The sequence below is a fragment of the Scyliorhinus canicula genome, chromosome 3, assembly GCF_902713615.1.
Source record: "Scyliorhinus canicula chromosome 3, sScyCan1.1, whole genome shotgun sequence".
NCBI classification, from domain to species: Eukaryota; Metazoa; Chordata; class Chondrichthyes; order Carcharhiniformes; family Scyliorhinidae; genus Scyliorhinus; species Scyliorhinus canicula.
In genome coordinates, this window is record NC_052148.1 from 211,087,729 (window position 1) to 211,376,086 (window position 288,358).

The window sequence follows — 288,358 nt, forward strand, 5'->3', positions numbered from 1 at the left end:
TTAATGAAAATCACAAACAGCAGAGGACCCAGAACTGATCCCTGCGGTACACCACTGATAACTGGGCTCCAGGCTGAATATTTGCCATCCACCACCACTCTCTGACTTCTATCGGTTAGCCAGTTCATTATCCAACTGGTCAAATTTCCCACTATCCCATGCCTCCGTACTTTCTGCATAAGCCTACCATGGGGAACCTTATCAAATGCCTTACTAAAATCCATGTACACCACATCCACTGCTTTATCTTCATCCACGTGCTTGGTCACCTCCTCAAAGAATTCAATAAGACTTGTGAGGCAAGACCTACCCCTCACAAATCCGTGCTGACTATCCCTAATCAAGCAGTGTCTTTCCAGATGCTCAGAAATCCTATCCCTCAGTACCCTTTCCATTACTTTGCCTACCATCGAAGTAAGACTAACTGGCTTGTAATTCTAAGGGTTAAGCCTATTCCCTTTTTTGAACAGGGGCACAACATTCGCCACTCTCCAATCCCCTGGTACCAGCCCTGTTGACAGGGAGGACGAAAAGATCATTGCCAATGGCACTGCAATTTCATCTCTTGCTTCCCATAGAATCCTTGGATATATCCCGTCAGGCCCGGGGGACTTGTCTATCCTCAAGTTTTTCAAAATGCCCAATACATCTTCCTTCCTAATAAGTATCTCCTCGAGCTTACCAGTCTGTTTCACCTTGGGGTTTTCCTTGATTCTACCCGCCAAAGGTTTTTCATGCCCTCTCTTAGCTTTCCTAATCCCTTTCTTCAGTTCCCTCCTGGCTATCTTAGACATAGAATTTACAGTGCAGAAGGAGGCCATTCGGCCCATCAATTCAGCACTGGCTCTTGGAAAGAGCACCCTACCCAAGGTCAACACCTCCACCCTATCCCCATAATCCAGCAACCCCACCTAACACTAAGGGCAATTTTGGACACTAAGGGCAATTTATCATGGCCAATGCACCTAACCTGCACATCTTTGGACTGTGGGAGGAAACCGGAGCACCCGGAGGAAACCCACACACACACGGGGAGGATGTGCAGACTCCGCACAGACAGTGACCCAAGCCGGAATCGAACCTGGGACCCTTGAGCTGTGAAGCAATTATGCTATCCACAATGCTACCGTGCTGCCCTCAAGCGGCCTGTCTGAACCTTGTTTCCTCAGCCTTACATAAGTATCCTTCTTCCTCTTAACAAGACATTCAACCTCTCTTGTCAACCATGTTTCCCTCACTTGACAATCTCTTCCCTGCCTGACAGGGACATACATATCAAGGACATGTCGTATCTGTTCCTTGAACAAGATCAACATTTCAATTGTGTCCTTCCCTGACAGCCTATGTTCCCAACTTACGCACTTCAGTTCTTGTCTGACAGCATCGTATTTACCCTTTCCCCCAATTGTAAACCTTGCCCTGTTGCACGCACTATCTCTCTCCATTACTAAAGTGAAAGTCACTATCTCCAAAATGCTCCTCCTCTAACAAATCTATCACATGCCCTGGTTCATTACCAAGTACCAAATCCAATATGGCCTCCCCTCTGGTCAGACAATCTACATACTGTGTTAGAAAAGCTTCCTGGACACACTGCACAAACACCACCCCATCCAAACTATTTGATCTAAAGAGTTTCCACTCAATATTTGGGAAGTTGAAGTCACCCATGACTACTACACTGTGACTTCTGCTCCTTTCCAAAATCTGTTTCCCAATCTGTTCCTCCACATCTCTGCTGCTATTGGGGGGCCTATAGAAAACTCCCAACAAGGTGACTGCTCCTTTCCTATTTCTGACTTCAACCCATACTACCTCAGTAGGCAGATCCTCCTCGAACTGCCTTTCTGCAGCTGTTATACTATCTCTAATTAATAATGCAACCCCTCCCCCACCTCTTTTACCATCCTCCCTAATCTTATTGAAACATCTATAACCAGGAACCTCCAATAACCATTTCTGCCCCTCTTCTATCCAAGTTTCCGTGATGGCCACCACATCGTAGCCCAAGTACCGATCTGTGCCTTAAGTTCACCCACCTTATTCCCGATGCTTCTTGCGTTGAAGCATACACACTTCAACACATCTCCGTGCCTGCAAGTACTCTCCTTTGTCAGTGTTACCTTCCCCACTGCCTCACTACACGCTTTGACGTCCTGAACATCAGCTACCTTAGTTGCTGGACTACAAGTCCGGTTCCCATTCCCCTGCAAAATTAGTTTAAACCCTCCGGAAGAGTACTAGAAAACCTCCCCCCCAGGATATTGGTGCCCCTCTGGTTCGGATGCAAGCTGTCCTGCTTGTACAGGTCCCACCTTCCCCAGAATGCACTACAGTTATCCAAATACCTGAAGACCTCCCTCCTACACCATTCCTGCAGCCACATGTTCAACTGCACTCTCTCCCTATTCCTAGCCTCGCTATCACGTGGCACCGGCAACAAACCAGCGCTGACAATTCTGTCTGTCCTGGCTTATAACTTCCAGCCTAACTCCCTAAACTCATTTATTGCATCCACACCCCTTTTCCTACCAACGTCGTTGGTACCAATGTGCACCATGACTTCTGGCTGCTCACCCTTCCCCTTAAGGATCCCAAAGACATGATCCGAGACATCCCTGGCCTTGGCACCCGGGAGGCAACATACCTTCCGGGAGTCTCACTCGCGACCACAGAATCTCCTATCTATTCCCCAAAGCATTGCGTCTCCTATCACTATTGCTTTTCTATGCTCCCCCCTTCACTTCTGAGCCCCAGATCCAGACTCAGTACCAGAGACCTGGCCGCTAGGGCCTTCCCCCGGTAGGTCATCCCCCCAACAGCATCCAAAACCGTATACTTGTTTTGAAGGGGAATGACTACGAGGGATCCCTGCACTGTCTGCCCGTTCATTTTCTTTCCCCTGACTGTAACCCAGCTTCTCTTGTCCTGTACCTTGGGTGTGGCTACCTCCCTGTACTTCTTCTTTATTACCCCCTCTGCCTCCCGGATGATCCAAAGTTCAACCAGCTCCAGCTCTAGTTCCTTAACACGGTTTCTGAGGAACTGGGGTTGGGTGCACTTCCCGCAGGTATAGTCAGCGGGGATACCGGTGGTATCCCTCACCACCCACACCCTACAGGAGGAGCATGCAACTGCCCTAGCCTCCATCCCCTCTTACCTCACAGAATACACTGTGGACCAACTGGAACTCCGTCCTCCAACTCTGCTCCCAGTCAGCTGTACTCTGTAAACTCCCTTCACGCTCTTTGAGGAAATGTAGGAAATGAAATGAAAGGAGCACCTTGCTCCCTCCTCACCGAACTCCCTCAGTCACCAAACTCTCACTATAGCATTCAAATGCACCCAAATTCAGCACTCCCTCAGTCTGCAAACTCTCACTATAGCACTCAAATGCACCCAAATTCAGCACTCAGTGCAAACAAAGTCTGCATTGTAATTAGCTCAGATTTATACTGTGACTCTAGCCTCTGAAAACTGGCCTAATCCATGTCATAATATCCACTCATGTATATAATGAGATGCAGGCAGGCAGTGATTGACACACAGGATGACCAATGAACACACAAAACAGAACACCCAATCACCAGACAGGATACCACCACTATAAAGCCCACAGGCATTAAGACTCTCCCTCTCTCAGGACCCAGCTACTGAGACAGTCAGAGTGCACAAGTTAGTGAGCACTATTACTACGCGGTAGCTAGTAAGTCTGGTCAAGCCAGTAAGAGGTCATCGGCTGGATTAGTAGAGTGTCAACCCACAGCTGAACATGGACAACAGTCCATAGTTAAATAAAACAGTGTTGGATCATCTCCTGTGTCAGACGTCTGTTTCTAGCTTCCCTGCATCCAGTTGCAGTCAAAGTCGAACCAACCTGCCTAACACATGAATCCAATTAACTAATTAACAAGTTCCAGCTGCAAGTAGTTACAAGTAGAACCTTTGTTTAAAGCGAATTGAAAAATCACCTTTTTCTCAACCAAACAGCAACTTTTAAGTTAATTAACCAAATAAAAGAAAGACTAGACTTTAGATTTTTTTTTAAATAAACCCTTAATATCCCTCAGTCACGAAACTCTCACTATAGCACTCAAATGCACCCAAATTCAGCAGTCAGTGTCTGCGTCGATTTCCTCCGGGTGCTCCGGTTTCCTCCCACAGTCCAAAGATGTGCAGGTTAGGTGGATTGACCATGCTAAATTGCCCTTAGTGTTCAAAAAAGGTTAGGTGGGGTTATGGGCACAGGGTGGAGGTGTGGGCTTGGTTGGGTGCTCTTTCGAAGGGCCAGTGCAGACTCGATGGACCAAATGGTTTCCTTCTGCTCTGTAAGTTCTATGATTCTATAAGGCTATGGGCCAAGTGATGGATAATGGGATTAGAATGGTTAGGTGGTCGTTTTTGATCATCACAGACTCAATGGGCTGAAGAGCCTTTTCTGTGTTGTATCAGACTCGATGCAATACATGTTGTTCCTTTATATGGAAAGGAATAATGGATGGAGTGTCTAACTGGCCAACAGTCTGATATTGCAGGTTTTCTAACTAATGGGGGAAAGTTAAAATTTACAACAATACCACCATAAATGCCCCAAATAAATCTTTCTAAAACAAATACATCATTGATGTACCATCAATCGGACTCAAGACACGATGAAGATCCAAACTGTGGTTTTAATCAGCTAGCTGTTAGCCCGGTGGTCGACTACAGAGAAAGGCCGACCGCCGGGAACTCGTGGTACTTATACCCCACCTCGGAGGCGGGGTCTACTTGCCTCTCAACCAATTGGTGAGCAGTCACATGACTAGTCCCAGCCAATCGGATGAGAGGCACATGACCAGCCAGAGCCAATGGGAAACCCATGCTCTGCACCAATGGCAGTGCTCACATTCATACCACCACATTCACCCCTTGTGGAGAAAGAAGGCAGAGGGGGGGTGTAAGTGGAAGAGAGAGAGGGGGGGGGAGGGGGTGACTGGTGGTATGAGCAGCAAAAATCGAGAAAGGTGGGCTGCCCACTGGCTCGTGGCAAAAAAACAATATTACTACTACTACTTAAGGTGCAACAGAATAACAACAAAGTCCAGAAAATGTCCCATGGTCGCATCAGATGGACACGATCAGCCTGTCGGGTGCCCGTGGTGTTCTGGTGGACCGTCGCAGTGGAGCCGGTGATGTCGGGCCGATGGTCGTCCTTGCCTCCGGGAGCGTCGGTCGTAGATGTGTTTCCGTACCCCGGGCCGGTGGTGGAGACGCTGTAATCGGGGGAAAGGGGGCATGTGCGCTGGGTCGTGGGGGCGCAGGGGGGATTGGGGTTGGGGGGGGGTGTTGATGTAGGGGGAGAAGGCCGCACGCCGGCGGGTGCCAGGTCCCGAAGCGAGACCGTATCCTGCCAACCGTCGGGATACTCCACGTACGCATACTGCGGGTTGGCGTGGAGTAACTGGACTCGCTCAACCAACGGGTCGGACTTGTGCACCCGCACATGCTTCCAGAGCAAGATGGGCCCGGGGGTGGCCAGCCAGGTCGGGAGAGGGGATCCTGAGGACGACTTCCTGGGGTAAACAAGAAGACGTTCATGGGGTGTTTGATTAGTGGTAGTACAGAGGAGAGACCGGATTGAATGGAGGGCGTCGGGGATGACTTCTTGCCAACAAGGGATAGGGAGATCTCTGGACCGTAGGGCCAGCAGGATGGTCTTCCAAATGGTGCCATTCTCCCGCTCGACCTGACCGTTACCCCGGTCGTCCTGCTAGAGGCTATGCCCCAGCTGAGCAGGAATTGACGCAGTTCGTCACTCATAAAGGAGGACCCCCAGTCGCGGGGTAACCGAACAGAGAGAAGATGGATAGGAGGGCCTTTATGACGGTTGCTGTGGTCATTTCGGGACAGGGAATGGCGAAAGGGAAGCGGGAGTATTCGTCGATAACACTCAAGAAATATGTGTTACGGTTGTTGGAGGGGAGGGGACCCTTGAAGTCTATACTGAGACATTCAAAGGGGCGGGATGCCTTGATCAGATGCACTCGTTCGGGTCGGTAGAAGTGCGGTTTGCACTCGGCGCAGATGTGGCAGTCCCTGCTGACGGTCCTGACCTCCTCAACGGAGTAGGGCGGGTTGCAGGTCTTAATAAAATGGTAAAAACGGGTGACCCCTGGATGGCAGAGGTCCGTGTGGAGAGAGCGGAGGCGGTCGATCTGCGCGCTGGTGCAGGTACCGCGGGATAGGGCATCGGGAGGCTCGTTGAGCTTCCCAGGACGATACAAGATTTTGTAGTTGTATGTGGATAACTCGATCCGCCACCGCAAGATCTTGTCATTCTTGATCTTGCCCCTCTGTGCATTATCAAACATGAAAGCTACTGACCATTGGTCTGTGAGGAGGGTAAACCTCCTGTCAGCCAGATAGTGCCTCCAATATTGCACAGCTTCGACTATGGCCTGTGCCTCCTTTTCCACCGAGGAATGGCAGATTTCGGAAGCGTGGAGGGTTTGTGAAAAGAAGGCCACGGGTCTGCCCGCTTGGTTCAGGGTGGTCGCCAGAGCTACGTCAGATGCGTCGCTCTTGACCTGGAATGGGAGGGACTCGTCGATAGCATGCATCGTGGCCTTTGCGATATCCGCTTTGATGCGGCTAAAAGCCTGACGGGCCTCCATCGACAGGGGAAAGGAGGTGGACTGGATGAGTGGGCGGGCTTTATCGGCGTAGTTGGGGACCCACTGGGCGTAGTATGAGAAGAAGCACAGGCAGCGTTTGAGGGATTTGAGGGAGTTGGGGAGGGGGAGTTCCATCAGGGGGCGCATGCGTTCGGGGTCGGTGCCTATCACTCCGTTACGCACTACATCGCCAAGGATGGCTAGACGGTCGGTGCTAAACACGCACTTATCCTTACTGTAAGTTAAATTAAGGAGTTTTGCGGTTCAGAGGAATTTTTGGAGGTTGATGTCGTAGTCCTGCTGGTTGTGGCCGCAGATAGTGACGTTATCGAGATACGGGAAGGTGGCCCGTAAACCGTGCTTGTCAACCATTCGGTCCATCTCCCGTTGGAAGACAGAGACTCCATTTGTGACACCGAGTGGAACCCTGAGGAAGTGGTAGAGGCGCCCATCTGCCTCAAACGCGGTGTGCTTGCGGTCACTCGCGCGGATGGGGAGCTGGTGGTAGGTGGACTTAAGGTCCATCGTGGAAAAGACTTTGTATTTCACGATCCTGTTAACCAGGTCGGAAATACGGGGGAGAGGATACGGGTCCGGCTGCGTAAACCTGTTGATGGTCTGACTGTAATCAATGACCATCCGGTTTTTCTCCCCAGTCCGAACTACCAGCACTTGGGCTCGCCAGGGACTGTTGCTGGCCTCGATAACTCCTTCCTTAAGGAGCCTCTGGTCCTCGGACCCAATGAAGATCCGGTCCTGGGCACTGTATCGTCTGATCCTAGTGGCGACAGGTTTACAATCTGGGATGAGATAAGCAAACAAGGAAGGGGGGTCCACTTTGAGGGACGCGAGGCTGCAAACAGTAAGAGGGGGAATAGGGCCGCCGAATTGAAAGGTCTAAATCTGCAGGTTGCACTGGAAATCCAGGCCCAAGAGTGCCGGAGCACATAGACGGGGGAGGATGAGGAGTTTGAAGTTTTTGAAAACCCTCCCCTGGACCGTGAGGTCCGCTATGCAGCACCCGGTGATTTGGACGGAGTGCGAACCCGAGGCCAATTCAATCTTACGCTTAACTGGATGGATGGGGAGCGCGCAGCGTCTTACCGTGTCAGGGTGGACAAAACTTTCCGTGCTCCCGGAGTCCAGCAGGCATCTCGTTTTGTGTCCGTTGAGCTGGATCGTTGTCGTGGTCTTGGCTAGCGAGCGTGGTCGCGACTGGTCGAGAGTGATGGAAGCAAGTCGTGGTGCGAGTTCCAGATGCTCCTCGATGGCAGAGTAATCGCTGGCAGGGCCTTCCGTGTTGGTCCAAGATGGCGGCGCCCAGGACCCACACGTGGAGTCGGGGTCCCAAGATGGCGGCGCCCAGGACCCGCACGTGGATCCGGGGCCCCAAGATGGCGGCGCCCATGGCCTGCACATGGCGTCCGGGGCCCAAGATGGCGGCGCCTTTGAGAACCTCGTTGCGGCTGGGGGCAGTGTCAGCGGAGTCTGCGGGCCGGTTGGGGCAGCTGGGAGCGAGGGTCGGGAGGACCATGGGGCCGTTGGGGGGGCCGGGAGGCGGGCCACAGAGGTTGGTGTGCGGCGCTGGGCCCTAGGGGGGCCCGGGAGGGGGGGGGATCCGTGGTCGCTGCGCGGAACAGCAGCGACCGACTTGGTCTGGCAGACCACCGCGTAGTGGCCCTTCTTCCCGCAGCTCTTACACAGAGCGGAGCGGGCCGGGCAGCGCGGGCGAGGGTGCTTCGAGAGGCCACAAAAATAGCAACGGGGCCCCGCTAGTTTGTCGGAGCGACCCGCAGCGCAGGCTTGGGGGGGGGGGGTCGGGGTCCACGGAGGACTGGGGTGGCGCGTGCCATGAAGTCCAGGGGGTTGCCACGCGGCCGGGGGCATATGCGCGGGAGTTCAGGTCAGCAACCTCCAGAGAGGTTGCAAGGGTCCGTGCCTCAGCTAGGCTGAGTGCGTTCTTCTCCAGCAATCGTTGCCGTGTAGAAGGGGACTGCATGCCAGCAACGTAAGCATCTCTAATTAAAAGTTCCATGTGCTCAGTCGCCGAAACTTAGAGACATTCGCATGTTCTCCCTAGAGCTGTGAGGGCCTGGTAAAACTCGTCGAGTGACTCACCAGGGAACTGTTGTCTAGTCGTCAGGAGATGCCGTGCGTATACTTCGTTGACCGGCCGGAGAAAGTGTCCTTTGAGAATCTCCATGGCCGCATCATAATCGCTTTCGTCCTCAATCATTGAGTATACCGCCGTGCCCACGCATGAGTGGAGGATGTGGAGTTTCTGCTCCTTGGTGGGCTTGCCAGCTGCAGTCGTCAGGTAGCTATTAAAACACGCCTGCCAGTGTTTAAAGATTGCAGACGCATTTGAAGCATGCGGGCTGGTGCGGAGGCAGTCAGGCTTGATGCGTAGCTCCATTCCAAAATTCTAGCTGATTAAATTGATGTACCATCAATCGGACTCGAGACACGATGAAGATCCAAACTGTGGCTTTAATCAGCTAGTTGTTAGCCCGGTGGTCGACTACAGAGAAAGGCCGACCGCTGGGAACTCCAAGGCGGGATCTACTTGCCTCTCGACCAATTGGTGAGCAGTCACATGACTAGTCCCAGCCAATCGGACAAGAGGCACCTGACCAGCCAGAGCCAATGGGAAACACATGCTCTGCACCAATGGCAGTGCTCACATTCATACCACCACAATCATTAAAGCTACCAGAAGTTTAAAACCATGTGGCCACAGAATTGAGTTCTTTAACATGAATGATTTCAGCCCAGCCTCACCGCTGTTGCAATGCTGACACTTCATTGGGAGCGTGACAGAAACCCTGGTTAGTAAGAAAGGTCTCTGTCACATTACTGACAAAGTTGCTGCATTGTAATGGCATGAATTCCTATAAAATTCAGAGCTGTCCTATTAATTAAACTTGAAAGCAGTGAAAGAGCAGGTGTAGTACAAATTACTTTCTCAATCCCTTTTTTCATGATACCTTTGGTTTAATGTCAGACATGTCTCATTAGCGTGTTCTCTCTCCTGGCTCAAAACATGGTGAGTTCAATTTCCAGTTAAATGACTTATGCACAAAATCCAGGCTAAACCTTCAGAGCAGTACTGAGATACCGCCTTTCAAATGAGAAGTTAATCCATCCTCTCAGGCTGATGGGAAAGATCCCATGGCACTACTTTGTAGAAGTGCCCATTTGTTATCGCGTGTGTCCTAGCCAATATCTATCCCTGAATCAACATTACTGAAACAGATTATCTGATCACTATAGCCTTGCTATTTGTGTTGTACTCAAATTGGCTGCTATGTTACCTACATCACAACAGTGATTCTAAGTATAAACTGCTGACATTTAATTGGTATAAAATGCTTCAGGATTCATGAGTTCAATACAGGCAATATCTGAATGCAAATTCTATCTTTTAGTGACTGATTTACCCACCTCTTTCGGCATTACCCTTACTTAGATTGTGATTAGCTCTGTGATTGGTGGCGGCGGTTCAGAACAGTACCTTTCGGCAACATTGAAGCCACATCTTTAGGAGGGCCTGTATGACAATCTGTAACATTTACACAGTTTTGACTATAACTTCTCCCTCATTTTCTGAACTGTCTAATATTGCTTCCCATCGTTTTTTTTACCTGTGATCCACAAGTTATAACTTTCATATATATTCAGTTCTCAAAAATGACTGGGAGGATTGAAAATTGTCACACCTGCTTACTCGATATAACAGACTCTCAAAACAAACTCTTAAAAAAAACAGAGATTTAAGGATTAAGCACGTTTCTATAATTTAGTAATGATGTGAAGCACCATAATCCTTAAACACCAATAGAATAGTATTCAGAAATGTATAGGCATGTTAGAAAGGGAAAGTTCCCAAGTAATTCTGTTGGATTGGGGTTTTAGTTGTTTAATGGATTGTGCTTATTGTTTAATAGACTGCCCCAACATATAAAAGGGATACAGGCAGCACTGTTTTGCTGTTGGAGAAGAGATTACTGAACTCAATAAACTTGGAGTCAAAGAAGTCAAGACTTGCTTCCTGGTTCTTATTAGAGAGTTACCAACGGAGCTTAACAATGGTAGCAGAGAATGGTTTCTGCCTGTAAGTAAAAAGGATTGCAAAATAAAGTTCTTTGGGATAAAATACTACATTCTGGATTCTAACTTGAAGAGTGAGTTAGAGTGACTTGGAAAATAAATGGCTAAATCTAAGGGTTGAATATCGGGGTATGACGACCATTTTTAAAGAGTATCAACCGGATGGCCATTGGAAGAATGAAATTAACATGTGGACTTGGGTTACGACCTTGCCCAAGAACAAAAACAAGGAATGGCCTTGGCACTTTCCCTACCATGTGAAAAAAACTAAGACGCAAGGTTTGGATACATTATTGTTTTCATGGCTAAGATTTACCAAAAGGATGCTTTCGAGGTGAGTCAGATTTTGACAAATTTAGAAAGTCGGAGGATACCCCCATAAAGGAGGAAGTACTGGAATTTAGCAGACTATATACTAGGCTGCAAAAATTCAGTCTAGAAATCCCTCAATCCGTGCTGGCATTCAGGTCATTTGGCTACGCTAAAGTTACAAATATGGATAAGCTTCTGATTTTGACAGGAGTTAAATCCGTAGAAAGACACGACCTACGAGAACAAATATCAGTGAGTCTAAAAAAAGGTTCCAGGGCAACTATTCCTTCCCGGCAGCCTTCATGATACACAATGGGCCAATCAGCAATAAGACAGACAATGGAAGACACAATGTTAACGAGATGGTGAGGTGTCAAGTTATATGAAAGTTATAACTTGTGGATCACAGGTAAAAAAAAACGATGGGAAGCAATATTAGACAGTTCAGACAGTTCAAGTGTCAATTCGAAAGAACATTTATAACCAAAAATAAAGAGGATAGAACCACCTTTAACAATTATAGCAGAAGAAATAAATTGGGAAATTTCAACAGAAAAATTAACTGCAGAAATGCCCAGGGTGTGGTCAATTAGTGTTTTAGGTGTGCAGTAAACAGCCCTAAATGATATAATGGTTTGAAACCAAGCACGAGACAGAAGACTCAGGAGAACTGGAAGATATTAACCAAAGAGAAGGCAAGACGTTTCAGTCCGGTAATGAAAGTGCTAGTCACTGGGACCTTCAATTGTGCTGTACTCGACAGTAGATTTCCATCTACACTATCTGAAATGTCGCGGGGGGGGGGGGGATCACGGCATGGGCATTGCTATAGCGGGTCTCCGCATCAGTCTGTACCCCCCGGATAGGCATCATCAGTGATGACTGCAAAGGAAAACCCCTGTTGCCCAGGAGCCAAGCCTTCACACGAGGGTGTGCCTCAAAGGTGTCAGGATCCATTGAATGTGCCAGGATGAAGGTGTCATGCACCCTGCCTGGGTATTGGGCACAGACGTCCGTGATGTGCAGCTCATGGCAACACACCAGTTGCCCGTCCATCGAATGGAACCCCTTTCAGTTTCTGAAGATGGGCACTTCATTGGACAATGCTTGTAGGGGGACATTTGTCCCATCAATCAACCCCTGAACTGTGGACATCCTGGCGATTGCAGCATATCCTACTGGTCCAGGCATCCTGATGGGCTCGGTCCACATTGAGTTTGATATATTTCGCTGACCAGGCATATATGGGTTCTGTCACGGAGCAGATGCACCTGTGCACCAAGATCTGTGAGATTCCGGAAAGGCTCCCATTCGGCACCTGGAATGACCCCATGGCATAAAGGTTTAGGGTGACCCTAACCTTGATGGCCACAGGGAGCGAGTGTGTCATCCCCCATACCCCCGCGGTGCCAGGTGTGCCATAATCCGGTATATATGTCGTGCGGTCTGCTTGCTCATCTGGAGTCTTCAATAGCATGCCCGATCCGGTAGACACTTGAATGACAGGCACTGCTGGTACACACAAGGCCCGTGTGGCATTTCCTTTCCACCACCTCCTCGGCATGTTCCGTGGCTGGCTCTCCATCCTCACCAGCTGGCTCCTGTTCCTCTGAGGCAGGCTCTGCTATTGTAGGGTGCTCCAAGACAAGCTCCTGCTCATACAGCCTCAGTGCAACCCCAGGGCTGCGGTGGCTAGGATGAAGGCCACCATTCCAAATTGGATTCTGAAGTCCATTGTGTGCAGGCGGTAAAAGGTAGACATGGTAGCATGGTGTGTACCCCAATGCCCAACCAGGTTGAAAGGGTTACATGGTGGCCACTGCAGCCTCTGCCCTCGCATGTCCCACTTCCCACTCCCTTCCTCCCCAGTGCCACACCCACACCTAGCCGTTCCCCCTGCACTCGGTCATCTGCACCGTACCACTGGCCATGTGAGTGCCAGGCACCTTGGGGGCCCTCTGGCCCCAGCACCCATCCCTGCCGGCAGGTCTACTGGTGGGTGGTCCTATCCATGCCAGAGGTACACCCCCGACTGGTGCCCTCATGTAGGGGCTACTGTGGCCGTTGTCCTTGGGTGGGCCACGTGATGTCCTCCAGTGGGTTCTGACCGGTTGTGGAGGGGGGCCGATGGTAGGGCAGAGGAGGGGGGTGGAATATGGGGGTGATCCGACATGCCCCTCCCCAGGGACTCCCTATGCAGGGAGATAACCAGGGATTCCCGTAACAGGGAGATCAGCCAAGGACTCCCTTATAGAGGGTAACCTCCAAGGACTGCCTTAACATGGAGACCCCCCCAAGGACCTTCTTAAAAAGGAGAGCTCCTCAGGGACGGCCTTAATAGGAGCACGGCTGTCACCTGTGTTTAAATCACTCGAGCGTATGATTGCCATGCACTTACCGCTCTTTGATGTGGTTGATATTTATAAACATTTAAAAACATTTTAAAAGATTTTAAAAGACAGGAGCAGAGGGTCAGAGTAGTGATTGGAAAAGAGCGGGAGATGAGAGCCTGAGTAGAGATTTATAGAGAGAGAGCTGAGAGTGAGTGCGGAGATTTAAAAAGAGCAAGAGCTCAGAGTCAGAGCGGAGAATTAAAAAGAGCAGGGACGAGAGTCAGAGCGGAGATTTAGAAAGAGCGGGAGCTGAGAGTCAGAGCGGAGATTTAAAAAGAGCGGGGACGAGAGTCAGAGCGGAGATTTAGAAAGAGCGGGAGCTGAGAGACATAGCGGAGATTTAAAAAGAGCGGGAGCTGCGAGTCAGTGCGAAGATTTAAAAAGAGCAGAAGCTGAGAATCAGAGCGGTGATATAAAAAGCGGGAGCTGCGAGGGACACCTATGGGCACCGGGCTAAGTTTGAAAAACAATCAAGGAGTGATGTCCTAGGAAAACGGTAAGGTCATTGGCTGATAAGTCAATGCTAATTATGCATAATAATTATATGATAAATAAATGCTCAGTGTTTACGCTTTCTGGTAGTTTCCTTTCTTCGTTCATCTTAGCTCTTTTGATTTTATTTTTAGTCGCTTTTTGGTGAACCTTAAAGTTCTCCCAATCCTCCAGTTTACCGCTAACTTTTGCAATATGGCATAGTTTTTGCCTTTTTGTTTCCTTCACATCCGTGTTTAACCACGGAACATTTTTCTCCCTTTAAAATACCTCTTCCTCTCAGGAATATACTTTAATTGAGAGGTATCCATCATTGTTCCTCAACAGTCCTACCCTCAATTATTTGTACCCAGTCTACCTGGGCCAACCCTCTCCTCAGGCCTATATAATTACTTCTGCCCAATCCTAAAACTCTAAAACGGCACTCTGTCTTCTCACGCTCAATCTGCATTTGAAATTCTAGTATGCTGTGATCGCTCCTTCCAAAAGGATCCTTAGTAGCAAGACTATTCAGCAACCCTTCTTCGTAACATAATACTAAATCTAAAATAGCCTGTTCCCTGGTTGGCTCCATAACATTTTGCTCTTAGAAACAATCTCTCATGCAGTCTATGAAATCTCCCTCAAGGCCATCCTTGACAATTTGATTAATCCAGTCAATATGTATGATAAAATCACCCATGATTACCATGATGCCCTTCTCACAAAGACCTCATTATTTCTTGGTTGCACTATGTATACTTTGGAACTATTGCTCAGGGGCTTGTAAATTACTCCTACCAAGAAGTCATTTGGCCTGTTTTACATTTCCATCCGGATTGATTCAATATTTTGGCCCTTAGTGCCAATATAATTTCTGAATACAGCCTTGATACCATCTTTAACCACTAAAGCAACTCCACCTCCTGTTCCTGCCTGTCTACCCGCTTGGAATACTGAGTATCCTTGGATATTGAACTCCCAGTCCCGGTCCTCCTGCAACCATGTTTCAGTAATCCCCACCAAATCATACCCATTTGTCTCTATTTGTGCCGTCAGTTCATTGACTTTCTTCCGAATACTGCATGCATTTAGGTAAAAGGTTTTTAAATATGTCCGACTGATTTGTTTTTCCCTTGCAGGATTTTCTTGTGCACTACGCTTTTCACACTTTCTGACCTCCTTTATTGATCTCTGATAACACTCATCCTCATCCCCAACTTTCACCCCTCACACTCACCTTGCACTTTGATTTTTTACATTTCCTTTCCCCTTCGTAATCATTAGACTGGCCCTGTCAGTTCATCCTATTAACCTCTATCTTCTCCTCACATGCTGACTGACCTGCTGCCTTGGTTCCCATTAACCATTATGCTCTTGTAGTTTTACCCTTCCCTTTCCGCCATTTGCTAGTTTAAATTCCTTGTGACCACCTTGTTTATGCTTTCCGCTAGAACACTGATCCCAGATTGGTTTAGGAGGAGACAGTCTCAATGGTACTGATCCCTCCTGTCCCAATACTGAAATAGAACCCCTCTTACCCGCACCATTCCTTTAGCCACATGTTTACTTCCCTAATTCTCTCAACCCAATGCCAATTTGTACATTGCTCGGGTAGTCGAGACTAAAACCCTTTAGGACCTGTTCTTTAATTTTATTCCTAGTCGCTGATAATCCCCAAACAGGTTATTTTTCCTCACCTTGCCTGTTGTTTGTCCCAATACGGACCACAACAACTGGATCCCTTCCCAATCCAATATCCTTTCAAGCCAGTTACAGATGTCACTCACCCTGGTACCGCATAGGTAATATACCATGCGGACTCTCGGTCCTGCTTGCAAAGTTTGCTAATTATTGTATAATTAGTTCCTCCAATTGTACAATCCCCGACAACTGGAGGGCACGGTAGTACAGTGGTTAGCACACTTGCTTCACTGTTCCAGGATCCCAGGTTCAATTCCTGGCTTGGAGTCTGTGCAGAGTCTGCACGTTCTCCCCGTGCCTGCGTGGGTTTCCTCTGGGTGTTCCAGTTCCTCCACCAGTCCAAAGATATGAAGGTTAGGTGGATTGGTCATGCTAAATTGCCCTTAGGTTAGGTGGGGTTACTGGGTTACGGGGATCGGGTGGAGGTGTGGGCTTAAATGGGGTGCTCTTTCCAAGAGCTGGTGTAGACTCGATGGGCCGAGTGGCCTCCTACTGCAATGTCAATTTTATGATTCTACCACTTGTCGACCAGTACATCAATCAAAGTTTTACCCAGGTGTTCTTAATTGCGAGATGAACAAAGGACAAAACATGGGTATGAATTCAACAAACTTTATTAAACAACAATATTATTCACCCTTAAATTAACCCACATAAAATGCAAGAGACACCCAATATTCGGTTATACTACCCACAAAGATGGCTTGATTGAACCATGGGCCCGATTTGTGAGTCCCTCTGGTCCGTCGTCACTAAGGTGAGTCTCGCTGGCACTTCTTTCTTTCTTCCTTCCTTCTCAGATGACTCGATTGCCTCTCCTGGGGTCTTCACTCCTGATGTGACTTGGGCGCCTGTTTTTATCCCTCTTCTCGCTCCCTTCTGCCATTTTCTCTGGATTTCTGCCATTGATGCATCAAGAGGGGATCTCAGCACCCAAAGGTCCAGCTGATGACTGTTTGACAGGGTATCTGAGCCGACCCCAGGTGCACCATCTCTGGTGGTGTGGGCTGTTCCCATACAAGGTAACAGCACAAACCCTGGGTGCCCGAGAGTCTGGCTCGATCTGGACTACTGACAATGGACCTGTGCGTGCCAATAGGGTGCAATGATCTTCTGATGTGTGTTTGACGGGACAGGTCCAGAAGCGAGCACTTTTCCAGGAGACACATCCGGAGTGAGACTCGTACAGAGTGGGAGATTTAAACTTGGTAATTTGGTGCAGTGAGGTAATTCGGTGCAGAGTGTGAGGAGGTGCTTTTTAACCCTGGTAAGTGACTGGTAAGTAGTCTCTCTTTTTCTTTTCATTGTCTAATTTATTTATTTTTATTTTGAAATTCTTGTTGTTTAAGTTTACCAAGGGTTTAAGACATGGCAGGAGATCCCAGACCCGTGTCATGCTCCTCGTGTGCGATGTGGGAGCTCAGGGACACGTCCACTGTCCCTGGCTCCTTCACGTGCAAGAAGTGTGTTCAGTTGCAGCTCTTGTTAGACCGCATGACGGCTCTGGAGCTGCGGATGGACTCACTTTGGAGCATCCGCGATGCTGAGGAGGTCGTGGATAGCACGTTTAGCGAGTTGGTCACACCGCAGGTGAAGGTTACTGAGGGAGATAGAAAATGGGTGACCAAAAGAAAGAGCAAGAGTAGGAAGGCAGTGCAGGTGTCCCCTGCGGTCATCTCCCTGCAAAACAGATATACCGCTTTGGATACTGTTGAGGGAGATGGCTCACCAGGGGAAGGCAGCAGCAGCCAGGTTCATGGCACCGTGGCTGGTTTGCTGCACAGCAGGGCAGGAAGAAAAATGGCAGGGCTATAGTGATAGGGGACTCGATCGTAAGGGGAATAGACAGGCGGTTCTGTGGACGCAATCGAGACTCCAGGATGGTATGTTGCCTCCCTGGTGCAAGGGTCAAGGATGTTTCGGAGCGGCTGCAGGACATTCTGGGGGGGGAGGGTGAACAGCCAGCTGTCGTGGTGCACATAGGCACCAACGATATAGGTAAAAAACGGGATGAGGTCCTACAAGCGGAATTCAGGGAGTTAGGAGTTAAACTAAAAAGTAGGACCTCAAAGGCAGTAATCTCAGGATTGCTACCAGTGCCACGAGCTAGTCAGAGTAGGAATGTCAGGATAGATAGGATGAATGCGTGGCTCGAGAGATGGTGCAAGAGGGAGGGATTCAAATTCCTGGGGCATTGGGACCGGTTCTGGGGGAGGTGGGACCAGTACAAACCGGACGGTCTGCACTTGGGCAGGACTGGAACCGATGTCCTAGGGGGGGGTGTTTTCTAGAGCTGTTGGGGAGGGTTTAAACTAATGTGGCAGGGGGATGGGAACCAATGCTGGAAGTTGGAAAGTAAAACAGGGACAGAAACAAAAGGAAGTAAGGGGAAAAGTGCAAGGCAGAGAAGACATAGTCAGAAATCCATAAGGGCGACAGTACAAGGTACAGTGACTGAGGGGAGCACAGTGAATAGGCCCAGTAATAACAAAAGGAATAAAACTGGATATGTTAAGATTCAAAACAGAGGTAAAAAAACCAACATAAGTGTACTTTACCTGAATGCTCGTAGTATTCGGAATAAAGTAAATGAGTTGGTGGCACAAATCATCGTGAATGACTATGATTTAGTGGCCATTACTGAAACATGGTTAAAGGATGGTCACGACTGGGAGTTAAATATCTGAGGGTATCAAACTATTCGGAAGGACAGAGTGGATGGTAAGGGAGGTGGTGTTGCTCTGTTATTTAAGGATGACATCCGGGCAATAGTAAGGGATGACATCGGTGCTATGGAGGATAAGGTTGAATCCATTTGGGTGGAAATCAGGAATCGTAAGGTGAAAAAGTCACTGATAGGAGTAGTCTATCGGCCACCAAATAGTAATGAGATGGTGGGGCAGGCAATAAACAAAGAAATAACTGATGCATGTAGAAATGGTACAGCAGTTATCATGGGGGATTTTAATCTACATGTCGATTGGTTTAACCAGGTCGGTCAAGGCAACCGTGAGGAGGAGTTTATAGAATGTATCCGCGATAGTTTCCTAGAACAGTATGTAATGGAACCTACGAGGGAACAAGCGGTCCTAGATCTTGTCCTGTGTAATGAGACAGGATTGATTCATGATCTCATAGTTAGGGATCCTCTCGGAAGGAGCGATCACAATATGGTGGAATTTAAAATACAGATGGAGGGTGAGAAAGTAAAATCAAATACTAGTGTTTTGTGTTTAAACAAAGGAGATTACAAGGGGATGAGAGAAGAACTAGCTAAGGTAGACTGGGAGCTAAGACTTTATGGTGGAACAGTTGAGGAACAGTGGAGAACCTTCCAAGCGATTTTTCACAGTGCTCAGCAAAGGTTTATACCAACAAAAAGGAAGGACGGAAGAAAGAGGGAAAATCGACCGTGGATATCTAAGGAAATAAGGGAGAGTATCAAATTGAAGGAAAAAGCATATAAAGTGGCAAAGATTGCTGGGAGATTAGAGGACTGGGAAATCTTTAGGGGGCAACAGAAAGCTACTAAAAAAGCTATAAAGAAGAGTAAGATAGAGTATGAGAGTAAACTTGCTCAGAATATAAAAACAGACAGTAAAAGTTTTTACAAATATATAAGACAAAAAAGAGTGGCTAAGGTAAATATTGGTCCTTTAGAGGATGAGAAGGGAGTTTTAATAATGGGAAATGAGGAAATGGCTGAGGAACTGAACAGGTTTTTTGGGTCGGTCTTCACAGTGGAAGACACAAATAACATGCCAGCGACTGATAGAAATGAGGCTATGACAGGTGAGGACCTTGAGAGGATTGTTATCACTAAGGAGGGAGTGATGGGAAAGCTAATGGGGCTAAAGGTAGACAAGTCTCCTGGCCCTGATGGAATGCATCCCAGAGTGCTAAAAGAGATGGCTAGGGAAATTGCAGATGCACTAGTGATAATTTACCGAAATTCACTAGACTCTGGGGTGGTCCAGGTGGATTGGAAATTAGCAAACGTGACGCCACTGTTTAAAAAAGGAGGTAGGCAGAAAGCAGGAAATTATAGGCCAGTGAGTTTAACTTCGGTAATAGGGAAGATGCTGGAATCTATCATCAAGGAAGAAATTGCGAGGCATCTGGATAGAAATTGTCCCATTGGGCAGACGCAGCATGGGTTCATAAAAGGCAGGTCATGCCTAACTAATTTAGTGGAATTTTTTGAGGACATTACCAGTGCAGTAGATAACGGGGAGCCGATGGATGTGGTATATCTGGATTTCCAGAAAGCCTTTGACAAGGTGCCACACAAAAGGTTGCTGCATAAGATAAAGATGCATGGCATTAAGGGTAAAGTAGTAGCATGGATAGAGGATTGGTTAATTAATAGAAAGCAAAGAGTTGGGATAAATGGGTGTTTCTCTGGTTGGCAGTCAGTGGCTAGTGGTGTCCCTCAGGGATCCGTGTTGGGCCCACAATTGTTCACAATTTACATTGATGATTTGGAGTTGGGGACCAAGGGCAATGTGTCCAAGTTTGCAGATGACACTAAGATGAGTGGTAAAGCGAAAAGTGCAGAGGATACTGGAAGTCTGCAGAGGGATTTGGATAGGTTAAGTGAATGGGCTCGGGTCTGGCAGATGGAATACAATGTTGACAAATGTGAGGTTATCCATTTTGGTAGGAATAACAGCAAACGGGATTATTATTTAAACGATAAAATATTAAAGCATGCCGCTGTTCAGAGAGACTTGGGTGTGCTAGTGCATGAGTCACAGAAGGTTGGTTTACAAGTGCAACAGGTGATTACGAAGGCAAATGGAATTTTGTCCTTCATTGCTAGAGGGATGGAGTTTAAGACTAGGGAGGTTATGTCTCAATTGTATAAGGTGTTAGTGCGGCCACACCTGGAGTATTGTGTTCAGTTTTGGTCTCCTTACTTGAGAAAGGACGTACTGGCGCTGGAGGGTGTGCAGAGGAGATTCACTAGGTTAATCCCAGAGCTGAAGGGGTTGGATTATGAGGAGAGGTTGAGTAGACTGGGACTGTACTCGTTGGAATTTAGAAGGATGAGGGGGGATCTTATAGAAACATTTAAAATTATGAAGGGAATAGATAGGATAGATGCGGGCAGGTTGTTTCCACTGGCGGGTGACAGCAGAACTAGGGGGCATAGCCTCAAAATAAGGGGAAGTAGATTTAGGACTGAGTTTAGGAGGAACTTCTTCACCCAAAGGGTTGTGAATCTATGGAATTCCTTGCCCAGTGAAGCAGTTGAGGCTCCTTCATTACATGTTTTTAAGGTAAAGATAGATAGTTTTTTGAAGAATAAAGGGATTAAGGGTTATGGTGTTCGGGCCGGAAAGTGGAGCTGAGTCCACAAAAGATCAGCCATGATCTAATTGAATGGCGGAGCAGGCTCGAGGGGCCAGATGGCCTACTCCTGCTCCTAGTTCTTATGTTCTTATGTTCTTATGTTCTGGCAACTTGTTTGTTGATAGCGTATTTGATCTGTGTGAATTTCAACAGCTTGCCTGAGGTTGAACTGTAATTAATTTAAAGTGTTCAATTCATTCATTGAGGATATCCAATTTTAATCAGGCTCAAAGATAGGTCCTGGTAGGTCACCACAGTCTCACCTCTTGATCCAGTGAGCATCAGCGAAACAGATCACACAATCCTAACAAAACCATCTAATCAAGCAAATATCTAGATCTTTGGTTTACAATGTTATCCCTAATCTATAATAGTACAACATATTTAATAAATAAAACTAGTTACATGAGGGAATAATAATAAGGTACCGGTAAGTTTTTAAAAAGACAATAGTAATATAAAAGAAAAATGATGAATCAATAAATACATCACACCAATCAATTAAATTCAAACAACATAAACAAATTTAAAACAACACAAACGAGGGGGACATATACATTATGGTCCTTGGTTGTCTATACTTCCACAACCCTCTGAATCAGGCATTGGATGACTTCCTTCTTCCATTGGGCGAGTTTTAGTGTGAGGTTGGTTGGTACACCACCAAAAGTAGGATGCCTATTACGATGAGGTGAGACAGGAGGCATGTATGAATCTGGATATTTGAGCCCTATTCCCAGATATCCTCCCACCATGTAGTGACTTTAATCTCACTAATCGTTTCTTTTATTTCCCTTGTTTATCGCACTGCTTTGACAAAGGTCTTGTGTGCAGTGTTCAATTGTGTCCAAATTTGTTGAAGTTTCTCGGGAGAAGTGTTACCCGGAATCAAAATTTTCAGAATACTCTGCCAAACTTTGTCTCAGTTCCTCGCTAGCGTTTATCAGTGTCTTCTCTCTCCTGTGTATGTCTACCATTTCAATCGGCACTACCCTAGCAGAAATGTGTGGCCTGATGCAAAAGGTAGTGTTGTGAATGATACATGTGGCTGCTCCATATTGGTATTTTGCTGGTCAGGTAGTGATACAATATTCTCCCTTCCCCTGGAAGCTACCAGGGCAACACCCCTTTCCAGATATTGAATTTCCAATGTACAATTCAGATTGGTAGTTGTTCAGATTCCTCATGGGCATTTTTGTTTTTATACACCGGATATGGGCACACAACCAATTTGTCTGTGTGTTCACATTTGCCCAGACTAGTGGCTATGAGCTTCCCTCCCTTCTCAACCACATACGGGTAGGGTCCGCTGCTACCCTGTCCATCCCTCCTTGAATGATTCTTATGTTTTCGGCTTCAAAGAGTCTCAACCCGACTTTATCTTTTAATATTACTGGGAGCCCGATCACTATCCCGAGTACAGTCCCGGGTCCTCTACATTTGTCATCAGACCAGACCTTGGTCAGTTATCGCAATTGGTAGTTAGTGACATTGGGGTGTCCTTTTCCCCGATACAGGTGTTCAATCTGTTCATCACTGATCCAGGATGGAACTTTTCCCCTGCTGACCTGGTCGAGGTAATTGCTCGACCAATGTCTGTAGATGCTGCACAGGGTTTGGTTCCAGTGCCTGGCATCATTTCCCACTCTCTCTCGGGTGATCTGATTGATAGTTTGGGTGTGTCCTTCTAGTACTGTAACCATAAGACTACTGGCTCTGTTCTCGGCCAAATCTCCCTCAGCGTCATGCCGAGAATTTCCATTTATGCTGTCCAGAGTCTGTTTAACTTGTTGGGTTAGGACTCTCAGCTTATTATCCAACTCAGCCAAATGCAGCGTGCTAATAGTGGATAACCCTGCGTCGTGTGAAGTCGCCAGATCGTTCAGGATTTCTTTCCTCTTGCACCCCTTAGACCTGGGTATCTCGCATGCGCCCTAGTCTTTAGGCTTAGTAACCTCTGGTTCAAGTGGAGGTACAATTTTCTAAGTGGGGAGGGACACCAGCCTGGTTACTGTGTTCCAGCCAAATCTACCACTACTGGTACCAATTCGTAGTGTGTGCTATTGTATAATATTTTCCCCATATGTTTTAATATCAAACCCACTTTGGGGCCCTGGAGTGGTTCCAGAACAGTGAGGAGAGGTGTTCTAACTGTTAGTTTTAACCTATTTCTAATTTCATAGTAGATGTGCTTGTTCTGAATAACCTCACCGGTGCACCTTTTTCTTAATTCCAGCCCTTTCTTCGCGTCATGGACTAGCCAGGTTACCTCCGTACAGCCATGGTTAATGTCTGTCCACCATTTACTACTGTGAGTGGTCCATCGGAAACAATGATCAGAACTCCCACCCTACATCCTATACCCCACAGTTTGGTTGTTACACCCATAGGTGACACTCTTATTGGGGTGTACCCATAGGATGCCATCCTCCATCTCACATTCGCCTGCATCTGGCGGGGTGATCAATTTACAATTGGGACTGAGATGGCCTGCTACATCCTCAGAGGAGGGAACCTACGTGGGCAGGCTTTGGCTACCGGGTACACACTGCTACCACCTCTGGTGGTGAGCGCCAGGTCGAGCGGTTTGAGAGTCCTGGTACCAGGGGTGCCATAGGTGGTAAGGGTTGCTGGCGCCTCGTCTTTTTCGTTGGAGTCCCCTCAGGAGGGGTTTTACTCCTGCGGCCCAGTAAATTGGAGCTGGAACCGGGCAGGCATGGGTTGGCCCCTGAGGCACATGATGGGGGTCCAGAGCCTGTGGTACAGGGTGTGGACAGTGGTTTGGTGGTAAACCACTTAACATTATTGTTTTCCTGGTAGGCCGGGTACGGTCGAGGTCCCTGGGTGTGTTTAGAGTAGTGCGGGATCCTCCTGTTTCCCATAGGAACTCAACGGGGTGGCCTCCTACCTAGCCTTGTACTTACACTATCCCAATTAGCATTGCACACCCATGTCAGTGAGGCCGGACACCATCATACATTTGATTCAGAGTCTAATTGGGGTGGCACTAACAGGATGCTCAAGTGACATTGCTAGGATAACTGGGCGTCTGGTGCCTGGGTACAAGAGGGAGTGAAAGGGTGCCACACAGTGAGGGCGAGATCCAGATCGCAACATCCCGCGAGATTTTGTAACATCCCGTAAGGCGTTTCGAGCGTCGCAAATCTTGCGTGAAGCCTCTCGTGAGATTCAACGGCCTCATCCAGACACAAAATCGGGTGCAATGAGGTTGCTAGATTGCTCCCCTATCTCAGTCTATCAAAAAATCCTGCCCTTTTTTTATTTCCTGACTTACCAGAGGAGAGCAAAGACTTTTGCAATATATGGTGACATCTTTCTGAACATGAAGCCAAGCTGACAAATCTGTTATTAATTATTTTGTAGGAACAGCAACTTCCAATTAGGATATTAGCCATCTTTTGTCCACTGGATCTTTATTAAACATCCTGTGGGGATATATATTGCAATTTTTGCAGAAAACGGTCTTGCAAAGCCAAAGATCCAGCATTGTGACAAATGTAGGACATTTGCAGGCCTACATTCCCAGGCTTCTTTATCACTCTGAGCAGATTTTTGCCGGTGTTGTTTGTTTGCCGAGAATCATGATGTGATTGGTATTTATTACATTGTAAAACTTTGCAAACAAATATCTTTTAAATTCTATAAATTAATGGACCAATTAGACTCATATGATGCCTGACTGGAAATGTAAATGTTTCTGTATTTTAGCGGTGCTGTTTAATTAGAAGTGTGAAAGTAAGTGAAATTTTAATTAAGTCTAATGATTCACACTAATGAAAATAGATTCTATATTGTAAATAATGGGCAACAACATCAGGTGCATGAATTTTCCATTAAACACATAGCAAATTATGCATTGTGTTTAACATTTAACAATTAATTGGTTGCTAACTCATGCAGCTCATATTTTATTTAGTTGCGTCTCCCACCTAGGTGTTCAGAATGCAGTATATTAAATTTTGCACGCAGTGTATCTATTATCCCGCCAATTCCATGGTTTTTCATTTCGATTCACCTCTGCAGTTTTATTATTTTCTGTATTATGTTCGGGTCATCCTGTTTTTCTGTTGAACAGATTTTCAGTTTGCTCCATTACAGGTACATACACAGCCCATTTGTCAGTCCCCTGAACCCAGCACAGTGCGTCATTGGACACAAGGATGGTATCACGTCAGGTGGAGAGATTGGTGGAGTGCCAAATTTCAGGACAAGGAAACTTATAACTACTTTTGAGGTCTTGTGGCAGACACACTTAAAGCCTCATTTTGCCTTTGGTTTCCATGGCAATGTATGGTAATTGGTCCCATTTTATAATTCTGGAGAAGTCTCCTCTCCTCTAGTGCTGTTCATCCATATAAAAAGACATTAAATTGTTTTGGTGACCTGACTTTTTTGAATTGTTATTTTTTTAAAATATGTGTTGTCCTTTTGACTTTTGCTTGCAAAAATTGATTTTTTTTTTTGTTATACCGTGCGGCTCCATCTGTGTTTCGATTCGTGCATTCCTTACCGCGGAGGAAGATTTGATTTTTATTTCTAGTGAACTGTCTTGTGATGTAGAAAGCCCATTGCTTTCAAAGTGCCAACATTGGTCCGATAGCGACATTCTCGACTCAGAGGTAGAAGGTCAAGTCCCACTCCAGAGACATGAGCACAAAATCTATGCTGATCTCCAGAGGGGATATTAGAGATGCCATCTTTTGGATGATATGCTGAATCAAAGTCCTGTCTGCCCTTTCAGATGGATCTAAGTGATCCCATGGCACAATCAGAAGAAGAGCTTATGGAGCGCTATGGTTCTACTTATACAAGAATGCCCACCTGTCCTATCTAATAGGGGCTTCAGCTTGTTCCAAACTAATCAAACTGTGCCGGTTTGCCAAAGCTTCATTCTTCACATTCCATCATGACTGCTGACTTATATCAGGCTTTGGGCGATGTAGCGCCTGACCTTGCTCTTGCCTCAATATCTGAATAAAAACTTTTAATGGTGTAAGGTGAATATCTAAGCTTCCAACACAACAGATAGAATGTATGGACATTATACGCTGGAGAATAAACACCCAGGGCTCACATCAACATGCATTGCAGCATTTGCAGTAGGAATGCCTGGCCCACCCATATCTAGCAGTGCAGGGCCCTCTCCCATCCACCTCTCCTCCTCTCTCCGCGATGACTGATACATGTAGCTCACGTTTCCATCTCTGTATCCCCGCAGGAGAAGGCGGCCTACAACAGACAGGAGAGGGCCCAGACGGGCGGTGGAGTGCTGGACATCAGGGTCCTCACCCCCTGGAGGTCACTGGGGTGGCCGAGGACAAATCAGTCACCGGTGTAGAGGTTAGCAAATGGTGCAGAGGTGAGGATCCACCGGCCGCCACTCAGATGACCTGACACATGTGACTTGTTAATGTCATACAGAATTATCCTCCCTCCCCCCTCTCTGACTACATGTCCATGTACGGGCCCATCCGGGGTGGCCCCTGAAGTCCGCCCCACCCCCCGCCGCCTCCCAAGGGAACACCCCAAAGGGGACCTCAAGGAGACCACCATATTCGTGGCACAGCCTTCATCCCCACTCTCCCCCAGCGCAGAGACACACACCTTGGTGTAATAGTAGTGGTTAGACTTCTGGGGCACAATCTGGTGCGCACCGCACAGCAGATGGAGGCAGGAACTCCTAGGCGAGACAGCAGTCAGATACCTGCTGGATCCCAGGACTCAGTTCGGTCCCAGTCAGATGCTGAGCCTCTGGACAAGGTTTACCCGGAGCTGATGCAATCAATAGGGTGCGGCCGTGATATTCAGAAGGGATGTCAGCGACACTCCAGCAGTTCCATAGCCGATTGGAGGAGTCCCAGAGTCTACGGGTGCAGGAGATGGTGCTGGCAAATGTGTGGCCCAAGGCCAACACTGTTAGGGAGACAACTGCAGTGGAGAGCCCGGTGCACGGCATCAGCAACATTAGTGGAGGTGTCCAAGGCATGGCTTAGTCAGTGACGCCCATGGATGAGCACCTCGACAGCTTGTCCTGGTTGCTGGGGGAGGTAACCAAGTCGCAGATACGTACTGCTGGGGCGGATTCATCAGAGCATGTCCCAGTCACTGAAGAGCATTGCTGAGTACGTCAACACCATGCTCCACGCACTGGGAGCCACAGGGCTGGCACAGCAAGATGGAGAACATAGTGGAGAGGTTGGTGCACGATGTCAGCAGCACGATGGCTCAGTCAGAGATGACCATGGTTGAGGGCCTCGGTAGCATGTTCCACTCACTGAGGGACGTGTCCCAGTCCCAGGACCTTTCTGAGGAGCTGCAGAGCATGTCCCAGTCTCAGCTGGGCAATGCCGAGTCACTCCAGAGAATGTCATACTCGCTAGATGACGTGGCCCAGTCCCAGGTGGACATCATCAGTGTGCTCCAGAGCATGTCCCAGTCACTGAGGAGCATCGCCAAGGGCATCAACACCATGGCGCAGACATTGGGGAACCGGCAGGGCTGAAAGAGCTCCCCCCCTCTGACAACGGTGCGTTTCAGTGTCTGTCCCCGGAACAGCGTGGAATATGAGACATGGGCCACCGGCAAGTGGGCCGGGGCCATCCGGCCCCAGGACCCCAGAGGACAACTTCCAGGGGCTTTGAAGGCCACAGGGTGGACTAAGCAGCAGGTTGCCTCCAGCACGGTAGCACAATGGTTAGCACAATTGCTTCACAGCTCCAGGGTCCCAGGTTCGATTCCCGGCTTGGGTCACTGTCTGTGCGGAGTCTGCACCTTCTCCCCGTGTCTCATGGTTTCTTCCAGATGCTCCGGTTTCCTCCCACAGTCCAAAGGTGTGAGGGTTAGGTGGATTGGCCATGATAAATTGCCCTTAGTGACCAAAAACTAAGGTTAGACTGGGTTTCAGGGATAGGTTGGAGGCATGTGCTTAAGTGAGGTGCTCTTTCCAAGGGCCGGTGCAGACTCGAAGGCCTCCTTCTGCACAGTAAATTCTATGATTCTATGATCCACCTCTGACGTCCATCCCAGTGACACACCTAGACGCAGTGGTAGAGTATGAAAAGCTGGTTGAGGTTCACTGAGTGGGCATTGTACCTTGAGTTTAGAAGAATGAGGGGCGATCTCATTGAAACTTGCAGAATACTGAAAGGCCTAGATAGAGTGGGTGTGGAGAGGATGTTTCCACTAATAGGAGAAACTAGAACCCAAAGGCACAGCCTCAGGCTGAAGGGACCATAATTTAAAACAGAGATGAGCAGGAATCTCTTCAGCCAGAGGGTGGCGAATCTGTGGAACCCTTTACCGCAAAAGGATGTGGAGGCCAAGTCACTGAGTGACTGTAAGACAGTGACAGATAGGCTCTTGATTAATAAGGGGGGGTCAGGGGTTGTGGTGATATGCATCACTGTAAATACACAAGGGGTAAATGTAAATACACTAAATAAATAAACACTAGAGGGAGCACCAGAGACATCATGACATGCAGACATACAGCTAATGAACACATAGAACAGGCACAACCAATGGGCAGTCAAGATACCCAGAGGTGACACTACCACAAGGGGGCAACACATATAAAAGGACAGGGCACACATGCTGTTTCTCTTTCCACAGGTGACACTCAGAGAGAAGGACAGGGGCAGATCAGAAGCATCACACCCACCGCATGGCTTAGAGCAGACTGGTTAGTTAGATTGAGTTACTACAACAAGATTAGCAGGAGAGTCAAACTCAAATAGAAGAATTGTTAACTGTTCAATAAATGTGTTGAACCTATCTCCAAGTCTGAACCTTCCTTTGTCAGAGCATACATCAAGGAAGCAGCTTGTGCTACATGAAGAAGCATAACACAACATTGTACCAGTGAGTGCCTGTTCAATCTATATAGTTCAACTCAACACATCCGTGACTACCAGCAACAGCACCCAGGCAAGATGATCAAGATTCTGGCTCCTCAGGTACTACGGCAATCTCAGTGCCAACTGGCATGCATTCAAACAGAAATTTGAGATTTACATGGTAACATCCGACCTAGATGGCGTGGCAGATGCTGAGATGATAAAGCTTTGATTCACCATTGCGGGTGAAAATGCAACAGAAATCTTCAACTCCTTCAAGTACTCCAAAGGGCAAGACAAGAGAGACTTCCAGACAGTTCTGGACAAGTTTGAAAACTACTGCGAGGTAAACACAACAGAAGAAATCGGTAAAACTGGTGCCAAAACTCACCAAGAGGCAAAGGTAGGCTTGCAAATGCAGAAAACGACAGTTTTGATTGGCAGCCATCTTGAGAAAGGAGCCGCACATGCAGCACAGTTCCACAGAAGACGCGAACTGGCGAAACAGTGTATTGCGCATGCGCAAGAAGGCGTGCATGCGCAGTTGCGCAAAGAGCGCACAGTAAAGGAAAAGCAATTTGCACATGCGCAATCCACTCCTGCGCTCTATGTCACAAGCGTCATGACGTCCCATGGTGGGCGCGGGATTTTCGCCGGCCCCGGGCGATTGTCCGACACTGCGGGGGGTCGGAGAATTTCACCCATGATTTCATCCAGGTGCACTGCATTGCAAAACATTTTTTATTCGTTCACAGCGTTGGCAAAATCAGCATTCATTTCTTATCTATAATTAATCAGAATCACAGAATAATACAGTGCAGAAGAGGCCCTTCAGCCCATAGTGTCTGCACTGACACATGAAAGACACCAGACCTGCCTACCTAATCTCATTTGCCAGCACTTGGCCCAAAGCCTTGAATGTTATGACGTGCCAAGTACTCTTTCAGTGCATTCCAGACTGTCACCATCCTCTGGGTAAAAAGGTTTTTCCTCAAATCCCCCCTGAATCTTCTGCCCTTACCTTGAACTTGTAACTGACCCTCCAATTAAGGGTCAGACTTTGTGTACGTTCACTGAGAGCAACTCATCTGCTCTATGGGTTGTCGAGTAGCATCGTTCTGGAACATTCAATTGCGAACACTCCTCCAAGTCACAACCCTAGACGGCCTTAGTATTAGTGTGCGACTGCGATCCGTCATTGTGGACATATCAGCCAAGGAAAATACTTTTCCATTATGGACCCTGCAAAGCCCTGTTTGAGCTGCTTATGTTTTATATGGATATCCTCATAATCGTCACCAGGGCCCAGCACACAGGTCAGTTCTACTCTGTCTCACCTCATGCTATAATAAGCCTCCTTCAATGAGATCCAGCGCATGGCAGGACTTGATGGGAGGTCTACTGCAAACCTTGATAATGGGATGAGCAGGCCAAACAAATTTCCATATGAGGGCTCAGAAAGGCTTCAGTCAACTGCACATAGACCTCTTTAATCCTACATTCAATCCCTCTTGCAGTCAAGGTTAAATGTCCCGTTGTCTCTTCAGCTGTAGGTTTGCTCAAAATTATACATCACCAAGGAAGGCCAATATTGATTGGACATGTCCAGTACAGCTTTCTCTAAACAGATAGGGAAGCTTCTGGTTTTCAACCATGAAACTACAACTACAGTGTTCCTTTTTTTAGTAAGAACACAGGGAGCCCACACCGAGTAAAAATAATATTTACAAGCAAAATATACACTTCCCGGTAGATCCGTACTAGGTTCCTGCTTGGTCGGTGCCTTACTAGCTGACCTTATATACACTGGGTAATTCCCGTGCGGGGGAACTCGTATTCTGCAAGGAGCACGCGGAACACAAGCATTTTCACCCCATAGGTCCTGTGCAGGATATTACACCTTTCAACTCACATAGCCTACTTACCTCTCCTTGAGTACACCTCGCATCAGGGTGGCAGCGGTAGGAGATGCAATGACTCCACAGAGCATCGTGCACACGTCATTCTCAGAGTTCAGAACACAGTGATCTACAAGTGATGGCTCAGGCTGCACACTTCCAAATGACAAGCGCTTAATCATACACATGTGGGACTATTAATGTAATCACTACGTCTGTTGATCACGTGAGAGAATTGAATCTATCAGCATTTATTATCGGACTCTGATAGGGGCCCAAATTGCACATCCAGTGTTCTGTAATTTTCATACATTATCAACAGCTGTTCTCAGCATTCAGTAGGTGACCAGGTAATTATTAAATAATTGTTTATTTCGATTAAAAAAAAGATGATTTTGGCCATTAAAACAAATTGCAGCAAGATAGAATCTGGGCTGCTTCCAAACTGTGGACACGAACGTATATTTGAAGTGCCAAAGTACATACAATGGTTAGACACCCCACGCCATGTGCCTCCAAAACATCTTCATCTTTCTTGTTCTATGCTATGTCCAGGTGCAGCCATGACATCCATAGTTGAGATGGAGGCAGACTTTTGTCTGCTCCCAGTTGACTGTGATGTTTTTGATGTCCCACAGCTTACAGGGACCCGGCCTGCTAATGGTCCCCTGCATGAGTGCAGATCCAATCTCCACAGCCTGACCTTCTAGAGAAATAGGGTCACTAGCAGAGGGGAGATGGGATAGCAGGGCATGCCTGGAGTGTCCTGGGGTGAACCCCGAGCCTACTACAGCATGTGCACACACTAAGGTGAATGTCTCTGTGATGGTAGATGATGCACGTGTCAGTGTATCGTCTGAGGATTCAAAGGCATCCTCTTCAGAATTGGGGTTGGAGCTGGAGCTGTGACTCATTCCATTTTGGGCCCCTCCCGTTTCTTGCTGCTATCTGTAATGGAGAAAATAAATATTTTATGGACGCCAAAGCGGGCTCCTTAATTAAAGTGATTTTTACGGCCCCTACAGCTGAAAACATAGCTGACAATGGTGGAGCGACTGAATTTGGGATGCTTAACAAAGCAGAATTGGAGCAGCTCAGATAGGTTTCACCTAGAAGGACAAGGGAAGCAGCCTCATGGAAACACCATCAAGTTCCCCTCCAAGCCACACACCATATCGCCGTTCCTTCACTGTCGCTGGGTCAAAATCCTGGAACTCCCTCTCGAATAGCACTGCTGGTTACCTGCAACACATGGACTGCAGGTCAAGAAGGAAGCTCACCACCACCTTCTCAAGGGCAGTTAGGGATGGACAATAAATGCTGGCCCAGCCAGCGAAGTGCACATCCCTTGAATTAATTTTTAAAATCTCAAAGCATTAGTGGAGATTTCAAAGATCGGGGGGGGGGTTATGAGATTTGAAAACAAGCATGAGAATTGTAAAATAGAATGTTGCTTAGCTGGGAGTCAATGCAAGTCAACAAGCACAGGAGTGATAGATGAACAGAACTTGGTGCAGGTTAGGATATAACAGCAGAGTCGCAGGTGACCTCAAGCTTACAATGCATCAAATGTGGATCGCCGGGCCAGGAGTTCATTGAAACCATCAAGTCTCAAGTGTTTACAGCAGCAGATGTAGCAACACATCTGATTCTATCTTCCCACCTACACAAAGCTTTCCTTGTACTTCTCTATGTCATATGCTGCACCCTTTCCTTCTCTATAAAGAAATCTGAGAGAAAGGCCAAAGCTCATATTCACAGATATGGACTGTCAGAGGATACAGCAGGATTTAGATCATTTGGAGACTTGGGCGGAGAGATGGCAGATGGAGTTTAATCCGGACAAATGTGAGGTAATGCATTTTGGAAGGTCTAATGAAGGTTGGGAATATGCAGTGAATGGTAGAACCCTCAAGTGTATTGACAGTCAGAGAGATCTAGGTGTACAGGTCCACAGGTCACTGAAAGGGGCAACACAGGTGGAGAAGGTAGTCAAGAAGGCATACGGCATGCCTGCCTTCATTGGGTGGGGCATTGAGTATAAGAATTGGCATGTCATGTTGCAGCTGTATCGAACCTTAGTTAGGCCACACTTGGAGTATAGTGTTCAATTTTGGTCGCCACACGACCAGAAGGATGTGGAGGCTTTAGAGAGGGTGCAGAAGAGATTTACCAGGATGTTGCCTGGTTTGGAGAGCATTAGCTATGAGGAGCGGTTGAATAAACTCGGATTGTTCTCACTGGAATGACGGAGGTTGAGGGGCGACCTGATAGAGGTCTACAAAATTATGAGGGGCATAGACAGAGTGGATAGTCAGAGGCTTTTTCCCAGGGTAGAGGTGCGAGGGACAAGGTTTAGAGGAGAGTTTTTTACACAGAGGGTAGTGGGTGCCTGGAACTCGCTGCCGGAGGAGGTGGTGGAAGCAGGGACGATAGTGACATTTAAGGGGCATCTTGACAAATATATGAATAGGATGGGAATAGAGGGATACGGACCCAGGAAGTGTAGAAGATTTTAGTTTAGACGGGCAGCATGGTCGGCACAGGCTTGGAGGGCTTAAGGGCCTGTTCCTGTGCTGTACTTTTCTTTGTTCTTTGTTCTTTATATCAACAAGATTGAAAACAATCAGAGAGGAACTGAAATAGATCAGGAAGTAATGATTCGGTAATGATAAGTTCGAGTTGTCTGTAAAATGAAAAGGAAATAAAGATTGAGAGGTAGTGAATTCCAAAATGTGCCTGAGAAGGGCAGAAAGTAATGAATCTTGATTTCAGGGAGGTTGCAAGGAAATGAAACTCGTCACTGCTTTGCTGATTTATTCATGGTAGAAATTTTGCTGGGTGCTATTCATTAGGAGGTTATTATTGGGTTTGCATCAAATCCATGTGTATTTGATTTTAAAGGAGACATTTACCTATTTAAGATGAACAGCATTATAATTTGGTTTAAATGGCACATAAATTAATTTGATACAAGCCGAACACACTAAGAAGTGCAGAAAGAGGAATTTCTGGAATTATGATAGAGGAGTGCATGAAGAGACCTCCCCAGACTCTCCTATTCTCGATCAGCCTGGCCTGTCACAGGCAGCTTGTTGAGTTTGATTTGATTCATTGTCACATGTACCGAAGTACAGTGAAAAGTATTTTTCTGTGACCAAGGGAACGTACACAGTACGTACATAGTAGACAAAAAAAGAATAACCGACAGAGTACATTGACAAATGGTACATCGACAACCAGTGATTGGTTACAGTGCGGAACAAGGGGCCAATCAAAGCAAATACATGAGCAGGAGCAGCATAGGGCGTTGTGAATAGTGTTCTTACAGGGAACAGATCAGTCCAAGGGGGAGTCGTTGAGGAGTCCAGTGGGGAAGAAACTGTTCCTATGTCTGGATGTACGGGTCTTCAGACTTCTATATCTTCTCCCTCATGGAAGGGTCTGGAAGAAGGCAAAGCCTGGGTGTGAGGGATCTCTGATAATGCTGTCTGCCTTCCTGAGGTAGCGGGAGGTGTATACAGAATCAATATGAGGGTGGCAAGCTTGTGTGATGCGTTGGGCTGAGTTCACCACACTCTGCAGTTTCTTGCAATCTTTGGCCAAGGAGTTGTTTAGATTCATAGATTCACAGATGTTTCCAGCACAGAAGGAGGCAATTTGGCCCATCGTGTCCATGCCGGCCAACAAACATCTGGTGGCGGATCAAACATTAATCCCATTTTCTAGTACTTGGTAATGGGGGTATGGCGGCTCAACTGAATATCTAAATACTTCTTTAGTGTTATAAGAGTTTCTGCCTCAGCCACCCTTTCAGGCAGTGAGTTCCAAACTCCCACCACCCTCTGAATGAAAAAGTGTCTCTTTAACCCCCCCCCCCCCCCCCCCCCCCCCCCCCGCAGCCTCTACCTCTCACCTAAAATCTATGCCCTCTGGTTATTGACCCCTCTATAAATGGTAAAGATGTCTTGCTATCCACCCTGTCTATGCTCATCATAATCTTATACTCCTCGATCAGGTCCCTTCTCAACCTTCGCTACTCCAAGGAAAACAGCCCCAGCCTTTCCAATCTTTCTTCCTAGGTTACAAGCTCCAGCCCAGGAAGCATCCTAGTAAATCTCCTCTGCAACCTTTCCAGTGCATTCGCATTCTTCCTATAAAGTGGTAACCAGAACTGCATGCAGTACTCCAGTTGTGACCTAACCAGTGTTTTATACGATTTCAGCTTGACATCCCTGTTCTTGTATTCTATGCCTTAGTTAAACATGGCAAGTATCCCATATGCCTTATTAACCACTTTATCTACCTGCCCTGTCACCTTCAAGGATCCGTGGATGTGCACTCCAAGGTCTCTCTGATCTTCAGTACTTTCCAGGCTCCTACCATTCTTGGTGTAATCCTTTGCCTTGGTCGCCCTTCCCCCACACCTTTCCAAGTTGAATTCCATGAGTGAAACCTTCTCTCAAACATCAATCGATCCTTAAGTTCAATTATGAGTCTCTTGACTAGGACGTCAACCATTTTAGTCAAATTTATTCTCTGCTGTCTTCAATTTGTGTGAGATTTTATGTGAAGCAACTCAAAGCAAACTTGTGGAAAACATGAAGATTTTGCGAGAGTGTGAAGAAATGGGCTCGCCCAAATTTTGACTCTCTTTCATAATAATAATAATCTTTATTCTCACAAGTAGGCTGACACACTGCAATGAAATTACTGTGAAAAGCCGCTGGTCGCCACATTCCCGCGCCTGTTTGGGTACACAGGGAGAATTCAGAATATCCAAATTACCTAACTGTACGTCTTTCAGGACTTGTGGGATGAAACTGGAGCACCCGGAGGAAACCCACGCAGGCACGGGAAGAACTTGCAGACTTCGCACAGTGACCCAAGCTGGAAATCGAACCTGGGGCCCCGGAGCTGTGAAGCAACAGTGCTACCCACTGTGCTACCATGCTGCCCATATAAGACAATGAGCTGCAATATAACGTGATCATAATCACCTGTTTAGCTATTCTGACTACCCATTCCTCGGACAATAAAAAGAGCATAAAAATTAATTATGGGGCTTGACTGTTATGCAATGATAGCGTACAAATAAATCATCACAGACTGCTTCCCTGATTTACATTTGGGCGAGATCAAAACTCACCTGGTGCTGCAGAGAGCTGGTGTGGGTTATTTAAACTCATCAGCTTTTTTGGCCCACTTCCTGTCTGCAATGGGCAAACATTGAACAAACAGCAGTATGTGTAAAATTGACCTGGCAGTTTAGTAGATTGGAGTATTCTGGGAGGGTCACTGAGAAAGGAAGCAGGGGGAGTCAAACTGGTCGATAGGTTTTGGCCTTTCATGTATGGCCCTGAGGAACACCAAGCTCCTTGCTCAACCAGTAAATAAAAGACCTCCGGCTGGATTCTCCATTCTTGAGACAGTTGATGCCGGGTCAGGATTCATGGACTTCCACAACAGTAAAAGTGGCCCCACACCTAGGCCGATTTGGTGACTGTTAAGGGGCGAATACCTGCGCCATGTGGAACGCAATCGATTCCAATGAGAAATGGATTCGCCGGATTCGCAATTGACACCCCCGAGGCTGACAAGTTGCAGCCGCATACACACAATTCACTCCCCACACACACCATCCCAGCCAACAAGATGGCACTGGTTTCGCTGGAGCGCGCCCATAGGGCTGATGAGTTGGCTGGGGCCAGAGAACACCTAGGGTGCACACCTGGGGGACGACCTATGTGACCCATGGCCCTAAGTTCACGGTTAGCAGTTAGCGGCATTGCCAGCTGCATGACTGCCTTGAAGGCTGCAGCAATGGTGTTCGTCTACCCCAATCCAACAACCCACCTCTTGGCTACCCCACTACCCCCCCCCCCCCCCCCCCCCCCTCACCCCCACCGAACCTGGCAGAAACCCACCGGCCAGCAGCACAACTGTCAGCAAACCATGTTGGACACTTGCCCCCACTCCCTCCCTCAGCAGTCACGGCACCTGTTTCATGATTTTTAAAAGCACAAGTGAACCTCACCATCGGGAGTTCGGCCCATTGGAGGCGGAGAATCGTGAAGACCCTGGAGAACACTGGGTCAGGCCCGCTATTGATATGCCAATGGCGTTTATTGTACGTGCATTCTGGGACGCATTCACGCCACTGTCAAGGTGAGAGAGAATTGTGATTTGGTGTGAATTTCGGCGTCAGAAACGAGTCTCCACCCAATCACGTTTCCTAACCCTTGGGGGAAGGGTAAATACAATGCTGTCAGACAAGAATTGAAGTGCAGAAGTTGGGAACATAGGCTGCCAGGGAAGGACAAAAGTGAAATGTGGAACTTGTTCAAGGAACAGGTACTGCGTGTCTTTGATATGTATGTCCCTGTCAGGCAGGGAAGAGATGGTCGAGTGAGGGAACCATGGTTGACAAGAGAGGTTGAATGTCTTGTTAAGAGGAAGAAGGAGACTTATGTAAGGCTGAAGAAACAAGGTTCAGACAGGGCACTGGAGGGATACAAGATAGCCAGGAGGGAACTGAAGTAAGGGATTAGGAGAGCTAAGAGAGGGCATGAAAAATCTTTGGCAGGTAGGATTAAGGAAAACCCCAAGGCCTTTTACACATATGTGAGAAATATGAGAATGACTAGAGCGAGGGTAGGTCCGATCAAGGACAGCAGCGGGAGATTGTGTATTGAGTCTGAAGAGATAGGAGAGGTCTTGAACAAGTATTTTTCTTCAGTATTTACAAACGAGAGGGGCCATATTGTTGGAGAGGACAGTGTGAAACAGACTGATAAGCTCGAGGAGATACTTGTCAGGAAGGAAGATGGGTTGCGCGTTTTGAAAAACTTGAGGATAGACAAGTCCCCCGGGCCTGACGGGATATATCCAAGGATTCTATGGGAAGCAAGAAATGAAATTGCAGAGCCGTTGGCAATGATCTTTTCGTCCTCGCTGTCAACAGGGGTGGTACCAGAGGATTGGAGAGTGGCGAATGTCGTGCCGCTGTTCAAAAAAGGGAATAGGGATAACCCTGGGAATTACAGGCCAGTTAGTCTTACTTCGGTGGTAGGCAAAGTAATGAAAGGGTACTGAGGGATAGGATTTCTGAGCACCTGGAAAGGCACTGCTTGATTAGGGATAGTCAGCACGGATTTGTGAGGGGTAGGTCTTGCCTTACAAGTCTTATTGACTTCTTTGAGGAGGTGACCAAGCATGTGGATGAAGGTAAAGCAGTGGATGTAGTGTACATGGATTTTAGTAAGGCATTTGATAAGGTTCCCCATTGTAGGCTTGTGCAGAAAGTAAGGAGGCATGGGATAGTGGGAAATTTGGCCAGTTGGATAACAAACTGGCTAACCGATAGAAGACAGAGAGTGGTGGTGGATGACAAATATTCAGCTTGGAGCCCAGTTATCAGTGGTGTACCGCAGGGATCAGTTCTGGGTCCTCTGCTGTTTGTGATTTTCATTAACGACTTGGATGAGGGAGTTGAAGGGTGGGTCAGTAAATTTTCAGATGATACGAAGATTGGTGGAGTTGTGGATAGTGAGGAGGGCTGTTGTCGGCTTCAAAGAGACATAGATAGAATGCAGAGCTGGGCTGAGAAGTGGCAGATGGAGTTTAACCCTGACAAGTGTGAGGTTGTCCATTTTAGAAGGACAAATATGAATGCGGAACACTGGGTTAACGGTAGGATTCTTGGCAATGTGGAGGAGCAGAGAGATCTTGGGGTCTATGTTCATAGATCTTTGAAAGTTGCCACTCAAGTGGATAGAGCTGTGAAGAAGGCCTATGGTGTGCTAGCGTTCATTAGCAGAGGGATTGAATTTAAGAGCCGTGAGGTGATGATGCAGCTGTACAAAACCTTGGTCAGGCCACATTTGGAGTACTGTGTGCAGTTCTGGTCGCCTCATTTTAGGAAGGATGTGGAAGCTTTGGAAAAGGTGCAACAGAGATTTACCAGGATGTTGCCTGGAATGGAGAGTAGGTCATACGAGGAAAGGTTGAGGGTGCTAGGCCTTTTCTCATTAGAACGGAGAAGGATGAGGGGCGACTTGATAGACAGTCAGAGACTTTTTCCCCGGGTGGAACACACCATTACAAGGGGACATAAATTTAAGATAAATGGTGGAAGATATAGAGGGGATGTCAGAGGTAGGTTCTTTACCCAGAGAGTAGTGGGGGCTTGGAATGCACTGCCTGTGGAAGTAGTTGAGTCGGAAACGTTAGGGACCTTCAAGCGGCTGTTGGATAGGTACATGGATTAGGGTAGAATAATGGAGTGTAGGTTAACTTCTTAAGGGCAGCACGGTAGCATTGTGGATAGCACAATTGCTTCACAGCTCCAGGGTCCCAAGTTCGATTTCGACTTGGGTCACTGTCTGTGTGGAGTCTGCACATCCTCCCCGTGTGTGCGTGGGTTTCTTCCGGGTACTCCGGTTTCCTCCCACAGTCTAAAGATGTGCAGGTTGGGTGGATTGGCCATGCAAAATTGTCCAAAATTCTATGATTAACCTAGGACAAAAGCTCGGCGCAACATCATGGGCCGAAGGGCCTGTTCTGTGCTGTATTTCTCTATCTATCTCTATCTAATTTTGGCATCAGCCGACGGAGAATCCCGCACCTCAATTGGACTCTGAAACAGCTTTGAGATTGGAACCAGGGCCCAATGATTCTATCATACTTTCGCCTCTATACACTAAGGTGGAATCTGTCCTTCTGGTAGCTTCAGTTAAAATCCCATGATGCCAGGTTATTGGCAGTTGGTGGAACAGACAAGCAACGTGGACCATTTTAGCTACACTCCCATCTGAGGTGGAATTTTCAAAAACAAATTTGGTGTAGTATGGTTGTGGGCGGGACAGCGGTGATTATCCCCCCAAAGGTGGGTTTTTGTACTGTTTTTTTAGGTACTTAGAAAAAAGATTTTTTGCACGGGTTTCACGCCACCTCCGTGGACTCTGATTTGCCCACCCCCGCCAACAGCTGAGTTATTCAATCAGCGGGGCCTTCCATTTAAAGGCTTCCCCAGCACTCCCTAGACATTTCTTCAATGTACACTGATGAGTAAAGCAGCAAAGAAATCTGCCCCAAAATTCAATGAGAGATCCCGTGGCAGAATGCTGGATGCCATGAAGGAACGTCAGCACATCCTGTCCCCATGAATGGGAGGAGACCATTGAGCAAGATCACCAGCTCCGCATAGAGGCAGCGCTGGTAAGTGCCAGCTCTATGCAGAGGAGAGCAGCCATCAAGAGGATGAACGATCAACTCCGTTCTGCCAGGGTAAGTCAGTCTTCTCAGCACCCTCCACCTAGCTGGCCGCAATCCTGAGGCCCAATTCCTGTCCAAGTCCGAAACCTCACCAAACCCCCAGTAGCAATTCCTGCTTGAGCCCAACCCCCCCCCCCCCCGCCCCCGAACACCCAGTAGAAATTTCTGCTCAAGCCCAAACCCCCGCGAACCTCCAACAGCAATTCCTGCTCCAACCCAAACCTCCCGCACCCCCAGTAGAAATTCCTGTTTGAGACCAAACCCCCAGTAGAAATTCCTGCTCAATCCTGAATTCCCAGTAAAAATTCCTGCTTGAGCCTAAAGCCCCCCCCCCCCCCCCCCCCCCCCCCCCCACGGACCCTCAACAGAGGTGCATGCTCGAGCTTAAACCCTCATAAAAATGCCTCCTTGACCTAAACCCACAAACCCTCAGTAGCAATGCCTCCTTGAGCCTAAAGCCCCGAACATTCAGCAATGATGCCTGCTCAAGCCTAAAACCCCCTGAACCCTCAGCAACAATTCATGCTCGAGCCTAAAACCACCTGAACCCTCAGCAACCATGCATGCTCGAGTCTAACCCCCCCGGACCCTCAGCAACCATGCATGCTCGAGTCTAACCCCCTGGACCCTCAGCAACCATGCATGCTCAAGCCTAAAACTACCTAAACCCTCAACAACCATGCATTCTCAAACTTAAAACCTCCTGAACCCTCAGCAACAGTGCATGTTCAAGCCTAAAAACCCCTGAACCCTCAGCAACAAATCATGCTCGAGCCTAAAACCACCTGAACCTGCAGCAACCATGCATGCTCAAGCCTAAAACCACCTGAACCCTCAGCAAAAATGCATGCTCGAGTCTAACTCCCCAGACCCTCAACAACCATGCATGCTCAAGCCTAAACCCCCCTGAACCCTCAGCAACAGTGCATGCTCGAGCCTAAAACCACCTCAGCAACAATCCACGCTCAACCAAAAATAAAAAAACCTGAGCCCTCAGCAACAATGCATGCTCGAGCCTAAACTCACCTGAACCCTCAGCAACAGTGCATGCTCGAGCCTAACTCCCCCCAAAACCTCAGCAACAGTGCATGCAGGGCAGCATAGAGAGAAGCACGGTAGCGTAGTTGTTAGCTCAGTTGCTTCACAGCTCCAGGGTCCCAGGTTCGATTCCCGGCTTGGGCCACTGTCTGTGTGGAGTCTGCACGTTCTCCCCGTGTGTGCGTGGGTTTCCTCCGGGGGCTCCAGTTTCCTCCCACAGTCCAAAGATGTGCGGGTTAGGTGGATTATTCTAAATTGCCCTTAGTGTCCAAAAAGGTTAGGTGGGGCTATTGAGTTATGGGGGTAGGGTGGAAGTGTGGGGCTTAAGTAGGGTGGTCTTTCCAAGGGCTGTTGCAGACTCGATGGGCTGAATGGCTTCCTTCTGCACTGTAAATTCTATGATTCTATGAGCCAAAAACCGCCTAAACCCTCATCAACAATGCATGCTCGAGCCTAAAACCCCCCCAAACCCTCAGCAACAATGCATGCTCGAGCCTAAAACCCCCCCAAACCCTCAGCAACCATGCATGCTCAAGCCCGAACCACCAGCAACAATGCCTTCTCGAGTCTGAACATCCCCCAAACCCACAGCAGCAATGCCTCCTCAAGGCAGCACCTGACCTTGAACCACAAGCCCCCTAGCCGCCCCCCCCCTCCCCCGCAACCCTTACAGTGCCCCTCTCCCCATGAAGAAGTGGTGGCCCATGGCGATCCCCTCAGAGGTGAGCTCGGTAGTTTGCCGTTTTTCAAAAGCTATCGTGAAAGGTGCCGGCTTGACGTCACGTCGCTGTGGGTGGACTTTCTTGATTAATAAGGGGATCGGGGTTTATGGGGAGTAGGCAGGAAAATGGGGATGAGAAAATATCAGCCATGATTGAATGGCGGAACAGACTCGATGGGCTGAGTGGCCCAATTCTGCTCCTATATCTTATGGTCTTATGGAGGGAGGATTCTGTAGGGAGGCCAGCTAATGAGATTAAAATTAATGTATATTGAGTTCCTGATGTTGTGGTGGCAAACTCTCTGGCGCAAATGCCATTTTGAACTTCCACATGATTTTTCACCCTGCCGTCATTTATGCCCGCAGTCAGTAGTGTTAAAATCACATCATCCCCCTGCCCTGCAGCTGTCACTTATTTTTGGAGTAGAAAGCTGAAGTTGTGCAAATCTGGCACTCGGCACTCACTGTGAATGAACAAGTCGCCGTTTCAATTGGCTTTTCCTCATGAATAGTAGGAAATGGGTTTTGCAGAAATACAGATTTAAACAAATCAAAAACCAAAACAATTTTTACTGCACTAAAGAAGCAGCTCCATAGAAATAAAATAATAGAATCCTGACAATGCAGAAGGAGGCCACTCAGCCCATCGAGTTTGCACCAACCCTCTGAAAGAGGACCCTATCTCGGCCATTCCCCCATCCTAGCCCCATAACGCCACCGAATGTTTACATCTTTTGACACCAAAGGGAAAGTTTGCATGGCTAATCCACCTAATCTACATATCTTTGGACTGTGGGAGGAAACCGGAGCATCCGGGGGAAACTCACGCGCACGCGGGGAGAACATGCAAACTCACACAGTCACCGAAGGCCAGAATCAAACCTGGATCCCGCTAACCACTGTGCCACCGTGCTGCCTATACAAGAACGTTTCCAATATTTTAAACATCTTCATGAGAACCAAAATCAATCCAGTCCAAAACACAAGTGATTTGGTAATTGAGTAATTTAACAATATATATAGCACTTTCACAATGACAGGCAGAGATGCAGGCTGTTTGTAATATTATTTTGTTCGAACAGAGCTCCAAGGCAATTTTCAACCCCTGGAGAACAGGGATAACCTCCAATAAAGGCCAACAAGTAGCATACAAGAGACTGAACAGATGGCTGCATGGTTGCTTACTCTCAAGCACAAGCTAACTAATCAGTGTCTAAAGGACCTAACATGCTTCCTGTCACTTTCTTTAATAAAGTAATTTCTGAGCACTTTATCCTTCACAATTTTGACAACCTTAAACTGGACATGCAAAGCAACTGCTCCAGCCGGCCTTGTGCTTTGACATTTACAAGGTTCACAGGAAAGAAACACAACGTTAGCTTTCAATATTTCCTTGGAAACATGGACGGGGAAATTCCATGGAGCTGTTCCTTGCTCCATCACCATTACCCAGCCGGTAATATGAAGCAGAAACCACATGAAATTCCCCTTTTTTCACCGCACCACTTGAAATAACACCAACCTAGCAGAATAGCTCAGACGAACTTGTACCCAGCACTGCAGGGTATACGCAAAGACATTCATCAGAATATTATGGGATACTGGGGGGTGTAAAACAGGCAATAAAGGATCATAATTTCTTACCCGATTTTCAAAAATTGAGCAGGATTTATAAGGGCAGGGTGCAGAATGGATGACATGTACGTCTGGTGAGATGTAGTCAGTTGGGGTGTATAACGGGTGGGGCGTTCAATGAGCAAGGAGTAAAGCTGTTGGTTCATTAGATACCACCTGAGGAATTGAAATTTCCATTCATCATCTCTATGGAGGTCCAAGCTCTCTTGAATTCAAAAAAATTGAAGCTGCCATATCTAACTCAGGGACACCTTTTGACAATCATCAGTGAGTCCATTGTGCTTGCTTGCTTCCTACTGGTCTCTTGTCATCTAACTTTTAACACAGTACTAATTCATTTTCTGAATCCTCTGCTTCTAAATCAGAATAGGTATAGAAGGCTTCCTGCCTACAGCAGGAAGCTTAGCGGGTGGGGGTGTCATTTAAAAAAAAATTGAAAATTGAAAATCGCTTATTGTCACGAGTAGGCTTCAATGAAGTTACTGTGAAAAGCCCCTAGTCGCCACATTCCGGCGCCTGTTCGGGGAGGCTGTTACGGGGAGGCATGAGGGTCCCCCAACGGCAGAATGAACTTTGGGAATTAAGTTCTCGGGACATTAAAGACGGGTTGAGCTTCCCGACAAGCAAGAAAATCACGTAAATCTATCATCATGTTTGCTCATTAAAAGGCCATAATTAAGTTCCCCTCCAAATTAAGTACACTGCCAATAAGCAATTAGAAGATTCACTTTTACGACTGCACATAAGTGATGTGCAGAAGGCAAGGTAGACGTCTTCCATCATTAACATTGAATTGCTGCTGCAGTGGCCTTTTTAGGGAGAATCTCGAAGTGCCAGCCTGAGCTTGAGAGCGGGTGGTAACAGTACATGCTGAGTGGAGGATGACCCAAGAAGGGAGGAAGTGTTAGAGGGAGCAGTGGGCAGGCAAAACTGGGGTAGTGCAGGCTGTCCCACTGCCCTTCAAATATGGTGCCCTGAACTTTGTCCCCGTGACGTAACGGTGTGGACAGCGACTTTATGCCTCCCCTTGCCATGAGATTAGATGAGCTCCTCGTGGATGCACATTTAATTAGCTGATCACACATGGTCAGCTGTCTCACCCTCCACCCACCGATGAACTTTGACTCCAGAACAGAAGATTCTACGCAGAGTATTGAATTTGCTGCAGTTTTCACACTGTCCCCAAGCATCAACGCTCTAAGCAACTTGTTTAATATAAATGAGATTTAATATTAGAATCTAAACAAAGGGCTGGATTCTCTGATTCTGGGGCTATGTCCCCATGCTGGCGTGGGAAAGGTGGCATTTTACTCCAGAAAAAATGGCGCAAAACAGGCACTGATTCCCCGTTTTGCTGGGGGATAGCAGGATGGCAACGTAGAGCACCCGGCTCCAGCTGCCGATACACCCTGGAGAATTGCTGGGACCGTGGCCGCGCATGCGCATGACGGCAGTCTGCAGCAGCTGCTCCATGCAACATGGTGTTGATGATGGTGATTCAGCGATTCAATGACAGTAATGCCAAGGTGTGATGGTTAGATTCTCTCTTGGAAATGGTGATTACCTGGCACTTAAGTGGCATGAACATTACTTGTCCCTTGTCAGTTCCAAGCCTGGATATTTCCTAGAATCCATAGAATTCCGACAGTGCAAAAGGAGGCCATTCAGCCCATCAAGTTTGCAGCAACCCTAGGGTGGCATGTGGCAGAGTGGTTAGCACTGGGACTGCGGTGCTGAGGACCCAGGTTCAAATCCCAGCCCTGGGTCACTGTCCGTGTGGAGTTTGTACATTCTCCCCATGTCTGTATGGGTTTCACCCCCACAACCCAAAGACGGGCTGGTTAGGTGGATTGACCACGCTAAACTGCTCCTTAATTGGAAAAAAAATAATTGGCTACTCTTAAAAAATTTTTTTAAAAGTCTGCAGCAATCACTTGAAAGAGCACTCGATCTAGACTCACTACGCTGCCCTATCCCCTTAATCCCACACATTGATCATGGTCAATCCACCTACTCGGCACATTTATGGACTGTGGGAGGAAACAGGAGCACCTGGAGGAAACCCACATAGACACGAGGAGAATATGCAAACTCCACACAGACAGTCACCCAAGGACGGAATCAAGCCTGGGACCCTGGCATTTGAACATGTCCTGCTTGGCTGTTAAGTAATTGCCTATGGAAATCGCAAATGCTACATTGCAGGCATGCCAGTCTCCCTAATTGATCTCTGTTTTGATGTTGAATCCGAAATTAGAACATTTCTCCCCAAAAGATACATAGATACATAGAACATACAGTGCAGAAGGAAGCCATTTGGCCCATAGAGTCTGCACCGACCCACTTAAGCCCTCACTTCCACCCTATCCCCATAACCCAATAACCCCTCCTAACCTTTTTTTTGGACACTAAGGGCAATTTAGCATGGCCAATCCACCTAACCTGAACGTCTTTGGACTGTGGGAGAAAACCAGAGCACCCGGAGGAAAACCCATGCAGACATGGGGAGAACGTGCAGACTCCACACAGACAGTGACCCAGTGGGGAATCGAACCTGGGACCCTGGCGCTGTGAAGCCACAGTGCTATACACGTGTGATCCATAAAGTTTTGTATTCATGAAAGTACAGAAATATGTTTGGCTTCCCTGCAAAATGTTAACGTACTTTGATTTTCAATAAAGCTGTGTTGTTCTCCTTCATCAACTTTGCAACGGTATATATTATACAATAATAATTAAATTAGTATCTCCAGGTTTCAATCAACTGGGTGCAATTGGTATTTTTGTTTCTTTAGAACATAATTCCAAATCAATATTTACTTCTCGCAAGAATGCAAACACTAATTTACAAAGCTCCTTGAAAGTTCTTGTCCTTTATGAATGAAATCAGGGTTGTCAGGTGCAGAACTAATGTTTGTTTCAGTGAATTATCTTCTGTGAATTATCTTCAGTGAATTATCTCCTCACTGCCCCACCATTGCCACCACTACCACCCCTCAATCCCCCCCACAATTTATAAAATAAATTCAATCCAGACTGCTGTTGTTTCTATAGAAGTAGCAATAAAGAGATTCAGGTTTTGGGAATAATCATTTAAAATATGTGATCAATTTGCACCAAGTCTTTTCAATGTAAACTTTAGTGACTTGAAATTTACTGTGTTTTGACTGAAAACACAACTAAACTACAAAGCACTACAACCAGAACATGTTGATCCAATTTTCCCTCAGATATGAGTGTCATGTGAGAGTACCTTTAAGAAATGTTTATTTGTAAATGAGTGTGTATATAAATATCTGTAGTGAGAGTACCTTTAAGAAATGGGTGTTTACTACTGCAGTGATACCAGAGAGTGGGTGGATCTGGATTGTCTGTCAGCTTTTTACTTTCATTTTAGGCTGTTTGCTGCAGGGTGCGTTTTAGTTTTGTTTTCAATGTTGGAGCTGAAGTCAGACAGAACAAGTGTACTGTTGATCTCTCTGCCATGAAAAGACTATCTCTTGATCATTTGGTGAATTCAGAATTATAAATGTTTTCAGTAGTGAATGTAAACCTGATGTGCTTCTGTTTAAAGTGTTTTTTTCTGGATGCTAAAAGGACAGCTTACGGATTACTTAGTGTTTTATTCTTTGGTGGTTATATTTGAAGTGATGGTTGCTAAGATGTTCACTGTATGTTTTAAAAAGGTTAACTTGAGTTCATCGAATAAACATTGTTTTGCTTTAAAAAATACTTTTCCATTTCTGCTGTACCATACCTGTAGAGTGGGCCGTGAGTTCCTAAACCACAATATATTAAAAATTGTGGGTCAGGTGAACTCCATGATACACTTTGGGGTTCTCTAAACGTTGGCCCATAACATGAGCACATAAAATGATGAAAACAAAGATGGAAAATCAAGAGGGTAGGATTTAATGGTCGCACTAATCCCAAAACCTAAAATTCTCAGCTAAGGTCAACGGACCTTTCAATGGTCCATCAAATTTTCCTTTCCACCTGCAACAGTTCCCTTAGTAAGCAGGACCTGAAAATTTACTCCAGAGTGTTTTATTAATTAGTTGAGGTCTTCAACGGCAGTAACTATACTGGTATAAAAAGTATAACAGACTGAAATGTTCTCAGGGAATAATAAATAATGGAAATAATGGAATGACCTGAATTAGGCACGTGTCTCTAATATTGCGAGTTGTTTTAATTCTCAAAACTATGGGACAATTCAACGCATTTTTCCAAGAATGGCGCCGTAATTACACGGTCCTCTGCTTCATGTCAGGGCCTCGGTGACATATTTCCCGCCAACGCCACACTTAGTTCCATTTCATGCACTAACAAGCTCCGCTGGCCAATGCAGGAAGAGATTGAGGCACTATGTTTAGCCTCTGGACCCCGCCAACACCCTACCTCACTTTTAAGGGGGTCATTGAGCCCACCTCACCCACCTCATAAGGGTAGGGCACCACTGGACCCAATCCCCAGTGCAGGAAGGATGCAAGGTGGCAGTGCTACAGTGCCTGTCATGCCCTGGCGACATTGGGGGTGACAGGTACCAATCTGCCCAGAGCCCAAACACCCAGCGGACCCCGATCGGTTGAGACACCCTCCCCCTAATTGTCAATACATCTGGTTCACGTGGAGACCAGTGCTAAACAGCACTCGTTCGGGGTCTCTGAGGCAATGGGGTTAAATCCCGGGTCTTGGATAACTCCGGCAAGAACATATTCAAGTAAGTCTGACTGCACACTTGATTATGCTTATTTAGGCGCCACCTATTGTGGGCCAGATCCAGATCGCAACGCCTCACGAGACCTCATTAGATGTTGTAAAGTGTGACGAGGCCAGTAAACATGCGAGAGACCTCTCACGAGATTTACTGGCCTTGCTGCGTCCAGGGTCAGGCACAACGAGGGTGGAAGATCACGTCCTACATTTGGTGCACATTTAATTTATTTTGACATTGTAGATATCTTTTCCATTTTTTGGTTGTTGCTGTGTATTTAATTTTACAACCCATGATTTGGTTTTGCATAAAGTGGACATTAAACAGCTTGAAGGTAAACCATCAGTGTCAGAGCTGCAGGAGGCTTTGAAAGAAGAGATAGAGACGGTTCAGAAAAAATTGTTCACACAAAGAAAATGATGGGAATTCCAAATCTAGACCTCCCTGGATGTAAAAGAACATACTTGGTGGGATTCGCTCAGCCCGTGGCCGAGCTGGAGAATCGCCGCGACCAGCGTGAAACGCGACACGCCACCCCGACGCTGGGAAGTGATTCTCCGCAGAGCGGAGAATCGGCGCCATTGGCGCCAACACGGTCAGCGCAACGCCAGCGGGGGCCGCTCTATGGGGCACACCCGACGATTCTCCGCCTGGGATGGGCCGAGCAGCCGTAACAAAAACCCAAGTGACGCCAGCACCATTCTAACCTGCTCTGAGCCAGCGGGACCTCAGCGTGGAAGAGTCCGGGGGCGGCCTGTGGGGGGAGGGGGGTCTGACCCTGGGGGGGGACCTCCGTTGTGGCCTGGCCCGCAATCCGGGCCAACTGATCGTCGGGCTGGCCTCTCGGGCTGGGAGCCTCCTTGCTTCTCCGCTGGCCCCTTTAGCCCTCTGTCATGTTGCATCGGGGCTGGCGTGGAGAAGGGAGCAACTGCGCATGAGCATGTTGGCGTCGGTGCCACTGCGTATGTGCGGACCCTGCGGCGCCCAGTTGACACCGGGATCAGCAGCTGGAGCAGTGTGAGCCGCTCCAGTGTCATGCTGGCCCCCTGTCGGGGCCGAGAATTGCTGATCCTCAGGCCATGTTGACGCCGTCGGGAAACGTGACAGCGTTTACGACGGCGTCAACAGTTAGCCTCAGGATCAGACAATCCCACCCACTGTTGTGGGATTGCTTCCAGAGACTGTAAGTGAAGACTCACTGAAGGACATGGGTTGGGATTTTCCGGTAAGTGATGCCAGGAGCAGGAAATGCAATTTGGCGGAGAATCGGCTTTCACTCTGAAACCGTGGACTTCCGGCAGGTTCACGCCAAATCGAAATTATCCGGTGCCTCGACAGCGTTCCATTCCGCATGTATAGTAAATGCCGTTTGCATATAATCACTGGTCTCACCCAGTATTCTCCGGGGCCTCTGTGATCCTCCACCTCCACTGGGGGAACACCCAAAGGCGAGGTTCACTTGTGTTTTTACCAATGAGGAAACAGGTGCAGTGGCTGATGAGGGAGAGAGAGAGGCGGAAGGATACGCAGAGGCGCGATCATGGGCAGCCGGACTGGTCACTTACAGGGCAGGTTGGGGGAAGGGGGGGTGATGGGGGAGGGGGGGGGGCAGTGCGATCCTTCCCAGGGGACCACGGGATTGGGCGGTGTCCAGGCGTGGACCGTCATTGCCGCAGCCTGCAAGGCAGCTAGCTTGCTGCACACCCCATTGAACATCCACTTTGTCTTTAGTTCAGCAGAGTGCCAACGGCCATATGGGTGCACCCACAACACCACCTACGTACCACAGCCCCACCCTCCACCCCACCAGACTTGCACCCCACACTCCACCAAACTACTCCTCCATCCTCAACTGGCCACCACCCGCCACGGGGACATCATGCAGCCCGCCAAGGGAAACACCCACGGTAGCCCCTATAGAGGGCCGCCAGGTGGGAGCCGTGGAGCGTACCGCTGGCAGGCAGCGCCAGACGATGGTACTGGCAGCTGGGACAGGACCCCCAGGGTATCAGGCACCAAAGGGACCAATGGTTCAGGATTGGGGGAATAGGGATAGGTGGGACATGCAAGAGCAGAGTCCGCAGTGCCAATTGGGGCCACCGTGTAGTCCATTGGACCAGGTTGGGACGGGGGTAAACACCATGCTAACATGTCAGCTTTTCACCCCCTGCAAACAATGGATATTGGAATTCAACCAGCAAAGGTGGCCTTCCTCCTACTCGCTGTAGCGCTGGGGGATGCCCTGCGGCTGTACGAGCTGGAGCTGCTCGAGGAGGAAGATAATGCAGCAGCAGAGCCTGCCGAAGAGGAACAGGAGGCAGCCACTGAGGATGGCGAACCGGCTGCCCAATTAGGTGAGGAGGAGGAGGTGGAAAGAAGGCGCCGTATGAGGCATCATGTGCACTGACAGCACCTGTTATTCGAGGACATGCCGGACCGGGCATGCCGTCGAAGACTGGCTGAGCAGGGGGACAGTGCGACATATCTGCCAGATCATGGCACTGCGGGCGAATGGGGGACGACATCGAATCCCAGTGACTGTCAATGTGACGGTCTCCCTGAACGTTTACATCATGGGGCCCTTCCAGGCGTCGAGTGGGGAATCTGTCCAGAATTGAGGCCTGACATGTGCCATCGGTACAATACATCCATAATAAAAATAACCTTTACTGCCACAGTCGGCTTACATTAACACTGCAATGAAGTTACCGTGAAAAGCCACTAGCCGCCACATTCCGGCGCCTATTCGGGTACACTGAGGGAGAATTCAGACTGTCCAATTCACCTAACAGCACATCCTTGAGGACTTGTGGGAGAAAACCGGAGCACCCGGAGGAAATCCACGCAGACACAGTGAGAACATGCAGACTCCACACAGACAGTGACCCAAGCCGGGTATCAAACCAGGCGTTGTGAAGCAACAGTGCTAACCACTGTGCAGCCCCGCCACCTATTTCAATGTGGATCGCGCCCACCAGGATGTCCGGGCAGCAGGGTTCCCACCATCGCCAAGATGTCCCGGGTCCAGGGGGTGATTGACAGGATTCGTGTCACCCTATGAGCACCTGCTAATAACAGGCCGCTCTACACAAACGGAAAGGGATTCCACTCGAACATGCAGCTGGTGTGTGACCATCAGATGTATTTCATGTATGTCTGCGCCCGGCACCCGGGCTGTGTGTACAGCGCCTTCGTCCTGGCTCACTCAACGGTTCCTGGCAAATTCAAGGAGCACCCCCCGGCTGGGGGGGTTGCCTCTGGGAGAAAGTGGTTATCCACTGCAGTTGTGGCTGATGATTCTATCAAAGGCTACAGAACCATGTAGAAACATGCTGCAGTAATGCCCATGCAATGACCAGGGGTGAGATCAAACGGTGCTTCTGCCTACTGAAGATGTGGGTCAGGTGCCTGGACCGCTCTGGAGGGGCCATCCAGTATGACCCTGGGTGGGTCGCATTCTCCAAAACATTGCGCAGCAGAGCAGCGATGGGCTGGAGGAGGAGGATGAATGCCAGGCCTCATCCGACAAGAAGGATGCAGGGGAGGGCAAGGATGGACAGGACATGGGGCCTGGACATGCACAGGAGACCGCACAATGTGTCCGCCAGGGCCAACGTGCATGGGACGCTCTGATCGCCTCCAGGCTCACCGGCTGGGGCAGGGATAGGCCAGGGACATGGACACCGCATCCCATCCCACCCTGCCTCTCCCCACCCTCCAGCCACCACCCCCCACTGTCTGGGTGCAACCCCCTCCGTGATATATACCTGCCGCACTACAGTGTGCAGGCCCTGGGTTGGCAGTAACAGCGGGTATGGACCACGGATTGGAGGATGATGACAATCTGCTCTGCGATGAGTTCTGGAGCTACTCGTATGACAACATCTGATTCCTGCCCACAGGAGTACTTCCCACTGTTCACCTTGGTGATCCCTGCATGTGAGCTGGCAATTCCATAAATCTGTCCAACTGGTGCGGCGGAGGTGGAGACGGTGAGGGGGAGGGGACTTGGACACAGGAGCAATGAGCGCCATGTCCCTGAGCCAAGCTCATCCCCAACATCCATCCATTCCTCCACATCATTAGGTGGATTGGCCATGATAAATTGCCCCTTACTGTCCAAAGGTTAGGTGGGGTTCCAAGGATAGGAAGGGGGAGTGGGTCATGGTAGTGAGCTATTTTGGAAGGTCGGTGCTGACTTTTGCACTGCAGGGATTCTATGATTCTGTCAAGAAAATGGCACTTCAAACTTCAATACCCACTCATGGGGTGGGATTCTCCGACCCCCCCGCCGGGTCGGAGAATTGCCCGGGGGGCGGCGTGAATCCCGCCCTTGCCATCCACCGAATTCTCCGACCCGCGATGGGCTGAAGTCCCGCTGGTTTTTTGCGAGTCCCGCTGGCGTAGATTAGACTAGGTCCCTTACCGGCGAGACCTGGTGGCGCAGGCAGGCTCCGGGGTCCTGGGGGGGGGGTGCAGGTCAATCTGGCCCCGGGGGGTGCCCCCACGATCGGGGCCCACTGATCCGCGGGCGGGCCTGTGCCGTGGGGGAACTCTTTTCCTATGTGTCGGCCGTGTCAGCCTCCGCAATAGCCGATGCGTAGGTGAACCCCCCACACCAACGCATGCGCGGGGATGTCGTCAGTAGCCGCTGCGCTCCCACACATGCGCGGACTCACACCGGCCGGCGGAGTCCCTTCGGCCCTGGCTGGCATGGCGTCAAAGGCCTTCCACGCCAGCTGGCGGGGCGCAAACCACTCCGGCACCAGCCTAGCCCCTGAAGGTACAGTGGATTCTGCACCATTGGGGCGGGCCGACGCTGGAGTGATTCACGCCACTCTGTCCCGCCGGGACCCTCCGCCCCGCCGGGTAGGGGAGAATCCAGCCCACAGATTGAAAAGCATCTGATACACGAGTTCAAATGCTTTCACCAATGAATGGTACAGTGGATCAAGAAGTGAGTGAACCAGAGAGACAGATAGTAAAACTAAAGATCACACTGGGAAATGAGGGACTGCACCAAGTCAACAAGTGAAGATTGATGGCTGAGCATCAGAAAGACCCTAGCTAGATCCCATGGAAGTTCAACTCTAGGTAAAGATCAGTTGGAGTTGATAGTATACAGATAATGACAAGATGAGTCCAGCGACCAGTTTGTTGCATAGCCCCAAAGCAAAGATACTGGCGCCGAAGCAAAGTTATTGCGGGAACAGATTGTGGATTTAGCAATCGTGTTCTCCCAATACAGGCCATTCAAAAAGACCAAATAGAGAAGAGGAAGGGTACAGCACCGACACATTACTTAATAATAGAAGAAATTTGTAGCCATTGTAGCTAAATTGTAGCGTGGAAAGTTTTTTACGCAGAGGGTGGTGGGTGCCTGGAATGCTTTACCAGCGGAGGTGGTAGAGGCGGGCACGATAGCATCATTTAAGAGGCATCTAGACAGGTATATGAAAGGGCGGCAACAGAGGGAAGTGGACCTTGGAAAATAGGAGACAGGTTTAGATAAAGGATCTGGATCGGCGCAGGCTGGGAGGGCCAAAGGGCCTGTTCCTGTGCTGTAATTTTCTTTGTTCTTTGTTCTTTGTTAGCTGGGCGCCAATAGTTACAAATGTTGGGGCGGTCAAAGGTATGCCAACACATGGCAGCAGCCTAAGAAGGTGAGGAAATGAAATGTGAAAAGGATCTGAATGAGAACCATGTTCGGATGCTGATTGAACAAGTTTTCCATTTGTCAGTGGTGATCGATATATCGATGCCCTTGTGCAACCTGAGATATTCGCCACGACTGGGATTTTACGTGCACAGAAGAGTGGAAAAAAATTGACTTGAGGTTAAAATCGATCTGGAAGCAAATGCCTCTTCCCTCTTTCTACATTGAAGGCTATGTATGTAGAGAAATGAGAGTCTATGGTAAGACCAACCCATGGCTAGGCAGACTGCTTACAATGGCTCACCAATCAAATGCATTGGAACGATAAATGCTCAGTGCTATTGTGGGGAATCACAATGTGTCCCACAACTGTTTTATTTTGTGAATAGAGGTGGAGCAGGACCTCCAGTATGCCAAGCTTTATTAATCTTTGCAATGCATGACGTTGGCACCGCACTGCAATGTATGGAAGGTTACAACACGGAATGCATTGAGCCAGTTCAATACATGAAATTGCTCGATCCAGGCACGTTTAACACAATTGAAGATACTGTGGAAACAGTGAAGTGCAAAATATTCAGTGACAGCTTACAGAATTAGAGGCTGCCAACAGGAATCTTCACTTGCAGATTCGAAATCTGAATGCTGATTATAGATAAACACAGAAAAATCACCACTGTATGTTTAATGAGAACCAAAGCTTTGGAAACCCGTGTGTTGATCCACAAACAAATTTAAACAGTAGAGCGGCAGTAAATGAGCAATTGTTCACTGTAACGGTCAAAGTGGAAAAAAAAATAGAGGCGACCCTTTTACATTTAGCAACAAATAAATAAATAAATTTGAACAGCCAGTCCAGTCCTTAAGTGATGAGAACACGTAGATAAGAAGTTCCCTGCGCAGCCATCTTTCTATGATTTCGACAGTAAGAGAGGTACTTTTGTCAAACAAAAGGAGAAGAAGGTGTCACATGACAGGCAAGCAGGACTAGAGTTGTTGATTGCAATTGGGTCAGAAGATCTTTCATCAGGAACCTCACCTCTTGCACAGGTTGCTAGGGTGTGCAACCAGCCCAGATCGTACAAGGTCAAGGCATCAGATGGTCCAATTCTCAAATAGAGTCAAAAATAGAACCAATATAGGGAAGCACGGTGGCCAAGTGGTTAGCACAACCGCCTCACGGCGCTGAGGTCCCAGGTTCGATCCCGGCTCTGGGTCACTGTCCGTGTGGAGTTTGCACATTCTCCCCGTGTCTGCGTGGGTTTCGCCCCCACAACCCAAAAATGTGCAGAGTAGGTGGATTGACCACGCTAAATTGCCCCTTAATTGGAAAAAATAATTGGGTAATCTAAATTTATTTAAAAAAAGATAGAACCAATATGATGCATTAGATATGCCTGTTGTGCCTTGGACAAGGTCAGAAACAAAGTTCAATGATGAAAACTCAAATATCACGCGTTCAAGTAAGGAACAGTTTGACAAAATTCTGAATTGTCAGTGAATCAGAAAAGTTGTGAAGATGAACAATCACAAGATCAGGTTAAAAAGTAGACCTCCTCCAAGTTTTCAAGATTCTTGATTTTGTGTAACTGTAAACTATATTTTACCTTATTCCTGTATGGTCTAAACCACAACAGAATTGTGTATTTGTTTTCTGACTCATTGGATATGGAAAACAAGGGGGGTGTTTTGTGGGATCACTTTACGAGATTGTAAGTGAAGAGTCAGTGAAGCAAGTCACATCTCACAAAAGAGGTGTGGGTGCAGGTTGTATGAGTAAGAGGTGTGTGAACATGTTTGTATACTTGTGAAGTGTGTATATAGTTCCAATTCAAGTTACAATAAAGAATATACATATTTGTTGTGTATGGTTTGAATTACTGTATATTGTTTGTATTGATCCTTTATCAGTCGCTCAGCTAAAAATGCAAATACATGCAGGATAGGTAAGTTTAAAACAGGGAACCTTGGCCGGGATTCTCCGTTTGGGAAATTTTAGCCAGGATTCTCCCTTTGCGAGACTATGGACTAAATTCTCAGTTTGGGAGACAATGGGCTGGATACTCCGTTCTGGAGTCTAAATCCCCATGCTGGCATGAAAATGATGCTGTTTATGCTGGGAAAAGTGGTGTAAAATGGGCACTGATTCCCCGTTTTTCTGGGGACTAGCAGGGAGGCAGGGTAGAGCTCGCAGCGCCACTGCCGATACGGCCTCCTGCACTTCTGGTTGAAAGGCCTCGTATATGCATGGTGGCGGCCTGCAGCGGCCGCGCCGTGCTCCACGGCGGACTCAGCCTGGACTGCCAAAGTAGTGAGCCCATCGGCCGCTCGCGCGCCCCGGACCACCCATGCACAGAGCCCCCAGCCCCGAATGAAGCCCCCCCCTGCCCACCGATCGGGCTTCCCCGATTGTGGCGGCCCCATCCCTGCGCATGCGCAGGGCTGGGGGGGTTCACCTACGCATCGGCCATTGCGGAGACTGACACGGCCGACACGTAGGAAAAGAGTGCCCCCACGGCACAGGCCCGCCCGCAGATCAGTGGGCCCCGATGGTGGGGGCACCCCACGGGGCCAGATTGACCTGCATCCCCCCCAGGACCCCGGAGCCCGCCTGTGCCACCAGGTCCCGCCGGTAAGGGACCTAGTCTAATCTACGCCAGCGGGACTCGCAAAAAACCAGCGGGACTTCAGCCCATCGCGGGTCGGAGAATTCGGTGGATGGCAGGGGCGGGGTTCACACCGCCCACCCGGCAATTCTCCGACCCGGTGGGGGGTCGGAGAATCCCACCCCATGAGTGGGTGTTGAAGTGCCATTTTCTTGACAGAATCATAGAATCCCTGCAGTGCAAAAGTCTGCACCGACCTTCCAAAATAGCTCACTATTATGGCCCACTCCCCCTTCCTATCCTTGGATTGCGGTGAGCCTGGAGAATTCCACCCTTTGTTCCCGTGCGTTATCCCTCTGCCTGCATCCAGCCCCGACTCATTACACTCAGTTTCCCATTTATATCGTTTCCTTTTATATTGTTCAGGATGGACACACCAAGTTTAGAATTGATGTAAAATAATTTCTGCTTTACACTAGCACTATGGTGACACTAGAAATCCAAAGGGGCCTGAGTTAATTTTGTAAGGAGTGCAGAGAACCATTTCTGATATCTCGCACTGCTTTGCTTTGTTATTCCAGGGAGCGTAAATTCAGTGCAGTGCCAGCTCTGACTTACAAAGAGTTCCAGGAAATCTACGGGACCCTCATTGAAAATCCACCTTACCTCAACTTAAATGTTTAGAGTTCAGGAATTTAACTCTCTGCATATGTTAAACATGCCAATTTTTAACCTTCGGGAGAGAGCCGAGTCCCATTGCATGTTTGGGCATGTGCACTTCAGCACAGTTCAGATTCCAGCCAGGCAAATGCCAAATGAGGTAAACCGGGTTCTGCCTGCCTGCAGCCTAAACTGTAACTCTCGATTTCTGATGCAGTGTGAATGCACTAGTGCAGCTTTCCAGTAAGCAGCATGTAGTCACTGACTGTTATTTTTTCCTTCTATTGCATTCCTAACGAAAGACCTTACTTGGCATTAACAAGCAAAAATTGGCATTCAGAATGTCACAAACCGTTTTACGACTAAGGCAGTACTTTTGAAGTGAATTTGAGGAATTAGGATATGCAACATCCAATTCACACACACCCAGAATCTACAAGCAGTCAACTGATCTTGTCTAAGGGATAAATGTTAGTCAGGACACTTCCGTACATGCCGTACATGCATGGCGCGACAACCCGGAAATGAGGACGCACGGGCATGCGTGCTGGAAGCTCGCAGCATTCAAACACCCAGCCATCTTTTTGTGACAGCTTGAACTCCTGCACTGCGCTGGATCTGCTGAAAAATCCAGGGACAGCACTAACTTGGTCAATTTGCCACAATGTTAGGTCGGTTTTTACACTTTTTATATGTACTTTTAATTCTCAGTCCAGGATCATCTAGCAGAGCCAGGAGACATCAGGGGCCATTTGTTTGGTGGATTAATGCAATATGTTATTAGTGTTTAGCATTTCTAAATATGTTAAAAATGCAAATAAAGAGAAAAGAAGATATATTTTTATTTTTTAAACTTTGGTTTGTCATGAGGCTGACATGAAAAAGCTATTTTTCTGTATAAAGTGAGTTTGAAAGAATGATTTTTTAAACCTTGGTTTGTCATGAGGATGTTAATTCCAGTAAATGAACTATAATGCGCAGAATGCGGTGATAACTTGCTAATGGTTTGATTGTCCACCTAAGATACCCCATGTTAGTGGTCACGGGTTCTGTGGGTCCTTGCTTGGCTGAAGATCCCAATCCAAGAGCTGCATCTTCAATCAGTCACTTGGCAGGAGTTTCCAAAAGATGGGATTGGTCCGTGGATGCTAGGTCATGCGTCCTTCCTCAGGGTCCTACTCCAGGCCCTCACTTGCCATCCGATGTTCTTGAAGAATTGTATCCCTTCAATCAGGAGGTTCCTCCAAGTTGGTCTCTTCTGAGCAACAGTTTCCTAGACATTGACGTCTATGTTCGCTGTCTTCAAGGTGTCCTTGAAGAGCTTCCTTCACCCTTCTCATGTTTGGGATCCTTCCTTGAGCTGGGTGAAGAAGATTTGCTTTGGCAGTCGGGATTCTGACAGCCTAAGCGACACGCCATTTTGGGGGGGGGGGGGGGGGGGGAGAATCGCGGGTGGTGCCAGAGCAGCCCTCCCGCAATTCTCCTACCCGGCGTGGGGAGCAGAGAAACGTGCCCTTGAACACTAAGGGGCCATTTACTATGGCCAATCTACCTAACCTGCACATCATTGGATTGTGGGGGGAAACCGGAACACTCGGAGGAAACCCACAGAGAATGTACAAACTCCACACAGTCACCCAAGCCCAAAATTTGACCCGGGTCCCTGCACTGCGAGATAGCAGAGCTAACCATTGTACCACTGTGCCAGTTGTAGGCAATATTTTAAAAGATATCTTACATATGGCATCCAATGTCATGAGCTTGTTCAGTCACCTTGACTTTTCAATAAAAAAGATTATCATAAAAAGAACATTTCAGAAATCCAATTTAATCTGGAATATGCTTCAATTCTGAATTGAACAAAACAAACAGTGCCAGAATGAATCTGATGTCTGTTCCACAATCGCATTAACTTATGACCAGCAGCAACATAAAGGCCCAAATCTGCTCTGCACCAAGATATAACAGGAGGAGGATGTATTGCTGCACTGTAATGTATAATAAACACACAAGACAACTGCAATAGGAGATATCAGGACACTAATTAGAATGAGGAAAACAGAACCAATGAAAGAAGTGGATGAAACAAAAGATTTTGGTTTTCCTTCACAGGATATGGCCAGCGTTACCAGGCCAGAATTTATTGTCCATCCCTAAATATTCTTGAGAAAGTTGTGATGACAAATAATTGGCCATTTTTGAGGGCAGTTAAGGGTCAACTACATTTCTGTGGGTCTGGAATCAAAAATACACGAGCACGTAAGCTAGCAGATCTCCTTCCCTGCAGGATGTTAGTGAACTAGATGGGTTTTTACAACAAGCCAGTGTGACATTGTGTCGAATATTTAGCACATAAAGGGTTAATGTAATATCACAATTGACCACTAGATGGAGTTGGGAACAGACCTATAAAAAGGACTGACTCTCAGGCAGAGGAAAGAGTGCAGGAAAGAGCAGAGTACAGTTTAAGGCAGAGTGCATAAGACAAGAATGAGTATACTGTAGATTGTAGTTTAATAGATAATTGCTTGCTATAGGAGTAAGTGGTTGAGCTATATATTAAGTAGTGTAATAAATGTTAGCTTTGTTATTGAACTTAGCTTGTGTGGTCTTTGTGAACACTACGACATCCACCCTGGGTATAAGAAACACAAAGAACACCACATCCAGTACTTTCATGATCACCATCACTGACATTTGCTTTTTATTCCAAATTTATTTAATTAATTGAGTTTAAACTTCTCAGCTGTAATGGTGGGATTTAATTATATGTTGTTTGGATCATTAGCCAAAGCCTCAGGATGATAGAACTATTATAGTATCATACCCCTTGTCGGTAATTCTAATTAATAAAGCATTTAAAAGGATGTGGGAGGGTAAATTCATCAACCTTCCTATTGTGCAAGCTGCTAAAAATTATTTTATCTTAAACTAAAATAAGAGTTTAAAGAACAAATGTGTTGGAATAATGTTCTTTATGTAAAATATGCTTGTGATTATAGACAAGAAGTCAACAGTAATACCTGGAATAAGGATCAATAGTACTGCCTTCCCTTACTTGATTCAAGACCGAATGGAAGAACAACAATCAATTTGCCATTACTAACATTGTTCCCTGTTTTTTTGTCTCACAATTTCTTGGATAGCACAGCTACATTTATTATCTTATAAGAACTGCTCTATAAATCTCAAGAACTCTGGAAGATCAAAACCAGTGCAGCCACAATCTCAGTAGTTATTGTTTTAAAAGTCTAGGAATAGGCCATCATGTTCAAGCGACGGTTGATTCTTTGTTCATTAATCGCTCCAATACTTTTTCTTCACCGGTATGATCATTTTAGGTTTTTCACAGTTCCTGATATCTTCATAAATTTTTTAAAAGCTTGGGGCGGCACAATGGCGCTCTGGTTAGCACTGCTGCCTCTGGCGATGAGGACTCACGTTCGATCCCGGCCCCAAGTCACTGTCTGTGTGGAGTTTGCATGTTCTCCCCATGTCTGCGTGGGTCTCACCCTCAAAACCCAAAGAGGTTCAGGGTAGGTGGCCCGCCACAGAGACTAAATTTATAGACTGACTGTTGCATAACCTTGTTATCTCATCGTTTTGACATCTGTACATATCATTTTTTAATGCTTTATCTGCCCTCTAACTGCACTAGACACCTTCCCATGTATATAAGTTAGCATGTTCTGCACATAGTCAAGTACCTGTACACATCTTCACACACACACACCTCAATATTTATTACCGGAACACATTTTTTTTTAAAAAAGGGGGAGATGTCATAATATACATCCATGTATATGATGGAGTGCAGACAGGCACTGATTGACACACAGGATGACCAGTGAGCACACAGAACACAGCAGCCAATCACCAGACAGGACACGACCACCATAAAGCCAGAGGGCACAAGTTTTCCCGCTGTCTTGGAATCCAGCCTCTGAGACAGTCAGAGCTCGTGAGCAGCAGCTAGTACAAACACCATGTGGTAGCCAGTTAGTCTGGTCAGGCTAGCCTCAGGTCTCCAGTCAAGTCAGCATAGTGTCAACCCACAGTTAAGCAAGGAATATAGATAGATGTTAAATAAAATCGTGTTGCACCTCATCAAGTGTTGGAAGCCTGTCTCTCTCTACACTGCATCAAACGCAGTTCACATAGACCCAGCTTACCCAACACATCAGGGGCTAGCACCGGCGTCACGTGAAACGCAACCGTTTTCAAGCGAAACACCGCCGGTTTACTGGGTCCGTGACTGCCGCACATGAGACCCATACACTGCAGCCGCACACACATCCCAGCCAACAAGATGGCTGGAAGGAGAGCAGTGCCACGGTTCAGGGACACTGAGTTGGATACCCTTCTGGACGCAGGGAGGAGAGGCGGACAACCCTGTACCCCAGCCTGGGAGGAAGGTTGTCAGGTGCCGCCGTTCGCCGTGCCTGGGCGCAGGTGGCAGACGCGGTCAGTGCCGTTGGCTAAGTCGTCCGGACTGGCATTCCGTATCAGAAGTTGATGCCACTGATGCCATCATCTAGCCAACCCCTGGGCTGCATGCCCCGGACTGTCTAACAGTCTAATTGCTTGAGGTTGCAGCCCCCCCACAGGAGAAGGCTGCTCACAACCGCCAGGACAAGGAGAAGACAGAGGGAGATCACCAGACCTGCGGACCCTCACCATGCCCGAGCTGAGGGCACTGGACATGGTCGGCGGCCCGGAGGAAAGGGAGGTCGCCGACACGGAGGTCGGAGGCGGGCGAGGAAGAGAGACCCCCTGCTTAGTTGCAGATACTCAAGACTCATGTGCGCACACCACCCACTCCCCCACTTACCCAACACCCCTCAGCCCCACCACACCCCCTCACCCTCACCCCTCACCCTCTCGCCTCAACCCCGTCCGGCTGTCTAACCATACATGCCGCCTTGTGTTTTACCGAACCTGCCGGTTGGTACTGTGGGCCCCATCCTTGCATGCTTCCCACCCACCCCCACTTCCCGGCTCCATCGGTGCACCAGCACACCCAGGTCACTCTGCACAGCAGCATGCTTTAATATTTTATCATTTAAATAATAATCCCGTTTGCTGTTATTCCTACCAAAATGGATAACCTCACATTTGTCAACATTGTATTCCATCTGCCAGACCCTAGCCCATTCACTTAACCTATCCAAATCTCTCTGCAGACTTCCAGTATCCTCTGCACTTTTCGCTTTACCACTCATCTTAATGTCATCATTCAACCCATATGGCCTCAGAGAAGGCAGTGCTGTGTTCGGAATGTTCTCTGGGACTAAGGCTGTGAGTGGTGCAGTCATAGAGGCTAAGGCCCCAAACAGTGTAGTGACAGAGGCTGAGACTTTGAGTGGCTCTGTAATGGGATGGGGGGATGGGAGCAGTGCAGCCACAGAGGCCGTGGCCCTGAACCGAGTGGTGACAGAGGCTGAGGCTGTGAGTGGCTCTGTAATGGGATGGGGTGATGGGAGCAGTGCAGCCACAGAGGCCGTGGCCCTGAACCGAGTGGTGACAGAGGCTGAGGCAATGAGCGGAGCATTCGCAACGTCTGAGTCTGTGAGCGGAGTAGTGACATTGGGCCAGACATTGAGCAGAGCGGGCACTGAAACAGAGGTCATGAGGGAGCGGACACTGGTTGAGGCTGTGAGCAGAGTGTTCTGTTCACAGGGCCTGAGGCCTTGAGTCTTTCTCCCTCGCTCTCACTCTCTCTCCCTCTCTTTCTCACTCTCATTTTTCTCTCTCTGTCAGTGTGTGATTGTAGCTGGAATACACATTCACATCAATCATCACAACACAACGAGGCCTGTAGAGTTAAATCTGTAAACATTGAATTTAATATCACCACTCCTAATACATGCTCAACTCGATCAATTAATTAATTAAGTAAAACCAAAAACGTAAACCTAATTAAAAAGTAAACTTAATTAAATACATAACATTAACATTTCTATTCTACATAATGTATATCTATGAATAAAGGCATATTATATGAGTAAACATTTTAAATTAGTCTATATACAACTATATCTCGATCAAGAAATTGGATGAAACACAAGTTGAATTTTAGCAAACAATCCGTTGAGGTGGAGCGTCTTCATTTGGTGATTGTGGTGAGTGGGCTCTGAAGCATCGGGCCAGGTCTCTGATGATGTTAGTCTCCATCTCGCTGCTGCTGGTCTTATGCTCGCTGCTTCTGCTCCATCCCTGCTGATCGAGCAATCGCTGCTCTCGCCCTCTTTATGCTTCTTGCTGGTCTCCGCAACATTCAGGGAACAGTAAAAACAAAAACAAAGAAGAATTAGATTAACTCTGGGAAAGAATAATAAACAATCTAGAATCAAAACACTTGGTGCCAATTTCAGGGCACTGAGAATAAATCTATGCCGGATTAATTTGAACCAATTATTGGCAGCAAAACTGTAACAGAACTGCAGTCTGGGAGGATTAGCAGGGCTCTGGAGTAGTCCTCGTAGCTCCGGCTACCAATACGGGGCCCTGCACTTCCGGCCGCGGGTCCGCGCATGCGCGCTGCGGCGGCGTGTGGCATCAGAACCTCGCAACATGGTGGACCCACACCGCAGACTGGCTCCGACAATATAGGCGCCCCCGTGATCGCGCGCACCCGCCGATCGATGGCCCCCGATCGCGAGCCTGGCCGTCCTGGAGGTCCCCCCCTATGACAGATCCCCCTGTCCCCCACTCGGGCGACCATGGACTGTGTCCGCAGCTGTCACTCTGAGCTCCCGCCAGGTGGAACCATGAGTGAACTACGCTTGTTATGGGCCAGCTTTTCCTGTGAGCACAGAGAGGATATTGTGAGCTGCACCCTTCATGCCTTGCCGGCTGCAGGGTATGTGGGGGCTGGGGTGGGGACAGGCATGGGCATCACTACTGATGATGGGTAGGGTGCACAGGTGGTTACTAGGGTGTGTTGGGGCACACGTGTGGTAATGTGCTGGGGGGGCACGGTGCCAACCGCAGGGCTGTGGGGGGAGGGGGGGGGGGTCAGCCAGGGAGCAGTGCCAGGGGGCGGATGCTAAATCACCCCTGTGACCATGGAGTTTATTGAGCGTCTTGCGGCACTGGGTGCCAATCTTTCTGGCGAATCAGCTGGCCGACAGCCAGTTGCGATGTGAAGCCCGTGGGGCATCATTAATTGGCCTAATTAATGTTAGATACCGTTGAGGGTCCTGCTGGGTCGTCCGTCATGAAACACCCGCCAATTCCCACTCACTCCCACATTTAGAATAAATTCCATTAGATCATGCCCTACAACGGTGAAAATAAGGAGGAAAAGATTAGAAGAAAAGAGAAAGTTAGCCAGAAATCTAAAAACCTTCAGCATCATCTTCCACAGATATTTGAAAACTAAAAGCATGAACAAAGTGAGCTATTGTCCTCCAGAAAATGGTTCCAATCCGATCAGCCATGATCTTATTGAATGATGGAGCGAACTGGAGGGGCTCAATGGCCTCCTGCTGCTCCTAATTCATGTGTCCATATGTCTGTATGATGTTAGGCTGTATAGCCATCTAAGATGGACACTGGACTACAAAATGGAGAACTGCTAAGACTGCAGGGAAAAACAGTCATAGTGAGGACAAACAGCTTGCAGAAGACTGTTTTGCATTTTGCACGTACAGAAACCAATTTCTAGCCAGGGGCAGAATTTCAGCCAAAGGTGCAAATGGGAAACAGATCTGCATAGTAATGAGGTGATCCAGATCCAGACCCCGGACAATAGAAACATTTAAGTATCGATGGATACTTTTCCATAGCTCCCAGACAGAATGGCGCCAAAGCAACCAACACAAAGAGCCGTAGGGACCGCCTCACCCATCGAGGAACGACCCTAAGATTGGGGAGTTTGAAAGATATCGATTGGGAAAGACCCAATCGATACCTAGCAGGTGAAAGAACCCGCCCCAAGGGGCACGGACTTCTAGGACCTATAAGAGTAGGTCCCGCACATGGTTCGGTCTGTTGTTTTGCTCCGGCCCAGATCTGCTGTTGCTCCCAGATCTGTTTGCTCCAACTGTTGCTTCCAGACTCCGGCCCAGACTTGTTACATCGCATCCTGACTCCAGTTTCATCACCGGCCGTTGAGCATCAGCCATCGAACTGTAAGTGGCAACACAACGATCGCTACGTGATCCAGACCTTGCTAGATCTTGACAACTTTGCCAATCAGAAAGTTACAGACCAAGAACGGGACGAAGGCCTTGCTCCCTGACCTTGCCTGTTCCTGTCTAGATAAGTATTTAGTTGTTTAGTATTAGAAGTAAGTTAGTCTCTTTAGCGTATGCATGTGTATTTATTATATTTGTTATAATAAACACCAATCGTTTGGACTTACTAATCGGTGTATGGATTTATTACTTTGAACCTGACCTTGATATACTTGTGACGGTGTCTCAATACGGCACCTGGCGACTCCGATCATAATTACACATACAGAGCCATAGTAGTGTTAAGCACACGGCCTTTAAACGGAGGCGTGTTAATCACACTCCAGTAAAACGAGCAACATTTAGTGGCGACATCCTGACGGGACGCAGTTACAAGTGGCACCCCCACTCCGTCGAGGACCCTGAAATTTGATTTAGAAGTCCAATTGAGAAAAAGAAATATCACAAGTAATCAAGGTGTTCAAACCAATAAAGATAATTCGGAAGTGTGTTTTGTGCATGCGTACTAACAGGGTTGTAAGGTTAACCTGAGAGCTTTTTGTTGCGACGAACTGTCGGGAGTTTTTAAGCGGAACATAGCGAAAGCCTTACCCGTCTTGTAAAACATTACCTCAACACCCCCTGTTCCAAATTTAAGTAAGAAAGAGAAAATGGCCATGCAGGCAATGGAACGCCTCATGAACCCAGAACGGTTTGTGGTCGCAGCGACCAGCAGTAGCCGAGTAGGTCAGTGTCCCGTGTGGGAGCTGGAACTCCGCAAATATCTGAAAGGAAAGGGATGGCCCCTTTGGAACGAGTTCTGTATGAATGAGGAGACAGGTCCCGGAAGTATAGGACATACTTGGTGGGAGAACCTCTCTCAAATTCATAAGAAAAATCTTAGTAAATCACGCAAGCCGATGGCAATTGTGTCCTGTTTGGCACAGTTGCGAGGCACTGAGGAGGTCGTTCAGATGCTCCGAGCAGAGTTAGAAGAGAGAAATAGGATGAGCAAAGTTGATGTCAGGGACAGAGAAAAGGAAAACATGGAACTAAGAGGGAAGCTGGCAGAGAAGGGTAGAGAGGTGGATGATGCCAAGAGGGCACATCAGTCATGTCTAGCCCATCTGAGCAGTTCCCAGACCCAGTATGAAAAAGCCTATCAAGATGTGCAACGTGAAGTCCTGATAAGAGAGGAATCGGAAAAGCAGGTAGAGGCATTGCAGAGGCAATGCTCTGACCTTAAGGCAGCGTTAAGAGCACTCCATGCTGCCACCACAGAACAAAGACAAAGCACAGTGGATCATGCCAAGTGTAGGAAGCAGATTGCGGAGCTGCAATCTCTGCTTTCCGTACAGAATGAGTTCCAAAGTACTTTTGGAACACAGCTAGATGAGGAGAATGCCCCAGACTGGCAAGAATTAAATGAGACAGCGCAGCGCTATGTTCAAGGAACATGTGCGCCAGCAGCGCAGCAGAAAAGGAAAGCACCCCAACCCCCCACAGATCAAATAGCTACTGCACCTATGAATCCAGTCACCACCCAAAGGAAAGCGACCACAGAAGGTGCACCCGATATCACCTACACCACTCCCTTAACTGTAACCCAACTCAGGGACGCGTGTGAGAAAATCACTCCGTTTCTCCCCACCGCAGACCCCCATCAATTTTTCGCGAAAGTGAAACAACAGGCAACCATGTACGGCCTGGACGAGAGAGAGCAGGTTAAGCTCACGGTTCTGAGCTTAGACCCGTCTGTAGTAGCAGCCCTCCCCGACCCGCAGAACGTTGGAGGAGGCACCCTAGAAGAAATGAACACCGCCATTTTAGATGCAATAGGATACAATAGAGGAGACCCAGTCGAAGGACTAAATAAGTGCCGACAAAAGAGGACAGAGCATCCCACAGCATTTGCAGGAAGGCTGTGGATCCATTTCACCGCAGTTTTCGGCGAGTTAGATAGAGCGCATTTGAACCGTGACAATATGGACAAATGGACGCGCACCATAATCTCCCATGCCACAGGACAGAGTGCTTGCAATAGCTATGACCCCTCAGAAGAGGCCCATAACGAGAAATGGGTTCTGAAAAGATTGTCCCGCGCTTGGGAACAATTGGTTCAGGGCAAAAGTAAAATATAGACCCCAGAGGAAGCTCAGGCTGCAGCGGACATTCAAGCAGTAAAAGCGCACCAAAGCCCCGCATGGGTGAATGAAGGGAAGAACAGCCCTCCACAGAAGTCGCTCGAATGCTACAACTGTGGCCAATTAGGACATTTTGCAAAGGAATGCAATGCACCCCAAAGATCACAGAGAGGCCAGCAGACAGGCACTCTGAACAGAAATAGAGCGAAGCCTATCCATAGTATAGGAATACAGTCAGGACAGACCAATGTGGACGGAACGGACTGACGGTGTTCGGGCTCCCCCACTTGGGTCTGTGACACTCTTTGGGATCAATCCGGAAGACCGGTAGTCACAGCAAAGGTTAGAGGGAACCCATAGAGTTACTTTGGGACACAGGAGGGTCCCGCACCACAATTAATTCCACCACCACGGCACAGGCAGACACGTGGCCGACCACCTCCACCATCACACTTAGCGGTTTTACAGGACACTCACAGCAGGGACACATTACAGCCCCCGTAGCAATCCAGCTAGGGAACATCTCTACCAAACACCCCGTTGTTTTAGTAAATCTTCCCTGTACAGCAGAACACATATTGGGAATAGACTTTATGAATGCCCATACCTGTCGTTCGACCCAGTAAACCAGTGTGTCTGGCGAATGGCAAGGTCAGACAGAGCACCCGCTACTCTCACAGTAGGAGAGTATGCGAATCGGATTAGCGCAGTAGGCGACTATTCTTTCGACCTGACTACACTAAGCACGGACAAACAAGTGAGAGCAGTTTTAAATAAACACAGGACAGCATTTGCCAGTCACCGGCACGACTGCGGCAGAATGACTGGACAAGTTCAAGTTACCGGACCTGACCCCAGACCACAGAAACAGTACAGATTTCCCCTAGAAGCAGAGGGAGAAATAGGGAAAGTAATAGATAGCTTATTGGAGCAAGGTGTACTTAGGACAGTAGCCTCGACCAATAATGCCCCTATTTGGCCAGTGAGAAAGCCCGACGGATCATGGCGTCTGACCGTCGATTATCGGGAGCTCAACAAAGTAACCCCAGCAGTAGCCCCCACGGTAGCAACAAGTCCCGAGACCATGCTCAAACAGGGACTCCACTCCACATATTTCACGGTATTGGACATTAGCAATGCCTTCTGGTCAATCCCATTGGCAAAGGCGTGCCAGTACAAATTTGCCTTCACATTCAAAGGACAGCAGTATACGTGGACATGCCTCCCACAAGGATTCCACAATTCACCCTCCATTTTCCACCGACAGCTGGCAAATGGTTTAGTAAAATTTTCCCGCCCCGAATGTCTGGTACAGTATGTGGACGACCTATTACTGCAGACAGACACAAAGGCAGAGCACATTACGCTTCTGGCCGAGCTCCTGGAACTTTTAACCTCGATCGGATGTAAAGTTAACCCCAGAAAGGCCCAGATATTAGAAAACCAAGTGATGTATTTGGGTACAGTCATCACGCACGGCAAACGCGAGATCGAATTCAAAAGAATTGATTCGATTGTCAAATTGCCCCTTCCCCAGAATGTTTCAGCCCTCCGGTCGTTTTTAGGACTGGTTGGGTACTGTCGGAACCATATCGATGGATTCGCGACAAAGGCAGCACCACTCTCAGACCTCCTTAAGAAAGGAGCCCCATGGGAATGGCTTCCACAGCATACAGAGGCTGTGGAAGATTTAAAGAAAGCCCTTAGCGCAGCACCCGCGCTACAAGTCCCAGACCAACTCTCCCCCTATGCAATAGAGGTAGCGAGCACAGATCTGACCCTCTCGGCCGTGTTACTCCAGGAACGGCACGAGCAGCTAAGACCAGTGGCTTATGCCTAAAGACTTTTAGACCCCGTAGAGCAAGGATTTTCAGCCTGTGAGAGGCACCTCCTAGCAGTTTTCTGGGCAGTTCAATACTTTTCCTACATTACCGGACTCAACCCCATCACCATTTTGACCGAGCACATCCCCACAAAGTTACTCCTAGACGGTCGACTGAAGGACGGTTCAGTTAGCCAGATTAGGGCAGCTAGGTGGACATTACTTTTACAAGGACGGGACATTACGGTTAAACGGACCCGGACACACACATTTTTAGCCGACAACCTCCAATATCCAGGACAGTCCCATGAATGTGAAATTGTAGCACCCCTACACAACACAGGACCCTTCATAGCGAAGACACCCCCCAGGAAGATAGGGAACCTAAGACAAAGCCCCCAACACACAGACACGTGTGGCCCACTGAAAATATACGTGGACGGTTCATCCACAGTTTTAGATGGTGAGCGTATCACTGGATGCGGCATCTATGTCGAGGACGCGCAGGGTCGCGCTTTAGAGGAGATTGCATTAAAATTGCCAGGCCACTTAGGCGCGCAGACAGCAGAGCTCGCGGCCGTAGCTTACATCGTGGACCACCCCGATTCTTTCCCCAGCCCGGCAGACATATATTCGGACAGTCTATATGTCTGCAACAGTTTAACGGATTTTCTACCCCTGTGGAGGACACGAGGTTTTGTCTCCGCAGACGGGAAACCCCTTCCATCAGCCCCTTTACTCCGCCACATCCTAGACAAAGCAAAGGATAGGACCTTTGGAATTATCAAAGTTAGAAGTCACCATAGGTCATCCCCTCCCTGGAAATGTAAAAGCCGACGCACTGGCAAAAGCAGGTTCCAGGCGAGGACACTGTTGGACACCCCCAGCTAGCGCACCAGCTAGCGCCCCTGTGAGTGCAGTTCAAGTCTCACAGACGGACATTAAAGATTTAGCCGAGGCACAGAAGCAGGATGGAGATCTCAGGGATATTTTTAAAGGGACTTTTGTGCCACAGTACGATAAGTTCCGACACGCTCTGACCACACATGAGGGTGTGATCATCAAGGACCAGCTTTATGTGGTCCCGCAACAGGATAGAAATCAAATGATTGCCTTGTTCCATGACGGTCATGGATACCAAGGGATCGACACGACCACGAGGCACCTCAGGCAACTCTGTTGGTGGCCTAATTTAAGGACCGATGTTACCCATTACATCGAGAATTGTCTTATTTGCGCCCAGAATAACCCGGAGAGGTATTCCAAAAAGGCACAGCTTCGGCATACTCGACCAGTTAATGGCCCCTGGACAAACCTCCAGATCGACTTTATAGGACCATTGCCCCCTTGTAGGAATGGCTATAAATACGTGCTGGTTGTGATTGATACCTTTACCAAATGGGTAGAGGCATTCCCCTCAAGAACCAATACAGCTAAGACAGCTGCGAAAATCCTGACCCACCACATCTTCACGAGATGGGGTCTACCCAGAAGTATAGATTCAGACCAGGGATCTCACTTCACAGGACGTGTCATGAAGAACGTCCTGACCATATTCGGCATTAAACAAAATGTTCACATTGCGTATCACCCACAGTCAAGCGGGATTGTAGAGCGCATGAATCGGACCCTAAAATCGACCCTTAGAAAAATGGTTCAGGAAAACAATTCAACATGGGATTTAGTGCTCCCATTTGCACTAATGTTCATCTGCAACACGGTTTCAACATCCACAGGTTTCACCCCACACACACTCATGACCGGACGCCCTATGAAAGGTACAGAATTCCTTTTAGGACTGGACATGACTAGCCCCGAAGTGACGGCCCTCACGCATGAGAAAGCTGTTAAAGACCTAGTTGAGACTGTGAGGTCTGCACAGATCGCAGCCGCAGTTCAACTGGGAAAACGACGAAAACAAAGCACAGCATGCTTTAACAGAATTCCAGGTTGGGCAACAGGTAATGCTATCTGTATACAACCCCAGCAGTTTTTTGGCACCAAAATATCCTGGCCCGTACTCAATTTCGGACAAAATTAGCCCCTCAGTTTACAGGATAAAATACCCCAATGGAAAGACTGCGTGGTTTCATATTAACCAGCTGAAGGCATATGGAACACAGTCTAACCACGCACACCATGTCTTACTGGACGCAGCAGAACATCTCGCCCCGCCCACTAGAGACACGTTTCCACCATCCCCCTCGACCAGTTCCTCATCGGACTCACCCACGACTCCGCCCACTGACCACAACAGACCACGCCCCGGAACGCCCACAAGCTGCCACAGCAGAGACAGCGAAACTGACACTGACTTTCAGGACAGCCACAGCACACAACCCTACAGCCCCCACTGTAGCGACTACGACCCCGACTCCAATGACCCCATGGAGGTCACCTACGTTAAATACCCAGACCCACCACCCGACCCCGACGACCCCGACAATGCCCCTTCAAGTTTAGACCCCACACTTTGGCACAGGGACAATTCATGCAGACTTGTCCGTAATGACGAAAGTGACCCCCGGTCACATAACTCTAAGATTGCATGCCTGATCCACACAAGGGTGTGGGATCCGGGAGAGCAGGACGACACGGTGTCTGACTCCCGATACGGCAACCCCTTTGTGACCCTGTTCACAGAGGCAGAGGAAAAGTGAGGTGTCCAGATGATGTAAAATAGGAACCGCTTGAGGGAAGCGATATCCTTTCTGATGGAACCTGCACGTATGTTTTGTTTGTAAGTTTGCGTTTGTTTGTTTTTTTAATGTTAATGGTTCAGTTGGAGGTTGGCCATCTTCTTTTCAGCTGAAAAGCTTGTGACCACCTCACATGCTCGTCTAAAATATCTGGAGCCCAGCTCAACTTTTCACAAGGAGCATCTTGGCTCCACCCTTGTGTTTAGGTGCCCCTCTATTCGGTGAATAGAGGCTGCAATCCCACGGTTAACACATTCTTACCCGTTGATTTCAGGTTGCTCAGGCAGTGGAGAAACGGCACTGAGGACCCGCCCTGTCTGAGAACCCACTTTGGTCAGCCAAGCTTGGGTATGGCACAGCATGCCCTACCCGGGGATTCCATCCAAATCCTACCCGTAGCGGCCCATACGCAACTCATTCGACTTTTCCGTTTCAAAAATTTGCTTTCATTTTTCGTTAGGTAGCCCTTAGGCCGCCATCCCACATGCTATTTACATCCAGGAACATTCGGATGGTAAATTGGCAAAGCCTGCGAGACGGCTCGCAGGAGGAAAGTTGTTAGGTGTATTTCTGCTCCTAAATTCGCTTTTGAAAAAAAAAATGAGGTGGGTCACAGGGAGTGACTTGGCCATTCATTTAAGGGTCAATTGGAATGAGAGGACAGATACACTAACAGTACAGATATTAAACTGTGTATTGACAGATACTGTGCTTGATCCCATAGCTTTCGAAAGTCGAAAGAGGGTTCACGGCAAGGATCGGCCATACAGAAGGAAGAGGACAAAGAGAACGAAGAGAAGACCATGATGGAAGCCTACCTATTAGTTTTAAACGTTGTTGTATTTGTACATGTGGAAGCAAGTCACGTTTCCCCCACAACCCCCGCCGTTAATGTTTCCCTCACACCAACTCCCCCGTGCTCAGCACTGATCAGCGAAGTTCAGACCTGGTGCACAAAATTCATGACATGGTACTCCATGTCGTATGTGATTGAATCACTGTTGGTGATTGCAATTCTCTGCATCATAGTACAGACCCTCAGGTTGAGGAAATGGAAAAGGAGAGCCTCCCGTTCCTGCCCCTCAACCATTTACGGAGTTCAATCCCCTATTTTCGGTTTTCACCAATCCCCCCAACACCTTGATGCCTAGGAAATGAATAAAGCAATATGTGAATAAAGAAGATACTAATGTATTATATGGTTCTGAACTCGACTGCCGAGTCAGAAAGTGATATGTACTGTGGTATGAATGGATAAGGTTTTTAGACTCTAATAAAATGTTTAAAATGAGATAAGGATAGTAGTTATGATAGGTAGAGGTTCCCGGTTATTGGTAATGCATGTCCCCTTTTACATAGCGCCAAGTAGAAATGTGAGATAACATTTTTCTTGCCATAGTTAAAGAAAGCGTAGACGCCCAGGAACATGCTACGGTCAGGGAACCCAAAGAGGGCACCCAAAGGCACTCGAAGAAACATGCATAGGTGATCCTTCACAATTTCTCGTGAGGATCACAAGGAGGGAATGTAGCCATCTAAGATGGACACTGGGCTACAAAATGGAGAACTGCTAAGAATGCAGGGAAAAACAGTCATAGTGAGGACAAACAGCTTGCAGAAGACTGTTTTGCATTTTGCACGTACAGAAACCAATTTCTAGCCAGGTGCAGAATTTCAGCCAAAGGTGCAAATGGGAAACAGATCTGCATAGTAATGAGGTGATCCAGATCCAGACCCCGGACAATAGAAACATTTAAGTATCGATGGATACTTTTCCATAGACGCCCAGACAGAATGGCGCCAAAGCAACCAACACAAAGAACCGTAGGGACCGCCCCACCCATCGAGGAACGACCCTAAGATTGGGGAGTTTGAAAGATATCGATTGGGAAAGACCCAATCGATACATAGCAGGTGAAAGAACCCGCCCCAAGGGGCACGGACTTCTAGGACCTATAAGAGTAGGTCCCGCACATGGTTCGGTCTGTTGTTTTGCTCCAGCCCAGATCTGCTGTTGCTCCCAGATCTGTTTGCTCCAACTGTTGCTTCCAGACTTCGGCCCAGACTTGTTACATCGCATCCTGACTCCAGTTTCATCACCGGCCGTTGAGCATTATCCATCGAACTGTAAGTGGCAACACAACAATCGTTACGTGATCCAGACCTTGCTAGATCTTGACAACTTTGCCAATCAGAAAGTTACAGACCAAGAACGGGACGAAGGCCTTGCTCCCTGACCTTGCCTGTTCCTGTCTAGATAAATATTTCGTTGTTTAGTATTAGAGGTAAGTTAGTCTCTTTAGCGTATGCATGTGTATTTATTATATTTGTTATAATAAACACTAATCGTTTGGACTTACTAATCGGTGTACGGATTTATTACTTTGAACCTGACCTTGATATACTTGTGACGGTGTCTCAATACGGCACCTGGTGACTCCGAGCATAATTACACATACAGAGCCATAGTAGTGTTAAGCACACGGCCTTTAAACGGAGGCGTTAATCACACTCCAGTAAAATGAGCAACAGCTGCCTGGCCTCCTCGAGCACTGTTTACTCATCCTGAATAACAGTCTACCATTTGCAAACTTCCAATCTGATCGGAAGGTTCCCAAATCCAAGGAAATTTGGAAAATCATGGCTTGTGCATCCTGGTAATTTATCAACTTGTGTGCAACCAGTCCGTCAAATATCTCCTCCAACAATTTTAAGCTCGTCTAGTGTCTTAAGAGCCTCCTCTTCCACGATGGCTTCAACAGCATCTTCTTCCTTGTTCAAGACCGATGCAAAGCACCCATTTAGTATCTCAGCCATGTACCTTCTCGTGCATTAATCCCCTATTTCATACAAATCAGCTCCACTCCACCTCTTCCTATTCACAAGCCCATAGACGGTCTTTGGATTCCATGGGAATTTGGCTACCAGTTTCTTCTCATGGGTTTGCTTTACCGTTCTTATTTCTTTTATCAATTCCTCTGAATCCTGTTTCTCACCTGATTATTAAGCTGACATTAGTCACCCTATTTCTGCTTCATCTTACACTTCAATTCTTTTATCATCCTGGGAGCTCAACATTGTTGTCCGTGCTTTTATGCCAATCCCATGACGAACACGGACGCCAGGACATGTAGATCACTACGGACCATCATTATGTTGGTGCCCGGAACGAAAGGAGCATGTCACTCATTATATTGAGGATTGCCTCATTTTTGCCCAGAATATTCCTGACGGTGATGCCAGGAGGGGACATATAGGACACACCTGTCCTGTGGAGGGTTCCTGGATGAATCCCCATGTGGATTACGTCGGCCCACTCCCATCATGCAGAAATTGATTTAAGGATGTACTAATTCTCAATGCCACCTTCACGAAGCAGTTCCCACCCCCAACGCAACCGCCCCACAACCACTCACACTCCTCACTGCCCCTATTGGACATGGGGACACGCTGGACCACGTTTGGTCAGAGTAGCCAAATGATTTGAGTTCCAGGACACGGTAACCCTGAACCCAATGAACGCAAGCAACCGGCAGATGCAGGTCTGGTGACCAGGGGAGGTAGATGATTTCATGGATGAACCTCCCATGGGGGTATTGCAAGAACTGCAGAGCGCAGTGTTCTGAGGTGTGTGGAGCACAAACATTCTGAGGTACCCAGATGATGACAATCGGACGCCTCCCAATAAGCATGGTACACAATTTCTGATGGAACCTACCTCATCATCTGTGCTCTACGCACATTAGTGTTCTTTGTTTGTGCGTTGTTTCACCCTCGTCTCCCCATCCCTTCTTCGCCTCCCTGCATGTTATTTGCAATTCAAACTGTCCCTCGCCTCTCACTGATCAGACTCTGAGTGCACCTTCATCATCAGCACTAACGCTGAACCATCTTTACGCCCACAGATAACAGACTACCAAGTGATACTACATTGTGTGCCCGCCACACAACTCCACGAAAGTCCCCACTACCGGATCTGAAAAATTCCATCAACTTCACTTCCTGTTTCCACTCCTCCATCACTTTCACCTGGTCCATCTCAGACACTTCCCTTCCTCTCCTTGATCTTTCTGTCTCCATTTCCGGCAATAGACTATCTATTAATATCCACTACAAGCCCACTGACTACCACAGCTATCTGGACTGCAGCTCTTCGCACGCTACACCCTGAAAGGACTCCATCCCTTTCTCTCAGCTCCTTCGCCTCTGTTGCATTTGTTCCGATGATGCCATTTTCCAAAAAGGTGCTTCGAAAATGTGTTCCTTCTTCCTCATGATTTCCCACCTACAGTTGTTGACAGGATCCTCAACAGTGCGCGGTCCATCTCCCATCCCACTACCCTCGTCCCCTCCCCTCCCTCCCTTAACAAAGATAGAGTCCCCCTCGTTCTCACATTTCACCCCCGCAGCTTCCTCATGCAAAGCATAATCCTCCCCCATTTTCACCAACTCCAGCGTGATGCCACCACCAAACACATCTTCCCTTTACTCCCTCTGTCAGCATTCCGCAGAGACCATTCCCTCCGAGATAATCTAGTCCACTCCTCCACCATACCCAACACCTCTCCCATCACCAATGGCACCTTCCCATGCAATTGCAGAAGGTGTAACATCTGCTCCTTTACCTCTTCCATGCTTAACATCCCAGGCCCAAAACACTCATTCCACATTACACAGTATTTCACTTGCACCTCTTTCAATTTGTTCTATAGCATTCACTGCTCCCAATATGGTCTCCTCTATATTCCAGCATTTTCCAGCATTTTCTCTTTGGTCCCAGGGTCTCATACTTGTTTAGCATTGAGTATCCAGGTTGTCTTGTGTATGATGTTTGTAGAACTTTAAATTCCTAAAGCCAGCTGTTCTGCAGTTTGTACCGGCCAGTATTTCTCCACTTTTGTATTAGGTTTACGATATTTCCCCACTTCTGCATTAGACTGCTAATTGTATCTTACAGTACGGACACTTCCATTTTTCTAACCATATTATGTCTGTTATGTAAAGTATATTTGTCTTTGTTACTCATGTACTATGTATTAGGGAGTTGTGCATGTAGAGTTAGGGTCTTGCCTGACGGACAGGTGACTGGGGATGCAGGGAAGGTATTGCTCCGAGTGTGTGATCCACCACACTTCACCTTAAGGATCAAGAGGAGGGATCTGTGTCCTTCTGAAATGGTCGTCCCCAAAGAGCGATGGGACATTGGCACCACATGGACACGGCAGGCTGTAGCTTGTAAATATACAAAGGCAACAGCCCGGACGATGCCTCGGGACATAGTGGATAAATGCAGGAGGGGGCCATTTGGCATCTCGAGTATGCTCTGCCATTCGTGCTCTCGCTTTCGACGGCAACAGTGGTGGTCACCAGCCAAGGAGAGAAACATTCACGCAAGCCACAGAGGGACCAGAGCCAGCAACAGACATCCAGCACTGCCAGACAATGGGTTCCAGATAAGGCCATATGTGCTCTGTACTTGCCAGTCACCTGGATGTAAAGTTAGGGTCATTCTTGTACTTTAATTTAGAGTGCACTTGTATTTGTGTGTTCAGTTTGTGTGCGTGTAATAAACAATTACTGTATTAAACAACTTGTATGGTCATTTGTCCACCATTTACGGGTTAAAGACACACACTGTGGTTTAGATGGTACAACAGGGGTGAGGGGGTGAGGGTGAGGGGGATGTGGGTCAAGGGGGGTGTGGGGGTTGTGTCCACACATGTGTCATGGGGATGCGCACCTACGCAGGGTCTCACTTGCTCACCCGCTTCCGACCTCCACCTCGGTGACCTTCCTTTCCCCTGGGCTGCCGACCACATCCAATGCCCTCTGCTCGGGCATGCTGAGGGGCCGCAGGTCTGGTGGTCCCCCTCCGGTATTCTCCCACTCCCGCCGGTTGTTAGCAGCCTTCTCCTGGGGAGAGGAGGAAACACATACAACTACACTGTTAGACGTTCCAACATATGCAGCACAGGGGTTGGGTAGGTGATGGCCACAGTGGCCAAGGCACCCGGCCATTGTGGTTGGCATGGGTGCTGACATGTGAGATGTGGGGCAGGGTGGGGGTCGGCCGTACCCCAGGGAGGGACAGGGTTACAGGTGTGTGGGACGCGGGTCACCCAACTCACCCTGGCTGCCCTGAGTCTATTCCGGCACTGCTGGCCAGTCCGGCCAGTCTGGCCAGCGTTGCCCGTGGCGCTGACTGCGTCTGCCACCTGTGCCCAGGCACGGCGAATGGTGGCGCCTCGTGGCCTTCCTCTCGGGCCGGGGTACAGGGTCAACCTTCTCTCCTCCATGGCATCCCTGAAGGTCTCCAGCTCAGCATCCCTGAACTGTGGCACAGTAAAACTCCACTGTTCCCACTCCGGCTCAGAACTTCGTCTCAGAAATGGAGAATCCAGCCCCATATTTTCGGTTGACATGCAATTCTCTGGCCAATTTTATTTCCCGATTTGGTGGCAATCGATGGAGAATCCCGCCCAATATATTTATTTCTCCCTTCAAAATCATTAATATATAATGTGAACAGTAGGGGTCCTATCACAGATTCCTGTGGAACCCACATTCACTGCCTGAGGGTTGGAAATAGGCCCATTTATTCCAACGCTTTGCTTCTTGTCTGCTAACCAGCTTTCTATCTATCTCAAGACATTACCCGCAGTCTCATGTGCTTTAACTTCACATAGTATTCTGCTATGTGAGACCTTGTCAAAAGCTTTCTGAAAGGTAAATAAACCATATCCACCGGTTCTCCCTGGTCAATTCTACTGGTTACATCTTCAAAGACTTGTAGTAGGTTTGTCACACATGATTTCTCTTTTGTAAATCCAAGCTGACTTTATCTGATTATATCACTGCTTACCAAATACCATGCTATGAAATCCTTGATAATGGACTGTAGCAAGTTCCCTACTACTGACATTAGGCTCACCGGTCCATAGTTCCCTATTTTCTCTCTACCTCCCTTTTTGAATAGCAGGGTCATATCGGCTCCCCTCCAATCTGTAGGAACCGTTCCAGAATCCAAAGAATTTTGGTAAATGACCATGTATGGATCTATTTCTAGGGTCACTTCCTTAAGTACTCTGAGATGAAGAGGCCATGCAGAATTATCTGCCTTCAATTCCATTAAATTCCCCCAAACCATTTCTTTACCAATATTAATTTCCTTCAGTTCTTCATTGAAACTGGTGTTCCTCAGAACTTCCTGTGCCTTCCTTTGTAAGGACAGAAGCAAAGTACCAATTTAGCTCCTTAGCCATTTCTTTGATCCCCATGAAGAATTCCCCATTAGGCTCATGTAAATATGAGTTGCCATCTTGACGCCGCACTCACCCGCTGCCCGGTAGTCACCAACCGCACCAGCGAGGCCTACACCTGGTGCCAATTATTACTGGTCTCCACAAGCAGAGACCAGTCATGATGGCTATCGGCTGTCTCGTAGTCCACTGGAGCATCCAAGTTGGATAGGGCAGTACCTGGGACTCCACCTGGCACTAAGACACCCTGGCAGTGAAAAATGGGCACTGTCAGTATGTCAGGGACACTGCCTGGGTATCAGACTGGCAATGACAGGGCGCCCAGGTGCCAGATTGGCATTGCCGAAGTTCAGGGCCTGAGGAGGGCCATGCCCATGAAAAGGGGTCATGGGATGTTATGAAAGGTGGGGTGTGAAGCGGTGTATGAAGACCCTCAAAAAGGTTGCGGTGGTAAAGGGGAGGGTAATGAAATGGGGGGAGCTTGAAAAGGGGCATAGTAGGGCCTGAAAAGTGGGGTCCCTCAGCGACCCCTCGCGGCATGTTCTTATTTCGGGTGGAGGGTGCGGGCGGTGGGCAATGCCAATATCAGTGGGGTGTGGCATTGCCCATCGGTGGGGGAGTGGTGGAAGACCCTCAAACTCACATCAACACCTGTGCACCCTTTCAGAATGGCGGCCTAATCCAGGAGCCAGCCTCGCTGCCGAGTTCAGTTTTCCACTGATGAAAAAATTGAGGCCTTGACCGGGGAGAAACACGCTAAGGCCAAAAAAAACCCAATTAAGTCTGGGTGAATACCAATCTCGATCTCACACAAAAAGCCAACAGGAAAAACTCCACCAAACTTGCCAAGATTCCATACTCAGGCAACATTCCTCAAATACAATAAATTTATAATAGTCATTCAAGTGCTCGAAAAGAAGAGAGATAAATTCACGATAACTTCCCTGTTTGGCTTTTCCCCGTTCCAGTCTGTCCTCTGATGAATTTAATTCTTCGGTCCTCTTCCCAGCCGCCTGCGGATCTTCTCTTGAACTTCGGCTTTCCAGCTTCTGACGCGAACTGTCGAGCGTTCAACGATGTTCCTGGTGTTTGAAGCGACTTGACTTTTTTGCAGTTTTTTCTTCACTTGAGCTGATTTGTCAGCCAGCCACGACTGCATTCTCTCAACAGAATGTTCCAGTAATGGTCTCAGATTTGAGGGAGCGGCTGCTGAACACTGCTCACTCTCAATGTTGCTTGGGAACTGCCTGTGTAAATGTCCGGTAGAATTGCAGGTGTCTGAGTCCAGTGGCGATTCCAGGTCGATGTTGACGTCCATTCCCGTAGCTGTGGCATTGTCCATTATGGCTCCCTCGGTGTTGCTCAGCAGTGAGTCATTCTCACTGCTGCTGGAGAATTGCACAAATAAAAATCCGGTGCACTTGAAGCTCCAAGTATCCGACGAGGATTCTAGATCCATTTCATCATCATCTGCGAAACTTGGAAATTCTCCAGCTGGGGTATTGTCCACAGTGGCTGCCTCAGTGTGGCTGAGCAGTGAGGCCTGGTCCTCTGCTTGATGATCGATGGCAACAGAGGAGACCTCACTGGCAGATATGTCTTCTGCATCACTATTGCCATTGACGCTATTTTCTTGTTCAATTTGGCATTCAATGTCATCAAGGTGAACAGCTGGAGTAAGAGATTCAATCATTGGTTCAGGTGAGCTGCTTGTCCACTCAATCATCTGACAGTCACTCACAATTTGGCAATCAATGTCATCAAGGTGAACAGCTGGAGTAAGTGATTCAATCATTGGTTCAGGTGAGCTGCTTGTCCATTCAATCATCTGACAGTCTCTCACACCTTCACTGATCTCCAGGGAAACTCCCAGATCCTGCTGGTCATTCTGTACGCTGGTTACCAGGATCGCCCTCCTCCACAGCAGCTGACCTTTGTTATCTGACACGAGAGCCTGGAGGTTCAGCTCCTCTTCATCCTCAGTGTCTGACTGTTCAGTTCCAACTTCAGTCTCCTGTGCAGACACAACGGCAACTGAAATATTGACATGTTGTGCCTGATCACCACCGGGGATATTTTCTTCAATTCCGACAGGTGTCGCTTCATCAGTCTTTGCGATCGAAACGGAACAAACTGGTCCATGTATTTTTCCATTTGCCCAACAATATAAAATCCATGTGGTCACGATCATTGTTCAGAGTGCCTGGATATAATCTCTCTTCGCAATCGTTTTCCGTCTGAGCAGTTGGCAGGTAGAACACCAAATCAATGGTAAACATTCTGTCAACAGCGAGTGAAACTGGGTAACTATGGAAACGGGTGATGCGGGATAACGTAAACAAACATGGTGGGTACCGTGACAACACGGAACTCTGTCACAATAGCATCATACCCAACAGTGTGATGTCACAGGGACCCACAATTCCCCAATTCAGAGGATCAAGTCAGGAAGCAAAGAACAAGGGGCAGAGTTCTCTGTTTCAGAGGCTGAGTGTAGACACCAGGACTGAATGGGAGGTGTTCCGCGGTCCTGATGGGGGCGTGACTGCCGGAGTCACTCAGGACATGCTAATGTGGCAGCACTCACACCACGTGGTACTAGTGCAATTCCAATGCACGCTGCTGAGTGACTCACTGGAGTCGGGAACTGCATTCCAGAGCCTGGCAAGCTGCTGCTGCATATAATCGCTCTGCTCCCTACACACTGTCATTGCTGCCAAGATGTTGGCCCATGGATAGAGGCCCTGAGGTCCACGGACACAGAGCTCGAGCTATTGATGGGTGCCATGGAGGAGAGGTGAGACACCCTGTACCCCAGGGTGGGAAGGAGGCTGCCACCCACCAAAAGCAACCAGGTCTGGGCGGAAGTGGCAGAGGCCGTGGGCCCCACCAGGAAGACTGGAGAGCAGTTCCGTAAAAGCTGCATGACCTCCTCAGAGCAGCCCAGATTAATAACTAGTTCTGGCACCACCCTTGTCCCACACACCCCACCCCACACTCAGGACCGACTCACTCCCCCCCACCCCCGTTTGCAGACCCCACCAGGCAGACAAGTAGGCAGTGCTGGGTGAGGATGGGCAAATCCCCAGGCCAGCCAGGGTGAGTCACCAGCTCCGTGCCCCTGGCACAGCCCTCGCTCCACCCTCCCGAGCCCCACCTGGCAGCAAACCGTGCGCACCCCACCCTGCACCACATGTCAACACTGTCCAAATTGCCTGCCATGGCTGGGTACACACAGGCCACTAGCTGCGGACCTCTTGTGCCGCCACACCCGGCAGAAGGAGGGGAAGGCTGGAAGGGGCCTGCCGGAGCTCAGGCCCTCACTGTCGCCCAGCAGAGGACGATGTATCTGATCAGCGGGGTGGGAAGGCGGGCAGTCGCAGAAGCAGAGGTCAGCATGGGACAACTGTGTAAGCCTCCAATTCGTTGCCCCAATGATTGTGCACCCCGGACATACTCTCTTCCACCTTCTTCCGTCAGGAAAAAGATACTAAAGTTTGAGGTCATGTACCATCCGACTCAAGAACAACTTCTTCCCGGCTGCCATCAGCCTTTTGAATGGACCAACCTCATATTACGTTGATCTTTTCTCTACACCCTAGCTATGACTGTAACATGATATTGTGCAATCTTTCCTTCCTTCCCTCTGTACTGTATGCGTTGTCTGCAGAGCAAGAAACAATACTTTTCACTGTATAGTAATATATGTGACAATAATAAATCAACTCAAATCAAATCAAATTACTTTATTGAAGAGGCACCTGGGGCACTATCTGGTGTGCATGACACGCATGCTACAATATATCAGGTGGTGGTCGGCACTGTTATGTCCCTATATACTTCTGATAACATGTTATATATTTCTCTTTGAAGCAGCCAAGTTGATGAAATGACCAATAGTCTTCTTGTAAAAGATGAACTATTTAATGAGTAATATAAACAATAATTGTGAGTCCTTTGCACTCAGTACTCAACTAGTAAAAGAAATAAAGTACAGGACAGATAACTGACTAACGATACAATGTAATTATAAAATATTTATAAATTCTCTCTCTCTAGCTATTCTATGTCTTGTCTGTTCACTATCCTGGATCACAGTCACTCAGAAAGTGTGGGACAGTCGTTCTTATGCCATCTGATAGTGAGATCTCTAGTGTTGAAATGACTACTACATTGGCATACATTGATCATGTATATTGATATACAGAGATCACTACATCCCCATTTTTTTCTTTAACATTTTCTTGAAATATTAAAACAAAAATTTGCATCAGAAACGCAGTGTAAACAATGTACAGTTATCACTACAATCATGAAAAAGTTCACAAATTCAGACGATTGGGTCTTCTTCTCCTTGTCAATCTACTTAACGTCAAAGATGAGGAAGTTTTAATGTCTTAATTGATCACCAAATTTGAATGTATTTGTTGTTCAATTTGTTTTGAAATTGTCTGGTTCAAATCAAGATCAGGAAAAATCTTCGCAGTATCTGTGACTTGAAGTAGATCTCTTCTATTCTCAGAACGTTTCCATCTGAAGTTCTTATCAGATAAGATCTTGGAGAAAATTGCCTTATTATGCGAGCAATGTTAAACCAACCTCCTTCAGGAAGTCTTAATCTAACAGTATAATCCTCGGATAGAGTAAATAATTCTTTTGAATGTAGATCAAAATATCTTTTCTGACTCATTTTCTGTTGTTGTATTCTCTTCACAATACAATTTTGTTCAGGATCAGGAAAATGTAACTGAGGTAAAGTTGTCCTCAACATTCTGTTGTATAACATTTGAGATGGAGATAATCCTGTTGACAGAGGTGATGTTCTGTAATTGAGTAAAGCTCGATAAAAATCAGATTGTAAATCTTTTGATTTGCTAAGTAGCTGATTCATAATATGAACACCTTTATCTGCTTTTCCATTTGACTGTGGAAAATGAGGGCTTGAAGTGTTGAAAATTGTACTTCAATGAGAAATCTTGCCATTCATGATTTGAGAAAAAGGATAATTGTCAGACATGATGATATGAGGAATAACATGCCTGGCAAGTATTTCCTTGCATGCCTTTATGACATTATTGGATGTGATTGTGTTCAATTTCACTAGTTCAGGAAAATTGGAAAAATAGTCAATGACTACGAGATAGTCCTTACCAAATAAGTGAAAAAGATCAGCACCCACCTTGATCCATGGTAATGTTACTAGATCATGTGGTTGCATTGGTTCTTTGCACTGATGATTTTGATGTGACTGACATGTTGAACACGATGATATCATGTTCGAGATATCATTGTTGATACCTGGCCAATAGATAGACTGGCATGGCGGAAATTACCCTCATGAAGTCTTGAAAGCATTTCAGACCTCATGCTTTGTGGAATCACAATGTGATCTTGTCTCAGCAGTATACCATCTACAATAGTCAGTTCTGACTGAATGGGTTGATATTGAGGACAATTACCTTTAGGCCATCCTTGTTGAAGATGTTGTATGACTTTCATCAAAGTTGCATCTTTCAGTGTCTCAATGCAAATTTGATTAAATTTTACATCAGAGACAGGAAGTAACTCTCTGAATATTTTATTTTATTTTATTCAATTTTAAATCAACATCATTGAGCAATTCTTCTTGTAGACTTTCAGTGTTGACTGAACTGGGTAAAGTATCAACAATTACTAATTCTTTACCTGGTGTGTATTTCAGTGTGAAATCATAGCTTCTTAATTTCATCATCAGATGTTGAAGTCTGGGAGTCATGGCATTCAAGTTTTGTTCAATAATGTTGTCATGTGAGAGTACCTTTAAGTAATGGGTATTTATGAATGGGTGTGTGTATAAATATCTGTAGTGAGAGTACCTTTAAGAAATGAGTGTCTATTACTGCAGTGATGTCAGAGAGTGGGTGCAGCTGGGCTGTCTGCCAGCTTTTTACTTTCGCTTTAGGCTTTTTGCTGCAGGGTGAGTTTGGTTTGATTTTAGTTTTGGAGAAGCTGAAATCACAGCAGGATGGGTGTGTATCTCTGCAAGCTTATGAATGTTCATTTGCTGATTCCAACGTGGTAACTGCTCTCAATAGTGAAGTTAAACCTGATCTTTGTGTTAAAAGTGTCTTTTGTCTTCTGAATGTTGTTTGGGAATTTATTAAGGATTACTTAGTGTTGTATTCTTTGGGGGTTGTATTTGAATTGATGGTTGCTAAGGTGGTCACTGTATGTTTTAAAAAGGTTAACTTGAGTTCATAGAATAAATATTGTTTTGCTTTAAAAAATACTTTTCCATTTCTGCTGTACCACTCCTGTAGAGTGGGCCATGTGCCCCCCATACAAAATCTATTAAAAGTTGTGGGTCAGGTGAACTCCATGATACACTTTGGGGTTATCTAAACCTTGACCCATAACAATGTGTATTAGTGGGCGATGGTCAGTTTCTATTGTGAATTTGGGTAGACCATAAACATAGTCATGGAATTTGGAAACCCCCGTGACTAACCCTAGACACTCCTTTTCAATTTTGGCATACCTACACTCAGCCTCAGTCATGGATCTTGATGTATAGGCAATAGGAACCCAATTATTGAAACGGTCTTGTTAAGGTAAAACAGTGCCTATGCCATTTTTATTAGCACCGGTTGAAATTTTGGTAGGTTTTGTAGGATCAGAAAATGACAAGCATGGAGCTTGTATCAGTTGTTGTTTCAAATCAGTCCATTCTTCATTATGTTTTTCAGTCCAGGTGAATTCTGTGTTCTTTCTTATCAGTTGGCGTAGAGCAGTTGTTCTGTTCGATAGATTTGAAATGAACTTTCCAAGAAAGCTGACAAATCCTAAAAAGCATAAGACTGCCTTCTTCTCTGTAGGACTTTGCATTGCCTTGATAGCTTGCACTTTATCTTGATCTGGTTTTATTCCTTCAGCTGTGATGTTGTCACCTAAGAATTTTAAAGAAGAGGTGGCAAACATGCTCTTGGCTTTGTTTAATTTCAAACCCTATTCATGAATTCTTTTGAAAACATTCCAAAAAAGTTTGATATGCTCTCAGGTGTTGTTGACCAGACGATGATGTCATCAACATTAACCCAAACTCCTTCTATGTTCTCGGTCATTTATTCCATTGTTCTTTGAAACATTTCGGAAGCGGATATGATTTCAAAAGGCATTCTATTAAAACAGTACCTTCCGAAAGGTTTATTAAAAGTACAGTGAAGTTTACTGGAGCCTTCTAGTTGCATTTGCCAAGAACCTTGAGACGCACCAAGCTTGGTAAATATTCCAGCATTGGCCACCTCTGCAGTAATATCTTCTTTCTTCGGTATAGGATAATGTTCTCTCCTGATACTTCGATTGAGATCCATTGGATCCATACAGATTCCTATTTCACCTGTAGGTTTTTTTACACAGACGAGGGAGCTAACCCAGTCAACAGGTTGAGTAATCATTAGAACATAGAACGATACAGCGCAGTACAGGCCCTTCGGCCCTCGATGTTGCACCGACATGGAAAAAATCTAAAGGCCATCGAACCTACACTATGCCCTTATCATCCATATGCTTATCCAATAAATTTTTAAATGCCCTCAATGTTGGCGTGTTCACTACTATTGCAGGTAGGGCATTCCACGGCCTCACCACTCTTTGCGTAAAAAACCCACCTCTGACCTCTGTCCTATATCTATTACCCCTCAATTTAAGGCTATGTCCCCTCGTGCTAGCCACCTCCATCCGCGGGAGAAGGCTCTCGCTGTCCACCCTATCTAACCCTCTGATCATTTTGTATGCCTCTATTAAGTCACCTCTTAACCTTCTTCTCTCTAACGAAAACAACCTCAAGTCCATCAGCCTTTCCTCATAAGATTTTCCCTCCATACCAGGCAACATCCTGGTAAATCTCCTCTGCACCCGTTCCAAAGCTTCCACGTCCTTCCTATAATGAGGCGACCAGAACTGTACGCAATACTCCAAATGCGGCCGTACTAGAGTTTTGTACAACTGCAACATGACCTCATGGCTCCGGAACTCAATCCCTCTACCAATAAAGGCCAACACACCATAGGCCTTCTTCACAACCCTATCAACCTGGGTGGCAACTTTCAGGGATCTATGTACATGGACACCGAGATCCCTCTGCTCATCCACACTACCAAGAATTTTACCATTAGCCAAATATTCCGCATTTCTGTTATTCGTTCCAAAGTGAATCACCTCACACTTCTCCACATTAAACTCCATTTGCCACCTCTCAGCCCAGCTCTGCAGCTTATCTATGTCCCTCTGTAACCTGCAACATCCTTCCGCACTGTCTACAACTCCACCGACTTTAGTGTCGTCTGCAAATTTACTCACCCATCCTTCTGCGCCCTCCTCTAGGTCATTTATAAAAATGACAAACAGCAACGGCCCCAGAACAGATCCTTGTGGTACGCCACTCGTAACTGAACTCCATTCTGAACATTTCCCATCAACTACCACTCTCTGTCTTCTTTCAACTAGCCAATTTCTGATCCACATCTCTAAATCACCCTCAATCCCCAGCCTCCGTATTTTCTGCAATAGCCGACCGTGGGGAACCTTATCAAACGCTTTACTGAAATCCATATACACCACATCAACTGCTCTACCCTCGTCTACCTGTTCAGTCACCTTCTCAAAGAACTCGATAAGGTTTGTGAGGCATGACCTACCCTTCACAAAACCATGCTGACTGTCCCTAATCATATTATTCCTATCTAGATGATTATAAATCGTATCTTTTATAATCCTCTCCAAGACTTTACCCACCACAGACGTTAGGCTCACCGGCCTATAGTTACCGGGGTTATCTCTACTCCCCTTCTTGAACAAAGGGACCACATTTGCTATCCTCCAGTCCTCTGGCACTATTCCTGTAGCCAATGATGACCTAAAAATCAAAGCCAAAGGCTCAGCAATCTCTTCCCTGGCTTCCCAGAGAATCCTAGGATAAATCCCATCCGGCCCCGGGGACTTATCTATTTTCACCTTGTCCAGAATTGCCAACACTTCTTCCCTACGCACCTCAATGCCATCTATTCTAATAGCCTGGGTCTCAGCATTCTCCTCCACAATATTATCTTTTTCTTGAGTGAATACTGACGAAAAGTATTCATTTAGTATCTCGCTTATCTCCTCAGCCTCCACACACAACTTCCCACCACTGTCCTTGACTGGCCCTACTCTTACCCTAGTCATTCTTTTATTCCTGACATACCTATAGAAAGCTTTTGGGTTTTCCTTGATCCTACCTGCCAAAGACTTCTCATGTCCCCTCCTTGCTCGTCTCAGCTCTCTCTTTAGATCCTTCCTCGCTTCCTTGTAACTATCAAGCGCCCCAACTGAAACTTCACGCCTTATCTTCACATAGGCCTCCTTCTTCCTCTTAACAAGAGATTCCACTTCTTTGGTAAACCACGGTTCCCTCGCTCGACCCCTTCCTCCCTGCCTTACTGGTACGTACTTATCAAGAACATGCAATAGCTGTTCCTTGAACAAGCTCCACATATCCAGTGTGCCCAACCCTTGCAGCCTACTTCTCCAACCAACACATCCTAAGTCATGTCTAATGGCATCATAATTGCCCTTCCCCCAGCTATAACTCTTGCCCTGCGGGGTATACTTATCCCTTTCCATCACTAACGTAAAGGTCACCCTTGATATGATACCTTGAGCTTGCAGTCTTGACAATTCAGCCTTTAGTCTGTCTTTAAGAGGAGCTGGAACACGTCTACGTGGATGGATTACCAATTTGGCATCCTTCTTCAGTTGAATTTTGTACTGAAAAGGTAATGTGCCCATACCTTGAAATACATCAGGGTATTCCTGGAAGAGTTGCTGAATGTCATCTGTGAGTGCATTTGATTGACAGGTATTCAGGAATATTTTTTGTATTAACTGTAAATCCTTGCGTGCTTGAGTTCCAAGTAAAGATGAACGTGTATCATTGACTATCTCGAACCTTACTTGTTGTTGAATGTCCCTGTTTGGGACACTCAGGTAACACGAACCATGTGAGAAAATGGAATTGCCATTGCAATCACACAATGAGCATTCTGGAGGTATAATTTCATGATGACTTTTTCTCTTGGATAGATCCTTGGAATTCAAGAGATTCGCCAAGGCGCCGGTATCCAGTTTGAAAGTAATTGGAATTGTGTTCATGTACACAGTAGTCATTCATTCATTGTTAACGATATTGACTCTTTGATTTTTGTTGCTTGAAGATCTTGCTCATATTCTTGATGAGCTGATTTTGTTGCTTTAAGATGATCCTTGTTGCTTGTAGATTATTCTTGATGGATGAATCAACTACACCAACGAAGAAAGTATTTTCTCATGAGAAAATATTATCATCTTCCGTGAAATCTTCTTGCGTGTTGATTTCTTCTGTTTTGTCCACAGCTCTCACTTTATATATTTTGTGTGCAGGAGGAATGTAAATAGCGGCTGATTGACACTGTGAAGCACAATAGTTTAATTGCTGACACATTAAACAGTGTTTACCAAAAGCAGGGCAGTTTCCCCTTCAGTGGGCGTTGCCACACCTTTGACACATAATCACGTTGTCATCTTGAAATATTTGTGACTAACGCGCATGCGCAGACTTCTTCGACGTCTCGCATTTCTGTGCGTAGTGCGCATGCGCAGAGCTTGAAAATGCTTGCGAAGGGTAGCTTCCATTCCTCACAGTCTTCTGCTTTGCCTGCAACACCATTTTCATTTTCTCTGCCTCGTGGTAGAGATTTGCTCTTTTTTCTTTGGGATAAAATGCTAAATACTGACTTTTGGTCTGTTCCACAGATATACATTTGTCAATTACGATTTGTAAAGTTAAATCATTTTGACGAATTACTGCTTCTGTGACAGAATCATCAAGTATGTCACAAACTATTTGATCTCTGACAAGTGAATCATGTAGGTCTGCATAGTTACACGTTTTAGCGAAGAGTTTGTGATCTGTGATGAAATTATTCACCGGTTCACCAACTTATTGAACTCTTCTGTTAAATTTTAGTCGGTCAAAAATCTCATTGGTCTGCATTTTACAATGTTCATCGAACTTCGCCATAACTATTTTTAAAATAAATTTTGAGTATCCAATTATTTTTTTCCAATTAAAGGGCAATTTAGCGTCGCCAATCCACCTAACCTGCACATCATTGCAAAACCATGCAGACATAGAACATAGAACATTGCAGCGTAGTACAGGCCCTTCGGCCCTCGATGTTGCGCCGACCTGTGAAACCCCTCTAAAGCCCATCTACACTATTCCATATGGCTATCCAATGACCAGTTGAATGCCCTTAATGTTGGCGAGTCCACTACTGTTGCAGGTAGGGCATTCCATGCCCTTACTACTCTCTGAGTAAAGAACCTACCTCTGACATCTGTCCTATATCTATCTCCCCTCAATTTAAAGCTATGTCCCCTCGTGCTAGACATCACCATCCGAGGAAAAAGGCTCTCACTGTCCACCATATCTAATTCTCTGATCATCTTGTATGCCTCAATTAAGTCACCTCTTAACCTTCTCTCTAACGAAAACAGCCTCAAATCCCTCAGCCTTCCCTCATAAGATCTTCTCTCCATACCAGGCAACATTCTGGTAAAACTCCTCTGCACCCTTTTAGCACAGGGCTAAATCACTGGCTTTGAAAGCAGACCAAGCAGGCCAGCAGCACGGTTCGATTCCCGTAACAGCGTCCCCGAACAGGCGACGGAATGTGGCGACTAGGGGCTTTCACAGTAACTTCATTTGAAGCCTACTCATGACAATAAGCGATTTTCATTTCATTTCATTTCATTCCCAATGCTTCCACATCCTTCCTATAATGCGGCGACCAGAATTGCACGCAAAACTCCAAATGCGGCCACACCAGAGTTTTGTACAGCTGTAACATGACCTCATGGCTCCGAAACTCAATCCCTCTACCAATAAAAGTTAACACACCGTACGCCTTCTTAACAACCCTCTCAACCCGGGTGGCAACTTTCAGGGATCTATGTACATGGACACCAAGGTCTCTCTGCTCATCCACACTACCAAGAATCTTCCCATTTGCCCAGTACTCTGTCTTCCTGTTATTCCTTCCAAAATGAATCACCTCACACTTTTCGGAATTGAACTCCATTTGCCACCTCTCAGCCCAGTGCTGCAGCTTATCAGTGTCCCTCTCTAACTTGTAACATCCTTCTGCACTGCCCACAACTCCACCAACTTTAGTGTCATCTGAAAAGTTACTCACCCATGCTTCTACGCCCTCCTCCAGGTCATTTATAAAAATGACAAACAGCAGTGGTCCCAAAACAGATCCTTGTGGTACACCACTAGTAACTGGACTCCAGTCTGAACATTTTCCATCAACCACCACCCTTTGTCTTCTTCCAGCTAGCCAATTTCTGATCCAAACTGTTAAATCACCCTGAATCCCATGCCTCAGTATTTTCTGCAATAGCCTACCGTGGGGAACCTTATCAAATGCTTTACTGAAATCCATATACACCACATCAACTGCTTTACCCTCATCCACCTGTTTGGTCACCTTCTCAAAGAACTCAATAAGGTTTGTGAGGCACGACCTACCCTTCACAAAACCGTGTTGACTATCTCTAATCAAATTATTCCTTTCCAGATGATTATACATCCTATCTCTTATAAACCTTTCCAAGACTTTGCCAACAACAGAAGTAAGGCTCACTGGTCTATAGTTACCGGGGTTGTCTCTACTCCCCTTCTTGAACAAGGGGACAACATTTGCTATCCTCCAGTCTTCTGGCACTATTCCTGTAGACAAAGATGACTTAAAGATCAAAGCCAAAGACTCAGCAATCTCCTCCCTAGATTCCCAGAGAATCCTGGGATAAATCCCATCCGGCCCAGGGGACTTATCTATTTTCACACTTTCCATAATTGCTAACACCTCCTCCTTATGTACCTCAAGTCCTTCTAGTCTAGTAGCTTGAATCTCAGTATTCTCCTCGACAACATTGTCTTTTTCCTGTGTGAATACTGACGAAAAATATTCATTTCGCACCTCTCCTATCTCCTCGGACTCCACGCACAACTTCCCACTACTGTCCTTGACTGGCCCTACTCTTACTCTAGTCATTCTTTTACTCCTGACATATCTATAGACAGCTTTAGGGTTAGCCTTGATCCTACCTGCCAAAGACTACTCATGTCCCCTCCTGGCTCTTCTCAGCTCTTTCTTTATGTCCTTCCTAGCTAACTTGTAACTAGCTAATATGGGGCGAATGTGCAAATTCCACATGGACAGTGACCCAGGGCCGGGATTCGAAGCCGGTTCCCCAGCTCCGCAGTCCCAGTCGTAACCACTGCACCGCATGCCGCCCTAACTCCGCCATAACTTGATCAAATTTTGTTTCACCAGCATTAAAATTAAATGATTTGAAGATTTTGCTTGCTTGCTGTCCTGCCAAGGACAGAAGTAAAGCAATTCTTCTTTAGATGGGCAGCATGGTCAGCGCAGGCTTGGAGGGCCGAAGGGCCTGTTCCTGTGCTGTACTTTTCTTTGTTCTTTGTTCTAGCTTCTGGTGCAGCACTTAAGTTGCTAGCTTCTAAATAGAGTTGAAACTGTTGTTTGAACAATTTCAAATTCAAATTTAAATTACGAGTAGTCTTGATATGTCTTGGTGCTTGAACTTGGCCCAGTGAAACGTTGTTTTTGATGAAGTTTTCTATGTTGCGATGACTTCTGCAGTCGAATCATTGAATCCAATTTTTTTCCTTTTTTCTATTCTACATATTTACTTGTCTTTCTTAAAAGATTTAATCATTCCGATAACATGTTATATTTTAAATAACTCCTGGTATAGTGTTGTGTTACCTATATACTTCGGATAACATGTTATATATTTCTCTTTGAAGCAGCCGAGTTGATGAAATGACCAATAGTCCTCTTGTAAAAGATGAACTATTTAATGAGTAATATAAACAATAGTTGTAGAACATAGAACATAGAACACTACAGCGCAGTACGGGCCCTTCGGCCCTCGATGTTGCGCCGACCTGTGAAACCATCTGAAGCCTATCTGACCTGCACTATTCCATTTTCATCCATATGCCTATCCAGTGACCACTTAAATGCCCTTAAAGTTGGCGAGTCTACTACTATTGCAGGCAGGGCGTTCCACACCCCTACTACTCTCTGAGTAAAGAAACTGCCTCTGACATCTGTCCTATATCTCTCACCCCTCAATTTAAAGCTATGTCCCCTCGTGTTGGTCATCACCATCCGAGGAAAAAGACTCTCACTGTCCACCCTATCTAACCCTCTGACTATCTTATATGTCTCTATTAAGTCACCTCTCAGCCTTCTCCTCTCTAACGAAAACAACCTCAATTCCCTGAGCCTTTCCTCGTAAGACCTTCCCTCCATACCAGGCAACATCCTAGTAAATCTCCTCTGAACCCTTTCCAAAGCTTCCACATCCTTCCTATGTGGTGACCAGAACTGCACGCAGTACTCCAGGTGTGGCCGCACCAGAGTTATGTACAGCTGCAGCATGACCTTGTGGTTCCGAAACTCAATCCCCCTGCTTATAAAGGCTAGCACACCATATGCCTTCTTAACAGCCCTATTAACCTGGGTGGCAACTTTCAGGGATTTATGTACCTGGATGCCGAGATCTCTCTGTTCATCTACACTACCAAGAATCTTGCCATTAGCCCAGTACTCTGCATTCCTGTTACTCCTTCCAAAGTGAACCACCTCACACTTTTCCACATTAAACTCCATCTGCCACCTCTCAGCCCAGCTCTGCAGCTTATCTATGTCCCTCTGTATCCTATAACATCCTTCAGCACTATCCACAACTCTACCGACCTTCGTGTCATCTGCAAATTTACTAACCCATCCTTCTACACCCTCTTCCAGGTCATTTATAAAATGACAAACAGCAGTGGCCCCAAAACAGATCCTTGCGGTACACCACTAGTAACTGAACTCCAGGATGAACATTTGCCATCAACCACCACCCTCTGTCTTCTTTCAGCTAGCCAATTACTGATCCAAACTGCTAAATCACCTTCAATTCCATACTTCCTTATTTTCTGCAATAGCCTACCGTGGGGAACCTTATCAAACGCCTTACTGAAATCCATATACACCACATCAACAGCTTTACCCTGATCCACCTGTTTGGTCACCTTCTCAAAAAACTCAATAAGGTTTGTGAGACATGACCTACCCTTCACAAAACCGTGTTGAGTATCGCTAATCAACTTGTTCTTTTCAAGATGATTATAAACCCTATCTCTTATAACCTTTTCCAACATTTTACCCACAACCGAAGTAAGGCTCACAGGTCTATAATTACCAGGGTTGTCTCTACTCCCCTTCTTGAACAAGGGGACAACATTTGCTATCCTCCAGTCTTCCGGCACTATTCCTGTCGACAAAGACGACATAAAGATCAAGGACAAAGGCTCTGCAATCTCCTCCCTGGCTTCCCAGAGAATCCTAGGATAAATCCCATCTGGCCCAGGGGACTTATCTATTTTGACATTTTCTAAAATTGCTAACACCTCCTCCTTTTGAACCTCAATTCCATCTAGCCTTGTCGACTGAACCTGAGTGTTCTCCTCGACAACGTTGTCTTTCTCCAGTGTAAACACTGACGAAAAATATCCATTTAATGCTTCCCCTATCTCCTCTGATTCCACACACAACTTTCCACTACTATCCTTGATTGGCCCTAATCTTACTCGAGTCATTCTTTTGTTCCTGATATACCTATAGAAAGCCTTAGGGTTTTCCTTGATCCTATCCGCCAACGACTTTTCGTGTCCTCTCCTCGCTCTTCTTAACTCTCCCTTTAGGTCCTTCCTGGCTAACTTGTAACTCTCAAGTGCCCTCACTGAGCCTTCATGTCTCATCCTAACATAAGCCTTCTTCTTCCTCTTGACAAGTGCTTCAACTTCCTTAGTAAACCACGGCTCCCTTGCTCGACAACTTCCTCCCTGCCTGACAGGTACATACTTATCAAGGACACGCAGTAGCTGTTCCTTGAAAAAGCTCCACATTTCGATTGTACCCATCCCCTGCAGTTTCCTTCCCCATCCTATACCTCCTAAATCTTGCCGAATAGCATCATAATTGCCTTTCCCCCAGCTATAATTCTTGCCTTGCAGTATATACCTATCCCTGCCCATTGCTAAAGTAAACATAACCGAGTTGTGATCACTATCACCAAAGTGCTCACCTACATCTAAATCTAACACCTGGCCGGGTTCATTACCCAGTACCAAATCCAATGTGGCCTCGCCCCTTGTTGGCCTGTCTACATATTGTGTCAGAAAATCCTCCTGCACACACTGCACAAAAACTGACCCATCTATAGTGCTCGAACTATAGTATTTCCAGTCAATATTTGGAAAGTTAAAGTCCCCCATAACAACTACCCTGTTACTCTCGCTCCTGTCAAGAATCATCTTTGCAATCCTTTCCTCTACATCTCTGGGACTATTCGGAGGTCTATAGACAACTCCCAACAGGGTGACCTCTCCTCTACTGTTCCTAACCTCGGCCCATACTGCCTCAGTAGACGAGTCCTCAAGCGTCCTTTCTACCGCCGTAATACTTTCCTTGATTAACAATGCCACACCCCCCCCCCCTCTTTTACCATCTTCTCTGTTCTTACAGAAACATCTAAATCCTGGAACCTGCAACAACCATTCCTGTCCCTGCTCTACCCATGTCTCCGAAATCGCCACAACATCGAGATCCCAGGTACCAACCCATGCTGCAAGCTCACCCACCTTATTCCGGATGCTCCTGGCGTTGAAGTAGACACACTTCAAACCAGCGTCCTACTTGCCGGTGCCCTCTTTCGAACTTTTAACCCTATCCCTGACCTCACTACTCTCAACATCCTGTACACTGGGACTACAATTTAGGTTCCCATCCCCCTGCTGACTTAGTTTAAACCCCCCCGAAGAGCACTAGCAAATCTCCCTCCCAGGATATTGGTACCCCTCTGGTTCAGGTGAAGACCATCCTGTTTGTAGAGGTCCCACCTACCCCAGAATGAGCCCCAATTATCCAGGAAACCAAAACCCTCCCTCCTGCACCATCCCTTTAGCCACGTGTTCAACTCCTCTCTCTCCTTATTTCTCATTTCACTAGCACGTGGCACGGGTAACAACCCAGAGATAACAACTCTGTTTGTTCTAGCTCTCAGCTTCCACCCTAGCTCCCTGAATTTCTGTCTCAAATCCCCATCTCTCTTCCTACCTATGTCGTTGGTACCTATGTGGACCATGACTTGGGGCTGCTCCCCCTCCCCCTTAAGGATCCCAAAAACACGATCAGAGACATCATGAACCCTGGCACCTGGGAGGCAACACACCAACCGTGAGTCTCTTTCGTTCCCACAGAACCTCCTGTCTGTTCCTCTAACTATGGAGTCCCCAATGACAAGTGCTCTGTTCCTCTTCTCCCTTCCCTTCTGAGCAACAGGGACAGACTCTGTGCCAGAGACCTGCGCCCGATTGCTTACCCCTGGTAAGTCGTCCCCCGCAACAGTATCCAAAACGGTATACTTGTTATAGAGGGGAATGACCACAGGGGATCCCTGCACTGCCTGCCGGTTCCCTCTCCCTCCCCTGACGGTAACCCATCTACTTTCTTCTTTTACCTGAGGTGTGACTACCTCCCTATAACTCCTCTCAATAACCTCCTCCGCCTCCCGAATGATCCGAAGTTCATCCAGCTCCAGCTCCAGGTCCCTAATGCGGCTCTCGAGGAGCTGGAGTTGGGTGCACTTCCCGCAGATGTAGTCAGAAGGGACACTAGAGGTGACCCTTTCCTCCCACATTCTGCAGGAGGAACATTCAACTGCCCTAGCCTCCATTCCCACTGAACTAACTTCCCAACTACTGAAAAATAAAAAAATTAAAAACTTGTTAGTTTAGCAATCCAACGGACAGAGCTTTTTTTTTTTGGTTAGAGGAGGAGAATGGGTGGGAGACACTACGTAAGTAGTGTTTCGGGTAAAGCTGTCACTCGAGAACAGCCCCTTCACAAACCCCTGCACGTATGCAAATCTCCCCGGAACAGCCAATCAGAAGCTCTGCTCTGCTGCCCTCTGCTGGATGCTCACCTTCCGTCGAACTCCTCGGGTCACTGATCCAAGTGCACCTTCAACTTACGCTGACCGCACTGCACGTATGCAAATCTCCCCGGAACAGCCAATCAGAAGCTCTGCTCTGCTGCCCTCTGCTGGATGCTCACCTTCCGTCGAACTCCTCGGGTCACTGATGCAGGTGCACCTTCAACTTACGCTGACCGCACTGCACGTATGCAAATCTCCCCGGAAACAGCCAATCAGAAGCTCTGCTCTGCTGCCCTCTGCTGGATGCTCACCTTCCGTCGAACTCCTCGGGTCACTGATGCAGGTGCACCTTCAACTTACGCTGACCGCACTGCACGTATGCAAATCTCCCCGGAACAGCCAATCAGAAGCTCTGCTCTGCTGCCCTCTGCTGGATGCTCACCTTCCGTCGAACTCCTCGTGTCACTGATGCAGGTGCACCTTCAACTTACGCTGACCGCACTGCACGTATGCAAATCTCCCCGGAACAGCCAATCAGAAGCTCTGCTCTGCTGCCCTCTGCTGGATGAGTCCTTGTGAGTCCTTTGCACTCAGTACTCAACTAGGAAAATAAATAAAATACAGGACAGATAACTGACTAACTATGCAATGTAATTATAAAGTACTTAGAACTTCTCTCTCTCTATCTATTCTATCTCTTGTCTGTTCACTGCCCTGGATCACACTCGCTGAGAAAGGGCGGGAATGTTGTTCTTCTACCATCTGATAGTGAGAAATCTAGTGTTGAAATGACTGCACTACATTTACATACATTGATCATGTATATTGATATACAGAGATCACTACAGGTCCCCCAAACGGGAGTGGATGGCCGGAGGACAGCCCGACCCCAGGGACACGCTGCCATCCAGACAAGTCTCGCGCTTCTGGAAAGAGTGTTCCCATCAATGTTGGAGATGAAGGTAGAGAGTCAGAGAGTAAATGAGGGGGTGTCAGCTGCCATCCAGTTCCTGCAGGAGCAGGTGGCAGTGCCAACAATGTGTGCCACCCATGTCATCACTGCACGAGTGGCATCCGCTGTGGAGGCCTTGGGTGCGAGAATCTTGGCCATGGGTCAGAATGTCCAATGCCTGGTGCGGGGTGTGCGGGTGGTGGCTGAAGGGCAGGATGGAGCAGCCATGTTACAGGCTGCCATATACCAGGGCCACATGGACATTGCTGCAGTGACCCAGAGCTTGGCCCAGTCACAGCTGTCATGGTTGCAGGCGTTAAGAACATTGGCCTGGCACTGGCTGACCTGAGCCAGTCACAGCAGGACCTGGCACGGTCACCGAGTGATGTGGCACAGCCCGAGAGGGACATGGGACAGTCCCTGTGCTCCATGGCCATGAGCATCAAGACCTGGTCAAGATGAGAGCCGGTCTCCAGGACTGGCAGCTCCAGATGATGGCGAACCCCCAGGAGCTAACTACATCCCAACGAGTAGCCCGAGGGTGGAGGAGGTGATGGGGACCGTGCCTGGACCTACTGCGGGGGGGGGGGGGGGGGGGGGGGGGGGGGGAGGGTGCTGGAACACCGCTGCGCCTCTGAATCCCCCCACCTGTCCATGGCCCATCCAATGGGCAGCGGTCACAACAGGTGCCACCTGTGACTGCCAGACGTTGGCCAGACCCATCCAGGCCTGGTTGCTCAAGAGAACAAGTGCCAAAGGGGACCCACTTCACAGGGCAGGATGCACAGCAGGCCACCTCCACATCTGATGCAATGCCTGAATACCCACCCAGACACTCAGGAGGCTGACAAGCTGCAGTCACAAATACACACTTTGCAGCTCAGACCCACCATCGCAGACAACAAGACGGCTGCAAGAAAAACGGGCACCACGTTTTACCAGCACTGAGTGTGAAACCCTCCTGGATGCCATGGAGGAGAGGCAGGTCACCCTGTACTCCGGGCCAGGAAGAAGGCAGTCAGCCGCCGCCGTTCACCATCCAGGACGCAGGTTGCAGAGGGGTGAAGCACCGTCAGCAACAACGTCCCAGACTATACAACCACCTCAGGGTGGCCACGGTGCCGGGGCAGGACTGTGCCCTTGGCACCAACTCCTGTCCCACACACACACACGTTCCCAACCCCCCCACCCCCACCACCAGGAGGGTGGCCGAACCTCCACCCTGCACCATATGCCGACACCCATACCGACCGCCATGCCTGGGTGTCCTGGTCACTGAAGCCACTAGCTATCCACCCCTGGGCTGCATGCGATGGACTGTCTGATATTGTGCATTTCCTGTACCCCCCACACACACCCCCAGGAGAAGGTCCTTGGAGGGATACCGCCAGATCTGCAGCCCCTCTCCATGGCCAGATCGGCAGCCCCTCTCCACGGCCAGATCTGCAGCCCCTCTCCACGGCCAGATCTGCAGCCCCTCTCCATGGCCAGATCGGCAGCCCCTCTCCATGGCCAGATCGGCAGCCCCTCTCCATGGCCAGATCGGCAGCCCCTCTCCACGGCCAGATCTACAGCCCCTCTCCATGGCCAGATCGGCAGCCCCTCTCCATGGCCAGATCTGCAGCCCCTCTCCATGGCCAGATCGGCAGCCCCTCACCGCGGCCAGATCTGCAGCCCCTCTCCACGGCAGAGTAGCAGGCCCTGGATGTGGTTGGTGGGCCTGAGGAACGCGAAGGCACCGGGCTGGAGATTGGCCACGAGTGAGGAAGTGAGACCCCGCTGAGTTGTGGTTCCCGTGTCATGTGTGTCAATCCACTCCCAACGTCACCCCTAACACCCCAACCACACCCACCACCCTCACCCCCCCCCCACCTCCACCCCTATACCACCTTCATCACCCCCACTCCACCCCGGCCCGCAGTCTAATCACGTGTTTTGTCTTGTGTCTTGCAGGACCATCCATTGATGGAGTGGTCCATCTGGTGTGCCCCGCCCCCAGCCCAAGCCAGTGCCACAATCAGAAACCCCCATGTGCCGAGCATCGACAGCGACACTGAAATGGAGTTCACGCACGGGCCTGAAATCCAGGATGCCCCGGAGTTCGATTCCGATGTGACACTGGATTCCCGTCACAGCTCTCTCCAAACACCCTCCAGCATCCCGGAGACGTTCATCCGGTCGAGCACTTTAGTGTAGAGGCTCCTGAGACACTCTCTGGTGCACACCACGCAGCTGCTCAGGTACATCAGGTGGAGGTAGGAACTCCTGAGGGGGCGGATGGTGGGCGGGCAGGCCGGCCCCAGAGTCTAGCTGCTGTCTGACGGGTTTCAGGCTTCTGGAATGGACCTCCTATGATTAGAGGTGATGTAGTCATGGAGCCAGGGACTACATGAGGGGTTGTCAGCGAGCATCCAGCACGTGCAGGCGTAGTTGGAGAAGTCCAACCGCGTGCAGGAGCTGATGGTGGTGCTGACCATGCGTGCCACCCAGGCTAACACCGGATGGGCAGCACAGGAGCAGTGAGCAGCACGGTAGCACAGTGGTTAGCACAGTTGCTTCACATCTACAGGGTCCCAGGTTCAATTCCCGGCTTGGGTCACTGTCTGTGCTGAGTCTGCAAGTTCTCCCCGTGACTTTCCTCTGGGTGCTCCTGATTCTTTCCACAGTCCAAGGATGTGCAGTTTAGGTGGATTGGCTGTGCTAAATAGCTCTTAGTGTTCAAAAAATGTTAGTTGGGGTTACGGAGATAGGATGGAGGTGTGGGCTTGGGTAGGGTGCTTTTTCCAAGGGCCAGTGCAGACTCGATGGGCCGAATGGCATCCTTCTGCACTGTTAATTCTATGATTCTATTGGTGGCTCCGCGGGGAGGCCTTGGGGGTGAGGGTTTTGGCTATGGATAATCATCTCCAAGGCCTGGAGCATTCTGGGCAGGCGGTGTCCGAAACCCAGGACAGGGCTGCCCTCTCACAGGCAACCATGTGCCACAGCCACCTGGACATTGCAGAGGCGCTCATGAGGGTGGCCCAGTCAAAGCGGGTCATGGCTGAGAGCGTCGATGGCATTGCCTAGACACGGGCTGACTTGGCACAGGCAGAGGGATGTAGCCCAGTTCCAGAGGGAGAGGCACAGTTACTGGCTGATGTGGCACAGACTCAGAAGGTGCTGGCACAGTCGCAGTGTGATGTGGTGCAGTCCCAGACGGAGGTCATTAACTCCATGTACTTTATGGCCGTGAGCATGCAGACCCTGGCCAAGACGATAGCTGGTCTCCAGGACTGGCAGCGCCAGGTGGCAGGGGGTGCCTCAGCGGATAGCTACTCTCACACCCCTGTTGATGGATAAGCCCAGGAGCCATCGGAGCCCCCGAGGGAGGAGGGGGTGATGGGGCCCATGCCAGTGACTCCTACAGGGGATGTGCGCAGCACCTTGGACCCCCTTCCCTCCTGTCCCTGGTGGATCTGGTATGTAGCGGACAGAACAGGGTGGCAGAACGCCACCTGGGACACCCGAGCAGCAGCCGGGCCCATCGAGGGCCCGTCGCCATGGGGATCCAGGTCACAGGGCTGGAATTGCAAAAGGCCTCCTCCACTCCTGATTTACCATCTGTGAATTCACCGAGACGTAGTGTAAGGGCCCATAAGGCCAAAAAGTTAGACACCAGTTACGTTGGCACAAGCGCAGGGCACAGTTTAGTTAGGGCACGTATCTGTATATATGTTTTCACATTAAACACCTGTTCACACAGTTACAACCTGCCTCAGTGCTCTGTCAGATGGGTGAGAGGGGTTGGCTGCTCTGGGCTGGCCAGCGAGGTGGTCTGGGGGCGAGGAGGGAATGGTGGGACGTTGTATGTAGGCTGGACTCCCACCCTCCCCCCCAACCATCCCACCTCTGCCACCCCAGGGATTAGAGGGACCGTGTGATGGAATGACCAGCTCCAACGCAGCGCTGCTCCCCTTCCAGCCATGTTGGCTGCGACAGTGTGTGTGTGTGTGGGGGGGGGGGGGGGGGGGGATGAATCGCTTTAGTGCGGCTGCAGCTGTGCGGCAATCATGGAATGGCGAATCCGGCTTTCCGCTCGTAAATGCTGACATTTCATATGACGCCCGTGCTAGCCCCTTTGGAGTGGCTGAAGTATCGCACCTGTCGCACCGTTTTGCCGTTGTGAAAGGCCACACTTTTCACGATGGCGTGGGGACATAGTCCCAAAAATGGAGAATTCAACCCCTGCTCTCAGAAACGGAGAATCCAGCCCCTCATCTGGAATGGCTTCAGGGCTGCAGACTTTGCTGCAGGACATACCTTTTATTGGAAAGGAGAAACTGATATTGACTCTCATGTCTACGGAATTAGTTTTGCCATCCAGAATAGGATCTTGGATGCAGTGCCAGAGATTCCCAACTGTACAAATGAAGGTACTCTGACACTTCACCGATGGTCAGCTGTAACCAATATGCCACCGTCATTGTGCCTCTGCCCTTATCCTTGATTCCGATGAAGATGCAAAGGAAAAGTTCTATTCTGACCTTGTTGAAATCCTCACTGCCATCCTGAAAGAAGGAAAGTTCCTCCTCTGGGAGACTTTAATGCCAGTGTGGCCGTGATTCCAATGACTGAAGCAAAATCATTGGGAAAAACAAAGTGGGAAAATCAATGCAAATGTTATCCTCCAGTTGTCAAAGTGTGCTCAGCCTGGCCTCATTATAACAACTCCCCTTGTCCATCTGAAGGACAAATGCATAAGTACATGGAAGCAGGCTAGATCAAAGCACTGTCAGCTCCTGCATTATGTAATTGTTCGAGTCAAAGATGTCTGTATCATTCAATCCAAGTGGGGACTGATGCTTGCTGGATAGATCATTGATTTCTTCGATTTGCGATCATCCATCCAGCAACAAGACATCACAAGGTCGAACATTTCAAGAGGAAGAAGATGAATGTCTCAGCCTTACAGCTGAAGAAAGGAATTCCAGGCCCAGCTTGTGACAGATCTGCAAGGTTTTTACACATCCAACTCAATTCCAGAACAGTGGGATCAAATGCAGTCAGCTGCACTAGACTCCAGTACCCAGACCATTGGCTTTGAGCATCATCACCACCAGAACTGGTTCGACAAAAACAAAATATATGCTCACCTAGAACAAAAAAGAAACACTTTTAGAAGTAAAGTAAAATACAGCGGATGCTGAGAGTCTGCAATAAAAACAATAAAAGCAGGTCTGGCAGCATTTCTGTTTGCGGGCGGAATTTTCAAAAACGTGGCAAAGAGTCATTTGCAGAGCAAAAGTTCAGTGCGATTCACTCCAGGGTCGGTGCGATCCGGAACTCAATCTTCAGCTACTTCGTCAAATGTTTTTCCCCCATGCGAAAATGCCACACCTTAGTCACCAGGCTTCTAATTCACTTGCCCCGGGGTTCAGCTAAGCACTGCAACCAATCCAAAAATGTGCGGGTAAGTTAGATTGGCCATGCTAAATGTCTCTTAGAGTCCAAAAATGTACAGGTCAGGTGGGGTTATGGGGTTACAGGGAGAGGGCGGGGGAGTTGGCCTTGGTAGGTAGCTCTTTCAGAGGGTTGGTACGGACTCAGTGAGCCAATTGACGATCTCTACACTGTAGGAATTCTGGGCGTGATTGTCCGAGCCCTGTGCTGGGCCGGAGAAACGCCGCAACCGCGCCATGACGCCCCGACGCTGGCACGCGATTCTCCGAGGTCTGGCGAATCGGCGGCATTTGCGCCGGCGCGTTTGATGCGGCGCTGGCCGCGAGCTGCTGGGATCGGCGGGGCCGCTGCCATGTTGCGTACGGGCTGGCGTGCTGAAGAAGTCCCCCGCGCATGCGCGGGTTGGTGCAGCCCAACTGCCCATGCGCGGGTTGGCGCAGCGGCCATTTGGCGCCGGGAAGGGTGGCTGGAGCGGCGTGAACTCCTCCAGCGCCGTGCTGGCCCCCTGTGGGGGACAGAATCGGTCGTCCCTGCACCTGTTTTGAGCCGTCGTGAAACACAACGGCATTGACAATGTCACGGACACTTAGTCCCGCGATTGGAGAATCGCCCCCATTATCTCTCTATTTTATGCTTCAAAGGGGGTGCTGCATTTAAACAGTTCTTCAGCATTCACTCTCAGCCAAGCCAGGGGGATGGTCGCTCGCAGACTGGTGTGAAGGTAGAGGAGAGGCACAGAATCATTTACCCACATGTTGCAGGAGGCCCCGAGCAACATGACCAATCCTGCCTGGAAGGCAGCGGCAGTTAGTGCCAGGAGGAAGGGGGTCCAATGTTACAAAAAGATGAATGGTTCATTGAGTGCCTCTTGTCTCCCCTTGGCATTCATCCCTTCTGTCACCCCAATAATAACACCTCTAATCCATTTGCTGCCAACTTGCTGCCTCCCACTACCCGACCTCCCAGCATCATCCTCAAACTCTCCTGGCACTCCTCACCAAAACCCCTTTCTGCCAATACGCATTTCCCATGAGTTCCAGTTGTCCTTGACCTCCGACACACCACGCCTCCGGCTCACAATGTCCCCCTTCATTTCCTGCAGGAGGAGATAGCCTATAACAGGCATGAAAGGGAGAAAACGGATGCAGGCTTGCCCGAGTCACTCCCTACGAGGAAAGGGCAATGGGCCTCACCGACAGCAGGATTGGCCTGTGGCACAGCAGTGAGGAGCCATTGAACCTTCACCCAGATGACCTGTCCCAAGTGAGTTTTTCAGTGCTCAAAGCCTTGACCTTGCCGTTTACTAAAACATGTCCCTTGCCTTGCAAGAACATCAATTGATGAGCCCGGGCCTTCCCCAAGCAGCGCCCTCCTTTCAAGACCTGACAGCACCTCAGAGGAGATCTTCAGGGAGGACATAGAAGATGCATCGCAGCGATGACACGAACCATCCACCAACGCAGAGACAAGCACCTCAGTGGGCAATCTTAGCAGACAGGCATCTGTGTCACGATCTGGTGAGCACCATATTGCCTCTGATGCACATCAGGTGGAGTCAAGAACATCCCAGCGGTCAGGCAGGTGAAGGACTGCTGGATCCCAGGACTCAGCTGTGCCCCCGCCAGGTGCTGTGCATCTGAACAAATTCCTCCCTCAGCTGCAAGAGATGCAAAAGCCGAGCACAAGAGAAGGGGACGTCAGTGACATTTCTGCAACTGCAAGGCTGATTGGAGGAGTCCACAAGCCTTCAGCTGCACGAGATGGTGCCAACATTGCATGGCACCCAGGCCAACACTTCAATGGTGGCATTCACAGAGGAAAGCCTGGAGAACGATGTCCGAGCCATGAGTGCAGATTCCAAAGCATGGCTCAGTCTCTGGGACCATGGTTGAGGGCCTCGAGAGCGTAGTTCAGACATAGAGGTCCATTACTGAGGGGCTCCAGAGCTTGGTCCAAACACAGACTACCATTTCTGATGCTTCAACACTATGGTTCAAACAATAGTTGGTTTCCAGGACTGGCAGCTCAAGATGATGCAAAGGCTTCTGGAACTCATTCCAGATGCCCGTCTCCATCCTGGTCCTCTTCCTCATCAGAGGAAGCATCATGTCCCGTGTCATCCTCCTCCAACATGTTCCCCCGCTGATGTGCCACGTTGTGGAGGGCACAGCACACCATATCAATGCGGGAAACCCCCCCTGGGGGCTGCACTGAATTGCACCCCAGAACGGCCGAGGTAATGGACGCACAACTTCAGGATGCCAATGCACTGTTCTATAACTGACCGGATGGCAGTGTGATCCACGTTATCCGGGGTCTCCGCTTCGGCCTGAGGCCTCTCCATCTGCCAAGACCTCAACAGGTATCCCTTGTCCCCCACGAGTCACCCTAGATGTCTGGGGTGGTCCTGAAAGACTCCAGAGATCTGCGAGCACCCCAGGACGAAGCTGTCATGCACATTCTCAGGGAAGCATGCACAGACGTGCATAATGACCATGCGGTGGTCACAGGCTATGGTGATATACATCACTGTAAATACACAAGGGGTTAATGTAAGTACACGTAGACTAGCTAGACACTAGAGGGAGCACCAGAGACATGACACACAGACACTTAAACAATAGGTCAGTAAGATAGGACACGGCTAATGGGCATTCACGATACACACAGAGGTGACACTACCACAGGGGGGCATTACAACAATCCATATATAAAGGACACAGCACACATGATCTTCCTCTTTCCAGTGGAGACACTCAGTGAGTACAGACACAGGGTTAATTGAACATCACACCCATCACGTGGATTGTAGCAGACTGGTTCGTCAGTCTGAGTAACGATAGAAGGATTAACAGTCGAGTCGAATCCAAGTCGGAGAATTGTTAATAATTTAAGAAATGTGTTGAAGTTATCTCCACGTCTGAACCTTCCTTTGTCAGAGTGCACATCAAGGAAGCAGCTTATGCTACGCCAAGAGCATAACAAGACACAGACAAGTTGCACATTCAGGGGATGGAACCTCTTGTGATTGACAAAGGGTTATCCCTGATGGCACGGTGCTCTCAGGGCCACATTTGTCCAATCGATGGCCCCCTGGACCTGTGGCAGTCCAGCAATGGAAGTAAATTCCGCTGCCATGAGATCTTGATGTGCCTTGTCAAGGTTAAAGTTGATGTACTCAGAGGCCTGGGCATATAGATCATCCATAACCTCTCTTGTAGGCTGATGATTACAAGATCTTACATAGGTCACCATGGCATTAGAAATCAGGACTGCTGTGACCTTCACAGCCACATGGCACGAAGGGTGCTATTGTGTGGCAGACATTCTGCACTGTCTCCTTGTTGAGGCGAGGGGACAATTTGCCGCCCGGGATATGCCCAGTGCCCCTCCTGCTACTCCTACAGAATAGCCACTGAGGCCCTAAACAGGGTTTGTGATGGGTGTCGAATGGAGCCCGATGCTCCCGGCCTGCGGCACCAGATACAATCAGGTTTACGCCGTCACTGCCGTATTTAAGTGAGCATTTAAACTATTTTAAATATCCATTTCCGCGTTTTAGCCAAAGTCTCCCAGCTCCCAGGATTTGCCACTCCCATCAGCGCAGCATGAGGCCGGCAGGAATCACTTCTGGTACAGATGTGATGATTATGCCAATAGGCCTGGAAGCTATTGGAGCCCCTGGGAGATTGGGCACAGAGAAGGGCAGTGCCCTGGCACCCTGGCAGCATTGTAGTTCCAAACTGGCATTGCCTGGTTGGCACGGCCAGTGTGCCATGTTGGCAGTGCCAGGGTGCCATGGGGCATTGCCAGACTGCCAGAGTGGCAGGGCAGTGCCAGGGTTCCAGGGGGCACTACCAGGGTGCTAAGGAGTACTGCAAGGGTGCCAGGGTTCCAAGGGCAGTGTAAACATACCAATGGGAACTGCTGGGGTGCGAAGGGGTCTTGCCAGGGTCCTGGAGATGATACCATGATGCCGGGGGCCCTGCTATGTTGTGGAGCATGAGAGGGGGCATAGCCAAGAAAGCGGGACATGAAGGGGGGCCACAATGGGGATCCTAAGGTAGTGCATGTACAGGGGGAGGCCTGAAGGGGGGCATGGAGGGGGGCCTGAAAAGGGGGGCCATAAAGGGGATGCCTTTGGCGACCCCATAGCAGGGTGTTGGTTACTTGGAGGGCGTGCTGGTACCAGTAATGAGGGGTGGGCTGAAGTCTGTGAGTTGGGGGGGTGGTCTCTGCCAGTAAGTGTGGGGTGGGTGGTGCTGTAGAGTTCCCTGGAGTTCAGGGCACCCTTTCTAAAAGGCGCCCCAAACTCCAAGGAACCGGCCCGGTTGGCAACTTTAGGTCCTGCACATCTCTTTCCCGGCGGGAATCTCCCCAAGCTCAAATGACTCAGTGTTGGTGCATTGCAATGGGAATCGTGCTGGAATAGCCAGTAGGATTCTCACCAGTTTTGCCCCCAAAATGACATTTACGTAATTTTTGGGGATAATTCGCCCGGAGTCACCTGCGGCACATGGTGTCTGACAGCTGCAAGAAGCACATGCGGGTCTTATAAACCTTCACCAACACTGTCAAGCCCCCCTTGGGCAAGATGAACTTGCCCAATGGCCCCCTGTTCTCCTGGTTATGGTTCCTCCCTGGTTTGGGCATTTCTGAGCCAGTAGTATCGTTCTGCTTCCAGTGTTGTGAATAGAATAATAGCCAACCTTACTGGATTCATCCCGATACAAATTGGTAATCTGGGAAGGGTGGGAGAAAGACAGTCAGTTAGGTTATCCATCCCGTTACCCTCAACCACCCTCCCTCCCCCCTCCCAGATCACCCATTGTCCTCCTGATCTGGGAATAATAATAATAATAATCGCTTATTGTCACAAGTAAGCTTCAATGAAGTTACTGTGAAAAGCCCCTAGTCGCCACATTCCGGCGCCTGTTCGGGGAGGCCGGTACGGGAATTGAACCCGCGCTGCTGGTCTTGTTCTTCATTACAAGCCAGCTGTTTAGCCCCCTGTGCTAAACCAGCCCCTAAGCTAACTATACTACACCGTCCCAGGCAGCCAGCCCTATCTCAATTCTTTGCGGTCCATCACACTTCATCGTTTAACTGGCCAAAGTCACTGCCCTCGCCCCTTCAGAGTTGCCTATTGGGTCGTGTTTGTTGGTCCCTCCCTTAGTATCAGCAGCAGTGGGAAATAAATGGACTTATTAGCGATAGGCAGCATGGTTTTGTGAAGGGGAGGTCATGTCTCACTAACTTGATTGAGTTTTCTGAGGAAGTGACGTAGATGATTGGTGAAGGAAGGGCAGTGGATGTTGTCTACATAGACTTCAGTCAGGCCTTTGACAGGGTCCCTCATGGCAGGCTGTGATGAGTGCTGTTCCACATGGATCAGTGCTGGGACCTTTGTTGTTCGTAATACATATAATTGACTTGGAGGAAAATGTCGCTAGTCTGATTAGTAAGATGTGGATAACACAAAGATTAGTGGACTTGCAGTTAGTCATAGAGGTTTACAGCATGAAAACAGGCCCTTCGGCCCAACTTGTCCATGCCACCCTGTTTTTACCACTAAGCTCGTCCCAATTGCCTGCATTTGGCCCATAACCCTCTCCCCACCTTTCCCATACAACTGTCTAAATGCTTTTTGAAAGACAAAATTGTACCCACCTTCACTACTGCCTCTGGCAGCTCATTCCAGACACTGACCACCCTCCGTGTGAAAAAATTGCTTCTCTGAACCTTTTTGTATCTCTCCTGTATTCAGATTTTTCTATTCTTTCTGCGAATTCGGTCCATCTGTCAGTGATACGTTACGTGACCATTTGGACTGCGGTATCAATAAATCGAATATTCAATAGCAATTGCTGTTGGAAACCAGAGTATCCTCAGACAAAGTGGTTGAGTTGCCACAAGTGACTGAAAGCACTGAACAAAGTGCTTTTGAACGACAAGGAGTGCAAAGCGAGGTACATCCGTTATGGCAGGAAATGGCGGCTGTTCGAAGCACCCAGAGCGAAGGTGAAGAGGATTGGCAGAGGATACAGCAGGATATAGATGGATTAGTGGCTTGGGCAGAGAAATGGCAGATGGAGTTCAATACGGACAAATGTGAGGTAATGCATTTTGGAAGGTCTAATGCAGGTGGGAATTATACAGTGAATGGCAGAGCCCTTAGGAGTATTGCCAGGCAGGGAGATCTGGGTGTACAAGTTCACAGATCACTGAAAGTGGCAATGCAGGTGGATAAAATAGTCAAGAAGGCATATGGTATACTTACCTATACCGGTCAGGGTATTGAGTATAAAAATTAGCAAGCCATTCTGCAGCTGTACAGAATTTTAGGCCTCATTTGGAATTTCACATACAATTAGGGGCAGCACGGTAGCATGGTGGTTAGCATAAATGCTTCACAGCTCCAGGGTCCCAGGTTCGATTCCCGGCTGGGTCACTGTCTGTGCGGAGTCTGCACGTCCTCCCCGTGTGTGCGTGGGTTTCATCCGGGTGCTCCGGTTTCCTCCCACAGTCCAAAGATGTGCGGGTTAGGTGGATTGGCCATGCTAAATTGCCCTTAGTGTCCTAAAAGAAGTAAGGTTAAGGGGGGGGGGGGTTGTTGGGTTACGGGTATAGGGTGGATACGTGGGTTTGAGTAGGGTGATCATGGCTCGGCACAACATCGAGGGCCGAAGGGCCTGTTCTGTGTTGTACTGTTCTATGTTCTAATTCTGGTCACCACGTTTCCAGAAGAGTGCAGATGCTTTGACGAGGGTACAGGAGAGGTTCAACAGGATGTTACCTGGTCTGGATGGTGTTAGTGATGTGGAGAGGTTAGAGAAACTTGGATTGTTTTTGCTGGAACGATGAGGTTGAGAGACAGCCTGATAGAGGCTTACAAAATTATGAGTGACATGGTCAGAGTGGATAGTCAAGACACTTTTTCCCAAGGTGGAAAGTCAATTACTGGAGGCCATAGGTTTAAGGTGTGAAGGGGAAAGTTTAGAGATTTGTGAGGTAAATTTTTTTTACACAGAGGGTGGTGAGAGCCTGGACCGCGCTGCCAGGGGAAGTGGTGGGAGCAGGTACGATAGTGACATTTAAGAGGCATCTTAACAAATACATGAACAGGATGGAAATAGGGGGACACGGTCCCAGGAGGTACAGAAGGTTTTTATTTATAAAGGTATCATGATCGGGCAGGCTAGCGGGGGGCAGAAGGGTCTATTTCTGTGCTGTACTGTTCTTTGTGTCTAATCGAAAGGTAAGATGTTGTTTTTCCAGTTTGTGTTGGGCATCGCTGGAGCATTGCAGCAGTCTTAAGACATGAAGGCCTGAGAGCGCGGTGCTGAGTTGAAATGGCAAGCAACCAGAAAGTTGGGGTCATGCCTGCAGATGGGATATTCCGCAAAGTGGTCACTCAGGCTCCGTATAGTCTCCCCTATGTAGAGGAGAGTGCATGGGAGCAAATACAGTCGACCAACCTGGAGGAGGTGCATGTGAAAAGCTGCTTCACCTGAAAGGAATGTTTGGGTCCTTAGACAGTGATGAGAGGGGACATAAAGGGGCAGGTGTTTCACCTTCTGTGATTGCAGGGGAAGGCACCATGAAGCGGGAGGTTGAGGCAATGGTGGAGTGGACCTGGGTGTCACGGAGGGAGTGGTCACTGCAGGATGCTGACAAGGTTGCGGAGGGAAGATGTGTTTAGTGGCGGCATCATGCTGGACGTGGCAGAAATATCTGAGGATGATCCTTTGAATGCACAGGCTTGTGGGGTGAAATCTGAGAACAAGAGGGACCCTATCATTACTCTGGGAGGAAAGGGAAGGAGTGAGAGCAATGGTCCGGGAGATGGATCAGACATAGTTGAATGCCCTGTCATCCAGTGTTGAGGAAAAAGGTACACATGTCAGAAGTGCTGTTTTCGAACATGGCATCATTGGAACAGATGCGACGGAGGTGGAGAAATGGGGAGAATGGGATAGATACCTTACAGGGAATGGGGTGTGAGGGGTTGAAGTTGAGGTAGCTGTGGAGATTGGTGGGTTGGTAGAGAATATTGATGGCCAGTCTATGATCAGAATTCACCTGAGGAAGGAGCAGTGCTCCGAAAGCTAGTGGTTGAAACAAACCTGTTGGACTTTAATCTGGTGTTGTAAGACTTCTTACTGTGCTCACCCCAGTCCAACGCCGGCATCTCCACATCAGAAATAGAGACAAAGGGATCAAGGAAGGGAAGGGAACAACATTTATTGCTTCGCAGAACAACCCAACAACATAAGTCAAGAAGGCAACATTCCAGCAGCTCAAGCTGATGTTCAAAGAAAAGTCTAGAAAATAAAGCATATGTGGTGGGAAGAGAAGGCTGACCATCACGACATGCAAAGCTTTTTAAAGCCACCTGGTCCACATGTAAACTGAGGTCAAATGGAAAAATCCGCTGTGCTCACGGAATGGTGTTTTCCTTCTTATCAATGACAATGCCTTCTGTCCGTGCGAGAAAAAAGCACTTTATTTAACTCAACTGCAAATCCTTGGTGGCAGTTGATATGCTCCAGTCTATCTCCAGTACACTATAGTAGAATCAATGGAAGAGCATCAACAAGCAATAGAATGGATGAGAAACAAAAAGGCCTGCAGCCCTGATGATATTCCAGCAGAAATCTTCAAAGCTGGGAGACTTTTGTTCACATCAAGACCCACTGCACTTTGCAGATAGTGACACATGGGGCGGGATTCTCCGCCACCCCGCCAGGTTGGAGAATCACCGGCAGTCGGCGTGAATCCTGCCCCCGCCGTCCTCCGAATTCTCCAACCCCCCAAAAGTCGGCGAGGCGTGAATAGCGCCGCCCGCCTCAGAGAATAGCAGGGACCGGGGCAACGCTATGGACCCCGGGGCTGCCCGAATACGCTCAGCCGGATAGGCCGAAGTCCCGCCGATGTGACCACGGGTCACGCCGACCTAAATTAAACCACCTTATATATAACGGCGTCAACCGGTGCTGATGGTTGACGCTGGACAGTGTGGAGGTAGGTCACGGCGTGGGGTGGTCGCAGGAGAAGTGACGGCGTGGCACCAGTCTGTGTGTGTGTGGGGGGGGGGGGCTGAGTGTGGGGGGGGATTGAGAGGGGGTGAGGGGGGATGGAGGGGTGGAGGGGGAGATGGGGGGTGGAGGGGCGGTGAAGGGACGAGTGGCGGGGAGGGGAGAGAGAGTGAGTGCCGGAGAGGGAGGGTAATGCAGGGGAGGGTGGTGAGTGCCGGGGAGGGGGGAGGGCGAGTGCCGGGGAGGGGGGAGGGCGCGTGCCGGGGAGGGGGTAGAGGGCGAGTGCCGGGGAGGGGGAGTGAGTGCCGGGGAGTGGGGAGAGGGCGAGTGCCGAGGAGGGGGTAGAGGGCGAGTGCCGAGGAGGGGGGAGAGGGCGTGTCCCGGGGAGAGGGCGAGTGCCGGGGAGAGGGCGAGTGCCGAGGAGGGGGTAGGGGGCGAGTGCCGGGGAGGGGGGAGGGCGAGTGCCGGGGAGGGGGGAGGGCGAGTGCCGGGGAGGGGGTAGAGGGCGAGTGCCGGGGAGGGGGGGGGGTGAGTGCCGGGGAGGGGGGAGAAGGCCAGTGCCGAGGAAGGGGTAGAGGGCGAGTGCCGAGGAGGGGGGAGAGGGCGTGTCCCGGGGAGAGGGAGAGTGCCGGGGAGAGGGCGAGTGCCGAGGAGGGGGTGGGGGCGAGTGCCGGGGAGGGGGGGCGCGAGTGCCGGGGAGGGGGTAGAGGGCGGGTACCAGGGAGGGGGGAGAGGATGAGTGCCGGGGAGGGGGAGAGGGCGAGTGCCGGGGAGGGGGAGAGGGCGATGTACCATCAATTGAACGCGAGACGAGTTGCTGTACAAAAAGTATGGCTTTAATCAGCTAGATGTAAGCCCAGCGATCGACTACAGTAAATGGACGACCGCCGGGAGTACTGGGTATTTATACCTTCCCCTGGAGGCGGGGTTAACTCAGCCTCTCGACCAATCGGGGAGCCATCACATGACTGGTCTCAACCAATCGGTCGACAGGCACATGACCAACCAGGGCCAATGGTAAGCCAGTGTTTTGCACCAATGGCAGGCAGCTATGTTAATCAAACCACCACATAGGGCGAGTGCTGGGGAGGGGGGAGAGGGCGAGTGCCGGGGAGGGGGGAGAGGGCGAGTGACGGGGAAGGGGGGCGAGTGCCGGGGAGGAGGGGTGAGTGCCGTGGAGGGGAGAGAGGGCAAGTGCCGGGGCGGGGGGGAGAGGGCGAGTGCCGGGGAGGGGGGGGGAGTGCCGGGGAGGTGGGGGGCAAGTGCCGGGGAAGAGGGAGAGGGCGAGTGCCAGGGAGGGGGGGGGGGCGAGTGCCGGTGGGAGGTGAGAGGGCGAGTGCCGGGGAGGGGGGAGAGGGCGAGTGCCGGGGAGGGGGGGGGCGAGTGCCGGGGAGGGGGGAGAGGGCGAGTACCGGGGAGGGGGGGGCCGAGTGCCGGGGAGGGGGGGGGCGAGTGCCGGGGAGGGGGGGGGGGAGGGCGAGTGCCGGGGAGGGGGGGGCGAGTGCCGGGGAGGGGTGAGAGGGGCGAGTGCCGGGGAGGGGTGAGAGGGCGAGTGCCGGGGAGGGGGGAGAGGGCGCATGTCGGGGAGGGGGGAGAGGGCCGGGGTGATGGGAGAGGACCAGGGAGGTGGTCCGCCTGGCCTGGTGCCAGCCTCCAACAGTCGCAGGGGGGTGTGACGGGCAATGATGATATGTCGTCATTTCCCCCCACCCCCCCCACCCCCACCCCCTGCAGGCCGTTCTGTTTGCTGATCAGCCAGCAATGTTGGCCGCCGTGGCGGCAGCTGCGCTTCTACATGTTGCCCTGGGGGAGGAGGAGGAGCGTGCCAGGGAGGCGGCACAGGCTGCCGAAGAGGAGCATATTGCAGAGGGGCAGGTGGCAGCCGACCACGTTGGAGGGCCGCCCGCCCGACAGGACAAAGTGGAGGAGGAGGAGGTGGTTGCGCCATGGCGACGGAGACACCCGAGGAGGCCCCGTGTGTACCGGCCCCACTCGTCGTACCAGGACCTCACAGACCGGGCCTGCAGGAGGCGACTCGGATGAGCCGGGAAACCGTGGCACACATCTGCCACCTGCTGGCACACCTGGCACCACGTGGCACTGGGGGAGGACACCATCTCCCCGTGCCCGTCAAGGTTACGGTGGCCCTGAGCGTTTATGCCACGGGGTTATTCCAAGCGCCGAGTGGGGACCTGTCCGGCATCTCGCAGGCATCGCGACTTTTTGCTTCCTGTCTGCTAACCAGCTTTTTATCCATCTCAAGCCATTTCCTGCAGTCCCATGTGCTTTTACTTGACATACTAATCTGCAATGTGAGACCTTATCAAAAGCTTTCTGAAAGTCTAAATAAACCATATCCACTGGTTCTCCCTGGTCAACACAACTAGTTACATCTTCGAAGAATTCTAGTAGATTTATCAAGCATGATTTTCTTTTCATAAATCCATGCTGACTTTGTCTGATTACACCACTGCTTTCCAAATGCTGTGCTATGAAACCCTTGATAATGGATTCCAGCAACTTCCCTACTATAGCCGTTAGGCTCACCGGTCTATAGTTCCCTGTTTTCTCTCTACTTCACTTTTTGAATAGCGGGATTACATTTGCTACCCTCCAATCTGTAGGAACAATTCCTGATTCCAAAGAAGTTTGGAAAATGACTACCAACAAATCTACTATTTCTAGTGCCACTTCCTTAAGTACTCTGGGATGAAGATTATCAGGCCCTGGAGATTTGTCCACCTTCAATTCCATTAATTTCCTGAAAAACACTTCTTTACTTACACTAATTTCCTTCAGCTCCTCACTGAAACTTGTGTTTCTCAAAACTTCTGGTACATTATTCATTTGAATTAAGTTCCTCAGCCATTTTTTTGTTCCCCGTTATGAATTCCCCTATTTCTGACTGTAAAGGGCCTATATTCATTTTTATCAATCTTTTTCTTTTTACATTCCTATAGAAACTTTTAGTCAGTTTTCATGTTCCCCACTAGTTTACTTTCAAATTATATTTTCCTCTTCTTAATCTTCTTAATCCTTCTCTATTGTACTGAAACTAATTTGAGTCAATCAATCTGTATGCAGATTAAAGTCACCCATAATCACAGATGTCCCCTTGTCACATGCATCTCTGATTTCCTGTCTAATGCTATTCCCAAAATTACTACTGAAGTTTGGTGGTCAGTATACCATCCCATCGAATGTTTTTTGCCCCTTGATATTTATTAACTTGACCCAGACAGAATCCACATCTTTCCTCAATATTGTATCAATATTTTCTTGAATCAACAATGCAACTCCACCATCTTTTCCTTTCTGTCTGTCCTTCCGAAAAATGGAATAGCCCTAAATGTTTAGTTCCCATCCTTGGTCACCTTGGAGCCATGTCTCCATAATCCCAACTATACCATATCCCTTTACATCTATCTGTGCAACTAATTCCTCCATTTTATTTTTAATGCTCCTTGCATTCAGGTACAAAACCTTAAGTCTAGTCATTTTAAAGTTCCTTGTCTCGTCCCTACTATTTTTTACAGTGTCATTATCTGATACAGGCCCTTGATTTTTCTGCCTACCACTTTTCTTATTCTTCTTTCTGTCTTTTTCTCTTGTTCTTAATTCCTCCTTCAGCAAAGGCTTTCAAGGTTGTCACATTGTTGTTGCAAGCCAACAGGTTTATCTCTAGCATCCTGGGTAATATGACCTTTCTATTATGGAGGTTTTGCAAGTGCCATGTTGACATTAGCTTTAAAGTGTCCAGCTTTGTCATTATAACCTGGGGATTGTATTGTATTGAAAATTCAATTGTCCGTTTTGTCCACTTGAGGCTACCATACATAGATGTATCCACAGAGGGTGTGAAAAGAGAATTAAAAATGGATCCATGTTTGAACAGGATGTGTTGCAGTTCTGTTTTTTTACAGAATGAGACTGAGTCTTACTGTTTCTACCCAAAAACGTCACAGAAATGCTAGTTTGAAGGCATTATCACACTTCTGAAGGAGTGAATGGAACTGAGAATGTGTGCGCTGAAGCAGGGTATGATCCTGTTCTACAAGAACAGACTCTGAAAACAGCTGATGTGTTTATTGATTGCTAAGCGGAAGTGTCATTTGATCCTGACAAGACTGTGAATCTTGGTTACTGGCGGTGAAGGCAGTTCAAAACTTAACAAAATGTTCACTGCAAGACAGGATTTATGGTTCATGGGAGAGGTTTGCGATACAAATCCTGTCAGCAACACTGGTCAGATTATATGGTAGAGGCCAATTGTTGGATGGCTATTTACATTTTGGTCCTGAAGACAAAGAAGACGGATAGTTAAAATATTATGAGGTCTGCAAGATTATCGCATAGTGTCACCTCGATGAAATCCCCTGGCTAGATTGTTGTTGTAATTTTTCAAAAAAATTTAGAGTACCCAATTACTTTTTCCCAATTGAAGGGAAATTTAGCGTCGCCAATCCACCTAACCTGCACATCTTTGGGTTGTGGGGGTGAAACCCACGCAGACACGTGGAGAATGTGCAAACTCCACACGGACAGTGACCCAGGGCCAGGATTCGAACCCGGGTCCTCAGCGCCTTGTTCCCAATGCTAACCACTGTGTCACATGCCACATGTTGTTGTAATTGAAGGAGTGTGAAGTACATGGTCACGGTTCACTCTGCATGAGTTAATAGTTCACTTGAAGCTAGTTGGACTTTAACTTGGAGTTGTAAGACTTCTTACTGTGCCCACCCCAGTCCAACACCGACATCTCTACATCATGGGCTAATGGTAGCATGGGGTTGAGATCCATAAACACAGCTAGTGGAGTTACCAACTAGCACTCAGCATTTGGTCAGTCAAATTCATGCAACATTGGTTTCCATTAATGGAATGCCAACATCAACGGACCTCAAGATCAAGGTTCCCCATGAGCAGCTCTTCAATAACAAGGTTACAATGGTCTCCAGACAGAAAGAAGTGTGTTTCACCAACACCAGGTAACGGTGATGAAGCATCAGTCTGGTGAGTAGATTAGCATAAACTTTGGCACACTGAGTCTCATAGTTGTGGATGCGTGGATTATGTTGCCATTGGCTCCATTGTCAATGGTCACCTGATTAGCATGGTGGACCAAATGTAATGGTACCTGGGGGGGGGGGTCTCAGGCCATTGGGACCTCCGGGTTCTCGGAGACAGGGCAGGGTGACACCCGTGCACTTCCATTGGCACCCAGACACATTGGCATTGCCAGTCTGGCACCTCAAAGTGCCACCTTGGAATTGCCAGGGTGCCTGGATGGCACTGCCAGGGTGCCAGTTTGCCACTGCCAGGGGTCAGGCCTGGGGAACTTTGCCATGTGGGGCAAAGCTGAGGTGGTGTTCCCAAGGCCTCTCCAAGGTTGGGGGGGGGGGGTGAGGGGAGGTCATAAAAACAGGAGGGGCCTGAAAGGAGGGGGGGAGAAATCTCGGGGCAACCTTCCAAAATGGCACCCCGATCTGCAAGGAGCCTTTCATCTCGCCAGCAGGAAATCCCTGTGTGTGCGGCATCAACAGTGAAAATCTCCCTGAAGCCAAAAAATATGGCAAATTGCCATTGCAGCACCGAGAAACACTCTGCTAAACCCACCGTTCAGCTGACTTCAGCTCAAGTCCGCTGAATCAAAGAACAAAGATAGTACAGTATAGGAACAGGCCATTCGGTCCTCCAAGCCTGCTCCACCCATGCTGCCTGTCTACGCTTCCAGGGTATCTATCCCTCTATTCCCATCCTATCCATGTATTTGTCAAGATGCCCCTTAAATCATGCCCATTGTTTCATTGTTATTGTACCATAACATGTGGACTAGGTCAAGCAGGCATTGTCAAACTCGGGGGCAGGACCCACGGGTGGGTCGCAGGCGGGTGTCGGGAGGGTTGCGGAGACGTCCATTGCGGCGCTCCCGATCACGCAAATCTGTGCGCAACAGCCGCAGCAGCCGGCTGTTAATGACGCCGGCTGCAAGTCGCCTTCAAAATGGCCGCGAACATGTAAATAAAATGCGCCCGCACTGCGTGCCAGATCACAGGCTCGCATGCTCAAAACAATGCGCATGCACGCCAGTGATCGGGCACGCATGTGCAGTGGGGCCGTTTTTTTTTTAAACGGTCGCAGACTTTTGTTTTACAAGTTCAGGGGCGTTTTATTCATTTTAATCAGTTATTTTATTCATCGAATTTTTATTTTTTTCATTTATTTTATTCATTTTATTTTTATTTACAAGTTCGGGGGGGGTTTATTTGATAAAATTTTACAGGAAGAAAAAAGCAGAACCTTGGACAGATGGAGACTCCATACTTTCCGACACCGGAAGGCTTCCCATTTGTCCAACCAGTTCCATTGGAGGAGCGTGTACGAGGGCCAAAGGAACCCAAAACCATTTCCTCCATTGTTGTCAGCAGCAAACAGGGTAAGAGAAAATGGTGGATCGCGCAGGTCGGCCGGTGTGGGTCCCGAAGGTTGGCCGTGTCTTGTTATGCTCTTGGCGTAGCATAAGCTGCTTCCTTGATGTTCACTCTGACAAAGGAAGGTTCAGACGTGGAGATAACTTCAGCACGTTTATTAAACTATTAACAATTCTACTCGGATTCGCCTCTACTGTTTTCCTTCTATAGCTACTCAGACTGACAAACCAGTCTGCTACAATCCACGTGGTGGGTCTGATGTTGAATCAACCCCGTGGTCTGTACTTACTGAGTGTCTCCACTGGAAAGAGGAAGATCATGTGTGCTGTGTCCTTTATATATGGGTTGGTGTAATGCCCTCCTGTGGTAGTGTCACCTCTGTGTGTATCGTGAATGCCCATTGGTCATGTCCTATCTTACTGACCTATTGGTTGAGTGTCTGTGTGTCATGTCTCTGGTGCTCCCTCTAGTGTCTAGCTAGTCTACGTGTACTTACATTAACCCCTTGTGTGTCTACAGCGATGCATATCACCAGAGGCCGGTTGATAAAAAAGGGTCCCCGGAAAAAAAGTTTGAAGAACACTGAGGTAGAGCACAATATTTTTGTGTATGTGCTTTTCAAACTCACCAATTTCCTTTGGTCAGAGGTGTAAAATTATTCTAATTCTGCAACTGAACCAGTTGGCTGTGTTTAACTTTAAGTTGACACAAAATTGAATCACAGTATTACCAATGATTAAATAAAAACGTATGTTAAATGCAATATGGATCAATAAATATCGGAAGATGGCTGCCTCAGGAGGGAACAGAAACTCTGCCACAAATGGGCAATAAACATGTAATGGTGCTTGGAAACCAATGGGATAATCTGTGGATATAAATGTAGACAGGGCCACAAAGCTGGCATGGTATCACAATGCAGGGTTATTCCAGCCAATTGCTTCTAATTCAAGCAGCACACATACGTTATGATTCCAGTTAATGTAAATGATTGTAGTGAGCAGACCAGTACGAATGGTGCTTTTGAGTGTCAGCCCTGTTCAACAGGAGGGATAGGTCCATGTGAGGCTAGCACCAGTTAAAGTTGTCAAGCTAGCTTGCACCTCTTAAAAGGGGAGGTCTGACTGGATCAGGTGTTGGGACTGGTTGCAGAAAAGATTGTGAGAACAAAGAACTTCAGAATATGATACAACAGGACAGGGAATGTGCTCCAATGTTCTCAGGCAATGTACTGGAGGTTATGTTGCAGGAGGTGGAGGGGAGCTGTAATCTATTCACTGGATATCTGGGATTAGATTCTCCAATTCTGGGGCTATGCCCTCACTCCGGCGTGGGAACGATGGTGTTTTACGTCAGGACAACTGGTGCAAAACGAGCACCGATTCCCCATTTTGCTGGGGGCTCGCTGAACGGCAGCGTGGAGCACCCGGCTTTAGCTGCCAATACTCCCTGGAGAATTGCCGGGTCCACGGCCACGCCATGCAACATGGTGGAGGCCGCTCGCGGATCCGGCCCTCAAAATAGTCCCCCGCATCGCCCGACTAGCGCACCCAGAGTGCTCCCAGCCCCAAATATTGTCCCCCCCCTCCTCGCGGTTTGTCCCTCCCCCGACTGTGGCGGCACTGGACTGAGCCTGCAGCCACTAGGCCGGGTTCCCGATAGGTGAGGCCACGCCATCAGGGACTCGGCCAGTCGGGGGTGTAGCATAGGGGGCGTGCCTCAGGAAATGGCCTGGGGCCAGCGATACGTGGCATGGAGTACGCCACTTTGGAGGGGGCGGAGCATTGCAAAAGCGGCGCTGCCCCCGATTTCATCGGGAATTTGGATTCTCCGGACGTTCGCCGAATGCAATTTCGCCGTCGGCAGCCGGAGAATCCAGCCCCTGGTACGTGAGTGTGATGGTGATGAAGCAGTGGTAACTGGGGCGTGGGAGAGTGGCAGTATTCGGGGGTGAGGGAATGGTAGTGATTGGAGAGAAGAGGGAATGGCAGTGATTATGGAGGGCAGCAACAGTAATCATGCGGAAGGAAGTGCCAGTGATTTGTGGAAGGCGTCACATGATTGGTGGGAAAAGTGTTATTCATTAGCTGGTGAGTGATGACAATTGAGGGGGAGAGAGTGATGTTAATGGGGGGAGTGACAGTAATTGGGAGAGAGTTGCAATGATTTGGGGGTGGGAGTGATGTGATCAGGGGATGGAGTGGCAATGATAGGAGGGGAGGGAGTGATGATGATTGGGGGAGGAAGTAACGGTGTTCATAAGATAATAAATAAGAGCAGGAGTAGGCCATTCAGCCCATCAAGCCTGCTCCACCATTCTAAAAGATCAGGACTGATTGGATTGTGGCCTGAACTCCACTTTACTGTCTGTGCCCCCCCCCCCCCCCCCCCTCCACTCCATCATGCTTGACTCCATAGTCAATCAAAAATCTGTCCATTTTATCCTTGACCATATTCAATGACCCAGCCTCCTCTGCTCTCTTTGGAAGAAAATTCCAAAGATTAACAACCATGATATAAATATTCAACGCATCCACCCAGAATGCACCTCACTGTTACTCAGGAAAGGCATAAACACATTTTTGAAATAACACTGGTTAAACAGCAGGAAGGGAATTTCAAATACACACCGTTGGCGTTCATGTGCTATGATGTAATTTCAGGGCCAATATAATCAGTGTTTGCGAATTTTATAATTTTTCTGATACTTTACCAAGGCCAGTATTCTGAATTTGGGGAGAACTGAACAGACTGCAGGAGTATGCAATTCTGGCCACTGTCATTTTGAAACCACTTCCAGTCGACACTTGGAATTACTAATACAATAAAAACATATAGAAACATAGAGCATACAGTGCAGAAGGAGGCCATTCAGCCCATCGAGTCTGCACCAACCCACTTAAGCCCTCACTTCCACCCCCATAACCCAACAACCTCTCCTCACCTTTTTGGTCATGAAGGGCAATTTATCATGGCCAATCCATCTAACCTGCATGTCTTTGGACTGTGGGAGCAAACCGGAGCACCCGGTGGAAACCCACGCACACACAGGGCGAACGTGCAGACTCCGCACAGACAGTGACCCAGCGGGGAAGAATCGAACCTGGGACCCTGGCGCTGTGAAGCCACAGTGCTATCCACTTGTGTTACCGTGCTGCCAATCTATTGTATTTTGTCATTTCAGCATACCTGGAGGGAGATAGGCTGCATTAGTTGGGTTAGGTTTGTGTGATGACATGTATATATAAAGATATATAAAGGGTTAATGACTACATCATAGTGTAAGACAACCACCAGATGGCAGCACTAGATATATATATATATATGTATATATATATATGTGGAATCAAAGGATCGTGGGTCTCTTCAAACCAGGAGTGACTAGACAGCAGACCGTTAGAGAGATAGATATAGCATGGTTAGCATGTGTCGTTAAATATAATTAATACTTTATTCTGAATTACTTTATCACCAGTTTTGGTTCTGTAAGAGCGAAAAAACTCAACATTATTTAATTCGTTATTCATTAAACCTATTTGCTTTACGTTGGAGATTGTTAGTTTCTTTGAAATCTAACTATCAGACCATTCTGGAAGTGTAAAGCAAAGAGTAACTACAGATTACAAACATAATATGACAGTTTGTATTTCGTCAACTTATTTTATTTTCAAAATGGTGCCTTCCAGAGGGAGGACAGTATATTTGACCAATACTGGGCGGTTGCAAAAAGACTTGATTTCTATATAGACCCCCACTACATAGGAACAGGAGTAAGCTAGTGACCAGAGGAGGGTCTGACAGTGACCAGGGGGAGGGTGGGTGGCAGTAATCGGTGGGGGGGGGGGGGGGGGACAAGTGACGGTGGAGCGGGTGACGGTGATCGAGGTGGAGGAGGTCAGGGTGACACTTGGGGACAGGTGGACAGCAGTGGCCAGCACTGAGGTTGGACAGAGCCAGCCTGATCCTTATTTGTATGAGCAAAAATTCAAATTCAATTTTAAGATCCCTATATGGTAGGCGGCCAACGCGAGTTTGCAAAGAGAGTTTATTTCCTACCCTTCACATTGGAAGCTGTCCAATACCTGAATTTCTAGCTTGTGAATCTCAGGGTTCTGATGGCAAGTGTGAGGGGCTGAGCTAAATGCAAAGGCAGAAATTGGAAGTAGACAAATCTTTCTCCCTGGTGCTTGGCGATGATGTCTGTTAGGAAGAAATGAAAATGAAGCTTTCCTGCCCAACACATTGCAATTGTTCTGACACTTCGTTACTTTTCCTGCTTACCTAAACACTACTTTCCTTCTCATTTCTGTAACAGCGGATATGAATGTTAAAGGAAACCCAGGATTCATGCATCCCTGAAATATGAGTTACTTTGCATGATGGTATTCGGTCAGAGACATGCAATTTCCATCTCCAGGAATCTGTATTCCGTTCTAGTCTGTTATTATTTCGGTCTACCCGGTGCAGTCAGACAGCAAACAAAATTGAATAAAAATGCAGTCCAATCCTTCAGTTTTGCTGTGAGCACACGTTAATGCTGACTAACCTTTTTCATTATTCTTACCCAAGTGTAAAACTGCAGTATCGACGTGTCATACGGTCATCAACTTTTCATGAGTGCTGTATGCAAAGATCAGCAGGTGAGCTGTGGAATTCCAAAACAGAATATTCCGATGGTGTTTAGCATTCGAAGCAAAGATTATGTAATGATGTGATTGCATCTCTCCCTCCCTGATATGCTGAATGACTGATAAATATGGAAGTTCAATGATTTCAAGCACATTGTGGTTACCGATGAGCATCGGAGATTGCCAGTCTTAAAAGCATTTCTTATCATATTGGGATCTCTTACTGTCAATGCTTCTTTCAGAAATGACTGTACTTTCACTGATTTAACAGAAAGGATGTGAAATCTGATGCCTGTAATACAAAAACATCCAAGTCTAGTTAATGCATGGAAACTAGAGTCCAATTAGGACTGATATATGCAGGTGAGAAAATAGCACTTAATTTGAGATTCTTGTGAAATAGCGTTGCTAAGAATATCACCGATGAATGTCAATGTGACTCGCCCCTCATGGGAACCTGAATTGTTATCGTGAATGCTTCAGGTTTTAAGGGTATTCATGGTCTCTGAAGTTTAGAGTTCTTTTTTATTATATCAATACATGTCTGATGGTAACATTTCTGTCACAAAATCATTAACTAGTGAGAACATCATATCATCGCTGACATAATTGGTTGTTCTGTTTACTTTACTTTGCATCCCCTCACACACCAGTAATCTGCCTGTAATAGATATGGCTATGTCCTCCAGCAGTTCACTTATTAGCCTATAATTTCAGCTGGTATCACCAAATAAACAAATCAGTTAAATCTGGCCATTTTGCTGTGTTCAATTCCCCAATTCTAAATCTGAATTGTTGCAGTAACAACTACCAATTCATGGATGTACGCATCCATGCAAGTGCAGTCAAAATAACCACGTAACATTGTCATTTTACAGAATTCATGCCTGGATAAGACTGTATATACTGTGGTATTATCATAACTATCAGCACTGCAAGGGTTAATGTAGTGTCGAGAGTAGCCACTTGAGGGAACTACAATTACAACTATATAAGGCAGTGATGCTAAGCCTTGTACGCAGGAGTTAGCTAGTGAAGGTCAGAAGAGCAGATAGTATAAGTGAGCGCAGATCATAGTTTAAACCAGTCGTGAGATTAGCTGTGTATGAGTGTAGTTTAGATGTTAATAATCAACTGTGCGTTCTTAAGGGACGCGATTAATGTGTGAAAGTCCAGTGAACAGGCATCGAGTGAATATGCAGAGTTTGTGGCAAAAGAAAAGAGCGTGAAATCGGGAAACATGGCCATTTTGAAAGTGACGTCACGAGCATGATGACGTGCACACGCTGTGGCCACGCCCACAGTTAAAAAAATTGTCTGACAAAAGGCAATCAATGTTCCAATTGTTGCAAACTGAACCACTTTGCAGCACAGTGTCATTTATCAGCAACTGTTCCAGTAACCAAATTTAAAAAGTCCTACAATGATTTCAGATGGATCCAAAGTGTGCAGAGCAAAGAGAAAAAAATCCAACATCATAACAGATAGGGAGGATTCCTCACTATATTTACTTTCGGATATTTTCATGATAGAAGCAGACACTAGGATTAATTTACTGGATTGAAATGAAAGACCAGTACAAGAGTTCTCGAAGATAATTAAGGAGTGGACTTAGAAATAAATAGAAAACTAATACCATTTAAAATTGACACAGGAGCGCACGCAAATATTATCACCCAAAGATCTTTAAAGCAAACTTTTGACAGACCACTAATAAAGCAATCCACTTGTCAACAAGAAGATTACAATGGTAACATGATAGTGACAAGAGGATCCTGCTGTCTTGTTGTTAAGAATGGGAACATCAAGATGCCATCGACGTCAAGGTGGTAGAGGATGAGAAATCATCATTAATTGGAGTGGATGTTTGTAAAAGATTGCAGCTAGTTGAAAGGATTGACTCAACCAGCAGTTCAGCTGACCAAAATGAAAAGTCAAGGGAAGACTTAGGTATTGTGGACGATCTCTCAAAAGCTACCATTGATTCTGACACATCAGAATTCAAGACAATCACTGATGCTGAAACATTAGAACCCGAGATAGTCCAAATAATGAAATCTCAGGCTCGTTTCTTTATCGAAAAACTACCAGTGCCTGACCGAAAACTACAGACAATCAAAGACAAAACTGTAAAGGATTTGACGCTCCAGAAGGTGAAATAACACCTGAAAGAAGGATGGCCTGCTGGATGTTGATCTGCCTTTCGAGATATAAGAGATGATCTTTCTACAGTAGATGGTTTCCTGCTCAAGGGAGATGGGATAGTGATTCCTGCCAGCTTACATTTAGGAATTCTGCAGCAGGTTCACGAGGGTCATCAAGGTATCGCAAAGTGTCGTAGGAGATCCAGACAGTCGGTGTATTGGCCGGGAATAAACAGGGATATCGCCCAATATGTTCAAGCATGTACAGATGCATCAGCCTTCACAGAGCAAAGAAACCATGCGGCAGATGAAAATCGTTACCAGTCCATGGAACAAAGTGGGCAATGGATTTATTTTATTTCCAGGGTCATGACTATCTGATAGTCATAGACTATTACTCCAACTTTCCAAAGGTGGTGATCTGAATGATTCGACTGCCAGATTGATGATAAAGGAAACAAAACCAATTCTTGCACACCATGGGATACCTCTTAATGTTGTCTCTGACAATGGTCCACGTTTCTCGAGTTGGAAGTAGACACAGTTTGCAGAGCAATATAATTTCAATCATATCACTTCCAGCCCATGTTATCCTCAGTCTAATGAAAAAGCAGAGAAAGGAGCTGGGATAATAAAGAAGCCAATCTGCAAAGCAAGTGATGATGGTCAAGACATATCATTGGCGTTGTTAGTGTACAGAGCAACACCATTGTCAACTGGTCTCTCACCTGCTCAAATGTTAATGGATAGACGATTAAGAACCACATTACCGGAGATCACCATTCCTGAAATGGATAATAAAGAAATACCTGAACGTATCACAGCAATGGAAAAGAAGCAAAAGGAGGAGTATGATAAACAAACCAAACCTCTGTCTGAACTTCGAGAAGGTGACTTTGTACGAATTCAGAATTCAGTAGGAGGATGGCAACACGTAGCACCAAGGTCATACTTAGTCAAAACAGAACAGGGATCGCTGATCAGGAGAAACAGACAAGAATTGCTGCGTGTCAAGCATAATGTTCAACCTCAGCTTTCAAATGTTGTATCGCCTGATAATATATTCAAGGACATTGCCTTTCCAAATCCTTACTTAGCACAGACCCAGCAAGATGATGTGGCAGAACAATCGAATACATTGACCATTCCGTGAAGAAGATCTACAAGAAGAAGACCACAAGAGAGACTTAATTTGTGATGACTGGATAATGAAATATTTGCTCACCTAAGTGATGTAAGAGTTATTTACAAATTAATGTACAGGGAGGATTATAGTGAGTTTATGATAGTTACTAGCGAATAATCAGAGTTACACCTGAAATGAAAAGGTTAAAGAAAATATCACAATCAATGTGATAGTAATTTTATTTTACAAAGTAAGGAGAATGTGGTATTTTCATAACTATCAGCATTGCAAGGGATAATGTAGTGCCAAGAGTGGCCACTAGAGGGAGCTACAGTTACAATTATATAAGGCAGTGATGGGGGGGAGTGTATGCAGCATTTAGCTAGTGAAAGTCAGGAGAGCAGATTGTGTAAGTGAGTACAGATCATAGTTTAAACCAGGAGTGAGATTAGCTGTAATTTATATGTTATTAATCAACTGTGTATTCTTAAGGAGTACATGTCAAATCCAAGTTAGTAGTGTTAATAGATTTATAGTTTTGTTTAAGTTAAAGCTATTTTGTTGGACTTTGTGAACACTATGCCAACCATCCTGAAATAAGCACCAACCCACTTAAGCCCTCGCTTCCACCCTATCCTCCTAACCCAATAACCCCTCCTAACCTTTTTTTGGACACAAAGGGCAATTTAGGATGGCCAAACCACCTACCCTGCACGTCTTTGGACTATGGGAGGAAACCGGAGCACCCGGAGGAAACCCACGCAGACACGGGGAGAACGTGCAGACTCCGCACAGACAGTGACCCAGCAGGGAATCGAACCTGGAACGCTGGTGCTATTCACTGTGCTACCCAAAATTGCCTCTTTGTGTCCAAAGATGTGCAGGGTAAGTGGGCTTACGGGGTTACGGGAATAGAGTGGGGGTAGAGCCCGGGTAAGGTAGAGCCGCAAAAGGGTGCTCTTTGAGTGGGTTGGTGCAGGCTCGATGGACCAAATGGCCTCCTTCTGTACGATAGGGTTTCCATGATTCTATCCAAAGAAGCAGTGCCTATGGAGGTCTCAATTGAACAGGGATGCTATGATTGAATTGTGGCAGATGCTGTAAGCAGATCTGCAATCAAAAATTTCCACAGCACTACAAATGTGAAGCATCACAGCACCTTTTAACTTTTGCATTTCAGATTCGTTCCAGGATACCACGGGAACACTAGCAACCTAAGACACAAGTGTAATGATATGTATAATCTAAGGAGAGTAAAATATTAACAAGATGATGTTCATCTATATCAACACCAGATGGCATCACTGAGTAGTCTTACAAAAGGCCGCTTCTCTAAGCATTCTGGGAGAAGCTGTGGAGAAGTTGATGAAGAAGGATAGTGTGAGGTTGAGTTAGAGTGTAGGTTGTATTAGTGAGAAATAATTAATTACTGTAACATAGATTCATTACTATTATTTTGTTAGCTGTTACTCAGTAGAGTGTGTGAACAATTTCAAGTAGTGGAAATTCATAACATGATACCAGTAATGTAAAATAAACTAGCCTTGATTTAAACATATCACTTTATGTTCTTTGTAAACACTAAGACTTTGGCTATCTTGGAGAACAATACAAGGAACATAAAAACAAGGGGTACAAAGTCAGATAAAACTATTTACTGATGCCTTGCTGAGTTTCAATAAATGATCATCAACTTGAACTGTTAACTCTGCTTCCCCTCCACAAGTACTCCCAGTCCTGTTGAGTAGCTCCAGTATTTTCAGTTTTATTACTGATGTCTTGTTTGCTTGAGCAAGTAATTCTATTTATTTCCCCACTGAGAGTAATAGGGAAGGGCCGTGCAATTTTAGACAGTGGCAGGATTCCTGACGTTCTGGAGATTATAGATTTTATTCATGTGCCATGTCATCCAACACAAATGCCTCCATTATTCAAAATGGGAGGGAGGCAGAATGCAGGAAACTACAGGAAACTAGCTTGACATCTGTCAACAGGAAAATATTGGAAGTTATAGCAAGGCACTTAGATAAACTCAAGGTAATCAAACAGAGTCGGCATGGTTTTGTGAAAAGGAAATAATGTTATCCAACTTATTAGAGTTACTTGAGGAATTAACCTGTGCAGTGGACATAGGGGAACTGGTGGATGTGTTGTCCTCAGATTTTCAGAAGGCATTTGATAAAGTGCCACATCAAAGGCTATTGCGGGAAATAAAAGCTCAGTTTATACGGGGTAACATATTGGCATGGATAGAATGGTGACTTGCTAACAGGAAGCAGAGGATATAAGGTTGGCAAGATATAATGAGTGGTGTACCATAGGGGTCTGTGGTGATGTGCATCACTGTAAATAGACAAGGGGTTAATGTAAATACATGTAGACTAGCTCGACACTAGAGGGAGCACCAGAGACATCACACACACACACTCAACCAATAGATCAGTTCAATAGGACATGACCAATGGGCATTCACGATACACACAGAGGTGACACAACCACAGGAGGGCATTACACCAACCCATATATAAAGGACACCACACGCATGATCTGCCTCTTTCCAGTGGAGACAGTCAGTGAGTAGAGACACAGGGTTGATTCAATATCACTCCCACCACGTGGATTGTAGCAGACTGGTTATTCAGTCTGGGAAGCTATAGTAGGATTAGCAGTAATGTCGAACCCAAGTAATAGAAGTGTATATAGTTTAACAAACATGTTGAAGTTATCTCCACATCTGAACCTTCCTTTGTCAAGTGCCCCACAAGGAAGCCAATTATGCCACACTTAGAGCATAACAAGACATGGTACCAGCAGTGAACTGTTTAAAATCCATATAGCCAAAACAGCGTACAGTGACAACCAACAACAATACCCAGGCGAGATGTTCGATATCCCGGTTCCGCAGCAGCTCCAGTGCCACGGCAATCTCCGTGAAAACTGGCGGGCATTCCGGCAAAGGTTTGAAATCTTCCTGGTAGCAGCCGACCTACATCGTGAAAACGACCCCGGTACAGGAACAGCAAAACACTTCCTACGTCTGACGTCACATGCGTCATGATGTCAGAGGCCCCGGACCACGCCCATTTAAAGGGGAAACATCCCAAATAAAAGAAAAAATCTCTTAAAGCTGTAAAACGACCCTCTTTCACCTGGAATAACTGCACAATGCCTCAAATTGAACCAGAAAATGAAATTTACCTCCAAAGAACCCTGCAACAAGCAGTCACCTACACCCAAACTGATGGTTCCGACCTTGAATACTTCGATACCGACGTTTATATTTTCTCTGGACCTCGCAAGCCCAATGCCAGCTCCGACGCAAACAGTGACGATATGGTCCGAGAGGACTATGACTCGGACAAAGGCTTTTTCATAAAAAATGGTGACCCCCCGTACTGAATCCGATGCAGACGCGGATTCATTCTTCGGATTTGAGGATCTTCAGCCCAGCATATACAACATCCCTACTCGTGAGTGCAGGATTATGCTGCGGCCTGACACCAAGTGACAGAGAGCGGTACAAGCCCACAGAGAGCGGCCTGCTGCCACACAGAGAGTGGTCCACACACCGCTAAGTGTTCCCGACTCCACGATAGAAGACATGCAAGACTCCACACCGAAATCCTTGCATGAACATGAAGCGAATCCAGTGTCACAAGCCTCCACAGCGAGCTCGTGGACAGACTCCACGATTGAAGAAACGCAAGACTCCAGTGCGCAGTCCTTGCACACACAAGAAATGACTCCAGTGTCACAAGCCTCCGTGGCGAGCTCGTGGACAGCCTCCATGATAGAAGCTACGCAAGGCTCCAATGCGCAGTCCTTACAGGAACAAGACCATGAGGGTCTGGCAACCTCCTCTGACCAACCAGCAGCAGATGATGCAAGTCTCCCATGCTCCAGTGCACAGCAGGACGACAATGACGGTCTATCATGCTCCAGTGAAGAACAAAGCGACGATGACAGTCCAAGCCCAAAGGAAGAACAACAGCAAGACAATGACAGACCACCCACATTGTTTGCGCCACCAGATGAAGACTCTGACAAATTACCCAACCCAAGTGAACAACAAGAAGCTACTGAGGCTCTACCCACGGTATGTGAGACGAGTGACGACAGCATCCCACTTCCCATGCAAGATGTGCAAAGTGACAGACCTTAGCTAGTGTGCACAGAGGCACTTGACGGTCACTTGGAGACCACTGGTGACTCCGGTGATGCCACGTTACTTCCAACCTCATTCGCTCGAACCTCTCCACAAGTCAATGCATTCCTGCATGTTCCGACTTCAGACGTGCAGCTTCAAGAAATCTGAGCTGACTCCGTGAACCTGCTAAGACTCCGGACGGGGAGCACTGACAAACCACTACTGACTCAGGTGACACAAACCAGACTCCAGACGGGGAGCATCAATCAACAAACCAGCACTGACTCAGGTGAAACTGACCAGATTCCAGATGGCGAGCAACCAAACGCCGACTCTGATTCACGTAAGCCGGACTTTACTCCAGACAGGGAGTGCCGCAACCTCAGTGATGGCACTCTCAGGGTGACAGCAGATGCCACAACGACAGGAAAGGGATCACTTGACAATTACACTGGGTCAGTAATAACAAGGAGTGGCTACAGTCCAAAAGGAATGCACAAATATTCACCACAGCTATATCCTTCCAAGCCATGCCCATACATTTTTTCCACGCCAGCAGTGCAGCCAATGACAGCTTATGCTGGACAAACCCAGTCTTCAGGAATGCAGCAGCCAGCAGTCTATGCAGCATCTTCTCAAACAGGCCAGCACTACGGATTGCCGACTAATGGAACCGAGACCAAAGGATGACTACTGCACTACAAACTGGATGCCTTAGTTACAGCCCAGGATTTGCTGCACCCCAGCCTGGCCAGATGGCATATTCCTATCAAGTGCAAGGTTCTAGTTTCACACCGTCACCAGGTATTCATGCGAGTAGCAATTCTGTTTCCAATTCGACAAGTTTTACCAGTTCTCATCAGGATCACCCTTCCTACACAGAGTTTGGCCAAAACCAGTATGTACAGTATTTTCCAACTTCAACATATGGCACATACATGACCTCGAATGATACTGTTCATAGTACCTCTTCAACACCTTATCAGCTACAAGATGCCATCCAACATCACCATCATAAACATCGAAAAAAGAAGGGACTCCAAATCAGACAGCAAAGTGATTTGACCACTTCTTGGTTCCTGTTGCACAGGGACGTTGATGGCGTTCATAACCAAGAGAGACATTTGGCCATGATGATTGATGCTTTTTGGACTCACACGAATGACGTGGACTTATTGTTTCATCACTGTTCCCATGACTTGTATATATCTACCTGTTTTTTTGTTCAATTTTCTTAAAGTGTACAGAAAATACGTAACATATAAAAAAGGGGGGGATGTGGTGATGTGCATCACTGTAAATACACAAGGGATTAATGTAAATACATGTAGACTAGCTAGACACTAGAGGGAGCACCAGAGACGTCACACACATACATTCAACCAATAGATCAGTTAGATAGGACATGAACCTTCCTTTGTCAAGTGCACCACAAGGAAGCCACTTATGCCACATTTAACAAGACAGGGTCAATGCTGGGACCTCAACTGTTTACAATTTATGTAAATGATTTGGATAAAGGGATGGTTGCCAAATTTGCTGATGGAACAAAGATAGGTAAGATAGTAAGTTGTGAAGAGTATAATAAGAGGCGGGATTCTCTGACCCCCCCGGCGGGTCGAAGAATCGCCCGGGGCTGGCGTCAATTTCGCCCCCGCCGTGTCCCGGATTCTCCACCACCCGGGTTTCAGCGGGGCGGGATTTGCGCTGCGCCCGTCGGTGGGTCCCCCGCGGCGATTCTCCGGCCCGCGATGGGCCGAAGTCCCGCCGCTGACAAGCCTCTCCCGCCGGCGTGGATTAAACCACCTACGATACCGGCGGGATTGGCGGTGCGGGTGGGCGCCGGGGTCCTGGGGGGGGGGGTGCGGGGCGATCTGTCCCCAGATCGTGTGTCCCCACGGTGGCCTGGCAGCGATCGGGGCCCACCAGTCGGCCAGCGGGCCTGTGCCATGGGGGCACTCTTTGTCTTCCGCCTTCGCCATGGCAGAGGCGGAAGAGACCCCCTCCCTGCGCATGCGCCGGTATGACCTCAGGAGTCGCTGATGCTCCGGCGCATGTGCGGACTTACGCCGGCCGGCGAAGTCCTTTCGGCCCCGGCTGGCATGGCGCCAAAGGCTGTTCACGCCAGCCGGTGGAGCGGGAACCACTCCGACGTGGGCCTAGCCACTCAATGTGAGGGCTTGGCCCCTAAAGGTGCGGAGACGTCCGCACCTTTGGGGCGGCCCGGCGCTGGAGTGATTCACGCCACTCCAACACGCCGGGATCCCCGCCCCACTGGGTAGGGGAGAAACCCGGCCAAGGTTACAAAAATATGTAGACAGGTTAAATGAGAGATCTGGCTAATGGAGTATAATGTGGAAAAATATGAAATTGCCCATTTTCACAGGAAGAATAAAAAAGAAGCATATTATCGAAATAGGGAGTGATTGCAGATTGTGAGGTGCAGAGGTATCTGGGTATCCTAATGCATGAATCACAAAAGGCTAGTTCAGGTGCAGCAAGTAATTAGGAAAGTAAATTGAATGATATAATTTATTCTGAGGAGAATGAAGTACAAAAGTAGGAAGGTTGTGCTTCACTTGTACAAGGCACTCGAGAGCACGGGCCCAATTGAACGGCCTCGTCCGCCCAATTCAGGATGTAACAAAGCCTTTGGATCTCACAGGAGGCCTCTTGTGAGATTTGTGACACTCGAACGCCTCGTGGGATGTAACAAGATCTCGCGAATCTTCACAATCTGGATCTTGCCCTCACCGGGTGGGATCCAGATTTGCATATTTTAGCGAGCAGTTATCTTTATTTGAATATGTCTACGCCAGAGTATCTGGAGGCCCGGGATCAAATGCCTGTGCCAGGGAGACCTCACCATGGTGCCATTTAGCACTGATTTCCTCAAACGTGGACCAGGCGTAACGGCACTTAGGGGGGCCTTCCAGGCAATTGGAGGCCCCGAGGTGGTCATGCTCTGGTGGTACCCTTGTACCCCTGATGCCACCTATTCTCCTTGGCACTACCACCTGTGCACCCTGACAGTGCTATCCTGGCTGGTAGGGTGTCCAGGTGACGCTGCCAGGCTTGCAATGCCAAGGTGCCCAGGTTGCCCGTGGCAGGGATTTGGCCCAAGGGTACCTTGCACTTATGAGGTGGGGTGAGGGGGAGCCTAATCGGTAAGTTGGGGTGTTTGGGGGGGGGGTCCGGAGACCGCGGTGGAGGTGATTGAGAGATCGGGGCAGCATTTAAAAATGAATGTAAGTGCGGCCTTGGAGGGGCCTTCCTTGCCAACACTGAAAAAGAACGAGAGTCTCATTTACTAGCAGGACCATTCTCAGTGCTGCCGGCTTTGAGAAACATCCCGCTTTTCACGCTCAAAATGGGACTCTTTATTTTTTTTGTTAAATCGCACCCCACATTTGGAGTACTGTAGACGATATTGGTCACCTTATTTAAGGAAGAATGTAAATGCATTGCAAGCAGTTCAGAGAAGGTTTGCTAGACCTATACCTGGAACAGGAGGATTGTCGTATGAGGAAAGGTTAGACAGGCTAAGCTTGAACCTACTGGAGTTTAGGAGTCTAAGAGGTGACTTGATTGCAACATTTAAGATCCTGTGGGGTATGGAAATGATGGAAGTGGAGAGGACGTTTCATCATGTGGGGGAATCTCAAGCTGGAGTTCACGGTTAAAAAATAACGGGTCGCCCAAATAAAGGGCAAATTTCTATCACTCAGAGGGCTGTGAGCCTTTGCCTTTGAATATTTTTAAGGCAAAGGTAGACATGTTGTTGGTAAGGAGTGATAGGTTATTGGGAGTAGATGGAATGCAGATTTGAGGTTATAATCTTACCAAATGGCAGAGCAGGTTAGAGGGGTTGAATGGCTTACACCTGTTCCGTGTTCACATGTATCCACATAGATAAGGAGGATTCCATCCTCTCAAATTTTAATCATTTTGCAAATGAGTCACCAGATATTGTAGGACACGAACAGATTTCCCAGCTACATTGCATGGAGGGAATTATGAATTTAGAGGGATAGAAAATCAGGTGGACCGCATTACATATGCCACCATCCCTCTCGATTTTTATCCTTAATTCAAAAGCACAATAGGGGAAGACCCATATTGAATGGGAAGACCCATTCTTGTGGCCCCTATTTCCGAGAAACATGCAATATGATTCCTTCATTGTAAGGCAGTCCATCTCCTCACCAATATTTGAATCAAGGTGATTTTTTTGTGATCAGGGCTATCACAGCAGCCATGATTCATGATATCAATGTTTATTCAAGTGCACCAGCTGAATGCAGACGTAAGTAGGTACATCGATTTACCATAGTGAATGAATTAAGAGTACCATTAAACGTACTCCCAAACTTTAGCCAAATCACTGTTTGCACGCAACTTCTTTGTGTGAACAATATTAACAACAAAGCACGGCATGTGGCACAGTGCATCAAACGTTTGAGCAGATCTGGGGGCAGTCAGTCAAACTTAGGATTCAAGGATCCTGGTAATCGGTTTCCCCTGCAAAGAAGCATCATTATAGAAGTCCCAGAGGATGAAGTTCTCTTATAGTTCTGGCCCAAAAGTTAAAATTCTAAATTAGGGCAAGGCCAATTTCGATGATATTAGGCGGAAATTTTCAAAAGTTGATTGGGGGAACCTTTTTACAGGCAAGGGGACAGCTGGTAAGTGGGAGTCTTGCAAAATGGTGTTAACTAGGGTTCAGGGTGAGAACATTCTTCTTGTGAAGGGTAAGGCTGGTAGAAGTAGCGAACTCTGGATGACTCGGGATATTGAAGCCAAGGTCAAAGGAAGAAGGAGGCATGTGACATAATAATAATCTTTATTGTCACAAGTAGGCTTACATTAACACAGCACTGAAGTTACTGTGAAAAGCCCCGAGTCGCCACATTCCGGCGCCTGTTCGGCTACACGTAGGGAGAATTCAGAATGTCCAGATTACCTAACAACATGTCTTTCGGGACGTGTGGGAGGAAAACGGAACACCCGGAGAAAATCCACGTAGATACAGGGAGAACATGCAGACTCCGCACAGACAGTGACTCAAGCCGGGAATCAAACCTGGGACCCTGGTGCTGTGAAGCATCACTGCTGAGCACTGTGTTACGAAGCCAGCCATGCAGAGGCAGCTGGGATAAAGTGAATCCCTTGAAGAGTATCGGGCTTGTCGGAGTAGAGTTAAGAGGGAAATCAGGAGGGCAAAAAGGGGACATGAAATTGGCTTGGTAGATAAGGCAAAGGAAAATCCAAAGAGCTTTTCCAGATACGTAAAGAGCAAAAGAGTGACTTGGGAGCGGTTAGAGCCTCTTAAGGATAAACAAGGTCATCTATGTGCGGATCCACAAGGGATGGGAGAGGTCCTAAATGAATATTTCTTGTCAGTATTTACTGTTGAGAAAGGCACGAATGTTATGGAAATTTGGGAAATAAAAAGTAATGTTTTGAGGAGTGTACATATTACAGAAAAGGAGGTGCTGGAGGTATTAAAGCGCATCAAGATAGATAAATCCCTGGGACCTGATGAAATGTATCTCAGGTCGTTGTGGGAGGCCAGGAAGGAAATTGCTGGATGCTAGCAGAGATATTTGAATCGTCGACAGCCACAGGAGAGGTGCCTGAAGATTGGAGGGTAGTAAATGTTGTGCCCTTGTTTAAGAAGGGCTGTAGGGATAATCCTGGGAACTGCAGACCGGTGAGCCTTATTTCTGCAGTGGGTAAGTTGTTAGAAGCTATTCTGAGGACAGGACCTGCAGGCATTTAGACAGGCAAGGGCTAATTAGGGAAAGTCCGCATGGCCTTGTAAGGGGAAAGGTATGTCTCACAAATTTGATTGAGTGTTTTGAAGGGGTAACCAAGAAGGTAGATGAGGGCAGTGCGGTCGATGTTGTCTACATGGACTTAAGCAAGGCCTTTGACAAGGTACCGCACGGTAGGTAATTGCAAAATATTAAATCATATAGAATCCTGGGTGAGGTAGCCAATTAGATACCAAATTGGCTTGGCAATCGAAGCCAAAGGGTGGTTGTGGAGGGTTGTTTTTCCAAACTGGAGGCCTGTGACCAGTGGTGTGCCTCAGGGATTGGTGCTGGGTCCACTGTTAATTATGATATATATAAATTATTTGGATGAGAATGTAGGCGGCATAGTTAGTAAGTTTGCAGATGACACCAAGTTTGGTGGCATAAAATTGTTATGGGAGCAGCGTTTTCAGAACCCCAAAATGAATCATGGAGTTCAACCAACCTTTCCCTTTATGTATTGTTTCTTTTGAAGCACACGGCTTGGTCTCCAGGTATGGTATTACAATTATGGACACATGGGTTTTTAAACACAAAACAATGTTTATTCCATGAATTCAACTTAATCTTCTTAAATAAACATTGGATCCCTTAACACCCCTTACTTCAAAGATAATCCCCCAAAATAACACAACACTAAATAATCCCTCAAAATGTTCCTTCAAACCTCCAAAAAACTTAACACCTTTAAACAGAAACACATCACATTAAAGACATTACTATTATGATTTTAATTCACCCAAATGATTCAGAGATAGTCGTTAATTGCAGAGATCACGGCAGCTCCAGCAATTACTGCAAAACACAGACACAGCCAAGCTCTTTTCCTCCAAACTGAAAAATAAACACTACAAAATGGCTGAGCTAAAAACCCAGCTCCACCCACACTCTGACATCACTTCAGTAATATAAGCTGCTTCATTTCTTAAAGGTACATTGCTCAAACATCTATTTCTTAAAGGTACTCTCACATGACAAAAGCAAATTACTGCAGATGCTGGAATCTGAAACCAAAGAGAAAATGCTGGAAAATCTCAGCAGGCCTGACAGCATCCGTAAGGATATAAAATAGTTAACATTTCGAGTCCAGCTGACCCTTTGTCAAAGCTGATGTCAAAGACTGGTGGCATAGTGGATAGTGAAAAAGGTTATATAAGATTGCAACAGGATCGTGACCATTTGAGCCAGTGGGCTGATGAATGGCAGCTGGAGCTTAATTTAGATAAATGTGAGGTGTTGCATTTTGGTAGATCAAATCAAGGCAGGACCTATTCAGTTAATGGTCGGGAGTTGGGGAGAGTTACTGAACAAATAGATCTAGGAGTACAGGTTCATAGCTCCTTGAAGGTGGAGTTGCAGGTGGACAGGGTGGTGAAGAAGGCATTCAGCATGCTAGGTTTTATTGGTCAGAATATTGAATACAGGAGTTGGGACGTCTTGTTGAAGTTGAACAAGATATTGGTAAGACCACACATGGAATACCGTGTTCAGTTCTGGTCTCCCTATTATAGGAAGGATATTGTTAAACTAGAAAGACTGCAGAAGAGATTTATGAGGATGCTACCAGGACTTGATGGTCTGAGTTATAAGGAGAGGCTGGATAGGCTGGGATTTTTTCCCTGGAGAGGTGGAGGAGTGGGGTGATTTTATAGGGGTTTATAAAATAATGAGGAGCATAGATAAGGTAGATAGCCGAGATCTATTCCCAAAGGTAGAGGAATCCAAAGGGAAAATTTCTTCACACAGAGTGGGGAGCATCTGGAATGGGCTGCCAGAGGCAGTGGTAGTGGCGGTACAATTTTGTCTTTTAAAAAGTAGTTAGACAGTTACATGGGCAGAGTGGGTATAGAGGGATATGGGCCAAATGCGGGCAAGTGAGATTAGTTTAGTATTAGAACCTGGGCGGCATGGACAAGCTGGGCCAACAGGGCTGTTTCCATGCTGTAAACATCTACGACTCTAAGTCCATCAAGCTCTATGAAGAAACCACAAGTAGCTTGAAGAAACTGTGAGAACCATTTGTCAAGCAGCGTACAGGAAGCCTCCTCTTAATTGGAAAATGTCCCACTGCATTAATGGTCCTGTCTACATTCATTCAATGTCCTGCACAAATAAACAACCACCTTCAAAGCCTTAAATCTTCCACACAATTCATTAAACTGCTACTCATAGCGCCTGAAGAAACATACTCCCAAACCTATCATTGGTACTGTAGTGATCTGTACATCTGTACATCCATCTGCACATACACCAGGAACTACAGACAGATGTAACAGCTACAGCATCACTAGAGGGCAACATCAGAGGCGGGTATAAAGGGTCTAGCCCAAGGGAGGATCCGCCTCTTTCAGAAGCACAGGGCTAGTGAGCAGCAGCAGACAGAGACAGCTCAGCATAGGCAGTTTACCTTCACTTCACTGGTCATTCCTCTTGACTGTATTATATCTAGTTAAGCTCTGGAAACAGAATGAACCCATTGAATAAAGTATTTGTGTTAACTGGAAATCTACAATCTTTATTCAGACTTAGAGAATAACATTTGATACCAGGAGTGATTTCAGAAAGCGAGCTAAACAAGAGAAGAAAAACTTAAACCGGATATTCGACTGTGGAAGACTTCGCAGCAAATGGATCCTCGACGATTAACTGATTCGATGGAACTTGTTGGAGCTCCATGGCAGCTGGAAACAACCGGTAATTTAAGCTGTAACTGGAAAATGTTTGAACAGCTGTTCCAAATATTTATCACAGCTAATGATTTAAGCACTGGGGCAGCACGGTAGCATGGTGGTTAGCATAAATGCTTCACAGCTCCAGGGTCCCAGGTTTGATTCCCGGCTGGGTCACTGTCTGTGCGGAGTCTGCACGTCCTCCCCGTGTGTGCGTGGGTTTCCTCCGGGTGCTCCGGTTTCCTCCCACAGTCCAAAGATGTGCGGGTTAGGTGGATTGGCCATGCTAAATTGCCCGTAGTGTCCTAAAAAGTAAGGTTAAGGGGGGGGGGGGGTTGTTGGGTTACGGGTATAGGGTGGATACGTGGGTTTGAGTGGGGTGATCATTGCTCGGCACAACATCGAGGGCCGAAGGGCCTGTTCTGTGCTGTACTGTTCTATGTTCTATGTTCACTGCCTCTGATGCAACGAAAATAGCCCTACTACACTCAACAGGAGGGCATGAAGCTAGAGAAATCTATAATTGCTTTAATTACTTAGAAGGTGAGGACAACACCAAAGTAGACGTTATACTCAAAAAATTTGCTGAACGCTGTAACAAGTCGGTCCGGTGAGATGCTGGAAAGATTTAACTCATGTCAGAGAGACGGAGGGCCCATCTCTGATTTTATTACAAATCTCAAGTTAATACCACAAGGCTGTGATTATGCTGATTTCAGAGACACTGTGATAATGCATCAATTCATTTCTGGACTATCTGATAAAAATTTGAGGGAAGATCTTTCACAAAATAAGTATCTAACTCTAAAAATCGCTATACAAAAATACCTTGCTCATGAACAAAAACAAAATCAGTACTTTGAGTCTCTACAAACACAGAATTATCATTTAGAAAACAAAATCGGTAAAAAAGGCGCAAACACTCACCACGCGGCGGAGGCAGGGTTGAATCGGAGGAAGACGGAGGTTCTGAGCGGCAGCCATCTTGAGAAAGGAGCCGCACATGCTCAGTTGCAAAAAGAGGGCACAGTACAGGAAACTCGGCGTGCGCATGGGCAATCGAGTCCTACACATGACATGACGAGCGTCATTACGTCAGAGGACCAGGACCACACCCACCTAAAAGGCAAATGCACAAAAATGAACCCAATTTTCTTGCTTCAAAAGACAGAACAATGCCCGAATTTACACCAGCAGTTGAAAATACTTTTGACAACACTCTGTTGCACCGCCCTAGAAGATGATATGGTCCTTGTAGACTATGACTCAGATGAAAATTTCACCTTGGGAGATGGCTACCCCAGTACCAAATCCGAACCGTAACTAGAGGTGTTGTACTGTAAAGACCCCGATGATGAGTTCTTCGGAATGGGGAATCTTCAGCCCAGCATATATGACATCCCGACTCGTGAGTGCAGGATTATGCTGCGGCCTGACGCCCAGAAACAGAGAGCGGTCCATGCACCACAAAGGGTCCCAGCCTCCACACAAGAAGATTATTTGTTCATTGAACATGAAGAGAACGATCACAACTCCGAAACAAAAAGCGATGATTTGTCCAACAAACAATACACACAATACTGCTCAGACATGGCTGAGTTATTTGGAGATCCTGATCACAGCATCAGCAACACGGTTGAAAAGCTCAATACGACTCTTCTCATGGTAGATGAATCCAATACCATGGTGCCATGGAAGATCGTCGGTACATTGGATGATAGCAATACCCAAGACGAAGACAACGCCACACAGATAGCACAGAACGACTCAGTTGAGAGAGCACAGATCGACTCTACAGCGACAACACTGCACGACTCCACAAAGAGAGCGATGACAGACTCCAGAGAGAGAGCGATGACGGACTCCACAGAGAGAGCGATGGCAGACTCCACAGAGAGAGCGATGACAAGCTCCACAGAGAGAGCGATGAAGGACTTCACAGAGAGAGCGATGAAGGACTCCAAAGAGAGCAACGCAAGCCTCCACAAAGAGAGTGACGCAAGCCTCCACAGACAGCTCGGTGACAGACTCAAAACTGGAAGCAAGCAAATACTCCATAGTGAACGCCATGCATGTACAAGACCATGCAGATCTATCAAGCTTATTTGAGCCACCAGAAGAAGACACTGAATGTCTACCCATTGTATGTTAGACAAGTGATGAAGAAATCACAATTCCCATACAAGATGTGCAGAGTCACAGCGAGACTGACATATCTCAGCTCGTCTGCACAGAAGCACTCAATAATCAGAGGACGGCCATCCATGATTCCAGAGAGACCATGTCAATTAAAATCCTGAAGATTTTGACTCCAGAAAGAGGAGCACCAAGAGTCCAGAGAGACCACATCAATAGAAATCCTGAAGATTTTGACTCCAGAAGAGGAGCACCAAGTAAGCAAAGAAGAGGAATCGAATTCACCACAAATGACTGATGTCACCAACATCAATGCAACATCAGATCATTCTCACAATTCTCAAGAAGATACGCTCAATGTAGCAGATACCACAAAGGACACTGACACCAATAACTGTGACAATTACTCAAATCATCCACATGGCACACTCATTGAGCGCAACAAGAACATCAAAAACCGCAAGAAGCACAGCAGAAACAAGACCAACAGCAACAACAAAAACAGCATGCAGCGCAACAAGAATGACATGAGCAACAAGAAGCATCCCAGAAACAACAAGCGCAACAAGAAAAAGAACAAGAATAAAAGCGAAAACAACGAAAACAGAATCAACAAGCATGACAAAAAGAACAACAAGAATGACAACAACAAGAACACCAATGAAAACAACCAAGACAGAAACGACAAAAACAACAACAAGAACGACAACGAAAACAACAAAGACAGAAACAACAGAAACAACAGCAGTGAAGCAACGACCTGTACAACATGGTACAACTCTGCACATGAAGGACGATGCTACAGCACACTGCGAAACAATGACAAGACTACAAACATGCCATGGCATCATAAAGAATCTCACAAATTCACATCTGCTCCAGAACAAACAAGGAAAACAGCTTTCACGAACAATGACATACAGAATCAATACCACAAACACAGGAAAAAGTCGAGGTCAGACAACGGTGCGACACAGAATCGCTACCCGCAATCAAATGGAACAGGGGAAAAAGGTGTCCACATTATTAAACGACTCATCAGCAAAGCAGCCGAGTCACGTTCCGACATCAACCTAGCTCTGTTATCGTACCGAGCAACTCCGTTGAGCTCAGGACTGTCGCCAGCGCAAATGCTCTTCAGCAGAGACATCCGGGCAACCCTACCGGCAAAGCAATTCCGAGACCCCGGCAACACACCGGTTCTCGACGACATGCGGGCACTATGCTCCAAACAAAAACTATAGTACGATCAACATGCTATCCCACTCAAGCCACTGACAATAGGTGACACCATCAAAATCAGGGACCTAGAAGGCGGACGGTCTGAGTCAGCCACGATGATCAGGCAGGAGGCACCGCGGTCTTACATTGTCAAATCATCTGCGGGAGAACTTTTTCGCTGTAACCGCCACGATCTGTTTGAGATTCGACCTACAACACCAGTATTTCCCACACTGGACTTGACCGAGTCCATTTGTCCACAGGACGTTCCTCGCCACACAACGCAAACAGTACTCGTGATGACAATCAAACCATCATCCCTACTACCACCGTTAAGATGCTCCAGCAGAAGCCGTAAGGCACCCAACCGGCTAGATTTGTAACGACACTTCAACACACGCACAAGACGAATATGGACATTTCTCACGATGGACTCACAACACAGTTCATTATTTCTGTATTACTTTTATCATTTTCACAGTGTGCAGATTTGCATATTCTCATCTCTTGTTATGTACAGTTTTCTTGAGGCCAGTCTAGAAAACATGTCCAATAAAAGCGGGGGGGGGGGGGGGGGGGGGCGATGTATGATCTGTACATCTGTACATACATCTGCACATACACCAGGAACTACAGACAGATGTAACAGCCACAGCATCACTAGAGGGCAACATCAGAGACGGGTATAAAGGGTCCAGCCCAAGGGACGATCCGCCTCTTCCAGAAGCACAGGGCTGGTGAGCAGCAGCAGACAGAGACAGCTCAGAATAGGCAGTTTACCTTAGCTTCACTGGTCATTCCTCTTGACTGTATTATATCTAGTTAAGCTCTGGAAACAGAATTAACCCATTGAATAAAGTATTTGTGTTAACTGGAAATCTACAATCTTTATTCAGACTTAGAGAATAACATAGGTACCTGACTCTAGAGGGAGCTGATTCTAATTACTTAACTTAGACCCAGAATTAAAATGGCCCTGGGCCTGTCTTTATTGATCTCCACAAGAGTTACTAAGGGCTTGTTGTTACAAGTCTGGAAACTCGGATCTTTGTGGAGTATGCACATTCCTGGGAGAAGCATTAATTGCCCTTAGGGTGTTTGGCATGGGTTATTTAACTGCAAATATCAACAGTGGCATCAATCTGACAATGCTTTATGCCCAGGCAATAAAAAAAAACATGTTTCCCGAAAGAAACTTGCTGACACTAAAATATGAATATAAGCTATGCCTGCCTTACGCTGCTGCAGATCTGCAGTGCACCTGATTTTCTACTTACTGATGGACAATGTTCTGAATCCCTGTGTTTACTGTAGCAGGTACTGGATTATATAATGAACATAAGGCTGACCCTTCAAATGCATGTGGTACCAGCTCAGCTGAGGCGAGGTGGGTTCTGTTCTATCTCGTCCCCTTTTCCTGTTGAACCAGCATCTGTTTGCAATATCTTGGCTGCTATTTGCCATTTAAATCAACAAAAGGCTGCAAGTGCTCTATGTTGCCATGTGGAATTATAAGCTTTCGCATGGGAATGTGTCAAGTGGATTGGTCATGTTTCTCTAAGACTTCCTGCCTTTTGCCAATTACAAGGTTAATCGACTTGCTGGTTGTAGTGGAAAGCTCACAAAACTCAAGATATCAACTGTTGTTTAACCCCTCTGGCAAAAGAAAAGAATCAACTAATTGCTTCAGTCTGGCTGGTTTTAAAGTAGTTACGAATCAAAGAACTGTGATCGAAATGAAAGTAAATACTTGTCCCTTAGTTTGTTTGATTTAATTGGTACACCATTATCTGAAAAGAGAATAAAAATAAAGACATTGCCCTGCTTTGTTGTTGTGGGACTCATGCCTCCTTAAAGATTTCAAATGGCGCTACATTAACTTCACACTGTTTAAGATGATTTGGCTACAGAAAGGATGTTATCCAGTAAAACTGACAGAAAGGGCTTGTGATTCCCTCTGAACCTGCAACTCTGTGGTGATAAAAGACCTCAAACGCTGCGCACAAAATTGAGCATCACGCAGTGGGTATAGTACAAATACAAATCATTACATCTGTGTGCATTTTAACAACCATGGCCCATTACTGCACTAAAGATAGGTCCATAAAGGAGCAACATTCTGCTGATAAAATTAGATTTTCATTTCAATCCAACCTCCGCAGGGAAAGACAAACTGGCACCAGCTGTGTCAAGCTCGGTTATAATTTGTACTCCGCAGATACTCATTCTGACTTATTAACAAAAAGATGTACTGTATTTTATGTTTGCAGCCAATGGTAGCAGCTTGTTCATTAGCTGAGGAGCACCTCATTCGCATAGTATTAACCTTTCTTGTAAAAGGTAACTTACTCCTTCAAGTCACTGCCGACATAAACACATGCTAATGAGTGCTGAGTTACACTGAATAAATTGTATCTATATTGTCATAGAGAGTGAGTTTGAACTTTTCTGAGGTGCAATTTGGGCATGTGTTTTGACAATAGCAAACAGAAATTGTGAACTGAATTGCCTGTTATAAATTAAAACCATAGGTTGGTTATATATGCAAAAATAATTGAGGTGTGAGAGTGTGAATATAACCTATGTGGCAATACGATTCCTCTCCACTCATAATCAGATGAGATACAGAGTGGTCATAATCAGCCAAGATTTCGACAGGAGCAATTAATCAAATGAATCCTGTTTGAGAGTGGAGATTATTTTTATTCTGTCACAAATAACTCACAAGAGGCCAAGTAAGCCATACTGTACTTCAGCTAAAAATCGTTACACTTCACTATAATTTTTTTTTTTGGATTTTGTTTTATTAACCTTTAGTGAAACAGCTAGTAGGTCGAAGAATATTCCCAGTTGATTGATTTATATTTTTAATAATGAGAAGCTCTTTAGTTACTGTGGGCGGGATTTTCTGACCCCACCCCCCCACCGGATCTGAGAATCGGCGGGGGCCGGCGTGAATCCCGCCCCCGCCGTCTCCTGAAGTCTCCGGCACCAGAGATTCGGCGGGGGCGGGAATTGCGCCGCGCCTGTCGGCGGGCCCCCCCCCCGGCGATTCTCCGGCCCGCGATGGGCCGAAGCCCCGCCGCTGTCAACCCTCTCCCGCCGGCATGGATCAAACCACCTACCTTACCGGCAGGGCCAGGCGGCGCGGGCGGGCTCCGGGGTCCTGAGGGGGGGGGGGGGCGCGGGGGCGATCTGGCCCCGGGGGGTGCCCCCACGGTGGTCTGGCCCGCGATCAGGGCCCACCGATCGGCGGGCGGGCCTGTGCCGTGGTGGCACTCTTTTCCTTCCGCCTTCACCATAGTCTTCACGATGGCAGAGGCGGAAGTGACCCACTCCCCTGCGCATGCGCGGGGATGACGTCAGCAGCCACTGACGCTCCGGCGCATGCGCGGACTTAAGTCCCTTCGGCCCCGGCTGGCGTGCCGCCAAAGGCCATTCCCGCCGGCCGGCGCGACGCCAACCACTCCGGCGCGGGCCTAGCCCCTCAAGGTTAGGGCTTAGCCACTAAAGGTGCAGAGACTTCTGCACCTTTGGGGCGGCCCGACGCCGGAGTGGTTCACGCCACTCCATCCCGCTGGGACGCCCCGCCCCATCGAGTAGGGGAGAATCCCGGCCCGTGGGTTTTAACAACAGATATCATTGAATGTATTATCCCTGTTAGAGTGACACATTTGCAATGCAATTAGTGGGCTGGACTTTCACCAAGACTGGATGACGTGGAAGCTCTCTAAAAATAATGGCTGGAACCCGATTCCAGGATTCGCAAACCTATTCCTGAGGTTTCTGATTCTCAGGTGTGCCTTTTAAGGCTCAAAGCTGGTTTGAGTCAAAAGCCTGCGCCTCACAACCTGACTGACTCTATTGTTGCAGTCCTCTGTGTGATGATATGCCTATGGGCCATATCATAGTTGGATGGCATGAGACCTCCAACCAGCAGGTGGCAGTACAGACACACCATGTGGTCGCAAGACCAAAGTCATGTGACCTGGGACCTGTGATCTCGTACCTGTATATAAAGAGAAGCTCATCAGGCCATCTCCAGAAGAACATGACGTAGAGGGTAATAAGACATACATGTAACAGGTCAGCAGGTGTAAGTTCCAGAGGAGTAACAAGACTCCATGATAACGTGCTCTGTATCAGATGGTACTTTTCCATATCGTAGGGACCCCCCACCAGCTTCAGATGTCTGGTAACTTAGGTGAGAACTGTCGGCCCTTCAAACTTTTTGTTTCTGCCAGGGTCTGCAGGCCCAGTCTGATGAAAGGCGAATCGCTTTGCTGTTAATATTGGCAGGTTCACAAGTGCTTGAACTAAATAACTCATTTGTCTTCGAACGTGAGGGGGATCGAAAGAACTTTGATGAAGTAATGAATTACTTTGATAAGCACTGTTCTCCCAAGAAGAATGAAACGTTGGAGAGCTATATGTTTCGTATGTGAACCCAGCGACCTGGCAAATCATTTGATAATTTTGTCACAGACCTGAGACTCAAGGCCCAGTCATGTAACTTCGGTGACTTAAATTCCTCGTTAAATTGTGATCAAATTGTGTGTGCTTGATGATAAGTTTCGGGCGATACTATCGAGGGAGGAAGATTTAGTACTGGAAAAAGCAGTGAACTTTTGCCAGGTGAGCGAGATTGCTGCACAAAGAATAGGCGCACTCTGCTCAAGATATTTTGGCGACAACGTGGATGAAGAAGCCAGCGCCTTTAGTTCTGTGGCGCACGTCATAAAGAAACGTAATCTCAGTGCAGGCGGCCATTTTAGGTGGTCGACAGGAGCCGCCGCCACCACCTTATGCCAAAAATGTAGCACGAGACATCCCCCATGGCAATGCCCAGCATGTGGAAAAGCCTGTTCCAGGTGTGGCCGCATTGGGCACTTTGCAGAACAATGCTTTGCACGTTCCACCACAGATCATGCATGAGCGGTGCATGCTACAGATGAAATCGACACGGAACAATTTTACATGATTTCATCGCAAAGAGAAACCATATGGTGCACAGAAACAAAAATGGAAGCAGAATCAGAACATAGCATGAAGGCAACCAGAAGGTTCTAAACAATTTCACAACCATACTCTAATCAAAGGTAACGCTCAACAATACTTTCATTCGGCGTGACTTTGACCCTAAAACATCAGCGAACCTCGTAAGTTGGCATATTTTGCAGCTAAATGTGAGGCGAGACTTTGCGAATCAGTCAGAAATCACGGTAGACTTCGGGAACAAAACACTAGAGACTTTTGATGTTTGTGAATTAGTGCTCTCAGTGGCAGCCATAAAGCACACAATACTTTTCCATATCGTAGATTTGGATGTGGACTCAGCAATTGAGATAAAATGCAAAGCCCTGAATCTAGTTCAGTAAGAAGTCTTACAACACCAGGTTAAAGTCCAACAGGTTTGTTTCAAACACGAGCTTTCGGAGCACGGCTCCTTCTTCAGGTGAATGGAAAGGCTTGTTCCAGAAATGTTTATATAGACACAGTCAGAGATGCCCCGGAATGCGAGCACCTGCAGGCAATCAAATCATCAAAGATGCAGAGAGAGAGGTAACTCCAGGTTAAAGAGGTGTGAATTGTCCCAAGCCAGTTCAGTCGGTAGGCCTCTGCAAGTCCAGGCTTGTTGGTGGGGGCCGAATGTAATGCGACATGAATCCCAGATCCCGGTTGAGTCCGCATTCATGCGTGCGGAACTTAGCTATAAGTTTTTGCTCAGCAATTTTGCGTTGTCGCGTCTCCTGAAGGCCTCCTTGTAGAATGCTGACCCGGAGATCAGAGGCTGAATGTCCTTGACTGCTGAAGTGTTCCCCAACTGGAAGGGAACAGTCCTGCCTGTTGATAGTCGCACGATGCCCGTTTATTCGTTGTCGCAGTGTCTGCATGGTCTCGCCAATGTACCACGCTTCGGGACATCCTTTCCTGCAGCGTATGAGGTAGACTACATTGGTCGAATCGCACGAGTATGCGCCGCGTACCTGGTGGGTGGTGTTTCCACGTGTAATGGTGGTGTCCATGTCGATGATCTGGCATGTCTTGCAGAGATTACCCTGGCAGGGTTTTGTGGTGTTGTGGTTGCTGTTCTGAAGGCTGGGTAATTTGCTGCAAACAATGGTTTGTTTGAGGTTGCGCGGTTGTTTGAAGGCCAGTAGTGGGGGTGTGGGGATGACCTTGGCAAGATGTCCATCCTCGCTGATGATGTGTTGGAGGCTGCGAAGAAGATGTCGTAGTTTCTCCGCCCCAGGAAAGTACTGGACGACGAAGGGTACTCTGTCAGTGGTGTCCCGTGTTTGTCTTCTGAGGAGGTCGGTGCGGTTTTTTGCTGTGGCGCGGTGGAACTGTCGATCAATGAGTCGAGCGCCATATCCCGTTCGTACGAGGGCATCTTTCAGCATCTGTAGGTGTCTGTTGCGCTCCTCCTTGTCTGAGCAGATCCTGTGTATACGGAGGGCTTGTCCATAGGGGATGGCTTCTTTAATGTGTTTCGGGTGAAAGCTGGAGAAGTGGAGCATCGTTAGATTATCTGTGGGCTTGCGGTAAAGCGAGGTGCTGAGGTGACCGTCCTTGATGGAGACGAGTGTGTCCAAGAATGGAACTGAATTTGGAGAATTTGTTGTCGAAGGTGAAGACGTTGTGGTCTAGAATGAAACGGATGAGTTGCAGAATTGCGTCTGGAGATTGGCAGTTGTCGGTGTTGAGGACTGAGGCTGTTGCAGCAATGCCGTCGTCATGGGGGATGCTGGTGTAGAGTGCCGAGACATCCATTGTGACGAGGAATGTTCCTGGTTCAACTGGTCCATGGGTGCTGAGTTTCTGTAGGAAGTCCGTCGTGTCGCGACAGAAGCTGGGTGTACCTTGTACGATGGGTTTCAAGATGCCCTCGATGTGGCCAGAGAGGTTCTCACACAGGGTCCCATTGCTCATCCGTTTCATTCTAGACCACAACGTCTTCACCTTCGACAACAAATTCTTCATCCAGACGCACGGAACAGCCATGGGGACCAAATTTGCACCTCAATATGCCAACATCTTCATGCACAAGTTTGAACAAGACTTCCTCACCACACAGGACTTTCAACCGATGCTATACACCAGATACATCGATGACATTTTTTTCCTTTGGACCCACGGCGAGACATCACTGAAACGACTACACGATGACATCAATAAGTTCCATCCCACCATCAAACTCACCATGGACTATTCTCCAAATTCAGTTCCATTCTTGGACACACTCGTCTCCATCAAGGACGGTCACCTCAGCACCTCGCTTTACCGCAAGCCCACAGATAATCTAACGATGCTCCACTTCTCCAGCTTTCACCCGAAACACATTAAAGAAGCCATCCCCTATGGACAAGCCCTCCGTATACACAGGATCTGCTCAGACAAGGAGGAGCGCAACAGACACCTACAGATGCTGAAAGATGCCCTCGTACGAACGGGATATGGCGCTCGACTCATTGATCGACAGTTCCACCGCGCCACAGCAAAAAACCGCACCGACCTCCTCAGAAGACAAACACGGGACACCACTGACAGAGTACCCTTCGTCGTCCAGTACTTTCCTGGGGCGGAGAAACTACGACATCTTCTTCGCAGCCTCCAACACATCATCAGCGAGGATGGACATCTTGCCAAGGTCATCCCCACACCCCCACTACTGGCCTTCAAACAACCGCGCAACCTCAAACAAACCATTGTTTGCAGCAAATTACCCAGCCTTCAGAACAGCAACCACAACACCACAAAACCCTGCCAGGGTAATCTCTGCAAGACATGCCAGATCATCGACATGGACACCACCATTACACGTGGAAACACCACCCACCAGGTACGCGGCGCATACTCGTGCGACTCGACCAATGTAGTCTACCTCATACGCTGCAGGAAAGGATGTCCCGAAGCGTGGTACATTGGCGAGACCATGCAGACACTGCGACAACGAATAAACGGGCATCGTGCGACTATCAACAGGCAGGACTGTTCCCTTCCAGTTGGGGAACACTTCAGCAGTCAAGGACATTCAGCCTCTGATCTCCGGGTCAGCATTCTACAAGGAGGCCTTCAGGAGACGCGACAACGCAAAATTGCTGAGCAAAAACTTATAGCTAAGTTCCGCACGCATGAATGCGGACTCAACCGGGATCTGGGATTCATGTCGCATTACATTCGGCCCCCACCAACAAGCCTGGACTTGCAGAGGCCTACCGACTGAACTGGCTTGGGACAATTCACACCTCTTTAACCTGGAGTTACCTCTCTCTCTGCATCTTTGATGATTTGATTGCCTGCAGGTGCTCGCATTCCGGGGCATCTCTGTGTCTATATAAACATTTCTGGAACAAGCCTTTCCATTCACCTGAAGAAGGAGCCGTGCTCCGAAAGCTCGTGTTTGAAACAAACCTGTTGGACTTTAACCTGGTGTTGTAAGACTTCTTACTGTGCTCACCCCAGTCCAACGCCGGCATCTCCACATCCTGAATCTAGTTGAGTGTTTAAATCTGCGAGGAGATAGCTGGTCAACTGAACACAGTAAATCACGACAAGGCATTACGGTGTGACTATTCAGATGAAATACTAGTGGAATCCTACAAACCAGGCACAGGGATGGACCATTCCATAATTCTGGCTAACAGTCTTGAAGAACGTGCACAGGTCAATGGCATGATACGAGGATATGATGAGCCCTTATTACAGCATCTGCGAGATGTGAGTGTTAAATGGACAGAGACTGGAAAGCCGTGGAGCTTCGCTCTGCAGTTTGCATTCAGGCCTAATGAGTGTTTCACGAATGAGGTGATCACTAAAGTGTATCAGTTGGATTCATGGCCGTTGAAATTGTGCGTGGATGAGCCGCTGATCATCGGCTCCACAGGCTGCACAATCAACTGGAGGGAAGGTGAAAATGTAACAGTCCAAGAAACTCCAACGATACCAACCTACAGGGGTCAAAACAATCCAAACCCAGTGGCAGGAGCCACATCCAAAGAATCGTTCTTCAAATTTTTCACGTCCACTCAAGTTCCACAGAGTGGAAGTTTAAGCCCAGCAATGGCGGGCAATCAAAAGGCTGATTTTGAAATTGGCACCCTATTTCGAAAACATGTAATTCCGTGTGCACAGTTATATTTTTCAGGTGAAAAGACTGCTGATCATGCTGAATCTTGGCTGAATACTATGAGAAACGGTTTGAGGTTACCGACAATGATGAAGGTAAGGCAGATGATGAGCACTAGGAGCTGATTGTACAGCTCTTCTCCAGCAGCACAGATAAGGTTCCAGAGACAAGCCTCCGGTGGTCTGCATGCAATCACGAGGTGGTCACGAGGTGGCCCGGACTGCACTGGACTCTTGTGAAGAGCGGGAGTTTGGAGACGGCGCATGTAGAATTGAAGATTGACAACCAGCCATTGAGAGAACTAGAAGTACAAGAGAATTCGTACCGATTTAGAAAAACTTGGAGATACATGATGTCCCGCTACAAGTTCTGGAAACGTTTCCAATGACGCACTACCAAGCAGTCGCGGACACAGAGGACGAGTAGGAGAAAAACGATGAAGAGGCTGAGTGCGGTGTTGTGGAGGTAGGATTATTAGGCAACTTTGACACTGATCCTGAAGGCAAGCTAATGACCATATCATTATGCAGCTTCACTGACCACGAGTTTGATCTAGAAGAGCCAGGGCTTGGATCAGCTAAACCAGAAGCCATAGTAATTTCCATTGATGACAACCAAGCCAATGATGATCCAGCAAGCCGAGATGAGGTGAGACCGCCAGACATGGTTCCATCCTCCGTGCCAGCACCAGAAACTGGGGTGATCCAGCATGCAGATGAGGATGTAGAAATGGGCGTGCTCACACTGACCAGATGTGAAGAAACACCTGGACCTCTTTAGACACCTCACCACAAACTGGGGTGATCCAGCATGCAGATGAGGATGTAGAAATGGGCGTGGTCACACCGACCAGATGTGAAGAAACACCTGGACCTCTTTAGACACCTCACCACACAACAACGACCAGCGCCACAAAAGAGGCCATGACAAAGAAGGCAACCAATCAATGCACCAGGGCACTTCACCGTGTCCAGAAAACACAAAAGAAGACGAAAAGGCTGGGAGAACCACCGTACCCCGCCAGCCAACCAATATTGAACGCACTGTAAACAAAAACAAAAGCCACTGCTGACGCAAATATGGCGGTCTTCGACAAAGGCCTTTCAGCAACACAGGACAAAGCATAAGACAGGCAAGAAGCTGGAAAGTGAGCCAGACTCTGTAGAAGTGGACACCTATTTGAAACATTGATTTATGTACAGTTTCAAATGGGCACTTTCTGTAAAATTTCCTCACTGATGTGCCATATATGCATAATATGTAAAGTGTAATGTTGCATGTAAAATAAATTTATATTGATGATTTTGTGAGGGAGGGGAATGTGGTGATATGCCTATGGGCCACATCACAGTTGGATGGTGTGAGACCTCCAACCAGCAGGTGGCGGTACAGACACACCGTGCGGTCTCAAGACCAAGGTCATGCGACCTGGGACCTGGATATAAAGAGAGGCTCAACCAGCCATCTCCAGAAGGACTTGAGCTAGAGGGTAATAAGACATACATGTAACAGGTCAGCAGAAGGTGTAAGTTCCAGAGGAGTAGCAAGACTCCATGATAATGTTCTCTGTATCATACTGTCATCTTACCACATGAGACACAATAAAAGGATCAAAGTGTTTGGTGAGTTAATCGTAAAGTACAAGGGACCAAACACAACACTCTGTGCACCCCATATGTCTGTGCGTGTGCTAGACTCCACCCAGCAAATCAACCCACCGACCACTAAGAATAGTGTGGAGACATAAATTGTACATTATTACATATATTGTTTTTATTTTAAAAGGAAAAGCTTTCTGTAATCTATTCAATTTCAGAATTTCAATTCTTGAGGTTGCAGATAATATCGTTTTACGTATGTCACATTTTTAGCCTGGTCCCCAGTCTTTTGGAATCAGTCTTTTATGGTTACTTGTATGTCCAATGTAGCTATGAGTTTAATCAAATTGACTCTTCCTTTGTCTCTGTCATTTATTTAAAAAATTGTCAACATATTAAAAATAAACAGACAATGAAGGAGGTGATGAAACAAATGCTGCATAGAATGGAGGAAAATCTTGCAACAAAAAATATTCAAATATGTTTGCTACCCCCTCTTTTTTGTTTCCTTCTTCATCTTTAGATGGTCATAATTCTATCTTAAGTTGCTTTGTCCAGCAAATTATTAGCAATGCTAGTGTGATGCATTAGAAGCCCAGGATTAGCTGTCATCAGATAAGGATAAGTGTTTTATAATTTCACTGCATGTTGCTTGAGATCATTAATAAAGATGTCCTGCTAAAACTAATACTATGAAAACAGTCAGGCTTACCAGATGAGATGGCACATAGAGATGGATAACATAATCATTTTAATTGTTCCATTCAAAAAGACCTATAATCTCCTTGTGAGGACATCCAACTGCATATTTAATGGTTCTCGGGTGTTTGCCTTCATTACAATACCCAGAAGTCCATTCCATACTTTGATCACTCTCTATGTGAAGAGCTTTTTGACACCAATCTTAAATTTGCCTTTTATTACTTTGAACCTGTGCCATTTTGGCTTACCCAAATATTTAGATTGAACAGGATGCTCTAATAATTTAACACATTAGAAGTTAATGTAAAATTAATCACATAAAAGTAACAAGGTTGTAATAGCAATTAATCTAATATTATGGGCAATTTTAATACATTTCTGTAGTATTGTAAAGGAATCTGTGACAATAAATCAAATCAAATCTTTCTCTTATCCGTGCATATCTGTGTTCTTATCTGGGCTGAACACTATAAACCATGGCAAGTAAAGCTAGAAAGTTGTGAATGGGTCTAATTTTCTGTACCATTTACTATATTTTACATCTCTCCAAGACCACCTTGTGGTGACAGACTTTAAGTCTGAAAATTTCAACTCTCTTCAGTTTCACCTTGTAACTGAGTTCTCTAATGATGGGGATCACTCTAAGAGCCCTGTTCTGAACTGCCTCCAAAGCTTGATGCATCAATACTAATAATGATGTCTCAGTGACCAGAACTTGGCACAGCGTCTAAGATCTGGCCTGACCAGAGCACTTACAGTCCACTAATGAGAATTTGAAGCAGTTCTTCCTTGGAAAAAATCAATTTGAATTAAGTTATGCAAATAACACAACAAAATAGGACTTCAATGAAAAAAAAGGAAGTATTAGACAATTGAAATTAAGCAGTATTAGACGAGTAGGCTCTATAGAATTTCTGATCCCCTTTGACTTCTATTTGATTATTCATCAGATAAAGAAGAAAAACAACACTAATAACTTAAACTTAAGTATTTGTGATACAATTTAATAATGCAGATGGAGGTCCTGGAGCTTGGGAGCATTAGTCTGGTCCTGAAATAAAGATTCATGGGAGAGAGGATCCCTGAATAGGGAGAGAGTGCCAGGGTTCAAAAGAGAGAGGATGAGAATCTGAGAAGATAAAAATGAAATGAAATGAAAATCGCTTATTGTCACGAGTAGGCTTCAATGAAGTTACTGTGAAAAGCCCCTAGTCGCCACATTCCGGCACCTGTCCGGGGACGCTGGTACGGGATTGGGGATTGCTGGAATATTAGTATTGAGAGGCAGGGTCTAGCAGCCTATTAAAGATGAGACCCTGGAAGCGAGACACTGACATCCATGACATCTTTTGAATCATCAGACAACTCTTTTGCTCCACTCATCATGCTCCTGGTAGTCTACCTTCTCTCCAAAGTATTTGGAGTCTATTATGATTTCATGGTCCTGCTCCCTCCCAGCCTCAACCGCCGTCTACTCTTTTCCCCAGTGCCAGGCAGCTCCTCCATCCCGAGAAAAGGCCTTAGACCAGAAACATTGATTGACTGACTTTTATTTCTTCTCTGATCCTGTGAGCATGCTGTAGAATGTTCTTCACTTTGGCTATTGATTAACTGTTTTCGTCATAGGCCTTTAGAAACCATTGGACTAAAACGGCAGGATCTGTTCATTCACAGTTAGCTTTAATGCTTTGTTGTGCAGGGTTCTGTGTGCTACCATTTGCCTGGGCTAACACATGACACCACATCTTTCCAATTTGAACATTATATTCCAAACACAGGCCCAATTCTCCAGGATATCCACATCTGCTTGAAGTAGCTCAGTACCCACTATGGTCCTGACTCTTGTACCTAGCTTAGTATGGTCTGAAAAGTTGTGGGTCATTCCCCGAGTACCTATATCTTGCCCATCAGTGAAAATATTAGCTAGAAAATGTCTAAACACTGATTCCTGTAAACTGGTAACTGGTCTCCAAGCAATTTCAAATTCATTGATTATAACTTCCTGCCCATGAGTCTTCTGCCTATTCTCATCCACCTCATTAGAGTAGAACTAATTCCAAAGATACCTTGCAAAAACATTTGTTATGGGGCATCATATGATTATGATGAAGATATTATTAGCATGTCATGACATTTTTGAACTTGCTTTCCTTGGCGAAAAGCTTCAACAACTATTCTCAAATAGAAAGGAAAATCAGGAGGAATGTACAACGTAAAGCTGAATTCATGGGCAGAATCTTGTGGAGACGATGGTGGGGCCTGAGCTGCTCACTGGAGAGTCAGCAAGATGCCTGCGTCACCTCTTTTTGGGAAGGCCCACCCCATCTTGTGCCATTCAGGAACTTGACAAGCCAAGGACTCTATGGGCAGAAGTCCTGCCTGCCAAGGCCTGTCAGCCAGTCAGAAACCAACAGCTGTTCTGTACTGAGCAACACCACGAGGGAGCTGTGAGTCTGCTGGTTTTACATCCACCTTAGGCCTCGGACTGAGGAGGTTCCCAGACACAGGTGAGTGATGGTAGGAAGGGAGCTTGCGGGGGGGGGGGGGGGGGGGGGGGGGAGGTCAGCAGCAAGGGTGGTGCCTCTCAGTGGGGCTCCCTTCCTGATAATAGTTTCCTCAGTCAGACACTTATTGTTTTTGAAGCAGGGAGCAGCAACCCCCCACCCCTCCCATGACTCAAAGCAACTTCATCAAAGTTTGCTTGTAGTGCTCCCATCTGACCAGCCCGCTCTGCCTGCTGCTGGTTAATATCAGCAGCAGCAGGAGGAGCCCCTTAAGTGTGCATTAATTGTCCAATTAAGGGCTTCAATTAGCGTCATGGTTTGAAGGATATTCATGGATTCTTCAACCACTGACTTTACCGAGGTGGAAAAGGGACCGTAGTGGGTTCCCACCCAACACCCTCCCACCCAACAAAATGCTCCCCCCCCCCCTCCCCCCATCACAAAACTCACCACTGGGGAGGGCACAAGATTCTGTCCAAAATCGCTCATCTTACAATGTTGCCTAGAGTCAAAATTACCCCCAAATGTATTCACGAGGTTTCCTAATACAAAATGCATTGCAGGAACTCATAAGGCTCCTTGCGCAGCACCTTCGAAACCCACGGCTGCTACCATCTGAAAGATAAGGGCAGCAGGCGCATGGGAATACCAGCACCTGGAAGTTACCCTCCAAGCTACATCCCAAATTGGAAATAAGTCTCTATTCCTTCAGTGTTGCTGGGTCATAATACTGGAACGCCCTCCATAACAGCACTGTGAGTGCACCTATATATCACATAGACACATAGAAAATAGGAGCAGGAGGAGGCCATTCGGCCCTTCGAGCCTGCTCCGCCATTCATTATGATCAAGGATGATCATCCAACTCAAACGCTTGATTCCGCCTTCGCTCTATATCCTTTGATCGCCTTCGTCCCAAGTACAAATCTAACGGCTTCTTGAAAACATGCAGGGCACGATTTACCGGGAAAATAACAGAGTCCCATTTTGAGTGCGTTTAGCGGGATGTCTCTCAGTGTTGATGACCCCGCTCTCAAATGGGACTTCTCCCAATGCCCCAGCTTACCTGCGAAGGGGTCCCCAAGCCACCTCCCCTCACAAGGGCAGGGCATACCCGGGCCGATCCCTGGCATGGGCAACCTGACACCTGGGCACATTGGCACTGCCAACATGATAGTGACACTCGGGTACCTTATTTGCAGTAAAGCTTCCCTCCACCTGCACTTGAATCCTCTCGTTATGAAGGGCAACATACCACTTGCCTTCTTTACTGCCTGCTGCACCTGCAAACTTACCTTCAGCAACTGATGAATAACGACACCCAGGTCTCGTTGCCCTCTCCTAATTTATGGCCATTCTGGTAATAACCTGCCTTTCCATTTTTTGCTACCAAAGTGGATAACCTCACATTTATCCAAATTACGCTGCATCTGACATTCATTTGTCCACTCATTCAACATGTCCAAGTCACACTGAAGCGTCTCTGCATCCTCCTCGCAGCTCACCCTCACACCCAGCTTTGTGTCATCTGCAAATTTGGAGATAGTACTCTCATTTAAATCATTAATATATATGATGAACGCAAGGGTGTCAGCACCATTCCCTACGACACCCCACAAGTCACTGCCGGCCATTTGATTAAGAACCGTGTATTCCTACTCTTTGTTTCCTGTCCGCCACCAGGTTTCTATCCATCTCAATACAGTACCCCTAATTCCAGGCATTTTAATTTTATACACTAATCTCTTCTGAGGAACTTTGTCGAATGCCTTCTGAAAGTCCAAATCAAATACATCCACTGGCTCCAATTCGTCAACTCTTATCATTACATCCTTGAAGAATTCCAGTAGGTTTGTCAAGTATGGTTTCCCCTTCATACATCCATGCTGACTCTGTCAGATCCTGCCACTGCTCCAAGTGCCCTCCTGTAGAATCTTGATAATGGATTCTGGAATTTTCACCACGACTGACATCCGGCTGACTTGTCTATAATTCCCTGCTTTCTTGCGACCTCCCTTTTTAAATAGTGGGGTTACATTAGCTATCCTCCAATCTGTAGGAACTGTTCCAGCATGGATAGAATTCTGGAAGATGACCACCAATGCATCCACTATTTCTTGGGCTATTTCCTTAAGTACTCTGGCATGTAGATTATCAGGCCCTGGGGATTTATCGGCTTCACAACCATCATTTTCCCCAACACTATTTCTCTGCTAATGCTGATCTCCTTCAATTCCTCCCTCTCAATAAATCCTGCGTCCTCCAACATTTCAGGTATGTCACTTGTGTCCTCCTTTGTGAAGACAGAACCAAAGTGTGTATTTAGTTGGTCAGCCATTATAATCTCCCCATTATAAATTCCCATGTTTCTACATTTGTCTTCACCAATCATTTTCTCTTCACATACCTATAGAAACTTTTCCAGTCAATTTTTATGTTTCTCACAAGCTTACTCTCATACTCTATTTTCCTCTCCTTAATCAATCCCTCAGTCCTCCTTTGCTGAATTCTAAACTGTTCCCGATCTTCAGGTCTGTTGGTTTTCTTGGCCAATTTGTATGGATCTAATACAGTCTCTAATTTCTCTTGTTAGCCATGGTTTGGCCACATTTCTCGTTTTACTTTTGCACCAGCCACGAATAAACAGTTGTTGCAGTTCCTCAATGTGCTCCTTGAATGTTTGCCATTGTCTATCCACTGTCACCCTTTTTAGTAACATTTCCCAATCCATCATAGCCAACTCGTGCCTCATATAATTGAAGTTTCCTTTATTAAGAATCATAGAATTTACTGTGCAGAAGGAGGCCATTCAGCCCATCGAGTCTGCACCGGCTCTTGGAAAGAGCACCCTACCCAAGGTCAACAACTCCACCCTATCCCCATAACCCAGTAACCCCACCCAACACTAAGGGCAATTTTGGACTCTAAGGGCAATTTATCATGGCCAATCCACCTAACCTGCACATCTTTGGACTGTGGGAGGAAACCGGAGCACCCGGAGGAAACCCACGCACACACGGGGAGGATGTGCAGATTCCGCACAGACAGTGACCCAAGCCGTAATCGAACCTGGGACCCTGGAGCTGTGAAGCAATTGTGCTATCCACAATGCTACCGTGCTGCCCGTTAAGTCTCAGAATCAACTATGTCACTCTCCCTCTTGATGAAGAATTCTAACGTACTATGGTTGCAAGTTCTCTAGTTGATTCCTCAACATATTGGTCCAGAAAACCATCCCGTATACCCTCCAGGAATTCCTCCTCTATGGTATTGTGACTACTTTGATTGGCCCAATCTATATGCAGATTAAAATCGGCCATAGTTACAGTTGTTACTTTATCACATGCATCGCCTGTTTAATGCCATTCCCAACATCACCACTACAGTTCCTACATGGTTGATAGTGGTTCAAGAAGACATCTCACCACCACCAGCGACCGCCGGCATCATTATAACATTCAAGAGCCTCCGTATGTTAGTGTTCAGCTGCCTCCCCTTCACGAACCCCGTTTGATCCTCGTGGATAACCTGTGGCACACAGTCCTCTATCCTCGTGGCTAAAATCTTCGCCAACAGCTTGGTGTCTCCATTTAAGAGTGAGATCGGCCTGTATGACCCACACTGCAGGGGATCCTTGTCCCGCTTAAGGATCAAGGAAATCGGCGCCCGAGACATCGTCGGAGGCAGAGCCCCCCCTCCCTTGCCTCGTTGAAGGTCCTAACCAACAGGGGGCCCAACAGGTCTGCATACATCTTATAGAATTCGACCGGGAACCCATCCGGCCCCGGCGCCTTCCCCGACTGCATGCTCCCTATCCCTTTGACCAGCTCCTCCAGCTCAACCGGCGCCCCCAGTTCCTCCACCTGTCCTTCCTCCACCCTCGGGAATCTCAGCCGGTCCAAAAAGCGCCCCACCCCCCCTCCTCTGCTGGGGGTTCGGACCGATACAGTTCCTCATAAAAGTCCCTGAAGACCCCATTAATGTCTACCCCCCTGCGCACCACATTTCCTCCCCTGTCCTTAACTCCACCAATCTCCCTGGCTGCATCCTGCTTACGGAGCTGGTGCGCCAGCATCCTGCTCGCCTTCTGCCCATATTCATACACCGCTCCCTGTGCCTTCCTCCACTGAGCTTCCACCTTTCTGGTGGTCAGCAAGTCGAACTCAGCCTGGAGACTACGCCGCTCCCTCAGTAATCCCTCCTCCGGAGCCCCCGTGTATCTCCTGTCCACCCTTACCATCTCCCCCACCAGTCTCTCCCTCTCTCACTGCTCTCTCCTCTCCCTGTGGGCTCGAATGGAGATAAACTCCCCCCTAACCACCGCCTTCAGCGCCTCCCAGACCGTCCCCACTCGGACCTCCCCATTATCATTGGCCTCCAGGTACCTCTCGATACATCCTCGAACCCGCCCACCCACCTCCTCGTCCGCCAGCAGCCCCACCTCCAAGCGCCAAAGCGGGCGCTGGTCTCTTTCCTCCCTCAGCTTGAGGTCCACCCAGTGCGGGGCATGGTCAGAAATGGCTATCGCGAATACTCAGCATCCTCCACCCTCGGAATCAGCGCCCTACTCATAATGAAAAAATCAATCCGGGAATAGGCCTTATGCACAAAGGAGAAGTATGAAAATTCCCTGGCCCTTGGCCTCGCAAACCTCCATGGATCCACCCCTCCCATCTGGTCCATAAACCCCTCAACACCTTAGCTACCGCTGGCCTCCTACGCATCCTGGATCTGGATCGATCCAGTGGCGGATTCAGCACCGTGTAGAAATCCCCCCCCATTATCAGGCCCCCCGCCTCCAAATCTGGAATCTGGCCCAACATGTGCCGCATGAAACCCGCATCGTCCCAATTCGGGGCGTATACATTGACCAGCACCACCCGCTCCCTCTGCAGCTTGCCACTCACCATCACGTACCTCCCGCCGCTGTCTGCCACCACACTCGACGCCTCAAACGACACCCTCTTCCCCACCAGGATTGCCACCTCCCCGATTTTTTGCATCCAGCCCTGAATGAAACACTTGGCCTACCCATCCCTTCCTCAATCTAACCTGATCCGCCACCTTCAGGTGTGTCTCCTGGAGCATGGCCACATTCGCCTTCAGCCCCTTCAGGTGCGCAAACACGCAGGCCCGTTTGACTGGCCCATTCAGTCCCCTCACATTCCAGGTTATCAGCCGAATCAGGGGGCTACCTGCCCCCCCCCCCCCCCCCCCCCCCCCCGTCGACTAGCCATTACCCTTCCTCAGTCCGCCACGTGCCCGTGCCCCCCGCTGAGTCCGTTCCCCACGGTGACAGACCCCCATCCCGACCCCCTCTACATGCTCCAGCTCCTTCTCGGCCATTCCAGCAGCAACCCGGTACCCCCCCCTATTCCCCCCTCCAAGCCTCCACACCCCCAAGCTAGGGCCCCCCCTAGCTGCGTAACTCCTTCCAATTGTACTTCCGTAAGTCAGCCGACTCCTGCTGACACCGGCTGCTCCCGCCACCCCAATGACCTTCCCCAGTGCAACCCAACCACCGCCCCCCCTCCTCCCCCCATGCCGGCCCCACCCACTGCTCCTCCAGTGCGGGAGAGAAGCCCGCGATTCCATCCCGAGCCCCGCCCCCCCGACCCAACACGCGGGAAAAGACGGGCACATGACCCATCAGGACCGCGAACCGCTCCCCAACCCTCCACCAGTGAAAAAAAAGACGTGACAAAACGCCCAAGTAAACAGATAGCAGTCCCAAAAAAGCGAAAAAGCAGAACAGCAAAAAGACATCATAAAATAGAACCGATAAAAGCGAAAGGATATCAAGAAGGACAAAGCCTCCGGGCTGTGTACACCGTTCCCCAGCCCCCAGTCCTCAGTTCAAGTCCAGCTTCTCTGCCTGGACGAAAGCCCAGGCCTCCCCCGAGAGTCAAAGTAGAGCTGGCGGTCTTTATAAGTGACCCAGAGGCCTGCCGGCTGTAACAGGCCAAACTTCACCCCCTTCTTATGGAGCACTGTCTTCGTTCGATTAAAACCAGCCCTTCTCTTTGCCACATCCGCACTCCAGTCCTGATAGATCCTAATCTCCGCGTTCTCCCACTTACTACTCCTCTCCTTCTTCGCCCATCTCAGCACACACTCACGGTCGACGAAGCGGTGAAAACGGACCAGCACCGCCCGAGGCGGCTCGTTTGGCTTGGGTTTCCTCAGCAGCACCCGATGGGCACCCTCCAGCTCCAAGGGTCCCTGGAATGACCCCGTGCCCATTAGCGAGTTCAGCATCATAGTCACATAGGCCCCCAAATCTGAACCCTCCAGCCCCTCTGGGAGGCCTAGAATCTGCAGGTTCTTCCGACGGGCCCGGTTCTCCATCTCTTCCATCCTCGCTGACCACTTCTTGTAGAGCGCCTCGTGCAACTCCACCTTCACTGCCAGGCCCAGGAGTTCGTCCTCGCTCTCCGAGGCCTTTTGCCGAAGCTCTTGGATCTCCGCACCCTGAGCCGTCTGGGTCGCCATGAGCTTGTCCAGGGAGGCCTTAAACGGTTCCAGGATCTCTGCCTTCAGCTACCTGAAGGAGCTCTGAAGCAGCTCCTGCTGCTCCCGCGCCCACTGCTGCCACGCTGCTGATTCCCCGCATGCCGCAATCTTGCCTTTCCTGCCTCGCACCTTTCTCTGCTCCAAAGACGATTTTTTGACCGCTCCACTCCTGGTCCGGGCCATCCACCGGCGGACAATCTTAGAGGAAGTGTTCCCACCTGGGGAAAAGTCCAACCAGTGCCGCTACGGGCCCTTAAAAGAGCCCAAAAGACCGAAAATAGCGGGAGCTACCGAATGTGCGGCTTAGCTCCGCATCACCGCAACCGGAAGTCATTGGTGAATAGGTTTCTTATATTCAACATGTTAGATGTCAGCATGGTAAAGCAGATTTTGATCTAAGTATACCTCAGAGGATTTTTTCAGTGTTATATTTATTCTAACAAATCCTTTTGAATGAATAGTTTTGGTTTAAAGATTACTGAGAACTCGTAACATATGATCCATATTAAATTAATTGGCGTTTAAAATTCAGCATAGATTCTCTGCCATAAATTTTAATTAATCTTTGTTCTGTTTTCTGTGATACAGCACTACTGAACTGTTCTCAATTATTTGGTCAGTCTACTTTAATGAGTTACCGCAGTTCTTCCCTTCAACATTTAATTTATTACCCTCGTTAAATTATCTGAGAGCTGGGATCAATGATATAACAAGTTCCTCTCAATGAATTACTTCTAAGCTGTATTTAATAAATTAACCCCAGATATGTTTCATGATGATCTCCTCAATAGTTCCTCTCAAAATGGTGCCCATTAAGATATTCCCAAATTACGATTCACATCTCAAAAATGTTTTGTTTGCCTGGTCATGGTATATGTTGTCAGTCTGGTCGCAATCCCATTGCCTTCAAAACATTAAGGCCTGTTGTGTTTGGTCCCTTGTCCTTTATGAAGTAACTCACCAAACACTTTGAATTGTCCAAATGAGGATCCTTTTATTGTGTCTCGTGTGGTAAATGGGCAATCTGATAGTATGTTATCTGGAGTCTTGCTACTCCTCTGGAACTTACACCTAGCACTGACCAATTACATATACGTCTTATTGCCCTCTCAATCTTCTTTGGAAGCTGAATGGATGTGTCTCCCTTTATATCCGGGTCCCAGGTCACATGACCTTGGACTGGAGACCGCATAGTGTGCCTGTACCACCTGGTCGGAGGTCACACAACATCCAATTATGATGTAGCCCATAGGTATATCACCACAAGGCCATTGAGTAATTAGATAGGAAAGCTATGCTTGTATTATTGCCATTTGTATATGTGATCACATTTGTCATAAGAGCTAGTTTTGAACTCTTATCCCAGTTAGGAGTTTCAGGTATCAGTATCAAATCATTAAAGTACATATACAGGAGATAAATCCTCATTTAACTCTGAAATTTGGAAGAGGACAAGAAAAGCGGCTGGTAATCAATTTACACAATCTACTGTCTTCATACAAGCATGATTGACTGTGGCGCTAACAATTACAGTCAAAGATGAGAGACAAGTTCAATCGAGGCTTTATTGCTGTGTGATGCTATTCCTCCGGCTGCAACTGAAGACTAGAGTCTGAGTGACTCACACGCATATTTATACACAAGCTCCCTGTGGGCGGAGCTAGCCGGCAGGGTCTTACCGGAGGAACCTGTATTATAGGTACAGCCATACATCCCCCTACTGCAAGTATGCATCTCTACAGTGGTTATCACCACATTCACCCACTGTAAAAAATGAGTACGGCGGGGGTGACGTATAACTATGATACAAAGGATGAAATATTTACAAAAGGGTCCAAACAAAGAAAACCAAGAGTCCATCCGGTCAGCAGGTTACAGGTTGAGCCGAACCGGTGGTCGAATGTTCCGCTGTGATCGGCGTAGCTGTGGTGGCAACGTCGGTGCAGGTGCTGCCGGTGTTGGTGCTGGCTGCTGGCGGGATGACTCCGAGAGCGAGCCAAAATCTTCCGTGTCCTCCAGTGTGGGCAGGGGGACGAGGGATGGACCTGGTGGGGACGAATAGGGGGTCGCCCTGGAAAAGGAGGGTGGTGCGGGGGGGAAAAGGGGCGTGGGCATGGGATCGGCACCTGAGGGAGCCAGGTCCCCCAGCGAGACTGTGTCCTGGCGGCCGTCGGGGAACTCCACGTAGGCATACTGAGGGTTGGCGCGGAGAAGGCGTACTTTGTCCACCAGGTATTCCGCCTTGTGGTGCCGGACATGCCTACGGAGAAGGACTCGGCCCGGAGTTGTGAGCCACGTCGGGAGCGACACCCCGGATGTAGACTTCCTAGGGAAGGCAAAACATGTTCATGGGGTGTACTGTTAGTTGCGGTGCACAGTAGTGACCGAATGGAATGGAGCGCGTCAGGGAGGACCTGCTGCCAGCGAGCGGCTGGGAGGTTCCTGGACCGTAGGGCCAGCTGGACGTCCCTCCATACTGTCCCGTTCTCCCTCTCTACCTGCCCGTTTCCCCGGGGGTTGTAGCTGGTCGTCCTGCTGGAGGCGATACCCCTGCTGAGCAGGAACTGACGCAGCTCATCGCTCATAAAAGAGGTTCCCCTGTCACTGTGTATGTAGTCAGGGAACCCGAACAGGGCGAATATGGAATCAAGGGCCTTGATGACGGTGGCAGACGTCATATCCAGGCATGGGATGGCCAAGGGGAACCTAGAGAATTCATTGACCACACTAAGGATGTAGGTGTTGCGGTCGGTGGAGGGGAGGGGCCCTTTGATGTCCACGCTGAGGCGTTCAAAGGGGCGGGACGCTTTCACCAGGCATGTGCGATCTGGCCGGTAGAAGTGCAGCTTGCACTTGGCACAGACCTGGTAGTCTCTGGTGACTGTCCGACTTCCTCGATGGAGTAGGGCAGATTGCGGGCTTTGATTAGATGGTACAAGCGAGTGACCTTCGGATGGCAAAGGCTCTCGTGCAAGGCACGGAGCTGGTTCACTTGTGCGCTGGCACATGTACCTCGGGAGAGGGCTTCTGGGGGCTCGTTGAGCTTCCGGGGCGATACAAGATCTCGTAGTTAAAGGTGGAGAGCTCGATTCTCCACCGCAAGATTTTGTCATTCTTGATCTTGCCCCGTAGCGTGTTGTTGAACATGAAGACTACCGACCATTGGTCAGTGAGGAGAGCGAATCTCCTGCCGGCCAGGTAATGCCTCCAGTGATGCACCGCTTCAACGATTGCCTGGGCCTCCTTTTCAACAGAGGAATGTCAAATTTTGGAGGCGTGGAGGGTGTGTGAAAAGAATGCCTGATTCAGCGTGGCGGCAAGAGCAACATCTGAAGCGTCACTTTCTACTTGGAAAGGCAGTGTCTCGTCTACCGCGTGCATCCCGGCCTTGGCTATGTCAGATCGAATGCGGGCGAAGGCCTGTTGTGCCTCGGCCGAGAGGGGAAAATGTGTGGACTGGATAAGTGGGCGGGCCTTGTCCGCGTATTATGGGACCCACTGGGTGTAATAAGAAAAGTACCCAAGGCAGCGTTTGAGGGCCTTGGGGCAGAGGAAGCTCCATGAGGGGGCGCATGCGGTCGGGGTTGGGCCCCAGTTGTCCGTTTTGGACTAAGTAGCCGAGGATGGCTAAGCGGTCTGTGAGGAACACGCACTTCTCCTTGTTGTACGTGAGATTAAGGAGAGATGCGGTGTGGAGGAATTTAGCAAGGTTGGCGTCATGGTCCTGCTGGTCATGGCCGCAGATGGTGACATTGTCGAGGTATGAGAAGGTGGCCTGCAATCCATACCGGTCAGCCATTCGGTCCATTTCTCGTTGAAATACCGAGACTCCATTCGTGACGCCGAAGGGGACCCTAAGAAATTGGTACAGACGACCGTCTGCCTCGAAGGCAGTGTAGGGACGGTCCGATTTACGGATGGGGAGCTGGTGGTAGGCGGATTTCAGGTCAATAGTAGAGAAGACCCGGTACTGTGCAATATGATTGACCATATCAGAAATGCGGGGGAGGGGGTACGCGTCGAGCTGCGTGTACCGGTTGATGGTCTGGCTGTAGTCCACAACCATCCTGTGCTTCTCAACGGTCTTAACCACTACCACATGGGCTCTCCAAGGGCTGTTGCTGGCCTCGATGATCCCCTACCGAAGCAGCCTCTGGACTTCGGACCTGATGAAGGCCTTGTCCTGGGTGCTGTACCGTCTGCTCCTGGTGGCGACGGGCTTGCAATCTGCGGTCAGATTGGCAAAGAGTGAGGAAGGCTCGACCTTGAGGGTCGTGAGGCCGCAAACAGTGAGGGGAGATAGGGTTCCGCCGAATTTGAGGGTGAGGCTCTGGAAATCTAGGCCTAGTAAGAGTGACACGCAGAGGTTGGGGAGAATGTACAGATGGAAACGGTCGAATTCCAAGCCCTGTATAGTAAGTTTAACCAGGCAGAAACCCCGGATCGGGACAGAGGGGGAACCGGAGGCGAGAGAGATCTGCCGGTTGGCGGGATGGACCGCAAGGGAATAGCGCCTTACCGTGTCCGGGTAGACGAAGCTCTCGGTGCTCCCGGAGTCGATGAGGCAGGAGGTCACGTGGCCGTTGACCAGCACCGATGTGGAAGAGGGTGCCAGGTTGCGAGGACGCGACTGGTCGAGCGTAACGGAGGCGAGTAGCGGGCGATCAGCAGTCGAGTCAGATAAGTCTGACGAGGAGTGGTAGTGACCCGTGTCCCGAGGCCCCGTCCCGGGAGGACAAAATGGCGGCGTCTGGAGTACCTGTGTGGGAGAAGATGGCGGCGGACAAAATGGCGGCGCCCATGGAGCGCACGTTGTGGGGTCGGGACAAAACGGCGGCGCCCATGGAACACACATGGCGGTGGGGGATGAAGATGGCGGCACCCATGGAGCGCACGTGGCGGGGGCGGCGAAAGATGGCGGTGCCCACTGATCGCACGTGGGGTCGGGGGATTCGGACGGCAGGGCCCATTGAGCGATCGGCTGAGGTGAGGGGAATGGGGGCACGATAGCGGCAACCGTCCGGGACTGACACAGCACTGCAAAGTGGCCTTTCTTGCCACAAGCTTTGCATGTCGCGGTGTGGGCCGTGCAGTGTTGGCGGGGTGCTTCTGCTGACCGCAGAAGTAACAGTAGGGAGCCCCAGGGAGTGTGGTGCAGTGAGCAGCGCAGGCATAGTGTGTGGGGGCGGCTGCTGGGGGGGCCGTTTGCAGGGTCCACGAGGGGTAGGACGGGTGGGCCGAGCGGCAAGCGGAGTAAGTTCGCGCATTACGGGAGGCGGCCGTCATGGAAAGCGTCAGAGTGTTTGTGGCCGCGAGGTCGAGGGCGGCCCCTTCCAGCAGTCGTTGCCGGATGGGGTCCGATGCAATGCCTGTGACAAAGGCATCGTGCATGAGTAAGTCAGAGTGTTCCGTGGCTGTGAGGGCCCGGCAATCGCAGTCTCGTACCAGAGGTATAAGGGCCCTCCAGAAGTCCTCAATCGACTCACCCGGCTGCTGGACGCGAGTAGAGAGTTGATGCCTCGCAAATAGGGTGTTCGTCGACTGTGCATAGTTCTCCTTGAGCAGTTCCATAGCTCTGGTGTAGTCAGTCACATCTCGAATTAGCGGAAAGACACTGGAGCTAAGTCTCGAGTACAGGAATTGCTTTTTCTGGACCTCCGTCGGGGGAGGGTCCGCTGAAGAGATGTAGGCCTCGAAAACTGCAAGCCAGTGAACAAAGTCTTTCCTGGCGCGAGGCGACTGCTGATCCAGCTGCAGACGGTCAGGCTTGATTCTGATGTCCATGGTGTATGGAAAATCGCACAGCAATAAATTGTGGCGCTAACAATTACAGTCAAAGACAAGAGACAAGTTCAATTGAGGCTTTATTGCTGTGAGATGCTATTCCTCTGGCTGCAACTGTAAACTAGGGTCTGAGTGACTCACACACATATTTATACACAAGCTCCCTGTGGGCGGAGCTAGCCGGCAGGGGCTTACCGGAGGAACCTGTATTATAGGTTCAGCCATACATCTATGCAAGTATGCAAATCTAAGCAAGCATACAAGTATGCAAATCTACAGTGGTTATCACCACATTGACTACCAATTTGACCTTGTTTAATCTTTGTCCATGTGATAGCCTGCTACTTTAAGGGGGGTAAGTGCCGCACGGGTTATGTGACCCAATCAGCCAATGTGGCTAAAGTGCGCGAACCCTGAGGGCAGAGTGCGGAATCCCAGTCAGTGAGGAGTTTGGAGTCTTGGAATATGATGGCCTTTATCCCACTCTCTGTATATAGTTTCTTACTTTAATAAATCATCATTTGTTACTTCATCAAGTAGTTGTCCGTCTGTCGGGATATTACATTGGCGTCAAGGATCAACCAGAGTGCCTCCCTGCTGTTAAGAAAACTGGAAGAGCAGATCTCGTGTAAAAACGTTTCCATCGAAGTGAACTCCTTTCATAATCCATGTGTGGCAATGCTGCTTTTTGGTAAACTGGAACCATTCGACTCCTAGTCAGAGCAATGGGCACTATCCATAGTGCGTCTCCATTACTTGTTCAAGGCAAATTAAATCGGGGTGGCGTGGGGAGGAAAAACAGTGGGTAATCCTACTAACAGCCTGCAGCCCTCTCACTCACAACCTAATTAGAAACTTGATGTCTCTAGATGTCCCTGGCTCCAAAACATTTGAGGAGCTGGTGGAGTTCGTGATGGTTCATTACCGTCCGAGGCCCTTGATAATAGTGTAGCATTACAAGTTCAATTCAACAACAAGGGCTCATGGAGAGATGAATTGCGTCACTTTCAAAATTTCTGACCGACTGACCCTGTAAGAGACTGCTTTGAGAGACACTTCTTGTACATTTTTGTAAATATTCCTTTGTCATGTGACCAGTGGGGGCCTGCACACGTGAACCCTGGGAGCGAGCACGGGTTCCCAGTCGGTTTGGAGTCTTGGAACATGGTAGCTTTTATCTCAGTCTCAGTACATGCTTTCTAACTATAATAAATCTTTCATTTGTTCATCCATCTGGTGGTCACCCATCTTTCAGGATATTATAGTTAGATTGTTAAAAATCATTCCAATCAGTGAGACAAAGATATAAATGTCACAACGAAATATATTTCATTTTGTATGAATTACCTGGCCTCAGTAGAACTACAACACAGGAGGTACTCCAGAATGATTTAGTTCTGACGGATGCCTGGCAGAAATATTATTTTGCCGTGGGCCATGTCAGGGTGCATCACTTGGATTGACCACATTCCTTCTTAAGAATCCTTCTTATCAAAGGGCTAAGGTAAGCTACAAAGTGATGATTATAGAACACATTGACGGGGTATTTCCAGACCCACCCACTCAACACCACGTCATTTCCGACAATGAGGCTGCCCACCATTGGCTAGTGAGTTTGGCAGCATAGTTGGAGCCATGAAAATCGCCATTGCTTTCAGCGGGAGCAAACAATCCTGCCGGCAGCCAATGGCGAGCTGTCTCTGCCGCAGGAAAACCCACTACTTGGGCAGGGGGCAAATGCCAACCATTATATCTTGTATTTACAATGCCCATCAGGGTAAATTCAAAGAAAGAATTTGCATTTGTATGGCTCATTCCGCAGCCTCAGATCAGCCCAGAATGTGCTAAAGCTCGGAGCTGCTGAAGTACGTTTCAAATGTTGTCACAGCCAAACACAGCAAGGTCTGCGACTGGATGCCTAGAAAGAAATTAGGCCCCTTAAGTCCGTAAATCAGTCTAACAGCTGTTGAAGGGCCTCTTGCTGAAATTAGCTAATGAAGAGTGGGCAGATGGCAGGCCGCAGGATTCATTAATGGCTCCTGGAGCCGTCAATGAAAAATTTAAATTAATTTAATCAAAGAAAATACATTTCTGGGGAACCGGGAGGAACAGAAGCAACATAGGATACAGCAAATATAGGAGCAGAATTAGGCCATTTGGCCCATCGTGTCTGCTCCACCATTCAATCATAGCTGATATATTTCTCATCCCCATTCACCTGCCTTTTCTGCATAACCCCTGATCCCCTTATTAATCAAGAAATCCCCTTATTAATCAAGAACACCAGATTTATGCTTGAGGTGTTAGACAGAATAGTTCTTTCTCAGAACATACGAACTAGGAACAGGTGTAGGCAATGTAGCCCCTCGAGCCTGGTCTACCTTTCAATACAATCATGGCTTATCATGGCCTCAACTTCACCCCATGGCCACCCCTCTAACTTCATAGAATTTGCAGTTATTCTCCGTTGCTATCCTGCTCTAATCCCTCCTCCCAAGACATCCTGGGAGCTGCTATCGATGAGGCAGGCAGCCCTGACAGTGATCACTTTGTTCAGATGAGCTGCTTGAGAGCAGAGTTGTTCATGGTTCTGTTGGTGCCAAGAAACACCCCACTAAACATACCCAATATTGGACTCTTGTTACTCCCGTTAAATCGGGCCCTGTGTATGTGTGGGAGAGTGTGTGTGTGTGAGATAGAGTGTGTGTGTAAGAAAGTGCGTTTATCCGTATGAGTGAGTTTGTGTGTGTGTGAGAATGTGTGTGACAGTGTGTGGGTGTGTGTGTGAGAGAGTGCGTGGGTGTGTGTGAGAGAGTGTGAATATGAGAGTGTGTGTGTGTTTGTGAATGTGAGAGAGCGTGTGTCTGTGTGTATTTGTGCAGGTTAGAGTGTGTGTGTGTGTATTTGTGCATGTTAGAGAGTGTGTGTGTGTGTTTGTGCATGTGAGAGAGAGTGTGTGTGTATTTGCGCACATTAAAGAGTGTGTGTGAGTGTGTTTGTGCATGTCAGAGAGTGTGTGTGTATTTGTGCATGTTAGAGAGTGTCCGTGTGTGTTTGTGCATGTGAGAGAGTGTGTGTGTGTATTTGTGCATGTGGGAGAGAGTGTGTGTGTATTTGTGCATGTTCGAGAGTGTGTGTTTCTGTGCAAGTGAGAGTGTGTGTGTGTGTGTTTGTGCAGCTGAGAGTGTGTGTGCGAGTGTGTGTTTGTGCAGGTGAGAGAGTGTGTGTCTGTGTGTGTGAGTGTGTGTTTGTGCAGGTGAGAGAGTGTGTGTGTGTGTATCTGAGTGTGTGCTTGTTCAGGTGAGAGAGTGTGTGTGTGTGTATCTGAGTGTGTGCTTGTTCAGGTGAGAGAATGTGTGTGTGTGAGTGTGTGTTTATGCAGGTGAGAGAGTGTGTGTGTGTATCTGAGTGTGTGCTTGTTCAGGTGAGAGAGTGTGTGTGTGTGTGTTTGTGCAGGTGAGAGAGAGTGTGTGTGTGTATCTGAGTGTGTGCTTGTGCAGGTGAGAGAGTGTGTGTGTGTATCTGAGTGTGTGCTTGTTCAGGTGAGAGTGTGTGTGTGTGTGTATCTGAGTGTGTGCTTGTTCAGGTGAGAGAGTGTGTGTGTGTGTATCTGAGTGTGTGTTTATGCAGGTGAGAGAGTGTGTGTGTGTGTATCTGAGTGTGTGTTTATGCAGGTGAGAGAGTGTGTGTGTGTGTATCTGAGTGTGTGCTTGTTCAGGTGAGAGAGTGTGTGTGTGTGTTTGTGCAGGTGAGAGAGTGTGTGTGTGTATGTGAGTGTGTGCTTGTTCAGGTGAGAGAGTGTGTGTGTGTATCTGAGTGTGTGCTTGTGCAGGTGAGAGAGTGTGTGTGTGTATCTGAGTGTGTGCTTGTTTAGGTGAGAGAATGTGTGTGTGTGAGTGTGTGTTTATGCAGGTGAGAGAGTGTGTGTGTGTGTTTGTGCAGGTGAGAGAATGTGTGTGTGAGTGTGTGTTTGTGCAGGTGAGAGAGTGTGTGCGTGTATGTGAGTGTGTGCTTGTTCAGGTGAGAGAATGTGTGTGTGTGAGTGTGTGTTTATGCAGGTGAGAGAGTGTGTGTGTGTGTTTGTGCAGGTGAGAGAATGTGTGTGTGTGTGAGTGTGTGTTTATGCAGGTGAGAGAGTGTGTGTGTGTGTTTGTGCAGGTGAGAGAATGTGTGTGTGTGAGTGTGTGTTTATGCAGGTGAGAGAGTGTGTGTGTGTGTGTATCTGAGTGTGTGCTTGTTCAGGTGAGAGAGAGTGTGTGTGTGTATCTGAGTGTGTGCTTGTTCAGGTGAGAGAGTGTGCGTGTATGTGAGTGTGTGCTTGTTCAGGTGAGAGAATGTGTGTGTGTGAGTGTGTGTTTGTGCAGGTGAGAGAATGTGTGTGTGTGTGAGTGTGTGTTTATGCAGGTGAGAGAGTGTGTGTGTGTGTGTTTGTGCAGGTGAGAGAATGTGTGTATGTGAGTGTGTGTTTGTGCAGGTGAGAGTGTGTGTGCGTGTATGTGAGTGTGTGCTTGTTCAGGTGAGAGAGTGTGTGTGTGTGTATCTGAGTGTGTGCTTGTTCAGGTGAGAGAGAGTGTGTGTGTGAGTGTGTGTTTGTGCAGGTGAGAGAGTGTGTGTGTGTGTATCTGACTGTGTTTTTGTGCTGGTGAGAGAGTGTGTGTGTGTATCTGACTGTGTGTTTGTGCAGGTGAGAGAGAGTGTGTGTGTGTGAGTGTGTGTTTGTGCAGGTGAGAGAGAGTGTGTGTGTGAGTGTGTGTTTGTGCAGGTGAGAGAGTGTGTGTGTGTGTATCTGACTGTGTTTTTGTGCTGGTGAGAGAGTGTGTGTGTGTATCTGACTGTGTGTTTGTGCAGGTGAGAGAGAGTGTGTGTGTGTGAGTGTGTGTTTGTGCAGGTGAGAGAGAGTGTGTGTGTGAGTGTGTGTTTGTGCAGGTGAGAGAGTGTGTGTGTGTGTATCTGACTGTGTTTTTGTGCTGGTGAGAGAGTGTGTGTGTGTATCTGACTGTGTGTTTGTGCAGGTGAGAGAGAGTGTGTGTGTGTGAGTGTGTGTGTGTGTGATTGTCAGAGAAAGAAAGACTGTGGGTGGGGTTCTCCATTTCAGAAACTAAATGTTGACGCCGTGACCGAATCAGTGGACTTCTACAACATCTAAATTGGTGCCGTCTCCGGAACAATTCAGGATCCATTGATGGGATTGCACCGGCGTCACGTGGAACACGATCGATTCCAATGAAACATGGGACGAAATTCTCCCCTACCCGGCGGGGTGGGGGGGTCCCGGCGTAGCTGAGTGGCGCCAACCACTCCAGCGTCGTGCCTCCGCACCTTTAGGGGCTAGGCCCGCACCGGAGTGGCTTCTGCTTCGCTGACGTCAACACCGGCGCATGCGCAGTGGAGGAGGTCTCTTCCGTCTCCGCCATGGTGGAGGCCATGGCGGCGGCGGAAGAAAAAGAGTGCCCCCACGGCACTGGCCCACCCGCCAATTGGTGGGCCCCAATCGCGGGCCAGACCACCGTGGGGGCACCCCCCGGGGTCCGATTGCCCCACGCCCCCCCCTCCCCAGGACCCCGGGGGGCCCACTCGCGCTGCCACTCCCGCCGGCACAGAGGTGGTTTAAACCACATCAGCGGGATTGGCCTGTCAGCGGCGGGACTTCGGCCCATCGCGGGTCGGAGAATCGCCGCGGGGGGCATGCCGATCGGCGGGGCGTGATTCCCGCTCCCGCCGATTCCCGGGCCACGGCGGGGGCGGGATTTACGCCGGGAAATTCCGCGACCCTGCGGGGGTCTAATAATTCCGTCCATGGTTTTCGTTTCACCAGGGTCAGGATTGCTACTCGAGAGGCTGACAAGATGCAGCCACGTTTTAGCACTCCACTCCCCACACTCATCCCAGCCCTGCCAACAAGATGGCAGCACGGAGAGCGGCACCAACCCCCGTCCCACACACCCATAAAACCAACCCCACCCCACCCGGAGGGTGACCGAACCCCACCCTGCATCACATGCCAGCACCCATACTGGCCACCATTACCAGGTGCCACAAGGCCACCCCTTGTGCTGACCATATCTAACTATGCTGTGCCCCCGTCACTCCTTCACCACCCCCTCGCCAACCCCTCACCACCCCCACATCACTCCAACCTGCAATCCAATCATGTGTCATGTCTCGTGTCTTGTAGGGTCACCTGGTGATGAGACAGGTCCTTCTGGTGTCCCCAACCCAACCCGAACCCCAAGCAGATTCCAGCAACGAGCAGTTATTGGACAGTGACGCGAGTCCCCAAATGCTGGCGTGAGTCATCTTGATACATCAGTCCAGGGACGACACTGACTTTCCATCACAGCTGTCTCCAGCACCGTCCACCATGGACACTCACCTCAGTTGGGCAATTTAGTGAAGAGGCTCCTGGGGCACGATCGGATGCACACACATCATGATACAGCAGGTGGAGGTAGGAAGCCCCGAGGGGGCGGACGATTGGAATTCAGCCCGACCCCACGGACTAGCAGCTCTCCAGATGGGTTTCAGGCTTCTGGAAAGGGCGGTCCCATCAATTGTGGAGATGCAGTCACAGAGCCAAGGACTACATGAGGGGGTGGCATCAATGATCCAGCGCCTGCAGGTGCAGTTGGAGGAGTCGGAGCGCCTGCAGTAGTCGGAGATGGCGCTGACCGTGTGTGCCACCCAGGCCAACACCGCAAAATTTACGGCACGGTAGCTGGATGGTTAGCCCTGTTGCTCGACAGCGCCAGGGACCCGGGTTCAATTCCTGGCTTGAGTCACTGTCTGTGCGGAGTCTGCACGTTCTCCCTGTGTCTGCGTGGGTTTCCTCCGGTTGCTCCGGTTTCCTCCCAATAGTCCCGAAAGACGTGCTGTTAGGTAATTTGGACATTCTGTATTCTCCCTCCATGTACCCGAACAGGGGCTGGAGTGTAACGTTTAAGGGCTTTTCACAGTAACTTGAAATGAAATGAAATGAAATGAAAATCACTTATTGTCACGAGTAGGCTTCAATTAAGTTACTGTGAAAAGCCCCTAGTCACCACATTCCAGCGCCTGTTCGGGGAGGCTGGTACGGGAATTGAACCGTGCTGCTGGCTTGCCTTGGTCTGCTTTAAAAGCCAGCGATTTAGCCCAGTGTGTTAAACCAGCGCCTTCATTGCAGTGTTAATGTAAACCAACTTGTGACACTAATAAAGATTATTATTAAGAGTGGCGTCTGTGGTGGGGGCCTTGAGTGGGGTGGGGTGGGGGGGGGGGAGGGGACAGGGTTTTGGCCATGGGTCAAGATATCCAAGAACTGGGGCACTGTGTGTGGGTGGCAGCTGAGGCCCAGGACTGGGCTGCCCTCTCACAGGCAGCTATGTGCCAGCGGCGTTCCTGAGTGTGGCCCAGTCACAAGTCAGCCATGGCTGAGGACTTCGGCAATGTCCGTGCCCCTGACAAGACTCACCCCCCTAGTCGGTGAACCTGGAGAAGATTAGAGCATCACGTGCGCATTGGCCTGGCGCACATGTTATGTGGCCCAACCTCCCTCTTCCCCCGCATCCTCCTCATCGGACTAGGGCTGGTGTTCATCCTCCTCCTCCAGCACGTCACCTCTCTGCTGTGTGATGTTGTGCAGGATGCAGCTAGCCACCCTCCCAATACTCTCCAGGCACCCGAACTGCATCTTCAGGATGCTGAAGCACTGCTCGATCACACCCCTGGCCGTTCCATGGGCATCGTCGTAGCGGGTCTCCGCTTCTGTCTCTGCCCTCCGGATCGGCGTCAACAGCCATGACCACAGCGGATAACCCCTATTGCCCAGGAGCCATCACTCCAGCGGGGGGGGGGGGGGGGGGGGAGGAGGGGGGGGGGGGGTGAGGTGTGCGAGGGGCGCCTCGAAGAGGCCAGGATCCATCGAATTTGCCAGGAAGAAGGTGTCATGCACACTTCCCGGATATTGGGCGCTGACGTGCATGATGCGCAGCTCATGGTCTTACCCGAGCTGTCATCCACAGGTGCTCGTAAAGGGACATGCATCCCATTAATCAGTCCCTAGACCAGGGGGATCTCAGTGATGGCAGCGAACCCCGCTACCCGGGCATCCTGGTAGGCTCGGTCCACATTGAAATGCATGTATTGAGCCGGCTAGGCATATAGGACCTCCATGACGGCATGGAAGCACCTGTGCACTGAGCTCTGAGATTCTGTACAGGTCCCCACTTGACGCCTAGAAGGGCCTGGTGGCATAGAAGTTCAGGGCGACCGTCACATTGCGGTCATCATGGGTGTCCTCCCCCATGGTGCCAAATGCGCTATGATCCGGCAGATATGTTGCACTGTCCCCTCTCAGCCGAAGTCTTCGATAGCATGCCCGGTCCGGCAGGTCCTCGAATGACAGGCGGTGCCGGTACACATGAGGCCTCATTCGGTGCCTCCATTGCTCCTTCTCCTCCTCCTCCTTGGCCTATTAACGGCCAGCTCCCCATCCTCATCGACTGCCTCCTGTTCCTCTGGGGCAGGCTCTGCTGCTGCATGATCCTCCTCCTCGAGCAGCTCCTGAGTGCACAGCCGAAGTGTACCCCCAGTGCTGTGGCGACTAGCAGCAAGGTCACCATTGCTGGTTGAATTCCAATATTCGTTGTCTGCAGGGGAAGAAAGGCCGACATGTTAACATGGTGCATACCCCCAAAGGTACAAAGGACTACATGGTTGCCCCAAATGGCACTGCAGACCCTGCCCCTGCACGTCCCGCCACCCCCCCCCCCCCCCCCCCCCCATCCCTGCACCTCTGGCCCCGTCGGTGCACGGCACCGTCAGGGCCTCTAGACCTAGCACCATTCTCTGCTGCCAAAGGTACCATCGGCAGACAATGCCCTTGCCAGTGGTACACTCTGCGGCCCTGTCCAGCGCCCTCCTGTAGGATCATAGACCACTGAATTTACAGTGCAGAAGGAGGCCAATCGACCCATCGAGTCTGCACTGGCCCTTGGAAAGAGCACCCTACCCAAGTTCACACCTCCACCCTATCCCAAGACCTCCACCCGATCCACGTAACCCCACCTACCCTTTTTTTTTAGACACTAGGGGCAATTTAACATGGACAATCCACCTAACCTGCACATCTTGGGACTATGGGAGGAAACTGGCAGACATGGGAACATGCAGACTCCGCACAGTGACCCAAGCCGTGAATTGAACCTCGGACCCTGGTGCTGTGAGGCAACAGTGCTAACCACTGTGCTACCGTGCTGCCCTACTGTCAGCATTGTCCTTGGGCACACTGCATGATGCCTCGCCGGCAGATGGCAGCCAGTTTCGGGGAGGGGTGTTTATAGTATTGTGGAGGGTGGGATGCTGGAGGTGCAGGCTGCAGTGCAGAGGTGGTGGAGCGGAGCGGTGTGGGGTTTGGGGTGTGGGGGTGGTGGGGTGGGGACACCCATATGGTTGATGGAACTCTGTAGAACCAGAGACCATGGTGAGTAGTCAGTGGGTGCACAGCAAGGTGGCTGCCTTGCAGGCCGTGGCAATGGCAGTCCATGCCTGGACACCTGCTGGTCACCCCAGCCCCATGGCCCATCCCCTGGTCAGCTCTCCCCTCGATCCTAGCAGGGCCCCCCCACCTCCCCGGCCAATGTCAGGACTGGCAGCCCACGGTCACGACTCTGCATATCCCACATCCTCTCTTTCCCTCATCAGCCACAGTACCTGTTTCCTAAATTTTAAAAGCATGAGTGAACGTTGCCATCGGGAATTTCCCCGGCGGTGGCGGAGAATTGCGAAGGCCCCAAAGAATACCAGGTCAGGCTCGCTAATGATATGCAAACGGCGTTTACTGTATGTCTGGAATGGAACGCATTGACGCCACTGTTGAGGCACCAAAGAATTGCGATTTGGTTTGAACTCGGCGCCCACCACATTTTCGGGGTCAAAACCGATTTTCCGCCCAATCGCATTTTCCGATTCCAGCATCAGCTGACGGAGATTCCCGCCCACTGAGTGAGAATGTGGAGGGCAGTGCAAGAAACCTAGTGTGTGTATGGGCTGAATGCAAGACGCCCAGGGCAGAATTCTCTGAAAATGGGGCTAGGTCCCTCAACCCACGAGAAAACGGGCGCAAATCCATTATGAAGGGGGCTTGCAGGGCCCCAGAGTGCTCCACACAGCTCCAGCTGCCGATAGGGGGCGCTGCACTTCCGGCCACGGATCCACACATGCGCACGGCGGCCGCCTGTGACGGCGGCCCCACGCAACATGGCCGACCCACACAGCAAGTCGGCCCCCATAATATAGGCCCTTGCCCAGATCATGTACGCCCGCCGATTGGTGGCCCCCGATCAGAACCCTGGCCCTCCTGGAGGCCCCCTCGGCGACGGATCCCCCCCTTCACACCAGGGCGGCCGCAGACTGGGTCCACAGCCGCCACCCCGAGTGCCTGCCGGGTGGGACCATGTTAGAACCACACCGGCAGGAAATTCGGCCAGCAACCGGCTCAGAATCGCTACGGGGGCCTCTTTCAATGGCCCCTGACCGGCGCCCTTCGACCGCAAACGCGCAACTGGCGGCGATTCTCCGGTCTGTGGAGAATCGCAGGAAGGCATCGGACCCGATTGCAGGTCTGACGCCCTATTCTCCGCCCACGCGCCGAGTGCGATTTCGGCACGGAGGCTCAGAGAATTCCGCCCTGAGTGTGTGTGCACCCACTCACACGCACACACACACACGCACCCACTCACACTCACACACACACACACACACACATATGTTGACCCACTCACATTCTGGTCAGTTTTATTACCTACTCTTTTTTGTAACTAACAATTTACGGCTATGACACTGCTTTTGCTCAGCAATTGTTTCTTTCCTTAAAACATGTTTGGTGGGCTGATGCAAACACGATGGGCTAAATGGCTTGCTCCTGTGCCGTAACAATTCTGTGATTCTGTGAAAATCTCTTACTTTTTTTAAAAGTTCGCTTTACTGTTGTGCCAAACCTTTTGATCTTTCTGAAATCTGCTCGTCGGCCCCTCGAGTGAGAGAAATATGCCAAGGCGGCTCCCCAGGCGAAAAGGTTCGACAAGCCTGTGTTAGATTAACACAAGACTCCTCCAAGATCCGCAGAGATGAGCTAAAATGACCAATAAATGGAAGACTGAGCATCACAATTCTATTACCCTCGATCCTCGAATTTGTATTCTCATATTGACCATATTCAGGTTGCCTCAAAGCAAAGAGTTTCTGAAAATGTCATAGCAGACTATTAGACAGATATTGATCATAAATCATCATGAATATAAGCTCATGTAGGCTGCTGGCAATTGAAAGATGCATATTTTATGGAGCAGTGATAGAATTGCTAACATATAATAATTTATTTTTTTCTTTCATTTTGATGAACAGTGTATTCTCCCAGGGCAAATAACAACGTATTGCTCCATATCACTCTGAGCAGGATATGACTGAATTGCAGATCATTTTATAATATATTATAAAACTGTAAATTCATCGCTTTAGAAAGAGAATTGACTCAAATTGATTTTGTCGAGATTGGTTTAAGGAATACAGTAGTAAGGGGTTGTCATGTTGGCGTACAGAGACTTTTGAGACCATAATAGATTTGTGATAATGCAGATTTGAACTATTCAAAGGAAAACTGTGATGATAACTTGCGGTGAACTTAGCAAGAGGATCCCTGGTAGCTATGTATGATAATGTTGGTTTTTTTTAGAAATTTAGAGTACCCAATTCATTTATTCCAGTTAAGGGGCAATTTAACGTGGCCAATTCACCTACCCTGCAAATCTTTTGGGTTGTGGGGACGAAACCCACGCAAACATGGGGAGAATGTGCAAACTAAAATACCACACCTGAAAAGCAACCACAATATGCTCACCCCTCACTGTCTTGAAGTTCACTAAGCCAATCTAATAGATAGACTTTTATTCCCCCTCGAGCCCCCAATATGTTATGGGCCAGGGTTTAGAGAACTACAAAGTGTATCATTGAGTTCACCTGACCCACAACGTTTAATAGATTGTGGTATGGGGAGTACATGGCCCACTCTATAGGAGTGGTGGAGCAGAAATGGACTAATATTTTTTAAAGCAAAACAATGTTTATTCTATGAACTCAAGTTCACCTTTTTAAAACATACAGTGAACATCTTAGCAACCATTCATTCAAATACAACCCCCGAAGACTGCAACACTAAGTAATCCTTTAAGCTTTCCTTTTAACATCCATAAGACTTAAAAACATAACCTTTAACAGAAGCACATCATGTTAAAGTCACTACTGAGAGCAGTTATTAATTTTAAATCACCAAAGGATCGATTTACAGTTTTTAGATTACAGAGTGAGAGACTAATACCCCTTCTGGCTGTGACTGCAGCTATCCAGCTCTGAAAACGAAACTAAAACACACCCTGCAGCAAACAGCCTAAAACGAAAGTAAAAAGCTGAAAGACAGCCCAGCTCCACCTACACTCTGACATCACTGATAAACACCCATTTCTTAAATGTACATTTCGTCAAAACGCATTTCTTAAAGGTACTCTCACATGACACCTCCCCCCAAGAAAAAAAATTAACCATCAACTTCAAGATGGTTTCATTTTTCACCTTTTCACTATCCTTTAAGAAATACACACAGTAAATATACTTTTCGTTTAAAAAAAAACACACGCAAACAGGTATAATAATATAGTCCATTTTTTTTTCATTCTTATTCCTCCACCTGAAATCCTTCTTGATTGACAGTCTCTTTGAACAACAAGGTCCAGCGCCGGCCCTAGGGTTGCTGGCGCCCCGGGCAAGCTGAACTTCGGCGCCCTTGGGGTGGGGGGCCGAGGGGGGGGCCGAGGGGGGGGCCGAGGGGGGGGGCCGAGGGGGGGGCCGAGGGGGGGGGGCCGAGGGGGGGGGCCGAGGGGGGGGGCGAGGGGGGGCCGAGGGGGGGGCCGAGGGGGGGGGGGCCGAGGGGGGGGCCGAGGGGGGGGGCAGGGGGGGCGAGGGAGGGGGGGCGGGGCCGAGGGGGGGCGGACCCGGGGGGGGGGTCGGGGCCGAGGGGGGGCGGACACTGGGGGGGGCGGACCCGGGGAGGGGACCCGAGGGAGGGCGGGGGGAGCGGACCCGAGGGGGGGGTGGGGCGGACCCGAGGGGGGGGCGGGGCGGGCGGACCTGAGGGGGGGGCGGGGCGGGCGGACCCGAGGGGGTGCGGGGCGGGCGGACCCGAGGGGGGGCGGGGCGGGCGGACCCGAGGGGGGGGCGGGGGGGACGGACCCGAGGCGGGGGGGGAGCGGACCGAGCGGGGGGGCGGACCGAGGGGACGGACCGGGGGGGGCCGCCCTGGGGGAGTGCGGCCACACTGGGGGAGTGCGGCCACCGCGCATGCGCTGGTTGGCGCCGGCCCAACTGCGCATGCGCGGGACCCGAGTCTGGCGCCCCCTAGCACATGGCGCCCCGGGCGACTGCCCGAGTTGCCGGTGCCTTGAGCCGGCCCTGACAAGGTCCTTGCACGCTCCATCCATTTCTCTACGCCTCGGCATTTCTCTTTAAAGTCAGATACTTTTGTTCAATCTGATCACAGAGTCAATTGCAATTCTCCAACACAGGAGCATTGGTTATCACAGCTTTCAGGCAGTCAAGTGCCTGTTGAAAGTCCGCTGTCCACTGAAATTATCGACGGTTCTTCAGCAAGTCCATCAGTGGATCAACCACGTGACAAACATTTTTCACCAATGTTCGATCAAATCCACTCATGCCAAGAAATTGCATTATTTCCCTTCACCTTGAGGGTATCGGAAACTCTTCAAGGAAAGTGACTTGGGCTTTTCGAAATTCACTTTTGGCTAGGTTTATCACCAAACCCGCCACCTGAAGTAAATCGAATAACTCCATCAGATGTTTTCAATGTTCTTTCCATGTCTGGCTGAAAATTACCAGATCGTCGATGTATGCCGCACAATTGGGTAATCCTGAAACCAATCCTGAATCCTTAATCATTGTAATGTGGCTGGGGTGTTTTTCATGCCAAATGGCATAACTTTGAATTGGTATATACCATCTGGAGTCACAAAAGCTGAAATCTCCTTTGCCCTTTCGGATAAAGGTACCTGCCAGTAACCTTTAAGTAAATCCAATTTGGAAATAAAAGCTGCTCGTCACATTTTCTCAATGCAATCCTCCAAACGTGGGACAGGATAAGAGTCCGTTCTTGTAACTGCATTAACATTTCGATAGTCCACACACAACCGTTGGTTTTGGTACCTTCACTATGGGTGAGCTCCATTGGCTGCAACCCACTTCAATTATGCCATTTTTAAACATACTCTCAATCTCTTTGTTAAGCTGTGCCAATTTTAAAGGATTAAGTCTATATGGATGCTGTTTGATTGGAACAGCATTTCCCACATCTACATCATTTATAGCCATTTTAGTACTTCCCAATTTATCTCTACAAACTTGCCCACGTGATATCAATAACTCTTTCAGGTCAATCCGTTTTTCCTCTGGAAGGTAACTCAACAATTTATCCCAATTTTTAAGAAATCCTCATTTTCCAATTTAATTTGAGGTATGCCAAATTCACAGTCATCTGGATTTGGTTCGTCACTTTGAGTTAGAATCATTAAAATCTCATCCTTTTTCTCTCCTTCCCTTTCAAAGTACCTTTTAAGCATATTCAAATGACACACTCAGTGAGTCTTCCTTCTATCTGGTGTTTTTATCACGGAATTCACGTCACCTAATTTCCTTTTAATCTGATACGGTCCACAAAATCTAGCTTTTAAAAGTTCACCTACCATTGGTAACAATACTAAAACTTTATCTCCACTGGCAAAACTACGAACTTTGAATTTCTTGTCCGCTACCTGTTTCATCACATTTTATGAAACTTTTAAATGTTGTCTAGCCAATTCACCTGCTCGATTTAATCGTTCCCTAAAATATGACAGGTAATCCAATAATGTAAATTTCTCACTCACCAATTTTTCCTTAATGAATTTAAGTGGTCCTCTTACCACATGACCAGAAATTAGTTCAAAAGGACTGAATTTGGTTGACTGATTCGGTGCACCCTAATTGCAAACAGTACGAATAGAATTCCTTTATCCCAATCCTCTGGATAATCTTGACAATAAGCCCTTAACATTGTTGTTGATGTCTGATGCCACCTTTCTAACACTCCCTGCAATTCTGGATGGTATGCAGTTGATTTAAATTGTTGTATTCCTAAACAATCAATAAATTCATGGAATAACCTTGAGGTAAAATTTAATCCTTGATCCGATTGTATTTCTGTGGGTAGTCCATATCCAGTAAAGAATTGAAGTACCTCCTCCACAATCTTTTTAGCTGTAATATTATGCACTCGAATGGCCTAGCGAAACCCAGTAGACACATGCATTATAGTCAAGAGATATTAATTTCCACTTTTTGTTTTAGGAAGCGGTCCTACACAATTTATCAGGACCCTTGTAAAAGGTTCCTCAAATGCTGGAACAGCCTTCCCGAACAGGTGCCGGAATGTGGCGACTAGGAGCTTTTCACAGTAACTTCATTTGAAGCCTACTTGTGGCAATAAGCGATTTTCATTTCATTTTTCAAATGCTGGAATGGGTATTAAGGGCGCTGGTTTTATCACTGCTTGCGGTTTCCCTGTCACTTGACATGTATGACATGATCGACAAAATGTAACTACATCTTTATGTAGTCCAGGCCAATAAAAATGATTTTGGATTTTAGCTTGAGTTTCCCTTATTCCCAAATGACCTCCCACTGGTACCTGATGTACAACTTGCAACACCTCCTTTCTATAACCTACCGGCAATACTACTTGATGAACTGCTGCCCACTTTTCATCCGCCTGCATATGTAAAGCTCTCCATTTTCTCATCAAGACATCACTTTTACGGTAATAACACTCTGGTATACACTCAGATTCCTCTTCCGTGTATGCTTTCTGATACATCCGTTGTATTTCTACATCGTTCTGTTGTAACTCTGCCAATTTTCTTGTTCTTTTTCAACCATCTGATCAAAAATCGTTTCTGATAATTGCACTTCAACTTCACCTTCACTCTTTGATTTCTCCTCTTGTCTTGACATGTGACTTTGCATCTTGTTACCACACAACCCGGAAAAATCCCAGGATATTCGTCCTTCAACACTTCAGTTGTCTGATTTTCCATTGGCTTACCAACCACAGTAGGCATCACTCCCACCTGCAATCCAACTATATCATTACCCAAGATAAACTGTATTCCTGGACAAGATAGTTTCTCTATTACTCCGACTACCACTTCACCACTCTTCACTGGACTTTCCAACCTTACCTTAAATAATGGAACACTACTCCTCTCACCCTGAATTCCACATATTACCACCTTTTCTGGCAACATTCTTCCCAAACGACATAACTCCTCATCTCTTACCATTAAAGATTGACTAGCTCCCGTATCTCTTAAAATTGTGACTTCTTTACCTGCTCCTCCTGATACACATGAGTAAACATTACCCACACAAGTAAATTCTTTAAAGAGATCTGGCACCTTCTATCAATCACCTCTTGATCAGGCTGTGCAATCTTTTGCACCTCCTTCGCTTCACTTGGGCTTTCCTTTACCATTTGAACAAACCCCACTGTCTTATCCTGTTTTACCACATCAGCCTTCCCAGTGCTTTTCTTCAACCACCAACACTGTGACTTTACATGGCCTAGTTTATTACAGTGAAAACATTTGAAACTTTTCATTTCTTTTCCACCGTCCTGGATTTCTTTTTTAATCCGAGGTACACTCTCCTTATTATCTCCCATCAGATAACCTTTACCTTTTCCACTTGAGTATTTCTCATGTCCCCAGTTGCTATCCCTCGCAGGCTGAAACTATATGGGAACAAAACTTTGATTTATGAACTAATTCATAATCATCTGCCATTTCTGCTGCTAATCCCGCAGTTTTAACCCTCTGCTCTTCCACATGAGTTCCCACTACATCATTAATTTAATTTTTTAACTCCTCCAAAAGTATTATTTCTCTGAGAGCTTCATACGTTTGGTCTATTTTCAAAGCCCTTACCCACCTATCAAAATTACTCTGTTTGAGCCTTTCAAACTCCATGTATGTTTGACCAAATTCTTTCCTTAAATTTCTAAAACTTTGTCTGTAGACTTCAGGCAGCAATTCATATGCACCTAAGATGGATTTTTTCACGTCCTCATACGTCCCAGAAACCTCCTCCGGTAGTGATGCAAAGACTTCACAAGACCTACCTACCAGCTTTGTTTGAATCAGTAATACCCACATGTCCTGTGGCCATTTCATTTGTTTAGCTACCTTCTCAAATGAAAGGAAAATGTCTTCTACCTCCTTCTTATCAAACCTTGGCAATGCTTGGACATATTTAAATAGATCCACACCAAGCCTTCGACTATGACGCTCTTTCTCACTATCCTCATCACTATCATCTAACTGTATTTTTCACTTTATGCTTGCTAATTTTAACTGACTGTCATGTTTCATGGCCATTTTCTGAATTTCAAACTCTCTCTTTATCGTTTTCCCTGATCTGTATCTCCCTTTCCCTTTCTTTTTCCTCTCTATAACTTTCATATTCAAGCAGCTTTAATTCTTTCTCATGTTCCATTTGTTTCATTTGTAACTGAATTTTTGCCATTTCCAATGAGGCAAAATGTATCTCTGGCAACTTTAAATGCTTAGCCACCGCCATAATTACCTCATCTTTTCGCATTTTGTCAGGTAATGTTAACTGCAGTGTTTTTTCCAAATCTAACAGTCTGCTTTTAGTCTCTATCCATTAGGTACTGCGTGTGACCGTCTCCAACCCCAAAAACTTCACAGCCTCTGAAAGAGCCATTGTCCACAACACACTCCCCACCTAAACTAAAATACCACACCTGAAAATCAACCACAATATGATCACCCCTCACTGCCATTAAGTTCACTAAGCCAATCCAATAGATAGACGTTTATTACGGACGAGCCCCCAATTTGTTATGGGCCAGGGTTTAGAGAACCCCAAAGTGTATCATGGAGGTCATCTGACTCACAACTTTTAATAGATTGTGGTATGGGGAGCACACGGCCCACTCTACAGGTGTGGTCCAGCAGAAATGGAAAAGTATTTTTTAAAGCAAAAAAATGTTTATTCTTTGAACTCAAGTTAACCTTTTTAAAAACATACAGTGAACATCTTAGCAACCATTTATTCAAAGACTACAACACTAGGTAATAATTTAAGCGTTCTTTTTAACATCCATAAGACTTAGAAACATAACCTGTAGCAAAAGCACATCAGGTTAAAGCCACTACTGAGAGCAGTTATTAGTTTTAAATCACCAAAGGATCGATTTACAGTTTTTAGATTACAGAGTGAGAGACTAATACCCCCTCTGGCTGTGACTGCAGTTATCCAGCTCTGAAAACGAAACTAAAACACACCCTGCAGCAAACAGCCTGAAATGAAAGTAAAAAGCTGAAAGACAGCCCAGCTCCACCTACACTCATCACTGATAAACACCCATTTCTCAAAGGTACATTTCTTAAATGCCCATTTCTTAAATGTGCTCTCACATGACAAAGGTATACAACTACTAAGTTTGACTCCGGGTAACAAAGCATGACAAGTAAATTACCTGAAGAAAAGAGAAAATAGCCACCGTACTTAATGAGGTTCAAATTGAGAATAAAGTACAAGAGTTAACGGCATTGGACATGAACATTTGACAGTTCCAGTTGATTCAAGGGAGATCTAACCAAGAATTAATGGATGCAAAATATGACAAGCACACCAGAAACATGTTTGATTATGTGATAGATCATAGGCAGGTTAAATACATGGGTCATTACGGGTAATGGGAGTGCATCAAGATGGATATAAATAAATAGACAGAACCAAAATGAGGCTTAAGAAAGGGGAAATGATAATTAAAGAAGAAATAACATGGAAGAAAACAAATGTTGAATAAAAGGAAAAATGGGAGTTTAGGAAGGATTAAAAGGTTGTATTAAAGAATTCTGGTCATCAATATAAAGGTAAAAATCAAAAGGATAATCAAAAATGGGGGGGTAACTAAAATGCAAGAATCTACCTTGGTCTTAAAAATGATACAAATTGTTTCATACTTATTTGTCTTTTATTTTTGCAGAGACGGAGGCAACGTGAGATAACAATGTGAGCTCCCAATGCATTGCAAAGTCCCGATGGCATATCAGTCACTAACCCCTCCCCCACCACCCCCAGGTGCAGTTGGAGGAGTCCAACCACCTGCAGGAGCAATAGGTGGTGGCAACCATGTGTGCTACCCAGGCCAACACCGCACGGGTGGCATCCACGGTGGAGGCCTTGGGTGTGAAGGTTTCGGCCATGGGTCAGAATGTCCAAGGCTTGAGGCACAGTGTTTGAGTGGTAGTCGAGGCACAGGACAGGGCAGCCATGTCACAGGCAGACATGTACCAGGGCCACGTAGACATTACTATGCCACTCCAGAGCTTGGCCCAATCACAACTGGTCATGTCTGCGGGCATCGAGAGCATTGGCCTGGCTGACATGAGTCAATTCCAGAGTGACCTGGCTCATTCCCTGAGTGACGTGGGCCTGTGTCAGAAGGTGCAGCTGGTGGGATGCTCGGGGGGGAACTGGGGTGGCGGAACTGGGGTGGTGGAGTATGGGATGGAGGGTGCTACAGGGTGGGGGGGGGGGGTTGGCAAGGGGGTTGCGGGTGGGACGGGATGGTTGGGCTGTTGGTGGCCAGGACCTATAGTCGGTGAACCTGGAGATGATTAGATTGTCCCTTGCGCAGTGGCATGGCACACTCATCTTGCAGCCTCCTGTGCATGACTGTGCCCCATGTTCTGCCCATTCAGGCCATGCTTCACATCCTCCTCGTTGGATGATGCATACCGTTCCTCCACCGCCTCCTCCAGCACATCGCCCCTTTTCTGCACCACAATGTGAGATACCCTCCTCGGTCTATGCTGGAAGGCCCCTCCAGAGCTATCCAGTCACCTGAACCACACGTTCAGCACGCCTATACACTGCTTGATGACACCCCTAGTCACTCATTGGCGTCGTTCTAGTGGGTCTCCACATCGGTCTGTGGCGTCTAGATAGGCATCATCAGCCATGACTGGAGCGGATAACGCTTGCCGCCCAGGAGCCAGCCCCTCACCCAGGGGAGCAGCTTGAAGGTGTCGAGCACAGACAAGTTTGCCAGGACAAAGGCACCGTGCCACTGCCTGGAGAGCAGGCGCAGATGTGCATGATATGCATCCAGTGGTCGCGCACCAACTACACATTGAGGAAGTGGATTCCCTTCCGATTAATTCATACGCCGGAGCCCAAAGAGGGACATGCGTCTCATCGATCACTCCCTGAACCTGGGGCATACAGGCGATATTCATGAATCCCACTGCCCAGCAACCTGGTGTTCTGGGTCCACACCAAAGGCTACATTGTGCTGCCCGGGTATGAGGGCCATCTGCCATGGCTGGAAGCACCTGTGTACAGATGTCTGGGAGATCCCAGACAGGTCACTGCTCGGTGCCTGGAAGAACCCTGTGGCATAAATGTTCAGGGCGCCTATCATCTTGATGGCCACTGGGAGCGAGTGCCCTCCCCCATATCTCCGCAGTTCCAGGTGTCCCATTACCTGGCACAGATGCCACATGGTCTCCTTGCTCAGCTGTAGTCATCAGCGACACGTTCAGTCCGGCAGATCCTCGAATGACAGGCATTGCCTACACCGGGCCTGATGCGACGCCACTGGCCCTGCCGGTGCCTGTCACCTGCCGTTCCTGTCAGCGTTATGCTCTGCGGCTCCTGATCCCCTGCGCCCTCCTCTGGTTTTCCCGTGTGTTCCACCTGGTTGGGGGGGGGGGGGGGGGGGGGGGGGGGGCTCGTGCCACCGACTGATGTCACGCTGGTGGAATGTGTGCGGAACCACAATTGGGGCTGGACGAGGGGAATGGACACCTCTTGGGTCTGTAGCTGTGGTGTGCCAGTGTCCTCTGTGCGACGCAACGGTTGTGCCCAGCTGTCTGGGGGCAAGATGGAAGGGTGTAGGGTGCAGTGGGGAAGTGACGGCTGATGCTCCTGCAAGGTGGACTGGCTGATGGTGCCATTTGCTGGGCATCTGGCCTGGGGGGAGGCAGTGTGCCAGGGAAGGTGGCAAGGGCCATCGTGCCTACCTCCACTGTTCAGGGTGCGCTCTGCCCGCCCCCCCACCCGCCCCGCTCTTCTCCCCCTGCAGTGGGCAGCACCTCGGATGGACGCACTGAGGGCCGTTTGCTGCGCTGGGCCACGCACATCCCGTTGGTGGGTTGGCTGGGGTCTGGAGGTTCCTGGAGGTGGCCTGGGGGGCAGGGACACACATACGACCAGTGGCGCTCTGCACATTTACAAGTCACAGTGGGCAATTAGTGGAGTGCGCAGCCAGGTGGCTGACATGCAGGCCTCAGCAATGGCGGTCCATGCCCGGCCACCCAATCCCGGGGGGAGTGATCCCGATTCCAAGGCCCGTTTCCTGGTCGGTCCCAGCTACTTACCCCAGCCAAGTGCACAACTGTCAGCCTTTACCTCCTCTCTCACCCTCCGCAGCCCAGGCGCCCAGTTCACAGTTTTAAATACCACAAGTGAACAATATTGGCGTCACTTCCTCCTGGCGGAGGCAGAGCATCGCGGGAGGCTGGAAGCTACCAGGTCGGGCCAGTTAATGATACGCTAACCGCCATAACAATTTGCATGCCCAAGCCAGTGCAGGGCAAGGAACACTTTAACACCGCTATCGAGCCGGCAAGCATGGGGTTCTGTTCAGTGACTGCCGCCAACCTCGGCTTTAGGCTGACACGCCACTGGAAGGAGAATCCAGACCTTTGGATGGTGTTGCCATCTGAACCATTCAATTAGATTATTGGACGGGATTCTCAAATCGGTGGGCACCGATTGCGGGCCAGGCCACCGTGTGGCCCCCCCCTGCCCCCCCACCCCCCCCCCCCCCCCCCCCCCCCCCCCGCGGGGCCAGATCCTCCCGCGCTCCCCCGGGGACTCCGCAGGTCTCCCACAGAGCCAGGTGCCGCCGATATGGACCTGGTGTATTTCACGACGGTGGGACCCGCCAAAAACAGGTGGCCACTCGGCCCATCGCGGGCCGGAGAATCGGCGAGGGGAGGCACTTCCGGCATCAGGGCAGCGGGGCGGGATTCACGCCGCTCCCCAGCGATTCTCTGGCCCGGCAGGTGGTCGGAGAATCCCGCCCACTGTCTCTCAATACATAATAACTCGTCTGCATCATCCTTTCACAATATAGATAGATTCTGGATCCCAGCAGTATAATATATCATGGGCGGGATTTTTTGTTCCTGAGACTAAGGGCCGGATTCACGATGGACGCCAGTGTGAGAACTGTGGCATTTTATGACGGCATAATTGGCGCAGAACCCTCTCAGAGGGAGGTGGCCCAGTCCCAGAGGGAGATGGCACAGTCACTGGCTGATGTGACACAAAGCCACAGTCACAGCGTGATGTTGTGCAGCCCTAGACGGCGATGGCCCACTCCCTGTGCTCCATGGCTGCGAGTATGCAGACCCTGGTTGACACCCGAGCGGGCCTCCAGGACTGGCAGTGCCAGGTGTCAGGGGAGCCTCAGGGGATGGTTCCATCAGGCACGCCGAGGGAGGAGGAGGTCATGGGGCCCATGCCGGTGACTGCCGCAAGGGAGGTGCCGAAACACCACAGCACCTAGGACTCCCCCCCCTCCCCTCCAGTCCTTGGTATATCTGGTGGGCAGCGGGCAGAACAGGGTGGCACCATGCCACCAGGGACTCCCAAGCAGCAGCTGGACCCATCCAGGCCCGGTCACCCCAGAAAACACCCAGTAGGGCTGAAATCACAGCATGCAGCCACCACTCCTGCTGTAACCTCTGGGGAACCACCGAGAGGTAGTGTTAGGGCCTGTAAGGCCTGGAGGTTAGACACTAGTTACATTGACATTGGTGCAGGGCACAGTTTAGTTATAAAGGCTAGGGCACAAACCTGTATATATTTGTTCACAATAGACACCTGTTACCACTGTTAGAACCTGCCTCGTTGCTCTGTCTGATGGGTGTGAGGGTGGGCTGGTCTTGGCTGGCCAGGGATTGGCGGGGGGGCGGGGGTGGGAAATGGACAGATGTTGGGGGGAATGGGCGGACCCTGTGGTGGCCCCTGCTCCCACCCAACCGTCCCCACCACTGCCACCCCAAGGATCCGATGGCACCGTGTGATGGAATGATGGAATGGCCAGCTCGAATGCAGGGGTCACCCAGGTGGATGGTGTGAAGTGCTACCAAGGGCAGGTGAAGGATGTTGTCTTACGATGCAGAACATCAGAGCTCATCACAGAGCAGGTTGTCACCATCCTCCATCCAGACCTGGTGTTACTGCCAACTCAGGGCCCACACCCCGCAGTGCGGCAGGTATGTATCACGGGGGGGGGGGTGTTGCAGGTGGGGGGTGGCAGGGTAGATGGGGGTGCAGTGTTCGTGTCCCTGGCCAGACCCTTCCCTCCAACCCCTCTCCTAATCGGTAAACCTGGAGGCGATCAGAGCGGCCTGTGAGCGTTGATCCTGGCGCACACATCGTGCGGCCTCCCGTGCCTGCCTGGGGTCCATGTTCCACCCACCCTTGCCCACCTCCGCATCCTCTTCGTCGGACGAGGCTTGGCGTTCATCCTCCTCCTCCAGCACATTACCTCTCTGCTGTGTGATGTTGTGGAGGATGCAGGAAGCTGCCATGATGTGAGTGGCCTTCTCAGCAACATACTTGACAGCCCCTCCAGAGCAGTCCAGACACCTGAACCGCATCTTCAGGAGACCAAAGCACTGCTCGATCATGCCCCTGGTCATTGTATGGGCGTTGTTGTAGCGGGGTCCGCGTTGGTCTGTGGCCTCCTGATTGGTGTCTTCAGCAACAACCGCAGTGGATAACCCTGGTCACCCAGGAGCCAAACCCCTCAGCCGAGGGGTGGGGTGGGGGGGGGTCGTCTTAAATATGTCAGGAATCATTGAGTGTACCAGGAGGAAAGCGTCGTGAACACTGCCTGGGTAACGGGCACATACGTGAGTGATGTGCAGCTGATGGTCACATATCAGCTGCATGTTCATCGAGTGGAACCCCTTTCTGTTGGTGTAGAGGGGCCTGTCATCTGCAGGTGCTCATAGGGGGACATGCATCCCGTCGATCACCCCCTGGACCCAGAGCATCCCGTCTGTAATGATATGTATAGTACAAGTGTAGTAAAGGGTTAACAAGAGAGATTACATGTATATAAACACTAGATAGTGTTACGAAGTGAACTTACAAAAAAGCTGCGTCTTGAGGCATGCTGGGAGAAGCTGATGGAGATTTCAATGTAGAGGGATAGTGTGAGGTTGAGTTATAGTGTTGTTTATAAATTAGAGAGATTATTGATTACTGTATCACAACTTCAGCCCTATTATTCTATTATCTGTTACTTAGTAAAGTGCGAACCAAATGAAGTTAAGTAGTGCAAAATAAATTAGTTTTGAGTTAAACTTCTTAGTCTTATATTCTTTGGCAACACTACATATCTGGCTACCTTGGAGAGCAAGACAGGGAATATAACATGATAACAGCAGCGTAAATATGGCATGGTACCAGAAAATTGCTGAGCTGAAGTTAATCAGATAGAAAACAGTCAGACTCTAAAGAAAAGAAAACTAGCACGTGACTCAGACTTCGACGACAGGACTGCTTCCAGACCTGCTACTTCAATACACAGATAAGTCCCAAACTAATGGAGAAAGCGCAATCTCTACAACAGCTCAGGATTTCTGGTAAACCTGATGTAAACCGGAAAGTATATGAGCAGCAATTTTAGCTATACCTTTCCGCATCAGATTTAGATAATTCAAGTGATAACAGAAAACTTGCATTATTTTTAACAATGGCAGGACCACAGGCTATTGAACTGTATAACTCTTTTCAATTCTCCATGCAAGAAGATAAAAATAAATATAATATTGTAATTGGAAACTTTGATCTGCATCGTAGAACTTAAATTAATGAGACATGAAAGATTTATCTTTAGGAAGAGAGTGCAAAAAGATGGGGAATTTGTTGATTGCTTCAAAACAGACTTCAGGCTCTAATCACAAACATGTAACTTATCTATATTGTCCGACTCTATGATCAGAGATCAAATCATTTTTGGCATCACAGATGAGAAACTCAGAGAATGTTTAAGGCAAAAAGATTTGAAATTAGAAGATGCTATTGAAATATGTCAAGTAAATTAATTATCTAAATATCAGAGGCTGGATTCTCTGCCCCGTTGCACCACATTTCTGTTTTACCCCATTACGTTGGCTGGTCAATGGGATTTCCCATGGTGGGGCAGCCCCACGCCATCAGGAAACCCTGGGCTGCCGGCAAAATGGAGCATCCCGCCGGCGGAGAATCCAGCCCCAGTACTCTGAAAGTCTGATAAAAGAAAAAGGCGTGAAAATGCACTTCGAGGTCGTTTGCGTTGGATCTGTGGCGCAGCTCAGAAAAATGCATGTTTCAGATGGCAACCATATTGTGCATGCACGTACCTGACCCGCATATGCACATTTCAACAAACAACATGATTTGGATGAAGACCGTTCTGCCCATGCGCAAAAACAATTTGCGCATGACGAAAGCAACATCATGAGGTGTGGACGCTGGGGTCACGCCCACCCGCGTTAAAAAATGCCCAGCACTTGGAAAAACTTGCTCAAAATGTTGCAAACTTAATCACTTTGCTGTTCAGTGAAGAACTGCACTAAAAGGGGCACACTTTAAATCTTCAAACTTAATGAAGAAATACATGAATATACGAAGTGTTAACACAAGTGCTGATATCTCCAAAATTAACAACACTGATAATGATATAGATGCTTATAACTTAGAAGATTCTTCTTTGTGGGAATTATTGAGAAGTTCCACACAACTGTTAATGATACTTCCATTCCACAAATAGTACAATCGATTAACACGGAATCCAAATGGAACACACCGTTACAAGTCAATGGTTCCGAGATTGTCTTCAAGCTGGACACTGGAGCTTCCTCAAATTTGATAAACACTCATGGTTTATCACAATTTCATCATAGTCCTAAGATTCAGAAAACTGATTGCCAATTGCATGACCACAATGGTAACAAATTACTTCTTTAGGATCATGCTATCTCTTAGTGACAAATCACGACACTGTGATTTCATAGAATCATAGAATTTACAGTGCAGAAGGAGGTAACTTTTCCCATTGAGTCTGCACCGGCTCTTGGAAAGAGCACCCTGCCCAAGCCCACATATCCACCCTATTCCCATAATCCAGCAACCCCACCCAACTCTAAGGGCAATTTTGGACACTAAGGGCAATTTAGCATGGCCAATCCACCTAACCTGCACATCTTTAGACTGTGGGAGGAAACTGGAGCACACGGAGGAAACCCACGCAGACACGGGGCGAATGTGCAGACTCCGCACAGACAGTGACCCAAGCCGAGAATCGAACCTGGGACCCTGGAGCTGTAAAGCAATTGTGCTAACCACAATGCTACCGTGCTGCCCAATATCCTTACGGTTTGAGCTAGTTGACTCCAATAGATCTTCGCTACTAGGTTCACAAGCCTGTCAGGATTCACACCTTGTTAACAGAATCTATAGCAGCAGGAAAACTCTTCCACCGATGCAGGAAGATATTGAAAGAATCCTCACTCAATTTCCTCAAGTATTTGAAGGTATGGGTACTCTTCCTTTTCAATACAAAAATTAACCTGAAAGCGAATGCTAAACCTGTGGTACATCCTCCAAGAAGAGCTTCTGCTCCATTACGTGATCGTCTGAAGCAAGAACTAGAACGCATGCAACACCTTGGAATAATTTCCAAGATAACAGAACCGACAGATTGGGTCAGCTCGATGGTGTGCGTCAAGAAACCAAATGGAGAATTAAGAATTTGTATCGATCTGAAGGATTTGAACATGAACATCAAGTTTGAGCATTATCCAATACCGAAACGTGAAGAGATTACAAGTGAGATGGCAAATGCCAAGATTTCCTCTAAACTGGATGCTTCCAGAGGTTTTTGGCAAATGCAGCTATTTGACTCAAGTAAAAGATTGTGTATGTTCAACACACTGTTTGGTCATTACTGTTTTAACAGAATGCCATTTGGCATAATCTCAGCATCTGAGATCTTTCATCGTGCCATGGAACAGATGACAGAAGGCACAGATGGAGTCTGGGTGTATGCTGATGACATCATCATACGGTCCTCTTCACTTGAAGAACATAATGCAAGACTACTGCAAGTCTTCCAGAGAATACACAAATATGGGTTGAAACTAAATCGATCCAAATGTAACTTTGCTATCTCAACTTTAAAATTTCTGGGTGATCAAATCTCAGAACATGGTGTGCAACCAGACAATGATAAAATTGCTGCTATTCAGAAGATGACAATCCCAGAGGACAAGAAAGCAATGTTGAGATTCTTCCTGTCTCTGATGAAAAACTCAAACTCATCAGAGAGGAGACAACAAAAGACAAAATGTTGCAATGAGTCATCAACCATATAAAAAATGGTTGGCCGAAAGGACACTGTTCAAAATTCAGAAACATCCAATCTGACCTCACTGTTGTAGATGGTTTTCTTCTTCGTTTCGATCGTATTGTTATTTCTATGACACTAAGACCCATGATACTACAAAAAAATACATGATGGGCTAAGATAGCTGGCTTGTAATGCAGAACAAGGCCAGCAGTGCGGGTTCAATTCCCGTTCCAGCCTCCCCGAACAGGCGCTGGAATGTGGTGACAAGGGGCTTTTCACAGTAACTTTATTGAAGCCTACTTGTGACAATAAGCGATTATTATTATTAAGGTCATCTAAGCATAGAGAAATGCAAACGTAGAGCAAGATAGGCAGTTTATTGGCCAGGATTAAATAAGAACATAACCAATCTAATTCTGGAAGTGAGACCTGCCAGCATAACCAATTGACTCAGAGTAAAGAAACACTTACACCTCATAATCTTGAGAAGACTCCATGGTCGAAGGTTGGCCTAGATCTATTTCACTTTCATGGTCATGATTATATTCTAATCATCAATTATTTCTCAAACTATCCCGAAGTGAACAAATTGTCTGATTCTTCCTCAAAACCCGTGATTAAAGCAACAAAGGGGATTTTTGCTCGTCATAGGATTCCTTGCAAAATTATGACAATGAACCTTGTTTTGATAGCAATGAGTAGACAGAATTTGCTCACGCATACAATTTTGCTCATATAACTTCTCGTCCTCTCTGTCCACAATCCAATGGCAAGGTTGAAAATGATGTTCACATTGTGAAACAACTTTTCAAGAAAGCTCTTGTCTCTGATTCAGATATGGTCTTAGCTTTATTGAATTACAGAGCTATTTCTCTTTCAACTGGTTTATCTCCTGCTCAGTTGTTAACGAACAGAGCATTGTGTCCAACTTTTCCATGTATTCGGCTACCTGATCCAGATCTTCAGCCAGTCATCAAGAAAATGCAACACCAAAAGAATCTTCAGGAGAAATACTACAATAAAAATGCAAAATCACTGGAACCACTTATTCCAGGTGATCAAGTGAGAATTCATATTCCCACTGGAGGCTGGTCTGATCTAGCTAAGGTCATATGTCAAGCAGCACCTCATTCATACATTGTTCAAATGAATAACGGTACTACCATTAAAAGAAATCATCAGGCTTTTCTGAAAGTTCAATCTTCTAGTAGGTTATTTCCAAGTCTATAATTTGATGAGAATTTATTTTGTACTTCAACAACATCGTCCAAGATACCAGATGACTTCCAGAAACCGTTAAAGACACCTACCCCTCCACTGACTGGATTGAGATCACCCAGAATCAGAAAGAAACCCGATAGACTTAATTTGTGAAGAAACAACTGTTTAAAGATTTTTGTTGAACTTGTTAACTTTACTATACATATCACTGTATCATGTACTAATGTTATGCATATTTTCCTTTTTGTCATGCACAAAAATGTCTTAAAAAAGGGGGGTTGTAATGATATGTATAGTACAAGTTTAGTAAAGGGTTAACAAGAGAGATTACATGTATATAAAAACTAGATGGCATTATTAAGTGATCATATAAAAGGCTGTGTCTCTAGGCAAACTGGGAGAAGCTGATGGAAATTTCAATGTAAAAGGATAGTGTGAAATTGAATTATAGTGTAGTTTATAAATTAGAGAGATTAATGATTACTGCATCACACATTCAGCACTATTATTCTATTATCCGAGTAGTGTAAAATAAATTAGTTTTGATTTAAACTTCTTAGCCTTATATTCTTCGTCAACATTATGGCCGGGATTCTCTGACCCCGCGCTGGGTCGGAGAATCCCCAGGGGCCGCCCCGACGCTGGCTTACCAATTCTCCGGCGCTGATTCTCGGGCATCTGAGGGATTCCCGCCATGCCAGTCGGGGGCCAGGGAAAGCCCTCCGATTCTCCAGGCCCCGACAGGCTGCGTGCCCGCCGAGTTCAGCCAAGTCTCGCCGCCGTGGATTACTCAGGTCCTGCAAAGGAGTGTTGTGGGGGCTGTCCTGGAAGGGGTGGTGGGGGGATCTGACCCCAGGGGGGGCCCTCCATGGTGGCCTGACCCACGATCGGGGCCTACCGATCAGCGGGCGGGCTGGTTCCGTGGGTGCCTATGTTCCTCCGCGCTAGACACCTGTATGGCTCCACCATATTGCCCAGGGACTGGCGCGAAGACGGGAACCCACGCACATGTGCGGAATCACGTCGGCCATTCTGCGCATGTGCGAACTTGCGCCAGCCGTTCTGCGCCGACTGGAGCTGCAGGGACTACTCCGGAAGGGGAGGGGGAGCATTCCTGATTATCGGGGACTGTTGATGCCTGAGTTGGTTGGCGCCCCTTTTCACGCCGGCATCAGAACTTGGCCATGGGATTGGAGAATGCCAGCCTATATATCTGGCTATCTTGGAAAGCAAGACAAGGAATATAACATGATACCAGCAGTGGAAATATAACACCGTCGATAGGCGAGAACCCCACTGCCTGCGCATTCTGGTGGGTTCAGTCCATATTGAAATAGATGTATTGATCTGCCTGGGCATACAGGACCAGTTGATGGTGCAGTTGCACCTGTGCACTGAGATCTGTGAGATCTCAGACATGTCTCCGCTTGGCGTTGGAAGGACCCCATTGTGTAAAAGATCAGGGAGACCGTCACCTTAATGGGCACTGGGAGTGGGTGTCCTAACCCACACCCTGGCGGTGTCAGTTGTGCCATCATTTGACAGATGTGCACACTGGCTCTCTGCTCAGCTGGAGTCTTTGACGGCATGCCCGGTCCAGCAGGTCCTCAGATGACTGGCGTTGCCTCATATGGCGCCTCCTTGGCAACTCCTCCTCCTTGGCCTGTTGGGTGGTTTGCCCTCCATCCTGTGTGCCTGCCAGCTGTCCGTCTGCTGCACGCACCGCCCTGCTCGCTCCACTGCTGCATGCACCACTGCTGCCTGCTCTGCTACTGCAGTTTCCTCCTCTTCCTCGAGCAGCGCCCACTCTTACAGCCACAGGGCATCCCCCATGGCTGCGTCGACCAGCAGAAAGGCCACCATTGCTGGTTGTATTCCAATATGCATCATCTGCAGGGGAGAAAGGTCAAAATGTTAACATACCCCTTGCCCAAACAGCTCCATCGGTCTACATGGTGGCCCCAGTTGGCACTGTGGGATCCACCCCTGCCTGTCCCTTCCCCTCCCACATTGGTGACTGGCACCATTGGGGCATCTGGCCCTGGTGACTGTCCCTGATGCCAGGGGTACCGTTGGCTGGCACTGGGTGGGTTGTCGATGGTGGTGGGGGGTGGGGGGTGGGGTGGGGGTTTGTAGCCAGGATGGGGGGGGGGAATGTGTGGGGGTGGGGAGTGGGGGCACCCATATGGCCAGTGTCACACTGCAGAACCATAGGCCAGGGTGGGTGGTCGATGGGTGTGCAGCAAGGTGGCATGCATTGATACCGCCTCAGTCCTGTGAGGATGTCACCCTAGACCAGGGGTGGGCAAACTTTTCCGTGCAAGGGCCACATTCAGAAATTCACAATTCACAAAGGGCCGCATAGTATATTAAGTAAAATAATTACTTCACCCGGTTATGATTCTGGGCGCCTCATATAGAACATAGAACAGTACAGCACAGAACAGGCCCTTTGGCCCTCGACGTTGTGCCGAGCAATGATCACCCTACTCAAGTCAACGTATCCACCCTATACCAGTAAGTAACCCAACAGCCCCCCTCCATTAACCTTAAAAAAAAATAAAAAAATAAAAAAAAAAATTAAAAAAAAAAAATTTTTTTTTTTTTTTAATGACTTGGTGGGCCGCAGAAATACCTTTGGCGGGCCGCATGCGGCCCGCGGGCCGTAGTTTGCCCACCCCTGCCCTAGACAGTCATACTGTTCTTCCCATCGCCCCCCAATCCCGCTCCATAAATCTAATAATCCATCCCATAAGAAGAACTTGATGAAGTGCCGTGCCTTGAGATTGTAGCTGAAACATTTCAGAAGTGTTATGAGAATATTAGTCTCCATGTTATTGACATAAGGTATCACAAATGCCGAAGATTATTATTCTAATGAAGTGAAATGTATTTAATAATAATACAGCTAATTATGAGAATAAAACATTGTGGATGTATTATTTAAAATATGTTAATGAAATAATGTTCAATTTTAGGTCTCTCACTGGTAAGAACGAATGTGACTGGCAATCCCTAATGTGACAAGATTAATCATTTTCTTTTGGGAATTAATGAAGAATATGTCTTTGAACTGAGAACTGTAAAAAAAAACTAGTAGAATCTTGTCCAGTTGTAAAAGCCATCATAATGTGGAAACAAATCATTTTGCTTTAGAATTTAACATCTAAGAAATGCTTCATCTCATCAAGAATTCAACAGACTATTAAGAACTGAACTTTACTCTGCTTACATATTGATGTGCAAGCCAATTCTCCATTTAAAAATTGTTAAAATGTCATAAAATCTGTGTTTCTTAGTTACAGATATTAATTCACATTAATTTTTCCAAGTAATCTGCTTCAATCCTTGGACTAATTTATTTATACAACTGCTCCAATCTAATTTGTGTTGAAATCCATTCACTTGTTTTATTGACGTTGTAAAATTCTATCCATTCCCTCATCAATTTTAGTTTGAGGCCAAGTTGCTCACTTTTGGATGCAATATTTATTCTTCAAATCGTATTGTAATCATGTCTTGCAGGTATTCTGAAGTTTGTTGGGAGGTATTATAAATGTAAGAACTGCAAGGGTTAATGCAATTTCCAGAATAGCCACTAGAGGGAGTTACAATTGATGCTCAGCCTTGTGGGGGAGAATGTGCAGGAGTTAGCTAAAGAGAGTCAGAAGTACAGATAGTGTGAGTAAGAGCAGATCATAGTTTATATCAGTATAAAGATTAGTTGTAGACGAGTGTAGTTTATATGTTAATCAACTGTGTAGCCTTTAGGAGTACTGTTGAATCCAAATTAGTAGTGTTAATAAATTCATAGCTTTGTTCAAGCTATTTTGTGGTCTTTTAAACACGACGCCAACCATCCTGAATTTAGCAACACAAAGAACACCACGGGGGGGGGGGGGGGGGGGGGGGTCCTGGGACCTCATAATAGGGCGCCCTCACTTGGGCATCGTGGGGTAATGCCTCAGTGTGTGGGGGGTGACATTGTCCATGAGTGGGGGCCCACACATTCACGTTGAGATCAGGGCACCCTTTCAAAACAAAATGGCGACCCAATTTCTGAGTTCAGCTCCCCAGTGATGAAAAAAATTCTAAGTATGGGCTAAACCGGTGCGATACTCCCAGGGGCCCAAAAAAGTGACTAAGGGTTTAGTCGACCAGCCACTCTGAGCTGAAAAGCAGTCTGACTGAGCGCCGGGTAATATATGGCTAAATACATTCGCTGTGGAACTTTGTTCCAATTTAATTAAATTCCGCCCTGAGTTACTTTTTTGGGCCGTGGGGAGTTTCTCTCCAGGTTAGCCCACAATTGGAATTTCCCTTTGCAGTGCAAGCCTGGCATCCCTGCAGTGCCAGGATGGCACTGCCAGTGTGCCATATTTGCACTGTTATGATACCAGGTTGGCACTGCACAGGTGCCAGGGGCACAAGGGAAGGAGGAAGTGGGGAGGAAGGGGAGGGGAGAAGGGGGTGAAAACCATCAAGGCAGATAATGGAAGGTCGAAAACACTACCGCAAAGGTTGGACCCAAAAGCAGGGTCAAAAGATTCCAGGGCGGAACAAAGGTATATATGCACACTGAACACATCCTGAACAACCCTCGCCCCCCAGATGGAAATTCTAAATATGTTTGACTATTGTTATGTCGTATATTTGTTACTGTACAACTGTGCTCTCCAGTGTGCCCCATACATACTGATGTAAACTAACGAAAAACCAATAAAAACATTTTTTTTTAAACTTTGACAAAGAGTCATCCAGACTCGAAATGTTAGCTCCCTTCTCTCTCCACAGATGCTGTCAGATCTGCTGAGATTGTCCAGTATTTTCTGTTTTTGTTTCAGATCCCAGTATCCAAAGGAATTTGCTTTTAAAAATATTAAATGGTCTTGAACTGGACTTTTAATTGAGAATTCATGCTTTAACTCTGCGTGTACAAGTTTCACAGGCTTCATCAACAACCTCCTTTCATCATAGGGTGCCCCCATGCCAGAACTGACCCCCGCAGGTTCTCCCTTCCTCTGCTCTCTGACCTCTGCACCCCCCACCACCACCTCTGCCAACGCTCCAGGGCCTCATCCCCCCCCTCTCTTCCATGAGACCTCCACACCTTCTTGTCCTCTGGGACTTTGAACTCCACTTTCTAAAAAGTCATGGCCATGGTGAGAGGACAGTGCTGAGCAGTTAAGAGGCAAGAAATGTTTTAGATACTGAGATATGACTAAATCAAAGGTGAAAGCTTTGAGTATATACTTTTATTTCTTTGGAGGGGCTTTTCAATAATTTGAATGTCATTTCTGCCACCTTAGAGGTTTTTGACTTTGATCTGCACTTCCCAGCAGTCAGCCTTCAAAACAGTATGGAAGCCGTTTATGTACCTGCACCTCGGACCCATGACAAGGAGCAAGTGAACAGTAACAGCAAAACCATAAGAAGCAGAACATCCTTCTCCTCAGCTCCATTCCTTTCCACAGCACAGAGGGAATGAGCACAGTGCTCCAGGATATACAGGCAGATGATTGACTTTCTAGACCTAACTGGGACCACAGGAGGCTCAGAGTTTTATACCTCATGGTTGCTAACATTTGTAGTCTCCTGGAACAAGACTTCCTTCCAAGTGGGCGAGCATTCCTAATGGCTGTCAAAATCACTCATCAATTAATTTTAGACTTACTCCTTTCCCTTGCTCCTGACTCCACCCCTCTCCCTGGCAACAGTCTGGGATTAAGCTATTCGGTTCTCAACCTTGGTGTTCGCAACGTTTGATTCTGAGGTGAGTTCCTGACCTGATAGTCATCTCATCACTAAGACTGCCTGTTTCCACCTCCTTAACATTGCCTAACTGCACCCCGTCTCAGCTCATGTGCTTCTAAAACATTCATTCATGTCCTCCTTACCTCTGGACTCGATTATTCCAGTGTACTCTTGGCTGATCTCCGACATTCCACCCTCCATTAATTGAGGCCATCCAAAACACTGCTGTTCATATCTTAACTTACTGAAAGTCCTGTTCCTACATCACCCCTGTGTTCGCTGACCTAGATTGGCCCCCAGTCAAGCAAGATCTTAACTTTGCAATTCTCATCTTTGCTTTCAAGTCCCTCCATGGCCTTGCCCCTCCTTATCTCTGTAATCTCCTCCAAACCCACAAAGCACAGATTTCAGCTTCTTGTGCATTCCCAACGGTACAGCTCCACCAATGTCGGCCATGTCTTCAGTTGCCTCAGCCTCATGCTCGGGGATGCGTGAATGTCACCTCTCCACCTCTATACCTTGCTGGCCACCTTTAAGTTACTCCGTAAAACCCACTTCTTTGACCAAGCTTCAGGTTATCTAGTCCAGTATCTCCTTATGTGGCTTGGTGTCATATTTTGTTTCATAATTCTCTCGTGAAGCACTTTGGGACATTTTGTTACATTAAAGGAACAATATTGAAGGGAACCAGCTATTTCTGATAGGTAAAAGGGTCATTGATTTAGCCATTTTAATGTAAATACAAATGCCCATGTCAAAATTCACTTTTAAAAATGAACTCAATCATAAGACTGCAAACACAATTTCAGATTATAAAGTGTACAGCTTGCAATAATGAAAGCAGGGAATAAAACATTTACAATGTCCACAGTCTAACTCAAAGCGAATGAAACAATTCAATGAAGGACACAATAAGTTAACATGAATAAAATGAATATGCCATCGTCCAAAATGTGAAAAGTATAGCAGTCAGCAAAAAAAAACAGTAGAAACCAGTGCTAATTAAATGTGCAAATCACATTCCAATACACAACAAACATCTAAAGATGCAACATATTCACAGCTAAGTTGCATATTGATGAATGACAACTAACCATCCAACCAAATGCATTTGAGACTCATCCAAGCCAATCAGCACATTACCGGGGTAGGGACAGATGGAGTCAGACTGATAATATTTTCCTTAAAAATGGAGGTCCGGGCAGCCATTTTCAATTCTGGGATCACTCAATACTATTTGCCTAACTACTCGCTATCCTTATTTCATATTTTCACATTTCTACTCTAACTCTAAAGTCTGCACAAGCTGTTTTGCTTTGAGCAAGATACCATTACTGTATTTTGAAAGTTAAATCTGCTTGTAAACCACTAAGTTGATTATATCTCTAAAGGTCTTCTGCTGGCAGGGGCTTTACTGAGAACATTTGATTTGTAACCACAAGAAGATCTCAAACTCTCAATTATAATTAATAGACACAATAAAAGATTTCATTTCGCACCCGAAATGTGTAGCTTAAATTTCTACTGAGTTAAAAGTGTATACGAGACTACACTTAAACCGCCTGGTCCTCTTTGCGCAACTCTTCCTTCTCCTGCTCTGGCTACCAAGAAGACTGGGTGGATCAATCCGATGCCATCTGAGCCTGTTTCCCTGTGTCTTCTTGGCAGCCCACCTCCCACAAAAGCTTTCCTTGGGAGCAGATATCACTGCAACACAAAGAAAGCCCCCTGTTCATTGTGTGTTTGGAGTATAGATGGGGTTCTTTGGGATTGGTCCACTTTCTTTAAGCAAGCTAAATCTACATTTATCATTCATTTATTGCTCTATGTACACCTTAGGAACTCCTCACCGTCCTCCAGATCTCTGTTACATTGTCATGTGACATTATATCATTGCTTCAACAGCATTAGGTGCTTCTAATGCTAACCCTTTACTCTACATCTCCCCCTAAGTCTTTATCCCAGTTATATACATCCTCCTACATAGAACATAGAACATAGAACAGTACAGCACAGAACAGGCCCTTCGGCCCTCAATGTTGTGCCGAGCCATGATCACCCTACTCAAACCCACGTATCCACCCCATACCCATAACCCAACAACCCCCCCCTTAACCTTACTTTTTTTAGGACACTACGGGCAATTTAGCATGGCCAATCCACCTAACCCGCACATCTTTGGACTGTGGGAGGAAACCGGAGCAGTGACCCAGCCGGGAATCAAACCTGGGACCATGGAGCTGTGAAGCATTTATGCTAACCACCATGCTACCCTGCTGCCCCAACATCTCCCCCCCCCCCAAAGTCTCAGACATCACAAGGTTCGTCCCTGAGCTGCATTGACCCATCTCCTTAAACATTTTCTGATCTCTTTTTGAGGTCGAGGGCATTCTGCACTCTCCTCATTGTTTAATATGGGTACCCTCCCCCTGGCTGGCTGAAGAGCTTTGTTTTCTTTCTTGTTCTTTGTCTTCTTCCAGCTCTCAGTAGTAAGCCCAAATTTCTATTGGCTTACTTTGCAAGGACATTAATTCCATTTCAATTCTGTAAGGTCTTGGCTGTGATGCTCTTTCAATTACTATACCTTCTTTCTGTTGACCTCATATCCATACTCTCTCCCCAAGTTGCAGCATGCTCCATGCTTGAAGTTGAAGGTACTAGTTTGTTTGTGTCTCTGGTCTTTCTCACACTTTTAAATTCTCTCTTCGTCATTCAAGATGATATTTGCTTCTAGTTTCTGTTGCAAAGCTGGAAGTTATATTTTAAGCCGTCTTCCCATTAGCAGCTCTGACAGTGAGAACCATTGTCATCATCTGGTCAAAATAATGGGTGGGATTCTCCGAGCATCCATGCTGAAATCTCAATTGGCGCAGGGCGGAGAATGGGCGTTGACACCAAAATCCGACGCAACGACGCTCCCACGTTTTTCCGGTCCCCGAAGAATCACTGCATTTTGAGCGCCTGTAGTCTACGCGATGCGGGTAGAGAACAGGGTGAAAAGATGAAGGAAGTGGAGGAGGCCATGTCAGCACTTTTACTGGTCCTCTCCTTTGACGGCGAGCCCGCGTTTCCTCCCTTCTTCACAACTGTTTTTGGCATCCCTTAACCACTTAATTTTTTTTCTTCTTCTTTCTTCAATCTCGAGATAAAAAATAAAATAATATTTTTCTTTTCTTCTTTCTTCAATCTTTTTAAAAATAAAAACAAAAGAATTTTTAAATTCCAAAAATCAAAGTTCAAAACATCTCTTCTCCTGGAATTGGACTTCAAACTTCCCAAACATGCATTTTCAGCAGGGGGCCACCCGGTGTGCGCTGCTCCCCCTTTACATTCGTGTTGGATTCAGACCTCGCCTCAGGCCACGCTTCAACCCCGCGGCTTGCTTCGGGATTGATGCCCCTGCTCCTTCGATCACAGGGGTCCCCACCGGCTCCAAACCGGCCCGACCCGGTGCCCGTTCCTAAGGCCCCAACGGCCGAAGAAATCCTGACCGGCGAAACATCAGAGAAACCCCTGGAAAACACAGAAATGCCGCTGACCGGCGGGAGCCCCTCTCCAGCGTGACCGCTTCGCTCGCACGCGCCACCCCACTCTGAACTTTCTGAAGGAAAGTCCAGAGTGAAACGCCTGCATTTTGATGCTGGCGTGGGGACAGAACCCCATTATTGGAGAATCCCGCCCAATTTTGTCTAGGCTTTTGCCACATATCGCTTCATCAGGGTGAGGATTTGTTAATTGGATTAGACAATCCCTATCGCCAGTAGGACAAGCTTCCGCCTCGTACTGGTCAGCACAGTGAGATCAAGGACAGAATTTTTCAGCCATTCGCTGGTGGTCGGATTCTCTGATCCGCCAGCAGGGCACCCCTATCCACAGGTATCCCAGGGCCATGGGGTGACTTCAATGGGAAATACCATTAACAGCTGTGGGAACAGAGAATCCTGCTGCCAGCGAACGGCGCGCCGCCTCCCGCTGCCGAGAAACATGCGGCTGGGAGGCCGGAGAATCAGGCCCCAGATACCACAGTAGATTTGTAAAGTGGGTAAATTTTAGGGAGAAGGTTGCACAACCAGTTTTTAAAAAAGAACGGTGTACATTTGTACAAGATGATGCCAAAGTACATTGCATTAACTGAAGTACTTTGAATTGCAGTCACTGCTGTAATGTAGGAAAAGTGAACTTTAAGTGAAGGAAATGGAGCAGCACTGACTGAATAACTTACTCAACAATCCAATGGTGAATACAGTCAGGTAGAGGTATTGAACAACTTTGTTTTATGAAGGGAGCATAAACAATGGAAATGCATTTAACCGGCACTAAAGGTTGCTGACATTGAAAATGTGTCTCAACAAATTTGTCTTGTATCATTGGGCTGAATATTACCTTCGGAGGTCGAGCATGCACTCAAACAACTGAATTTAAAATAGTGGGAAATAGAAACACAGAAATAAAGAAAATAAGAGCAGGAATTTGCTTTTATCTGGCCTCTTCTCCAGTTGGCCCAGAAAACCATCCTGTACACATGCCAGGAATTTCTCCTCAATGGTATCGTTACTAATTTGATTTTCCCAATCTATATGCAGATTAATGTCACCCATAAATACAGATGTTCCTTTATCAGATGCATCTCTAATTTATTTTGTAATGCCATACCCAACATCATCAATCAGTTTAAGGGTCTACAGAGGCATGGTAGTACAGTGGTTGGCACTGTTTCTTCACAGCACCGGGGACCCAGGTTCGATTCCCGGCTTGGGTCACTGTCTGTGCGGACTCTGCACATTCTCCCCGTGTCTGCGTGGGTTTCCTCCAGGTTCCAGTGTCCGCCCACAATTCCCGAAAGATGTCCTTGCTAGGTGAATTAGACATTCTGAATTCTCCCTCTGTGTACCCGAACTGGCGCCGTAGTGTGGCGACTAGGGGATTTTCACAGTAACTTCATTGCAGTGTTAATGTAAGCCTACTTGTGACGCTAATAAAGATTATTATCATTATTTATAACTTCCACTGACATTTTTTGTCCTTTGGTGTTTCTCAGCTCTACCCATACAGATTCCACATCATCAGAGCTAATATTCTTCCTCACTATTGCGTTAATTTCCTCTTTAACCAGAAATGCAACTCCACTGCCTTCTCGTTTTTGTCTGTCCTTCCTAAATACTGAATACCCCTGGATGATCAGTTCCCACCCCTGGTCATGCTGCAGCCATGCCTCTAAAGTCCCAACCAAGTTCTACCCATTTATATCCTTTGCGTGATTAATTCATCCACTTTATTGCGAATACTTGGCGTATTAAGGTACAAAGCCTTAAGGCTTGCCTTTTAAAAGGCTTGCCTTTTGTCTCATTCCTATTATTTTTCACTCTTTGATTCTGGCTCGTGGATTCGCGGTCCATCACTTTTCTTCTTTCCCTTTATGTCTTTTGTTATCTTAGGTTCCCCTCCTCTGACTCCTTGCAATAGTTCCCACCTCCCTGCTATTTTAGTTCAAACACTCCCCAACCACTGTGACAAATACCCCCCCCCCCTCCACCCTTGGACATCAGACCCAGTCAATACTGGTCCTATCTTTCCCGGAACCAGCCACAATGTCTCAAGTATTTGAAACCCTCCCCTTTACATAATCTCTCCTGCCACGTATTAATCTGACATATCCTGCTGTTTCCACCCTGACTAGCACTGCTACTAATCCTGAGGTCACGATCTTTGAAGTCCGACTTTTCAATTTACTTTCTAACTCCCTGTATTCTGCCTTTAGGACCTCATTCCTTTTTCTACCTATATCATTGGTACCAATGTGTATCATGACTACTGGCTGTTCACCTTCACCCTACAGAACGTTATCTGCAAGAGTCCTTCCCATTTATTCCCTTATTTTCCCTTTCTTTTATTTTGCCATTATTATTTTTGATCTATGGTGATCAATGGAGATGTATCTTCAAGATAAGCATCAGAAATCAGAGGTTACAGCAGAGAACACTCCCAGCCTCTGCTGGTGTGAACAGGAGCTGCAGACTTGTCGGCACCAGAGAGAGAAATGGTGTGTGATCTGGTTTTATTGATTGGCTGGTAACCTTGAATTGGCCCAAGAGGCCATACTCTGCCTGGTAACAGTAGTGATTTGATCCTTAGCCAGTGGAATGCTTTTCAGAGTCCCATGGAGTTTCAGTTTGAGCCTAGCAGCACAGAGGCAAGCTCCTGCTACTCTCTCTCTCCTCCATGTTGTCTCAAACAGCTGAGTGCTGTATTTCTGAATTTGCAAAGAACCTGAATGAATGAATCTGCAGGGAAACCATTACAGGCTCCAAACCAATACAAGAACAGTTTCCCTCTCTGCAGAAAGGCCTGTGTGTGCTTCATTTCTGAAACTGCAGAGATCTGAATGAGCCTGCAATAAAACCACAAACAGAAAGCAAGTTTTGAAGTGGCGTAAGGTGCTGGAAACCACCATCTGAAGCAAAGACTCTTTTTATCATTTTACTTATATTTTTTTCACCCCTTTCTTCCCCTTTGTATTTGTCTATCTTGTGCATATATATGTAGAGGGTTGGGGTGGAACTAGGAATTAGATAATAGTTAACCTGTTGTATTTGCTGCATATTTCATGAGAGTTCTTCTTTTAAATTGTGTTTACATTTACAAACCTGATCACTGTATTATTGGCCAGCCAAGGGGCCAAATACTTTTCCTAAGAATGACTGGTTGATTGGCCTGTGTTGTGACTTTGGATCACGTGGAACTGGAATTGACTGTGCATTGGCGCAGGGGGTCATAACATCTGCAGCTGCTGTCAGACATCTTGACCTTCACATCAGGGCGGCACATACCATCCTGGAGTTTCGTTTGCAGCCACAGAAACGCTTACCTATTCCCCTTACAATTGAATCCCCTATTATTATTGTATTTTCACACTTTCTACTCATCTCCCATTCAGCAGAGCCAACCATCACAAAACATATTTAGCTGTTGCTGTTTTCCCCTGAGAGATCATTCCTCTCAACAGTATTCAAAGCAGTGTATCAGGGGAATGGCCTTAATAGATTCCTGGATGGCCTGCTTACTCCTTGTGCTCTGCCTGGTAGTCATCTATCCCCTTCCTGCCTTTGGAATCATAGCCTGTTGTGTGATTGCCGCTCTACACATGCTATCTATGATAATCTTTGTGTTGCGATGCTCCACTGTCCCCAGCCATCGTTCTAACTCCAAAACCCGAGCTTCCTGGAGCTATAGCTGGAGACACCTCCAACACACACGCTGATCAGGGACACTGGAAATTTCCCTGGCTTCCCACATGGAGCAGGAGTAGCACACCAAAGCTTTGAGCTCCCCTTCCATGAATTGCATCTTTAACTTAAACCTTTTGGAAGATGTTTAAAATCAAATAGTGCCAAAATACTCTAGGGCCCTTCTTCCCTGATCCTCATCACTACAGAATATAGCCCTTACAAACTATAAACCACAAAATAAAGAACTTACAAACTATAAGTGATAAAAATTGTAAATACTTACCCAACCGTACCCACTCAAACAGCTGTTCCACTGGCCCAGCGTCACTTTTGAAACCTGACGTAACTTCAGGAGCTCCAAACTAGGACTCAGATTTCTCATTGCACTCTTGCGCTGTTTTCAATCTCCTGTAGCCCTCTCTCTAACTGTTCTAGGTGACATCGGGCATGCAATATTGAGGCCTGCAGGCACTTGCGCAAGTAGATCCACACCTGCCGAAACTTAAAGGCCCATATGAGTCCATTAACAACACAATAGAAAGTAATTTTACATTGCTTGTGTAATTTTTCACTCGTCAGATTGACAAACCATGTGGCGGCTAACACGTTTTAATGAAATTATCATAAAAGGACAAAAGGCCCCAGGAGAATAAACAATTCTACTCTCATGCAAGTTTGTTGCTGTGTTGGTACAGAGTTGTGTCAGAGATTCTTTTGATTTCTGTAGTATTTCACGACTGCCCAGCTGCATTTGTGGACCATGTCTTCCATGGAAGCTTTGTCTGAGCATTGCAGCACTGTTCAGTCTTTGTTGTAAGGCACAGGTCTTTCTGCATCTCATCTAATGATGTGGAGATGTCAGCATTGGATTGGGTGGGCACAATAAAAAGTCTTACAACGCCAGGTTAAAGTCTTACAGGTTTGTTTCAAATCACTACCTTTCGGCGTGCAGGGGTAAAAACTTCTTACCGATCTCATCTAAGGGGCTAGTTTACTCACTTGGAAGGGCCTCCTCTAAAGAGGAATAGAGGGGCATGAGGGAGTGGAGGCTCGCTGTGTGCAGGCAGTGAGAGACTTGAGAAGAGAAGAACAGGCTCAGTCTGTGCAGAGCCAGCGGAGGTCAAAGCAGTCGATCGGCAGAGACACCATTACCCTGTGGCTAGAGTGTACTACCTCCAAATATCTGAGGTCCAGTGCCGCAGGAAACTCTGCCTCTCGAAGGACACAGTCACAGCAACATGCCAGATGATTGGGCTGGAAATAGCTCCATCTGAGAGGGTGGATACCCCTTGCCAATGGCTTTGAAGGTCACAGTGTTTCTCAACTTCTACTCTTCCTGCTCTTTCCAGGGCGCAGTGGGAAATCACACAGTTGTATCAAGCTCATGATTGATGCTATCTTCAGACACATCCTCAGATTGATCTGCTACTGGTCAGATGAAGCCAGCCAGGCAGAAAGAGCGTGAGCTTTCACATTGTTCCCCGGCATCCAGGGTATGTAAGATTGTACTCATCTGGCCATGAAGGCGCCAACAGGTGAGCCTGGAGACTTTGTGAATCGAAAGGGCTTTCACTCAATGAATGTGTAGATCGTCTGTGACGACATTCTCCAAGTCTGTGCCCGTTACCCAGGCAATTCACATGATACTTCCATCTTACAGTCTTCACAGGTACCAAGGCTGTTTGTGCTGCTGCACGACTGGTTACATAGTTCCTGGGTGACAAGACTATCCCTTGAAAAGTTGCCTCATGACACCACTCTGTCACCCAAGAACAGAGGCAGAGGAGAGCTACGACATGAATCATGCCTCCACAAGGGCAGTGGTGGAAAGGCCCATTAGCCTGCTCAAGATATGCTTCAGATGCCTGGAATGATCGGGCAATCATTATTGTATTATCTATACCACGTCTCCCTCAGACTCCCAGACCCTGCACGATCTGGCTCTGGCAATAAGGATCCAATGGAGGCTGAGGAAAATGAGGCAGCTCCACAGGTCAGTGAGGATGACTCCAATGATGGGTCTGTTGGATTTGTTTATTGTCACCTGTAATGAGTACAGGGAAAAGTATTTTTATGCGTGCAGCTCAAACAGATTATTTAGAACATGAAAAGAAAATACATAACAGGGCAACACAAGGTACACAATGTAAATACATTGACACCCGGCATTGGGTGAAGCATGCAGGAGTGTAGCATTAATTAGGTCAGTCCATAAGAGGGTCATTTAGGAGTCTGACAACAGCGGGGAAGAAGTTGTTTTTGAGTCTGTTTGTGCATGTTCTCAGACTTTGTACCTCCTGCCCGATGGAAGAAGTTGGAAGAGTGAGTAAGCCGGGTGGGAGGGGTCTTTGACTATGCTGCCCGCTTTTCCCAGGTAACGGAAGGTGTTGACAGAGTCAATGGATGGGAGGCAGCTTTGTGTGACGGACTGGGCTGTGTTCACGATTTGGTAGTTTCTTCATGCCTTGGGCCGAGCAGTTGCCATACCAGGCTATGATGCAGCCAGATAGGATGCATTCTATGGTGCATTTTTAAAAGTTGGTTTGAGTCAGTGTGGACATGCCGAATATCCTTAGTTTCCTGAGGAAGTTGTCATGTGAGAGTACCTTTATGAAATGGATGTTTAAACAATGTACCTTTAAGAAATGAAGCAGCTCATATTACTGAAATGATGTCAGAGGGTGGGTGGAGCTGGGCTTTTAACTCAGCCATTTTGCAGTGTTTAGTTTCAATTTTGAGGAAAAGGGCTTGGGTGTGTCTGTATTTGCAGTGAGCTGGATCTGCCGTAATTTCATAGAATTTACAGTGCAGAAGGAGGCCATTCGGCCCATCAAGTCTGCACTGGATCTTGGACAGAGCACCCTACCCAGGCCCATACCCAATCCCCATAACCCAGAAACCCCACCTAACACTAAGGGCAATTTGGACGCTAAAGGCAATTTAGCATGGCCAATCCACCTAACCTGCACATCTTTGGACTGTGGGAGGAAACCGGAGCACTCGGAGGAAACCCACGTACACACAGGGAGAATGTGCAGACTCCACACAGACAGTGACCGAAGCCGGGATCCAAACCTGGGACCCTGGAGCTGTGAAGCATTTGTGCCAACCACTATGCTACTGTGCTGCCCCTGTGATCTCTGCCAGGAAAGACTATCTCTGAATCATTTGGGTGATTTAAACTCATAATAGTAATGTCTTTAACCTTCTGTGCTTCTGTTTAAAGGTGTTAAGTCTTTTGGAGGTTTGAAAGAACATTTTGAGGGATTGTTTCGTGTTGTATTATTTTTGGGGTTATTTTAAAAGAAAGGGGTGTTAAGGGATCCAATGTTTATTTAAAAGAGTTAAGTTGAATTCATGGAATAAACATTGTTTTGTGTTTAAAAACCCACCTGTCCATAATTGTAGTACCACACCTGGAGACCAAGCCGTGTGCTTCAAAAGCAACAATACATTAAAGGGAGAGGTTGGTTGAACTCCATGATACATTTTGGGGTTCTGAAAACGCCCCTCCCATAACAAAGTATAGGCGCTGTTGTGCTTTCTTGGTGGTAGCGTCGACGTGGGTGGAGCAGGACAGATTTTTGGTGATGTGCACAATCAGAAATTTGAAACTGTCAACCATCTCCATCTCGGCCCCGTTGATGCAGACAGAGGTGTATACAGTGCTTCCTGAAGTCAATGGCCAGTTCTTTAGTTTTGCTGACATTGAGGGAGAGATTGTTGTTGTTATACCACTCCACTAGTTTCTCTATCTCCCTCCTGTATTCTGACTTGACGTGGTTCGAGATCCGACCCACTATGGCCATGTCGTCAGCAAACTAATAGATGGAGTTGGAACCAAATTTTGCCACGCAGTCATATAGTAGGGGGAAATGTATGCAGACTTGTGGGGCCCCAGTCTTGTGGACTAAGATGGAGGAGGTGTTGATGTTTATTCTTATTAATTGTGGTCTATGGGTCAGAAAGTCAAGGATCCAGTTACAGAGTGAGGAGCCAAGTCCTAGGTTTTGGAGCTTTGATATGAGCTTGGCTGGGATTATGGTGTTGAAGGCGGAGTTATAAATAAATAGGAGTCTTATGTAGGAGTCCTTATTGTCAAGATGCACCAGGGATGAGTGTAGGGTCAGGGAGATGGCATCTGCGGTGGACCGGTTGCGGCAGTATGCGAGTTGCAGTGGATCTAGGCACCCTGGGAATATGGAGTTGATGTGCCTCATGACCAACCTCTCGAAGCATGTCATTACAACTGAAGTCAGGGCCACCAGATGATAGTCATTGAGTCACGGTGCCTGGTTCTTTGGCACCATTATGATGGTGGTCTTCTTGAAGCAGGTGGGAACCTCAGAGCGGTGGAAGAACCTGGGGAGGTGCAGGGTGAGGATGTCAAGACAGATGAAAGAAACCTTCAGGGAGGCAGGGACACCAGGGATGATTTGATCCTGCTTACCTTCAACTAGGCATCAAATGAATTGATGTTTCCTCCTGCCAATGGCAGTGTCTCCTTTACAAACAATCATGATATGCGAGACCAACTCAAAACCCCAGCACCACACAACGCCATACAGTTGCAACCATAAAGCTAACTCACTCCATTGAAGCAAAATAAATATTTATCTTGTCAATGCACCAACGAAAAAATGTCAATGCACCAACAAAGAAATACAATGTTTCCAAAGTGAACACAAATGTCAAATAATGAACGGAAATAATGTTACCCATGACACTCCACCCGTTCCTCTTTTATCTCTCACACTGGCAGTGATCTCCTGATGTGACGGTTGATGTGCTGTATTGCAGGTCTGAATGTGACCGCTGGAATCCCTGAGTCTGTTCCTGAAGCTGTCTCTCCATGAGAGTCGCCACTCTCTCAGTGGAGGAGGCAGTGCACTCGGTCGTATGACGGACAACTCAAGAAGCTCTTCATCAGCCTTAGACACAGCATGGCTCTGGTCTCCTGCAGTCCTTTCACTGTCAGCACCCTGGGGTCTCTCTGCCAGCTCCTCACGCGTGTGCAATGTGCCCTCAGCACTGTGTAGTACCCGCAGAGCTAGCGACTTAATGCACACCAACATGTTAGTATCTGCCCTACTGCCTGATTACTAGAGAGGGTGTGACACTGGTGCAGGTGTAAAAGTGTCTTCTTCAGAGATTAAAGGAGGATATTCAATGTCTCCAGAGACTCTTATGGATGGCACATTTGTGGCAGGAAAGCAACATTTCAGTACATTCAATTATCGCTTAGTCACTGCGCAGATTAGGCAGGCTGGTGAGACAATGGAGACATGCAGCATGCTGTCACCTGTATTGGAGCTTCAAGGGGCACTCTTACTGCGACATTTCCATTTCAGATGAGAAGACCCCATAATGTTTGCACTCCCTATTGCACTTGCATCTGTGCACTGCACTCTAACCTTCATCCGAGGCCCCTTCACAGTGGCACTCCAGTTCCAGTCCATCACCCTCAGATCAGCTAAGGATGTGCAGATTGGGAACCCCACTGCCCATTCCTCTTCCTCATTATGGCTTCTCTTCTGCTGAAAGGGAAAAATGGAATTTATCATTATTGCTTCCTCTGCCTGAAGGTCCATTCCAGAATCTCATTCAACCTGCTCCAGCACTGAAACCACGTGTGGTGCACCACATTGTGTCCACTAACCTGGGCGGTAACCTTTACCCAGGACTTTTTGGTCAAGTGTGGCATCCTTCGCTTGCTGTCCCTGGGCAACAGTATGCCCACCTAGCACTGACCTCCTCCACCAGGACTCCCACGCACTCAGCTGAGAAACAGGATGCAGAAGGCCCTCCTGCCTTCCATGCTCACCAGGTGCTGAGGCTATGATTGCACAACAGGACAGTTATCCAATTCCTTCCTGACAGCTCCCTCAGCCTCTTCCATAACTCCTGGCAGCCTTTGTGGAACTACCTCTGCAGTTTTTTTTAAATGCCCGCTGGGCCCCCATTGAACATGATGCGTTCCCAACTCGGCTTGTACTGAAATTCCAACTGACAGATGAGCTTCATGCTGGGATAGCCTTAATAATAATAATAATAATAATAGTCTTTATTGTCACAAGTAGGCTTATATCAACACTGCAATGAAGTTACTGCGAAAAGAACACGTTCTTGATTGGAATCGAGTTTTACATCCGCTTCTGGCCTCGTCAACTTTGTACCCCCGCCAAGGGTAAAATTCAGGCCCTTGTTTGTGAAAGTCACAATGAGCAATATGAGCATTTAAGCACTGTGATCTCCATGCACAGTAGGGTGGACTGGTTGAATTTGGTATCATTAATAGACCTTTCATGGTGTGGGACATAAAGCTGTCCTGCGCCTGGACAGTCCCAGTCTCAAGATGTTCCCTGTCCAGGTTCTGCCAGACCGTGAGTTTGATACTCACTTCTTATTCTGCAAATGTATGCAGCTGTTAAATGTTATTGACACATCTCCTCAGCATTGCATTGAAGAGTTTGGAGAGAGGGTCATCATTATATGTTTATTGCCTTCACCCTGAATGCCCATAAAGATATTTATCCGTGCTAGTTGTGGATACGTTAGAGAGTTTAACTGAAATAGCTCATCCCACTTGCCGCTCTCTTAGGCAAAGACATGTTGGTAAGCCTCGGCTCCCACATGTCGGCTCAAACCTGCAGATTTAGGGCAATTGACAAAAGAAGCAACGGAGACAGGAGGAGAACGGTTTTCATGCAATGAGTGGTTAAGACCTGGAATACACTTCCTGAGGTTCAATCAAGGATTTCAAAAAGGAATTGAATTATTATCTGAAAAAGGAAAAACAAGGCGCTGGGAAAAAGGAAGGGGTGTGGCGCTAGTGAATTGCTAATGCAGAGAGCTGGTACAGACATGACAGGCTGAATGTGCACTCATTCTGTGATTGTGATGGAGAACCCAGCAGGAATTGCATTGAGCTCCCTCTGTGACCTGACCAACACTAATTGGCTCCCTGCGTCACCATCACCGTGGCATCAAGGAAAAAGAAACCAATCCCATGCCTGCCATCATTGATACACCCTGTTCTCTAAACCCACATGGAACCCATTCTAACTCAGCAAGTCATTGGAATTAAAAGTAGCCCTGGGTTTACCAAACACATCTACTGAGGTAGACCTCTTTAACTGGACGAGTCACACTGCGATACCACTGGGCAGGCCTCACAATAATAATCCATATCAGTGAATCAGATATCATGATAGTTTTATATGCTGCTGAATACATTTTAGCAAGAGGCTCCACAATCAGTTTAAGTGAGGGAAAGGGAGCTTCTCTGTCTGTGACTAACTGGTTGACCTATCTGGGAATGAATATGGTCAAGTGGAAGTTCTAAACAGCTTTGTATTATGAAGGGATTGTGAACAATGGAGATATTTCCAGTGAGCTGGTACTCAGAAGGTGGTGTTGTGGTTTATTCATATTGGGAGATGTTATGAGCCAGGGTTTAGAGAACCCCAAAGTGTATCATGGAGTTCACCTGACCCACAACTTTTAATAGATTGTGGTATGGAGAGCACACGGCCCACTCTACAGGTGTGGTACAGCAGAAATGGGAAAGTATTTTTTAAACCAAAACCATGCTTATTCTATGAACTCAAGTTAACCTTTTTAAAACATACAGTGAACATCTTAGCAACCATTAATTCAAATACAACCCCCAAAGAATACAACGCAAAGTAATGCTTAATAACTTCCCAAACAACATCCAGAAGACAAAAGAAACACCTTTCAACAGAAGCACATTAGGTTTACATTCACTACTGGGAAAATTTATAATTCTGAATTCACCAATGTTCAAGATCTATAGCCTTTTGATGGCGTAGAGAACAGCAGTACACCCGCTTGGTCTGGCATCAGCTCCTACACTGAAAACAAAACTAAAACACACCCTGCAGCAAACAACCTAAAACAAAAGTAAAAAGCTGACAGACAGCCCAGCTCCACCCACACTCTGACATCACTGATAAACACCCATTTCTTAAAGGTACATTTCTTAAACACCCATTTCTTAAAGGTACTCTCACATGACAGAGAATTTAATAATTCAGCAAGGAAGGACTAAGATATTGCTACAGAAAGATAAAAGAGACCTGCCTGTTTGAGAGTCTCAATTTAGCAACTAATTTTGGGTCCAATTGCTCATTACCATAATGTCAAGTTGCCTGGAGGTGCCTAAAGGGCAACCTACACATTTTGCACTCAAATGTTGATTCGATACATATTTCATGGAGCAGTATATGTAGGCTTCCGCCATGAAAGATGCAGAGTGAGTTGTCTGACACGCAGGGCTGAAATTCTGTGCAGACAGATAGGCTCGCTATCTGCATGGAAAAGGTGACAGAGGCCCAAATCTGGGTCCCGCTGCTGAACCCAGCCCCCACCATTTTTGCAAGAGGTTGGTGGGGGGGGGGGGGGGGGGGGGGGGAGGGGGGCATATATGTGCTGGTTATTGCACACCTGTGGTTCACAGAGGTCATTACCTGCAATAATGTGTGATTTTGATGAGTTAGGTGTCTGAAGTGTGATTAGGTCTGGTAACGGCAGATCTGAACCTTGTGGGTTTGTTTGGATAGCCAGAGTATCATTTTGAAGAGGTAATGCACCATTTTTCATCTAGTCCCAGGGCACCTTTGGGAGAGGTCAGGCACCCTTTGGGAGAGGTCAGGCACCCTTTGGGAGAGGTCAGACACCCTTTATAATTGTTCAAAGTACTTACGGTCGTGCGTAAAAAATTCATAAACTCATTGTAACAGTCAAAGCTCACTGGAACTGTCAATGCCATCAAGGGATTTAACTCCACTGCGCTTGAAACGTTAAAAAAAATGCATCTAGTTTAAAAAGCACAGGGGCCAACGTTTTTGTGCCTTTCCTGGTGGTGGGATCTTCCAGTTCTGCCAACAGCGACGCCCCCGCCATGGGTTACCCAGTGGCGGAGGGAGCGGACACTAAGAAAACTTGTTGACACGGCAGGACCTGAAAATCCCGCAGCTGACCTATGGCAGGCTGCCTCCACCACCACAAAACATGCCAGAGGGGATAGAAGGTCCAGCCCAGAACCTGCTATTTCACTGTCAATTGACAGAAGCCTGAGAGTTATCATTAAAGGATTTGTGCCACGACTGGTTTTACAAGCTTACAATACCAGTCAGCTGCCTGTTGAGTGAGTAGTTTGACAGCTCGAAGTAGTTTTAGAATAGCAATGCTTGTTTTCAAAAGAGATTAAAGGAATTTAAATGTATTAATTTGTTTTTATCAATGAGAGTGCTTTTCAAAGTTGTGACATTATCAATAGACATGTAACTTTACTTTATGTCGGCATGCCTCCTGAAGTTTGCCCATGGTGGATAGTAGGTGAGTTGGCATGGAGGGGAAAAGGGTGATGAAAATAGGCATGAGTTGGCATTAAGATGGTTACAAAGGGCTATGGGGATGAGTGGTTATGCATTAGCATAGAAGGTATGGGGGGAGGTCCATGGGAGGTTGGTAGAGGGGCATTTGTTGACATAGGGTGTATGAGGGGCCAGTGGAGTAGGTATTGGGGCATATGGGGTAAGAGGGACCATGGAGGTAGGTAGAGGGAAATGGGGGTAACAGGGGCCATGGGTGAGGGGGTGGCGTAAAGGGGCAGAGAGTGGCATAGGATTATGGTAGGTGGGAGGGTTGGTGAGGATGGGTATTGTGGGCCCAAAATAGAAAATGCTGGAAAATCTCAGCAGGTCTGGCAGCAACTGTAGGGAGAGAAAAGAGCTAACCTTTCGAGTCCAGATGACCCTTTGTTTCAGATTTTGGTTTCAGATTCCAGCATCTGCAGTAATTTACTTTTATTTATGGGTATTGTGGGGTCAGGGGTGAGGCTGGAGGGATTTTTTGTTCTAATTATTTTAAAAAGTAACTTAAACAAATGCAAGAGCACAGAGACAGTCCTTCCACCCAGCCCACGTCTGCACCTAGCAGCCTCCCCCACACACATTCCAGAGCGGTAGACCTGATGCTAATGCAGCCCCTCCTCTGTGGAAAGAAAATGAGACCTTCTGGGCTTCTTTCCTAGGTTGGATTGATGGAGTCAGAAAATGTTGTATTTAATTCCAGGCCACAATGGCACATTGCAGGATGGCTCAGAGGCCGAGTGAAAGGGTGCGCAGGTTCTCTGATGCAGTGGAGAAGATCCAGAAGAGGAAGGATGTATAATACCCTTTAGGGGATGGACCATACCATCCTCATCCTCCTGTTCCTCGCCCTCTGCCTGACTTCATGTTCTCCTCCCAGTCTTTATCCAGACCATGGGGACCATGAAACAAAACATGCATAAACTTGCATTCCTTCTCTCCTCAATGCTGTATTTATCCCAAATAGCTGGTCACTGTTAGGAGAGGGCATTTGTTGATGCAGGAGCCACTAAAATGCCACCAGCTGGCATTTTGTAATTGGCTGTTTAACAAGCCTCTGGGCATCAACTCCTTCACCAAGGTTGCATTGTGCACGAAAGATGAGCGAAAACAGCATTTGACCATCTCATTAACGCCTAAAGTATTCAACAAAAATCATCCTCTTGGGATTTGTTTAGGTTACAATGGCTTGACGTCCTTAAATACAATAACACATATCACCCAGAAATAATGGGTTTGATTTTATTCCCTCCACCACAGTGTTTTCAGTAGGGGATCATGTAAGATATGATAGTTAGGTCGCCCATTGCCATCCTGCATACCGTCCGGCTGTCCCCCATTATATGGTAGGTGGGCGGATGATGAAATCAACAGCCTACCCACCACTTTTAGAAAGATAATGGACAATTGAGGTTGTTGACAAACGAATTGACCAATATAATACACTGCCCATGCCATAACATGCAGACAGGCAGTAATGGGTAGGGCTTTTTTTAACCCTAGTTAAAAGGCAGGAAGGAAGCAAAGTATGGGCCTTTTGGAAGAGTTTGTTTATAGATTGGTATGTCTTAAAGAAGTCTCCATAGTCTTCTGTAGATTAACTATAAGCCTTCATTAACGTCTAAAACTACTTACACAAGTGCAGTAAAGTGCACACGCTAGGATTTATGTCCATGTGGAGATCTCTGCTCAGTACCAAAGTGACCCTGGGTTTGGGTTATGTGCCTTCTTACACCACTGTGTGGGCATTACTGTACTCAGCCCCTCATTAACCCAGTAATGTATCAGACTCATACTACAGTGCCCTGTGCACTTCATGGGCAGCCTTCCCTAAGAATTAGAGGAACCACTCCCCTCAAGATCATCCCCCTTTTTTAACTTTCCCTCCGCCTCTTCAACATGGTGCTCCCTACCGCCCCTCACTGTGCCTCCCAACCCCAAACTTACCTGGGCTCCTTGGTGTGGTGGGACTGTTCATAGCCCCACAGTGCCCACCTTTCCCGGCTCGTACAGCTGAGAATACAGACATACTGGTCATCCAATTGGCTAGCAGCTCTTTCAGGCTGGGTTTGCTTCTGAGGTAGGGCTCGATATATTTACATAAAGTAATGAACACTGAACCCAGCATCATATTGCTGCAGGGCAACCATCAGAATCATTGGTGGACTTCCCCTCGATATTTTAGCTGGGGGTGGGGTGGGGTGGGGGTGGGCAGCGGAGGTGGATCCTCGATACCCTGTAAAATCCAGACCCATGCTTTTGATCTTGTTCTGGACTCACTCACCAGAAATTTTTTTTTTAAATTTCTTTACATTATGTTCTTTAATTATTTAAAGCACTTCCAATAGATCTCCCCTTAATCTTCTATACTTGAGAGAATACATGTCAGGCTATGCCACATGACTTCATTATTTAACTCTCTAAGATCCAGTATGATCCTAGTGCATCTGCTTCATTTTCTCCAAAGCCAATATATCACCCTGAGGGTCATTGTCCAGAAATGAACACAGTACTTCACTGATGTCTGAGCAGAACTCAAAGTGTAACATAATTTCCAACCATTTGTATTCCAGAACTCCTGAAAGAAAAACTAACATCTACTTTCTTCTAAAATTGTTTTTTGGACCTGTCCACCACCTTCGGGACAGACGCCATTGGAATCCCAGTTATGCAGATATGGCTTGATGCTCGAACCTGGGACAGACGCTCACTGACAAAGATATGATCTGACATGACCCAAAACAATATATCCACTGATATAATGTGGAAGTGGAGCTAGCGATAGACATTCACGGTTCCGGATATAATCTGACACTATCAGAAACACATTGATACAGATTTGATCTGATACCGGAGCCTGGGACAGACAATGTCAGGCACACACTGATTAACTGATAATGTATTGCCAGAAACATTCCCTATAGAATTGGCTTTTGCTTCATGTTTCAGCTTCATTTCTACTGTTCACCCTTTCAATATAGGTCGTTCTTTCTCCTTTTGGGCTGCTGTGTCAACATAAACACCAGGCTTTCTGTCATACCTCAACCAATGCTGCTCTCTGACACATCTTCAAGACCTGCTCTCGCCTTTCACTGGTCTTGTCCTTCCTTAAGTAGGCTGATGTGTCTACTACTACCATCCTATGGGTGACGCGAGGACACAATTTTCTTTTTGTGAAAATGCATGCAAAATTAAACATCTTCTGATGTTAAAGGATTTACCATTGCTTTGTTTTTCATTAGGCACCAGCAAAATATTTCAACATGTGGGCAGCAGTTAAAACATATCAAAACTAATTGCCGAGAACTGAATGGAAGTATGTTGTGACATTTTAGTTGGCTGGTGGAATGAAGGTTGTTTTGCGATGATGCTGAGCAACACTTTGATTTTGAAAGCTGATTGTCCAAAGCTACATTCTGTCATTGGCCCATATTTTCTTGTCAAAATAGCAATGAGGATAATGGTGCTCACTGTCTTTTTAAAACATATTTCAGAGGATGTGGGCATCACTGCAGAGGTCAGCATCTAATGCCCATCCCTAATTTCCCTTGAGAACTGGTGGTGAGCTGCATTCTTGAACTGCTGCAGTCCATGTGGTGTAGGTACACCCACAGTGCATCACCTCCGAGGATGCATCCAAGAGGCACAGTTAGGGTCTCCTAGGATTTTGCTTGTTCTGCTGACTGCTGTACAAACTGCTCACAATCGCTTTAGCTCTCAATTCCAAGACTGTATTAAAATGACATCAAATGCTTCATCTACCTCTGAAGTCTGCTGTCCCACTTTACACCTAGTTACCGTGATTGTCTGCTTAATTCATATTCATAGGAGGTCACCTGGAATCTGATTGTCCTGATCTTGTGACCTTCCTGAGGGTTAGAAAATGCCCCCCTCCAAGTCTGGAGAAACTTCCATGTCCGTGTCTGCGGCCGAGCCGACTAGCTCTTTATGTGTCCTAGCCTGTGAACGGCCGTTGAGGGCCAAATGTGTAGCAGCCGGTGGCGTGAACCAGATTGGGGAGTATCGCCTCCAAGTGGAGCATGGAGTCATAGATGCTGCGACGGCCGGGGCCGTGGACAGTACCGGCTCAGATATGGCAATATGCCCATGTCAACCACGGAATCAGTGTTCAGCGGACCCTTGTCTGGTATTTTGGTGTCCTCCATGTCCAAGACTGGTTTCTCTATAGAAAGTGCATCTGGGACCAATGGTAGTGACTGGTGTCAGTTCGAGCTGGGGATGATTTTGGTCTGACAACTACAGAATTGGATCCGGTGCCTCTTGGATGCATCCTCGGAGGTGATGCGCATACTGGTTCAATTTGCATCCTTGTGCCCATACTCGATATGAGACTGTTTTTGTCTGGGCCAACAGGATTGCTGGTGTCCACGTGGCTCCTTCTCCAAAATTCCAGACGTACACCGAGTCTCCCACTGCAAAGTTGCATAATGGAGAATGTCGTCCAATGTCAGATTAAGCTCGATCCTGGCCCTGGGCGGATTTTTCCACCAATGTCCGGGAGGGCTAAACTTAACTGTGCTCACAGGCAATGGCCCATCAACAATTCATTTGGAGTGACCCCCTTCGTGGCATGTGATGTCGTCCTAGAACAATAAACGAACCCGAGACCCCGAGGTCTGCATCTTCATCCCGTTTGTAAAAGTTTGTACGGCGCATTCTGCCAATCCATTTGGCGCGGGGTGGTACTGTGCAGTGTGTACATGTCGTATCCCATTGGCAACCATGACGCCCAAAATTCCACACTTGTATATGCCCTCCCATTATCTGAAACCAGCACCTCCAGTATCCCATGCAAGCGGAGCGATCGCCGCAGTCTGTATATGGTGGCTCAAGCTGTTGTGCTCTGCATTTTTTAGACCTTCATCCACTTGGAGTGGCCGTCTACAATGATGAGGAACATCGCTCTCTGGAATGGTCCCGCAAAATCAATGTGAAGACGGGAACCAAGAACAGCCGGCCATTCCCATGTGTGGAGTGGTGCCGCCGGCGGTAGCTTCTGATACACTTTGCACGAGGTGCAATGCTGGGCAACCTTCTCAATATCAGGGATAGTCTCAATATTAGGGATAGTCAGCATGGTTTTGTGAAGGGTAGGTCATGCCTCACAAACCTTATCGAGTTCTTTGAGAAGGTGACTGAACAGGTAGACGAGGGTAGAGCAGTTGATGTGGTGTATATGGATTTCAGTAAAGCATTTGATAAGGTTGCCCACGGTCGTCTATTGCAGAAAACACGGAGGCTGGGGATTGAGGGTGATTTAGAGATGTGGATCAGAAATTGGCTAGTTGAAAGAAGTCAGAGGGTGGTGGTTGATAGCAAATGTTCAGAATGGAGTTCAGTTACGAGTGGCGTACCACAAGGATCTGTTCTGGGGCTGTTGCTGTTTGTCATTTTTATAAATGACCTAGAGGAGGGCACAGAAGGTTGGATGAGTAAATTTGCAGATGACACTAAAGTCGGTGGAGTTGTAGACAGTGTGGAAGGATGTTGCAGGTTACAGAGGGACATAGATAAGCTGCAGAGCTGGGCTGAGAGGTGGCAAATGGAGTTTAATGTAGAGAAGTGTGAGGTGATTCACTTTGGAAAGAATAACAGGAATGCAGAATATTTGGCTAATGGTAAAATTCTTAGCAGTGTGGATGAGCAGAGGGATCTCGGTGTCCATGTACATAGATCCCTGAAAGTTGCCACCCAGGTTGATAGGGTTGTGAAGAAGGCCTATGGTGTGTTGGCCTTTATTGGTAGAGGGATTGAGTTCCGGAGCCATGAGGTCATGTTGCAGCTGTACAAAACTCTGGTACGGCCGCATTTGGAGTATTGCGTACAGTTCTGGTCGCCTCATTATAGGAAGGACGTGGAAGCTTTGGAACGGGTGCAGAGGAGATTTACCAGGATGTTGGCTGGTATGGAGGGAAAATCTTATGAGGAAAGGCTGATGGACTTGAGGTTGTTTTCGTTAGAGAGAAGAAGGTTAAGAGGCGAATTAATAGAGGCATACAAAATGATCAGAGGGTTAGATAGGGTGGACAGTGAGAGATTTCTCCCGAGGATGGAGGTGGCTAGCACGAGGGGACATAGCCTTAAATTGAGGGGTAATAGATATAGGACAGACGTCAGAGGTAGGTTTTTTATGCAAAGAGTGGTGAGGCCGTGGAATGCCCTACCTGCAACAGTAGTGAACTCGCCAACATTGAGGGCATTTAAAAGTTTATTGGATAAGCATATGGATGATAATGGCATAGTGTAGGTTAGATGGCCTTTAGTTTTTGACTTCCCATGTCGGTGCAACATCGTGGGCCAAAGGGCCTGTACTGCGCTGTATCGTTCTATGTTCTATGTTCTATCTGTATCTATTTCTGGCCACCATATGTAGCTGTGGGCCAGCATCTTTCCCTTTGACACTCCTGGATGCCCATTGTGGATGTCTTGTAAGAGCAGCGCTCTTCCGTGATAAGGGCCTCCCTAGCCCTCCGGTCTTGCCGGATTCTTGCCACTGCCACCTGTTTTCCAGCTACCTGCTGCTCCTCCGGTTCCTCCCTGGGATCGTCCTCCAGCTCCGACTGGTCCGGTGCCTCTTCGTCCTCCTCCTCGCAGGTGGCCACGTGTTCCTCCTCCACCACCTCCAGAACGCTGTCCCGCTGCTGCGTAAGGTTGTGGAGGACACAGCAGACCACCACAAAGCGGGCAACCCTCCAGACGGCTGACCCTGCAAAGCACCACCAAAGTGGTTGAGGCATCGGAACTGTACTTTCAGCAATCCGAAGCACTGCTCAATGACAGATGGAGTGGCCCCATGGGCCTCATTGTACTTCATCTCTGCATCGGTCACCAGCCTCTGTACTGGCATCATTAGCCAGATCCTAAGCGGGTAACCCCAAGAGATAACTGGCCATCCTGGGGTGGTCCTCGAAGAGGTTGGGGCTGTCTGACTGCCATGCTGAGCTGTCATGCACACTCCCTGGGAAGCGTGCACACACGTGCATGATCTTCATGTGGTGGTCGCACACAAACTGGATGTTCAGGGAGTGGAAACCCTTCCTGTTGACATAGGGCACCTCTAGATGTGCGCAAGGTGAAATGCGTGCTATCTATGAGCTCCTGGACCTGGGGCAACACAGCAATCAAAGAGAATCCTGCTGCCCGGGTATCTTGTTGTGTTTGGTCCATTTCAAAGTTTATATAGTTTGCTGCCTGGGCAAATGGGACATCCATGACCTGTCAGATGCACTTGTAGGCTGTAGCTTTAGTGAAGGCCGCGCAATCCCCACTTTAGCCCTGGAATGATCCTGAGGCGTAAATGGTCAGGGCTCTGGTGAGCTTGACGGCCACTGGGAATGGGTATCCTCCTCCTCCACAAATGCCTAGTATGAGGGAATGGCACAGGTGCTGCACCATCTGCTTGTTGAAGCGGAGCCTCTTGTGGCAAGTGCTGTCCGTCAGCTGCTGGAAAGACCAGCAACGTTCGTACACCTGGGGCTGTCGCGGGCGTCTCACCCTGGCCTGATGGATGGTCAGGTCCTCAGGGTGTAGGGTGGGGCTCAACACATGGGCCACCGCCTTGAGTCTCTGTTGATGCTGCTGCTGCCACCGCGTTGTCCAGCATCTGGCCGACTGGCCTGCCAGCAGCACCACTCAGGCAAGTTCCATGGGGTCCAAAATATCGTCCATACCATTCAATATCTTAGGAATTGGGAGAGGGTTCGAGACTGACAAACAGCAATTTGTCTTCCACCCTGGGACCCTCCAGTCCTGCCATTGCTCTCCTCCCCCCCTCCCCCCCACCAGGCACGTCCTTCCCACGCACATCCGGCCGCAGTGCGGCCCCTGTTCACCGGACCCACACCCTGCACCCCAGACACCCACACATAATGTTACATAAACCAGGTCCTGGACCCATCCCATTTGCACTCACCCATTCTCCAGCCACATGTCCTCAGTGCTGGGGCACCACAATAAGCCCCACATGATACATGGCACACCCACCAAGGGGATCCGCTTGGGATGTGTAAAGTGCTCACTTAACTATGATTGCCAATTCCCTGTTGCATTGCTAGAGGCCTCCGCAATCAGTGGGAGTTATGAGTGTTCGGTGGGGTAGACAGGAAGGGGCTGGGGTTGACCCAAAATGGGCGCACATGGTCTGGGGTTGGCGCGGTGCCTGTCCCCCCCCCCCCCCCCATCATCAGAAGCCACCCCCCCAGCTCCGATACCCCCACCTCCTCAACCGAACCCAGAAACCCAGTTGTCCCGTTTACCCTTCTCCGAGCAAAGGGGCAGCAGACCTAGTGCCCCGGGCTCTTTGCCTCATAAGCGAAGATGGCTACTCACTTCCTAGGGTCCCTGCAGCAGCCGTTCCGCCAGGTTCATGTTTATAAAACAGAGTACTAATTGCCGCCCGCGTGCCAACTTATTGGGGAGGCGATTAAGTTACGGGAGGTGTTGGATATGGGGTGGTTCCTGTTAATTGTATGGAAATCAGGCTTAAGTGGTGATTATTGGTTTCTCGCTCTGGCAGGATCCTGATTTTGCCTACGAGAGCGGGCTGGTTGTATCATGAACTGTTTGGCATTGGCGCGGTTCTCGTTTTTGACCTCTCCCTCTATGTACCGGCCATATTATGCTCTCGCTCGAGCATAATATGGCTACTGAATTGCACCTCTGTCTTCAACAAGATGTCCTAGACTCCATTCGCAGTATGCTATCCGCCAACACTTCAGCACAGCCTCAACCCGACATGAGGTAAAAAAGGTCACCCGACAGCTAAAGAACAAGGCAGCAGCAGCTGATGGAATCCTGCCACAGTGCTAAAACATGGCGGAGAAACACAATTATATGGGCACATATACATGATCTCATTTCCCTTATCTGGAAAGAAGATTCATGCCAGGAAATCTCAGAGACGTCCTAATCGTGACTATTTTCAACAAAGGTGACAAGTCTGACTGCAGTAAGTGCAGAGGAATTGCCTTACTGCTGACCACAGGGACGATTATTGCAAGAAACCTCCTTAATCCCCTTCTCTCTGTGGTTGAAGAGCTCCTCCCAGAGTCGTAATGTGGCTTCTGATCACGAAGCAGCATAACGGACATAATCTTCATTACAAGAGAAATGAAGGGAACAGCATAAACGTTTGTTTATGGCCTTCTTTGACCAAACAAAGGCCTTTAACACTGTCAACCATGCTGGATTATGGAGAGTGCCCCTCCATTTCAGCTGCCCCCAAAGGTTTGTCACCATCTTTCACCTGCTTCATGGTGAAATGCCAACCGTGATCCTTTTAAAAAATAATTTAGAGTATCCAATTAATTTTTTTGCAATTAAGGGGCAATTTAGCGTGGCCAATCCATCCACCCTGCACATCTTTGGGTTGTGGGGGTGAAACCCACACAGATACGGGGAGAATGTTCAAACTCCACACGGACAGTGACCCAGGGCTGGGATTTGAACCCGGGTCATCAGCGCCGCAGCCCTAGTGCTAACCACTGCGCCACATGTCACCTTGCTAACCGTGATCCTGACCGATGGATCCAACACAGATCCAATTCACATGCTCAGCTCCCAACTGGAGTGGCGCTAAACTACACAGCAAAGGGGAATCTGGTCAACCTCCGCTGCCTGCAGGCCAGATCCAAGGTCATCCCATCCTCTGTCATTGAACTACAATATAAAGATGATGCTTGCATTTGCGCCTTCAAGTCTTCATCAAGGCCTCACCGAAGCGTATGAGTGATAGGCCTTACAATAAATATGCATAAAACAAAGGTCCTCTGCCAACCTACCCCCACCACACATCACTGGACCCCAGTCATTAAAGTCCACAGTGAGGCCTCGGACAATGCGGAGCACCTTCCTTACTTCGGAAGCCTAATGTTAACAAAGGCAGACATCGACGAGAAGGTTCAACGCCACCCTCAGTGCAGCTTTTGGTTGTCTGAGGAAGAGAGTGTTTGAAGTTTAGTACCTCAGACCTGGCACCAAGCTCATGGCCTACAGAGCAGTAATGGTACCCGCCCTCCTATCTGGCTCAGAGATGTGGAATATATATAGCTGGTACCACAAAACCCTGTAGAAGTACAACCAGCGCTACCTCAGCAAGATCTTGCATATCCATTGGCAGGATAGGCACACCAACATCAGCGTTCTTGCTCATATCAACATCCCCAGCACCGGCTCATTAACCATGCTCTATCAGCTCTGCTGGGTGGTTCACATCATTGGCATGCCTGATACAACACTTCTGAAACAAGCACGCTATACATGCTTTGACATGGCAAGCCAGCAGAGAAAATGCTTCAAGGACACCCTCAAAGCCTCCTTGAAAAGGTGCTTCATCTCCATTCATACCTGGGAATCCCTGGCTGAGACCACCCGAAGTGGAGAAGCATCGAGGAAGGCCTGAATACCTTGAGCTTCATCGCTGAGAACAAGCTGAACCCAAGCGCGATAGCAAAAGGAGTGCATTGTAAACCAGGCACCCTACCCACTCGCTCCTCCATCTGCCCCATCTGTGACAAAGACTGTCAGTCACGCATTATAATTCTCAATCACCTGAGACCTCATTTTTAGCACGGAAGCAAGTCATCCTCAACTCCAAAGTTGGAGAAGCATCCAAATTTGCACAAATTGAGGGACTCTGCAAATCTCAAACTTAACATAGAGGTCTGCAAACTAAATTAAATGATTGTAAATTCATTGGCATCTCTGTATTACACTCTTTTGGAAGTAAAGACTTCACATAGCAGATAAAAAGTAGTTAATAATCTGCAAGGTAATTTATATTTTGGAATTCGGGCAGAGTGTTCTGCAAAATAATAAATGTAGGAGGAGGATGTCAAGGAGGAAAAGGTGCCAGTATACCTCAGCTCAGATTATAAAGTCTATAAGGAAACATGGAGAGTGTATGCCACAATGCTATAAATGGCATGCAAAACTGGTGGAAGTTAAAAATCGCACATCCCTGAGCTGGTCAAAATTGGCATAACATAAAAAGCAATTCGCTTTGAAATATATTAGCTTCAGCTTAAGCTGTCAAACATAAAAGTCAATTGAAAAAAATATGCATGATTGAAAGGGAAGCTTTAAGATGGCATTGGGGTTCCATGGGGTGGGTGGGGGAGCAAGAGCCCAGAAACAGGAGAAGCACCAGGTTTCCCAATTTCTCTCTTGGGCGTTGACAAGAGTAGAGATGCAGTTAAATGGCAATAAGCAAGATTGTTCTTCGAGTTCTACTTTCTTCATAATGTCCTGCAGTCCCACAACCCTCCAACATATGTCTGCCCCTCTAACTCTAGACTCTAACATTTCTGACTTTAATCGCTCCGCCATCAATGGCCTTTCCTTCAGCTACCTGGGCCTTAAGCTCTGGAATTCCCCCCCCCCCCCCCCCCCCCCCTAAACATCGCTGCCTTTCTTTCTCTCTTACTTTCCTCCTTAAAATCCACCTCAGGGTTTTTTTTATCTGTCCTAAGATTGCCTTAACTGTCTCAGTGACATATTTGGTTTTATCATGGCCCATGAAGCATCTTGGGGCTTTTCTTTGCATTAACACTATTTAAATGCACTCATTGTTGTTCAAATCTGGGTCTTTCTCATTTAGCTCACCAATTGGAATGCACTGAATGGTGTAAGGTTTTATTTTCATGGTAGATGTGAACTAATTTGTTAATCTCATACCAAATGCGATAACAATGTGCTAGAGAATTTAATTTAAGCTCTGAGTAACTGGGGTCTGTTTTGGACTGATTGATATTACCATTGACACCCCCACTGCTACTGAGACCCTCATTTTCAACTTTTTAATGTGCTCCTAATGAAGGTCAAGTTCATGAATAGGATATTCAGCCCAGGCCATCCATTCCTCCGGGTCTCCTCGTATCACACTCTGCTGTATTTCGAATGTCTGTGGGCTTTCCGGAATACCTGCTGTAACTTCAGTGATTGGTGATGTCTAGAAATAAGGTGCAAGTGGCCATGGAGACCTCCTGTGGCACCAGGTCGGAGGAGGTCGCATGTTGGATAGCTCCCGCCCAAGTCTTTGGCTTTTGGCCCATTTCACCCGATCTTTGAGAAGAAATGTACGCAAACTTATCTCAATAGAGATTTGGTTGGTAAAGGATGTCCAAGAACAAAAAAAAGAATATTGGGAAGAAAGGTGTAAACTTTAGCCTGCCGGCAGAGTCGAGCATAGTGCGAGGTGGATTGGGAGGGACGATGGTGAGAACACTTCTTTGAGATGGCAGAGTAGGCGAAGGACTTCATGAAAGCTGAAGGCTTTGGACTGAAATGAGAATGGTGAAGTGGGACTTTTCTGCTGTTGTTGTGATGGGTATGTTTGGGGATGTTGTGGCATAGGGGTTAGTGTTTTCTTTTGTTCAGTATTTCAGGTGCCCCTTGTTCTCTTTGTACATAGTTATTATCGATTATTGATTGAAAGTATGTTTGGGGAATTGTTCCTTTTGCTTTGGTTGCTTCTTTCCTTTTCTTGAGGTTCCATGGGTGTGTGAGGGTGTATGTAAGCTTGGGGGGGGGGGGGGGGGGGGGGTAGCAGTTGCTGGGATGGAATAATTGCCGGGGGAATTTCAATATTTTGAGGTGGATCGGTGGAGCTGGAAGGTTTATTTTTCCTTTGTTGTTCATCTGCGGAGGGGGACTCGGTGGGGTGGGAGGGGGCTACCTTGTTAACAAACTGCATTGGAGTGAAGTGGGGGAAGGGGTTGCGGTCTGCTGACCCTGTTTAGGCAGCTTTTGGCATGCCTAGGAGATGGGGATTGGGGGAGTTTGGACAGCAGAGAAAGGTGTTGTTTCAAGATCAAATGTTTGGGAGATTTCTGGGAAAGGGGAGTGGGGTAGTTTGCTGATGGTGACTGGGGTTGTTTCTTTGTCCCATCTGATGGGTGGGCTCTGGTTTTTGTAGATTGATGGGGGGGAGGAGACCCCCCCCCCCCCCCCGGTAGTGTTTGGCTGAGTCAAGGTAGAGGGGCCGAGAGACCCCCAGTGAGACTATTATCTCAGACGACGCTCCACAACTGGTAGATGTGGCTTTGAAGAGGGGGGCGGACAACGGCTAGCCTGGAGTTCAGATGTGGGGCTGTTAGTAGACCTGGGGTTTTGTATGAAGTTGGCAAGTGTGATTGACATCCCTGTCAACAGGGGTACCGATGGCTGCCGCAACCCATGTTAGCGATAGGCTCTGTGGCCCCCTGTCCTACCTCTCCATGTGTGCTTTACTCTGGGTCTCCTCATTGGGTGGGCCGTGTGTTATATCATCAGCAGGATGGTAACTGGTTGTGTGGCAGATACGGTCACTGCCAGTCGCTTTCAGAGTACACCGCATGCCGTATCCACGGCCTCCATACGTTGACTGAGGCCCGGCCCCGACCGGCTGAGTTCCCAACGGCGTAGGACATGTCTGATCTCACCCATCGGGAACTCAGCGTGGCGGCGGCGCACTTAGTCTAGCGCCGCCACAGTCATGAGTGGGCCGATCCACGGGCAGGGGTGGACATATTCGGGGTTGGGGGGCACTGGTGAGGCAGTCCGGGGCGCGCGAGCCGGCCGAAGTTGGGGGTACTATTTTCTGGGCCAGGTCCGCAAGCTGCCATGAAGCATGGTGCGGCCGCTGCAGTGCACATGCGTGGTCATGGACCCGGTATCTCTCCATATTGTATCTGCAGCTAGTGCCGGGTGCTCTATGCTGCCTGGCTGCTGGCCCACCCGGAATGGGGAATCAGTGGCTGTTTCACAAAGGTTTTTCCATCGTGAAATGCCACTGTTTTCAGACTTTGTCTCCAGAACAGAGAATCCAGCCTATGGTATGTTAAAACAAACTTTATTACTAACACCATATTAAAATATCTTCAACATCACACAAGAAAATAACTTACAATTACCCCATAAACAATGCTGATTAGTACAGTGGCACAACAACCCTTAACTGCTATCTTTATTCCCACTCGAACAACAAAACCATCTCAGATCCCAATCCATTTTCAAATACAGTTGACGCCCAGGAATACTTGGTGCACTGAGATGTCTTGAATTCTCCACTTTGAGAAAGAAAGATCTTTTGAGACTGCTTAAGGAAAAGAACTTGACATCCTGTCAGAATAACGCAGAATCTCTGGCTGTATTTCTTCAGAAAACTTCTCAGCTCACCTCCTGCCAAAATCTAAAACTCTGAATAAACCTCAACACCTGACTGCTTCAACCACCCTGATCCACATATTAACTTTATCATCTTACTAAACTTAACACAATGTCTCTAATTAACTACTCGGCAGGGAACCCTCTTAATATAAATAAAAATCCATTAGCCCAAACTTTTACAATCACAGAATTTACAGTGCAGAAGGAAGCAATTCAGCCCAACAAGTCTGCACCGGCCCTTTGAAAGAGCGCCCCACCCAAACCCACACCTCCACCCTATCCCCATATCCCAGTAACCCCACCTAAACCTTTTGGACTGTCAGGGCAATTTAGCATGGCCACTCCACCTAACCTGCACATCTTTGGATTGTGACAGGAAATCGGAGCACCCGGAGGAAACCCACGCAAACACAGGGAGAACGTGCAGACACTGCACATACAGTGACCCAAGCTGGGAATCGAACCTGGGCTGTTGGAGTTGTGAAGCAACAGTGCTAACCACTGTGCTACCGTGCTGCTCTCAATGCCTTAATTACACCTCTGGCTCCAAAAAGCTTAGCTGCGTTGAAAACAGAATTTTTAAAAACACGACTGCAGCAGTCATACACACACTAACCCAGTGTTTAACACTTACTGCACCAAACACATATAATCAAATACATCTAAACTTCCTACATTTGTCACAATAATATGACACTGATAGATCAGCCTTGCTGTAACAACCTTAGGTTTGGAAAGAAAAATTATATTTTCATGCAGGTTACTGTATCAGCATGTACAAATACTCCATTTACCTCAAATGCATGTGCACCAAAACCCCATTTACTTCAACAAAGATGGTGATTATGTATAAATGTGTGCCTTTACACCTACCTATCTTCTATTTACTGCACCCATAATAACGTGGCCGACCGCTCCTTCTTATCATGTGTTTCCCCACACATGACACCAGAAGTGCAGGTGATCTGCTGCTCATTTTGCCCTCTGTCCTGTGATGCCATTGGCAGCCATTCTCTGGAAGGCCAGAGCCTGATGGGCCCACAGACTTCCAGATATCAAAGGTGATGACATGTTGCCCTGTTCAACCTGTTGTCCATGAGGTACACCAAAGAATAATCAACAGAGTACATTGATAGTGATGCATCAACACATAGTGACTGGTTACTGTGCGGAAGAAGGCCAAACAAAAGCAGCATTCAGCGACGTGAATAGTGTTCTTACAGGGAACAGATCAGTCCAAGAGAGAGTCGTTGAGGAGTCTAGTAACTGTGGGGAAGAAGCTGCTCCTATGTCTGGATGTGCGGGTTTTCAGACTTCTGTATATTCCGCCTGATGGAAGGGTCTGGAAGAAGGCAAAGCCTGGGTGGGAGGGGTCTCTGATAATGCTATCTGCCTTCCTGAGGCAACGGGAAGTGTATACAGAATCACAATGTGGGGGTAGCAAGCTTGTCCGATGGGCTGAGTTCACCACACTCTGCAGATCTTGGAACGAGCAGTCGCCATATTGAGCTGTGATGTAGCCGGACAGGATGCTCTCTAATGCACATCTGTAGAAGTTTATGAGAGTTGATGCAGATATGCCAAATTTTCTTTAGCTTCCGTAGGAAGTAGAGACGATATTGGGCTTTCTTGACTATTGCATCAACGTGAGTGTACCAGGACAGACTGTTGGTGATGGTGACCCCCAGGAACTTAAAGCTATCGACCATCTCCACTTCAGAGCCATTGATGTAGATGGTGGTATGTGTTGTGCTATGCTTCCTGAAGCCGATGATCAGTTTCTTGGTCTTTCCAGCATTTAGAGAGAGGTTGTTTCGGTGCACCATGCAACCAAGTGATCTATCACCTTTCTGTAGTCTGATTAATTGTTGTTTGAGACACGACCCATCACAGTCGTATCATCTGCAAATTTATAGATTGAATTGAAGTTAAATCTTGCACACAGTCACGTGTGAATAGGGAGTACACTAGAGGACTGAGCACACATCCTTGCGGGGCCCCAATATTGAGGACTACTGTGGAGGAGGTGTTGTTATCTATCCTGACAGATTGTGGTCTGTTGGTGAGGAAGTCAAGGATCCAGCTGCACAGGGAGGGGTCAAGTCCAAGGTTGCAGAGTTTGGTTATTAGTCTTGTTGGCATAATGGTGTTGAAGGCGGTGCTGTAGTCTATGAACAGCAAACTGACGTAGGTGTCCTTGATGTTGAGATGTTCGAGAGTTGATTGCAGGGCCAGAGAGATAGCATCTGCTGTGGATCGGTTGCCGCGGTAGGCTAACTGCAGTGGATCGATACCATCTGGGAGGTTGGCGTTGATACATCTCATGATTAGCCGCCCAAAGCATTTCATGATAACAGACGTCAAGGCTGCCGGTCAGTTGTTGCTGAGGCAGGCTACCTTGTTCTTCTTTGGTACTGGTATAATGGTAGTCTCCTTGAAGCAGGTAGAGAGCTCGGAGTGGAGACGTGAGGTGTTGAAGATATCTGCGAATACACTCGTCAGCTGGTCAGTGCTGGCTCTGAGTGCTCGCCTAGGGACTCCGACGGGACCCGTCGTTTTCCGTGGGTTTACTTTCAAGAAGACAGCTCTTACATGCCAGGCTGTAATAGTGGGTAGGGGTGTGAGCGAGACTTGTCCCTTCACAAATTATGTCATGTCCCTCTGTGCCTGTAACAAGTTCCTCTGTGACATGTCCATCTGTGACAGGCCAAGGACAGTCAGCGCCCAGTCAATGCTCTCGATACCCTCAGCCATGATCCTTTGTGCATGGGCCAAGTTCTGGAGCGTGAAGTTAAAAACTCACCACTATTCTTAAAATTCCCCCTGTACCAAAAAGGGTCGATATTCTAAATGGTGAACAGGGATTCTCACTCCCTGACTCCGATGCAGGCTTTGGTGGGTGCTATTCAGGTCAAACTATATTTTCAAGTTATCCCCCCGGTATAACCCATACCTTCACCGAAGAATTTTACCTACAAATCCCTTAGTAGCATTGATATCCTGGGTCCTCCATTGCTAAGTAAGTAAAGTAGGCTAATAACCACTGTTTCAGGTTAAAACCTTTAAGTTATTTTATTATTATATATTTTTTCTTTTAAAAAGATGCAATCACTGTCTTTACAGCAAAGTAAAAAGATCTTGCTTCTAGATCCTTCTGGTTGGTTGAAGGGACCTTCATGCCCAACTTGACAATCAATCTTCTTTTTAAAATCTGGTCTTCTTTAGATGTATTTGCTGGTGAGGTTGATTGCTATGTCCTATCTTTCCCATGTACCGAGCTGTGAGAGCTGGCTTTGCTGGCTGTCCCCTTTCTTCGGGTTTATATTCTCTTTCTAACAGTTATTAAGTTTTTATGACTTTATTGTAAAGTAACTTTATTTCCCTTGGATTGTAAAAGGTACCTTTAATCTGAATTTTTCTAACATGACTAAGTATTCATTTTGGGCAGGGCCTCAGGTCTGATTACATTGTCCTTTGTGATGTTCAAAGTTACTTTGTGATATTCAAAAATGCTTTGGTTTCAAGAGGTGTTACTTTTAATTCTTGTCATTTCTATAGTTTTATTTTCCAATTGTGTCCCCAGCTCATAATTTTGACTTTGATTTTGACTTTAAATTATGTTTCTCGTAGCCTGACAGTCTCCAATTTTCTTTGATTTACCTGGTGTTTGCAGAACTTCACACCTAGAATTGTCACCAAATTCAACTGAACCTCATCCTTTCCTTTCCAGCTGCTTACTGAGATAGTTAATTTCAATGAAGGTGTGAAACATTGCTTTTAGCTGTATGCCAAAAATCCACTTGGTTATAACTTGAAAGGTTTACACTTATCACTTAGCTCAACTGAAACCCTCATCCATGCTTTTCCAGATGCTTAATAAGATAGTTATTTTCAATGAAGGTGTGGGCCATTGTTTTTAGCTTCATACAAAAATCCTTTTTGTTTGGGAGAAAGGAATCTGCATTTTATAATCCTGCTCTTTGCAGCTGCTATTAACCCTTCATGTGATCTTTTCCTGTATCCTCTCATGTTTCTCTCAGACCAGATATTGCCAGACTTCCATGTCTCAAATGACACATCTTTCCATATTATCAATTATAAGCGCCTCAAGAATGACCATCTATACCCGGGGCATGATCACCTGTGTTTCCCCAAGCCTTGGACATCCTGACACATGGCTCCGACGTCTTGCTCCAGGTCTTCCACTACGACATCATTCGCTCAGTGTTGGCCTGGGTAATATGCATTTTTGGCTGTATCCCCTGTGCATGAAGGCGGTTGGACTCCTTTTATTATAACAATAATAATCGTTAGTATCATATGCAGGCTTACATTAACACTACAATGAAAGGGAAGCACGGTGGCACAGCGGATAGCACTGGTGCCTCACTGCACCGAGGTTCCAGGTTCAATCACGGCTCTGGGTCACTGTGGAGTTTGCACATTCTCTCCGTGTTTGCATGGGTTTCGCCCCCACAACCCAAAGCTGTGCAGGGTAGGTGGATTGGCCACGTTCAATTGCCCCTGAATTGGAAAAAAATGAATTGGATACCGTCATGTGAGAGTGAATTTAAGAAATGGATGTTTATCAGTGATGTCAGAGTGTGGGTGGAGCTGGGCTGTCTGTCAGCTTTTTACTTTTGTTTTAGGCTGTTTGCTGCAGGGGTTTTTTTTTGTTTTGTTTTCAGAGATGGATAGCTGCAGTCACAGCCAGAAGGGGTATTAGTCTCTCTCTCCGTAATCTAAAAACTGTAAATCGATCCTTTGGTGATTTAAAACTAATAACTGCTATCAGTAATGACTTGAAGCTGATGTGCTTTTTTTAAAAGTTCTTTTATATGTCTTATGGATGTTGAAAGGACAGCGTAAGGATTACTTAGTGTTGCCTTCTTTGGCGGTTGTATTTGAATTAATGGTTGCTAAGATGTTCACTGTATGTTTTAAAAAGGTGAACTTCAGTTCATGGAATAAACATTGTTTTGCTTTAAAAAATACAATTCAATTTCTGCTGTACCACACCTGTAGAGTGGGCCATGTACTCCCCATACTACAATCCATTAAAAGTTGTGGGTCAGGTGAACTCCATGATACACTTTGGGGTTCTCTGAACCCTGGCCCATAACAAATTGGGTGTTGAGGGGGATAAAAGTCTATCTGTTGGATTCGCTGAGTGAACTTAATGACAGTTGAGGGGTGAGCATATTGTGGTTGCTTTTCAGGCGTGGTATTCTAGTTTAAGTAGGGAGTGTGTTGTGGCTCTGAAGTTTTTTGGGGGTGGAGACCGTCACACGCAGTACCGTATGGACAGAGACTAAAAGCAGACTGTTAGATTTATCAAAAACATTGCAGTTAACATTACCTGACAAAATGCGAAAAGATGAGGTAATTATGGTGGTGGCTAAGCATTTAATGTTGTCTGAGATACAGTTTGACTCATTCAAAAATGGCAAAAATTGAGTTACAAATTTAAAAAAGGGAACATGAGAAAGAATTAAAGCAGCTTGAATAAGAAAGAGATAGAGAGGAAAAAGAAAGAGAAAGGGAGATACAGATCAGGCAAAAAGATAAAGAGAGAAAGTTTGAACTTCAGAAAATGGCCATGAAACATGACAGTCAGTTAAAATTGGCAGGCATAAAGGGAAACGTACAGTTGGATGAAAGTGATGAGTGAGAGTGATGAGGGGCCTCACGGTAGCATGGTGGTTAGCATCAATGCTTCACAGCTCCAGGGTCCCAGGTTCGATTCCCGGCTGGGTCACTGTCTGTGCGGAGTCTGCACGTCCTCCCCGTGTGTGCGTGGGTTTCCTCCGGGTGCTCCGGTTTCCTCCCACAGTCCAAAGATGTGCGGGTTAGGTGGATTGGCCATGCTAAATTGTCCGTAGTGTAAGGTTAATGGGGGGATTGTTGGGTTACGGGTATACGGGTTACGTGGGGTTAAGTGGGGTGATCATTGCTCGGCACAACATCGAGGGCCGAAGGGCCTGTTCTGTGCTGTACTGTTCTATGTTCTATGTTCTATAGTGAGAAAGAGCATCATAGTTGACGGCTTGGTGGGGATCTATTTAAATATCTCCAAGCATTGCCAAGGTTTGATGAGAAGGAGGGAGAAGCCTTTTTCATTTCATTTGAGAAGGTAACTAAACAAATGAAATGGCCGCAGGACATGTGGGTATTACTGATTCAATCAAAGCTGGTAGGCAGGGCGAGTGAAGTGTTTACATCACTATCAGAGGAGGTATCTTAGTCATATGAGGAGGTGAAAAATTCCATCTTAGGTACATATCTTAGATGCATATGTACTAGTGCCTGAAGCCTACAGACAAAGGTTTATAAATTTAAGGAAAGAACCTGGTCAAATATACATGGAGTTTGCAAGACGCAAACAGAATAATTTTGATAGGTGGATAAGGGCTTTGAAAATAGACCAAACCTATGAAGCTCTCAGGGAAATTATGCATTTGGAGGAGTTTAAAAATTCAATTCCTGATGTAGTGAGAACTCACGTAGAAGAGCAGAGGGTTAAAACTGCAAGATTAGCCGCAGAAATGGCAGATAATTATGAATTAGTTCATAAATCAAAGCTTGGTTTCCAACATCAGTTTCAGCCAGTGCGGGATAGAAACTGGGAACATAAGAAATACTCAAGTGGTAAAGGTAAAGGTGATCCGATGGGAGACAATAAGGAGAGTGTACCTCAGATTTTTTTAAAAATCCAGTATGGTGGAAAAGAAATGAAAGTTTTCACTGTAATAAAATAGGCCATGTAAAGTCACAGTGTTGGTGGTTGAAGAAAAGCACTGGGAAGGCTGATGTGGTAAAACAGGATTTGACAGTGGGATTTGTTAAAGTGGTAGAGGAAAGCCCAAGTGAAGCGAAGGAGGTGCAAAAGATTGTACAGCCTGATTAAGAGGTGATTGATAATAAGGTGCCAGATCTCTTTAAATAATTTACTTGTGTGGGTAAAGTTTACTCATGTGTATCAGGAGGAGCAGTAAAGAAGTCACAATTTTAAGAAATTATGCTTTTGGGGGAGTTTAAAAATTCAACTCCTGATGCAGTGAGAACTCATGTGGAAGAGCAGAAGGTTAAAACTGCGAGATTAGCAGCAGAAATGGCAGATGATTATGACTTAGTTCATAAATCAATTGGTTTCCGACTTCAGTTTCAGTCTGTGAGGACAGAAGCTGGGGACATGAGAAATACTCAAGTGATAAAGGTAAAGGTGACCTGATGGGAGATAATAAGGAGAGTGTACCTCAGATTAAAAACAAAATCCAGGAGGGTGGAAATAAATGAAAAGTTTCAAATGTTTTCACTGCAATAAACTAGGCCATGTAAAGTCAGTGTAGGTGGTTGGTGGAAGGCTTTGTGGTAAAACAGGATAAGACAGTGGGGTTTGTTGAAGTGGTAAAGAAAAGCCCAAGTGAAGCGAAGGAGGTGCAAAAGATTGAACAACCTGATCAAGAGGTGATTGATAAGAAGGTGCCAGATCTCTTTAAAGAATTTGCTTGTGTGGGTAAAGTTCACTCATGTGTGTCAGGAGGAGCAAGTAAAGAAATCACAATTTTAAGAGATATGGGTGCTAGCCAATCTTTAACGGTAAGAGATGAGGATTTATGTAGTTTGGGAAGAATGTTGCCAGGAAAGGATTGTAATATGTGCAATTCAGGGTGAGAGGAGTAGTGTTCCATTATATAAGATAAGGTTGGAAAGTCCAGTGAAGAGTGGTGAAGTAATAGTAGGAGTAATAGAGAAACTATCTTGCCCAGGAAAACAGGTTATCTTGGGGAATTATATAGCTGGATCACAGGTGGGAGTGATGCCTACTGTGGTTGATAAGCCAATGGAAAATCAGACAACTGAAGTGTTGAAGGGCGAATATCCTGGGATTTTTCCGGATTGTGTTGTAACAAGTTCGCAAAGTCACAGGTTAAGAAAAGAGGAGAAATCAGAGAGTGAAGATAAAGGTGAAGTGCAATTATCGGAAACAATTTTTGATCAGATGTTTGAAAAAGAACAAGAACAGATGGAGGATGAGGCGGATATTTTTAGTTCAGAAAAATTGTCGGAGTTGCAACAGAAAGATTTAGAAATAAAACGGATGTATCGGAAAGCGGACACAGAAGAGGAATTTGCGTGTATTCCAGAGTGTTATTACCGTAAAAGTGATGTCTTGATGAGAAAATGGAGAGCTTTACATATGCAGGCGGATGAAAAGTGGGCAGAAGTTCCTCAAGTAGTATTGCCCGCAGGGTACAGAAAGGAGGTGTTGCGAGTTGCACATGAGGTAACAGTGGGAGGTCATTTGGGAATAAGGAAAACTCAAGCTAAAATCCAAAAACATTCTTATTGGCATGGACTACAGAAAGATGGAGTTAAATTTTGTCAATAGTGTCACACATGTGAAGTGATAGGGAAACCTCAAGCAGTGATAAAACCAGTGCCCTTAATACTCATTCCATCATTTGAGAAATCTTTTACAAGGGTCCTAATTGATTGTGTAGGACCGCTTCCTAAAATAAAAAGTGGGAATCAATATCTTTTGACTATAATGGATGTGTCTACTAGGTTTCCAGAGTCCATTCCAGTACGTAATATTACAGCTAAAAAGATTGTGGAGGAGTTACTTAAATTCTTTACTTGATATGGACTATCCACAGAAATACATTCGGATCAAGGATCAAATTTTACCTCAAGGTTATTCAAAGAAGTTATGGATAGCTTAGGAATAAAACAATTTAAATCAACTGCGTACCATCCAGAATCACAGGGAGGATTTGAAAGGTGGCATCAGACATTAAAGACAATGTTGAGGCTTATTGTCAAGATTATCCAGAGGATTGGGATAAAGGAATTCCATTCGTACTGTTTGCAATTAGGGATGTACCTAATGAGTCAACCAAATTCAGTCCTTTTGAACTAATCTTTGGTCATGAGGTAAGAGGACCAATTAAATTGATTAAGGACAAATTGGTGAGTGAGAAATCGGAAATTACATTATTGGATTACGTGTAAAATTGTAGGGAACAAATAAATAGAGCGGGTGAATTGGCTAGACAACATTTGAAAGTTGCACAAAATGTGATGAAATGGATCGCAGACAAGAAATCCAAATTTTGTAGTTTTGCCAGTGGAGATAAAGTTTTAGTATTGTTGCCAGTTGCAGGTGAACCTTTAAAAGCTAGGTTTTGTGGACCTTATTAGATTGAAAGGAAATTAAGTGAGGTGAATTATGTGGTAAAAACACCAGATAGAAGGAAGACTCACCGAGTGTGTCATGTGAATGCGCTTAAAAGGTACTTTGCAAGGGAAGGAGAGAAAAAGGAGGAGGTTTTAATGATTCTAACTCAAAGTGACAAACCAAATCCAGAGGACTGTGAATTTGACATACCTCAAATTAAATTGGAAAATAAGGATGTTCTTAAAAATTGGGATAAATTTTTGAGTCATCTTCCAGAGGAAAAACGGACTTACCTGAAAGAGTTATTGATATCAGATGGGCAAATTTGTGAAGATAAATGGGGAGGTACTAAAATGGCTATACATGATGTAGATGTGAGAAATGCTGTTCCAATCAAACAACATCCATATAGACTTAATCCTTTAAAATTGGCACAGGTTAACAAAAAGATTGACAGTATGCTTAAAAGTGGCATAATTGAAGTGGGTTGCAGCCAGTGGAGCTCACCCATAGTGATGGTACCAAAACCGGACGGTACCCAACGGTTGTGTGTGGACTATAGAAAGGTTAATGCAGTTACAAGAACGGACTCTTATCCTGTCCCACGTTTGGAGGATTGCATTGAGAAAGTGGGACAATAAGCTTTTATTTCCAAACTAGATTTAGTTAAAGGTTACTGGCAGGTATCTTTATTTGAAAGGGCGAAGGGGATTTCAGCTTTTGTGACTCCAGGTGGCATATTCCCATTCAAAACGATGCCATTTGGCATGAAAAATGCCCCAGCCACATTTCAACGGTTAACTAACAAAGTCGGTCAGGATTACCCAATTGTGCGGTATACATCGACAATCTGGTAAATTTCAGCCAGACATGGAAGGAACATTTAAAACATCTGATGGAGTTATTCGATCAACTTCAGGAGGCGTGTTTGGTGATAAACCTTGCCAAAAGTGAATTCGGAAAAGCCCAAGTCACTTTCCTTGGCCGTACAATCAGACAGGGTCGAATGGTCACATGGGATGTGAAACCAACAGTTATTGAGGAGTTTCCGATACCCTCAAGACGAAGGGAAATAATGCGATTTCTTGGCACGAGTGGACCTGATCAAACATTTGTGCAAAGGTTCTGTAGAGTGATTGCTCCACTGAAGGACTTGCTGATGAAACGTTGAATATTCAACAGGCATTTTACCTCCTGAAAGCTGTGATAACCAATGCTCCTGTGTTGGAGAATTACAAGGAACTCTGTGATCAGATTTAACTAAAGTATCTGACTTCAAAGAGAAATGCCGAGGCATAGAGAAATGGATGGATCGTGCAAAGACCTTTTTGTTCAAAGAGATGTCAGTCGAGAAGGATTCTATCTGGAAGAACAAAACAAAACGGATTACATTATTATACATATATTATGTTTGCGTGTGCTGTTTTTTGAAACAAAAAAGTATATTTACTGTATGCATTTCTTAAAGGATAGTGCAAAGTTGAAAAATTAAACCATCTTGAAGTTTTGTTTCTTGGGGGCGAGGTGTCATGTGAGAGTACCTTTAAGAAATGGGTGTTTGAGAAATGTACCTTAAAGAAGTGGGTGTTTATCAGTGATGTCAGAGTGTAGGTGGAGCTGGGCTGTCTGTCAGCTTTTTACTTTCTTTTTAGGCTGTTTGCTGCAGTGTATGTTTTAGTTTCGTTTTCAGAGCTGGATAGCTGCAGTCACAGCCAGAAGGGGTATTAGTCTCTCACTCTGTAATCTAAAAACTGTAAATCGATCCTTTGGTGATTTAAAACTAATAACTGCTCTCAGTAGTGAGTTTAACCTGATGTGCTTTTGTTAAAGGTTATGTTTTTAAGTCTTATGGATGTTAAAAGGAAAGCTTAAAGGATTACTTAGTGTTGTAGTCTTTGGGGGTTGTATTTGAATGAATGGTTGCTAAGATGTTCACTGTATGTTTTTAAAAAGATTAACTTGAGTTCATAGAATAAACATTGTTTTGCTTTAAAAAATACTTTTCCATTTCTGCTGTACCACACCTGTAGAGTGGGCCGTGTGCTCCCCATACCACAATCTATTAAAAGTTGTTGGTCAGGTGACCTCCATGATACACTTTGGGGTTCTCTAAACCCGGCCCATAACAGTTCTCTGAATTAAAAAAAAATAGCACAATGATGTTACTGTGTAAAACCCTAGTCGCCACACTCCGGTGCCTGTTCGGGTACACTGAGGGAGAATTCAGAAGGTCTAATCCAGCTAACAAGCACGTCTTTCGGGACTTGTGGGAGGTAACCGGAGCACCCGGAGGAAAGCCATGCAGACATGGAGTGAACGTGCAGACTCCGCACAGACAGCAACACAAGCCTGGAATCGAAACCGGGTCCCTGGTGCTGTAAAGCAACAGTGCTAATGACTGTGCCATCTCTAGCTGTACTTGCAGACGCTGGAAAGTTTCTGAACCCCCCCCATCTCACCTCCTCCCATGCTGTAAATTCTGGCTGTGCTTCTGCATTTGCATCAGTGATGGGATCGTTCTTTCCGGAAGCGCAACGCCTCTTTGGACAATAGCTATTTCCTGGGTTCGGGCAGCCCTCCGACCATCCGCTCCCAAGCGAGTCCCTGCCTGCACAGATGTGCTGTAGCGTCTGTTTGTGTGATGCTTGCAAGAGAGTGACCCATGAGCCTGATCACTAACATTACCTCCCCACCCTGAGGTGATAGTCTCTGAGATAGTGGATGGTTGTGGTTAAAGTAGTGTCGAAATGTCAGTCTCTTTCCTGGAGTGGTCCTCTGGGGTGTGCTGTGGATCTGGCTGGAGGGCAGCGACCTCAGACGGCCTGGCCTCATCTGATGGTGAGCCTGCAAGACAAAAGACATGGGGTGAGAGCTAGTGGAGGACAGGTCTGTGGAAGAGGGATGACTCACCTGCTATAGGGGCATCTGCATTGCATCGGCTCTCCGCATGCCGACCTCCATCGCAGCCACTGGCCTCTCAAACTATTTCCCCATGAGTTGCAGGGCCCTCTCCGCTGAAGGGATGTGGACCCTCCAGTCTTCTGGCAGTCGCTCCGATTATGGACTGCCTTATCCTTGGGACACAGAAATGACACAGTGAGATGCGGAGAGGATAGTTCTATGGGGAGTCTGTCGGTGGTGGCTTGTGTTGCAAACCTCTTTGCCAAAGAGGGTAATATTTGTGTTGGTGTTTGGTGGAGGGTGGGTTGCAAAGGGAGAGAGCTGTTGACCTCTGAGGGATTGGGGGTAGTTGTGAGGAGTGAGGAACCGGCATGATGCCAGGGGTACAGAGCTGGTGACTCACCCAGGCTGTCCCAAGGAATTCACTCACCTTCTTCCTTCATTGCGGACTGGTCCTACTGGTGAGGCTGCCAGCACTGACTGCTTCTGACACCTCTGCCCAGGCACTGTTGAGAAGGGTGAGCTCGAGTCTCCTCCTCACCCTGGAGAAGAGGTATCCCTCCTCTCCTCAATGGCATCCAGCATACCCAGACTCCCGGAATGAGGGGGCAGGTCTTCTTGGCTGACATGGCAGTCATTTTCAAAGTCGGGGTCGCGACCCGGGCGGGTGTCGGGAGAGTCGCGGAGCCATCTATCGCGGCGTTTCCAATCAAGGAAATTAATGCTTAACGGGCACAGCAGCCGGCTTTTAAAAATGCCAGCTGCAATCGGTTTTTAAAATGACGGCTCTGATCGGCTTTCAGAATGCGAGTGCACTGCACATGCATGTCCGCTTATCAGTGCGCATGCCCGGAGCCCAGCGAGAAACACCGCCACCTCCGGACGTCAGCGCACTGACCCCGGAGAATTTTAAAGAAAAATTCAATGCAGTCTTCCTGCCTGAAGCGAGGGCAGAGAGTAGGTCACGTGCCCCAAACACTGACGTCACATGCTCTGTCTGCAATTGCGACTCAACCATTTTCTCAGCAGCAAACAAGCAACAGGAATATAAAATTTAAAATGGATTGTTTGTAATAAGGAAGAGAGGGCCAGAGACACAAACAGGCCAGGACCTCGCAACTAAACCTGCTGGAGAGAGTGGCTCAGGATAATCCACAGCAGGACAAAGCAGTGGTGGTGTGCAGGAGAGTCCACAATCGGACAAAGCAATGAATTCCAGGACCCACAATGAACAATCCATACAGAAATGTAACATAGAATGACAAAGCAAGTGAGATCTTGAGGACTAAGCAGGCTCACCTGTCGCATTAAAGGTAAGTGAAAATGGTGGATCATGAAGATCGGTGGCAGGGTCTTGAAGGATGGCCAGTTGGTAAAAATGGGTCCCCAGGAAAAAAGTTTGAAAAACACTGGTCCATGGTGAGTGGAGCGCTTTTAAGCTTGTCAGGCTCTTTAATTCAAATCCCAACCCCAGTGAATCAGATGCCAGCGTGGCCAGGAATCACAAGGGCTGCAACTAGCATTCTGGCTCATTTGCGTGAGCTGAATTTGAACTGCACGGTGCTCCCAAGTGGAAAATTGCCCACGATTCAGTTTCAGCAGGGGAACATAATCTCCCAAACAGAGAATCTTGACCAATGGGAATTCCCATTCATAGCGGCGGGAACATTGGCAGCTGTGGGATCAGAGAGTCCTGCTGCCAGCGAAAGTTGCGCATCCTCCCAGTGCCGAGGAACACATGGCTCGAAGGTTTAGAATCCTACCCGTAGTCTTGCTTTGTTTTCCCACGTTCAAAGACTGTCCCTTTGACCATGCCTTTTGATCAACTCTCTTAATCTCCCAATTCCAATTTGGTGTTAGCTTGCCCATTGGGGAAATGCTTTGGAAGATTTTCAACAACATTTAAAGTACTATTGTTACAACACCGTGTGCTAGTGCGCGGGCAATTCCAGTCCCATATGCTGCGGAGTCACAACACACGTTACTTAACCAATAATTCTTAGAAAAGTACCCAAAGTCTATGGCCTTTGCTGCCCAATAATAGTCACCATGTTTGTAAAGGTAAACACAATTACTGTTTATTTGTAACGAGAACACTAATGGCACATAGGCTGCATGAAAGCACAGTGGTTAACACAGTTGCTTCACAGCTCGAGGGTCCCAGGTTCGATTCCCGGCTCGGGCCAATGTCTGCACGCTCACCCCGTATCAGAGTGGGTTTTCTCCGGGTGCTCCGGTTTCCTCCCACAGTCCAAAGATGTGCAGGTTAGGTGGACTGACCATGCTAAATTTCCCTTAGTGTCCCAAAAAGATTGGTTGGGGTTACTGGGTTGCGGGGATAGGGTGGAGGTGTGGGCTTGGGTGGGGTGTTCTTTCTAAGGGCCGGTGCAGACTCGATGGGCTGAATGGCCTGCTTCTGCTCTGTAAGTTCTATAAAATACAATTGGTTAACTATTAACTGATACCTAATTCCCACTTTAACTTGCCCCCACCCTCTTCCCACACACACACAGACATGATAGACAAAGAAGAAAGAAATGTACAGCACAGGAACAGGCCCTTCGGCCCTCCAAGCCTGTGCCAACCATGCTGCCCATCTAAACTAAAATCTTCTGCACTCTATTCCCATCCTTTCATGTATTTGTCAAGATGCCCCTTAAACGTCACTATCGTCCCTGCTTCCACCACCTCCTCCGGCAGCAAGTTTCAGGCTCCCACTACCCTCTGTGCAAAAAACCTTCCCTCGTACACCTCCACTAAATCTTGCCCCTCGCACCTTAAACCTATTCCCCCTAGTAATTGACCCCTCTACCCTGAGAAAAAGTCTCTGACTATCTACTCTGTCTATGCCCCTCTGTAGTGAATGTATTTCACTGAGCTATCTGTACTGTCTGTATAATGATGTGACCCATGACCTGGAAGTGATGATACGGGCTACTTCCAGGTACTGTACTGGAACCCCGGTGGGCTCCGCCTCTGTCTCCGCCCTCACCGGGGCCATACATAGTCTGGCCACCTGTGGGTGGCACTCATTTGTACAGCCAACTCTGGCAGGCGAGTTCATGCATATTAAAGCCTAATGTTCACTCGTTCTCACGGTGAATTGACGGTATAACAATTTAATATCCATCGACAGCACCATGGAAGCTGCTCGAAAGCCAGATAAGCTCGAATACGATGCGCGCGTTTCAGAAGCCAAGGAGATCTTTGACCATTGGCTTCACTGCTTCGAGGCCTACCTCGACTCCTTCACAACACCTTCCACTGAAAGCCTCAAGCTGTGACTCCTCCATGCTCGGGTGAACCTCCGTGATGATCGAGAAAGCGGCCACGAATGAGGCGGCGGTCGCAACCCTCAAGCGCATTTCGTGAAGCCTGTAAACGAGGTGTGCACCCGACATCTCCTCACTACTCGCTGTCAACGCGCTGGGGAATCGCTGGATGAGTATCTGGAAAAACTGACCCTACTTGCGAGGAACTGCAGCTACTGGGATGTGACGGCGGAGGAACACATGAACCTACATATCCGGGATACCTACGTGGCTGGGGTCCGATCGAACTACATCAGGCAGCGCTTGCTGCAAAACAGGATCACTGACCTGCAGGGTACGGTAAAGCTAGCTACCTCGTTAGAGGCAGCCTACCAGAGCCTCAGTGCATTCCCCGCGGACCCGGTGAACCCCTCGCGGACACCCTCATCGCGGCCCCCGTCGGACCAAACTACGTCGCGGGTCTGTGCCACGCAGCTGCCAGTCCAGCCCGGGGAACCACAGTGCTACTTCTGCGGCCAGGGTGAAGACCACCAGCAGCGTTGCCCAGCTTCCTCCCTCACCTCTGCGCCCCCCCCGACTGCTTGGATTAGACTTCCAATGCAGTCACCAAAGCCTGACCCTACAGTTCAGCGGACCCTTACCCCACTCACGGTATGCAGCCTCGCCCCCCTTCGTTCTTTGAGAACCTCACTCCCGACTGTCAGCCCATCACCACCAGGAGCAGTGACGTGCAGCGACTGTGGGAAAAAGGGACACTTCGCCAGAATCTGTCTGGGCCAACCTAAAGCCCAGAAATTGAAAACTCACCAGGCCCGACCCATGGACTCTCAGGCCCGCAGACCCCGCAATGTGGCTGCGTGCCTGCCCGGAACGCCCCCTTCAGACGTGTCATCAGCCTCATGTGATTCGTGGGGGCCACCATCTTGGCCGTCGGCTCCGGCACCAACCGAAACGTGCGATTCGTGGGGGCGGCCATCTTGGTCACCATCTTCGACCTAGCCCGCCATGTGCGACTCATGGGGGCTGCCATCTTGTGACCCCGACACCGCCGACCACGCTGGCTACCCGTAGCTGGGCGCAGTCACCCTTGACCAGTCGCAGCCGAAGCACCTGAAAACTCAATGATGGTCGTCCGGGTCAACGGGCACGCGACCCCCTGTCTTTTCGACTCCGGGAGCACGGAGAGCTTTGTTCACCCTGACACGGTAAGGCGCTGCTCCCTTCCCATATACCCCGCATCCCAAACAATCTCCCTTGCCTCCGGATCCCATTCGGTCCAGATCCGGGGGTACTGTATCGCTAACCTTGCGATGCAGGCCGCCGAGTACGCCCGTTTTAAGTTGTACGTCCTCCCTCACCTCTGCGCCCCCCCCGACTGCTTGGATTAGACTTCCAATGCAGTCACCAAAGCCTGACCCTACAGTTCAGCGGACCCTTACCCCACTCACGGTATGCAGCCTCGCCCCCCTTCGTTCTTTGCGAACCTCACTCCCGACTGTCAGCCCATCGCCACCAGGAGCAGGCAGTACAGTTCCCAAGATATGGCTTTTATCAAGTCGGAGGTCCAGCGACTGTTGAGTAAAGGGATGATCAAGATCAGCAACACCCCCTGGAGAGCACAAGTGGTGGTCGTCCGGACAGGGGAAAAGAACCGGATGGTTGTAGGCTACAGCTAGACCATTAAGCGGTTCACGCAACTGGATGCATACCCCCTCCCCCACATAGCGGAGATGGTCAACCAGATCGCCCAGTACCATGTGTTCTCAACGGTCAATCTGAAGTCGGCCTACCACCAGCTCCCAATCCGCCCGGAATAACGCCACTACAATGCCTTTGAAGCAGCCGGCCGACTCTTCCACTTCCTCAGGGTCCCCTTCGGAGTCACTAATGGGGGTCTCGGTCTTTCAGAGAACAATGGACTGAATGGTGGACCAGTACGGTTTGCCAGCTACATACCCGTACTAGGACAATGTCACCATCTGCGGCCATGATCAGAAGGACCATGACGTCAACCTCCAGAGGTTCCTCCAGGCCTCCCAATCCCTCAATCTCACATTCAACAAAAAGAAGTGCACTTTCCGCACTACACGACTGGCCATGCTTGACTACGTCGTGGAGAACGGAGTCCTAGGGCCCGAACCCGACCGTATGCGCCCCCTCATGGAACTCCCCCCTCCCCACAGCCTCAAGGCCCTCAAACGATTGCCTGGGGCTGTTCTCCTATTACGCCCAGCCGGTCTCCTACTATGTGGACAAAGGCTGTCCACTTACTCAGACCACCACTTTTCCCCTGACGGCTGAGGCCCGCTCGGTCTTCAGCCGCATCAAGGCTGACATCACCAAGGCCGCTATGCACGCGGTGGATGAGTCCATCCCCTTTCAGGTAGACAGCGATGCGTCAGACGTCGCACTGGCTGCCACACTGAACCAGGCGGGCAGCCCAGTAAGCATTCTTCTCTAGAGCCCTCCACGCTTCCGAAATCCGACACTCCTCGGTCGAGAAGGAAGCACAAGCCATAGTAGAAACCGTGCAGTACTGGAGGCACTACCTAGCCGGTAGGAGGTTCACCCTCATCACCGACCATATCAAGTATCGTCCTGGGAAGTTCAATGAGCCCCCAGATGCCCTGTCCCGCGGTACATGTGCCAGCATGCAAGATGACTGACTTTGGGCTATCCAGAATGACCTCTGCATACGGTCGGGGTCGGGCCCTAGGACTCCGTTCTCCACGACGTAGTCAAGCATGGCCAGTCGTGTAGTGCGGAAAGTGCACTTCTTTTTGTTGAATGTGAGATTGAGGGATTGGGAGGCCTGGAGGAACCTCTGGAGGTTGACGTCATGGTCCTGCTGATCATGGCCGCAGATGGTGACATTGTCCTAGTACGGGTATGTGACCGGGGGTCACCTGGCTTACCCACTTCATTAAGGCCTGCAATCTGCCCTTCACCACTGAGGAGGTCAAGGCCATGACCAGGGACTGCCAGGTCTGCGCGGAGTGCAAACCGCACTTCTACCGGCCAGATAAGACATGCCTGGTAAAGGCCTCCCGGGCCTTTGAGCGCCTAAGTATGAACTTCAAAAGGCCCCTCCCCTCCACCAAATGTAATATATACTTTCTAACTGTCGTCGACGAATACTCCCGCTTCCCCTTCGCTGTCCCCTGCCCCAACATGACCTCGGCCACTGCGCAGCATCTTCACACTGTTCGGCTTCCTGCTTATGTCCACAGCGACCGGGGCACATCGTTCATGAGCGATGAGCTGCATCAGTACCTGCTCAGCAAAGGCATCGTCTCGAGCAGGAGTATGAGCTAGAACCCGCAGGGAAACGGACAGGTGGAGAGGGAGAATGCCATAGTATGGAAGGCCGTCCTCCTGGCCCTCCGGTCTAGAAGTCTCCCGACCACCCCGCTGGCAGGAGGTCCTCCCCGACGCCCTCCACTCTGTTAGATCACTCCTCTGCACAGCAACGAACGAGACCCCTTATGACCGTTTGTTTCTCTTCCCTGGGAAGTCCATCTCCGGGGTCTCGCTTCCATCTTGGCTGACAACTCCGGGACCTGTCCTTCTCCGGAGGCACATGAGGAGCCAAATATACTTAACCCCTGGTCGAGAGGGTCCAGCTGCTGCATGCCAACCCCCAGTACGCCTACATCGTGCACCAGGACGGATGGCAAGATACGGTCTCCCTACGAGATCTGGCGGCAGCTGGTTCCCCAGCCAACGCGCTTCTCTCCCTGCTGCCTACAGCCACGCCCTGCGCCCCTTACGCCCCCTGGGTCTCCTGTATTGTCCCGCACTGGCACTGCCACCACCCACCACCCCTTGCCTACCCCCACCCTCCAACCGTCTCCAACACGCCGGACTGACGCTCAAGCTCCAGACACAATGCCCCGGAGTCACCATCTGCAACGACCGTGCCCGCCGCATCGCCAGAGCTGAGGAGGTCTAAAAGAATGATTCGGCCTCCAGACAGACTGAATCTCTAATGACCCCACGTCACCCCCGCTGGACTTGATTTTTTTAACATGGGGTGTATGTATTTCACCTAATGCATGAGCTGTCTCTACTGTCTGTATAATGATGTGACCCATGACCTGGAAGTGATGATATGGGCTACTTCCAGGTACTGTACTGGAACCTTGGTGGGCTCCGCCCTCACCGGGGCCATATATAGTCTGGCCACCTGTGGGTGGCACTTATTTGTACAACTCTGGCAGGCAAGTTCATGGATAATAAAGCCTAATGTTCACTTGTTCTCATGGTCTCAAGGTGAATTGACGGTATGACACCCTCATAATTTTGTAGACCTCTATCAGGTCGCCCCTCAACCTCCTTCACTCCAGTGAGAACATACCAAGTTCATTCAACCTCTCCTCATAGCCAATGCCCTTGATACCAAGCAACATCCTGGTAAATCTCTTCTGCACCCTCTCTAAATCCTCCACATCCTTCTGGTAGTGTGGCGACCAGAATTGAACACTCAACTCTAAGTGTGGCCAAACTAAGGTTCTATACAGCTGCAACATGACTTGCCAATTTTTAAACTCAATGCTCCGGCCAATGAAGGCAAGTATGCTGTATGCCTTCTTGACTACCTTCTCCAACTGTGTTGCCCCTTTTAGGTGACCTGTGGATCTGTACACCAAGATCTCTCTAACTGTCAATATTCTTGAGGGTTCTACCATTCACTGTATATTCCCTACCTGCATTTGACCTTCCATCATGCATTACCTCACATTTGTCCGGATTAAATTCCATCTGCCATCTCTCCGCCCAAGTCTCCAAATGATCTTAATCCTGCTGGATCCTCTGACAGTTCTCATCACTATCCCCAATTCCACCAACGTTTGTGTCGTCTGCAAACTTACTAATCAGACCAGTTACATTTTCCTCCAAATCATTTATGTATACTATGAACAGCAAAGGTCCCAGTTCTGATCCCAGCCCTCCAATCAGAAAAGCACCCTTCCATTGCTGCTCTCTGCCTTCTATGACCTAGCCAGTTCTGTATCCATCTTGCCAGCTCACCTCTGGTCCCGTGTGACTTCACCTTTTGTACCAGTCTGCCATGAGGAACCTTGTCAAAGGCCTTACTGAAGTCCATATAGACAACGTGCACTTCCCTTCTTGCATCAATCATCTTTGTGACCTCCTCGAAAAACTCCTATCAAATGAGTGAGACACAACTTCCCCTTCACAAAACCGTGCTGCCTCTCGCTAATACATCCATTTACTTCCAAATGGGAGTAGATCCTGTCTCGAAGAATTATCTCCAGTAATTTCTCTTCCACTGATATAAGGCTCACCGGCATGTAGTTCCCTGGATTATCCTTGCTACCCTTCTTAAACAAAGGAACAACATTGGCTATTCTCCAGTGCTCCGGGACATCACCTGAAGACAGTGAGGATCCAAAGATTTCTGTCAACGCCTCAGCAATTCCCTCTCTATCCTCCTTCACTATTCTGGGGTAGGTCCCATCAGGCTCTGGGGACTTACCTACCTTAATATTTTTCAAGACGCCCAACACACCTCGTCTTTTTGAATCTGAATGTGACCTCGGCTATCTACACACCACTCTCCAGACTCAACATCCACCAATTCCTTCTCTATGGTGAATACTGATGCAAAGTATTCATTTAGTATCTCGCCCATTTTCTCTGGCTCCACAAATAGATTCCCTCGCCTGTCCTTCAGTGGGCCCACCCTTTCCCTGGCTACCCTTTTGCTTTTTATGTACATGTAAAAAGCCGTTGGACTTTCCTTAACCCTATTTGCCAAAGATCTTTTGTGACCCTTTTAGCCCTCCTGACTCCTTGCTTAAGTAAAAACTTAAGACAAACACAGAGGGGTGGAAAGGGGTAAAAGACATAAGTAAAAGGAAGAAAGAGAGCCTTTGTTTTAGATTATGGCTCTCAGCATATTTTCCTTTACAGCAAATTTACAGATTAACGTTTTGCAGCCTAATAATGATCTTCTCTGTAGATTAATTCATTCAGGTTTTCTGTAGCTTAGAAAAGGCAGTACTCACAACTTTCTAGGGAGGCACATTACCTCACTTCAAACTTTGCTTTCAGTTCGTGGTTTGTATTCCGACCTCTGGAGAGTCGGCCACTTCTGGACTTTTCTTGCCAGGCCTGTAACATTTCTCCTAGATTCATCCAGGCTCTCTGCCAGTTCAGAAACACAGCCTTTCTCGAGAACAACGGAGGGGAGAGGAAAGCAGGACCTTCCTTGGAGCTGCCAGGATTAAACTGAAGAAACCTTGTAAAGCATCTGAAAAGCATCCCAGTGCAATAGGATCCAATCATCACCTGTTACCAGACAGAACACGGTATTTTGGGCTAGTTCAATGTCAATCAAATCGAGTCCCAATCCAGCTCTCTCGCTGGTGCCGACCAGTCTGCACCTCCTGTTTAAATCAGCAAGTGATCTCTCCCATAACTTCTGGATTATTCTGCTGGAATTAAAAATACAGCCTGCTTGCTTCAAAGTGACATGTCCAATAACCATCCATGGATCAAAATAATAACAGCAAAATTTAAAAAAAGTAGAAATAAAGGAATAAACAGGAAGGACTCTTACTCTACACAGTTGTACATAATTGCTCACTGGCATCACAGTGCTATTTAGTGCTGCTACTTTCATTAAGCTCAGACAAGGACAAGGCTTACCAACGTAGAGTAAGGTGGACTGAGTTTAATAAGTTTGTATTTGAGGCATAGTAGAGCTGATGGCACAAATCAGGAATTCATGTCCAGGGGCACTCAAAGATTTTCTGGCCATTAAAATTAAAGGATGGAAGCTGCTGAGGCACTTGATGATTTCTGTTCTTGAGTTCTCAATATATGTCCCCAGTTTGCAAAAGCTCGGAACTAAAAATGTTGAATATCTGCATACATGCCCAGATAATGATTCTGAAAGTAACTAACTTGAAGTAGAAAGTCCAGATTTTCAGAGGGAATTAGATAATGTTCCTCATAAGAAATTGTAACATCAAGTTGAATCCCATGGAATTGAAGTTATTGACTTGCTTAGGATATTGGATGTGTGCCAGAAGTCAGGGGCTGGAATTCTCCAGCCATTCACTGGTGGCAAGATTCTCTGATCCCACTGGGAGGACATCCATGCCTGCGGGTTTACCGGTGGTGTTGGGTGGCTTTAATGGGAAATCGCATTGACAGTGGCAGCAGAGAATCTCGCCACCTGCAAACAGCATGCCCCCTTCCGTCACCGGGAAACATGTGGCTGGGAGGCCGGAGAATCTTCCTCAGAGAGTCAGGATAATGGGCAAGTATTCTTAATTGGCATGATGTGACTGGTGGTGTTTCACAGGTAGATGTTGGGGCCTTAGATATTTAGTGTATTTTTTGCTGGCTTAGTTGATGAGATAGAAAACCATGGGCTGGATTCTCCCTTGTTGGGATTCTCCGTTACACTGGCAGCGCACCCACACCCAGGGATTTCCCGACGGTGTGGGTCTGCACACAATGGGAAATCCGATTGACCAGCTGGAGGGACGGAGAATCCTGCTGCCGCCAGGGGCGGACCACACCAGAAAACCAGTGTGACGGGACAGAGAATCCCGCCCCATAAATTCAAATTTGCCTATGTGATCATGTGAGGAGGAGTGTAATGGCTCCCCACTATTCAACCTCCTTGATTGGTCACAACAAAGTTTAAGTTTATTTTTTCATGAGGATAGGTCTTTTTTGAATCCAAATATATTTGACTATTTAAGCTGGGAACAATAAAGAGTCAATCAAACAAGGTTTTCTTGAGTTAAAGAAAGATCAAATTTATTAACCATTAAACCCGAGAAGCCAAAATAATAAAAATGTAATGTCACACGCAGGTTTCAGAAATAAGGGAAGTTAGAGTCCAATAAAAAAAAATTAAAGAATAAGGTGTCCTATGATTGTCCTTGAGGGGTACATTTTTAAATGTTGTGGCTGATTTGGATTAATTGGCTTCATGGAGGAGATCAAATGTAGAAGATGTTGCAATTATTAAAAAATGTCAGTTTTCCGGCAGATTTCTAATTAATTTGGCTTCCTAACCAGGTAATTCACTTGTCCCAAAAGAAAGACTGGGAGGGAACCCAGCTTTCAGCCTGTTTCCTGTGCTAAAACCTTCCTTGCAGATTCTCTGCAGAGGTTGCAGCCTTGCCATGAAATATTCTACCCATTGTGCATTTCCAAGCAAACTTGGGTGTGTCTGTCTGTGGCAATTGCTTCATTAACCAGTGACCAAACCCACGACCGTTATCATCTAGAAGAACAAGAGCAGCAGATACCTGGGCACACCACTACCTGGAGGTTCCCCTCCAAGTCATTCACCATCTTGACTTGGAAATATATCGTTATTCCTTCACTGTCACTGGATCAGAATCCTGGAACTCTCTCCCTGACAGCACTGTAGGTGTACCTACACCTTAGGATCTGCAGTGGATCAAGAAGGCAGCTCACCATCACCATATGAAGGGCAACTAGAGTTGGACAATAAATACTGGCCTAGCTAGCGATGCCCATATCTCATAAATGAAATTTTTAAAACTTTGTATTTTAATGACTCTTCGGCACTTACATGTTTTGAGTCCAATTAAGCAACCCAATACAGTTCAAAATGCAAATTATAGGTAAAGAGAGAGCCTTTTAGGAGCAAAATCTTGTAAAATCTTCGATCTTGTCAGACACTTCTGTTTAACCTGAAACAGCATTTGGCAAAACTGCTGTTCAACTTAAAATCCTATATCAAACTGGAAAACTACAGACAGACCTGGCTCCTCCCATTAATTACATCATATGTATCCCACTAAGCTCCATGACCTGCTGAGCCAGGATTAAACACCATTCCCCCATAAATGATCGACTCTCCAAGGAATCTTCAGCAATCATAACAATGCTCCATTTGCCCTCTATATGTATACAAGTAAATGGTTAGAATCAATCATGAACCCATTTACTTGGATACATGTAGAGGGCAAATGGAACATTGTTATGATTGCTGGAGATTCTCTGGAGAATAGATCATTTATGGGGAAATTTACGACTCCTAATTACACAACATTAGCAGTAAAACAATCTGGATACCTTAACCTAGGTTCTTTAATAATATTACTGCAACAAACCTTAACCCAGGCTTTTAAAATTCTTACTGCAGTAAAATACAATATATATACCAATTTCTTTCATTTATTAACCAGTTTAGTATTAGAAAGAACCAAAACTGCTGCACCGGTGTTTAACTTAAAGTATGTCTCGTTTCCCTTTGCTGGGATATTAGCATTCCTAGTCATTCAAATCACAGTAGAAAAGGTGATAGCTCAGGTTATTTTATAACATTTTTTATTGCATTATTGCACTTCGTCTCCATTAAAGTACTGAAGCGCATGTGAAAAATGACACCATGTTGGTCAATGTAAGGGTCAACTTACCTTTAAAGGACAGATCCCTCTGTTGAATCACCATTCCAGTAGCTTCGTCCTGGATCTCTCAAAATAAAGACACCTCAATATTGTTAATATCTTTAACTTTCTTGGATCGTACCACCTTTTGGAATCTTTTACTTTTGCTTATTCTGTACAGGCTTCTTGCTGCAGCACACAGCTCGGAAATGACCCATCTGTCTGCAAAAATGGCAATCAATCTCTATGGTGGGTCAGTTTTTATGCCTGTGGTTTTTCCCGCCACACTGATTACAGTTAGGTGGGGTGGTTGATGAATGCTGCCTCCTCTGCTTTTGTATGGCCACCTCTCTGCTTTTATATTTAACACACTCCACTGAGAGGGTCATTTTGGGGAAATGGATCATCCTGACAACCCAAATCACTGATTTATTTCCCCTCATGTTCTCAGTTTGTCTGCTCAGTTGAATTGACTTTGATAAGATTCAATCGTCTCTCAGCTACAAGTGGTCAGACAATGCTTCATAAAAGATACAGACAATTCTGTTCTTGATTAGTTCATCTTTTAAGTTGCCACACTCTCAGTTCTCCGCAGGTCACTACAGATCATGGATAAATGTAGCAATACTTTCTTTTTGTCATTGGATACGCTTGTTAAGTTTAGCACATTTGAGAATGGCATTCCTGCACAGACTGTAGTAGGCATCAACTACTTTCATTACTTCATTGTTCACAGCTTTTTCTTCATTTATCCGTTGCCTGACTAGGATATTGCCTGCATAGCCACCCATCGTGAATAATAGCATGCTGACCTGCTCATAGCTCTCTCCTGCAGCGAACCCAATGCATTGCGATATCTGCAAATCTGTGGTTTCAATTCAGCCACACTTGTGCATGGTTGAGACCTGTGATTTGTTTGAGGCTTTCTGGTAATGCCAGAGCCTTTTCCATACTTGTTGTTGCACCATATATTCTTCTGGGTCTGGTTGTATAAACACATATTTACAGAGTCTACTGAGGTAAGGAAAACACTAACTTTATTGAGAAACTGTGACTTCATCTTGCCATGAAGTTCTACAAGAGAGAGCAAGGTTACGAAACATTGCATCACTTCCTGTAAATACTATGGGCATGATCTACCGGCTGTTTCCCACTGGAATCGGGTGGGACACGGCCAGTAGATCCCAGGAGAGGCCTCCCCCGGGATTCCCAATGGCCATTTCACTTTGCAAGATCTAACCAGATCTCGCAAGATGCTGCGATCTGGGCTCCACCCACAATGGGCAGGATCCAATCTTGCACGGGTAAGTGAGTCTAATAATCCACTCGCTGGATTGATCAGCCATCCTGCATCTATCGGCCTGGCCGAGGAGACCCCAGCCAGGCGCCGTTCAGTACTGGTCCCCACAAATGAGGACCAGGCGGACCGGTAAATGGGAGGGGGTCCCCATGGCAATCAGAGGCCTCTGGGTGTTCGGCCTCTGGGAAGGGTGGCACCCTGGCACCACCAAGACACCTTGGCACTGCCAGCCTGGTAGTGTCACCTGGGTTCCAGCCTGGCATTGCCAGGTGAGTAGGGGAACTGCCAGGGTGCCAGTGTCAAGGTGCCAGGCTGGCATTGCACCCACAGAGATCAGGCTTTTGGTGCCCTGCCATTATGTGGTGGGGTGTGGGGGGCTCAAGGACCCTGCAACAGGTGATTTGGGGGTTGTGCCGGGAGGTTGAGATTGGGGCGGGGCATGAAAACAAGAGAGTGCTGTGAAACAGCGAGGCCATTCCCAATGTTTGGTTCGATTGCGCCCTGTGTCTCATTAGTGTATTACGTAGTTGGAATTAACACTACATAGTACAAAACATTATCATTGGAATGAAAAAAAAATGCATTCTGCCACGCGTAAAAAAACCTTGTAATACTTGTAATCCTATTAGGTAATGTCAACAAATCAGAAACCACATCAAAAGCACAATCTGTTGTTACAACATCTTGAAATTATCATTCATTCTCAGTTGAATAGAATACTACTGTGCTAAAGTTCCTAATAACCACAGCTGTGCAAACTGACTGGTCTCTGGGACGGAAAGCACAGTGTCTGTCAATCAATGGACAGGAGTATATTGTAAGATTTTTTTTAATGTGTAGTTTTTTTTAAACCAAGTGTCAAAAGCAAATTTTAAGCAATCAGAGTCATTCAAATCACAGTAGAAAAGGTGACAGCTCAGTTCATTTCACAACTTTTTTTATTGCATTATTGCACTTCCTCTCCATTAAAGTACTGAAACGCATGTGAAAAATGACACCAAGTTGGTCAATTTAAAGGTCAACCTTTAAAGGACAGATCCCTCTGCTGAATCACTGCGTTAAAACATTTCCATTAAAATACATCACCTATTAGTGACATTTGAAGGTGCTCAAACATTTTATATATTGCAGAATGTTCCCAACTTCTCAGCAGGCTTTCAATTTCCTTCACAAATTCTCAAATTTGGCTTGTAAGGGTTTCCAAAGCCCCGCACCACCAGACAAAACTGTTACATGGAGGATATCTGGGGAGGGATTCTCCATCGGGAAATTCTCAGACGTGGGTGCGCTGTTGGCGTAACGGAGAATCCTGACAGCCGAGAATCCAACCCTTGAACCTGACCTCAAGAGGGCGGGTGTACGTTTTATAGGTCACAATCCACAACAGACCAAAGGAAAATTGACTGGGGTCAGGAGTGCAGAGGAAAATCAAATTGTAGCCATGCAGACACCAAAATGCATCTCCGGACACAGACAAAAAGGTGGCCCCAAAACTCTCTAAAATTAGTACTATAAATTAGATATTGTTGCCATTTTGATTTTCATTATGATTCCAAACCAGTAACCTCCAGATAATTTGTGACACGTACAGGGGCAGTAGATTCATGAAACAATATCACCTCCTAGTTTACATCCAAGTTACACAACATACTACCTTGGGCATATGTTACCACATGAACTGCAGTGGCCAATCAATAGGCCAACAAGCACCTTCCCAAGCAAAACTAGAAATGGCAATAAATACTGGTCTTGCCAGAGATGCTCGCAAGCAGGGAATGAATATTTTAAAAAAAATTTAAACTATTTTACACATAATACAAAAACAAAATACAACCAAGCGAGTAAAATTCATCCACTGCTGCTGACCACATCCTGGACCTTAGCCCCACCCCTCCAAACACATCTCAGCCCTCCCCCACCTTGAGCAATGAGCAGTGACCAGCCCTCTGAAATACACAATGAACTGCTGCCATCTTCGGTAAAACACCTCAATTGCTCACCTCATGGTATACTTGACTTTCTTGAGGTATCGGAACTCCGACAGATATCCCAGCCACATTGAGGCACTGGGCGAGAAGCTGACCTTCACCCCATCAGTACTCACCTCCAGGCAATCAGCGAGGCGAAGGCCAGAACATCGCCCCACGCGCCCATATGCAGCCCCGCAAGTCCGACACTCCAAATATGGCCACTAAGGGACAGGGCTCCAGTTCAATTTTTAGAATCACTGACATGGTGCTGAAGAAGGAGAACCAGAAACCCACAAGCTTGGGTCACGACCAAAACATGTGCACATCGTTAGCCAGACCTCCTGCACTACGCTCACACTTGTCCTCCACCCATGCAAAGAACCAACTCATCCTGGACCCTCCACAGGGCCACATTCCACACCTAATCATCCAACATCGGCCCAACTCTTCCTCCCACTTGGCCTTAACCCCTTCCGCCAATATGGAGCCCTCCGACATAATCAGTTCATAGATGCCAGAAATGCTCACTTCTTCCGATCTTGCGAGCAGAAGAACCCCCTCTCTTAGCGAGGTGGGTGGCATCACAGGGAATGTCGGGAAGATCTATTTCGCAAAATTATTAACTTGTAAATATCTGAACGAGTCAGATCGCGAGTGCCCAAGCTTCTCCGAAAGTTCAACCCAGGAATGAATATTAATTAAGGGTTTTAAAGTAATCAATAATAATTAATAGTCCTTAGATAGTTGGCAAGAGAATCAGTGGAAGTTGAGGAGAAATGATTTTATGTAGTTAGTTTTGATGATCCATCTCCTTCTATGCTGCATACTTCTATAATTAACAAGAGGTTTCAGACCACACCCAGGCAATAGTTTCACACTTCTCAGGGAAGAGAGGTAAGAGGCTCATCAGATGTCTCCTAAACGGTAGGTTAACCAATATTTGTAATCCAGTGAATGCTGCTTTGTACATTCATGCAAGCATATACTTCGTGGATTTTTTCCTTAATCAAAGAGCAAAGCAGGAACTATTGACGTAGTTCAAGTCTATCGGCTCTGCTGTTTCACATCTGCTTTCTTGGCAAAACAAACAAAAGTAAAACAAAATTTTTCTCTGGCTTATGAGTGTTGTTCCTGTAAAATCTCAGGTGCTTTCGACCAGTTTACTTATTCAAAGGTTTTACCCAGGGTGTCTTGATTTATGGGGAAACAATATTTATTAACATAATTAACCCTTATATTACCCACATAAAACAAGAGGTTACCCCAGATTCAAGTACACAACTTGCAAAGTTGGCTTGGTAGGCTGTGGGCATGATCGCTGGAATTCCTCTGGCTTGTCTTCACAAAGATGATTTTCGCTGGCGGTCTCTTCCTTACTTCTGGTCTGGTCAAGGTCACCTCACACACTGAGTCTTTGCTGCTGGTGTGTCTGAGATGCGTACCTTTATCCCTCCCTCTCCCCGCCTTGCCAGAAACTTCTCTGGCTTCCGGCCAATGAGGTCTCAGGTGTGGGTCAAAGCGGCCAATGGTCGGGTTGAAGACCTTTTGACAAGCCACATAAGCCCGCCTCAGGTGTCCCATCTCTGGTGGTGTGGGCTGCACATAACCTGTTCCACTATAAGGTAACAGTAGAAACTCTAGGTGACGGAAAGTCTGGCTCGGTCTGGGCTGCAGACATTAGACCTGTGCATTTCAATGGGGTACAATTATCTCTTGTTTGGTCTCAGTACAGTGCGATGATCTTTGATGGGTGATTGAATGGGACATGCCCAGACAAGTTCTGGCAGCTTGTCTGTTGGTTATGGATTTGACTTTGGTCAAGTCTGAATTCCAACCTGCCTGCCTGAGGTTTGACTGCAGCATGATTTTAAAATGCCTAATTCTTTAATTTAAGCTATCCAATTTAATTGGCCTTAAAACTAGGTCCTGATTAATAATAAGAATATTATATTACCGCATGAGTTTTTTTCCAGAATCCTAGAAATGTCGCTAACATTATGCAACAGCAATAATACCCATCAATATGATTGGTTACAGGAGTCCTTTATTATTGCAAACTATACATACAGTAAAAAAAATGCAGCATAGCTTTTCATTTTATAATGCAAATTCAATCTATTATGAAAAATTAATGAAAATTAGTTGTAGTTATGATTTTCCTTTAGTCCAGATTTCAGAAGAGACATTTAATAACTGACAATCATATGATCCAAATAAACAGCACACAATTTAATGATATGTTAGTAACTACAAACAACATTGATTTTAGTTGACAAAGGACTTAAAAGACTCAACTGTATTATGCATCAAGGCGGTGGAATTTCAACATGTCTATACAATCAATTAACATGCTAACATAAATACAGGGCAATTTAGTCTATAGCAAAATTTTTAAGTGCTACTGCTACACGTTACTTGTATATATTTATTGTCCATAGGATGACTGCCATAACTATTGAAAAATTAATTATTTAAAATTATTTTTCTTTTTCCCACATGTTTGCAGCTGCAGTACTTATACTGTGATCAGGTGTGCTTAAATACACCTGAACTTTTATCTTTCATATGCAAAGAAAAAATATGTCTATTTTTAAGTTGAAAGGCACATCGTAATGTGACTTCCATTCATTTTAAACTAATAATTAAAAGTATACATACCTTGAAAAAGATGATTATATTTTATTGGAAGAAAAAAAAACAAAGATCACTCAGGTAGTCAAGGAGTCCACATTCTTTAGCAAAGATTAAGTCGAGATATGGCTTTGTTGCCATAACCATATCGGTCTGAAAACTCTAATTGCTTCAAATTCCACCATGATAAGCTTCATATGTAAAAAATAACCAATTATTGACAAATTATTTTTTGTTTACATATTGATGACATTTTAACCTTTTTCATCTGAATATTCTAGAGTTTCCAAAACAAAAAGCAAATCAAAGTTGGGACCAGTGGTTTCAGGGTCAATGCCAATAAGCAGTGTACACAAGAGGAGCTAGGTTTACTGCATCATAGTGACAATATTCAATGAAAGAAAACATTTTAAAGAAAACCGTTTCTCAAAACATAATTGAGGTTTTCTCATGTGTTCTAGAATTGGTAACATGTTTAGATTATAGCCTATAATTTATGTTTTCAAAATGACAGAGTTAAGATGTACTGCAACAATTTTTAAAGGGATGTACTATTTCCGGAGTAACCATGTTTAAGGGTATAATTGTACAAAATATACACGTTGACCGAATATCTTTTGTTCCTTTTTAATGTGTCTAGTAACTCATGAGATTTCCCTATAGAAACGTGCAAAATTGTAAAGTTCATGACATTTCCAGACTACCATATGTAGCCACCCACATCATATTCATCATCATCATCTTCATCATCTTCATTGTCAACTTCATCATCTTCTTCTTCATCATTGGTATCTTCTTCATCATCCTCATCATCTGACCATTCATGGAAGTCACCACTGCCAAAGTCACCTGAAATCTCTATATCACCACCTAGAAAATAATCCACCAATAAAATATTTACTTGTGAAAACATTTGTCCAAGTCACTCAACAATGCTTTATGTATGAAATGAAATTTTAATCTAATTCTAAAAAGGCAGAATTAAAGACAGTATTGAATGCATGCAGCATTCACAAGGTAGGTGAATTTGTGATACAACAGAAGTAAGTGGGTGTGACCATATGGAGGCATGGCTACAGGGTGACCAAGGTTGGGAACTGAATATTCAAGGTCATTTGACATTTAGGAAGAACACACAAAAAGGAGGTGGGGTAAATCTGATAATCAGGGATGAGATTAGTAGATTGGAAGACCAAGAATTTACTGGCTATTCATGCCGGCAGAATATTCCGGTCCCACCAATCAGAAGATCCCGCTGGCAGGCCGCCTCTGCCGCCGAAAAACATGCGGTGGGTTGGTCGCTAAATCCTGCCCATATATTTTTTTGGGATTAGCTAAGAATGACCAAGGGCATAAAACATTGGTAGTGATGTAGGGCATGGTATAAATCAGGAAATTAGTTATGCATATAATGAGAGTAATATAGTAATTCTGGGTGACCTCAGTCAGCATATAAAACATAGAACATACAGTGCAGAAGGAGGCCATTTGGCCCATCAAGTCTGCACCGACCCACTTAAGCCCTCACTTCCACCCTATCCTCGTACCCAATAACCACTCCTAACCTTTTTTGTGGTCATCAAGGGAATTTATCATGGCCAATCCACCTAATCTGCACGTCTTTGGACTGTGGGAGGAAACCGGACATCAGGAGAACATGCAGACTCCTCACAGACAGCGACCCAGCGGGGAATCGAACCTGGGACCCTGGTGCTGTGAAGTCACAGTGCTATCCAATTGTGCTACTGTGCTTCCCATAAATATAGACTAGGTAAATCTAATGAACACTAATGCTGTGGAGGACAAATTCCTGGAATATCTTCAAGATGGTTTTCGTGAGCAAACATTTGTTCAGAAACAAATTAGTGAACAGGCTATTTTAGATCCAGAGTTATGTAATGAAAAAGGACTAATTAATAATATTGTTGTAAAAGAACACTAAGGGAAGAGTGACCATAATGTGTTGAAATTTTCCAGTCACGTCCGAAAATGATGTGACTCAATCCAAAACTAGGATCTTAAAACTAAGGAAAGGAAATTATGAAGATATGAGGGGCAAATTGGCTGTGGTGGATTGGGAAAATACCTGAAAGATATAATAGTGGATAAGCAATGGGTAGTATTTAAAGAATCAATGTATAGTTTGCACCAAATGTACATTAATGCACAAAAATCCATCAGGAAAAGTGATTCAACTGCGGCTGACAAAGGAAGTTAAAGATTGCATTAGATCAAAGCAAGAGGCTTATAAAGTGACCAAAACATAGTAAGCCTGAGGATTCAAAACATTTTAGAATTCAGCAATGGAGGACAAAGAAAGTGATAAAGAAAGGGAAGATAAAATATGAAGTAATCTAGCAAGAAACTGTAAAAGCTTCTATAGGTATGTAAAAAGGGAAAGGTTAGCAAGAAGAAATGTGGATCCATTATAAGCAGAGACAGGAGAACTTATAACTGGGAATAGAGAAATGGCAGAGAAGTTCAATAATTACTTTGTGCCTGTCTTCACAGAGGAAGATGCAAAAACCTCCAGAATTAATAGAAAACCAAGGGGCTAGTGGGAATGAAGATCTGAAAGAAATTCTTATTAGTGAAAAAACAGCACTAGAGAAATTAATGGAACTGAATTTGATAAATTCCCGGGTCCTGGTGATCTACATTGCAGTGTGTTGAAAGTGGTGGCTATAGAAATAGTAGATGAATTGATGGCCATCTTTCAAAATTCTATAGATTCGGGAATGGACCCGACAGATTGGAAGGTTGTAATTGTAACCCTACTTTTAAGAAAAGAGGGAGAGAGAAAACATGGAACGACAGACCGGTTAGCCTAATGTTAGTAATAGGGAAGATAGACTTCCGGTGGCGGCAATGCGGAGCTAAGCCGCACATTCGGCAGCTCCCGCTGAAAACGGACTTTGGAGCTCTTTTCAGGGCCCCCAACGTAGCTGTATCGGCAAATCCCGATGTGGGAAGAGGACAGGAGTCGACCCCTACGGTCCTATGGTCCGGATCAGGAGTGGGGTAAGGAGAAAAACGGAGAAAGCACTCCTGAAAAAGCGGGGGAAGGAAGACAAAATGATGGCCGGCAGAGACCCGGAGGACTGGAGGCAGTGGGCTCAGGAGCAGCAGGCGACTCTGCTGCGCTGCTTCCAGGAGCTTAAGTTGGAGCTGCTGGAGTCGTTGAAGGTAACCACCAGGGAGCTGATGGAGACCAAGACAGCCCAGGGGGCTGCAATCCGGGAGCTGCAGAAGCAGGCCGAAAGGGAGGATGAGGCCGTGGCCGTCGCAGGGAAGGTGGAGATGCACGAGGCGCTCCATAAAAGATGGCAGGAGCGGTTTGAGGAGCTGGACAACCGGTCGAGGAGGAGGAATTTGCGGATCCTGGGCCTCACGGAGGGGCTGGAGGGGTCGGACCTGGCGGCCTATGTGGCAGTTATGTTGGGGGCTGGGTCCTTCCAGGGGCCCCTGGAGTTAGAGGGGGCCCACAGAATTCTGGCTAGGAGGCCCAAGCCGAACGAGCCGCCGCGGGCGGTGTTGGTGCGGTTTCATCGGTTCGTGGATCGTGAGTGTGTGCTCCGGTGGGCCAAGAAGGAGCGGAGCAGCAAGTGGGAGAACACGGAGGTGCGGATCTTCCAGGACTGGAGTGCGGAGGTGGCGAGGCGGAGGGCCGGGTTTAACCGGACGAAGGCGGTGCTCCATAGACGGAGTGGGAGGTTCGGCATGTTGCAGCCGGCGCGTCTGTGGGTCACCTATAAGGATCAGCACCGTTATTTTGAGTCCCCGGAGGAGGCGTGGGCCTTTGTGCAGGCCGAGAAATTGGACTCAAACTGAGGGTCTAAGACGGGGGATGCTGTATAATACTGTATTTGTATTTGCTTGGTTTAATGTAAGATGTGGGTTGGCCTTAGGGTGGGTGGGGTGATGTCGATTTGTCTTTTCTGTATGGGTTTTTCTGTAGGGGTCTGGTGGACGGGTTCGGGCAGGGGGGTAAACGGAGAGTTCGGGGTGTTGGTGGGGGGGGGACTGACAATGGGAGTTGCCCTAGAGGAGGCGGGGCCGGGCAGGGCGAAAGCGCGGGCTTTCTGCGGGTTTTCCGCGCTGTGAGATGGTGGGGGCGGGGTCCGGGCTGAGAAGCGCGGGTCATTGCTGGCTGTTCTCTTTTCCTGCGCAAGAGCGGAGGGGGGGGGGGGGGGGGGGGGGGAGGAGGACCCATTGACGGGCACGATGGAGGAGGGGTAGTCCCACGTGGGGAGGAGTCGGAGGTAGGGCGGAAGTCGCCGGGGTCAGCAGAAGTTAGCTGGCTCACGGGAGTGCTATGGAGGGAGGGGCGCGGCTAGGAGGGGTCCTAGCGCTGGGGGGGGGGGGGTGTATCGGGTTGCTGCTGAAACGGTCAGGAAGGAGCTGGAGGACGCAGGGGGTGCTGGAGGGGGGGGGAAGTTGCCGCCGTGGGAAACTGGCAGAGCGGGGGACGCTGGCCGGTGGTGGGCAAGGGATGGGGTATGGCTAATCGGCAGGGGAGGGGGGCAGGGAGCCCTCTGATCCGGCTGATAACCTGGAATGTGAGGGGGCTGAATGGGCCGGTCAAACGGGCCCGGGTATTTGCGCACCTGAAGGAGCTGAAGGCAGATGTGGCCATGATCCAGGAGACACACCTGTGAGCGGTGGACCAGGTTCGGCTGAGGAAGGGATGGGTGGGCCAAGTATTTCACTCAGGGCTGGATGAGAAGAGTAGGGGGGGTGCCGATCCTGGTGGGGAAGAAGGTGTCGTTTGAGGCGTTAAATGTGGTGGCTGACAGTGGCGGGAGATATGTGATGGTGAGTGGTAAGCTGCAGGGGGAGCGGGTGGTGTTGGTGAATGTTTACGCCCTAAATTGGGACGATGTGAGGTTTATGCGGCGTATGTTGGGCCGCATTCCGGACCTGGAGGTGGGGGACCTGATAATAGGGGGGGGGACTTCAACACGGTATTGGATCCCCCATTGGTTCGATCCAAGTCCCGGATGGTTAGGAGGCCGGCGGCGGCTAAGGTGTTGAGGGGATTTATGGACCAGATGGGGGGGTGGATCCCTGGAGGTTTGCGAGGCCAAGGGCCAGGGAGTACTCGTTTTTCTCCCACGTACATAAGGCCTACTCGAGGATTGATTCTTTTGTCCTGAGCAGGGGGTTGGTTTCGAGGGTGGAGGATGTGGAATACTCCGCCATTGCCATTTCAGATCATGCCCCGCACTGGGTGGACCTCGGGCTGGGGGAAGAGAGGGACCAACGTCCGCTCTGGCGCTTGGAGGTGGGGCTGCTGGCAGATGAGGAGGTGGCCAAGAGGGTTCGGGGGTGTATCGAGAGGTACCTTGAGGCCAATGACAACGGGGAGGTCCGAGTGGGGACGGTCTGGGAGGCACTGAAGGCGGTGATGAGGGGGGAATTGATCTCCATCCGAACCCATAGGAAGAGGGGGGAGCAGAGGGAGAGGGAGAGACTGATAGGGGAGATGGTGTGGGTGGATAGGAGATATGCGGAGGCTCCAGAGGAGGGATTGCTGGGGGAGAGGCGTAGCCTTCAGGCCAGATTCGACCTATTGACTACCAGAAAGGCAGAAGCTCAGTGGAGGAAAGCACAGGGGGCGGTGTATGAGTATGGGGAGAAGGCGAGCAGGATGCTGGCACACCAGCTCCGAAAGCGGGACGCGGCCAGGGAGATTGGGGGAGTGACAGATAAGGCTGGGAAGGTGGTGTGGAGGGGAGTAGATGTTAATGGGGTCTTCAGAGACTTCTATGGGGAACTGTACCGGTCGGAACCCCCGGTGGAGGGGGGTGGGATGGGGCGCTTCTTGGACAAGCTGTGATTCCCGAGGGTGGAGGAGGAGCAGGTGGAGGGACTGGGGGCGCCGATCGAGGTGGAGGAGGTGGTCAAAGGGATAGGGAGCATGCAGTCGGGGAAGGCGCCGGGGCCGGACGGGTTTCCGGCGGAATTTTATAAAAGGTATTTGGACCTGTTGGGCCCCTGTTGGTCCGGACCTTTAACGAGGCAAGGGAGGGGGGGGGCTTTGCCCCCAACTATGTCACGGGCGCTGATTTCCTTGATCCTGAAGCGGGACAAGGACCCTCTGCAGTGCGGGTCATATAGGCCGATTTCGCTGCTATACGCCGACGCTAAGCTGCTGGCAAAGATCCTGGCCACTAGAATAGAGGATTGCGTGTCCGGGGTCATTCATGAGGACCAGACGGGGTTTGTGAAGGGAAGGCAGTCGAATACGAACATGCGAAGGCTCCTCAATGTCATTATGATGCCGGCCATGGAAGGGGAGGCGGAGATAGTGGTGGCATTGGATGCGGAGAAGGCCTTTGATAGGGTTGAGTGGGAGTATTTGTGGGAGGTGTTGGAGAGGTTTGGGTTTGGGGAGGGGTTTAATCCGGTGGGTGAGGCTGCTCTACGAGGCCCCGATGGCGAGTGTAGCCACAAATAGGAGGAGGTCGGAGCACTTTCGGCTGTACCAGGGGACGGGACAGGGGTGCCCCCGTCCCTCTTGCTCTTCGCGTTGGCGATTGAGCCCCTGGCCATGGCATTGAGGGAGTCAGGGAACTGGAGTGGCCTGGTACGGGGTGGGGAGGAGCATCGAGTGTCGCTGTATGCGGACGACCTGTTGCTGAATGTGGCGGACCCGGTGGGGGGGGATGCCGGAGGTGATGAGGATTCTTAGTGAATTCGGGGGTTTCTCTGGGTATAAGTTGAACCTGGGCAAGAGAGAGCTGTTTGTGGTGCATCCTGGGGATCAAGAGGAGGGGATTGGTAGGCTCCCACTGAAGCAGGCAGGGAAGAGCTTCAGGTACCTAGGGGTCCAGGTGGCTGGGAGCTGGGGGGCCCTGCACAAGCTCAACCTCACAAGGTTGGTGGAGCAGATGGAGGAGGAGTTTAAGAGGTGGGATATGTTACCGCTGTCACTGGCGGGGAGGGTGCAGTCCGTTATGATGACGGTGCTCTCGAGGTTTTTGTTCCTGTTCCAGTGCCTCCCCATCCTTATCCCGAAGGCCTTTTTTAGGAGGGTCAACAGGAGTATCACGGGATTTGTGTGGGTGCATGGGACTCCGAGGGTGAGAAGAGTGTTCCTGGAACGCGGCAGGGATAGGGGGGGGCTGGCGTTGCCCAACCTCTGTGGGTACTATTGGGCTGCCAACGCAGCGATGGTGCGTAAGTGGGTAATGGACGAGGAAGGGGCAGCATGGAAGAGGATGGAGGCAGCGTCATGTGTGGGCACGAGCCTGGAGGCGCTGGTAATGGCGCAGTTGCCACTCCCTCCAATGAGGTATACCACGAGCCCGGTGGTGGTGGCGGCTACCCTCAAAATATGGGGGCAATAGAGACGGCATAGGGGAGAAGTGGGGGGCTCGATGGAGGCCCCGATATGGGGGAACCATCGGTTTGTCCCAGGGAGCATTGATGGCGGATTTCTGGGCTGGCACAGGGCAGGGGTTAGGAGGTTGAGGGACCTGCTTGTGGAGGGGAGGTTCGCGAGCTTGGGGGAGTTAGAGGGGAAGTTTGGGCTCCCCCGGGGAACATGTTTAGGTACATGCAGGTGAGGGCGTTTGCCAGGCAGCAGGTGGAGGGGTTCCCCTTGCTGCCCCCACGAGGGGTGCGGGATCGGTTGCTCTCGGGGGTGTAGTCTGGAGGAGGGAGGATTTCGGACATATACCGGGTGATGCAGGAGGTAGACGAGGCCTCGGTGGAGGAACTGAAGGGCAAATGGGAAGAGGAGCTGGGTGAGGAGATTGAGGAGGGGACGTGGGCGGATGCCCTGGAGAGAGTGAATTCCTCCTCTTCCTGTGAGAGGCTTAGCCTCATACAGTTCAAGGTGCTGCATAGGGCCCACATGATTGGGACGAGGATGAGTAGGTTTTTCGGGGGCGAGGACAGGTGTGCTAGGTGCTCGGGGAGCCCAGCGAATCACGCCCATATGTTTTGGGCGTGCCCAGCGCTGGGGGAGTTTTGGACGGGGGTAGCAAGGACGGTGTCGAGGGTGGTGGGATCCAGGGTCAAGCCAGGCTGGGGACTCGCAATTTTTGGGGTTGCAGTGGAGCCGGGAGTGCAGGAGGCGAAAGAGGCCAGTGTTTTGGCCTTTGCGTCCCTAGTAGCCCGGCGGAGGATCTTGCTCCAATGGAAGGATGCGAGGCCCCCAAGCGTGGAGGCCTGGATCAATGATATGGCGGGGTTCATTAAATTGGAGAAGGTGAAATTTGCCCTGAGGGGATCAGTACAAGGGTTCTTTAGGCGGTGGCAGCCTTTCCTGGAGTTCCTGGTGGAACGGTAGGGAAATAGGCCTGCAGCAGCAGCAACCCGGTGGGGGGGGGGGGGGGGGGGGGGGAGGGAGGGAGGGAGGGAGGGGGGGGGGGCGGGTTTGGATTGGTGGGAGGGAGAACTGTGTACATGGGTTTGTGGGATGTGGCGGGTGTTATCTCTTTCCCTTTTGTTGTTTGGGTGTTCTTTTGTTTTTTTCTTTTGTTTGTAGTTGCTTTTGAAGTTGGGTGGGTATTGTTCTTGGGGCGTTACCGCGGTTGTTTTGTTAATAGAGTTGAGATGTTTATATTTTGTAAAAATTTCAATAAAAATTATTTTTTTAAAAAAGTAATAGGGAAGATACCAGTATCTAACTGGACCATTAGAAAATGATGATCCAATTGGGCAGAGTCAACTTGGATTTATGAAAAGGAAATCGCATTTGACCAATCTGTCGGAGTTTTTTGAGGATGTTATTCGCAAAACACACAATGAAGAACCAGTATATGAAGTGTATTTAGATTTTCAGAAGGCTTCCACAAAGGTCCCACACAGGTTAGTAAACAAAATTAGAGCACATGGGATAGGGGTTAATATGTTGATATGGATCGGGGATTTGTTAACAGGCAGAAAACAGAGAGTAAGAATAAGCAGATCTTTCTCATGCTGACAGGCTGTGACTAGTGAGGTATCACAAGGATCACTACTTGAGCCCCAGTTGTTCACAATCTACATCAATTATTTGGATGTGGGGATCAAATGTAATATTTCCAAGTTGATGATTCAAAACTAGGTAGGAATTTGAGTTCTGCAGGCTGAATATAATATGGATAATTGCAAAGTTATTCATTTAAGTAAGAGGAATGGAGGTGCAAAGTATTTCTTAAATGGTGAGAGATTGTGAAGCGTTGGTGTCCTTATTCATAAATCACAGAAAGCTAACATGTAGGTGCAGCAAGTAATTAGGCAGGCATATGGTATGTTGATCTTTATCACAAGAGGGTTGGAGTACAGGAATAAATGTGTCTTGCTTCAATCATAGAGAACCTTGGTTAGACTGTAACTGGTGTATTGCGTACAGTTTTAGTCCCCTTGCATAAGGAAGGACATGCTTACTATCGAGGAAGTGGAAATTCACCAGATTAATTCCTCGGATGGTGAGATCCTTCTGTGAGGAGGGATTGAGGATAACGGGGCAATGGAGGTGCAAACAAAAACACCAGGATTCCCATTTAACTCACTTGCTTCTCAAAAGACAATGGGCACTATTCAGTGGACTTGAGTTGAGGTCCGCAGCATTGGCACGATTTGCAGGGTGTTTCTCAGTGGCTGCGGCGGCAAAAAAACATTACGCTTATTCAACTGCACTTTGCTGGTTATTTTTGGCCTCAGGGAGGTTCTCTCCACCCTACTTAAGAGGGATATATTGGAATAATTCCTTGCAGATGAGTGTGCCATTTTGAAAGGCTGCCCCAATTCCGCCTCCACCCCGCCCCACTTGGGGAGGCCGCACCCGAATCCCCCATCAACCTGGTAAACAACCCCCAGTCCGATTCCTGGCAGTGCCAACCTGGCACTCGGGCACTGCCTGCCTGGCAGTGCCAAGATGCCAGAGAACCAGGGTGCCACCCTGCCCTGTCCCCGACCACCAGGGGGCCTCCAGTGGCCTGTGAGAATCCCGCAGGTGCTGCTGTTGAGTTCCTGGCACCGGGCAAATCTGGCGAATGTGTATTTAAATGAATATTCGGCTAATTTAAATATGCTGATCTGGATCACGCCCAGTGAGGACAAGATCCAGATCGTGACATCTCACGAGATTCCGTTGAATGGGTTGAGGAAGAGTCTGAAGACGGAGAAGGAAATGGTGACAAGCAGGGAGTCAACCCCAGAAATGAAAACTGAAGTAAATGGACAAGACCTGGAAGAAATGAAAAGGTCTGATACCTTGGGCACATTATCACAGATGAAGGGAGATGTGACTGTGAGATTCAAAGGACAATTGCAATAGCCAAGGCCAGTTTTGTCAAAATGAAAGATATATTATTATTAAGAAACTGAATTTTAACCTCAAGAAAAGAATGCTGAGGTGGCACATTTTTTCATCTATGTTATATGCCTTGGAGACATGGCTAACACATCGAGAGACAATTGACAAGTTGTGTGCATTTGAGATGTGGATGCATCTATGACATTGAAGAATGTTCTCTATATCCTACACAGACTAGCAAAGAAGTACTAGAAAGGTCTATGGAGGAAAGAGGAAATTAGTGCATCAAATAAAAGCGAGAGATATGTAATATTTTGGTCACAACATTTGAGCAGAAGTTTACAGAGACAATTATTGAAAGTAAAGATTGACAGAAAACATAGGAGAAGGAAGCAGAGGAGAAAAGAGATGATGGATATAATGGATTGGATGCAGTTGACCTACGTGGAATGTTCAAGGGGAGCACAGGGCAGACAGAGGTGGCGATCCATGGCAATCAATCTTCTGGGATGAAGGTGACACTAACAACAAGCAGATTTATGCTGTTGCAAGTGATGCTCAAGCAATGTGAAATGAGGACTGGTGAACGGTAATGACGCAAAACTGAAGAAACCCTGCCATAGATCACTGGTATTAGGAACCAACAAGTAGATTTATGTTGAAGAAAATGAAGACGTTATGGCTCACATAACTATTTATTCACTCACTGTATTATATGCATATTTAAATCAGAATCTCTGGTTACTTCTCTGAGAATAGTATTTTTCATTCATCCAGAATGTAAAATCACTTTGTCATTGTTGCATATGATATTAGTTGCAGGCTCTGTGGTGTGTTTTGGTGAATTTACATCTCCACAGCAATCTAATGGGCTGTAAAGTGCTGTGTGTTCCTGGAGCCATGCACACTTAACTCTGCTGAAACAGTCAATTAATCTTTTTACAAGCCTTAACATACAGAATATTTGAACAAACTGCACTCCAGATCACATTAATCTAGATTTTGGTTTCCATTGCATGTTTTTCAGCTAAGTTTCATATTTGTTTGACATTCTCTAAAATAAATTATGCAACTAAGGTGCAACTCAAAGGAATTTTGACAGAATCATATATCAATGAATAAAAGTAGAATTATTTTTCGTAATTTGCAGTATTCAAAACAATTTTGTAAAACCAGGGAGTGAATAATACAGTTGCACGCCGGCGGAGGGTTTGCACCCATATGTTCGCAGTTTATCAACGTCTGGGTCTGCCGTGGGCTCACGTCCGATAATACGGTAATTGCAGTGAATTAGTGGCAAGGGCAGTTACAGACCGGCATCCCACCCAATAAGTGTTGGAAGGTGGGATATCTGGTCTCTGAGGCAGTATGACGTGACTTGGAATGAGGTAACGGCCAACACTTTAAAGGGCCCCCTGGCACGGGAGGGTGTCAAGTGATCCATCAGATGATCAATCGACAAATCTAATGAAGGTTTGTACATTTTCCAGTCTGGCCAGGTAAGTCAATTTAAATTTAAACTTATCTCTGCAAACTGTGTCAATCTTCATAGGTGGCAGAAAAAAAAATCAACATACCTCCCGCCTTTTGACATTGAGGAGTTGTACATTTATTACATGTTTCCAAGAATAAATGTCTGCACCATCAAAGTGAGGGGCGAGGCGTTCTAGAAGGGCAAACCTGCCCCAAGATTCAGTGAGGCTGCTCTTGGTGCCCTCTTGCATGCAGCATATGATCAGCGTGGTTTTCTCATGCCGAGCGCTGGGTAAAATGAGGGCCAAGAGCTCACAAAACCTCTTCTGTAGCAGTGGCAATACAGACAACGGAAACTTTTGCCATAATAAGGTGTCGCGCCCATCCACTTGATTATAACGAGGGCCATCGGTAGGAGCAATGCTCTTGTCCTTCCTCGTCATCAGCCTTGTGTTTAGAGAGTTGGCTGCCATGTGGTGTGTTCTCATCCTTCAGGGCATATGAACTTTGGACGGCAATGTTATGGAGTGTACAGTAAACCTTGACCATCAGGGACACATGTGAATGGGAGTAACGTAATGCATCTCCAAATCTCTCCAGGGATAGGAATCAAATCTCTCCAGGCATAGGAATCACATCTTTAGGAGAGCGATGATATGCTCCACTATGACCCGGATGGTGGCGTGACTTTTATTGTACCTCCTCTCTGCATCAGGTCTGGATTCCATCTATTTCACCTTGGACATCCTGTGTGAAGGAGATGTAATTCCCAAACCTTCGGAATATTGCATTTACGAACACTTTGATGAAATGGTGTGTAACAGGTTGTGTGATGCCGCTAAGGTTGCCACAGGCTGCCCAAGTCATAGATGTTTATAGCATGGAAACAGGCCCTTTGGCCCAGCTTGTCCATGCCGCCCAGTTTCTATCTTTAAGCTCGTCCCACTTGCCCGCATTTGGCCCATATCCCTCTATACCCACACCCTGTCCATGTAACTGCCTGGAGTGAGCATGTTCCAAAAAAGTAAAGCGCCACTGCCACCTTCAATGAGGCTGGAATTGGGTAGCTCCCAAGGCAATTGGATGTGATCCTCTGCGAGCATGTATCATTCTGATCCAACAATTGCTCTTAAATGTCCAAATCTTCTTCTGCACTGAGTCTCCATTCAATTGCAGCCAGTTGAATCACTGTTTGTAAACCCTTGGAGCGACACAGGTTCTTTGGCCCATCTTATAGACGTTTCTAGATTCTTCCTGATCATCAGGCTCTGGCGCTGCTCCATCGTTTTCCTGAGAAACCACAATTCTCCTCGCTGCAGGTTGTATCTCCAACTGAGAACACAATCCCCATCTGTCTCTGAGAGTTTGCACCCCTCATCACTGGGTTATAGAACATACAGTGCAGAATGAGGCCATTTGGCCCATTGAGTCTGCACCGATCCACTTTAAGCTCTCGCTTCCACCCTATCCCCGTAACCCAATAACCCCATCTATCCTTTTTTTTGGATACTGAGGGCAATTTAGCATGTCCAATCCACCTAACCTGCAAGTCTTTGACTGTGGGAGGAAACCGGAGCACCCGGAGGAAACCTACGCAGACTGGGGTAGAACGTGCAGACTCCGCACAGTGACCCAGCAGGGAATCGAACCAAGGACTCTGAAGCCACAGGGCTAATCACTGAGCTACCATGGTGCCCCGATGGAAAGAAGTATATTCAATGAACAATCAAAAGACATTTTTCGATGAGAGGAGATTCCTCATCCTGAGAAAAACATCCAAAATATCACCCTGCACACTCAAATGAGCAGTTCCTGCAGGCAGACAATTGAGTTTGATCTGCAAAGCTTAGAATCTGGTCTCGCCCTTAAAGAAATGGATTCTCCACCTGTCTTAAATCTCATCCTGAAAGCGTTTTATTGCCTTCTGACCATATTATTGCAATGGGATGGGTAGTTAAATAGCTGAATTACCTTTTCTATAGATCTTTAAATAACCCAGACAGGTTCTCGACTTTTTGACCCACCTGCGTACTGCTGGGGTGATGCCGTCCTAAATGGCACCTGATGTCACCCCCACAGTACACCCCGCAAAGTGGGAAATGTTTCTGATCGTGAAGCATATTATTATGGCACTCGGTCTTCTACACAGAGAACTTCTGCATTACCAAACTGGAATAATAGCTCAGTATCAGATTTTGGAAATATTAGTGGATGCTTCAATAAAGTAAACATGTGATATACATATCTTTAGATATTGCATTTTTTAAAAAAGTATGAGGCAAAAAATATGAGGCGAAAAGTATTGTTTTGGTTTTTGTACGTACCACAGTCTGGTGATCCATTTGATCTAGATCCTCTCATTTCATTCCCATAGCGGTCAACGCACCAGCATTGTCCCACACTGCCATGACACTGGGTCGCTTTATAATAACCATCTTCATCACAGGTTGGAAGAAAAATTCCTGAAGTAACCATATACATGTCATTAAGTATGTAGGCAACATTGGAACTAACTTAACACTCTGATTGCAGCAAAGGATATATGTTGTGTCACTTCCACCTGCTGACAGCAGAAATTAGCCTTGGGAACCTGGAATCACCTTGGATGCTCTCTGGTGAAATGGTAATTCAATTATGAACCAAATGAATTTCAAGACACTTGCGGTGAGAGGTTGCTGAAAACATTCCTTCAGGATTTACTGTCTAGAACACTGAAAGAATCTGTGATCAGTTTTCTTTTCAATGTGATACTTCAGTGTTATTTACAAATACAAAAGATAATAATAATCATCGGGTTCATTCGAATTCTGGCAGGAACTCCAGCATTAGTGCCTTGCCATGGCCAGTGAAAGCCGGGAAATCCCTGCTCCCGGGATCTACCTGGCTCTCAACATCTCGCGAGATTCAACTCAATCTCGCCAGACATTGCAAGGGAATCCTGCCTACAATGGGTGGGATCAGTTTTTAGAAAATCTGCATATAATAATAATAATCTTTACTGTGACAAGTAGGTTACATTAACACTGCAATGAAGTTACTGTGAAAAGCCCCTTGTTGCCACATTCCGGCGCCTGTTCGGGTACACAGAGGAAGAATTTAGAATGTCCAAATTACCCAACAGCACGTCTTTCAGGATTTGTGGGAGGAAACCGGAGCACCCGGAAGAAACCCATACAGACACAGAGAGAACGTGCAGACTCCGCACAGACAGTGGCCCAAGCCAGGATTCAAACCTGGGACCCTGGCCCTGTGAAGCAACAGTGCTACTCATTGTGCTACCGCGCTGCATATTAGAGTGAGGCAGTAAGCCTTACTCTAATGTGCCCATTCCCAAACTACCTGAGGCTTTGGAATTCAATACCTTTGGGGACCTGGAGCTAGCGCCATTTGGTACTGATCCCCACAAACATGGACCAGACGGAATGGCACTCATGGGAGTCTCCAAGGGGATTGGACGTCCCAGCTGCTTAATTGGGCAGGATGGTGCCCTGACGCTGCTGGTGCCTCGTTGGTACCCTGACAGTGCCAGCCTGGCACCTTGACAGAAGGAGGACCCCCCCATGTTGTGTTCGGTCTGAGGGGTGGGCAGGGGGAGGGGGGTTGGTGGGGGTCAGGCATTTTTTTGTGGGCCTCAGAGATTGGGACACTATTTGAAAATGGCATCCTGACCTCTCGCTACAACGGGGAGTTCCAGAGAGCGGTGCTCCCCATTGCTATGTGCATCCTCGGCCACGCGATTCCTGTTTAGGCCCCTTATTCAAAGTGAGTCCCGTTGAATAGCCATGTGTTTCTCGGCACTGTAAGTGCCAGGAAACACGCGGCTAAACACGCTCGCTCGGGGACTTTGTTCCCTTTTGGGAAGATTGTGCCCAGGGTAATCAAGGACGAGAGGCAAATAGGGCTTCAGTACAAAGAAAAGTTAGAATGGTTAAAAATGGCAAAAAAAGTCAAGCCTAAAGACTTTTTGGTGGAGCTTGACAAAGTTGAGGGGAAGAGCAGAATAGGACATGAACTATGGATTTCTGGATGTGTTGAAAATTATATCTTAATGCGCAAAGCATTTGGAATAAGGTGAGTCCGCGAAGGTCAGGCGGTGTGATCATCTAAGGTATGACAGTTGGAAAAAGGGGTCCCCGGCAAAAATACTTGAAAAACACCTTCAACTTATTGAAACAGGTTAACTCCTCAGTAAAACAGAAGAACGGAAATTGATTTTAAAAAGTATTGAGAATTGAGAAAATAGTGTTGACCATAATCTCTAGGCTCCTATCTCAATCATCATTGCTGCAATCTGTGTATTCCTTTTCTGTTTATCAGATCCAAAGATGGCTCGAGTTTTTCAAAAGTGTCAGTACGACTCTTTGTAATACACCTCGACTTGGTTCTAGTTCATTCCAACTATTTGTGTACAATTAATTCTGACACCAACAATCATTCAAGCATCTATTGTATTGAGTAGTAATATTACTCACTGAATGCATTGAAACACAGATGACATGAACTCTTAAGCAACAACTACACTTTGCATGGAAAAGAAATGTATCAGTATGCATAAAAATGTGGAACAGTAAAGGCTTATATAACATGGTGGAAACCACAAGAAGTGTTTATAAGGAATTTTCAAAGGAAAAAAAGAGGGAGCTGGCCAAGAATAGTGGCTTTTGGGAAGAACACCAGAGGCAAGAACATCACTCATCAGCCTCTGACAATAATGCAGCGACAATCAGAAATATCAGACTCCAGGAGTTAACAGTGTGAAAGTTTTCTTATAGGATGGAGGGCGGTCATGAATGCATCGAAAGATGAAAACTAGGGGCCGGAACTTTCTGGCCTTTCAGGCCGGGCCTCACGGTAGCATGGGGGCCTCACGGTAGCATGGTGGTTAGCATCAATGCTTCACAGCTCCAGTGGTCCCAGGTTCGATTCCCGGCTGGGTCACTGTCTGTGTGGAGTCTGCACGTCCTCCCCGTGTGTGCGTGGGTTTCCTCCGGGTGCTCCGGTTTCCTCCCACAGTCCAAAGATGTGCGGGTTAGGTGGATTGGCCATGCTAAATTGCCCGTAGTGTAAGGTTAATGGGGGGATTGTTGGGTTACGGGTATACGGGTTACGTGGGTTTAAGTAGGGTGATCATTGCTCGGCACAACATCGAGGGCCGAAGGGCCTGTTCTGTGCTGTACTGTTCTATGTTCTATGTTCTATGATCTTCCGGACCCTCCGAGAGTGCTATCCTGCCACTGGTTGCAAGGCAGCGAGGGTGCATTCAACGAAAAACCCTGTTGACATCAGCGGGACTAGTAGATTCCGCCGCTGGCCAATAGCAGGCCACCTCACACCTTCACCAAACATGTGCCGGGTTGTGCGGTAAATCCCACTCAAGGATCATAGGCTTAACTTATTGGACCACATAGATTGGTTGGCAAGGTTGAGGGGAAGCGCAGGACAGGGCATGAACTATGGATTTCTGGATGAGTTGAAAATGATAAAGGATGGAGTTAGCGGAGCTAAGGAGGAACCTATTTGAGAGGTCAATCCAAAGGTCATGAAGGCTAGACTAGCAACGTGCAAAAGTGGAATGCTTGGGAAATAACAAAAAAAGAGATGAAACGCAAGTTTTGTGGAAAATTTTAAGAAAAGATTGTGCAATTATGCACTGCCTTTTACGTCCTCAGAACATCACAAAATGCTTCACAGTTTAATTATATTTTTGAAGTGTAATTATTGTCGTAAAGTTGGGAAAATCAACAATAAGTTTGCACATATCAATATGCCACGAGCAGCAATACAATAAATGTCCACATAATCTGTTTTCATTGCTCTGGTTGAGGGATATGTGTTAGCTAGATCACCAAGAGAAAGAAAGCAATGTTTAGGGATTCAGATATAAATATTGGCATAGGTTTTAAACATTTGACGGCTCTCTAATAGAAGAGAAGGGTAGTAGAGGAGTCTAGAGCCAGTGGACAAATGAGCACAGGTTGATTATTGATTGAAAATATATGTAAGGCAAAGCCACCACCCAATATAATCATCAACACCCCCACATATATAATCACAAAACTGCCCGTTTATAATGCCCCCCCCCCCCCCCCCCCCCCCCACCGTTTAATTGGCAACACCCCACGATAAAATACCAACACCCCCCATTTAATCACCAACAACACTGTGATATCCCACACAGGGCTTACGGGGTGAGAATTATTATTTTACCTGTGGCAATTGCGAAGTATAAACACCCAGGCTAGGAGTGGGGGATCCTTCATGAACTCTGTATGAAAGGTCAGCCACTCAGGCACCGACCAGAAAAGGAACCCCGTAGGGATCAACTAGGCTGTATGTAGATTGTGCTGTAAATAAAAACTTTTGTCACTTTATCTTACTGGGTGTGGACTTCCCATGTCCTATTCAAACCTCCCCATGTAATCACCAACTCCCCCTTCTATCACCAATACACCCCTAATAATCAGCAACACCCCACCTTATAATCATCAACACCCTCCGAATAATCACCAAAGCCCCACCTTATAATCACCAAAGCCCTACCTTATAATCACTAACACCCCACCTTATAATCACCAACACCCCACCTTATAATCATCAACACCCTCCGAATAATCACCAACTCCCCCTTACAATCATCAACATCTCCCTTTATAATCACCAAAGCCCCACCTTATAATCACCAAAGCCCCACCTTATAATCACCAAAGCCCCACCTTATAATCACCAACACCCCACCTTATAATCATCAACACCCTCCGAATAATCACCAACATCCTTATAATCATCAACATCCCCCTAATAATCACCAAATCCCCCTTTATAATCACCAAAGCCCCATCTTATAATCACCAAAGCCCCACCTTATAATCACCAATACCGGTCCTTATAATCACCAACACCCCATCTCAAAATCACCAAAACCTTCCGTTATAATCACCAACACCCTCCTTATTATCACCAACACCCCATCTCAAAATCACCAACAACCTCCTTATAATCACAAACACCACCCTTACAATCACCAACACCCCCCTTATAATCACCCACACCCTCCTCATAATCACCAGCACCCCATCTCGTAATCACCAACACCCCATCTCGTAATCACCAACATCCCATCTTATAATCACTGAGACCCCACCTTATGATCATCAACACCCCCTTATCATCACCAACACCCTCCTTATAATCACCAGCACCCACCTCCTAATTACCAATACCCCATCTCATAATCACCAACACCCAACCTCAAATCACCAACACCCCCGTTATATTCACCAACACCCTCCTTATAATCATCAACATCCTCCTAATAATCACTAACACCCAGTTATAATCACCAGCACAGTCCTTAAAATCATAATTACCAAAACCCTCCTTATAATCACCAACATCCCATCGCATAATCATTGTCATTTGAGAGTACCTTTAAGAAATGGGTGTTTATAAGTGGGTGTGTATATAAATATTTGTAGTGAAAGTACCTTTAAGAAATGGTTGTTTACTACTGCAGTGATGTCAGAGAGTGCGTGGAGCTGGGCTATCTGTCAGCTTTTTATTTTTGTTTTTTGAGCAGGCTGCAGGGTGTGTTTTAGTTTTGTTTTCAGAGAGTTGGAGCTGAACCCAGGCCAAGCAGGTGTACTCTTGTTCTCTCTGCCATCAAAAGACTGTCTCTTGATCATTTGGTGAATTCAGAATTATAAATGATTCCAGTAGTGACTTTAACCTGATGTGCTGCTGGTAAAGGTTTTGTTTTTAAGTCGTATGGATGTTAAAAAGTAAAGCTAAAAGGTTTACTTAGTGTTGTAGTTTTTGGGGTTTGTATTTGAATTCATGGTTGCTAAGATGTTCACTGTATGTTTTAAAAAGGTTCACTTGAGTTCATAGAATAAACATTGTTTTGCTTTACAAAATACTTTTCCATTTCTGCTGCACCACACCTGCAGAATGGGCCGCGTGCGCCCCATACCACAATCTAGTAAAAGTTGTGGGTCAGTGAACTCCATGATACACTTTGGCGTTCTCTAAACCCTGGCCCTTTAAACCCTGGCCAATAACAAATTGGGGGCTCGTCCGGGATAAAAGTCTATCTATTGGATTGGCTTAGTGAACTTAAAGCCAGTGAGGTGTGAGCGTATTATGGGTGCTTCTCAGGTCTGGTATTTTAGTCTAAGTAGGGAGTATGTTGTGGACAATGGCTCTTTCTGAGGCTCAGAGGTGTTTGGGGTTGGAGACGGTCACACGCAGTACCTTATGGAGAGAGACTAAAAGCAGACTGTTGCGGTTAACATTACCTGACAAAATGCAAAAATATGAGGTAATTATGGCGGTGGCTAAGCATTTAAAGCCTGAGATACAGTTTGACTCATTTTAAATAGTAAAAATTCAGTTGAAAATTAAACAAATGGGACATGACAAAGAATTAAAGCAGCTTGAATACAAAAGAGAGAGAGGAAAAAGAAAGAGAAAGAGAAAGAGAGAGAGAGAGGAAAAAGAAAGAGAAAGAGAGAGAAAGGAAACAGCGAGAGAAGAAAAGAAAACAGAAATAATAGCCCTATCAGAACAAAAAGAAAGATAAAGGGAGATAAAGATCAGGGAAAAAGATAAAGAGAGAGTTTGAACTTCAGAAAATGACCATGAAACATGACAGTCAGTTAAAATTGGCAGATATAAAGGGAAATGTACAGTTGGATGATAGTGATAAGGATAGTGAGAAAGAGCGTCATTGTCAAAGGCTAGGTTTGATGAGAAGGAGGGAGAAGCCTTTTTCATTTCATTTGAGAAGGTAGCTAAACAAATGAAATGGCCACAGGACATGTGGTATTACTGATTCAAATAAAGCTGGTAGGGAGGGCTAGTGAAGTGTTTGCATCACTACTGGAGGAGGTATCTGGGTCGTATGAGGAGGTGAAAAAATCCATATTAGGTGCGTATGAACTAGTTCCTGAAGCCTACAGACAAAGGTTTAGAAATTTAAGGAAAGAATTTGGTCAAACATACAAGGAGTTTGAAAGGATCAAACAGAGTAATTTTGATAGGTGGGTAAGGGCTTTGAAAATAGACCAAACCTATGAAGCTCTCAGGGAAATTATGCATTTGGAGGAGTTTAAAAATTCAATTCCTGATGTAGTGAGAACTCACGTAGAAGAGCAGAGGGTTAAAACTGCAAGATTAGCATCAGAAATGGCAGATAATTATGAATTAGTTCATAAATCAAAACTTGGTTTCCAACATCAGTTTCAGCCAGTGCGGGATAGAAACTGGGAACATAAGAAATACTCAAGTGGTAAAGGTAAAGGTGATCCGATGGGAGACAATAAGGAGAGTGTACCTCAGATTTTTTTAAAAATCCAGTATGGTGGAAAAGAAATGAAAGTTTTCACTGTAATAAAATAGGCCATGTAAAGTCACGGTGTTGGTGGTTGAAGAAAAGCACTGGGAAGGCTGATGTGGTAAAACAGGATTTGACAGTGGGATTTGTTAAAGTGGTAGAGGAAAGCCCAAGTGAAGTGAAGGAGGTGCAAAAGATTGTACAGCCTGATTAAGAGGTGATTGATAATAAGGTGCCAGATCTCTTTAAATAATTTACTTGTGTGGGTAAAGTTTACTCATGTGTATCAGGAGGAGCAGTAAAGAAGTCACAATTTTAAGAAATACGGGTGCTCGTCAATCATTAATGGTAAGAGATGAGGAATCATGTAGTTTGGGAAGAATGTTGCCAGAAAAGGTAGTAATATGTGGAATTCAGGGTGAGAGGAGTAATGTTCCATTATATAAGGTAAGGTTGGAAAGTCCAGTGAAGAGTGGTGAAGTGGTAGTAAGAGCAATAGAGAAACTATCTTGTCCAGGAATACAGTTTATCTTGGGTAATGATATAGCTGGATCACAGGTGGGAGTGATGCATACTGTGCTTGATAAGCCAGTGGAAAATCAGACAACTGAAGTGTTGAAGGACGAATATCCTGGGATTTTTCCGGATTGTGCAGTGACAAGGTTGCAATGTCACAGGTTAAGACAAGAGGAGAAATCAAAGAGTGAAGGTGAAGTTGAAGTGAAATTATCAGAAACAATTTTGATCAGGTGGTTGAAAAAGAACAAGAACAGGTGGAGGATGAGGTAGATATTTTTAGTTCAGGAAAATTGGCGGAGTAACAACAGAAATATATAGAAATAAAATGGATGTATCAGAAAATATACACGGAAGAGGAATCTGAGTGTATACCATAGTGTTATTACGGTAAAAGTGATGTCTTGATGAGAAAATGGAGACCTTTACAAATGCAGGCGGATGAAAAGTGGACAGAAGTTCATCAAGTAGTATTGCCGGCCGGTCGGGCGAGTTGCGCATGAGGTACCAGTGGGAGGTCATTTGGGAATAAGGAAAACTCAAGCTAAAATACAGAAACATTTTTATTGGTCTGGACTACATAAAGATGTAGTTAAATTTTGTCAATCATGTCACACATGTCAAGTATTAGGGAGGTCTCGAGCAGTGATGAAACCAGCACCCTTAATACCCAGTCCAGCATTTGAGGAACCTTTTACAAGGGTCCTAATTGATGGCGCCGGACAGCTTCCTAAAACAAAAAGTGGGAATCAATATTTTTTGACTATAATGGATGTGTCTCCTTGGTTTCCAAAGGCCATTCCAGTACGTAATATTACAGCTAAAAAGATTGGGGAGGAGTTAAATTCTTTACTAGATATGGTCTACCCACAGAAATACAATCGGATCAAGGGTCAAATTTTACCTCCAGGTTATTCAAAGAAGTTATGGATTGCTTAGGAATAAAACAATTGAAATCAAGTGCATACCATCCAGAATCGCAGGGAGTTTTAGAAAGGTGGCATCAGACTTTAAAGACAATGTTGAGGGCTTATTGTCAAGATTATCCAGAGGATTGGGATAAAGGAATGCCATTCATATCGTTTGCAATTAGGGATGCATCTAATGAGTCAACCAAATTTCGTCCTTTTGAACTAATTTTGGTAATGAGGAAAAATTGGTGAGTGAGAAATCGGAAATTATATTCTTAGATTACGGGTCAAATTTCAGGGAACGATTAAATTGAGCAGGTGAATTGGCTCGATAACATGTGAAAGTTGCACAAAATGTGATGAAATAGGTAGCGGACAAGAAATCCAAAGTTCGTAGTTTTGCCAGTGGAGGTAAAGTTTTAGTATTGTTCCCAGTTGTCGGCGAACCTTTAAAAGCAAAGTTTTGTGGACCTTATCAGATTGAAAGGAAATTAAGTGAGGTGAATTATGTGGTAAAAACACCAGATAGAAGGAAGACTCACCGAGTGTGTCATGTGAATATGCTTAAAAGATATTTTGAAAGGGAAGGAGAGCAAAAGGAGGAAGTTTTAATGATTCTAACTCAAAGCGAC

General features: G+C 47.4%; 1 protein-coding gene across 4 annotated transcripts in view; it reads right to left on the reverse strand.

Annotated features, from left to right (window-relative positions):
• Positions 1–265,111: 265,111 nt before the first annotated feature.
• spock3 (SPARC (osteonectin), cwcv and kazal like domains proteoglycan 3) overlaps positions 265,112–288,358 on the reverse strand; it is a 765,994-nt gene continuing 742,747 nt past the window's right edge. For all 4 annotated transcript variants that reach the window (XM_038792122.1, XM_038792123.1, XM_038792124.1 and 1 more), the window contains 2 exons: positions 279,293–279,430; positions 265,112–266,113 (listed from right to left, as the gene is read on the reverse strand). In XM_038792122.1, the coding sequence (XP_038648050.1) occupies positions 265,944–266,113; positions 279,293–279,430 (308 nt within the window). In that variant the 3' untranslated portion in view covers positions 265,112–265,943. The remainder of the gene's footprint in view (positions 266,114–279,292; positions 279,431–288,358) is intronic.